General features: G+C 35.0%; 25 protein-coding genes, 2 non-coding genes and 3 pseudogenes across 68 annotated transcripts; 13 read left to right on the top strand and 17 right to left on the bottom strand.

Moving 5' to 3' along the window:
- Window positions 1–4,800: 4,800 nt before the first annotated feature.
- Window positions 4,801–6,609, bottom strand: LOC110667638 (WRKY DNA-binding transcription factor 70). Of its 2 annotated transcripts, XM_021828547.2 has the most exons (3): window positions 6,189–6,603; window positions 5,582–5,686; window positions 4,801–5,470 (listed from the first exon to the last, which is right to left on the bottom strand). In XM_021828547.2, the coding sequence occupies exons 1-3, from the start codon at window positions 6,527–6,529 to the stop codon at window positions 4,942–4,944; spliced, it is 975 nt and encodes a 324-aa protein (XP_021684239.2). In that variant the 5' UTR covers window positions 6,530–6,603; the 3' UTR covers window positions 4,801–4,941. The 2 variants fall into 2 exon arrangements, with proteins under 2 accessions (XP_021684239.2, XP_058002451.1); XM_058146468.1 differs by lacking the exon at window positions 5,582–5,686 and having other exon boundaries at window positions 6,189–6,609.
- Window positions 6,610–7,979: 1,370 nt separating this feature from the next.
- On the bottom strand, window positions 7,980–9,148 carry LOC131180028 (ABC transporter I family member 20-like; annotated as a pseudogene).
- A 3,034-nt stretch (window positions 9,149–12,182) lies between these two features.
- On the bottom strand, window positions 12,183–13,568 carry LOC131180029 (ABC transporter I family member 20-like; annotated as a pseudogene).
- A 9,615-nt stretch (window positions 13,569–23,183) lies between these two features.
- LOC110667738 (phospholipid-transporting ATPase 1) lies at window positions 23,184–32,813 on the bottom strand. 5 transcript variants are annotated; one of them, XR_009148721.1, is made up of 10 exons: window positions 32,233–32,812; window positions 29,724–31,730; window positions 28,143–28,482; window positions 27,218–27,974; window positions 26,932–27,055; window positions 26,468–26,687; window positions 25,373–25,831; window positions 24,975–25,280; window positions 23,460–23,616; window positions 23,184–23,383 (listed from the first exon to the last, which is right to left on the bottom strand). XR_009148721.1 is itself a non-coding variant. In XM_058146470.1 (7 exons), the coding sequence occupies exons 1-7, from the start codon at window positions 31,546–31,548 to the stop codon at window positions 25,150–25,152; spliced, it is 3,729 nt and encodes a 1,242-aa protein (XP_058002453.1). In that variant the 5' UTR covers window positions 31,549–32,813; the 3' UTR covers window positions 24,974–25,149. The 5 variants fall into 5 exon arrangements, 2 of the variants coding, with proteins under 2 accessions (XP_058002453.1, XP_058002452.1); XR_009148720.1 differs by having other exon boundaries at window positions 29,724–32,020; XR_009148719.1 differs by having other exon boundaries at window positions 29,724–32,812.
- Window positions 32,814–36,876: 4,063 nt separating this feature from the next.
- On the top strand, window positions 36,877–39,927 carry LOC110667737 (transcription elongation factor TFIIS). Of its 2 annotated transcripts, XM_058146471.1 has the most exons (4): window positions 36,878–37,093; window positions 37,212–37,410; window positions 38,563–39,435; window positions 39,563–39,927. In XM_058146471.1, exons 2-3 carry the CDS (start codon window positions 37,246–37,248, stop codon window positions 39,424–39,426), a joined length of 1,029 nt encoding a protein of 342 aa, XP_058002454.1. In that variant the 5' UTR covers window positions 36,878–37,093; window positions 37,212–37,245; the 3' UTR covers window positions 39,427–39,435; window positions 39,563–39,927. The 2 variants fall into 2 exon arrangements, with proteins under 2 accessions (XP_058002455.1, XP_058002454.1); XM_058146472.1 differs by having other exon boundaries at window positions 36,877–37,093; window positions 37,232–37,410; window positions 38,563–39,927.
- Window positions 39,928–40,456: 529 nt separating this feature from the next.
- Window positions 40,457–41,799, bottom strand: LOC110667660 (uncharacterized). The gene is made up of 3 exons (XM_058147813.1): window positions 41,173–41,799; window positions 41,022–41,090; window positions 40,457–40,922 (listed from the first exon to the last, which is right to left on the bottom strand). The coding sequence occupies exons 1-3, from the start codon at window positions 41,608–41,610 to the stop codon at window positions 40,806–40,808; spliced, it is 624 nt and encodes a 207-aa protein (XP_058003796.1). The 5' UTR covers window positions 41,611–41,799; the 3' UTR covers window positions 40,457–40,805.
- Window positions 41,800–54,750: 12,951 nt separating this feature from the next.
- On the top strand, window positions 54,751–57,934 carry LOC110667736 (serine/threonine-protein kinase AtPK2/AtPK19). 2 transcript variants are annotated; one of them, XM_058146475.1, is made up of 7 exons: window positions 54,751–54,883; window positions 55,320–56,276; window positions 56,488–56,570; window positions 56,651–56,771; window positions 56,886–57,059; window positions 57,180–57,287; window positions 57,408–57,934. In XM_058146475.1, exons 2-7 carry the CDS (start codon window positions 55,626–55,628, stop codon window positions 57,708–57,710), a joined length of 1,440 nt encoding a protein of 479 aa, XP_058002458.1. In that variant the 5' UTR covers window positions 54,751–54,883; window positions 55,320–55,625; the 3' UTR covers window positions 57,711–57,934. The 2 variants fall into 2 exon arrangements, with proteins under 2 accessions (XP_058002458.1, XP_058002457.1); XM_058146474.1 differs by having other exon boundaries at window positions 54,763–54,883; window positions 55,299–56,276.
- Window positions 57,935–58,966: 1,032 nt separating this feature from the next.
- LOC110667735 (mannan endo-1,4-beta-mannosidase 6) lies at window positions 58,967–62,175 on the bottom strand. The gene is made up of 6 exons (XM_021828687.2): window positions 61,181–62,175; window positions 60,790–61,069; window positions 60,465–60,659; window positions 60,194–60,316; window positions 59,842–60,053; window positions 58,967–59,616 (listed from the first exon to the last, which is right to left on the bottom strand). The coding sequence occupies exons 1-6, from the start codon at window positions 61,357–61,359 to the stop codon at window positions 59,184–59,186; spliced, it is 1,422 nt and encodes a 473-aa protein (XP_021684379.2). The 5' UTR covers window positions 61,360–62,175; the 3' UTR covers window positions 58,967–59,183.
- Window positions 62,176–63,617: 1,442 nt separating this feature from the next.
- Window positions 63,618–67,073, top strand: LOC110667734 (receptor-like protein kinase FERONIA). The gene has a single exon (XM_058146473.1). It carries the CDS (start codon window positions 64,196–64,198, stop codon window positions 66,872–66,874), a length of 2,679 nt encoding a protein of 892 aa, XP_058002456.1. The 5' UTR covers window positions 63,618–64,195; the 3' UTR covers window positions 66,875–67,073.
- A 1,728-nt stretch (window positions 67,074–68,801) lies between these two features.
- LOC110667732 (thioredoxin H-type) lies at window positions 68,802–75,588 on the bottom strand. Of its 7 annotated transcripts, none has more exons than XM_021828670.2 (6): window positions 75,432–75,588; window positions 75,253–75,333; window positions 74,094–74,157; window positions 70,579–70,701; window positions 70,080–70,202; window positions 68,802–69,139 (listed from the first exon to the last, which is right to left on the bottom strand). In XM_021828670.2, the coding sequence occupies exons 3-6, from the start codon at window positions 74,118–74,120 to the stop codon at window positions 68,987–68,989; spliced, it is 426 nt and encodes a 141-aa protein (XP_021684362.1). In that variant the 5' UTR covers window positions 74,121–74,157; window positions 75,253–75,333; window positions 75,432–75,588; the 3' UTR covers window positions 68,802–68,986. The 7 variants fall into 7 exon arrangements, with proteins under 7 accessions (XP_021684362.1, XP_021684364.1, XP_021684370.1 ...); XM_021828672.2 differs by having other exon boundaries at window positions 74,094–74,175; XM_021828678.2 differs by having other exon boundaries at window positions 70,579–70,692; window positions 75,432–75,587.
- A 3,955-nt stretch (window positions 75,589–79,543) lies between these two features.
- On the bottom strand, window positions 79,544–83,598 carry LOC110667731 (ubiquitin-conjugating enzyme E2 28). The gene is made up of 5 exons (XM_021828668.2): window positions 83,194–83,598; window positions 82,946–83,042; window positions 80,778–80,905; window positions 80,532–80,636; window positions 79,544–79,982 (listed from the first exon to the last, which is right to left on the bottom strand). The coding sequence occupies exons 2-5, from the start codon at window positions 83,013–83,015 to the stop codon at window positions 79,839–79,841; spliced, it is 447 nt and encodes a 148-aa protein (XP_021684360.2). The 5' UTR covers window positions 83,016–83,042; window positions 83,194–83,598; the 3' UTR covers window positions 79,544–79,838.
- Window positions 83,599–84,580: 982 nt separating this feature from the next.
- On the top strand, window positions 84,581–90,792 carry LOC110667729 (uncharacterized). Of its 6 annotated transcripts, XM_058146478.1 has the most exons (16): window positions 84,614–84,857; window positions 85,039–85,339; window positions 86,442–86,486; window positions 86,595–86,657; window positions 86,803–86,865; window positions 87,060–87,122; window positions 87,280–87,342; window positions 87,473–87,535; window positions 87,766–87,828; window positions 88,056–88,118; window positions 88,693–88,755; window positions 89,284–89,343; window positions 89,536–89,676; window positions 89,867–89,959; window positions 90,208–90,627; window positions 90,733–90,792. In XM_058146478.1, exons 2-15 carry the CDS (start codon window positions 85,124–85,126, stop codon window positions 90,616–90,618), a joined length of 1,470 nt encoding a protein of 489 aa, XP_058002461.1. In that variant the 5' UTR covers window positions 84,614–84,857; window positions 85,039–85,123; the 3' UTR covers window positions 90,619–90,627; window positions 90,733–90,792. The 6 variants fall into 6 exon arrangements, with proteins under 6 accessions (XP_021684358.2, XP_058002462.1, XP_058002463.1 ...); XM_021828666.2 differs by lacking the exon at window positions 90,733–90,792 and having other exon boundaries at window positions 84,581–84,734; window positions 90,208–90,725; XM_021828665.2 differs by lacking the exon at window positions 90,733–90,792 and having other exon boundaries at window positions 84,615–84,857; window positions 90,208–90,725.
- Window positions 90,793–90,880: 88 nt separating this feature from the next.
- On the bottom strand, window positions 90,881–95,377 carry LOC110667728 (probable inactive receptor kinase At5g58300). Its single transcript, XM_058146476.1, has 4 exons — window positions 95,237–95,377; window positions 95,012–95,082; window positions 91,964–93,333; window positions 90,881–91,787 (listed from the first exon to the last, which is right to left on the bottom strand). Exons 3-4 carry the CDS (start codon window positions 93,264–93,266, stop codon window positions 91,147–91,149), a joined length of 1,944 nt encoding a protein of 647 aa, XP_058002459.1. The 5' UTR covers window positions 93,267–93,333; window positions 95,012–95,082; window positions 95,237–95,377; the 3' UTR covers window positions 90,881–91,146.
- A 2,418-nt stretch (window positions 95,378–97,795) lies between these two features.
- Window positions 97,796–102,317, bottom strand: LOC110667727 (uncharacterized). Of its 2 annotated transcripts, none has more exons than XM_021828663.2 (5): window positions 101,881–102,317; window positions 101,127–101,272; window positions 100,130–100,253; window positions 99,018–99,938; window positions 97,796–98,364 (listed from the first exon to the last, which is right to left on the bottom strand). In XM_021828663.2, the coding sequence occupies exons 1-5, from the start codon at window positions 102,022–102,024 to the stop codon at window positions 97,993–97,995; spliced, it is 1,707 nt and encodes a 568-aa protein (XP_021684355.2). In that variant the 5' UTR covers window positions 102,025–102,317; the 3' UTR covers window positions 97,796–97,992. The 2 variants fall into 2 exon arrangements, with proteins under 2 accessions (XP_021684355.2, XP_021684354.2); XM_021828662.2 differs by having other exon boundaries at window positions 101,127–101,232; window positions 101,881–102,314.
- Window positions 102,318–109,871: 7,554 nt separating this feature from the next.
- On the top strand, window positions 109,872–115,312 carry LOC110667755 (acid phosphatase 1). Of its 2 annotated transcripts, XM_021828720.2 has the most exons (4): window positions 109,872–110,032; window positions 113,390–113,793; window positions 114,026–114,235; window positions 114,994–115,312. In XM_021828720.2, exons 2-4 carry the CDS (start codon window positions 113,408–113,410, stop codon window positions 115,169–115,171), a joined length of 774 nt encoding a protein of 257 aa, XP_021684412.1. In that variant the 5' UTR covers window positions 109,872–110,032; window positions 113,390–113,407; the 3' UTR covers window positions 115,172–115,312. The 2 variants fall into 2 exon arrangements, with proteins under 2 accessions (XP_021684412.1, XP_058002465.1); XM_058146482.1 differs by lacking the exon at window positions 109,872–110,032 and having other exon boundaries at window positions 113,285–113,793.
- Window positions 115,313–115,401: 89 nt separating this feature from the next.
- Window positions 115,402–118,472, bottom strand: LOC110667754 (BTB/POZ domain-containing protein At3g08570). 2 transcript variants are annotated; one of them, XM_021828719.2, is made up of 4 exons: window positions 118,194–118,472; window positions 117,418–117,484; window positions 116,153–117,304; window positions 115,402–116,031 (listed from the first exon to the last, which is right to left on the bottom strand). In XM_021828719.2, exons 1-4 carry the CDS (start codon window positions 118,265–118,267, stop codon window positions 115,507–115,509), a joined length of 1,818 nt encoding a protein of 605 aa, XP_021684411.2. In that variant the 5' UTR covers window positions 118,268–118,472; the 3' UTR covers window positions 115,402–115,506. The 2 variants fall into 2 exon arrangements, with proteins under 2 accessions (XP_021684411.2, XP_058002464.1); XM_058146481.1 differs by lacking the exon at window positions 118,194–118,472 and adding an exon at window positions 117,987–118,170.
- A 512-nt stretch (window positions 118,473–118,984) lies between these two features.
- LOC110667648 (probable LRR receptor-like serine/threonine-protein kinase At5g37450) lies at window positions 118,985–126,478 on the top strand (annotated as a pseudogene).
- Window positions 126,479–127,741: 1,263 nt separating this feature from the next.
- On the top strand, window positions 127,742–133,007 carry LOC110667725 (histone acetyltransferase TAP1). 3 transcript variants are annotated; one of them, XR_009148723.1, is made up of 8 exons: window positions 127,742–127,900; window positions 128,149–128,225; window positions 128,481–128,541; window positions 129,302–129,485; window positions 130,143–130,242; window positions 130,376–132,089; window positions 132,173–132,266; window positions 132,573–132,624. XR_009148723.1 is itself a non-coding variant. In XM_021828661.2 (8 exons), the coding sequence occupies exons 1-8, from the start codon at window positions 127,791–127,793 to the stop codon at window positions 132,650–132,652; spliced, it is 807 nt and encodes a 268-aa protein (XP_021684353.2). In that variant the 5' UTR covers window positions 127,742–127,790; the 3' UTR covers window positions 132,653–133,007. The 3 variants fall into 3 exon arrangements, 1 of the variants encoding a protein (XP_021684353.2); XR_009148722.1 differs by having other exon boundaries at window positions 130,376–132,055; window positions 132,573–132,621; XM_021828661.2 differs by having other exon boundaries at window positions 130,376–130,476; window positions 132,573–133,007.
- A 1,673-nt stretch (window positions 133,008–134,680) lies between these two features.
- On the top strand, window positions 134,681–147,534 carry LOC110667719 (probable LRR receptor-like serine/threonine-protein kinase At1g06840). 3 transcript variants are annotated; one of them, XM_021828655.2, is made up of 21 exons: window positions 134,681–135,086; window positions 135,213–135,323; window positions 135,545–135,695; window positions 135,924–135,995; window positions 136,113–136,184; window positions 136,591–136,734; window positions 136,825–136,896; window positions 136,993–137,064; window positions 137,305–137,379; window positions 137,557–137,625; window positions 137,730–137,795; window positions 138,031–138,102; window positions 138,190–138,276; window positions 138,402–138,470; window positions 138,746–139,263; window positions 144,263–144,421; window positions 144,523–144,806; window positions 145,477–145,528; window positions 145,907–146,157; window positions 146,611–146,745; window positions 146,956–147,534. In XM_021828655.2, the coding sequence occupies exons 2-21, from the start codon at window positions 135,221–135,223 to the stop codon at window positions 147,295–147,297; spliced, it is 2,865 nt and encodes a 954-aa protein (XP_021684347.2). In that variant the 5' UTR covers window positions 134,681–135,086; window positions 135,213–135,220; the 3' UTR covers window positions 147,298–147,534. The 3 variants fall into 3 exon arrangements, with proteins under 3 accessions (XP_021684347.2, XP_021684348.2, XP_021684349.2); XM_021828656.2 differs by having other exon boundaries at window positions 134,682–135,323; XM_021828657.2 differs by lacking the exons at window positions 134,681–135,086; window positions 135,213–135,323 and having other exon boundaries at window positions 135,557–135,695; window positions 135,913–135,995.
- Window positions 147,535–150,630: 3,096 nt separating this feature from the next.
- LOC110667720 (putative zinc transporter At3g08650) lies at window positions 150,631–156,187 on the top strand. Of its 5 annotated transcripts, XM_058146486.1 has the most exons (8): window positions 150,679–151,021; window positions 151,209–151,258; window positions 151,585–151,750; window positions 151,873–152,210; window positions 152,479–152,763; window positions 153,381–153,509; window positions 154,321–154,418; window positions 155,181–156,187. In XM_058146486.1, exons 4-8 carry the CDS (start codon window positions 152,004–152,006, stop codon window positions 155,992–155,994), a joined length of 1,533 nt encoding a protein of 510 aa, XP_058002469.1. In that variant the 5' UTR covers window positions 150,679–151,021; window positions 151,209–151,258; window positions 151,585–151,750; window positions 151,873–152,003; the 3' UTR covers window positions 155,995–156,187. The 5 variants fall into 5 exon arrangements, with proteins under 5 accessions (XP_021684350.2, XP_058002468.1, XP_058002466.1 ...); XM_021828658.2 differs by having other exon boundaries at window positions 150,631–151,021; window positions 151,585–152,210; XM_058146483.1 differs by having other exon boundaries at window positions 150,677–151,021; window positions 151,611–152,210.
- Window positions 156,188–156,374: 187 nt separating this feature from the next.
- On the bottom strand, window positions 156,375–158,081 carry LOC110667723 (protein RETICULATA-RELATED 3, chloroplastic). The gene is made up of 2 exons (XM_021828659.2): window positions 157,736–158,081; window positions 156,375–157,613 (listed from the first exon to the last, which is right to left on the bottom strand). The coding sequence occupies exon 2, from the start codon at window positions 157,594–157,596 to the stop codon at window positions 156,532–156,534; it is 1,065 nt and encodes a 354-aa protein (XP_021684351.2). The 5' UTR covers window positions 157,597–157,613; window positions 157,736–158,081; the 3' UTR covers window positions 156,375–156,531.
- Window positions 158,082–158,172: 91 nt separating this feature from the next.
- On the top strand, window positions 158,173–158,266 carry TRNAY-GUA (transfer RNA tyrosine (anticodon GUA)). The gene is made up of 2 exons: window positions 158,173–158,209; window positions 158,231–158,266. It is a non-coding gene; the product is annotated as a tRNA-Tyr (tRNA).
- A 196-nt stretch (window positions 158,267–158,462) lies between these two features.
- On the bottom strand, window positions 158,463–163,890 carry LOC110667717 (KH domain-containing protein At2g38610). 2 transcript variants are annotated; one of them, XM_058146487.1, is made up of 8 exons: window positions 163,735–163,890; window positions 163,393–163,521; window positions 163,158–163,246; window positions 161,630–161,781; window positions 160,327–160,443; window positions 160,086–160,202; window positions 159,749–159,892; window positions 158,463–158,987 (listed from the first exon to the last, which is right to left on the bottom strand). In XM_058146487.1, the coding sequence occupies exons 2-8, from the start codon at window positions 163,470–163,472 to the stop codon at window positions 158,841–158,843; spliced, it is 846 nt and encodes a 281-aa protein (XP_058002470.1). In that variant the 5' UTR covers window positions 163,473–163,521; window positions 163,735–163,890; the 3' UTR covers window positions 158,463–158,840. The 2 variants fall into 2 exon arrangements, with proteins under 2 accessions (XP_058002470.1, XP_058002471.1); XM_058146488.1 differs by having other exon boundaries at window positions 163,721–163,882.
- Window positions 163,891–167,238: 3,348 nt separating this feature from the next.
- LOC110667716 (NADH dehydrogenase [ubiquinone] 1 alpha subcomplex subunit 1) lies at window positions 167,239–169,254 on the top strand. Of its 2 annotated transcripts, none has more exons than XM_021828652.2 (3): window positions 167,239–167,448; window positions 167,555–167,660; window positions 169,052–169,254. In XM_021828652.2, exons 1-2 carry the CDS (start codon window positions 167,341–167,343, stop codon window positions 167,645–167,647), a joined length of 201 nt encoding a protein of 66 aa, XP_021684344.2. In that variant the 5' UTR covers window positions 167,239–167,340; the 3' UTR covers window positions 167,648–167,660; window positions 169,052–169,254. The 2 variants fall into 2 exon arrangements, with proteins under 2 accessions (XP_021684344.2, XP_021684343.2); XM_021828651.2 differs by having other exon boundaries at window positions 167,241–167,448; window positions 169,063–169,254.
- Window positions 169,255–171,489: 2,235 nt separating this feature from the next.
- LOC110667715 (uncharacterized) lies at window positions 171,490–173,891 on the bottom strand. The gene is made up of 2 exons (XM_021828650.2): window positions 173,316–173,891; window positions 171,490–173,076 (listed from the first exon to the last, which is right to left on the bottom strand). Exon 2 carries the CDS (start codon window positions 172,709–172,711, stop codon window positions 171,806–171,808), a length of 906 nt encoding a protein of 301 aa, XP_021684342.2. The 5' UTR covers window positions 172,712–173,076; window positions 173,316–173,891; the 3' UTR covers window positions 171,490–171,805.
- A 3,172-nt stretch (window positions 173,892–177,063) lies between these two features.
- LOC110667647 (uncharacterized) lies at window positions 177,064–184,119 on the top strand. 5 transcript variants are annotated; one of them, XM_058146490.1, is made up of 9 exons: window positions 177,064–177,490; window positions 177,561–178,269; window positions 180,114–180,199; window positions 180,322–180,490; window positions 181,008–181,096; window positions 181,354–181,518; window positions 181,710–181,787; window positions 183,478–183,581; window positions 183,703–184,119. In XM_058146490.1, exons 2-9 carry the CDS (start codon window positions 177,606–177,608, stop codon window positions 183,806–183,808), a joined length of 1,461 nt encoding a protein of 486 aa, XP_058002473.1. In that variant the 5' UTR covers window positions 177,064–177,490; window positions 177,561–177,605; the 3' UTR covers window positions 183,809–184,119. The 5 variants fall into 5 exon arrangements, with proteins under 5 accessions (XP_058002473.1, XP_058002472.1, XP_058002474.1 ...); XM_058146489.1 differs by having other exon boundaries at window positions 177,065–177,490; window positions 177,588–178,269; XM_058146491.1 differs by having other exon boundaries at window positions 177,065–177,490; window positions 177,588–178,269; window positions 180,123–180,199.
- A 682-nt stretch (window positions 184,120–184,801) lies between these two features.
- Window positions 184,802–189,365, bottom strand: LOC110667646 (uncharacterized). Its single transcript, XM_058146493.1, has 6 exons — window positions 188,817–189,365; window positions 187,484–187,651; window positions 187,204–187,329; window positions 186,180–186,332; window positions 185,543–185,707; window positions 184,802–185,310 (listed from the first exon to the last, which is right to left on the bottom strand). The coding sequence occupies exons 1-6, from the start codon at window positions 189,054–189,056 to the stop codon at window positions 184,882–184,884; spliced, it is 1,281 nt and encodes a 426-aa protein (XP_058002476.1). The 5' UTR covers window positions 189,057–189,365; the 3' UTR covers window positions 184,802–184,881.
- Window positions 189,366–189,619: 254 nt separating this feature from the next.
- On the bottom strand, window positions 189,620–194,591 carry LOC110667651 (uncharacterized). Of its 4 annotated transcripts, none has more exons than XM_021828557.2 (11): window positions 194,122–194,591; window positions 193,686–193,971; window positions 192,898–192,964; window positions 192,735–192,794; window positions 192,567–192,660; window positions 192,384–192,429; window positions 192,171–192,269; window positions 191,967–192,035; window positions 191,534–191,858; window positions 190,805–190,938; window positions 189,620–190,697 (listed from the first exon to the last, which is right to left on the bottom strand). In XM_021828557.2, exons 1-11 carry the CDS (start codon window positions 194,127–194,129, stop codon window positions 189,714–189,716), a joined length of 2,172 nt encoding a protein of 723 aa, XP_021684249.2. In that variant the 5' UTR covers window positions 194,130–194,591; the 3' UTR covers window positions 189,620–189,713. The 4 variants fall into 4 exon arrangements, with proteins under 4 accessions (XP_021684249.2, XP_021684250.2, XP_058002478.1 ...); XM_021828558.2 differs by having other exon boundaries at window positions 192,567–192,645; window positions 194,122–194,590; XM_058146495.1 differs by lacking the exon at window positions 194,122–194,591 and adding an exon at window positions 193,308–193,525 and having other exon boundaries at window positions 193,686–193,812.
- Window positions 194,592–205,461: 10,870 nt separating this feature from the next.
- LOC110667711 (uncharacterized) lies at window positions 205,462–211,133 on the top strand. The gene is made up of 3 exons (XR_009148724.1): window positions 205,462–205,675; window positions 205,913–205,990; window positions 208,945–211,133. It is a non-coding gene; the product is annotated as an uncharacterized LOC110667711 (transcript).
- Window positions 211,134–211,476: 343 nt separating this feature from the next.
- Window positions 211,477–216,253, bottom strand: LOC110667712 (protein PIN-LIKES 6). Of its 4 annotated transcripts, none has more exons than XM_021828646.2 (12): window positions 216,103–216,253; window positions 215,904–215,968; window positions 215,516–215,798; window positions 215,341–215,420; window positions 215,118–215,242; window positions 214,769–214,954; window positions 214,426–214,550; window positions 213,703–213,777; window positions 213,190–213,290; window positions 212,272–212,324; window positions 211,969–212,157; window positions 211,477–211,816 (listed from the first exon to the last, which is right to left on the bottom strand). In XM_021828646.2, the coding sequence occupies exons 3-12, from the start codon at window positions 215,714–215,716 to the stop codon at window positions 211,695–211,697; spliced, it is 1,257 nt and encodes a 418-aa protein (XP_021684338.2). In that variant the 5' UTR covers window positions 215,717–215,798; window positions 215,904–215,968; window positions 216,103–216,253; the 3' UTR covers window positions 211,477–211,694. The 4 variants fall into 4 exon arrangements, with proteins under 4 accessions (XP_021684338.2, XP_058002480.1, XP_021684339.2 ...); XM_058146497.1 differs by having other exon boundaries at window positions 216,209–216,227; XM_021828647.2 differs by having other exon boundaries at window positions 216,113–216,196.
- Between the last annotated feature and the right edge of the window lie 14,548 nt (window positions 216,254–230,801).

Here is a 230,801-nt window from a genome sequence, read left to right on the forward strand (position 1 = left end):
ATGATGATGATGACGTGTAAAGACGCACCATGATTGGGTACAGCATGAAATTAAAGAAAGCAGAGGGAAGAAAAAGAGAGAGAAAAGGAAAGAAAGAAAGAGCATGGTAATAAAAGTGGCTCTCTCTATCTCATGTGTGGACTCTGCTGTTAGTTTTTTTTTTTTAATAACTTTGTTTATTTCGTGTAAAATAAATTATATATGAAAAATATTTTTTATTATTTATTTATATATAAATACATAAAATTTAAAATTTATAATTAAATATATTTATGGGTAATTTAATATTAAAAAAATAAATTTTGATATAATATAAAAAAATAAATTAAATTTAATTTTACTTTAAAAATTAAAAAATAAAGATTTATTTAAATTTTATATGTAATTTAAATAATTCATTTTGAATTAACTGAGATAATAATAATTTTTATATTTTAATAAAATTATTAAAGTATGAAAATAAAAAAAATAATTTTTTATTTTTTAAAAAATAATTTAATAAATCATAAAAATATTTATCACAAAAGAAATGAAGCAAATAATTGAATTGTTTACAACTAGGAGACCTAGCTAAGCTAGGCGACATGATAGCTCCTTTCGTTGGACGTTGGGTTCGCATTTACATCTTATCTTTCGTTTATATTGAAAACTCTTATATTTTCCTTTTCAGAGTTCACAGCTGTAAACGTTCTTCTTTTCATTTTGCTTTTCAGATTCTCGACTTCCAAATCTTACCAATATCAACTCTTCTTCCATCTACAATAATTACATAATTAAACTCTTTTTTCCACTTAATCCTCTAAATTAATTTAACTTAAACAGTTAATGAGAAATCTATATCTACAAATAATTGTAAATTTCATTATTTTAAATTTTTTCAAGAATATTAGAAAATAATATAATTAACATTAAACAAATTTATTATACAACTTGAAGTGCGGGGCTGATCTAGTTTTGTGTTTGGCTGAAATAAAAAAAAGGAGAGAGACCTGAGACCCACCGACCATCGGTGTCATCCCCACGAGGCTGGAAAATACTTGGTCATAATATCTGCCTTCCCTTCCTTGCGTTCACACCGAGACCACCCAAATAAAATTTTCCAAAGCAGCTATTGTAAATTAAAGATGATTGACGCTTTGATAGTGAGAGCTTTGATGGTTCATTTTCTAATTGTCCTTTCTCTTTCAAGGGCACATCACATCCATGTAACTACTTTTTTTTTTTTTTTTTTTTGGTCGCTTCCACCGTGTGCCGTCTCCTTCCCTATGGACTCATCCACTCTTTTCATCCTACTTTATTATGACAATAAGGATTATTGAGGGATTTTTCTTTTAATTAATCAGACTCTAATTAAAGTTTAACTTTATATTTAATTCTCTAAAGTATAACAAAATTCACAACTCAATTTCTAATTTATTATAAAATAAAAATTATTTTTAGTAATAATTTGATTCTCAATTTTATATTTCGTTAATGAATTAGTCTTTGTCATTGATTTTTTTTTTAATTTTGAAATAATTTAATCAATAAAATTTTATTTTATTAACAAAATAGGTTTTATATTTAAATAATTTTTTTATTTTATACTTAAATAATTATGTATTTTATAATATATAAAATACATAATTATATGTTATTTCAAACAATTAATCTAAATGAAAAATTAATTTAAAATATAATTTTCGATAATATTTTGAAATTATAAGTGATATATATATATATGATTATGTATTGTCAAAATAAATTATATTGGATTATATATAATTGAATTTTTTATATAAATTTTTTCTTGAAAAGCATTTTAAATTAATTTTTATAATTATTTATTTATTAAAATATATTACCATAAATAAATTTTACAAAATTATAGACCGTAATATAAAAAATCTAAAAATTTAGTAAAATATATTGTTTGTCATGCACTATTTTTTATTATTTTATATTTGAATAATTATGAACATAAAAAATTAATATTTATAAAATAAATAATTATTTAAATATAAAATAAATAATTAGCTAAATATAAATTCAGATATATGAATTATTTTATTAATAAAATAAAATTTAAAGTATTAAATATTTTCAAATTAAAAGCTGTTAACAATCAATTTAAAAAAATTTAAGAATTAAATTGTTATTAAAAAATTATAATTTACTCTTAACTTTACGACATCATAATTCTAAACATGATTTTAATATTATTAAATATAATTTCATTAATTCAAGAATGGGAAAAAATATAAAAATTGGATTTTGATTATTATCCATTGATGGAGAATAAATTAAAGATATAAATTAAAACAAAAGCATAAAGAGAGTGGAATATTATTATATATTGGGAGCAAGAGAAGTAAAGTATAACCCAATGAAAGGTTAATATTGTCGGATGTCACACTCATGTGTAGATTGATCACGAAAGGCCCTTAATTGGCTTGAATTTTCCTCAAAACGATGTCATTTTCTCCAATTTTCTTGTGGCTGCGGACAATTTATATTCTAATCAACTAATTTCAACCACTCTTAATCTTATTTTGGAGCTTCTATATAATTAATTAATTAATTCCCATTTTTCCATGTTCTAGCTTCAACTATGATATCAAATGTTTGACAAAGAATTTTCTTTTGAACTCCTGGAATTATATATATATATATATATAGAGATAATGATTATCATTTTCCAATATTATCATTTTCCAATTATCTTTTTTGTTTTCCTTTTTTCTCTAAATTTGAAAAGAAAATTCAATATATTTTTAATAAAAGTTCACTTTTCAAATTATATCACATTATTTGTGTTTATAATAATCAGATTTTATTTAAATCTGTCAAATTTAATTAATGCGAAGGAAAATACTAAAAAAAAAATTCCATCATATCTCAAAGAAAATACAATCTATTTTCCTTTTAATAAAAGAGATAATTTTCATAGATAAATAATTATTTTTACGTATAGTAAATTTTATTTTTTTTTTAATTTAAGATATTATAATAAAAATTTTCATTAATAATTATAATTTAACTTGACTATAAAATTATTGATATATTTTTTAATTAAAAATAGTGTCAACATCAAATTGACGAATGTAAATTTTAATATTTGTCACAAAATTATAAATATAAGGTTTTCTTTATCTGAAAATTACAAATATAGTACATATGAAGTGATAGGAAAGAGTTGGGTATATGTGAATGGATGGATATCCCATCAACATTTAATAGGAACAGCTCAGAACTCAAATGATAAAATTTGATAGGACTTATCTAATATAAATTAGATATTAAATAATTTATTAAATTAAATATTTATCTTGAAATTTATATAAAATTAATTAAAATATTTATAATAAATATATAAATTTAAATATAAATATTTAGAATTTGTTTGATTTAATTTATAAATATTAATTTAATATTTATATATTAATTTAAATTATAAATTTTTAAAATTTTAAATAAATATAAAATATTTATAAGTGGTTGATAAGTGATAAAAGAATAACTTATAAACGTTTTTATTATTAAAATTATTAAAAAAATAATATAATAAAAAATTTAATTAAATTAATTTATAAATATAAATTTTATAAGTATTAAAATAAAAAATTAAATATTTTTAATTTATTATTATTTTTTTAATTTATAAATTTAAAAATTATTGTAAATAAATATATTAATTTATAATTAGAGCTAAATTAAGATAAACATTCCTTTTAATTTATTAATTGTTGAGACCATCTCATCTCGTATGACTTCAAACTTCCCATAGCCTCAACCAACCTGCTAAAACTTTTCTAGGAAATTAATAAGCTTTCTATTTTCTCAGCGACCACTTCAACTAACTTTCACTTGTCTGAAATTGATACTATTACCTGGAATGGGGTAGACACTAAAACATAGACTTGCATTTTAAATAACTCCACTCACTCATAACAACCATTTATTTATAGAATTAATAAAATTTTAATTGAATAATATTAAATTTATTTATTATGTGTGTTGATATTAAAAAAAATATTAATATTATTTTATTTTTTAAACCTTTTAAATTTATTTTTAATCATATCTCTTACTTTTAAATGACAATTCTTATCACACATAACATTATTAAGAATGTTAAATATATATATTCTTAAAAATATTGAGTATTTAATGGGGTATTTACAGATATTGGCTCATAAAATATACAGCGTGCATGTAAAAATAAATATTCGGATAATTAATTACAAGAAACGATTTGATATTTATTACACATTTTATTTAATTTGCCCTTTTTTTTGAATCAAGAAACTTTAATCTTCAGGTTCTATAAATTTCAATAATTTTAATTTTTAGAATTGCATTATTTTGAAAACTAGTTTAGCTAATAAAAGATGAAAGTAATTTTTTTTTTTTTTACATAAAATATTGAAGGATCCAATTGTGCATTAAACACAAAACCTGAAGGAATTTTGTAATTTTTCCTAAAACATTTAAATTCAGAAAATGTTAAGCTATTCTATTTGTTGGTATATCTTATAAAATGACATGACAGATATCTAATCTTCATGTAACTCATGGAATATAATTTATAACATCATGTACTCATGGTGTTGCATGCTGATCTTATCCAAAATTTCATATTTCTAATATAAATATTAACTATAAAAACAAATAATTAAGGACCAAGTGATTACTGCTAATCCATTAATTAAATTGATTTATTTTATGTATATGCTTAATTAGTGAAATTATTCCTTACTTGATTGTTTCTTTCTTTCCAATTTTCCTTTTCTCCAACGAGTTAAAGCAGAAGTACCACCCTGCAACTTAACTAATATGCATTGAACAAGAACAAGGTTCTCTGTCACACTTAAAAGAGGATTTAATTTACAACAATTAGGCACGCACCTGTATCTAATTAAGAAAGTAATTAACTTAACTAAAACTATTTCTACATGGAAATTATTCTGTATAATCAAAGTATTCCAATTCCAAAACATCATCATCATCAAAGTGATTATCCACTGATGTCACAATCATGTCAAGGTCCAAACTGCGATGGGTAGTAGTGCTAGTGGTGCAAGACGAGTTAACCCCAGAAATCACATCCGCTGGATCCAAAGTTGACAAATGATCTTCAGGAGAGAGAAGATAATCGGAGGAAGATGACTGGTTGTGGGTAAGATGATGATCATGATCATTTGGCAATTCGTTATTGTTCTCCTGTTTTACTGACTGGAAGGATGAGAAAAAAGGGGTATCTTGTTTGTTTGTGAGGTGGTGGTGGCGGCCATTGCCAAAGCTTAGTAGCATAGAAGAATCGGTAGCATCAGGAGCATCCAAGAAAAGGTGAGAAGCCTTGAGCAAGTTCTTGCATGTATGGTGGCCATAGTAGGTTGTTCGGTACATAGGAGGTTCCTCTTCAGTTCTTTGAACTTGCTTCGTTGCTTGGCAACCCTGTTCAAATTTGTGAGTGCACCTAAAGTAGTTCCTGCCAATTGCCAATCAAAACAAATGCCATTAGATAATTACCATCACAAAAATAAAATAATTAAGTGAATATATATATATATAATATCTCAACAATTGAAATGATATATACCGTGGATATTTAGCATTCAGGATCACTTTCTGTCCATATTTTCTCCATGCATGGCCGTCATCCACTAGTTCAGGACTGTTTTTTATCCATGAGTGGGAAGTCCTTCTGCTAGTTGTAAAATTGAATTTTCATTTCAATTGTCAAGAAAATGCTTATGCATATACAAACATAATGGTATACAACTTCAGCTTTGGGTTGGAATTGTCTATTCCATTTGTGATTTTTTTTTTGGGGGGGGTGGGGTATTTACAAGAAGTATTTTTTATGTTAATTCTTACATATTGAGGGTAAAACTAAAATAATTATCAATTTATAATTATTATTTTAACGAGTAAATTTTTAATTAAATGTATGCGTGTATACTATGTGAAAAATTGAAATTATGATCACTCAATTGCAATATAATATAATAATTAATAAGATGAGAAAATAATTTGGATTAAATCTGCTGATTAGAATAGCTCAAACCTATTATTTAAAAAAAAATATTAAAATCATGATTTTTAATCATATTTTCATTGTAAATCTCATGAGCTAGATTATTGAATCTGAAATGGTGGTAGCTATGTAATCTATGAATGATATATAAACAATATTAGTATATTACCTCCTCTTATAGCATCCTCTCCGATCCTTCCTCGTGGAAGTACTTTTGCTACTCTCGCCGGAATCTTCAGATTTCCGGCCATCCCAACAAGGCGAACCTACGTGAGTACTCGCCGGAAATTGTGAGACCTCATCAGTCTCAGCTCTATTCAATATAGAAAGACTACTCGTGAAAGAATTCAAGATCTTCACGACAAGATCTTCAGCAGGCATAGATCCATCTTCTCCAATGGAATCACAAAGGACAACTTTAAGCTGCTTAGCAAATTCGCGACCTTTCATCAGCTCATCGATCGCCTTTTTCCGATCGGAAGGCAAGTGTTCCGGCCAACAGGACTCCATTTTCGGCGAATCTCCGATGCTCTCTACTAAACTAGCAGCGAAAGTGTAGCATAGAAGAAGAGCTTTTATGTAGGAAGAGAAGGGAGTACTCAGCGGTGTAAATGAGATGAAGGTTAAACGAACCTGTCCAGGAAATTTCTCTCCTTAAGGAACTCTAACAAATCCCACGCGCACATGGCGAGAAAGCTGCTGGACCACGCGGGATCGAAACGAAATATTCATTTGTCTCTTCCTTCATTCCTGTGGAAGCTGAGCACGTGACGTCGATAGCGCGTGATATAATTAAGGTTTCCCCCTCGGCTTACGAATAGAAAGTGATGTGAGCGTGGTGACATCAACAAAGAGGGTCATTACTGTGCCAGTTGTCTTAAATAAGCCAAGTAGTGGTGGGACATTTTTTATCATTTAAGTTAGAAAATTGAGTTGCTATATACCGATATTGCCCTTAATTGGATTTGCTTTTGGCTGTTGGGGTGGAGTGTATGGTAAGAATAGAAGAATTTTTGAATGAGAATAAGACAAACACCCAGTAGTTATATTTATGAGAAATTATTAATTAAATAGAAATAATTGATGTGAAATTTAAAAATTAAAATTACTTTTAGGAATATAATATTTGTATATAAACTAAATACTGGGAAGTCAAATGGGCAGGTAATGCAGTGTGAAGGATTTCACACTCTCCGTCCCAAAATTTTTTAATTCCAAGGTTAAAATATTAAAGATTATAGAAAAGAGAAAATCTTAATTTTTGTAGTTTAGATTAAAAAAAATCCTAAAATAAGTTTTAGCAACTCGTATATTAATATTTTTTTCATTTAATAAATTTAATAATAATTAGTGAATTATACAGTAAAAAAATAAATATTTCTCTTTATTATTATAAAAATAAATAATTATAAAATAAATAAATAAAAAGATTCAAATCTAAAAATAAAGAAAAAACAATTAAACTACCTAATTTGCATTGATTCTTATTGTTCGGTCAAACAATTGTTTTTATATTCTTTTTCCCCTTTTCTTTTCTTACATTTTTGTTTTTTTATTAACCTTTGAGTTGCACTAGATCAACCTCATTTTGCCTAAACTTAAACATGTATTCTTTAAGGGTAATTTTATTTATTTTTTACTCTATTATGTCATAAATAATATTTAAATTTTTATATTTTATGAAATAAATTAAAATATTTCTAAATTTTAGTATTTTTAAACTTTTATTATTAATATTTAATAAAAAATGAAAATATTTTAAGACGTCTTAAGATAAATTATTATATGGTTCATAAATTTTATCTTATGTTTTAGACTCTTAATTAATGATTAAATTGATAAAAAAAATGGACAGAAGAATTAAGTACATTTTAATATATATTTTTATAATATAGAAATATAGAAATTTAAGTATTACTAATCACATGAAATAAGAATAAAATAATAATTTATCCATTCTTTAAACAGGAAATTGTTCCTTCATATTGTTTGGAAATTGTCCAATTGAAACTGACATTTTTAATAAAAAAAATTATAAAATAAATCATGTGATTCTACTCATTTTCGTTTCGATAATAAAGTGATATCTTAAAATTTCACTTTGTTAATAAATTACGATTTTCCATCAATCACCGTCAATTATATGCTGACATGGACTAAAAAAGTGATATTCATACTGGCATGGATAAACAAGTGATGTTTAGTAAATTTAATTGATTTATAAATGAATAAAAAGTAAAAAAAAAAAAAGAAAAAGAAAAATAATACACATTCTATTTCAGCTTAAGAAGTTCTCCCCACCTGCAATGGTCGAGTACAGTTTACCAGCAGCCCAAGCATTACTCAAAGCATGAATAACAACACGAGCTGGATCACTAATAACTGGCTTTCCTCCATTTGTTTTTCAAATTTTGGAACACTACTCGCCTTTCTTTCTTTTCTTCGCTTCCTCTCCTCATCTCTTTCTTTCCTCTGCCAACTCTCTACTGTCTTCATAAGTGATAAATAAGAGTTCTTATGAGAGATCTTTAATTATTTATCAAAAACAAAAGTAATAAATTACTAATCTTCTTGACTTTTGTCATTGGCATTGCTAACTGCAACTTCCCATGAGCCGCATACACAATGTGTTGGCCACTCCTCTAACCTATCAAATATATATGTGTTGCGTAAATTATTGTGGCACCTCTTTCTTCACTTCCCTTTCTTAGGAGATTCAGAAGTTCAGCGCCAGCACATCAAGGTCAACCGTTATCTCATTACAAAGAAGAACCTTAAATGGCTTAAGGAGACCCATGCAAATTTGCACACTTCTTTGTTGAACATCAAAAACTTTGTGCATTCTACACGACAGATCACCTTAATCAGTTTGGCTTTTGTTTCTGAGGACCAATTCCTGCTACACCAAATATCATTTTCTATGCATAAACATTTATTTATATGGAAAAACACAGTAAAAGCAACATCTTGCCTCCACTATCTTCCAAGATAATAGAGATCTTTAGACGACGTCAAAGCAGTGTTCAGTGTTGTCGTTTTCCCAGCACCATTAAATTCAAAGAGAAGGCACTGATCACCAGATGTTAAATGTGGTTGGAAAGAAGAAGCAGAAGAGAAGGAGAACACGTGGAAAGAGTGGGACCATAATTATAATAAAAATAATTTTTAATTAAAAATCTTATGCCATATCAGCAGATTTTGACGGAAAAAGACGAAAAGTCATGATTTGTTAATAGAGTGGAGCTTCAAATACTATTTCATCACAAAGTGAATTACAGATTCTGAAGTGAAAAATGAGTGAAACTACATACTACTTTTTTATAATTTCCTCAAAAAATTATTATATAAAATTAGCTTACGCTCTCTATCTCACACCTTATAGATCTATTATATAAAATCTACATTTTATATTATGTGCTAGAAATTAATGTTAAAAGAAAAGGAAATACATAATTCAACTCAACTCAACTCAACTCAACTAAGCTTTAATTCCAAAAATTTGGGGTCAGCTATATGGATTCGCTTTCTCTCCTCTAAACAATTTTGGGTTAAATCCTCATAAATTTGTAATGCTTCTAGGTCATGTTGTACTACTTTCCTCCAAGTCAATTTAGGTCTACCCCTTTTTTTCTTTTTATCCTCTAACCTAATGTGCTCTACTTGTCTAACTGGAGCCTCCGTATATCTACGCTTCACATGATCAAACCACCTCAATCTTTCTTCTCTCAGCTTGTCCTCAATTGGTACCACTCCTACATTTTCTCTAATACTCTCATTACGGACTTTATCTAGTCGAGTATGGCCACTCATTCACCTTAACATTCTCATCTCTGCAACTCTTATCTTAGACGCATATGACTCCTTCAATGCCCAAGCCCAACACTCACTACCATATAACATAGCCGGTCGTATGACTGTACAGTGAAATTTTCCTTTCAATTTATTGGGAATCTTGCGATCACATAAAACTCCCGTAGCACGTCTCCACTTCAACCATCCGACTTTAATCCTATGACTAACATCCTCCTCACATCCCCCATCTACTTTAGGGACTGAGCCTAGATATTTAAAGTGATTACTTTGGGATAGTACCACTCCATCCAAACTAACTCCTTCCCTATCACTAGTTTGGCCTTCACTGAACTTGCAATGCATGTATTTTGTCTTCGTTCTACTTAACTTAAAGCCCTTTAACTCTAGAGTACTTCTCCAAAGCTCTAGCTTTCTATTGACTCCTTCTCGCGTTTCATCTATCAGAACAATATCATCCGCAAACATCATGCACCAAGGAATACTCTCTTGTACATGTTTCGTCAATTCATCTAAAACTAATGTAAAAAGGTAAGGGCTTATAACTGATCCTTGATGTAATCTAATTGAGATCGGAAAATCTCTTGTGTCCCCTCCCACTGTGTGCACAATAGTAGTTACTCCTTCATACATATCTTTCAACACTTGTATGTACCTAATAGATACCCTCTTTTGTTCTAACACACTCTATAGGACATCTCTTGGAACACTATCATAAGCCTTCTCCAAATCAATAAAAATCCTATTTAGATTTTTTTTCACATCTCTATATTTCTCTATTAAGCTTCTAATGAGAAAGATCGCTTCCATAGTTGAACGATCGGGCATGAAGCCAAATTAATTGAGAGAGATAGAAGTATTACGACGTAGTCGATGCTCCACAACTCTCTCCCACAACTTCATAGTATGGCTCATGAGTTTACTTCTCCTATAGTTCGAGCAACTTTGTATGTCTCAATTATTTTTAAAAATAGGTACTAAAATACTCTTCCTCCATTCATCAGACATTTTCTTTGAGTTTAGAATCTTATTAAATAATTTAGTTAACCATGCCACTCCCATATCTCCCAAATACTTTCACACTTCAATTGATATTCCATCGGGTCCACAAGTTTTACCCACTTTCATTCTCTTAAGTGCTTCCTTTACTTCTAAAGATCTAATCCTTCTAGTATAATTCACATTCTTTTCTATCGTTCTATAGTCTATATTCACGCTATTACCATTTTGACTATTATTAAAGAGATCATTAAAATAATTTCTCCATTTTTCTTTAATGTCCTCATCTTTCACCAACATTTTTCCTTCTTTATCGTTAATGCACCTAACTTGATTAAGATCTTGACATTTCCTTTCTCTCCTCCTTGCTAATCTATAAATATCTTTCTCCCCTTCTTTAGTTTCAAGTTTCTCATATAACTTTTCAAAGGCCTGTGCTTTTGCTTGACTAACCGCCTTTTTTGCCTCTTTCTTTGCTATCTTGTATTGTTCATATGCCTCATTATTATCACATTTAGGTAATTTCTTATACCATTCTCTTTTTCTCTTCACTGCCTTTTGTACTTCCTCATTCCACCACCATCTCTCTTTTGAGGGCGGTCCATGTCCTTTAAACTCTCTAAGTACTTTTCTAGCTACTTCTCTAATTTTTGATGCCATCTGTATCCACATATCATTGGCCTCCATATTCAGATTCTATGCTTCGGACTCAAGAAGCTCATTTTTAAACTTCACTTGCTTTACTCCTTTGAACTCCCATCACTTTGTTCGAGCTACACTATTTTTTCTGACCTTACTTGAATTGTTCCTAAACTTGACATCTAAGATTACTAATCGATGTTGACTTGTTAAAGCCTCTCCTGTAATGACCTTACAATCCTTGCATAGAGCTCTATTTGTCTTCCTGGTTAAGAGGAAGTCGATTTGGCTTCTATGTTTAATATACATTTAATGAATATCGAAGCAATTGCATTATCACAAAATTGATGTAATATAATACTTGAGAAGCTTGCAACATATAGTTAAAGATATCACATCATGCTTGTGTCTATAACAACGAAATAATGTGTTAAAGAAATGTTTCTCCAATAGTACCATGGACCGACAAGGTTCTCCCTGAGCCGCTTGCTAAAAGGAGTTCTTTTCATTTAAATGTTATTATTGTTTTATCTTTTTAAAAGGTTTTAGGGCAAGTAGCTATAAAAAAGGAAGAGGAAAAGTAAAGAGATTTAAAATAAAAAAAAAATCTCTGAATTAATAAAAAGTTAAAAAAAAAAGAAAAAGAAAAAGAAAAAGAAAAATAATACACATTCTATTTGAGCTTAAGAAGTTCTCTTCACCTGCAATGGTCGAGTACAGTTTACCAGCAGCCCAACCATTACTCATAGCATGAATAACAACACGAGCTGGATCACTAATAACTGGCTTTCCTCCATTTGTTTTTCAAATTTTGGAACACTACTCGCCTTTCTTTCTTTTCTTCGCTTCCTCTCCTCATCTCTTTCTTTCCTCTGCCAACTCTCTACTGTCTTCATAAGTGATAAATAAGAGTTCTTATGATGCTGATCTATTGATTGGATATAAGAATTATACAAATTCATTTTAGTCTTTCTTTTTTAATGAAAATTATAGGTTGATTATTTTGGAATTAGTTGATTCCTAATGTATAATGATCAACTATTTAATATTACCATTGAAATTTTCATGAAAGATCTTTTCTATTTGAAGCTCTTGCTCTATTAGCAGTGCACCTTCAAAGTTGATCATGTTTGCTAGGTCACTCAGGTGAGCTATATATCCAACTGGGTTGGGTGAGGACTCTTCGAGATGTCTGTGAAGTTGTAATGACCATGCTCATCTATGTATAGGAAAGGAAATTGAATCGAATCCTTTCAAGACTTCTGTTTTGTATCAAAATTAATTCACTTTTATTTAACAAGGAGAGATCTTTAATTATTTATCAAAAACAAAAGTAATAAATTACTAATCTTCTTGACTTTTGTCATTGGCATTGATAACTGCAACTTCCCATGAGCCGCATACATAATATGTGTTGGCCACTCCTCTAACCCATCAAATATATGTGTTGCGTAAGTTATTGTGGCACCTCTTTCTTCACTTACCTTTCTTAGGAGCTTCAAAAGTTCAGCGCCCGCACATCAAGGTCAACCGTTATCTCATTACAAAGAAGAACCTTAAATGGCTTAAGGAGACCCCTGCAAATTTGCACACTTCTTTGTTGACCATCAAAAACTTTGTGCATTCTACAAGACAGATCACCTTAATCAGTTTGGCTTTTGTTTCTGAGGACCAATTCCTGCTACACCAAATATCATTTTCTATGCAGAAACATATATTTGTATGGAAAAACACAGCAAAAGCAACATCTTGCCTCCACTATCTTCCAAGATAATAGAGATCCTTAGACAACGTCAAAGCAGTGTTCAGTATTGTCGTTTTCCCAGCACCATTAGATTCAAAGAGAAGGCACTAATCACCAGATGTTAAATGTGGTTGGAAAGAAGAAGCAGAAGAGGAGGAGGAGGAAGGAGAACACGTGGAAAGAGTGGGACCATAATTATAATAAACATAATTTTTAATTAAAAATCTTATGCCATGTCAGCAGATTTTGACGAAAAAAGACGAAAAGTTATGATTTGTTAACAGGGTGGAACTTCGAATACTATTTTATCACAAAGTGAATTACAGACTCTGAAGTGAAAAATGCGTGAAACTTCATACTACTTTTTTATAATTTCCTCAAAAAATTATTATATAAAATTAGCTTACACTCTCTATCTCACACCTTATAGATCTATTATATAAAATCTACATTTTATATTATGTGCTAGAAATTAATGTTAAAAGAAAAGGAAATACATAATTCAACTCAACTCAACTAAGCCTTTATCCCAAAAATTTAGGGTCGGCTATATGGATTCGTTTTCTCCACTTTAAACGATTTTGAGTTAAATCCTCAGAAATTTGTAATGCTTTTAGGTCATGTTGTAATACTCTCCTCCAAGTCAATTTATGTCTATCCCTTTTTTTCTTTCTATCCTCTAACCTAATGTGCTCTACTTGTCTAACTGGAGTGTCCCTATGTCTACGCTTCACATGACCAAACCACCTAATCTCTCTTCTCTCAACTTATCCTCAATTGGTACCACTCCTACTTTTTCTCTAATACTCTCATTACAGACTTTATCTAGTCTAGTATGGCCACTCATCCACCTTAACATTCTCATATCTGTAACTCTTATCTTAGACGCATACGACTCCTTCAATGCCCAACATTCACTATCATATAACATAGCCAGTCGTATGACTGTACAGTAAAATTTTCTTTTTAATTTATTGGGAATCTTGCGATCACATAAAACTCCCGTGACATGTCTCCACTTTAACCATTCGGCTTTAATCCTATGACTAACATCCTCCTCACATCCCTCATCCACTTTAACTACTGAGCCGAGATATTTAAAGTGATTACTTTGGGACAATACCACTCCATCTAAACTAACTCTTTCCCTATCACCAGTTTGGCCTTCACTGAACTTGCAATGTATGTATTCTGTCTTCGTTCTACTTAACTTAAAGCCCGTTGACTCTAGAGTACTTCTCCAAAGCTCTAACTTTCTATTAACTCCTGCTCGCATCTCATCTATCAGAACAATATCATTCGCAAATATCATGCACCAAGGAATACTCTCTTGTACATGTTTCGTCAATTCATCTAAAACTAATGTAAAGAGGTAAGGGCTTATAGCTGATCCTTGATGTAATCCAATTGAGATCGGAAAATCTCTTGTGTCCCCTCCTACTGTGCGCACAATAGTAGTTGCTCCTTCATACATATCTGTAACACCCTCACTGTAGCAATTCCGCACAGTCTACTATTCCGGTGACCAGTGTCTGTCCGGACAGCTAGAACGTCCGGAAAAATATTTAAATTAAGGTAAAGAACCATAATTAACTCAAATATTAATAAGAAAAATTTAGGAAAAATTTTAGAAATAAAATACAACTAAGTCAAATGAGCCGGTGCCCAAGCGAGGGGTAACCAGAGGGAAGTTGCGGTTCTCGCAACGAGGAGCCCTAGACCCGGGGAAAAAATTATAAAATAATTTTTGGGACTCCAAAGAAGGGTCATTGAGGTTCCTATGGCATTAGAATGCCAAGAAAATATTTATAAAAATTTTTCAATCGGTACAGACAATTTTGACCCGTTAAGCCAAACGGAGGGCATTTTGGTCATTTCGCCTTCAGAGACGATTTTTGGCCGACTTGTCCAGTTAAGTAAATAATTATTATGATCTAAAATGTGAATAAATATTACTAAAAATTGAATTGAAAATGAGTAGAAAAGAAAAGAAAAAAAAATGAATTAAATGGGAATTTATGACGTCACATGATGTCATTAGTGTACCTTCACCCAATTATATGGTGACACATGGCTATAACCCATTTAAAATCAATAAAATGGGCAGAAAATGAGAGAAAAATGCAGCTTTCTTCTTCTTCCCAATTTCCATACGTGAACCTTTCTTCCTCCATTGAAATTCATTTCATTTTCTCTCTTCCAAACCTTGAATTCTCACCACTAAACCTTAAATTCTCTTCATTAAAACTTGTCCACTCATCTTGGGAAGGTGTTTGGCAGCCTAGAAAGTGAAGGAAAGGGAAGTTTAAGCTTGGAAAATTTTGCCCTACAAGAGGTTAGTGCTTACTTATGCTAATATTCCTTTACTTCCATGTTAAGGACTTGAATTTAGTATGAAATTGTAAGTTAAATGGACTAAAACTCATGTGTATGTGTACCATAAATTTTGGCAGCCCTAAGGAAGGAACAATGATGGAGTATTTTTGATGGTTTAATGGACTTAAAATGAATTAGAGATTATGTTTAAGGTGCATATACACATATGTGATGAATGAAATTGTGTATCTAAGGTGTATATGTGAATCATAATGGAAAACTAGGGTTTGGGAGTGAAAATGTGGACTTGGCTTATGAAATTGTTAAAGGACATTTTAATGGTCAATTAGTGACCATTTGAGGAGATTTGACCATAATATGGATTGAAAAATAGCATGGTAAAAGGGAATGACTATGCTGCCTAGGGACAGCAGCAATGGACTGAGATTTCAGTCCAATTACACAGCCATAACTTTGGCTGTGTTAGTCCAATTGATGTTTGGCCAATTGGACATGAAACTAGGCTTATAATGGCACATTTTTGCTGAAGAAACCATGCCCAAAAGTCCAAAGCAAGAGGACCAAAACTTGGCCCCAATCCGGACACCCTGCAACAGCCCCTACAGAATTGACCAAATGAACAGTAACTGTTCATTTGGCCATAACGCGCTATAAATTTGGTCAATTGACCTGAAATTTTTACAGCAACAAGTTAAGACATAGACAAACAACTTTCATGAAGAAACCTACCCCAAATTATGACCAGAACCTAATCAAATCATTGAGAAAAGTGAAGTTTACTGTACTGAGATTTCCAGAATTTTTATTTGAGCAGCAATGTTTGGAGGACTATAACTCTCTCTAGAAAACTCGGATTTAGGCGATTCTTGAACCGATGGAAACCTAAGGCATAGTAGAACATTTCATATGAAGAAAGTTAGACCAAATTAGGAACTTAACTTGATCAAATTACTGACCAAAATTGGATCAAAATCTGCGGAACCCATGATAGCGGATGAACAAGGCACGTGAACAGTAAACTTATTTTGGCCATAACTTGAGCTACAAAACTCCAAATGGAGTGATTCAAAAAAAGAAATTCAACTAGACAAAATAAGGAACATTTTCTATGAAGGAAGTTTTGTCAAATTCTAACAGTAAATCGACCAATGAAATAGTGCAACTTCGGAGCACCAAAACCGAAAATTGGCAATTTTGCCAAAATGACCTAAGCTTTGAGAAAGTGACCAAAACCAACAAGTTTTAAATGAAAAATGTAGTATGTTTGAAGTGCCAAAGTCAATGTATATATTTTCTATGCAAAAGTCAACATTTTAGTTGACTAATGAAGTGAATAGTGATATGAAAACTTGAAATAAGCTTGGAAATGGATTTGGTAATTGATTCCAACAAGTTTTAAATGCAAAATGTGGTACATCGAGAGTGTTAAAACCAATGTACCTATTGTCTATGCAAAAGTCAACATTTTTGTTGACCAATGAGACGAATAGTGACACCAAAACTTGAAATTCAAAATTTGAAATTAGAAATGCATCTAGGGGACGTTAAATTGCAATTGGCAATTAATACTAGTAAATGTAAAACTCAAAATGTGGGATCTTGGTGTAATTAGAATTAATATATCCATTAAGTATAAAAAGATCAACATTTTGGTTGACTAGTATGGTGAATAGTAATCAAAATGATTAGTGAATTAAGATGAAGACCTAGAACCAATTCTAAGCTTAAATGCTTAGAATTGTATGACAAATATGGACTATGCATCCTAGTCAAAATTGTTAAAAAGAAATTTAGGCCATAAATTTGAAATCCATGAAATATTCATGGATTACTTGAAACATGAAAAATAAGTCACCTAATTGATGTGAATAGATAGTAGGGCGTATATGCCCATCACAAATGGAATTCATAAAATATTAGTAACTCAACTTGAAGTATAAAATTTATAATTACATAAGTAGACTCTTGAATGTATAAATGAGAAAGGAAAAATGTTTTGAATACAATGGTACATGTGAACCATTGTTTAGAATTGGGATCAATATGAATAACATAATGAATGGATAAATAAACCATATTAATGTATGAATGAGACATTAGTTCTCATTATTGTAAAGAGGAGAAGTATTTTGAGTACAATGGTATAAAAGGATAATTGATGTGAATTGTGATCATATAAATGATCAAATGAATGTATGAATTATGATTGAAATTTATCATGAAATAATGAGGTCATAAAGCACAATATATTAATATTTTAAAGTATCAAATGCCCTAGTAGGCCTAATGTGATTGGTTTGGATAGATTGGCATGCCAATAGGGTATTGTTTTAGTAGTACTGCGAAAGGCTTTATGCATGTATTCATGGCTTTATGCCCGTATTCATGGCTTTTATGCCCGTATGCATGGCTTTTATGCCCGATTATGTGATATCATGGCTTTTTAGCCATACTGACTGCATACATGGTTGACGTTCTGCGTCTCATGGTATGACGGCCCGAGGCACCGTGGTGTCCAGCGCCAACGACCCGTTATCCAGTCCAGTCGTCTAGTATAGGTTACTTGGGCAGTCAATTAAAGTATTATTCAATTCAGGCAGCTAAGTTAAGTTAAGTATAATGAAAATCCAGTACAATTAAATTAAGTATTGAATGAATAAGCAAAAGAGATTAGTAAAAGAAACATAACAAAAATATAAATTGCAGAACCGTACAGACTTGAAATACAATACAGATAGAATAAATTATATACCTACTAGTATTACTGAAAAGTTATAAACTAAGCACTTCCAAAGAGGAACAAACTAGTATATAAGATCGTTGATACTAGAAATACCATACCAAATTAAATTGATTCTTGAGTATCTGAATTATCATTTATTTCTTTCTTTACTTGTATATATTATTTCTGGTTATATTATTGCACCACTAAGCAGAAATACTTAGCGCGATGGAATTGCTTCCTCGCGCAGGTACTGAAGGTAAAACCAGTAGACTGTCGACTGAGATTTTTGGAGTCCAGATCTGCAGAAGTGTCAGAAGATTTCAATTTTGTGAACTCCTAAGCAATGCTTGTAGATAGTGCTCATTTTATACATGTTATTTATATTGTTCATTCCTAGCACATTTTAATTTATTTGTATATATTGTACAAAATAAACTCATGTAATTAACCTATGAATTATGGAAGCTATTCAAAGTAAGTATTTTAGTATGTGAATTGAATTTGAGTTATAATGAGATTATACTTGTGAATATTGAGATATTGAAAATCTAATGAGATTTCAGAAACTGATATCGCATTGAGATACATTATGTTTGAAAATTTTTGAGACTATTAAGTTTGAGAAATTGAGTATATATTGAAATTGTCTTTGGCAGATTCAGAAGAACTATTAGTCCAAATTACAGCCGACACTTTGTCGGATTATCGTTAAATTTTTTGAAATTTCCAACTTAGTTAGATTTTGATAAAAGTAAAAATAGCCTAAATCTTCAATAAAGTTTTTGAATAAATAAATCAAGGACTGTAATGAAATCAGATAAAATAGAGTGCTCCGGCACACTGAGTGGCATAACTTGCTCGGCTACACTGTAGTCGGGTAAGAGGTGTCACATTTAGAGAAAGGTCCCTTAGGCAAATCCCACATCGGCAAAGCACGGAGATGGTCTTGGGCTCAAAAGTAATGATATATAAGATGGGGGAACTAATCACTAGAGGCGCATTTTGGTGGAATGGCCTGGAGAGTTGGAAGAACTCCAGGGTTAAACGTGCTCGTTTGAGAGAAATCCTAGGATGAGTTACCTCCTGGGAAGTTCTCCATTCCACCTATGGGACAAAACCGTGAGGCTTATAGCCAAAGCGGACAATTCCTCTAGTGGCTGGTTCCCGATCGTTACAATTGGTATCAGAGCCGCTCGCGTGTCCTCTTGGGCGATGGTGGGGCAAACCTCAGCGAGGACGCTGAGTCCCGAAAGGGGGGGGAGAAAGGTCCCTTAGGCAAATCCCACATCGGCAAAGCACGGAGATGGTCTTGGGCTCAAAAGTAATGATATATAAGATGGGGGAACTAATCACTAGAGGCGCCTTTTGGTGGAATGGCTTGGAGAGTTGGAAGAACTCCAGGGTTAAACGTGCTCGTTTGAGAGAAATCCTAGGATGGGTGACCTCCTGGGAAGTTCTCCATCCACCTATGGGACAAAACCGTGAGGCTTATAGCCAAAGCGGACAATTCCTCTAGTGGCTGGTTCCCGATCGTTACAATATCTTTCAACACTTGTATGTACCTAATAGATACCCTCTTTTGTTCTAACACACTCCATAGGATATCTCTTAGAACACTATCATAAACCTTCTCCAAATCAATAAAAACCATGTTTAGATCTTTTTTCACATCTCTATATTTCTCTATTAAGCTTCTAAATTAGAAAGATCGCTTCCATCGTTGAACGACCGGGCATGAAGCCAAATTGATTGAGAGAGATAGAAGTATCACGACGCAGTCGATGCTCCACAACTCTCTCCCACAACTTCATAGTATGGCTCATGAGTTTAATTCCCCTATAGTTCGAGCAACTCTGTATGTCTCTCTTATTTCTAAAAATAGGTACTAAAATACTCCTCCTCCATTCATCAGGCATGTTCTTTGAGTTTAGAATCTTATTAAATAATTTAGTTAACTACACCACTCCCATATCTCCCAAATACTTCCACACTTCAATTGATATTCCATCGGGTCCACAAGCTTTACCCACTTTCATTCTCTTAAGTGCTTCCTTTACTTCTAAATATCTAATCCTTCTAGTATAATTCACATTATTTTCTATCGTTCTATAGTCTATATTCACGCTATTAACATTTTGACTATTATTAAAGAGATCATTAAAATAATTTCTCCATCTTTCTTTAATGTCCTCATCTTTCACCAACACTTTTCTTTCTTTATCCTTAATGCACCTAACTTGATTGAGATATTGACATTTCCTTTCTTTCCTCCTTGCTAATCTATAAATATCTTTCTCTCCTTCTTTAGTTCCAAGTTTCTCATATAACTTTTAAAAGGCCTGTGCTTTTGCTTGACTAACTGCCTTTTTTACCTTTTTCTTTGCTATCTTGTACGGTTCATATGCCTTATTATTATCACATTTAGGTAATTTCTTATACCATTCTCTTTTTCTTTTCACTGCCTTTTGTACTTCCTTATTCCACCACCATCTCTCTTTTGAGGGTGGTCCATGTCCTTTAGACTCTCCAAGTACTTTTCTAGCTACTTCTCTAATTTTTGATGCCATCTGTATCCACATATCATTGGCCTCCATATTCAGCTTCCATGCTTCAGACTCGAGAAGCTCATTTTTGAACTTCACTTGCTTTACTCCTTTGAACTCCCACCACTTTGTTCAAGCTATACTATTTCTTCTGACCTTACTTGAATTGCTTCTAAACTTGACATCCAAGACCACTAATTGATGTTGACTTGTTAAAGCCTCTCCTGTAATGACCTTGCAATCCTTGTATAGAGCTCTATTTGTTTTCTTGGTTAAGAGGAAGTCGATTTGACTTCTATGTTTAATATAAATTTAATGAATATCGAAGCAATTTCATTATCGCAAATTTGATGTAATATAATACTTGAGAAGCTTGCAACATATAGTTAAAGATATCACATCATACTTGTGTCTATAACAACGAAATAATATGTTAAAGAAATGTTTCTCCAATAGTACCATGGACCGACCAGGTTCTCCCCGAGCCGCTTGCTAAAAGGAGTTCTTTTCATTTAAATGTTATTATTATTTTATCTTTTTAAAAGGTTTTAGGGCAAGTAACCATAAAAAGGGAAGGGGAAGGGGAAAAGTAAAGAGATTTAAAATAAATAAAAGAATCTCTAAATTAATAAAAAGATAAAAAGAATTAATATATATGTTTTAATATTTAGAAAGAGGTAAAAAAGGGATAAAGTTAAAGAGTGTATAAATAAAAATATTCACAATTCTCATCTTTCTTTTATTATCCTTTCTTACACTATAATTTGAGGTTTACAAAAAATTAAAATTTAAGGAGTAAGGGAAGGTAATGCTTACTCTCACTTACTACCATCTCTTCCCAAACAATTGTAAAATAGTTACTTACTCCTCTTTATATTTATTTACTCTTCCCTCACCCTCGTTCAGAAGATAAATGATTTTTCCTTTATGCAATGTAATTGATACTCAAACTTCTGTATTTTAGAAAATAAATTAAAATATTCTTCGATTTTATTTCTATCATATACCTTTTCATTCTATCTATGTTTCTAAACTTTTGTAGTTAATAGAGTAAAAATACTTTAAATTATATCAAAATAAATTATTAGCTTTATACTATTTCATTCCTCATTAAATCATCTTTTAGATTATTGACCTTCTATTAAATTATTAAAAGTAAGAGTAACTAAAATATAAACAGAATCAAATATTAGATTTGAGTAAGACCGAGTAGTCCTATGAGAAGCCTCACACGTGTACAAGTAACCTTCCTTGGGTATTTTCCCCCTATGGCCAAAAATGATCACAAGGACTTAGGGCCTGTTTGGATTAACTGTTGAATACAACTGATAGCTGTTAGCTGATAGCTGATAACTAATAGCTGATGATAGGTGTTTTATATTAAGTGTTTGGTAAAATTATATTTAGCTGTTGCTGTTAATATGTGAAATGACTAATAAGGGTATATATCATATAATTTATTTTATTATTTCAATAAATATAAAATTATAAATTTATTACATTATATTATTTATTTTTATTAAATTAAATATATAATTATTAAATTAATATATTATATTATTTAAATAAATATATAATTATTAATCTTTTATATTATATCATTTATTTTATTATTGAAATAATAAAATAATTATTTTTTAAGATAATTAAATAATTTTAAAAATATAGATAAAATAATAAAATAATTATTATTGTTAATAGAAAAATTTATAATTAATTTTAAATTTTTGGATATAAATAAATATTTTATATTTTATTTTATTAATAAAAAATATTTTAACAAAGTTGAAATACATTAATTAAAATATTAAAATTATAAATAAAAAAATAAAAATATTAATAATATTAATTTTTAAGTTAAATAAAAAAGATAATATGGTCAAAATAAAAAATAAAACCAGATCAGCTATCAGCTAATGAGAAACGGCTCTAAAAATAGAGCTGATATAAACTACTGCTGATGGGTATCATATCAGTTGCCCATCAGCTATCAGCTCTATTTTTTTAAACTTATCAAACACCACAATTTACCTGTTTGGGTATCTATCAGCTGCACCCAACAGGTAAACCAAACACCCCCTGATTCCTTGGCGTATATGCAATTCCTCATATAGAAAGGCTCCCCGACAGAATGGATAGCAGAGGGAAAGCAAACGTAAAACTAAAGATTAAGATGCAGGAAATAGCTCTAGAAAAAATGGGATCCCATTTTCGCTCTCCCTCTAGGGCTCCTCCCCCTACTATCAGTGCTCAGGGATGGTCCCTTTAGTTTAAAGGACTTGCCGTGACTTGAGAAAAAGCAAAAGATTCTCTTCTATGAAAGATCATAAACGAAAAAGGGCAGTGAGGAAAACTGAAATCTGAAGGTGAGCTTTCAACGGTGGTTTTGCTTCCATTCCATTTCTTAGTTGGGGAAGGAAGAAGATTTTTTACAAACCTGATATTTGCCAAAAAAAAAAAAGGGAAAAACTATTATTTACTTCATTTTCTCTTCCTCCTCTTCTTTGGACCACGTCACGGCCTTCACATCACGTACAAACACTAACCACCCACTATCTTTCTCGCTTCTGCACAATAAATATCAACCAAATTGGTCAAGTTCCATCTTCAAGAGCAGTATTCCAACTCTTTTTCCTCACTTGCCTGAATCATGCAAATGTCATTCTGTATGCACCACCAATCGGTTTAGAGTTGAACATCCCCCGTCCTCCTTTTATCCTGTACATGGCGAGGCTGCTCTGCTGTCAAATGCTGCATCATTTCTTGCACATTTTGGCACAAATCCCATTTCATAACTTACCTGAGGACATGATCACAGAACATCAAGAAAAAAAAGCAAAACTAAAAGCATGCATTACAAACGGCAAACACATCTCCAATAAAAACGTAGAAGCATCCATTATATCTCTGCTATGATAATCTATCCTTGAGTCTCAATAATATTACAAACAAAAAAACTTCAAAGATGCAATACTACTATTTAAATCTTTTATAGTTTCTAGCGAAGAAATGTTTACAGCAAATATTAATAGTCTTTAACATATATTTTGAAACAAACTGTTGCACACACTTTGAACTATTATGGACAATCCCTCCAGTAACATGTATAAAGCATTCTGATTAAATGATTTTAACATTAGTAACTCTAAGCAAAAAAACAAAATAAACGTTAAATTTCTCCCAACACACCTCAAGTCTTCTTCTGTTTGACTGTATAAATCACGGCCAGTCTATGATGAGATAAGCAAGGAGTTTGAGAACCACAACTTAAAATGTTCACTGCATCTCATTTATCCAAAACATTCAAAAGCAAACTCCCTATTGTTGTCAGATTCTTATGTAGATTACCACAGTTCAGAACATTTAAAGGGGGCCAGCCAATTGTCACTTGCACTTCCCCCCTTGGGTTTGATTTAGAATTTGCTGTTCTGCCAATTTTCTTTCAAGTGAGCCATTTGAATACAATCACACCTCAAATGGCAAAGTTAACGAATTAAATTTGTAGCTCTTGTTTACACCTGCTTTACTTGCAAGGCAGCAAGCATCCAGCTCCATTATTTTTAAAACCACAAAGGTTTATGTTGTTCACACATCGTACTTTCTTAGAAGGGTTAATAACTGAAAGACCTAAGCCATTGCTCAATTTGCAGTTACGGTCTAACTCGCCAATTATAACTGTAGTTATTGTTGCAATCATGGCATAGCAAACCAAACCTATTTAATTTCATGTACGATTAACTTGTAAAAGATGAAATTACCTGCACATAATGATATATTTGATAGCCTATTCATATATCTCTGAACAATGATCATGTTAAAAACTGATTTTAATTCATTTTGCAAAGTATTTTCATAATCTGAACACAATTGCATGTCATCATTTTTGAAAGTTTAGACTATAATTTATCATTTCTCATAAAGATTTGGCCAAAATTGCAAATTGGATAAAAAGTTCAGGTTTTTTTTGTTTCTTTAAAAATGATTAAATTTTAAAAAAATAAAAATAAAAATTCCATTACTTTCCTGTACATTCATTTTTACAGTGATAGTTAACCATGTGCAAAGCATTCAGAAGAAATGCCCATTTCACTGGCTATGATAGAATTCATGAAAAGAACAGTTACCATGAAACATAAAAGGAGCAAACATTTCACTTACTTAAGAGCACCGCAACAGCATGCAGCAGGAGAAACCATATGATGGTTAACTTGAGGGAAGCCATCTCTATGTATGTGTGTGTCTACAAGAAACAAATATACAAGTCAACTGGAACATCCGTCAGGTCTTGACCTCAAATGATCAGGTCTTCTTCTCAAAATCTCAGCTTCCCTGGCTATCTGGATATCAGAAGGCCAAAAAATATGATGTACAACTTTAAAAAGAAAGCGAGGGAGCAATGCAATGACTATTATGAGCAAGATGGTGAGCCAATACGTCGGTGACTTAGCCAGATGATAAATAGTCCTGCCCAATTAATATGGCATAACAACCAGTCATATAAAGACAAAATAATATCAAAACTTAAAAAGTTTCCATAAAAAATTGATGAGACTGACCCATAATTAGGGAAGGCAGGTAAAGAATCCAATACCACCATACAGGCAAATGTAATGATCACTGACCCCCAAACAGCAACATGAGTAATATAAACCCAGCGCTGGACATCCATTGCCAAGTGTATATTAACAAGGATAACAACTGCTATCGTCCATAAACTGCCCATGCTCCAAATATCAATTGTGCTCTCTTTGTAAATGAATATCGGTATACTGAAGAGGACTAGACTCTGCCATAGCGTATCGGCCATTGTGATCCAGAAAAGGCGCATGTTGTAAGCCTCTTGTCTATAGCCGGCACCATAAAGTTTAGGATACTCTAACAGTGTCCGATGGCTTAAATCCTTGTCAAGAATACCGACAACAATGGTGGGCACAGAAGTATATATAACAGAATAAAAAACACTACTCCAATCTGTCAATGCTGAAGTTGTTGAAAAAGCTGTGCGCAATATATACCTATTTGACAGAAAAGAAAGCACATTGATTTAATATTAAAATCTTCATAATGTATTATTCAAAGAGAATAAAATATAAGACCCAATAAACGTTAAGCACCGCAAAGCATCAAGGGTGCATGCTAAATTAGCCTTGGCGTCTAACAGAAAAATTTGGAAAGCAAAAGCAAAGAAATCTACATTCATAAGATTGACTTGCAACCAATTTTGTTAAGAAACAGGCAATTTTCATATTGCAATATTTAAAACTAATTCAAAAGGAAGTTGCAAGCTCTTTTAGCAAGTAAATCTCTAGGAAATATACCACTCTTGGGTAGAATCACACCCCTCAACAGGGATGCAGTGTGTAGGAAAGGGCTACCTATGGTTATGTAGCCCAGCTATTTACCCCAAAATGGAATTAAAAATTTTTGGATGCGCACAAAGAATTGACATATGCCATATAATCCTACTTTGATGTGATGTTCCATCACCCATGGTTACACATGTTACTAGGTTCAATTTAAATAATGTATGATTGTAAAAAGACATAATTTGACATGCAGCCACAGAACATTAAAACAGATTGCCATCAACAAACATCATAAGTTCATAACAGATAGTTATCAAAAGCACAGACACAAAGACTTGGGCATACCAGAACAGCATTAATACGAAAACAGCATTCCGGTAAAAGTTGTACAGAACTAAATAACCAATGCGTTGATAATTCCAGTGTCCATGCACCAAAAGTAATCTTTTCAAAAATCGAAACTGTCCCATAGCAAAATCAGATGCCATCACTGCTTGACGCCCTTCCTGACCACAAATTCCAACACCAACATCCGCCATTTGGATCATTGAAACATCATTGGCCCCTAACAAAATGTCAATAGTCAGAAGCAAGAAAAATGAGACCAGCTATCCTGTCAGCAACAATTTGCTGGAGCATGCATGTTATAAATACATCAATAAGATAAAATCCAAACCAAAATCATCTTTAATTCGTCAAAGAACAGAAACTGATAAGACCTTTCAATGACAAACCAAACCACTATTGCCCCTGCAATTATGATTGCTCAAAAAAAAAAAACAAAAGAATAAAGAAGCAAGATAACTCACCATCGCCTATAGCCAATGTCATATCATCAGTGCGGCTCTTGATTAGATCAACAATTCCTGCCTTCTGCAATGGTGCAACACGACAGCAAAGCACAACCTTACAGGAAGTTGCAAGGTCAAAAAGCTGTAGAAAGAGAGAAAAACAGCAAATAAATGATTGAGAATGTAGGTGTATCTTCAAGCACATAATATCTCATATTTGTGCACTTAAAGAAATTATAAAAAATGTAATGCAAAATCCAATACTCGAGTCTAATATATAAGCTTAGGGAAAAGAGATTCTCACTTCTGATTCTAGTTCTTTCTCCAAAATGTACACCAAACTATTCCCATCAATTATAAGTGCCAGTGGCACTTTTGCTATTCCTTCTTTCTTCCCTTCAGCTATCTCAAGGTAGTCAATTTCAGCATTCTTATTGCATTTCAAATTAAGGCTTCCTCCATTTGATGATTTTACACCATACTTAGCCTTGGCATCAGCCAAGAGTTTTCTGCATTCATTCTCTGAATTGCCATTTATAATTATTTGCTCCATATCTGTTGTCAGGAGTTTGCAAGAAAGGCCAATTGAAATTGCTGTCTCTTGCTTATCTCCAGTCAGAACCCATACCTTGATCCCTGCTTGTCGTAGAGACTCAATGGCTTCTGGTACACCATCTTGTAGCTTGTCTTCAATTCCAGTAGCCCCAAGTAGATTTAAATCACATTCTATAAGGGCTGCTGTTTGACGTAGTTTTGTGGCTCTGTCCGTCAAAGAAGTGCTTGCATCATCAAACTTGCATTGCCACAGCCCAAGTTCAGCCTCTGTAAGATCTCTTGCAGCAATAACAAGTGTACGTAGACCTTGCGATGAATATTCAGTCAAATGGCATTGTGTTGCATGCCTTACATGATTATCCCTCTCATTGTCTTTGGCTAAAATACTGAACATGGAAGTATCAGCGCCTTTCACCAAAACCTTCACATCATTGTTAGGAAATCTGATGACAACGGACATTCTTTTCCGCACACTATCAAATTCATGCATACCCAATACGTCAAAGCTGAACAGCATAAGAACACAATATTACAGTCTGCTTTAGTGAATTGCAGTGTTACCAACTGTCAAGAGAGATTATTTAAATTTTTCAACAAGAGGAAAGCTATCACATGATGAGAAATAAATTATTGTTAAAAGAAAAGGAGTAAAACACAAAGGAAAGACCTTCTACCTTAATTTCTCACCATTAACATCAATTACTATGTGCCCAGATGTGCGTTCAAAGAGAGTATATCCATAAGCAGAGGCTGCAGCAACTAGTGCTTGCTCATCAGGAGATTCACCCTGATATGCAATAGTTTCTACATCCTCATGGCGTTGAGTCTCTGCACAACTAGAAGATCTATCAGAAGCACGAATAGGGATAACAGTATTGCATGCAGCTAGCGTCAAGAAAAACTCATGTGCAGAAATCCTCTCAACTTCAACCAAGTCCTTGTGCAACAATTTCATGAGTTCAGAATCGACAGCAATTGTAGATTTAATCTTCAATCTCCTGTGTGCACCTGCAGCTATGCAAGAGATCAAAAGATGCAAATTGTCAAAAATATACAAGTGTGCATGCCAAAAACAGTCATGGGGTCATACGTTTATGAACCATTCTATAAAAATGGAATATCGTATACATTCAGGACAGCATCACAGATATTAAATGAGGTAAAGAGTTCACTTTACTTTTTAGTTCTCTTAAAAATCATGTAAATTGGCACAAAAGAAGAAAATAGAAGTCTTGAAGGCCCAATGCCAGGTCCATACTCAACACCAGCCAACAGCCTCTAATGGAAGATGTGAATGCCAAAGGTACTGACCCACATAATTTCAAATTCTAAAGTTTCTTGCAACTTGTATTTGCATATTGTGACAAGATGAAGTATCAAGCCATGAAGAAATTCAACCCAATAAATAGAATGTATTTCATTTAAAACAACAGAATTTCTTAATGCTATCTTTACGTGTTGAAATCACCTCCATCATGAAGCTGATCTTGCAGTTGCAGAAGCTCTGCATGAAAATTACTTATTCAAAAGAACATGGCAAGCTGTATTGCTCCTAAAATTTATCTCCTTGAATCCTAGTTGCCACAATCCTAATAACATCCAACTCTGCAAACTTTGCTGAACATGAAAGAGGGAAAAACATTCTCTTTTAAAAAAAGGCATCAGAGTTATGGTGCAAAGCAATTGCATATTTATGAGAGTCAATACCAATTTCCCCCTTCCTTGGGCAAAAGAACTCAAAAGACTAGACTTTCAATACACAATTTTATACATTTTGACAGAAAAATGAGAGAAATTGAAGTTGTGAGGCCAATATTAAGTTGTTAAGATTAATTCTCAAATTTACAAACAAATGATCAAAAGAAATCCTGCAGATCCACACTATATCAGAAGGGGGAAAATGAATGATAAATAGCAATAATCATAAAGAGAATAAATATTATCAAGAAAAACTAAAACAACCACAACCAAGTATGATAGCCTAAAAGACTAGTTAGTAACATTGTTTCATATCTATAAATTGTGAAATTTTGTAAATAATGCAGGAAAAAAAAAAGTACTCAAATAACACCAAAATTTTTTTTTTCTATAAATATATGCAACTAATATGCAGCAATATGTTGATGTTCCAGCAGCTGATTACATAGACAAGACTACAACTTACTCTAGTCGATGTGTGTGATTGAACAAGAGTAGAACAAGTTACCACAAAATGAAGATGATAACCAATTGCAAAGTCAAAACTTGTTTAATACCTGAAAGGTTCTCTTCCTGCAGCTGATCAGCCACAACCAAGGAGCCACCATAATTCTTCCCATACACACTTGCTCTCTGAAATTCCATTTTGTTCTCCGTAAGTGTCCCTGTTTTGTCTGAAAAGATATAACGTACCTGACCCAAATCCTCATTTATATTCAATGATCTGCACTGAAACCTTGAGCCAGAACTGCTGTCATACATGTGCCTGTCTCCAATCATGAAATAAGACTGTCCTAAACGAACCAACTCCATTGTAATATAAAGAGATATTGGAATCATTATTTGAAATACTATTATAGAACTCAAGAAAGAGAAGAAAATCTCCATGGGTATTCCATAATACTTGTATCTCTTCCCATAATCCTTCCCATGATTGAAGTATGTCTTTCTGTAATAAGGCAAGGTATCAAGCTGGTCCTTGTAGTGTGCAAGCCAAAGGCCCATTCCGAGTGCCACAACTAGACACATGATAAAAAGAAAAATAGACAACCATAGCGTTTCCCTGTTCATGTAACTTTCCAATTTGCTTCTCTTGGAAGGAGATGCTGCACTATTCAACATTGCTTTTGTTTCCTGTCCAGCATACACCACAACACCAATTATCCAATCAGTGTTCTTTAGCTGACAACCACGCAAAACAATGTTTGATTGGCTGAGGGAAAATTTATGCCCATTGAATTCCATATTGGCTGTGAACTCGTAAATATTCCTGTTAGGTAGTTCACATCTGATCAAACCTGAAATTGTGCATTCTTCATATACAGCTGAAGATGTTTCCTGCCTGGCATACCTTGTCTTCAAGTTTGATTCACCATCCAAATTCATTGTTTGAATGTAAGCAACACTACTGGGATCACTGGTCCCTAGTAAAACCATGTCACAAGGAATTGTCTCGTCAACACAAATTTTCACCACTTCACCAGCTCGTATCTTCTTCCATCTTTTCGGTCGGAATTGGCCAGATTGTAGCACTAGAGCCTCTCTGTTGTTCTCATTGCGGTCTGATCTGTGCCTTCGCCAATCCTCATAGCCATCTTTAATAGCTGTGACACAAAGAACAAAAAGGAGAGGGAAAAGGGACACAGTTCTCCCAAACACTGCAAGAGGAGGAAGTTGATTGAGAGCAGCAATAGCCAGGAAATACAAATAAGCCACCCGATGGAACTGAATGAAAAGATTTTTTGGCAAGAAGGTAATCAATGTGTACTTGCTCGTTCGAATCTCATTCCCTGTGAACTCATACTTGTCATTGGTTCGCCTAGGATCATTGATGTAGATCAACCTGGCATCTTCCTCGCAAAAGACATTATCTTCAAATTGCAAACTTTTGTGGCGGCTCTTCCTCTGAGACTTGCCCAATTTATCATGAAGTGAAGATGAAGCCCCTGAGCCCACCTTAGCATGAACTACAGATGAAGCCTTAGAAATTTCAAAGGTAGCAGAAGTTGTGCTATTATTGTTGCCATGCAGCAGTTCCATTGGACCCCACGATACCAGGCGTGTATTATCCTGCGTGGGGCATTCCAATGAAAGCGGCTTAATGTGTAGAGACTCAACGGAATGGAATTGCTGCGTTGTTACATCAGAACTGAAACTTTCTCTAACTGGACTATGTAAGCTCGTGTCTCCAACAGAAAGATTTTCGTCACCCTTGTCCAAATGATCTAAGCCAAAGGAATTGCCTTGAGGATCATCAGTAATGGAAGAATTGAAAGAATCATTGTGGCAGAGACAACCCAGGGAGCCAAAACTGCAAGAGTGGTGACGCTGAGAGGGTGCAGAGGGATCTGATGACCGCAGCAATGGCTGGCCAGAAGTCATAAATAATACTCCAACAACCACATTGGAGCAACCATTAGCATGTACTTGCCCCCTGGAGCAAATCTCCTTGAGAATCCACCCCAGGAAAAACGAGACAACCCAAATGAATCAGAGACTCCTTTGTGTGAAATCACATTCTCCTTATAACCTGAGCATCTAGATACCTTCAAATCTATGTAATTCTGAACTTTCCAAAAAGGGGTGCTCAGTGTTTATTACCGATAAATCAAAATGCAAGACTTCTACAACGAGATAATGCTTCTCAATTGCAGAGATGGCTTTATATAAGACGAAGAAACGGACAGAAAACAGCCCTTTAGCTACAGAGGCCCACAGGATTAGGAAAATGGAGAAGAAAGAAAAAAAACTCAAAAAACCTCTATTCAATTCAAATAAAATGTTAATGAATCCCTGATCGATCCAGAAGACAACAAATAGCCAAGTATCTCCTTATCGGCAAGACGTGCCAAAACTAAAAACACACAAGACAAACACCAATTAATAAATCATCCGTACTAAAAACAAATTCAGACTCCTTGTAGAACCCAATTACAAAATTTTAGATTCGGATTTCAAAGACACCAATTACAACCTAATGCAGTTAAGTTAAACTAATCCTCGCAAAATAAAGAATTTTCTTTACAAAAGAGTAAAGACAAAAGAAGATTAAAAAGTGAAACGTACCACAGAGCAAGGAAGCAATCAAAAGACTTATCGTCTTGGGATCAGAGAAACGAAGGCGATTGACATCAGAAATCTATCAATGCACTGAAAACGAAATCATGGTGAAATTGCAGAGACGAACAGTGATTCAGGCGGATCAGATCTCATCCCCCCACCAGTCCACCCTCAGTATCCTTTATATTTAATTCAATAAATTAAATTTAATGATGAGAGCGATCGGCTTTTTGGCTGGTGGCTCATGTGATCTGCAGAAACCTAAGTTCTTGAGAGATAGAGAGAGAGAGTAAGAGCAATTTTTTGCAGTTCAGATTAATTTGGGGAAACAAGGGGGGAACGGGCTGCCCACTTAAGGAAGGAGGGAGGGAGGGAGGGAGGGTCGTGGGCGGAGCAGACGCGAGGAGTGAGCAAGGAAATCGCAGGAAGACACACACAGAGAGAGGGAGAGAGATGGGGGGAGAGACGAGCGGTAAACCACAATTCTTGGCCGTGTCCTGTCGCTACTGACTTCTCTTCTCGCCTTTGCTAGCCATGCCGACTCTTCTTGCTGTTGCTGTGTTTGTGTTTGAGTTGTGTTTGGCTTTTTATTTTATTTATTTATCAATTATTATTAATAATTTTTTTATCGTGTTCTACATTAGTTATTTTTATTAATGATTAATTAATTAATTACAAGTGAAATTTTAAAAATAATTATTAAAATAATTTGATAAATTAAATTATAAGTGTAAATAAATATTTAATTTAATTACTGTTTATATAAATATTTGATTATTAAATTAAAATTTTATATTAAAATTCTTGTTACATTAATTAATGTATATGAAATAAATATATAAATTTATTAGTCATTATCAAAATTTTTTTAAAAAAATTATTACCATATCTGATATTTTTTTAAAATATATTATTTAATTAATAACATTATTAAAATATATGAAAATAATTTATTTTAATTTGATAATATTAAAATATTTTTAAAATCATAAGAGTTGGAATTCAATTTTGAATAAAAATCAATTGAGATTTATTATTAAAACGGAGCCGTACATCTAATCCAATCATTAATTAAAGATTAAAAACTAATGAAACTCAAAGCCACGTAAGCATCAGCAAGACAGTCGCAGCATACCGTACCAATAAAACGGCTAGGTACGGTAGCTATCGTGCTGCGGCACTGGCTGGAATTTTCCTTTTTTCTTTTTTAATTTCAGGTAATTGCAAAAATTAACACAGGGTTAAAGGACCAAAGGGCCCTTCAGATTTGGGAATGTCACTGTCACCTTTTACATTAGATTCTCGAAACTACCCCTGCCTGCTCGTTAAAAGAAACGACAACAGCAGTTCGTCCTATATGTACAAAGTCGATTGCACCTGATACTGATACTGATGATTGATGAGCTCTGCTATCCCTTTTGGTTGGTTGGTCGGCCGGCTGCCTTACCTTTTCGTCTTTCACAGGAAACACGGGCATGTGTTCCGTTCGGATCTCTTCTTCTAAAGCCAAGTTCATGTAAAGCAAAACGACAGCTGTTTCTCTTTTCTATGGACCTGTTTGACGAGCTCGGTGAATTAAAAAAAGTACTTTTAAAGAATAAGCGGAGATTACAAAAAAAAATATATTGTGGTTTTATTTATTTTTTATTTTAAGTTTGTGATTTATTTTGTAATAAAATAATAATTTTTGTTCTCCCTATTAAAATATGTTGATGTGAAAATATATTATTGATGTGAAATAAAAAAGTGATGATATAAAAAAGAAATCTGTATGAAATTGATAGAAAAATAAAAATTATAAAAAAAATATGATGGTTTTTCTTTTTTTTATTTTAGAGTCTGAGGTTTATTTTTTGATAAAGTGATATTTTTTGTTAATATACTATTAGCAAATATAAGATTTTATTTGACACTATCAATTTTTACTAATGTGACATAATATTTTTTTAATTATTTTTAATAATAAAAAAAAATAATTCACACAATGCTAAGATATTTCATGCAATAAATAGATTTTATTCACTTCAAGCATAACGATTTTAAGTAAAGTGTGCTGACGTAGAGTTTTGCATGAATTGCTATCAATAAATTTTTAAACCTGAAGTTTGCACCATCACTTTTATAATCACTATCAAGGATAACTGATGTAACATAAACTATTGGGTGAGTTATTATATTAATATTACTGAGAATTTGGATAGGAGCAATAATTTTGTTGTTGGATCGGCTAAATTGAAACAATACTCTCGACTAGCTAGTCACCTGTTCTTTCCTTTTACGAGGTGATCGATACCTGCAACAATTTTCATCAACGCTGCCTTGAGAGAGTTCGTGGCTGAACTTCATAACACTTGTAGACGTCGTGTCAAATTCTTCCGAGTTAGGGACTTTAGCATTATAGAATACTAAAACTAGAAAATTGAGCTTTTCAAATAAAATATGCATAAATTTTTCTATAATATTTCGAATGTGAAAGATATCAGATTTCAGTTATTTTCGGTAATTAAATAATTCACTTTGTTTACTAATAATGCAAACTACATTATACTATTTTGTCACAAAATAAATCACAAACCCTGATGTGGAAATAAGTGGAATCACATGGTATTTTTTTTATAATTTTCACTTTTTTTTATTCCACGTCAGCACATTTCTGTTCCACGATAGCATCTTTTAACGGAGAAAATACGAAAAGTTGTCATTTACTAATGGTGCGAATCTTATGGTACCATTTTATCACAAAATAAACTACAAATCAGTGAAAATGAATAGAACCACAATATATTTTTTTGTAATTTTCCTTTAAAGAAAACATATTTTAACATTATTGTAAAATATAATGATATTATTATTAATATTCTTATAATTATATTAAATTAGTTATTTACCCATATGTTGCATGTTAATAATTTCAATTTTTTATTTTTTTAATTAAACTAAATTAAGTGAGTTTCAATCATTTATATATTATTTATTTCTATATATATTGACAGAAAATTTAGTTATTAATTATATATATATATATTTATTTATTTAATAATATTTGATATAAATTGAATAATCGACCAAATTAAAAATAAAAGTAAGAGAATTATACAAATAAATATTTTTAGAAAAATATTATTGTAATTTTTTGCTCAAAGATAATTAGTAAAAAAATCTTTTAACGTACTTGATTGTATGAAATAATATCAGAAGTATTAAGTTAAAACTATAATTAAAATTTAAGTATCTCTAAAATAAAAAAAATAATTTATTTATCTAATAAATTATTTTTAATTGTTATACGGAAATAAAGTTAAAAATGACGCATGAATTTAATATTTTAAAAAGGACTCTTAATATATCAAATTTTCAATTTAAATTACGGTAATAAGCTTGATAAAAATAAATTTATAATTAAAAATAAACTAAAACTTAGTTAAGATAAAAATTATTAAGTTAAGCATTATCTAATATCAATAATTAAACTTATAATTAAAAAAATAAGTTAAAAAAATTAAATAAAATTATTATTTTTAATTATGTCAAGTTTAAACTAATGATAAATATAAGTGTCAAATTTTGATTAATAGTTTTTGGATTTTTAACTATACATATTAAATTAGATTAGATACATTAATTAGATTCTATTAGATGGCTCATCTTTTAATATTATTAGTTATTAATTATGCATTTATATTTTTTTACATTAATGTTAATTACAAATACATATTTTTTTTTTAGAAAAAATCAAATTTATAAGTTCACATGTGGTATGTGTATATTTAAGTGTTAAAAATTATGAAACACTCATATTTCACTTTTAATGAAAAATTTCCATCAAAAATTATTTTTTTATAATATTTATTTGATATTATATTAATATGTGTTTTATATGTATTAAAAAAAGTTTGAAATATGTATAGCTTGAATTCATTGAAAATCTAATAAGGCTTTTTAAAATTCAGCTTGGTTCATTTACCTGATCAACAAATTCAAAGAGTCATGAACCGACTTATTTATATATTAATTTTATCTATAATTGTAATATATGATATAATCAAATTATAAATAATATAATCATAAAAAAATATTAAAATATAATGATTATATAAAAAATAATTTATGATTATTATAATTTACAATGGAACATTATAATTATTAAATTAATAATTATAATTTATTGGCTTATCAATAAATTAGTTTTTAATAATAATTATTAAATGCTATATTTTTTTAATAATTTAATTAATTAACTTGAATTTGAATTATTAATTGTGTTAAATAAATTATATATAAATAAAAATTAAATCTGATAAAATATAAATGAATTAAGTTTAAGAATTGAGTTAAATTCAAATGGGAATTTAATAAAAATTTAATGAATTAAGTTTAAAATTTTTAGATTTATTTCATATGGCTGGACCCATTTATATAAGTTGTGGGCTTTCTTATGTTTGTTACTTCTGCATCATTTTCATGGCACTCTCAAGGAGCCACAAGCCCGTAATCTTCCCAGGTAGCTGCAGCCCAAATCCAAAAATCTTATCTTGTCGCTGCGGCGACGTTTTCTGATGCATTATAATCCAGGCAAAAATAAACCATTGGATCAGGCATGACGGATCCTGCCTTGATTTCATTATCTCACATCCTACACGTATGACGGATCCGTTGTTATTCTGGAAATAATTATAGAAAGTGAGCAGGGCAACACAAAACATCTGCCTACGAGCTATGACGGAGGCTCGAGTCGAAGCCTAAAAGCTCCAGTGGAGAGAAACATAGCGACTGCGTCTTTATACTTCCTGGGTTGAGTCAACATATCGAAATCTCACACCAAATCCTCCTGTTACTTGCAATTTCTTCATCCTACTCAAAGATCTATGTCAGATCTCTTTTTTATTATTATTTTTTATCGTTTGTGTTTCTAATGTTATCCTTGGATTGCCTGCTTACCTACTTTTTCAATAACATGATTTCTTGTTTTTCCCGCCCTTGTAAAGGCGGATTTTGGGGGCATTAGGGATCTGAGAATCGATGGAGAGAGAGCTGGTGGAGTTGTTTGAGGCCACGAAGAAAGCCGCTGATGCCGCTGCCAGTGACGGAGTTTCCCCCATTGGACCGGAGGTGGTGAGGTGCGTCGATGCGCTCAAACAGCTCAAGAAGTTTCCGATTACTTATGATATTTTGGTATCTACTCAGGTAATGATTCCTTTAAATTTTACAATTTCTGCTTTTTTTGGCCTTGTCGATATTAGTCTCCTAAGCTAATTGTTTTGTTATCGATCAAGTGTGCGTTGGATTAAATTTCGTAGCCTTTATTTAAAGCTGCTAATTTTGGTTTTTTTTTTTTTTTTTTTTTGGGGTGGCGCGCGTGGGGGCGGGGTTGGGGTGGGGGTTGTGTGCAGCTGACAGATAATTTATAGAATTAGGATTTATTTATTTATTTATTTTTAGCTGTAAAATAGTAGTATATGCAATTCTTTCATTCTGAGCAAAGAATAATTTCTGCTCTTTTTACCACTTTATGTCCAAAATATATTAGTTTCATCCAGAGCATTTTTGGTCAAGATATGCAACTGCCTTTTTCGGGTTTCATGCAATAATACATTCTAAGCTGAAGAAAACTCAAATCCAATTTTATCATATTATTTGTGCACCTTTGTTAATCCTAACAAGCAAATAAATACTCGAAGCACATATGTGGATAATGTTTAGGTTTGTGCCTACATCATCTCTTTGTAGTCATTTGGCTCATGAACTACCAAGTATCAATAACTTCCATAGTTTCTTGGGCATTCCTTGTTTCCCCTCCCTTCCATGGTGCATTCTGCCTATTGTGGCTTCCAAAAACTGAATTGCCTTTTGGTTTTGTGGTTACACCATTGTTTTTATGGATGCAGATGATAACATGTGTTTTATTATCGAATTGCCACATCACATATGTGATGCTTTACATTCACACTTGTTTTAACGTTTACTCATTTGGTTGTCTAATTTGTCTTGTTCAATGATACTGGGGCATCTAGAGTGTTCTTGCATTTAGATAATCCTTGTAAATCTACTTGATGAAATAGAGGCAATCGACCTAGATGCCACTTTACTTCTCCTCCTGACCTTATGTAGTTTAAATTATGGTTATCAAAGCTCATCTGGTTATTGGTTTTAGCCCAACTCACTTTAGTTTGCTGCCTCTTTATGATGCTAATTGCTTCATTGTCTATTTTTATCAGCCTCACTAATTGCTGATATAGTTTAGTTTGCTGCCTCGTTTGGAACCTTAAAATTATAATATGATTGTACATTTTGATGCATTTCGTGGATCCTCCTTGAGGTTTTGTATTAATTTTTTAGGTTGGGAAACGACTTCGACCTCTCACAAAGCATCCTAGGGAGAAGGTCCAAACTTTGGTGTCTGACTTGCTCGAGATTTGGAAAAAGATAGTCATTGATGAGACCAGCAAAAAGAAAAATGGCGCTGTTGATAATAAAAGTTCAGGGAAAGCTGAGATTTCAAAGGTAGAGACTGTTAAAGTTGAGAAGGTTCAAAAAGCAGGCACAGTAAAGGTTGACAAGATTGATCGGGAAGAAATTATCAAAGTTGAAAAGGTTTCCAACGAGGATAAACATGCTTCTAATGTGAAGAGACCATCAGAAGCCCCTATTGCTCCATCAAAGCTGACTACATTGGTGAAATGTAATGATGCTTTGCGTGACAAAGTTCGTGAACTTCTTGTGGAGGCCTTATCCAAAGTTACCAGTGAGGTTGATGAGGATGCCAGGGATGAAGTAAGTGCGTGTGACCCAATCCGAATTGCTGTATCTGTTGAATCAGCTATGTTTGAAAAGATGGGTCGGTCAAATGGAGCTCAAAAGGTCAAGTACAGATCCATTATGTTCAATATGAAGGACCCAAATAACCCGGATTTGAGGAAAAAGGTTCTCCTTGGAGAGGTCAAACCAGAGAGGCTTATCTCAATGACCTCTGAAGAAATGGCAAGCGCACAGAGACAACATGAAAATAACCAAATTAAAGAGAAAGCATTATTTGATTGTGAGCGTGGTGGTCCACCAAAAGCTACAACTGATCAGTTTAAGTGTGGTCGTTGTGGTCAGCGCAAGACCACTTACTATCAGATGCAGACTAGGAGTGCAGATGAACCCATGACCACATATGTAACATGTGTAAACTGCAACAACCATTGGAAATTCTGCTAGGGTACATAGGTAGGATTGCCATTCGGTGAAACAATTTGGAGCTGGTTAGCTGATAAGCTCCTCTTTACTCATCTTCATTTGAGTTTTTGATCAGATGTCTACATAAAAAATCTTCTTTCATATCCATTTACTGTAGGAATATTTGTTTTAAGATCTATCAAGGCTTCAGGTGATTTCTTCTAATGTAGGATTATTCCAGCTCTTAACAAGGGAACCTTCTGCTGAGCGCCTCATACTGTGTTACTTTTTATCTTTGTTAGCGTCTTTTACACTTATTCCCTTTCATTTTATCATGATGATTTGTACAAGTTACGATGAATGCATTTTGTGAATACTTTGGGCGCAAGCGTTCCAGCTTAACGGCCAATGTTGTTCCAAGCAGAGTTGGGACAGGGGAGGCTACAGGCAACTTCGGTTTATTGAAATGCTAATGTGATTAGAGGAGATGACAATTTATACGTTGTATTTTATATAGATGGTTTGCATTTTTGTTTCTTGAAACCTTACCATTATGTCTCAAATTGATGGATTTCAATGATTTTTGTGATTCACTAACACTAACAGCTGATAATTTATTATGTGATGTATTCATATCACAATTGGGTTGCATCGTTTTATTAGTTCGTTATTGCCTGTGTAATGTATGTCTACTGTTTAAATGGGAGCACTGATCTAATTCTCCATTACGGATCGGCCTGCCAGTGTGGTGCCACATGTATGCCGGAGTTCCGATTTTAAGTTTGTGCGAAGTTTTGTTCTCCAAGAAACATTAAAAGCTAACAACTTTATTTGCAAGGAATTGATGTTGGTTTGTTGGTACAATCAAATATTATTTTACATCCTTTAGAATTGAAAAGGAAAAGCCTTACCGCCGAAGCAAAGCTCAAAAGGTTGAATGGGATATTTTTTTCCTTAAAATGTCGAGGGAGAAATATCCTTTTTAGCTAAAATTAAAAAAAAAAAAAAGTTCAAGAAAAAAAATTCATGTGGATTTAGAGCCTGCTAGGCATTCTTGGAGTTACTATTAATAAAAAAATATTTAATTTTTTTAAATCCCAACCTAACCCAAACAAAACCTTAATGGTTAATAGCCTAATCCATGGTCCATTCCATTAAATTACATTTTTCTTTTCTAATAGAGGGACTATTTCAATATGTAATTGATAATTCTACATTGAAATACAGTAGCAGCAGCTGAATCTCAAGGAGATAGGAGCGGCTAATCATTTCAAGATTGAGAGGTAGTGTAATATCTTCTTTCTTTTTCCAAATTCTACAATGGAATACTGTAGAAGTAACATAAAGAGAAAAAGCAAGACAAAATCAAATCACAAAGATAATCTCCAAAAGTCAACTGCCAACTGCGGAAAAGAGAAACATCATTTCACGGCGGCAAGCTGCGATGAAACCGAATTTGAACTCGAACTCGAACTCAAAAGTGGACTCATCACTCCGCTTCCACTCACCGATTCCTCCATATCCTCAGCTTTCGTTCCCTGTATACATTAGAATAACATCTCATTTGCTCGTTGCAGAGAACAATCGAGTTTGAATTTGGTAGAGCGAAAAGCACAAAAAAGGGGAAAAAATTGTACCTGGCAATGCACTTGAGCAGTCTTCTTCACATGTTCCTTCTCTCGTAGCGATAACATTGGAGAAATTCTCTGTGGAGAGCAAAATAATTTTATGAATTTTCTTCTCCTCTCTCTTTATGTGTGTGTGTGTTTGAGTGTGAATTGAGCTTACCATAGACCAAGATTGTAGTTCCTTCAATCTGAAGAGTCTATCCACCTCGATCTCGTGCGTCTTTTGAATCTCTCCTCTTTGTTCCAGCTCCTTTATCTGCAAATCCAATACCTTCTCCCTCTCATTCAACATTTTCTCTGTTTTCTCTCTGTCGAGTCTCAATCTCTCCATCTCCTTCTTGGTGGCTATCAGTTCCGCTGCCAGCGACACATCCAACGACTCAATGACTAGCTTCGTTGGCGTGATGGCAGAGATCGGATAGTTTTCTTTGTTCGAATCGCTAGCCACCGAAATCTCAATCCATCCTTCACTTGGCTTTAGAATTTCAATATTATCCGTTACTGGAATGGCCGGGAAGTTCTTGGGTTGAAGAGGTTTCCGGCCACATTTTGAACGTAGTTTCTGGTCCCCAGTGAGGGGAGACTGGAACTTGTACATTTTAGAAGAAGCTTTGGGATTGTAGTTGTGTGTCAGATGAGAAATGAGAGTAAAGACGAAATGGTTAGCAGAGGGAGTGTAAAAGAGGTTTGAATTTGAAAGGAGACTGGCGCAAACGGCCACTATTATATATTATTTGAATGGAATTTGTTTGGAGATCCTTATGTAGTTGTTCTTGGTGTGCATAACTATATTTCTTTGATTTTCTTTCTGAAATATACATCTTAGAGTACACTGCAAGTCTGTATTTAGTGTGATGCAATGTGAAAGATCAAAAATTTTAATGGCATGAAATCTATTTTTGGTGATTATATGTTCTAACAGAAATATTTTCATCTGAAAATAGAAAAACAAAGATGTGCAAGAAAGACAAGAAGGGGGCAGTGTCACGGTCCTGTTTAAGATGAATTTCCCACACTGACCTTAAAAATTAGAATTTTAAGTTGTGTTTGGATTGCAGGAAAATAAGGGAGGAAGAAAATTTGAGAGGAAAATAATCTTATTTTTCTCTCACTTATGTTTAGTTAAAGAATAAAATAAGAAGGAAAGAAAACTTTGAAAAGAAAATAATAGTTAAATTTCACTCTCATTTTCTCTTCAGATTAGGAGAAAAGTGAGAGAAAAATATTTAAAATTATAAAAATATTCATATATTTTTTAGATTCTTTTTTAATATTAAGAATAGTATTGTAATTTTATTCTTAAAAAAAAAAATAACTTTCTTCCTAATATTTTCTTTCTTAATCTAAATATAAAATAAAAAAATTATTTTCTTTGCTAATCATTACATTCTTTTATTTACCTTTCATTATTTTCTTTCTTCCCATCCAAACAAAACCTCTCACTTTTTATCTTATACATCTTTATTTAGAAAAATCAATCAGCTATCTTATACTTTTTGATAAATAAAATTTAATATTAAAAATTGATCATTATTAATTTTTATTTATGGAAAAAATAAAGATTAGATAAAAAATTATATTAAAAAATAATTCGACTGACTTTTTTGATAATCAATGCGAGAAAATCATTTTTGATAATTTAATCATTTAACAACATTGACATATGATTTCAATTATTATTCGACATATAATTTTTATTATGCATTTTTATTTTATTTATTTTATGTTTTTTCTAAACAAAGAGTAAATAACAACACTATAAATGAGAACAAAAAAAATTAACACTTTAAGTATGATTTCATTTGCGGTTAAATTTTATGAGCATTTTTTGTATTTTAATTTTATTTAAATTTTAGGAATTTTTTTGAGATTTTTCGGATTTTAAGAATCGGGTTCGATTTTCTGAAAATATAAACTTTGATGATTTTTAAAAATTAATTTAAAGACCACGTGGTAAAACTAAAAATATATTTGGAGTCTATGTATTTTTCTGAGTTTTATGAAATTTTTTCAGAATTTTTGGACCTCGTTTTCGGTCCCGAGGCAGAGTAAAAATTCAAAATTTTGTATCCTGAATCGAACCGGCCAAATCGAACCGGACCGGATCGGACCGGTCGAATCGGACCGGCCCTTTTCCTTCTTCCTTTTTCTTTCCCCGCGCGTCGTCCCTCCCCTCTTCTCTCTCTCGTTTCTCTCTCCTCCCCTCCCCTGCCGCCGGCCAGCCGCCTCCCCTGCGTCCTCCCCTCGCCGGCGCCTCCTCCCAGAACGGCCGGAAAACGCGCGCGATCTCCCTTCCTCGCGCGCGCGGCATTTCGGCTTCCCCGGCCAAATCCGGCCGATCCGGCCACCAATTGGACCGGGTCTTGTGTCTAAAATCATCTACTCGGAGAGAGCTTTCCATAGACACCAAGAACGCCGAAATCCATCGAGCGGTTTGTCCGATTTTTGCTCGGGAAAATTTTAGCCAATTTCGACTTTTGGGCTAGATTTCTCGAAAACCGTGAATCTCACGAGAAAACCGAGGCCACCAGCACTCTCCATTCGTCGAGAGCTTCGCAACGACATAAATTTCGAATTTTTCCGACACCGTTTTTCGGTGGGTCCCACGGAACTTCGCAGTGTTTTTTCGAGCATTTAATGAGCTTAGAAAATTCTGAAAAATTTATGTACTAACCCCCGTGTTATGGGCTTCGTGTAGGTATCCTCGATTCGCGGAAATTCGGACGATTGGCCAAGTTCGCAAATTTCGGGCGCATGGACCCGTTCTGGAAAAGTCTCCGAATTGGACCGAGGTTTTGGCTAGCCCCCCATTTTCAGACGTCCCGAGCGCGTTCCCGAAGTCGGAATCGGCAAAGGTAAACCCGAACCTTGTTTTTTCGTAATTTTCTAGTGCTTAAATAGGATTAAAAATCCATAAAATATGCGTGGTAGCTTAGAAAATTACGATTCTTTTTGCAATAGCTTAGTAATATTGCTAAGGACCGCGGGGCAAAGTTTTATAATTTTTAGAGCTTGTTTGGGCAGTTTTTGCAAAAATGATCAATAATAAGGACTAAATTGAAATTTTGCGTATTGTGATGGATGATTGATTTGATGGGCCCAGGAGGGGCTGTGTGATATGATTGAACTGTTGATATATGGATTGTGAATATAGAAGTGCGTTTTTAGCCCTTTTGCAGGTTGGGTAGGTCCTAGGTATAGGGGAGACTCTGTCGGATTTTCGGCACGACTTAGGACGTAATTGGTCTTTTCTTTGTTTGTATTGAGTCAGATTGTATTAAATAAATGTAATATGATTGTCAGGTGAGCGGATGACCTTCTTCCTCCGCCCACCGCCACGTGATTGTCGTCAAGTCTGTGAGTAAAATATTAATTTTAATTGTAATTTCGATATTATTATATGTTCAGCATGCCCATGCATCACTTATATGCATATATTTATGTAGTTAAACTCTAGGCACGAATTATGTTGCATTCATAACTGTTAATGTGCCATGAATGTTGTTGTGGTAATTTGGAGCAGTGTGCGTGCGTTGGCGTGCGTGTGATGTGGTGTGGACTATGGATAGGGCCAGGCGATCCACGGCTTGAGTAATTCACGGACCCGATCCTTCGAGGGTAGTCACGGCTTGAGTAATTATTTGGGACCCTCGTTTTGGTTATTAAGTGGAAGTCCGAGCTTGAGTAATTCGGCACCGAGTTGGATTTAAGAGAGTGTATAGGATCGGCTCCCATATGTTATGATTGATACTACAGGTGTGTGAGTGCTCCAAATTACCTTTTGATGTTTTTATGTGAAAATGTTGTTGATTTTGAATTTCTCTCTACAGGGTGCTTTAGTTATAGATAGTTATAGAGATTATGGTTAAAATTGATATTTTACTCTCTGAGTCGTACGCTCACTCATGTTCAAAAATTTTCTGAGCCGAGGAGGATATTTTGTTCAGGTTAACTCGCTTTTCTACTGCAGTTGTTTATTAATATTTGTGTAATTTTATTTACTCCTAGAATTTCCTCATGTGTTAGCAGTAATTATTTGAATTTGGTCTGTAATATTATTATCATGTTGGACCTGTAAACTTAATATTTTAAGTCTGTTTGATGGATTGGATGAGGGAGCTGAGCTCCCATTTATTATTATGGTGATGAGTATGTGGAGGGTGGTGAGCTCCCAATGGATTGTTTATTGTTTTTACATTACGGGTGAGTCAAAAAATCCCAGTAGCTAAGTCCCTTTTATGGGCGGACTCTGTCAGTTTGTTTTCTTCAAATTGGGCCCAAATGGGCCTCGGATTGGGTAAATGAACAGTTAGGCTTACTACGGGCCTCGGGGGCTTTAGGCTGGCCCAGGTCCTAGTGTCGGTCCGGCCCATAGGTTGGGTCGTGACAAATGTGGTATCAGAGCTTAGGCTCCAGATTCTTAGGGAATGTTGTCTAAAGTGTTGGGAAAAGTCTAATAGGAGTCACATGCGGAAAAATAGGGTCCATATTCGTCTTGCATTGTCGTCTTTGCTTCTAGTTTCTGCTTCATATATTGTGTGTAAATATGAGTCTATAGAGCTGTGCAATGTGGAGTTTTGAATTTTGTGGGCTAATGCTGCTGAATTTCAGGAAAATGCGTAGAAGCAGGAGAGCTACCACTGCACCAGAACCAGATGTGCCTGATGAGGTGTCGGCACAGGATGAGGCGCCTGCCCCGAGGAGGCAGGGTAGGAGGCCTAGAGCTGCTCAAGTAGAAGAGCAGCTACCCACAGTTCAGGAACAGTCTTTCATGGCACAGGGTCCCATGGACCCCATGGCAGCTACTCTAGCTGGTCTGCAGAGAACCATCGACATGATGGCGCAGTATATGGTCCACCCTCCACAGCAGCAGCAGTCCACCGCACCAAGATGGGAACCTTACAAACAGATCATAAATTTTAAAAAGTTGGTGCCTGGTACTTATGATGTGTCAGACAATGCATATCGGTTTCTGGATTCCTGCAGACAGGCATGAATAGAATTACAGTTGACTGATAGAAGATTGATAGAGTGTGTGCAGCATGTCATGGGGCCTATGCCTAGACAATCGATGAATGACTACGTGTTACCCCGGATGGAGGGATTGACATTGGCTCAGTTTGTGGAACTTTTTATCAATCGGTTTGTGCCAGAAAGCTTCAGAGATCAGAAACAGTGGGCCTTTGAGGCCCTAAGACAGAATGGCAGTGCAGAGATGAATATGCTCTGCATTTCGAATTGAGCAGATATGCCCCTACAAAGAAGGGCTACGAAACAATGAAGGTGAAGAGGTTCCTAAAGGGGCTTGACAGAGGTATGCGAACCTAGCCATGATGTCGGATCGATCTTTTGATGTGGTGGTTGATCGAGCTGCAGATTGAGATTAGCTATCTTGTGGATGACAAGGGAGAGCAAAGAAAACAGAGCGAGGGTTCCTCGGTGTCCCTTCCATGGGTACTCCGACGGTGGTGGCGTGGTAATTACAGAGGAAAGGGTAGGAGCAAGAGAAGTGGTTTGAGACCACGCACCACGAGGATTCGACAGTGCGGATCCAAAGCGGTGGTCACGCCGATTAGCTGGTTAAGTGCAGTTCAGATCCTCCTTGGCACCTTGTGCACAGTGTGAAGAGGACATTCAGACCTTGTTTGATGGGATCGAGTATGCTTGTGTGTGGCCAACCGGTCACTTTGCTAGATAATGCCCCATGTTCAGCGAGCCACGGATGGGGTCACAGGTTCATTGCAAATGTTCCTCGCATTGTATCCGGTACTTCCAACATGGCAGTGATCGATTCGGTAACAGGCCGAGGACAAGGGGGACGTGGATTTGGAGGCGGTCAGAGGTAGAAGTCGATGTGGTTACGCCACTCGGGTAGGGGTCAAGCTCGGGTTTTCACCCGACCCACCAGATGCTCAAGCTTCCAATGCGGTTGTGGCGGTATTCTTCCGTGCATTCTTATGAGGCTCGTGTTTTGATAGATCCGGTGCTACGCACTCATTTGTATCCTGTGTTTGCCATGAGGTTGGGTAGAAACCCCACAACTTTAGAGTGCCCTTTGTCAAGAGCTACCCCACTTAGTGACAACATAGATGTAGATATGGTTTTTCCGGTAGCCCAGTAGTAGTGGATGGAAAGATCCTCCCACAGACTTGGTTCCTCTACCGAATGGATTTCGATGTAATCCTGGGGATGGATTGGTTGGCAACTCATTATGCCACCTTAGACTGCAGGAACAAAAAGGTGTATTTCCACATACCTGGTGTGGAAGAGTTTAGTTTTGATGGTGACAGGAGCGTGGCTCCATATAATTTGGTGTCAGCAATTAGTGCTAGAAAAATGTTGAGGCGTGGATGCCAAGGGTATTTGGCATTGGTGAGAGATACATCTGTAGAAGGTGTCAGCATGGAAAATGTTCCTGTTGTCAGAGAATTTATGGATGTCTTCCCAGAGGAGCTTCCAGGGTTGCCACCAGGAAGGGAAATAGAGTTTTGCATCGATGTTGTGCCGGGTACAAACCCCATATCGATGCCACCTTACAGGATGGCACCAGCAGAATTGAAAGAGCTGAAGGAGCAACTACAGGAGCTGTTGGACAAGGGTTTTATACGTCCGAGCACTTCACCCTGGGGTGCTCCTGTTTTATTTGTGAGAAAGAAGGATGGGTCATTGAGGTTGTGTATCGACTACAGACAGCTGAACAAGGTGACAGTGAAGAACAAGTATCCACTTCCTCGATCGATGATCTGTTTGATCAGCTCCAAGGAGCTAGATTCTTTTCCAAGGTAGACTTGCGATCAGGCTACCATCAGTTGAGAATCAGGAATGAGGACGTGTCCAAAACGGCTTTCAGGACAAGATATGGTCATTATGAGTTCTTGGTGATGTCTTTTGGACTCACTAATGCACCAAAGACCTTCATGGACTTGATGAACAGGGTGTTCAAGCCATTTTTGGACTGTTTTGTCATCGTATTCATAGATGACATTCTGGTATACTCTCGGACCGAGGAAGAACACGTGTGGCACTTGAGGATGGTGTTGCAAACGTTGAGGGAGCACCAGCTATATGCCAAATTTTCAAAATGTGAATTTTGGCTAGAAAGCATCTCATTCTTGGGACACGTGGTTTCTAGTGACGGCATTCAAGTGGATCCCAAGAAAATTGAAGTCAGAATCGATTGGCTTAGGCCTACAACATACCACCGAGGTGCGAAGTTTTCTGGTTTAGCCGGTTACTATAGGCGTTTGTGCAAGATTTCTCCAGATGGCGCTCCCTAACTAAGTTGACCAGAAGAATGTTCCATTCATTTGGACAGATGATCGTGAGGTGAGTTTCCAGCAGCTTAAGGAGTGTCTAACCACCGCCTCGTGTTGACACTACCTGTGAGTGGTGAAGGATACACCGTGTATTGTGACGCCTCCAGAGTTGGCCTAGGGTGTGTTTTGATGCAGAATGGAAAGGTAGTGACTTATGCTTCAAGGCAGCTGAAGAGGCATGAGCAGAACTACCCCACCCATGATTTAGAAATGGCGGCTGTAATCTTTGCACTAAAAATCTGGAGACACTACCTGTATGGTGAAGTGTGCGAGATATACACCGACCATAAGAGTTTGAAGTATATCTTCCAACAGAGGGACTTGAACTTGAGAAAGAGGAGATGGATGGAGCTTCTGAAAGACTATGATTGCACCATCCAGTACCACCCTGGAAAGGCCAATGTTGTGGCAGATGCCTTGAGCAGAAAATCTTCTGGCAGTTTGGCGCACATTTCAGTAGAGAAGAGACCATTAATTCAGGAGGTACATGAGTTGATAGATCAAGGTTTAATCCTAGATCTTTCAGATGAGGGGGTATTGTTGGCTCACTTTTCAGTGAGACCAGACTTGAGGGACAGAGTTAGAGTTTCCCAGCACAGAGACCAACAATTGATGAAGATCATAGAAAGAGTACAGCAAGGTGAAGGTGGTGAGTTTGGATTTGCCAATGATGGCGCCCTAGTACAAGGTTCTAGGATATGTGTGCCCGATGTAGACAACCTCAGGAATGAAATCATGCGAGAGGCTCACTACACACTGTACAGTGTCCACCCAGGTTCCACCAAGATGTACCATGATGTGAAAGATAGCTATTGGTGGAATGGCATGAAGAGAGACATTGCAGACTTTGTGTCCAAGTGCTTGACTTGTCAGAAGGTGAAGTTTGAACACCAGAGACCGTCAGGGAAGCTGCAAGAGCTCCCTATCCCAGAATGGAAGTGGGAAATGATCACTATGGATTTTGTGGATCGTTGCCTCGCACTCACGCGAGGATATGATTCGATATGGGTAATTGTAGACCGCTTGACCAAATCACTCACTTCTTACCCGTGAAGACTACATATTATGTGGCACAGTATGCCCGGCTATACATTCGAGAAATAATAAGATTGCATGGAGTTCCGCCTTCCATAATATCAGACAGAGGGCCCCGCCACTTCTCGGTTTTGGAGAAAGTTGCAGGAGGCTCTTGGCACACGCTTGAACTTCAAGATGCCTTTCCACCCTCGCATGCATCGGACAAATTGAAAGGACAATCCAAACATCGGAAGACATGCTTCGCATGACTGTCTTGGCTTTTTGAGGTCAATGGGATAAGCAGCTAGCTTTGGTGGAGTTTGCCTACAATAACAGATATCACTCCAGAATAGGGTAGGCACCCTATGAGGCATAATATGGAAGAAAGTGTAGGTCTCCTCCTGTTGGACAGAAATGGGGAAGCAAAGGTGCATGATGTAGACACAGTGCAAGACACTTCAGAGATGGTTCCCTTTAATCGTGGAACGATCAAAACAATTTTCAAAGAGGCGTAAGAGTTATGCACACCCAGACGGAGGGATGTGGAGTTTGCAAAGGCGACTATGTATTCCTAAAGTTATCTCCAAAGAAGTGAGTCATGAGATTCGGAAAGAAGGGCAAGTTGGCACCTCGGTATATCGGACCTTTTGAGGTTACGGATAGAGTTGGAGCAGTTGCCTACCGGTTGGAGCTACCACCCAACCTTTCTCACGTTCATCCCGTGTTTCACATCTCCATGCTCAGGAAATACATTCCCGATCCTTCTCATGTACTGCAGCCGGATGTGATAGAGCTAAAGGAGAATTTGACATTTGAGGAGCAACCTGTAGCCATAGTGGACTACCAAGTGAGACAGCTGAGATCAAAGCAGATCCCTATGGTTAAGGTTTTGTGGAGGAGTCAGTCAGTGGAAGAGTGCACCTGGGAGTCAGAGCGGGACATGCGTAGCAAGTACCCTTACTTGTTTAATGTATAATCATGTGCTTTATTCTGCCTTGTGTAAAAATTCGAGGACGAATTTTCTGTAAGGGGGAAAGAATGTAACACCCCAAAATTTTAAATTTTATGAGCATTTTTGGTATTTTAATTTTATTTAAATTTTAGGAATTTTTTTGAGATTTTTCGGATTTTAAGAATCGGGTTCGATTTTCCGAAAATATAAACTTTGATGATTTTTAAAAATTAATTTAAAGACTACGTGGCAAAACTAAAAATATATTTGGAGTCTATGTATTTTTCTGAGTTTTATGGAAATTTTTCGGAATTTTTGGACCTCGTTTTCGGTCCCGAGGCAGAGTAAAAATTCAAAATTTTGTATCCTGAATCGAACCGGCCGAATCGAACCGGACCGGATCGGCCCTTTTCCTTCTTCCTTTTTCTTTCCCCGCGCGTCGTCCCTCCCCTCTTCTCTCTCTCGTTTCTCTTTCCTCCTCCCGCCGCCACGGCCACCGCCTCCTCGCGTCCTCACGGCGCCGCCTCCACTGCTCCACTGGCACCGCCAGAACGGCCGGAAAACGCACGCGATCTCCCTTCCTCGCAAGGCGCTTTCGCTTCCAAACCGCCGATCCGGCCACCAATTGGACCTGGTCTTGTGTCTAAAATCATCTACTCGGCGAGAGCTTTCCATAGACACCAAGAACGCCGAAATCCATCGAGCGGTTTATCCGATTTTTGCTCGGGAAGATTTTAGCCCATTTCGACTTTTGGGCTAGATTTCTCGAAAACCGTGAATCCCACGAGAAAACCGAGGCCACCAGCACTCTCCATTCGTCGAGAGCTTCGCAATGACATAAATTTCGAATTTTTCCGACACCGTTTTTCGGTGGGTCCCACGGAACTTCGCAGTGTTTTTCCGAGCATTTAATGAGCTTAGAAAATTCTGAAAAATTTATGTACTAACCCCCGTGTTATGGGCTTCGTGTAGGTATCCTCGATTCGCGGAAATTCGGCGATTGGCTGATGCGCAAATTTCGCCGCATGCACTTCACGGAAAAGTCTCCGAATTGGACCGAGGTTTTGGCTAGCCCCCCATTTTCAGACGTCCCGAGCGCGTTCCCGAAGTCGGAATCGGCAAAGGTAAACCCGAACCTTATTTTTTCGTAATTTTCTAGTGCTTAAATAGGATTAAAAATCCATAAAATATGCGTGGTAGCTTAGAAAATTATGATTCTTTTTGCAATAGCTTAGTAATATTACTAAGGACCGCGGGGCAAAGTTTTATAATTTTTAGAGCTTGTTTGAGCAGTTTTTGCAAAAATGATCAATAATAAGGACTAAATTGAAATTTTGCGTATTGTGATGGATGATTGATTTGATGGGCCCAGGAGGGGCTGTGTGATATGATTGAACTGTTGATATATGGATTGTGAATATAGAAGTGCGTTTTTAGCCCTTTTGCAGGTTAGGTAGGTCCTAGGTATAGGGAGACTCACGGATTTTCTACACGACTTAGGACGAATTGGTCTTTTCTTTGTTTGTATTGAGTCGATTGTATTAAATAAATGTAATATGATTGTTAGGTGAGCCGATGACCTTCTTCCTCCGCCACCGCCACGATGATTGTCGCCAAGTCCGTGAGTAAAATATTAATTTTAATTGTAATTTCGATATTATTATATGTTCAAGATGCCCATGCATCACTTATATGCATATATTTATGTAGTTAAACTCTAGGCACGAATTATGTTGCATTCATAATCATAATGTGCCATGAATGTTGTTGTGGTAATTTGGAGCGGTGTCGTGCGTTTGCGTGCGTGTGATTTGGTGTTGACTATGGATAGGTCGGTGCAGTCAAGGCTTTTTTAATTCGCTGGGACCCGATCCTTAGAGGGGTAGTAACGTCTTGAGTAATTGGCTGGGACCCTCGTTTTGGTTATTAAGTGGAAGTCCGATCTTGAGTAATTCACCGGCACCAAAGTTGGATTTAAGAGAGTCAGATAGGGATCAGCTCCCATATGTTATGATTGATACTACAGGGTGTGTGAGTGCTCCAAATTACCTTTTTGATGTTATGATGTGAAAATGTTGTTGATGTTGCATTTCACTCTACAGGGTGCATTAGTTCTAGATAGTTATAGAGATTATGGTTAAAATTGATATTTTACTCTCTGAGTCGAACGCTCACTCCTGTTCAAAAATTTTTACAGGCCGCAGGAGGATATTTTGTTCTGGGTTAACCTGCTTTTCTACTTCGCAGGTTGTTTATTAATATTTGTGTAATTTTATTTACTCCTAGAATTTCCGCATGTGTTAGCAGTAATTATTTGAATTTGGTCTGTAATATTATTATCATGTTGGACCTGTAAACTTAATATTTTAAGTCTGTTTGATGGATTGGATGAGGGAGCTGAGCTCCCATTTATTATTATGTTGATGAGTATGTGGAGGGTGAGCTGAGCTCCCCAATGGATTGTTTATTGTGTTTACAGGTCGGGTGAGTCAAAAACTCCCCGTTGGTAAGTCCATTTTATGGCCAGACTCTGTCCGTTTGTTTTCTTGAAATTGGGCCCAAATGGGCCTCAGCATTGGGTAAGTGAACAGTTAGGCTTACTACGGGCCTCGGGGGCTTTAGGCTGGCCCAGGTCCTAGTGCCGGTCCGGCCCATAGGTTGGGTCGTGACAATTTTTGAAAAAAAAAAAAAATTTTCAAATATTTTAAAATTCATTTGTAGTTTTAAATATTATAATTAAAAAAAAGTTAAATTTAATTTTAAATTAATTTTTAATGTACCTTAATTAATATATTTAAAGATATATTTATTTCAAAAAAATCACATATTTTATAATAACATAATAAAAAATAAGATTTATTTTATAAAAAATAAGTCAATTATATTTTAAATAAAATAATATTATGTTAAATAAAAAGTTAATTAATAAAGATAAAATATCTATTTTGACCCTTAAACTATTAATCAAAAGTTAAATAAATTCTTAAACTTCTTTTGGGTTCAAATAAATTCTTTAACTTTAAAATTAAATCAAATAAACTTTATATAACTTAATCCAATTAAGTCAAACTCAATCACATGACTGCACGATTCACCATTAAAGACAACAAAAAAGTAATATGACATTTTTTAAATTAAAAAATAAAATTAATGAAAGAAAAATTAATTTTGTTTTTGCTTCTGTGTTCTTCTTCTTCTTGATAGTCGACTCGAGCATGTGGAGTGCATCAAAGTTGTTTAGATTGCTAGTTCGCTTGTTATGTCGTTGGCAATGAGTTGGGCAAAAGAGCAAAAGTAGATGGCCAGTTGGGTTCTTAAGGGAAAAGGGGAGTCAAGCAGTTTGAGTTGTCTATATTAACGATCTCATCTATCCACAACCAAGGCCACCCATTCTTCAGCAACAATGGCCATAGCCTCTACTTCCACCTCTATATCTATCATGCCCAATGCCACGATATAAAAATTAATGGTAAAAGTCATGAATTTCTTATTAGAAATTTGGACTATGATGAATCAACAGTTAATTGGGATTTTTATGCTTTCCATTGATATTGGTTATTTTACATTGTGATACTCACAATCTATTTGATGAAAGGTCTAAAAGAAATAGAGAAAATATATTATATTATTTTTTTTATTATAGAGTTTTAATCAATAACCGTTTGGGATTACTTTATATTTTTTCCCTATTTTTTTTTATTGAAATGCATGTTAATTCATTAGCAGAAAACAAGTAATTATTTTGTAGAAACAAACTCAATTTGCATTTCTTTTAATAATTAAAGCAATTGACAATTCGTTATTCCTGTTTGTGTTTATTTTCATGACAGTTTAACTTTTATATAATATTTTATTTCAAATAATATATTTTTTTTAATTTTTTTTATGTATTTTTAATTATTTAAATATAAAAATTAATATTTTATTTAAAAAATAATTAATTTTACCATTTTTTTTTGATAACGTTAAGTGATATTATTAATTTTAACTTATTGACATATTTTTAAAATTAAAAGACTTATCTAAACAAAAAAAAATTAAAGATTTATTTAACTTATTGTCATTAATAAAAAAAAAACCAAAACAAATATTAATATTATTTTTTTATTAAGAGGACATATACCAAGAAGGGGAAAAACACCAAAAAAAAAGGAGCAGGTTTGGTCCACGGATCTTCACTTTATTGCATCAACCTCTAAAACCACGCCACGTTTCAGAGGTAAAATTTCGGAGCATCACCGATTTTAACCCTGAATAACATTGAATTTTGGAATTTAAAATTATTTTTTTAAATAAAAATATTATTTTAAATATTATTAAAAAAATAATTTAAAAAAATTATTTTATTATTTTTATAATTAAAATTAATTATATTTATTTTTTAATAATTTTTAATTAAAATATTTAAAAAATATTTTTTTTAACGATAATTTTAATAATAATGCAAAACAGACCCGTAAAAGAACCGGTCACGTTCACGCTTTCAATATAAGTGGCGACGCGGCACCACCGCTTCAGGATCTCTTTTTGGCTGCACGTCTCATAACTCGTCCCCATCGCACTCTCTACTCTGCATCCTCTCTCAGGTACCTTCCTTTCTACTCTTTAATTTTACGTGTTATCTTTGAGTAATTGGGTTCTATTGCTAGATTTGGTTCTCTAGATCTCTGTTTCCCGCCTTATTTTATTCATATTTGCTCTACTTTGCGACCATTCGTTAGGTTAATTCAGGTTAGGTTTTTGGAGTTATTATTTTTATTTTGAGATATTCTTTAGAGAGTGATTTTAAATTTTATAGAACATATACATGTTTTTTGCTTATCTAATTATTATGAAATTTGTTTAAATCAGTTCACTTTTTTCCCTTTTTCCCTTCCGGATTTCATCTGGGTTTGTCTGTTTCACTTTATCCAGTCTCCTGTCAGGGCAGGACGTAATTTTGATTTGTTTATATTGTTATCTGATTAATTTATAAAATATATTTATGATTTTCTCATCCAGGGGTTTCAAATTGAATTTCAGATTTGATCTTAATGAATTCAAGAACCACTGGACCATCCTCTGTTTCCTGCAAATTGGGAAACAACAACAGCTGCTTCTTCTGGATTCTGTTTTGCTTGTTGCCAAAGTTTCTGGGGACTCCTATTGCACACGATAACTTTCTTTTGGTTAAGGCTATTGATAGGAGTCTCTCTGCAGTTCTTATCTTGGAGACTTGTACAGAGATCACAATTTAGCCCGTGATAAATTTGGCCAACTGCAGTTGGCTTCTGTGGAGAGTGATTGTTTAAGCTGTCTGCAGTTGGCACCTTAATAGTATTTGGTAACATGGTTTCCTCTCAATCGTCTGGGTTGACCAAGACCTCCATATACAAACCATTGCAAAGCCAGTTGCTTTTTCCTGAGAACCCTCCAGACATTCTAGTCTCAGACCACGTTGAGCTAGACTTTGCAGATGTATTTGGTCCTTTGCCAGTCCATGCATCAACCCAAGTGAATGGTGATTTGGCAAATCCTTTGGCTGGGACAGATGTTTCTGAGCTTATTTATGATGATCCAGTTGTTATTTACAACCGTTCACATTCATTGGTTGGTCCCTCTTCTTGTGTTAGCCAGTCACTGAAGCTCAATAAACTCACTTTACATGAGACGGAGGATTCTATGGAACTAGTGGAACTTGAGGAATCATCTATAGATGATGATGCTGATGAGCAAGCTGTTGAGGATGCTAGTGGAGATTCTTTGGAGGTCCGTGGTGTAGGGATTGATGATTTTGAGGTTCTGAAAGTTGTTGGGCAAGGTGCTTTTGGGAAAGTTTATCAGGTTAGGAAGAAGGGTACATCGGAAATATATGCGATGAAAGTCATGCGGAAAGACAGGATAGTGGAGAAGAATCATGTTGAGTACATGAAAGCAGAGAGGGATATTCTGACAAAAATAGATCATCCCTTCATTGTCCAACTTAAATACTCTTTCCAGGTAATCTTTCATCTAAACTTCACTTGAATTTTGGATTTCTCTAGTTTTTACATGCTTTTAGCTTTTTAAGAGGATGAAATATATTTCATTGAGGAATTTTCTTTTTCTTATATTTTTTGGTCAGTAGATGCTAATATAGGTTACCATTTTTTTTTCCACTTTACCTTTTAGGTAGTTGGAATATTGACATTGGGTTGTTCCTGGCTTGCAGACCAAATATAGATTATACCTTGTTTTGGATTTCATCAATGGGGGTCACCTCTTTTTTCAGCTCTATCATCATGGCCTTTTCAGGTATCTTAGTTTTTTGTGTTTGGATATTTTTGTTAAAAGCTAAGGCTTAAAGTTTGTGAGCCGTTGCAATTGTGTTGTAGAGAGGATCTGGCTCGTATATATGCTGCTGAGGTTGTTTCTGCTGTTAGCCACCTTCATGCAAATGGTATAATGCATAGGGATCTAAAACCTGAAAATATCCTGTTGGATGCTGATGGCCATGTAATCTCTCTCTTTCTCTCTCGCACACACACAAATTGACAGATGCACCAAAATGCACTGTACATAGGAAATTAGAAATAAGAATTCTGATATTATACGTAATGTTTTGTCTAGGTAATGTTGACTGATTTTGGCCTGGCAAAGCAATTTGGCGAAAATACAAGATCAAACTCAATGTGTGGAACAGTTGAATATATGGCACCTGAAATTGTTCTTGGGAGGGGCCACGATAAGGCCGCAGATTGGTGGAGTGTAGGAATTCTATTATATGAGATGCTAACCGGAAAGGTTGGTTTTTCTGTCTAAATTCTTCGTGTTGTCCCTTGTTATTGTTTTCCCTTGAGCTGGTCATTTAAAGGTTGTGATTTATAATTATAGCATTTCATGGCTTGATTGTTGCTCCTGCAGCCTCCTTTTATTGGTGGGAACAGGGAGAAAATTCAACAGAAGATAGTTAGGGACAAGATCAAACTACCAGCTTATTTGTCAAGTGAAGCACATTCTTTGTTGAAAGGGGTAAATGTTCATGGCTCTAATTGATGTAGGGTTTTTGGGGGTAGCGGGGTGGGAGAGTTTCTGACGGAACAATGATTACTGAATGAGAAACTCAGAGATTTTTTTTTGTTTTGCATGTAGCTGCTACAAAAAGATGCCAGCAAGCGCCTAGGAAGTGGACCTACAGGGAGTGAAGAAATTAAGCGTCACAAGTGGTTGAAGCCAATCAACTGGAAGAAATTGGAGGCGAGGGAGATCCAGCCCAGTTTCCGTCCAGAAGTAGCTGGGAAGCACTGCATTGCAAATTTTGAGAAGCGATGGACTGACATGCCACTGTCAGATTCTCCAGCTGCCAGCCCCAAGAGTAATGTAAACCCTTTTGTGAACTTCACTTATGTGAGGCCCGCAGCCTCGTTCCTTCAAAAGAACAGCCCTGTGTGGTAGCTTGTCATATTTGTCAATTTGCATGGTGCGAGTTTGAAATGGTTTTATTCAGAAAACATTTGGTTATCGTCTTATGGGATGTAGTATACTGTGCCTGCCAATGGACAAAAGGTCATTTGATCTGTTGAATTGTATTTGAAATTCTTACTTAATTACCGTGGATTGTGTGTTACTTCTTCACACATTCAAACAAAAGTCTTGCTGATTGGCGTTTGAGAGTTTAATATTTTTCAAGAAATTGATATCTTCATTGTCCACATATTGTGGATAAATTGGGAAATGTCGCTCGGAAAAGATTGACGCTTAAACTGAATTTCTTTAGAAGCAAGCCAGAGCTCACAGCACAAGAGCTCCTAAATGAAGTAGTGGCGTGGCCTTTCTACTATCTCAAACAGCAGCTGCAATTCAACAGCATCCTAAAATTCTTTAGCTGTCTGCTTTAAGGCCTGCTTCTACTTTCTACCATAACTCACGTTCTTTCATTAACTGCTAAGGTGCAATGCATATTTTGTAAACATCCCAGATGAATAAGGTAGCACTCTGCATCTGGAATCTGGATCATTTCCCTATATTTATCAGAGTTTCTGGAATGGGGATTATTGATATCTTGCTGCGCTGTCATGAATTTTAGTTAACTGCAGGGCCTGGTGTTCTAGTAGATGCCATTGAAAGCAGGCCTTCTGGCTCCTCTGCAGCTGGGCTTGAAGAGTGCGAGTTTTGTGATTGAAAATAAATTGGGAGAAGCCTCTTTCGGTGTTGTTTATTTTGGGATTTTGTATGTTCTGGTGTTGTTTTGACTGGGATAATTGTTCCATGCTTTAGTAACAAGATCAACTGATTAAAATCCATATTCTGATATTTTTATCCAGAGCTTTATACTTTCGAGACACAGATGATGTACTTGATAGAATATGGCAATAATTCTAAGACAAAGAAACAGGCTGCGTAAGATAACATTAAAGTTGGCATATCCGTTGCCCTGCAAGTGTAACATCTGAAAGCGAAAAACACCCAGAGCATATCGGTGCCTTGAGTTTTCATGTTGTTGATACGTACCATCTACTTGTCATTTAATGTTTAATATGCTCTCGATTGCAGTGGACACCAATGAAATGAAAATAAATAAATAAATAAAATAAAACACAGCTCATTAGATATGCAGACCATTGAAATGATGTATAGTGCATGATATACATAGTTGAGAGTTCTCGTTTTCTTTGTAGCTTTCCCTGTTTATTAAAAATAAATAAATAAAAAAATAAAATAAAACACAGTTCATTCGATATGCAGACCATTGAAATGATGTATAGTTCACGATATACATAGTTGACAGTTCTCTTTTTCTTTGTAGCTTTCCCTGTTTATTATATACAATAGGAAATCAATATTTCATATTTTCGGAGATAAAAACAAGTTCATATTATTGTGATTACTTGGATCCTTTTCCTTTCCTTCTGTCATTGGCCAAGTACTTTACAACTCATCATGGAAAAGGAATGTCTCCAAGGCATTCTTCTTCTTGCAGCCCCATTTGCATTTCCAAGAACACATGGAATTGAAGATTGCAATTCGTGTGGAATGCAGGGAAATGAGGTTTGATGTTGAAGGAGATTTTGATAGAACAATTGCATACCCATCATCCATGTAATCTGTCCCGTCAGGGAACAGCTGCCACAGAAGGCTTCCAGCCCCACTTCCACCTTTCTTTGTGGAGTTCAGAAGGGTCTTGTACACTGTACTGAACATGGTGTCACGGAATGAGGAATTGTAACCAGGGTCTTTTGATGATACACCAAACTCTGCAAATATGACAGGCATATCTAGATATTTCTCAGCATCCTCAATGTGGGCTTCTATCCATGATTTAGTGAATTCAATATGAGCATCAGAAATCGTTTGCGAAATCCTACATCCATGAATTTTGGTTAGTTACTTACCCTTATCTTATAAAAGGGAAAAGATGATGCAGCTGAAGATAAATAAGCAAAGATGTATATGATGAGAAGAGGCATTGCTTCTATCAGTTTGGATTTGGTCATGAGAAGGCAGTTTTCTGATGTATGCATACTCTGTGAAGAATGGACTTGCTGATGTTGATGATTACTAAAAAATAAGATTTCATGTCACTTACCAAGAGTCTGCATAAATGTGAACAGATGCAAAATCAACACCAAGACCCTGATGGTTCCTTATAAAGTCAGTTCCAACTTGTGTTGCGTAAGTGTTAGGGTTGAATTTAGCCCTCTCTGGAGCTGAGGGACCATAAAATCCTTCCAATCCAATCTCCACTAAATGTTTTGCATCCATGCTTTTGATGTAGACTGCCATTTCTTGTATCCATGACTATAAAACAAAGATATTAATTCACTTTCTTTCAAGATGTGATGACATTGGCAAAAGCGCAGGATACATTCTACACTACTAGCTGAGGAAATTATATATGTTCAATGCTGCACCAAGTGCTGGAGATTGAAGAAACAAACCTGCAATTTATCACCAGAAGGATCTGTGGTGCATCGAGGTTCGTTCATCAATTCCCATGCAAATATTGTTGGATCATCCTTGTAAGTTATGTTTGTGAGCGTATTAACTCTGTTGAGCACCGTCTAAATCATAGAAAATGTAAGCAGAGATAAGTACACAAGGTTTGGAGATCAAAACTTGAGAAGTACTTCCATCTGGGAATTTCCATTTAAACCAAATGGAATGGTATTGATCAATGGAAGCTGGTAGGAAAAAGGATAAGAAACTTGCCTTAACATGAGCCTTGTAGTAGCTTCTGAGAGTAGGATGAGAGAAGAAATCATCATCAGATGTCAAATTAAGTCCAGAAGCTTTTCCCCATTTAACATATTGTGCTTTGCCACCATATGCATCCCAGTTGTTAGCTAACGATAAAATGAGCCGGATCTTGTACTTTCTTGCTTCGCTCACCACAAAATCCAAGGCCTGGAGCTCAAAAGACCAGAAAGAGTGAAATGAGCTGAGAAATTGCAGTGTTATGGCAAAACTATATTATCATTTCAACTGCAATTGAATTCTGAAAACAATATCAAACCTGAGAAACGGTTAGAATTACCTTAAAAACATCTTCATCATAAACACCTGGAGATTTCTGAAGAGCACGCCATTGGCCGTCATTAAATGCCCAAGTTCTGCAGACTGTAAGACCCACTGAAGATGCTTGCTGGAAAACCTCAGTGACTTTTCCTCTGGTAGATTGGTCCGCAGCAAATACCATCAGCCAGTATGTGTTGAAGCCATTAACATAGAAAGGTTGGTCATTGACCACAAACTGGATCCCTTTCTTCCCCACCATTTCCCATGCATCTTCTTCCATATCATTCACCTGATAAATCCTGAAAATTATATCCAAGAATAACCAAAATAATCATATAAGTCATCATAGTTAGAAATCTACAAATTTGAGGAACATGATACTAAATACTATACATCCTTATGCTAATTACCCTTGACTGGCACTAGAATATGGTAAATGGCTGTCCACTTCCTCCACTGTCAGTTCAACTTGCTCATTCCCAGCTGGAACATTAAAGCCATTACTGGACTTGGGACTTACAAGGAACATAAGCAAAAAAGCCAGTGAAAGAATGTTATTAAACCAAAATATTCTCTTGTGGGTATCCATGGTATTGACCAATCAGTAGTATGATACGTTTTGCCTCCTCCTTGGACCACATATTTATATCTAGCATCTCATAATACTTTTTTTTCTTATGCTGGGTAACAGAATTGTGATTTTCAAGAAGAGTGTTGAAGTGAGAAGCAACCTTCTGGCTTCAAAGCAAAGAAAATCTTTTCTTTCTTGTCTCTACCATTCCCTTCTCTTCCAAACACGGTCAGCAGCGATGTAGATAATTTAGGTAGCTGTATACGTAAGCAAAGTTGGAGGTATCACTCCCAAGGTAAGTTATAGAAGGGTCCAACGAGATAATGAGACCCTGAAAGTATTATTAAACTAGCTTTCTGTTCAGATGTCATCACGTCAAAGTGACAATTTCATTGCATATATCAACAAATACACCAACAACTATCGCTATATATAGAAAGAAATCGATCCACTTCGTTTGTCCTTGGCTAGCTAATGGCTTGTAGGAATAGGATTGAGATAATGGAGGAGCAAGAAGGAGAAGAAGAAGAAGCAGCGGCTTGTACGAATGGAGCAATGAATCGATATGGTAAGAGTCAGTATGACTCTCAATACAGACAGGTGAGCTAAACTAACTAAAGAGTCTCACTGACTTGCTTTGATGACCCTTGTCATAACCCTTCTTTGTTTTTTAAATTTATTATTCCATTCTGAGTTTGCACTAGCTAGAGCTACTGTGAAATCAATGAGCTGATGAGGATTTGATCATTTGAGTATTGGTCTAGCTTTCTTCTCCAATAATGATCCTCTAGTATGGTTTCTCTTTTTGCTTTAGCCTTCTTCACAGTTCACACATTAAATCGCTAAAGAGATTTAGCTTGATTTTCACTCTCTAACAAAGCAAAATTCTCAAGCTCAAGGCCAATAGTCCACAACATGCTCAACACTTTTTCGGTGGTTATAAGTTTTAAATCATTTTATCATGATTTATCATGTTTGAATAATTTCTAGCATTTTTTATTAAAATGGGATGATTGACATTTTTATAAAAATTAAACTTTTTTTTTTCAAAAAATGATAGTTCTATATTAAAAAATAAAATCTCAACAATTGATTTTAAATTTAATAAATAAAATTATACTAACATGATAGGTTATATACACCAAAATTTAAGAGAATCTCAATTTGATGAATAGACATTCAGATATTAAATTATTAATTTAATGGCAAGACCTTCAAAATTATTAATTTGTAGTTAATCCATGCAATAAACAAGTGGAAGTATAGAAAATTAATCACATTTTCATTAGAAACAGCCAACCATTAATTAATAAAATCTATTGGAACTAATTTTAGCAAAGGATTTGTTGTTGAATGCCATTTCTAGGCATTTTCCTTGTCAAAGGATGAAGATGACTTGCACTTCATTGCTTACTTTGACCTTAACGTCTTTCATTTATAATTGACATGGTCTAATTGTTATATATATATATATATATATTAAAAATAAGTAAACAATTTAATCGAATTTTTTAGATGGTATTAACAAAATTAGTACTAACTCTAATTTTTTACTAAATTAATTGATCAATTGATCATCAAACATTTATTTTGGATTAAGAAATTAAAAAATTTCAACATATTTTTTATTTTTATTTATTATTATAAAAATTAATCTTACTATTTCTAATTCAGATATTTCGTGCTTATAAAAACAACATGAGACGTATCACTCAAATTATTAAATCAGTCTAAATATAATTTTTCTCTTGAGAAAGATACCTAATATTTATAGTGCTTTGTTAGTCAAGCCTACATATACATAATTTAGGTAGACCTAATCGATAAATAAATTTCATTTTTGCTTAATATTAATAATAATTTAATTTTATTAATGAATCTTAATTTAATAATACTGAAAAATTATTTTAAGATTATCTTAAAAAATAATTTAATTTTTTTTAACGGTGCTATATCACTTTATAGATTGAAAAGAAAATTACAATTCAATCACTAAAAATTAATTTTTAATATTATAACTAAATATGTAAAATATTTTAAAAAGGAAGTTTGGAAAATGCCAAACAACTCAGTCAAGCTGGGCATTAAGGGCCTATAAAAGACAAACGCGTCGCACCGTCTTTTACACGCGTTTGGAATGTGCAAATCACTTTGCTGCCTACCTGTCATCCAATCACAAGGCAACTCAGTATGCCTTCAAGGTCATTCTCGTCATTTCAACATCAAAATTTATATTATTAATTTTTTAAATAATTATGTTTTAGTATGTAATAGATAATTAGCGACTAAATGACTACTTAATTGTATCTCTGTCTTAAATTAACCGAGTTAACTTCCATCTGACGATTTCAGCCACTTTCTGCTTGTTGGGATGTCTCACTTCTGAGCTCTGACCCTGTCCTTCTCCCTCTGCGACCTCTCTGGTTTGATCCACTGGGTTTGATTTCTGCCACGCCTTCTAGGTAAGAACTCACCGTCAGTTTATCTTTTTCAATCTCTTGAGCTGAAAATGGCTTGAATTCTCTTTCTTTTTCTGCTAATGGTTGCTTACCCGGCAATCTAGTGCTGGTTTTTAGCTTCTCGTAATCTGCTTCTTTATCCAATTGTTTTTGTGGATCTGGGTTTCTTGTTCTTTTGTGGGCTTTTTACTTTTTGATATCTGAAAGGTTGCGGTTGAGGCGTTGAACTTGATTTCACTGGGTTCAACAGTCAGATCTTGCTTTTTCGACTTTGCTTTCTCAAAATCTATCTTTTTGGGGTTCTGATTTGGATTTGGCTAAAGGGTTTCTCTATTTTCCGCTTCATATAAATCGTTAATTCTGCTTCCATTGTCAAATTGGAGTCCATACTGAGAATGGGTAGGTGTTTTCCTGCTTTTCCTCTCCTTTTACTTTGTTTGGCTTCTGTAATTCTTGTTGTCATTGCCCAAAATTATTTGCCAACCGATAAAATCCTCCTAGATTGTGGGGCAACTTCGGATGTCACCGATACCGATGGTCAGAAATGGACTGCCGATAAAGGTTCTAAGTTCTTGGCGTCGTCTGTGAATTCATCCATAGCCCCTGCTGCCACCCAAGACCCTGCAGTCCCTCAAGTCCCTTTCATGACTGCTCGTGTTTTTCGCTCTAGTTTTACCTATAGTTTCCCTTTGGCCGCTGGTCGCAAATTCGTCCGTCTGTATTTCTATCCTGCTTCATACGGTGGACTTAATGCATCTGATGCTCTCTTTTCCGTCACAGCTGCGTCTTATACCCTTCTTAAGAACTTCAGTGTTGCTCAAACAACGGAAGCTTTGAATTATGCCTTTATTGTTAAGGAGTACTCGATTAATGTAGATGGTGGAACGTTGAATATAACTTTCAGCCCGTCTTCAAATTCTTTAAAGGCTTATGCATTTGTGAATGGGATTGAGATAGTGTCCATGCCTGATATTTATGGTAGTACTGATGGAACTCTAATGATAGTGGGTAATACCTCTCCATTTACTATTGATAATAGTACTGCACTTGAGAATGTTTATCGGTTAAATGTGGGTGGGAACGATATCTCGCCATCAGGAGATACCGGTATGCTTAGGTCTTGGTCTGATGACCAGCCATATCTTTATGGAGCAGCGTTTGGTGTTCCAGAGTCTGCTGATCCAAACATGACGATTGAAAGCCCTGTGCCTCCGTATATTGCACCACTTGATGTCTATTCTACCGCTAGATCAATGGGGCCAAGCGCTAACATCAACGTGAATTACAATTTGACTTGGATTTTTAGCGTCGACTCTGGTTTCAGTTATTTGGTTAGGCTCCATTTTTGTGAAGTTGCTTCAAATATAACCAAAATTAATCAGAGAGTATTCAGCATCTTCCTCAATAATCAAACTGCCGAGGATCAGGCTGATGTGGTTGCCTGGGCAAATCAACACAATGGAGTTCCAGTGCACAAGGATTATGTGGTGCTTGTTTCTGGTGGGAGCCCTCAGCAGAATCTGTGGCTTGCACTTCATCCAAATACAGATTCAGTTTTGAAGTCCATGTTTTATGATGCAATCTTAAATGGAGTGGAGATATTCAAAATTAGCAGTCCCGATGGTAATCTTGCTGGGCCCAATCCAATCCCTGCTCCTAAACAGGAAGTAATTGACCCTTCATTGGTGAGGCCATCATCAGGCTCTGGCCATTCAAAGAACCAGAAAGCAATTATAGCTGGGGGTGTAGGCGGTGGAGTTATTCTAGCCCTTGTCATTGGTTGCTGTGTTATTGCTGCTTCTCGTCGTCATAGACTGGGGAAGGAGGCAAGTGCAAGTGATGGGCCATCTGGGTGGCTTCCTCTTTCTCTGTATGGAAATTCTCACTCTGCTGGTTCTGCCAAAACAAACACGACGGGAAGTTATGCTTCCTCTTTACCTTCAAACCTTTGCCGCCACTTCTCATTTGCTGACATCAAGGCTGCAACCAACAATTTTGATGAGGCTTTGCTCCTTGGAGTGGGAGGTTTTGGCAAAGTCTACAAGGGGGAAATTGATGGTGGGACGACAAAAGTTGCAATCAAGCGTGGCAATCCACTTTCTGAGCAGGGTGTGCATGAGTTCCAGACTGAAATTGAAATGCTCTCAAAACTTCGACACCGTCACCTTGTTTCATTGATTGGGTATTGTGAGGAGAACTGTGAGATGATCCTTGTTTATGATTACATGGCGCATGGGACTCTGCGTGAGCATCTATACAAAACCCAAAAGCCTCCCTTGCCATGGAAGCAAAGGCTTGAGATATGCATTGGTGCAGCTCGTGGTTTACACTATCTCCACACTGGTGCCAAACACACTATTATCCACAGAGATGTCAAGACAACAAATATTCTTTTGGATGAGAAATGGGTTGCAAAGGTTTCTGATTTTGGCTTGTCAAAAACAGGTCCTACACTGGATAACACCCATGTTAGCACTGTGGTGAAGGGTAGTTTCGGATATCTGGATCCAGAGTATTTTAGGCGGCAGCAACTAACTGAAAAATCAGATGTTTACTCTTTTGGAGTTGTGCTGTTTGAGATCTTGTGTGCTCGACCAGCCTTGAACCCAACGCTGCCAAAGGAGCAAGTCAGCTTGGCAGAGTGGGCTGCTCATTGCTACAAGAAAGGCATTCTGGATCAGATTGTTGACCCCTATCTGAAGGGGAAGATTGCGCCTGAATGCTTCAAAAAGTTTGCTGAGACTGCAATGAAATGTGTGGCTGATCAGGGCATTGACAGGCCATCCATGGGAGATGTGCTATGGAACCTAGAGTTTGCTTTGCAGCTACAAGAGAGTGCAGAGGAGAGTGGCAAAGGTATCAGCGGAATAGATGATGAGGAAACGCCATTTAATACTGCTTTTAAAGGGAAGAAAGATCTTAATGCTTCCCCTGGCTTTGATGGTAACATCACAGATTCAAGGAGCAGCGGAATGAGCATGAGCATAGGTGGCCGGAGCCTTGCAAGTGAAGACTCAGATGGGTTGACGCCAAGCGCTGTGTTCTCGCAGATCATGAACCCGAAAGGTCGATGAGATCAAAAGGGACTGCATTTGCTACTCTACCAAAATCTGCAATTTTCCATCCCCTGTCAATCATCAAAGGAATTTTCCATCCACTGTCAAGGTTTTTTTTTTTTTTAATGTTATGGTATGTTCTAATCATGTTAGTTATAATCTGTATCTAAAATTACTTGAAAGAGAGTAAAAAATAAGGTGTTTGCACTTCGATTCAGCATAGCATTATATTGTTTGGTATATTTTCATGCTTAGATCTTGCCAAGTCTTCCCTTCTTTTCCAATTAGGTGGATCAACTGGCAGAACGTGGGCAAGTGTTAGTGGTTTTCTACTTTGTGTAGGCTGCCAGCCTTATCTTTTGGTTTGAATATTAAGAGAGAGGGTGTGTGAGTTTTTGTTTTATACATTTGAATTTTAATGTTAACCAAAACATATATTAATCATTAATATAATTGTTGTTGATTAGGTGTGATGGCACTCAATTGTTTCTTTTTCTTTATTTTCTTTTTCAAACTAAAATGATACCATTATCATTTCTTTTAAAGGTATTAAAAAAATTAAATTTAATATATTTAATTATAAAAATTTTAAAATAATTAAATAAAATTTTCAATTGTATTTAAAATAATATTTTTTTCAAATCTGAATTTGAAATATTCATGAAAAAAAAATCTTTTATATTTAGTTTGAAATATTTAAAAATAAAAATGAATTTTGGAGTTTTTTTTTTTTAAGGAAAATAGGAAAATGAAGACTGGCATCTGTGATGTGCCAAAAGTCACTGGAATATATATGTTCCGACAGGGCGGACTGGTCCACACGAATTCTGAATTTGGAAGAGGTCCCTTTCCTTCTATTTTAAAATGGAATAAATAGCTGTTTGCAAGTAGGGTTGGTTCACATGCTCGTATGGACTAACAACTATTACATCAATGAACACTTTCTAACGGACAGCACGGCAAGAATCAATGAGATTTCGAGTCTGCATCCACATCACACCATAAGCCGCGAGCTATTGCTTTTATCCATTCTATCAATTGGAATTTGCTTTTGTGGGTATGAAAATCACACAAATTATTAATAAACTTTAGTTTAATAATATTAAAATCATAAAATTTTAATTTTGAATCTCATCCAGAGTTAAACAAATAATAATAACAATATAGAAATGTTATAAAATTTTTAAGTAACAAAAAATAATGCACTATCAATTTGGTTTTAATCTTTTAAAATACAATGTTCTAAGGCTTAAACCATACTCGTCAAGATGTTAAGAAATTTAAGAGAAACAATTTTACCACTGTAGTTTGTAGGTTTAATACTAAAAATAAATAAGAATTGAAGTATAAATAAATTAGTAAATGCTGAAACTTATAACTAATGTCAACCATTTTAAAAATGACTGAACTAATAGTGGTTAGGAAATGGTGGTGTCAACATTAATTTCAGTGATTATAATGGTGGTTTTGATGAAGCAATGAATGATAGTCATGGGATGTCGGTATTAGCAATATTAGATTAGGGTGATAGTCATAATAATAGTAGTGGTAGTAATTTCAGTAATGATAATAGTTGAAAATTGATGATATTGACAGTACAGTTATAGATATAGTGAGATTATATCTCTACAGTGATGTTTAACCTTGATCATTTCTTTCAAGCATGGATAATAATTGAGGTTTAACCTTGTTCATTTCCCAGTTCCCACGGCGTTGGATGGACCTCCACCTTACAGCCGCAGCTAGATGGCTGCCAGTTTGGTCTGATCCGTTCTAGTTCAGATGTTTTTTCTTTTGATTTTGATTTGATCTCAGTTCGGTTCAATTTAGATCAAATTCAACAGTCGAAAGAGAGTTTTAATCTGGAATCAGACCAACCAACTATGGTCTGATTCAAATATGATACGGTTAATAGGAAAAGAAGATTCAAATTTGGGGAGCAATGTTACTAGAAGAATACACTGGGATTGCTTATTCACAGTGGAGGTTCCAAAATTTTCATTTGGTCATATTTACATGCCAGGCATAATCTACAGACAAATGGCTCACAATCAATAACCAAAGTACTAAGCACACAATGGATAAAAATGCTAATTGCTGCACTCTCAAATACGGAAGCCAACACAACAATCATTTGTCACTCTCAGCCACCGAGTCTAAAATGGCAGTTATCTTCTTCTGCAGCTCTGGCTTGCTCGCCCCCACAAGCTTGTCCAGTTGCTGCCCATCTCTGAGAAAGAAAAAGGTAGGAGTAGCTTTGATATCCCATGAACTGCTGAAGTCCTGTGATACACAGTAACGCTTGAAGTTAAGCCAAATACTAACCAAAGGAGACATGGAAAAGTTAAATTACCAATGCAATGCCATCGCTAAGTTCAGCACAATCGGTGCTCAGTGAATAGGCTGCAAATCTTATAATTATTCCGTGTTTATCCAACATCTAAGTCATAATTCTGCAGGTGGTTTGTACAACACAACAAAGAAGATTAAATAACAAAAAAGAAGGGTGACATAGTGCACAAAGCATTCCACACTTGTGGGATTTGTGGAGTGTTGATGTACGCAACTTACCTCTGTGTTACGTACTACAGAAGAAGGAAGAGGAATGTTGATAAATAGTTACTTAGTTGGGGTAAAATGGAGGGAATTGTTGTAACAGCTTTTGGTGGGAATTACTTGTATCAATTGAGTCAGTTGCAGCTGACTGATTCTGTTTTGAGTTTGTTAGAGGGTAGTTACTACTTTGCCTACAAAAGTAATAGACACTACTGTAATCAATTCATTCAAGAATGATATTCATCAATGAAATTTCTCTCATCTTTATATTCTTTTCTCTCCTCATCTAACTCTATTTCTCTTCTCACCTCGTATCTCTCTGTTCTTTCGAAACTCTGTCCAATATCTGATCCATTTCTATTTTAGGGATTGATTCAGGCCTGTTATCTTACACCCTGCTTTACAGACAGATAGCCATGGCTCGAACCCATGACCTCTATATCACAGAGGGAGTAACTTCACCGTTACAACAAAATCACTCTGTAATCAAAGATGACATAGCGCAAATATAGCTCCGGTTCAGAGAGTTCTACCAATTTAGAATTTCGATGAATGATGAGAGTGACATATCTAGCCAGAAGCCACTAACATAGAAAGCTAAAAGCAAGTATCAGCAATGCAAGTCAAAATTTCTTTCCCAAGTAAATAAAATAATTTTATGACTTACAGGTAGTTCATCAACATCAACCAACAGGAACAATAGAGAAGGATATTTCTCAGACAGCTCTCGGTAGAATGGTGCAATCATCCTACAAGGACCACACCATGTTGCACTGAAATTCACTAAAACCTGAAACAACTATCTTCAGTAAATGATTGAAAATACATTATAGAATAGCACTTATCAAATCAACTTTTCATGCAGTCCCTATTTCAAAAATTAAACGAGTGCACACAATAACTGCAAGCAAGTACGCAACTTCATGGGGGACAAATGCTGAGGAAATTTAGAATGAGGATTCTATTTCTCTTATTTCAGTTCTTAAAAGTAAACTCCTTGAAAGATTACCATCTCACATTTTCTAGAAGCAATGGCCTTCACAGTCACTTCATAAAACGTACACAGTGTAGGTGTCAATCAAAACACAGCAATGATGCAGTGAGCCACAGTAAATGTTCTAATATGTCCATTCTTTTCAATAAATGGAAGTCAAAGTGAAACTTACAGTTTTGCCCTCCCTATTAGCTTCTGACAGCTTCTGCTCCCAGACCTCTTGGGCAGTAATGAGATGCACATTACTGCCAACAAATTCAACATGCTGATCAGAATCATCTTCCCCCTGTTGACGCTAAAAATATCATTAATATTAGAATTTTGTCATCACCTTTATTCACAGTAGCACATACACAAAGTCTGCATTCATTCTTTGTGCTGGAAAGGTATAATTTAATCCTTGAAAAACAAATAATACAAAATGGAAGTGCAAAGACAATACAGGGATAAGGGATTAATGGAAATATGGGCTGTGCCATGGAATTGAATATTTCCATCCTCAAGATGAGCCAACAACAACAACAACAACAATAATGATACTAAAGTGGAGAAAAAAATAATGTTACTTTTTCCTAAGCAAAAATATATCCATTTGAATAAAAGCCTAGAAAATAAAGGTCACATTTAATTTTTCACAAACAACTGGAGCTACAGTTCTCTGCCACCAAGTTTTGTACTCACTTGGAAAAACTTACTAGAAATTTCATACTCAACGTAATGTTCATCAGCAACTGCTCTTTTAATATTTTATTTTAAAAATTCCAAATGGTGAGAATGAATTCATCCTTTTAGCTATAATTAGTAACTTCAACGTTCAGCTCTCATTCCCCTTTAGTTTGATCTTCTAAAGATTTGTATTTAATGCCTCTAGTCTTCACAAATTATTTAAGCTACATTTGGATGGAAGAATTCCAAAGTTGGATATTTGACATGATTTTTGTTCAAACTATTTGAAAGATAGTTACCCTATTGTTTAATTACTTAAATTCATGAATGCAAACAAGAACTTATTTTAGGTGGATTTGAAATTACAACTTTTCGAGCAACTACTATTGTGCGCACAGTGGAAGGGGACACAAGAGATTTTCCGATCTCAATTCGATTACACCAAGAATCAGCTATAAGCCCCTACATTTTTACATTAGTTTTAGATGAATTAATGAAACATATACAAGAGAGTATTCCTTGGTGCATGATGTTTGCGGATGATATTGTTCTGATAGATGAGACGCGAGAAGGAGTCAATAGAAAACTAGAGCTTTGGAGAAGTACTCTAGAGTCAAAGAGCTTTAAATTAAGTAGAACGAAGACAGAATATATACATTGCAAGTTCAGTGAAGGCCAAACTAGTAATAGGGAATGAGTTAGTTTGAATAAAGTGGTACTGTCCCAAAGTAATCACTTTAAATATCTCGGCTCAGTCTTTCAAGTAGATGGGGGATGTGAGGAGGATGTTAGTCACAGGATTAAAGCCGGATGGTTGAAGTGGAGACGTGCTACGGGAGTTTTATGTGATCGCAAGATTCCCAATAAGTTGAAAGAAAAATTTTACTGTACAGTCATACGACCGGCTATGATATATGGTAGTGAGTGTTGGGTATTGAAGGAGTCGTATGCGTCTAAGATAAAAATTGCAGAGATGATAATGTTAAGGTGGATGAGTGGTCATACTAGACTAGATAAAGTCCGTAATGAGAGTATTAGAGAAAAGGTAGGAGTTGTGCCAATTGAGGATAAGTTGAGAGAAGGGAGATTGAGGTGGTTTGATCATGTGAAGCGTAGACATACGGAGGCTTTAGTTAGACAAGTAGAGCACATTAGGTTAGGAATAGAAAGAAAAAAATGGGTAGACCTAAATTGACTTGGAGGAGAGTAGTACAACATGACCTAAAAGCATTACACATTTCTGAGGATTTAACCCAAAATCGTTTAGAGTGGAGAAAGCGAATCTATATAGCCAACCCCAAATTTTTGGGATAAAAGCTTAGTTGAGTTGAGTTGAGTTGAAATTACAACTTTTTATAGGCATTGCACATTGGTAAATGGCAATCAAATAGAGTTTTTGTCCACATTCATGAAACTAACCTAGAAGAATATGTCTAATCAATTAAAAAAATCATGTACATCAAATTCAAATTTCCCATATGTCAAATATTTCCATCCAAATGCAAGGTGACAAAACTTTCTATTTTGATTCTCACATTTTCATAGTACAATAATGATAAGATTTGGTCCCTCTATTTTACATTTGAACTACATCTTCAAATGGACTCTCTTAGTTGTACTATTGATGTGAACCTTAAGGACTCCGTTTGCTTTCTCTTAACAATGTGTTAGAGAAATTACTCTTATAGGATTGTGCAGCTTAGGGATGACAACGGGTAGTGTACTCACGAAAATTATCCTACTCGAACCCGATTAATATTCTCAAAACCCGAACCCATCCTAAACCCGATTAAAATTTACTCTAAACTACCTGAACCCGTCCCAAATCCGATTATTATTATAAAAAAAAAACCCAAACCCAATTAATTTTATATATTTTAATTAATAATTTACATAAAAAATTATTTTGATTAATAATTTACATTTTAAAAATTTAATAATTTCATAAAATATTTAAATTCCATTTTATATAAAATAAAAAATATAAAGATTTATAAATATTATTATAAAAAAATATTTTATATTTAATAAGTATTTATATAAACGGATTTAGGTAACGGATACCCAACATATAAAACCCGAACCCGAACCCGAACCCATACTGAACTGATCACGAGTATTTCAAATCCGAACCCGTCCCAAATCCAACTATATACTACCCGAACCCGTCCTATTAGGGTGCGGTCAGATCGGACACTCGCAAAAACTCAACCCATTGCCATCCTGCTCTCCTTGCAAAGAAGACTATTGTTAGCAGCCTCAAACAACATGAACAATAGCCCACCTTCTATATTTCCTAATATTGTCAACATTTTCTGTGAACCCAAAAAAAATCACATTGGTTGATGAGCCTCGACCGTTAAACCTCAATGAATCACTAGACAATGGATTTTCCCCCCATTGACAAAGTAGTAATTTAGACTTAGAATCAGATAAATCAAGGGAGAATTAGAATTTCAGAATGCAAGTCAACAATCAAAGTATTGTTCGAGTTAACAAGTAATCACAGGAATCCTTTTCTACCACATTATCCCAAAATGCCAAATTGTTTTGGAATTAACAAGAGAAACCATTTTCTCCATATTATGCAATTTAAGATTTCAACTTCCATGTGATCATAACAGGAAAAAATCTTTCACAGCAGTTATGCACAAAATTACCATGAACATTTACTCAGTTCTTAACTTCTTGTAGCACTATTAACTATTGAGGAAATCAAATCACATAAATCACATAATGGAAGCTTTCCCTGATTCATCTCTTTTTTTTTCCTACAATGAAAAAGATATAACTAACCTGCATGTGGATTTCTTTCAAAAACAAAACACACTCACACAAGCGCATACTTGCACGCAAGAACTAATAAGTAATAGTGCTAAAGGAGGACAGGAACAGGAGAAAAGTAGCAGAAAGCAATGACAAGTACTCTACTTGCACATAGAGAAAAGTCCTTTAAAAAAAAGATAAATCGTTTTCCTTGTTTTATCATGATTATAAAATGCATCAGCCCAAAACACTTACCTTTTTTGAGCATAAGCATTGTCCCATATCTTATATAGATAGCCAAAATTTTAATCCCCAGCAGCTGCAGTATAAAGGTACACTGAAAGTCAGAAAAATCAAAATGAATCAATCAAAATTTTATAAAAAAAAGAAAAGATTTGAAAAAAAAAAATCCCAAATGGCATATTGGATTTCATAACAGAAGCTATAGGTTTCTCTCAAAGCGAGGTGAATTATTATGGGCTTATAGAAAAATTTTGATAATTAAGAGAAAATCAAACTTCACATTTTCACAGAATTGAAAATGGCAAGAATACTTATCTATGGTTAGATCATTTGTATCCACATGGGCCTTTCTTGTTAAATCTAGTGCAAGAATACTGAGTGATTCTTGAATTCCTATATGTTCTAAAAGGCAATTTTTGTTTCTAGGGATCATTGGTGCAGGCCTGCTGCTAATTACAATGATTAGCTTATATTAAAGCCATGATTTGTGGGATTATCTACGATAATCATCAAGAGCAGGACAAGCTCTATATGTCGCTGCAAAGTTGGTATGTTTTCTGCCTGCTAGTGCTTGGGACATTTAAAGATCCAAAGATTACTTGGCACAAGATAGTTTGTTTTTACTTTCTATTACAACGCATTGTTTTGTTTCTTCATTGGGTTTCTCAATAAACCTCCTACAAGAGAACAGCAAGTCGGCAACAAACAAATAGGGGAATTTGTCTTCTGTTCAATGATTGCTCCATGACAGACATGTGGATACTCAAATCTACTTTTTTAACTTGCAAGTTCTCCAAGCTGATCTTGGGAAAACGTTTGCCACTAAATAATATTCAAAAAGCTGTTGAAGACTGGAATGAAAAGTTCGCATAGACTGCTAAAGCTTGGAAAGGCAAAACTTCCCAATCATTCTCTTAAAGTTAGCATAAAATGCTTATCTATTCACATTTCTGAAAAAGTTAAAAATCAGAATATTCAATAAATAAAGTTTGTTCCTCAAAGCCTGCAGGATATAACAAAACTATCAGTTTTCTTTAACGCCCACATAATATAATCGTAAGTGTTCCTAATGTAGATAAGAAAATTTCAAATCTCTATACTTGAAAAACTGAAGATATAATTAAATCTAAATCGGTGATAAGATGCAGCCGCGAAAAATTTAAAAACACACCTAATTCCCTCCTTTTCTTCTTTTCCTGGATCGATTTGATGAGTATACAAGAGAAGGAATATCTGAATTATGACAAGGACCCTGAATTGAATTACGATGGCACTTGCATTAACATAAATTAACACTGATTCAGAAAAGGAAAGAAACGAAAACAGAAAGGCTGATAAATGAAACATTACCTTCTTCAGATAGAAGAAGAAGAAGAAGAAGCCGTATCCAAATTCGAATTGGAATTAAAGAAAAAACCCTAGATTTATTTTCATAGGGTGGACCAGAAAAACCAAAGAAGAAAAGAGGCACAGCTTTCTCCCTGCGTTTTACATGCTTCATTTGTCATTTTAAATTTTTAATCGCCGGCTGTAATTCATGCAGAGGAGGTTCAATTCATTGTTCCCAACGATGTCGTTTTTCTCTCTAGAAGTTTTGAGGTGGAATTACCTTTTTTACTTTCCTTCAATGACAGCCTGTGTTTTGACTGAACTTTATCCTTTTTTCATATATTTAATTACGTAAATACCCACACTTTTGCCTGAATTTATCCAACCTTAAATTGGGCGTTTCATCATTCGCCAATCACTCCCCTGCCTGCCTTGTCCCACTCACTCCACGTGATAGTCCGATGGCAACTAGACAGCCAAACCTACCATAGAGGGAATGTTCTTTTACTAAAATGCATCAGCGGGGCAAATTGACCATGATCGGGTCGGTGGCTGGTTTTATTTATTTATTTTTTAAAATTTTTGTTATATTTATTGATTTTCAAAAAATAAGGAGCGAAGAAGGCTGTTGCTGCCGTGATCGGACCGAAATCTTCAATTTCAGTTTAAGGAATAGGACCAATTGATCATTCTGATTTTATTTCAGTTTGAATTTTAATTAAATTTAATAATAAAAGATTTTAAATTTATTTAAATAAAATAAAATAATTTCATCTTGAATCAAACCGACTAATTCTATTCCAATTAAAGATTCATTTTAATCAAACCGACAATTGACATGGCTCAACAAGGCCTTGCTTTCGAATTTTTCTCCCTACCATAATTTATATTTACTGCATGTGTTGCGTCCTACAAGAAGCAAGGCAAAGAGTTTATCAATGAATATTTTCAAATTGGACCACAATTGAAGATGGGAAAGCAATCATGCCTGAATCAACTCCCAAGTACTTTTCAAATCAATGAATATTTTCAAATTGGACCACAATTGAAGATGGGAAAGCAATCATGCCTGAATCAACTCCCAAGTACTTTCAAACCTGGGTATCAAATTCGTTTGCCACTTGCATTTGTAACACCCCAAAATTTTAAATTTATTATTTTATGAGTAATATTGGTATTTTAGTTTTATTTAAATTTTAAGAAATTATTTGAGATTTTTCGGATTTTAAAAATTGGGTTCGATTTTTCAAAAATATAAACTTTGATGATTTTTAAAAATTAATTTAAAGACCACGTGGCAAAACTAAAAATATATTTGGAGTCTACAAATTTTTCTGAGTTTTCTAGAATTTTTTCGAAATTTTCAGACCTCGTTTTCAGTCCCAAGGCAGAGTAAAATTTGTATCCCGAATCAAACCGGCCGAATCGAACCGGACCGGATCGGACCGGTCGAATCGGACTGGCCTTTTCTTTTTCTTCCTTTCTCTTCCCCGCGCGCGTCCGACCTCCCTCCCTTTTTCTCTCTTTTTCTCTCTCCTCCCTCCTCCCCTTGCCGCGCCGCCCCCTCCCTTGCCACGCCAGCTCGCCGGCGCCCACCCCTAGCCGTCCCAGCCCACCGGCCGCCGCCTGGAACGCCGGAAAACGGCGCCCGAAGTGGAGCGACGCGCGCGCGCGACCGTTCGACTTCCCGGCCAAAATCCAGCCGATCCGGCCACCAATCGGACCGGGTCTTGTGTCTAAACTCATTTACTCGTCGAGAGCTTTCCATAAACACCAAGAACACCGAAATCCATTAAGCGGTTTGTCCAATTTTTACCCGGAAAGTTTTAGCCCATTTTGACTTTCGGGCTAGATTTCTCGCAAACCGTGAACCTCACGAGAAAACCGAGAGTACCAAAGCGCTCCATTCGTCGAGAGCTTCACGGGGAAATTTCAAAATTTTCCGACACAGTTTTTCGGTGGGTCCCACGGAACTTCGTAGTGTTTTTCCGAGCATTAAATGAGCTTATAAAATTCTGAAAAATTTATGTACTAACCCCCGTGTTGTGGGCTTCGTGTAGGTATCCTCAATTCGTGGAAATTCGACAGTTGCCCTGCCTGTGAATTTCCGCCGCATGCACTGCACGAAAAGTCTCCGAATTGGACCGAGGTTTTGGCTACCCCCCATTGTCAGACATCCCGAGCGCGTTCCCGAAGTCGGAATCGGCAAAGGTAAACCCGAACCTTACTTTTTCATAATTTTCTAGTACTTAAATAGGATTAAAAATCCATAAAATATTCTTTGTAGCTCAGAAAATTATGATTCTTTTTGCAATAGCCTAGTAATATTGCTAAGGACCGCGGGGCAAAGTTTTAGAATTTTTAGAGCTTGTTTGGGTAGTTTTTGCAAAAATGATCAATTATAAGGACTAAATTGAAATTTTACATATTGTGATGGATGACTGATTTGATGGGCCCAGGAGGGGCTGTGTGATGTGATTGAATTGTGGATATATGAGTTGCGAATATAGAAGTGTGTTTTGAGCCATTTTTCAGGTTGGGTAGGTTCTAGGTACAGGGGATACTCTGCCGGATTTTCAGCACGACTTAGGACGTATTTGGTCTTTTCTTGATTTGTATTGAGTCATTTGTATTAAATAATTGTAATGTAATTGTCAGGTGAGCCGGGACAGCCTTCTTCCTCCGCCCAGCCGCCACAGTGATCGTTGTCAAGTTTGTGAGTAAAATATTAATTTTAATTGTAATTTCACTATTATTATATGTTCAAGCATGCCCATGCATCACTTATATGCATATATCTATGTAGATAAACTTTAGGCACGATTTATGTTGCATTCATAACTGTGAAAGTGCCATGTATGTTGTTGTGGTAATTTGGAGCAGTGTGCGTGCGTGTGATGTGGTGTGGACTATGGATAGGACGGGTAGACATGGTTTGAGATCTTCGCTGGGACCCGGTCCTTCGGGGTAGACACGGCTTGAGTTCTTCGCTGGGACCCCGATTTGGTTATTAAGTGGAAGTCCGAGCTGAGTTCTTCGCTGGCATAGTTGGAATTAAGAGAGCTGTATAGGGGATCAGCTCACATATATATATATGATTGATATTGCTGGGTGCGTGAGTGCTCCAAATTATCTTTTTGTTGTTATGATGTGAATTTATTGCTGATGTTGCATTTCACTTTTCAGGGTGCATTAGTTCTATATAGTTATAGAGATTATGGTTAAAATTGATATTTTACTCTCTGAGTCGAACGCTCACTCCTGTTCAATATTTTTCCAGGCCACAGGAGGATATTTTTGAGGTTAACCTGCTTTCTTCCTCGCAGGTTGATTATTAATGTTTGTATAAACTTGTTAAATCTTAGAATTTCCGCATGTGTTATAAATATTTATTTGATATGGGTCTGTAAACTAAATTATTATTTTGGACCTGTAAACTTAATATTCTATGCATGTTTGATAGATTGGATGAGGGAGCTGAGCTCCCATTTATTTTTATGCTGATATGAGTATGTGGAGAGTGAGCTGAGCTCCCCAATTGAGTATTTACTGTGTTTACAGGTCGAGTGAGTCAAAAACTCCCCGTTGAAAGGTCCATTTTATGGCCGGACTCTGTCCGGTTGATTTCTTGAAATTGGGCTCAAATGGGCCTTAGAGTTGGGTTAAGTGAATAGTTAGGTTTACTACGGGCCTTGGAGGTTTTAGGCTGACCCAGGTCCTAGTACCGGTCCGGCCCATAGGTTTGGTCGTGACACCATTAGTGACTTATCACCCAAAAACTTCCCGACCTTTGAACCGTCATTGTAAAATGCAGGAGGATATGGACACTTCAATGCTAAATTGCTATGTGCACTTACCCATAAATTAAAAAAAAAAAAATCATATATGAACATTGTCCATTACATATATTTATATATCAACTCCCAATATAAATTGTTTTAGAGGAACTTTTCGTAGCAATTATTTGCAGATATATAAATAGCATTATCTAAAATGAACTAGATGCCCGAAATCAGAGAGAACAGTGCCTAGGGATGTGCCTTGAACCATGTCAACATAGTTTGGAAGTGGAAAAGAGGGGTGTACCCAACTACAATGGTCCAAACTGCTAAGACACGGCACATATGTGAATGTGAGAAGAAAAAGCCCATGATAAGAGCATAATATTATTGGATCAAATCACCAAGCGAAGAAGAGGTTTAACACCAGAGAAAATAAGAGCTTTAAACAACAGACATTGTCTACATCAAAACATCCAGGAAATAAAGTTATTTTCCAGCCAATCCCCAAACCATAGTTTCCACTGAAGAACTCAAGTTCATTCCCTAACACCAACCCCCTCCCTCTCAGACCAAGTCCAAAAGTTAAAACGGATTCTACACATTTCACAAATAGACACAACCCATTTGTACAGTATCTGATTATCTATCATCCCATGGCATACTTCTGTGTCCCGCTGCGAGCAGTTGCTTCATACTTGGCTCGATCAGTCTTGTACATATGGGCAATCTCTGGTACAAGAGGGTCATCAGGATTTGGATCAGTCAGCAATGAGCAAATGGAGAGCAGTACCTGATAAGGACAAGTATGGTTTCATTAGTGCAGTGGTAATTCCTAATTTCGCTCTGCTGCATGGAAGTTAAAATTATCCAGAAGAAAATTGCAGACGTCTAAAGAAGTTAGAATCCCATTTTAATATCTGCATAAAGGCTCTCTCTCTGTCTCTCTATCTTCTTGGAGTGGGACATGCATATCCAGCTAAGGTTCATTCAGCATCTTACATACAATGGCATTAAAAATTTTGAAAACTAAATAAATTGCAGCAGATTAAGACACAGATGAGAAAGATTATCACTTATGCAATTATATTTTCATGTCCTGAGGTCTTTGCAACACCAAGGCAAAAGAATTCACAAGAAACCGGAAGGTCTTTGCAAGCCTAATAAACAAAAGCAATCACAGCAAATTTGGCAACTGTCACCATATTCCTAAGCTATTGCCACAATATTAGCATGACAATAATATGATTGCAATTCTCCTTTTCCATTGTTGATTTTACTATTGGCACTTGCCTATAAAGCTGCACAATTACCAGTCTAAAGTCATGGATGTGAGTCAAACCTTAGAAATGGTAAGAGCAGGGCTCCATTGTTCTTTGAGTATATCAAGACAAATGCTCCCATTACTGTTTATGTTTGGGTGAAACACCTTTGTCCTAAATGCAACCTGAAAACAGAACAACATTATCCCTCAGAAGAAATATATAAAACACAAAACAAAAGCCTCATACATTTGCACACACTTCCCTCCACCAACCAACCCCTTTCACAGGCACATGGCTAGAAACATCTGAGTCACAAAAGTTACCTTTGGAGGCTTGAATGGATAATCAGGAGGAAAATGGATAGTAACTAGAAATACGCCTCCCGCATATGGGCTATCAGATGGCCCCATGATTGTTGCTTGCCAGTGGAACATGTCTTCAGCTACAGGACCTGTTACAAATAAATCATGGACCCAGAGGTTAGTTAACTAAAAAATATGATGAAATAAACTTACACGCCAGTGATTACACACATTTTGAAATGGAAGGAAACAGGACGGATTTTGGGTGGAAAATCCTCATCCCTACCCAAATTATATAAGGGAAAAGACAATTCAAGGTCCCAACCAGCACCCCATGGAAATATATTAGCCATTCACATAATTAGAATGATTTTCAACTCCTCATCCAAACATGAGATAAGAATAAGATAGGATGAAGCAGGAGAATTGAGAAGGCATTTGTAGGACAAATTCCTTTCTGGTCAAAAGAAAACAAAAAAAAATTGACCAAAAATCACATACAATGTTTAGAACATGTGTTATGGATGCATTGTGGGACCCCTCGGCAAAACTAGTTGAATTTTTGGGATTTACTTTATATTATTATTAGATATTAGTTCTTATTTTAATTAAGAGTTATCTCTTTTTCAGGATATATAGGGATTGCTATTATTATTAGAACTTCTAATTCTAGTAGAATTACAATAAATCTTATATAAACCTCTCTTATAAAAGGAGTCACTTGAATTAATAAAATTAAGCAGAATTATTTTCAATTAAATTGAGATTTGGACTCCTCCTCTAATGAGTCTAAGGTTAGAGTTTCCTTTTAACAAGCTCACGTTTTCAGCAACAATAAGTTGAGAGAATAATCGAGGTAAACCAAAAGCTTTAACTTTTGAATATGATTTCACTATTAATAGACCCGTGACTATATCTAGGCAAGAGATCATAACAACATGTTCCTATTTGATCAGAAAATTTTCAAATTAATAGTACTTCCAAAATTTTCAAGAACTCTATCATGATTGCAAACCCAAAAAAGCCATTTGCCAAATATAGTGGATGAAGGAACAATGGCAACTCGAATAGAGGAGCACATTTAGTAGCGTGGAAAGACAACCAACTCAACTTAACTCAACTCAACTCAACTCAACTCAACTAAGCCTTTATCCCAAAAATTTGGGATCTGCTATATGGATTCGCTTTCTCCACTCTGAACGTTTTTGGGTTAAATCCTCAGAAATATGCAATGCTTCTAGGTCATGTTGTACTACTCTCCTCCAAATCAATTTAGATCTACCCCTTTTTTTCTTTCTATCCTAATGTGCTCTACTTGTCTAACTGGAGCCTCCGTATGTCTACGCTTCACATGACCAAACCACCTCAATCTCACCTCTTTCAACTTATCTTCAATTGGCACCACTCCTACCTTTTCTCTAATACTCTCATTACGGAGTTTTATCTAGTCTGGTATGGCCACTCATCCACCTTAACATTCTCATCTCTGCAACTCTTATCTTAAATGCATATGACTCTTTCAGTGCCCAACACTCACTAGCATATAACATAGCCGATCGTATGGCTGTAAGGTAAAATTTTCCTTTCAATTTATTGGGGATCTTACGATCACATAAAACTCCCGTGGCACGTCTCCATTTCAACCATCCGGCTTTAATCCTATGACTAACATCCTCACATCCCCCATCTACTTCATCCCTCATCTACTTGAAGAGCTGAGCTAGATATTTAAAGTGATTAGTTAAGAAATAGTGACTAGCACAAAATAGTGAAAAATCACAATACATCATCAAATAATTTGCCAGGAGGAAATAATAATAATAATAATAATAATAATAATAATAATAATAATAATAATAATAATAATAATAAAGGAAACCGAAAGCATCGAGAGAAAGCAATAAAAACTCTAGCTTTTTTTTTTTTTTTGGCCTATTGTCTCAAAGCTGTAATCTCCCATACAAATCCACAATCCCCAATAACAACCACATGAATCACCAACAGGAAAAGTTGTCAATCAATGATGGAGTTCACCAAAAGTATGCAATACAAATTTAACCAGACTAAGAATGGGCAAAATCATAGCAACACCCTAAGCGATGAAGTATAATTCCAAATAAACACTGGCAACTGAAGTCTAGATGCTATCAATAACGACTCTAGTAAGAAATGAATCATCTGCGACAAACCTGCACTGCAAGAAGTAGGTGGATCTTTCTGCAAATCCTTAAGTTCCTTCAAAATACGCTTGGAAGCCATGACGCTTCAACCAGGGACCTGAAAATACTGTAGACAAATTGCAGAAGAAGAAACAGAGCAATTAAAATCCTTCAAAAATTAAAAGAAACCAGCGACTAAACAAAACCAAGCAGTTAGATTCCTACAAACAGAGATTAAGAGAGAGCAAAAAAAAAAGAGAGTAGAGAAAAGCGAGCACCTGAAGATGAAAATTATGGTCTGGAAGGAGAAATCGCTATCGGACGGCAAAAGCAGTGAAAAGAGTAAACGGATTTCAAGCAGATCCACAGCCACACCCCTCCGCTTTCAGTTACAGAAAACACCGATTCCCCAGTCCCCGATTTTGCACCTTTATTTCCCTTTTTACGCAGAAAATGAATCGCAGAGGCCAGAGGAACTGCTTTTTCCGATTGGAATTTGTTATATAGTAGTTGTCCAATTTCCAATTTTTTGTTTCTTATTTTATTTGGTTGGGCTTATCCGTTCCACTGCTGTAATACTATTTCCGATTATGAAGACGTTATTTTGCATATGAATTTTAAATTGAGTAATTAATTAATTAATAATAAAAAAAATTATCATAATTTATTTAAATATAAATTATTAGATCATAAAAAGCAAAGATATTTTAATTTTATTACTTGTTTGATTGAAATATTAGACTGGATAATAACATTTCATTTAAGTTTTAAGATAATGAGATGATATATAATTCTATCACAAGCATGCTTTGAGGGGCTTCTACATCGCTAATGGCGATATAAACTCACTATACTTTTGATAAATTAGAGAAAAATAGTCTTAAATCCCATGAATAACATGCCCAACTTACATATGGTATTTGGACACAGATTTTTTAAATTATTCCTTATTTCATTCTCCCACCGACATGCCACTTCCTCGAGAGTCAAGAGTTGGGGTATTGTGGAAAACTTATTTTGACTTTTACTCTATTTTCTTTTTTTTTTTAACTTAGTTTTCATTTGAATTTTTTTTATCTAAAATATTGTAAAAAAAAAATTATATTTGCATTTCTAATTTTAAAAATAAACATTCAACCATTGAGCTACAGCTAATCTAATGATTGATTTATTATATTTAATTTTATATATTTTAATAACTAATATATATAAATATTTTTTATTAATAATTTATATTTTTAAATTTCATAATTTTATTAATATTTTAATTTAATTTTATTTAAAATTAAAATATAAATATTATTATAAAAAATATATTTTATATTTAATTAAATATTTATATAACCTTATCCAAGTTTCTCACATGGGAGTTAAATCGAATGGACGCACTAACCTTATTTGCAATGCGGAGTGCAGACAGGCGGACGCTTCTCGATCTAGTTGGTGTTGATGCCATTTCGACGGCGATTGGTCCGTCACCAAGTGGATCCCACTCGGTATTTATTTCAAAAAGTCAACACAATTGATGGCTGTGGCGTTGTCCATCCGGTGTTTCAACCAATAAAATTGTGCCACCTTATTATCCTAAAAGAAATAAATCTGCCACTCACTCGCGCACCAAGAAAAATAACGGTGACGATGAGAAGATTTAGAACCATCGAACACGATACATTTGTAAGACTGGTTAAAGCATCAAATTAAACTAAAATAAAAATAAAAATAAAATAAAAAGGACAAAAATAAATATAGAAAAATCCCCACAACCATAGATTTCTTATTTCTCCTCCTGAGAAACGTTTCGATTTGAAGAATCAATAGCGTACGTTCCCGAATCGTTGCATTCGCGCATTCTTTGTCACTTTGCTGTTTCTATTTGAATTCCATGGAGTTAATTCGCGTGATTTTTCGTTGATTGGGGCAACAAGTAGTTCTGTATCTCTAGGTTTGGCCCTTTTTTTTTTATTTTTTTTGTTGAATCTTGTTGTAAATCTCCTTACATGAATTTTAGAATTTGATGCCTAAGGATTTAATGTTGATTCAGATCGGAAAAATGTATTGGAAGATCAAGTGAATGCTAATTGATTGAGGATATTTTTTAAAAACTTTTATAAATTTATTTGCAGGTGAGGACGAGGCTCATTTGTTTGGATCTGATTTTTATTCAATTGAGAGATTTTGAATATTAGGGATTTTGAGCTGCAAGGAAGGATGGAGGATGATAAGAAGAAGAAGAGAAACAAGAAAAAGAAAAACAAGCAGATCAAAATTACGGAAGATGATATCGCTGTTGACGTGAATCAGAATGGTGCGAGTAATGGAAAGAATGATCGTGACCAAGTAACTGACCTCGCTGAGGTGCAAAATGGTGCTGTGCGAAATGGTGATACGGCGGCCAATAGACATGAGCACAATGGAACAGAAATGGTAAGTTTGGATTTAACTTTTTTTTTCCCCCTTGATGTGAAGTGAATGGTTAGGTTTGTTTTATGTGTGTTTGGTATTTGGTAACTGGTTTCAAATGATTGACCTTATATGCTGCAGCATGACAACCAAAAAAAAAAAAAGCTTTTCTGTCTTATTACTTATAAGCTGGTGGTTTAAAGGTTAGCATTTAGCATCAACTTCATGATGCTGTAGGATTCATGAAACTTGATCATGATATCCATTTTGTCATAGACATTTTATATAGTTCCATTGTGGGACAGATACATGAATATGCATCACGGATTCGCATATACAGATGTAATAATTTGCTTTGGGTTTATTTTGTTGATAAAATGTAGTATAAGCCTTCTAGTTATTTTGATAAGAAAGTGTAGTGTTAGGTTTCCTCTCACTATGTTGGATTTTGTGGATGGTAAGTAGTTGAAGGGCTTTTGAAGGGGGAAAGTCATTTCTCTCAGATCTAGTAGATTTAGTTTTTGGTCTAGTGGCACTAGTATTTTGATATGCAATTATCCACCTTAGGCTTCTTCAATTCTTTATCTCGTCAATGGTATCCATCTTTGGGTTGCCATCCTCTTCATGATGGGGCTATTTAATCTATTAAAGCTATTTACATGATGAAGTTAAAATTTCTGGCAAGGCTTTTGAACCTCCAATTTATCATTCTGAGGCATGTGATATATGTTTTAGATGAACATAGTGGGAGAAAAATGAGAGTACCCACTACCTATAATGTGTGAAATAAATCTCATATAAATCAAACAAACTCTGAGTAATTATTGTAACTTGCAAAATATGGAGCAATTGCAACATGTGACATATTTCCCAAGAAATTCTGGAGGCATGAGGTTTCTTTTATCATTTTACATTCTCTATCATTTGAAAAACTTTGGTTCGTAATTGACTATTTATGATTGTGAGTTCTCTCCATGATTCTGGACTGATATTAAATAAAGATGACTTGGATGACCCATTTTTCAACTTTAAGCATTTTTAAAATTCTTTGCTTTTTGCTAAGGTTTTAGATTTCCTTACGAGGATTGATAAATTTTCACCATCTTTTCAAAATTCTGTTTCACAGCCCATCTTAGCTGAAGCTGAGAAGCAACAGTGGGTGCAAAGAGAGGTGACTATTTTGGTTTTTTTTACTCTGTCCTTTTCTCTTCCCCAGTTTTTTGTTTTGAAATGTGTTATTGGATTTTTTGAGTGTGAAACAGTGCCATTGTTTTTACAGGCCATATTGAAAGAGTCAATAAAACAATTACAGAATGAAAATGATACATATACGCAGAAAGAGGTATTGTGAATTTATTCTAATTGTGGGAATGGAAATGAATATTTATCATGAATTCTCAGAAACATAATGCTACTTGCCATTGTTTTGTTAAACTAATTTCTTCCTTTGTCTGGAGCACTAATTAACTTGTTGCATTCTTTTACAGGCTTTCTTAGAAGGGAGAATCAAACAGTTAAAGAAGGAAAATGATTCACAAATACAGAAACTGGTAATGCCAATATAATGAAGTGGTGGGGGAAAAAAGAATAAAATATTTCATATATTTATTTGGCTGGAAAACTCTTCTTCTTCTTTTTAATCAAGTCATAGGGTAATCTTTGTTTGCACTGTGCTTCTTCTTTTTCTTCTTCTTCTTTCTAATTACATCACAGGCTGATTTTTATTTTCACTGTGTTTTTTCAGGTTACATTAGAAGAGACGATCAAGCAATTGAGAAATGTACATGATTTAGCTTTACAGAAGGAGGTAATGTAAATTATTCTAATTGCAAGATAGTCTGGAGTACCTTTTTGGACCAGAAAATATTTTTCCTCTTTTTTTCTTTCAATCGTGTTCCAGAATTTCCAGCCTTTGTGTGATATTACTGAGAAAACAAAAAGGTAACCTTGGAGTGTTTTTCCAGACTACCTTGGAAGGAACAATCCAACAGTTGAAAAATGAAAATGATTCACACATGAAGAAAGAGGTGAGACAAATTACCTTATCTGTAGACAATCAATGTTTGTGTAAACTTTATGTGCTGCTTGTAACTTCTTATGTTGCAATCGTATATTCTTCTATTTTTCCCCAGGCTGGCCTAATGAGGTAATTTGCAGGCCGGTCTAGAGAATGAAATCATACAACTGCAGATTGAAAAAGAGTCGAGTCTTCAAAAAGAGGTAATTTTGATTGGAAAATAGTTTTATATAAAACTGTGGTTTCCCTTTTTTTAACACTTTAGGTATGTTGTCTTTGACATCATCTGCCTTGCAACTAATACGTGAAAACAGCATGTTTGTGCGTGCCAAAGTAAATTTTGTGAAAACTTTGTGCTGCTTGCACCTTTTTACATTGCAATTATATATTCTTCTATTTTTTCCCCAGGCTGGCCTAATGAGATAATCTGCAGGCTGGTCTAGAGAAGATAATTGTACAACTGCAGAGTGAAAAAGAGTCTATTCTTCAAGAAGAGGTAATTTTGTTTGGAATTTAATTTTATACAAACTGTATTTTCGTCTTTTCAACACTCTAGGCGTCTTTGACATCATCTGTCTTGCAACTAACACCTGAAAGCAGCATGCTTGTGTGTACAATTTTATGACAATTCAGCTTTTTAGCATTTGAAACTGGGTGCTCTTTATGGTTGGTTGCCTGCAGCTTCTTGGATTAATTGGTAACTTGAAACCATATTAAATGTAGGCCCACTTGAAGGAGCAACTTCAGCACTTATTGGAGGAGAAGACTGCTTTGGTTTTAAAAGGGGTAATATTTTGTACTTCGTGATCTTTAGTTGATCATAAAATAGGAAGTGCTTCAGTTGATTGGCATTGTACAAGGTAAATTGCAGTATTGAGAACTGAACTTTGGATGAATTTTAGGTTGATTACTGAGGATCAATTTCTTCTAATTTATCATCTAACTTACAAGAAATGCAAACATCCTACTGAATTATTTTATTGGGAGTTCAACAGAATCCACTGGCATTTGTTCCTGACATTTAAATAAAGACTAGAAGCAATACTTAAATCATTAATAATCTCTAGATAGGCAAAAGGAAAAAAAGAAGTAGCAATCGATGTTGGAAACTGCGTAGATAATTCACCATGATGCTTGCAATTCTGGCAACAGAGACCAAATTGTAGACGAAATAGAAATTTGGCGAAGAAATTGTAACAAGTTGATCTTTAGTGACTTGAAATTAAGGCCAAGTTTATTGACAAATGATGTAATTTAATTGCACTATGCACTCTACTTCTGCTGTTTGCTTATGTCTGCATTAGTAAGGTACAATGTCATCTAGATTTGCAATGTTAAATAACTTCTGCGAGATCCACAGGCAAGCTTGGAGGAAAAAATTAAACAACTAGAGAGTGATAAATATTCGTGGACCCTAACAGAGGTAATTACATTTTGGCTAAGTGTACCAGTGTCACTTCCCCTTCCCTTCTCCTTTTCCAAGATTATGTTTGGTTAATTGTTGAGCTTATTTGTAGATGTTGTATCATGTGCATTCAAACATAGGCTATTTCACATTGATCTAGTACACATAAGTCTGCAAATGTGGATCATTTTCTTTCAAATTCTTTGATGCATGATGGAATTTAGATTCGTCCAAGATTAGTGTAGTTTTGAGGTAAATACTAGATAGCTAGATTTTGTCTTTAAAAGAAGTATATTATTTTATTTTGAAATGTGGAACAGTGGAAGGGTGTTGCCCAATATATGCAATGTTAATTGTGTGTTAGATATAAAAGGGAATCTTAGATAGAGACGCCTTTTCCCTTCATTTGGAACTCTGCCACAGGTTATTTTGTGGCATCATCTTCGTTATTTCCAGTTAAAATTTTCATTCATCCTCTTCATTTATGTGAAGCTGATGCAAAAGTAAAAGTTGAATTCCTAATTTTGGGAACATATTATTTTCCAGAATACAACCAAAGAAACAATTGCTAGAATGAATGTTGATATCACAAGACTACAGATGCAGGTACAGCTTTATTTACCTTTGTTTTTTACATGACCATTTCTGTTCAAACTTCTTATTGAATTAATGTTGTTGTCAGTGTTGCCAATAGTTTTACTACCTTAAGAGTGCTGCAAATTATCAATGGACAGGAAATGACCATTCAGTATAACTTTATTTTTGTTCTAATATGGAAATTAAAACAAAGCCTGGCAGGTGGTGGAGTTGGAAGAATCCAGAAATATACTTTTGAAAGAAAACCAACAACTGATGGACAACATATCTGGTCAGCGGTTACATCTTCAGAATGTGAAGGCGAACGTCACCTCTGCTAACACATCACATGAACTGAAAAAGGTTTGTTTCCCATGCCAATGTAAAATTTTTGGCCATAGGCTAATCTGTTTTGATTATGAAAGGATTTTTGGTGCCATACTATTTGTATTTTAAATTTAATGCTATTGTTGTTGGAGTTGACATTTTGAATTGAAGAACATATATATATATATATATATATGTGTATTCTGATGCATTGTGTCTGATGTAGCATGATGAACGTGAGGACTTGAACTCCCAAATTGGAGCAGCCTGTGCACTGGTTGACAAATTGATTACAGAAAATGCAGAGCTTGTTGAGAAAGTAATAAACTGCCCCATTTTGCCTGTCCTATGGTTATGTTTTCAAGTTGTATTTATTAATGTCACTGCTTTTATTATCCTTTCAAATTTTGTTGCAAAAAGTAGTTTGAAACTATTGTTTAGTTGCTTTAGAGGTTTTATGACTACAGCATATCGGTTTTATGATTGAGGGAAAAAAAAAAACGTTTCTAATCAAACATGTTCAAGATAATACTTTAATATTTGTTGTACAACTGCATTGTTTCTCAGGTGAATGAGTTGTACATTAAGCTTGACCAACAAAGTAGAGCATCTGGACATTCTTCTACCATTGGCAGCGATCTCATGGTTGAATCTAGGGCAGCTGATTCCATACTTGAATCTAGTGAAAAGATGTCTGCTTTGGGCCATAAGATGGAGTTACTGGAAGTTGAACCTGCTGCTGGAGATGCATATGCTGCAGAAGTTGACTCGGGAGAAATCGTGCAAATACCTTTGAATGATAATGAGCTTCGGGATTTGGAACTGAAGGAGGCTGTTGAGAATGATAAGATGGAGGAAGCTGTGCCGCTTACAGATGCTCCAATGATTGGGGCTCCTTTCCGGTTAATATCATTTGTCGCTAAATATGTTAGTGGTGCTGATTTGGTTGACAAAAGCACTTCAAATTCTGTGCCTTAGCTTAGCAAGGTTAAAGTTTTTTTGTTTTTTTTAATTATCATTTCATATACAAATTGCTTGTCATGTGGAGATTAAAGATGCATCTAATATTGCTCTTTGTTTTTTTATTCACAGTATTTAAGCTACTTAAAGAAAAGATAAACCAGGAGAGTTTATATTGCTAATTTTATGTCATGGACAATGACAGCGTTGTTTATACTATGGAAAAAAAAAAAAAAAATTCTTGCTAATCAAACCATTCAGCAGATGCGTATGGAATGAATGATCTTAAAAACATATTTAACTGATGATAACATTTTGTTGAACTTAGTTTCAATAATTGCTGGGAAGAAAAAAAATAAATTCTAGTCAGAAGACACTTGCAAGCTAAAATAACATCGTTGGACTGGACAAACATTTAGCCCTGAGATACTTACATGTGGAGTTTCTGTGTGGACAGTTGCTAGCTAATGGCCTCACCAGAAGCAGTTTATGTGTCCTTGAACTGGCATCAAACAGAACTCCAAGCAGAAATTATATATATCGAAATCATGGATAAATTGATGATGGAATATGTGTATCTGATCCCTTCTTCTCTTCTGATGGTTGGCTCACAGAATCAGTTGGCCTTATTTCTTCAATCATCCTAATCACTTCATCCATGGTTGGTCTCATGTCTGGCACTCTTGCTACGCAGGCCATAGCTATTTGTAGCATCTGCACCATCTCTTCCTCAATATTATGGTATCTCATAAGCTCCACATCAAACACCTCAGCCGTCCATTCCTCTCGAACAACAGACTGAACCCACCTTGGAAGATCAACTAAATCATCTTGCCCTGCTGATTTGACTGGAGCTTTGCCCGTTAGCATCTCAAGGAGGAGAACCCCAAAACTGTAGACATCGGATTTTTGAGTAGATTTTCGAGTTTCAATCACCTCAGGAGCTCGGTAGCCTGCACATCTACATGGGACCGAAGGGTAACTCATTATAGGAGTTAAGCCAAAATCTGAAATGCAGCCATGTAATTGGAGATCCTGAGTGAGGAGTACATTGGAGGACCTAATGTTGCCATGAATGAATTTGCCCCCACCAGCAGAATGGATGTGGGCAATGCCTCTTGCAGTTCCAAGGGAAATCTTTACTCTGGAATCCCAGTCTAGAGGAGTTCGTCCAAAATTATTGCTTCCTGTAGTCATTTTACAATTGTATTCTTTCACATTTGAAATTACATAAACTACACTATATATCTCATTCTACATACCACTTACAGAGGATATTTCTGTTTAGTTACTATCTAAGCTAGTAAGAAAAGAACAATTCATGGAATAGAAAGAAAAAGAATAAGATGATTGGATAACATACCATGCAATAAGGAGAAAAGGCTTCCAGCTGTTACATAGTCATAAACCAGAAGTTTCTCATCCTTGGAGTAGTAATAAGCACGAAGAGGAATGACATTTGGGTGCTGACCAACTCTTCCCACAGCTTCCATTTGCTGCTCAAACTCCCTTTTCCCTGCCACCACTTCTTTTAACCTCTTCACAACTACTGTTGTTCCCTCCTCCAAGATGGCCTTATAGGTTGTCCCATAACTTCCTTTCCCTAATACTTCAGCTGAAGCTCTTAATAAATCCTCGAGATCAAAATTGTAAGAACTGCCTTCAAAAAATACTAACTTGTTCTTCTCGGCATCTTGCACTCCACTCCCAAAATCTTCCTTAGGTTTCTCACTCCTCACAATTTTTCCTTTTTGAGCAACGTTATCTTCATCTTTTTTCTTCAAACACCATATCACTATCATCAGAAATAAAAACAGTGGCACCATAGATCCTCCAATTGCAATGGCAACAATAGACCCGGTATTTAGTTTCTTCTTGGAACCATTCGTTGGTTTTTTTGAGTTGGTTGGAGGGGACAGTAAGAAGGTGGGGGAAGGAGACGGGGAAGGAGAAGGAGAAGGAGAAGGGGAGGGTACAAATGCCAAACACTGGTTTAGTGGTGGTCCACATAGCATATTATTCCCCTCGAAGGACGAGGTAGGAAACTTTTGCAGGACAGAGGGAACTGAACCATTCAAGTGGTTGTAGCTCAAGTTTAACTGTTTGAGGCCTGAGATATTGATTTCAGGTATTGGTCCCGTAAGGGAGTTGTTTTGGAGGTACAAACTAGTAAGGGTTTTTAAGTTTTGTATAGTGAGAGGAATATTGCCTGTGAATGAATTGAAGGAAAGGTCAAGTGAGTTAAGCTGGGGAGAGAGAGACGAAGGAATAGTACCCGAAAAGTTGTTATGTTGGAGGTATACAGATTGAAGGGAAGGAAGGGATAGCAAATCTGATGGAAGTTCTCCACTAAAGAAGTTGGAGCGAAGACTTAGGGTCGTAAGGCGATCCAACTTTCCAAGCGTGTTGGCTGGAATGGGACCATAGAGTCCTACACCAGGGAGACGGACAGCAAGTACATGAGAGCCATTTGCATTGCAGGTGATGCCAATCCAAGAAGTGCATACTGGGGTAGTAGATTTCCAATTCAGTTTCCTGCTATGAGGAACCGCAGCAGCAAAGTTAAGAAGGGCTTGTTTGTCGGAATATAGGTCAGCATTAGTTTGGGAAAGGAAAAACAGGGGTAATAGAAATGTTAATGCCAGAAGAAATGAGAGTATCTTCATAGAGTATGTTGGTGAAACGTCTTGCTGGTGATTGCAGTGTAAAATCTCAGCAATACCTCTTCTTTCCCTGGCACATGAAAAACAGGTTCTGAATCATTAGCCCTCCCACATGTGGCCCATAGTAACTAAAAGCGTTCACCAAATACACATATAACATTTAAATAGATAAATAAAATATTGTTTAAGAAAGCATGATTATGATCCCTCAAGGGGCAGTCCAACAATTAGAACTTTGGATTTCATCTTAGAGGACTGTTGGGATTGGGGTGAGGATTTGGGTTGGAAGACAGGAAGAGGGCTTCAATTCCTAGTGTAGCTCAATACACTCTAGGCATCTTGCGTTTTTGGAATGGAAGAAAGCTTCCCTTCCGAGTGTAGCTCAATGCCTTTTAAATAAAGAAAAATATCCACATTATGTTTAGTGAGAAACTAAAGATATCAACAAAATGCTAAATGATTTTCAAGTTAAAAAGATCATTGTTTTTCTGTACTAATTCTAATAATAACTCAGTTTAAAGCCAATTGTGTATGGCTTATGTTCCAGATACAAGAACATCAAAAAGAGCTTGACATAGCATGTTTAGATGACACAAAACAATCATCAAAACTATTAATGAACTATCTACTGGTTCCAAGGGAAGGTATGGCTAATCCTGAGATTATGAAGGCTTTGGTCCTGCGTGAAACAGTGCTTCTAGTCTGTGCAGAAAAACTAAACCGGGTATGCTTTGGAGATGCTAATGCTAGGCATGCAGGATATAGAGAACTCCAGAAAGAAACCACAACGCTTTGTCGGAACTTTCTATCCTGTGAGTCTCTTTTGCTAGATTCTCCTTTCAATTTCCAGAAAACCCTTGTAGGTATAGAGTTTTGCTCCAGCTGGAACATCCTTATCGGTTAGTTCCACAAAGTGTCCGCAAGATGTAAAGGGCTAAAAAAAAGAAAAACCCCACCGCCCCCAATTGAAAACCACAAACTAGAGTCAATACCCTACTAATGAAAAAAATTGCCTCGAAAAAAAAAATAAAAAAGAAATACACCTGCACCCCTACCCCATGGAAGACAAAGAAAACAAAACAATCCCCGCAAACCCAGCAGAATGGTTATTGGCAAGAAAAATATAACGGGAAAAAGAAAAGAATAATGGAATGCTCAGGTCATCCCACGATCACAGTATTAAATGAACAACTGTTGCATAGTTAACCATTTTTAATTTAATAATATTACATCAAATCAATATTGCAAGTGACATTTTACATTAGTGAAGTAGAAACTGTAGAATTTTCCTATGGACTTCTCTTGCTTTCCAAATTTTTTATATCATGTCTTCTCAAGTAAAGTTGACCCAACCAAGGCTACATTTTTGCTTCAGTCAGACCATGTCACACAATATATATAACTTAAAATAATAGCATTAATTTTATTCTATGTTCAAATTCATATAATAAATTACGAAATCATGGTCAACTCCAATGAAATTGAAAAATATAAACACAAACTATTTTCCTGTATTAATATTAGTCTTAATTGAGCAGGGCTTTTAACAAAAATGCAAAATGATACAGCCTTTAATTTTCCTCCATTTTCTCGGTAACCAAACAAAATTAACAGGAAGCATTGAAGCCAAAAACTAAAAAATAGAAATCAAAATAATTCTTGAAATGACTCCCATTTGTCTCCCAATCGAGAATCGACTCATAATAATATAAAAACACAGGAAGAGAGAGAGAGAGAGAGAGTTGAACCTTGAAATTGCTCACGAATGCGAGAGCAGAACGGTAACACCCATCAGAGGCAAAATGATCTGAAGTGGAAGCTGAGAGACAGAGAGAAGAAGGCCGTAAATTTAAGGGCAGAGAGAGGATGGCATTTCTTCAAGAACACGCAGACTAAAGAACCCAAAAGAAAGAACTTAAAAGACTAAAGTAGTTGTTGTAGTTGAAGCTGTTGAAGATTCGAAGACTCTGTACGTTTTTCTAATTCTAACGTTCGATTGAACTGAGAATTTTCCTTCAAGCTTCTCCGTCAAGCAAACGCAGCGTTGCACGCAGATCTCGATGGGCTCTTCTATATACTATTATTCGCATTATTATTATTATAATTTTTTCTTCTTGTTCTCTGCTGAGCTGAGACTCTTTATATTGTCTTCAATTAGCTTAGCTGATGAGAGTAAGAAGAGAGAGAGAGAGAGAGAGAGAGGGGATAAACAGAAAATTAAAATGGATAAATAAATAATTAGAGACAGATTAGTTGAGAAAATATGGGATTATGTGGTTGTTTTTCTCGGATTATTTATCTGTCTGTTGTGTGTCCGACATGTCATCACATATGTTTCTGTAAACCCCATATTCCTTAGAAGGCCTTTTTAATAATTTTATTTTTATTGATGTGATTATTCTTAACCATAAAATTTTTTCTATGAAACCTAAATCTGGTAAATAAATAATAAGCTTTCGCCCATTAAATTTACAATCTACAATGCATGTATTAGTTTTCTTTAATTATGTCAAAAATGGAAAGATTATGAGAAACTAAATGGGATGATAATGATGGCTCCACTTCTAGTAAACAACATGAGGATGTTCTTTCAATCCAGAGGTGGGTCAGCTCAGGTTTTGGTTTGTAGCTTAAACTTTATCCTTCATATTTCATACTTTCTAACCAACCATAAATGTTTAGCCAGAAAGAGCATATGATATAAATAAATTACATTTTATAAATCAAGAAAATTAAATTCATCATATGAATTATGAAATTGTTCCTTAAAATTTTTTTGATAAATGTTACTTTAATGGGTTGGGTTGGTTTGATTTGAAGCAGCATTGGATGCCATGAAAAGGAAGAAGAAACAGTAGAATATACAAGTGGACAAAGTGGAATGTGGCGCCCACCTGAAAAATGATGCCTTAACACTCCAATGCTAGGGTAGTGTCCCCACTTGAAATTATATGAATTCACTGAAGCTGAAATAGTTTTCATTTTTCAACCCAATATAACAAGATATATATTGATGAAAAATATGGAGTCTCTCATGCATGGAAACTTTATGGGGGAGAGAATCTTAATAATTGAAGCACTTTTAGCTTTTAGGTACATCTTTGAAGTTGTTATGAAGGTTTTAGTATGAGTCTACCCAATAATTAATGTTTAATTTTTATAATTTCTAGAAATTTGAATTCTTTGGACAATAAGTATTTTTATTGATATAATAATTCAATTTAAATGATTTATACTTTTATTATGGTATAAAGAGAGAGTGATTATATTTGCATTTCATTTGTTTATACACAGTCACTTTTATTGTTTTATAAATTAAATTGATAAAATTATTCTTGTATTAAACATTTAAATTATTATAATTATTCCATTCAGCATATTAAAATATTTAAATTCTTCCATTATTTAATGCATAGTTCAGAATATTGTCAATCAAAGTAATCTAATTAGTTCTTTTTTTCATCTTTGAGATATAAAAAGTGAAAAAATTTTGAATTCGAATATTTTTATTTATTTATTTTAAATAATTTATTTTTATGATGAAGAAAAAAAAAATATCTCTTGTAATATAATCCATTAATTATTACCTCCATTGACTTAAAAAATAGTTGAGAGTCTTGGTTTTAACTTTTTGGTTAAATGAGTGGGAGATGCTGATGCTATGCAGAGTGGTTGAACAGCCTTAAAAGTCCACTTTAATTTCGATAATCCTGGTTTTAATATGCAAGTCAAAACCATCTCAACTAACCTTAATTGACTAAAAATATTTTAAAATAAAAAAGATTCTTTTGATATTTTAATAGCTTGCTTTTAAGGCAAATTTCATTCAGTGTTTGTTAACTTTAATCTTTATAACTCGATTCTCTTTAAAATTCAATTTCTAATAAATTCTCTTTAAAATTTTCTGATTATTAATTTAGTAAATAATAAAACCTTTGTTATATTATATAGTTGGTTTGCAAGTAAATTCTAAATATATTTTAAATTACCATATTTTTTTTTCAATTCACTGCTCTCACTCAACTTAACCCACCATATCAATTCACCGCTCACCTACTCCACCATTTACCGTAGCTATTTCCTCAATTTCTTTTCCTTTTCTAGGGTAAGGTTTCGTCCCCGTTCTTGGTTAAATCACTCGTACAATAATTAAAAGTTTTACTAGAGAAATACAGCCTGATATAAAAAATAAAATCCTAAGAAAGCAAACTCAACAGGGAATGCAGAGACCCATTTTTACAGCCGCCCAATGGATCTCCAGAAGTTAGTGCCAATTTGAGTTGGGCACAGGCGACCGAAAACAACATGAAGATTGAAAATGAATTGATTTTCTGGGCCGGCCTTCTAGATATTGGACTAGTGGTAGTTAAGAATAAAGAGGGACTGTGTTAGTCCATTTTTAAACTCATTCAGTACATTTTATGTAACATAAAGGGCTCCAGCAACCTGGACAATTGGTAAGTGGCAACCGCTGACGCGTCAATTATCGCAATTAACATCCTATAACCTTCCAAATATTCACATTTGGAGCATACAGAAAAAGCCAACAGTGAAACCATTTATCTCGTCCAAGTACACAATGACCGCCCCTTCACTTTCAGTCCATGGTGATAAAAGTTGACAATATTTCTTCTTTTTTTTTTTTTCCAAGTAAGCAAATAATTCAAGAGAATAAAATATAATTTTATAAAAATAAATATCTTAAAGAAAAAGAAACACTCCTCAGATGTTATAATAGGCCGAACGGTTCAGGGAGAGACTCAAATCCATTATCGAAGATTGCTCCTTGATCAGATTTATCATCAATACTGTGCAGCCAGTTGGTGTTCTTCAAATCCTCAAGTAATATTGTATCATATCGGGAGCTTTCGTAGTTGTCAACTTCACTCAACTTTGCGTAATATCTTCCATCAATGGCTTCAATTCCATTTTCTGCCGGCCTGCTCATATTGTTTCCATTCTCCAAAATATCTCCATTGTTAATGGATTCTGGAGCACTCATAGAACGTACAGATTGGGTTCTGGAAGCAGATCGAATGCTCTGGGGGAAAAGAGTGGTACCTGAAAGTGCACGAGTGCTGCCTGTGCCATTTTTTATGTCCTGCATCATTTAGTTGATATCTCATTAGAAGAATCTCATGAGACAACCTATACTTTGAAAGTGGGAAAAAAATGAACATAAAAAAGATGACGGGGTTTGGGAGAAAAAAAAAAGGAAAAATGTTGCATGTAATTGCAACCTGACATAATAAAGAAATTATTCCTTTGCATTAGGATCCATTATCATCTATTAAATATAACCTTTTTCATTGCACTAGAAAACAGCAAGAAATCAATGCAACATCTCAACTTCTCCTTCCACCTGTGCACCTAATACACAATGCTATCACATGTTCAAGCTATCACTCATGAAAATTAAATTAATTCAACCCAAGTCACATCCTAAAAGTTTCCAGCTAAAATACTTGAATGAACTGCCAGGGAACAAAAAAAGATTTAAAAATCATATTGCTAAAATAAATGAAAGAAAATATACAAGCATTTCAGTCTTTTTAGGCATGATTATAACAATGCTGATGATTTTAGAACCATATGATGCACAGCAACTGACAATTCTAGCCTACTCATTAACACTCAAAAACTATGAAGAAAAATGTACTTTAAGGCTTAAAACTGTTTAACACTCCAAATTTAGATTTGTATGATACAAACTAAAGTTAATGAATTATAACATGGAAATGAGAATGTCCATACCATATGCCTGATCGCCATATCCAAAGACTTCTTAGATATTGTCCTCCCAAAGCCAGTACTCTCTGCAGCAGTTGTTGATGACTTGACAGATTTCCGCATTGCTAAATCTGACACATGTAACACTTTTCGAGGTTCAGACATATCAGTAACATGCCCATTTGAATGCACACGACCCTTTCCAGGGGCCTCTGTTAGTCTTCCCCTTGAGACAATTGGAGATGAATGTCTTCTTGGCACATTCATTGAGCCAGTAGTTTCTGGGTTCCCCTTCATAGTGACTGCTACACCTGGCCGGGACCTACCAGCAGAAAGTGGTCTGTCTGGCAAAGTTGTTCTGAGGTTTGGAGGTGTGTCAAGGGGAAAATCAGGAGGAACAACTGGCTGTTGTGGAGGCCGGATTCGGGGGCCTGGGGAACTTGGTCGTGATGATGTTGCAGATGTGCGCCCATTTGAAAGAACACGCCCAACTGAAGTTGAAGGACCTGAGGCAGGTGACACAGAAGGTAATGGATTCCGACGTGTGGGAGTAGATGAACGAGAATTTGATCGTGTAGCGGTTGAATTCAAGTTTGCAGGAATTTGTGCCCTAGAACTTGGAGTAGAGGACCTTGAGTTTTGGGATTGCCGAGTCTTGTCAATTAAAGAGCTGGCAGGGGCTGGACGAACTCTTGATGGAGTTGAGGGACGTGATGTCGTTGGGCGAGCAGATGGCGTGGAAGGTCTTGCTGTAGATGGAGAGCGGGCAATTGGGGAGGATGGTCTTGTGTAAGATGAAACTGAAGCTGAGCTTGTATTTAGGATTGAAGACGATCTATTTGACAAATGGGTACTAGATTGTGAAGATGAGATAGAGGAGCGAGTCAATGAACTGCTTCTAGTAGGTCTAGTGGAATGGTAGCTCTCTGATTGTGAGACAGAAAGCTAAAACACAGACAAAATAAAAATTAATCATTCAGTTGGAAGTTCAAAAGTTGAATACATGTCATGCCAAAGTCCTTTCCAAATAGGAACTTCTACAGAAATTTTCTTATTTATCCAGGGGAGTTAATTGAGATCCAGTATAAAATAGTTCAAAATTGCAATAATAAATAAAGAAAAAGGGTCTTGCATACCCTTGAAGCTTTAGTAGTAGAAACTGATCTAGGCAAGGAACTGCTTCTTGGAGCCACTGAAGTTGGTTGTGACTCGCTGCCCTCAGATGATGGAAAGAGAGGAGTTCCAGGAGGAGTGAGAAGCCTAAGGACATGATAAATGGTAAAGGCAATGACATATGAATGTTAATTTCACATTACTGAGAAACCATATCGGCAATGATATATGAATTCTAGTTTCACATTTTCCTTAGTAACTATTTCAACACAACAGTAACAATGTGCTCTAGATATGTGCATCTAATATGAAATGAATATTTAACTTCTACAACTTCAGGCCAAGAGAACTTTAGGAACTGGTACTCAAGGTAAAGAAGCATCACAAGTAATGGGAATTCTTTAGTTAGAGCTATAGTATTGTATAATCATTCAAAACATCAAAATAATCTGGATAGTGTTCAGGTAGACATGTGAATCTATCATTAAAGAAAGGTCGTCCTTCATATCTTCCTACAAATATGCTATTATTTTAAATATGCATCACAAATTGTCTATTACAACCGTATGCAGCAGCAATAGCAGACAATTATCCATTTTATATTCCTGATAATGCAAATACTAGAGATGATTCCTAAGCAACTCCAACAAACATTCTCAACAAAAGTTTCATTTCTCCTTTTTTCTTTTTTCTTTTTTTTTTTGGTAATTTTCCAAATTATTTTCATTCTATTAAGATCTTTAAATAACGTGGCAAAAGGCATTGTTCAAACTTCCAGCGATCCTGGAACAAATTTTAGTATCCTGTGGTCAATTAATGCATGTAACAGATAACCACAATCTAAAACGTGTAAAATATTGGCAAAGGATTTCAATCTATGCTGGCATACTTCGAATATGAATAAGATCAGATGACAAAACGAATTTATATCTAACACGATGGCAATTCATGGGGAGGAAGAGATTAATATAGATCTGAACTTTAACATGTGATTAATTATGTGAGATTCCAAGATTTTACCAGTCATAATCATGCTTCCCTCCATCTGTGGATGACAATAGATCATCGATCCCACTCTTTGCTAGTTTGGCTGGTCCAACAGGAAGTCTCCCTAGTTTCACTGAGACTGCAATGAAGACCCACATCATAACAGTACCAATTTTTTTCTAAAAAAAAAAAAGAAGAATAAATTAAAAATAGAAGAGCTTGTAAGACATACACTCTGCACAGATTCAGAAATCCCAAGCGATTTTTTACCGACAATTGGAGACTAAAATAAAATCGGAAATCAAAATTAAAATATAGCGAAAATCATAAATGCAACCGCCGTCAGGTGAATTCCATTGATAAAAAGACTCCATTGCTGAACGCAAGAGAAAAAGAAAGGCGACGATGCTCACTGGCGGTACCGCGGAGAAGGAAAAACGACGCCGTTGAGCCACTTTTTTTCCATACCAAACGGCGTCGTTAGCCTTCACGAATAGGTTTCTACTAATAAAATGTTGCTCAAGGAACATCATTTTCATTTTCAAAATCTCCCTCTTTTAGAGCGATAAGTGAAAACTGTCCACTTAAAGCCGACAAATCAAACATAAATGAACTGGAAATAAAATAGATATGCCGAAATCTCGGCTATCGCCTAAAAAGTGACAGTATTATCCCTTCTCTGCCGCCAAAAAAAACTCCGTGGAACGGAAGCAGTAAAGAAAATACGACCTAAGAAAAGCAAAGAAAAACAAAAATTGAAAAAGTGATTAATCGAATGGCGGAATACCATCGGAAGATTCGTCAGAAGAGGCAACAGATAGACTACGACGGTTCTTAGAGAAGAGATCCAAGTTCTCGTCGGTGTCTCTGGAAAAAGCGGTAAAACTATGACCTCGACGGTGGTGCTGAGAAAGCGATCCTGCCGGAACATTCCTGGCTCCGACTAGAGATTCTCTGAAACTATTCCTACTCATGATTGGTCAGTTCAGTAAGCGCAGGGTTGAGTAGCCGCCAAACGCATCTCCAAGCATGGAGAGAATAATAAGATCTGGTAGTGCAGAGGGATTGCAGTAGATGCAAAGCGAGGGAGCACAGCAAGAAGTCACCCAGCACTTATTTTATGTTTTACGTCACCACACGCAGACACAGGGATAGAGAGTAGTTAACTTAAGTTTCAGCTTTAAGATTCGTGCTTAGATGTAGATTTGTTAATGGAGGCCTAGCCCATCATTTGAAATGGTAATTATCTGAATTTACAAATTAATTTTCCTTCATTTTATTATTTTTCATTTGAAATATATTTTATTGAATTTTTATGCGTCCTTTTTAATAAATAGTGATACAATCTAATATTATTATTAAACTTATTATTGATAAAAATATTATTTTTAAATATATTGAGACTCAGAGGAACGGTCTACATTAGATATGAAATGCAGTTATTTGTCGACTTTATCTGTATATATAATTAATTTTTCTTCATTTTATCATTTTTCATTTGAAAGATATTTTATTTAATTTACATGTATTTTTTTTTTTTATAAATAGTGATACAATTTAGTGTATTTAATATTTTTATTATTAAGGATCTATTTGTTTTTAAAAAAATATTTTTTATTTTTTTAATTTATAAAATAGTCAAAAAAATAAATCAATGAAAAATATTTTTTTATAAATAAAATTAAGTCATTTTTTAAAAAATAATTTTTCTTTTTAAAAAAATTATTTTTTATTTTTTAAATTTTAATAATTTTATTGAAATGTAAAAATACTTATACATATATTATATAAATATATTACATTAATTTAATATTGTAATTAAATAATAGAAAAATATTTTTACAAAAAATAATTTTTGAAAAAAATAATAAAAAATATTTTTTATATATAAATTATTTTTTATGAAATAAATCAAGCATAAAATTATTTTTGATAAAAATGTTACTTTTACATAAATTGAGATTGGGAGAGTTAACATTAGATTTATTAACGAAGGCATATCCCATCATTTGGTATAATAATTTTAAGTATAATAAAATAATTTTCCTTCATTTTATCAAATTTCATTTGAAAGACATTTTATTTGATTTATATGCTTTTTTTTTTTTTGTAAATAGTGACACAATCTGGTGTATTTAATATTATTACTAAAATTATTATCAATAAAAATATTATTTTTAGATATATACAGTGATAGAGTCAACATTAGATTGACAATCGATATATACTTACAAAAATTATTCTATATAAATTTAAACTTTATTAATATTCACATTACTCAAATTTATCTCAAATTTTATTAAAATTTATCACTAATTGTTGGTCTCAAATATAATTATTATTATTTAAATAATACTTAAATTCATTTAGTTTTATATATTTTAATTAATAGTTTAAATAAAAATATTTTTAATAATAATTTATATTTTAAAAAATTAATAATTTTATAATATATATTATAAAAATATATATGTATTATATTTAATTAATAATTTATATAAACAAATTCAGATAATAAATATTTAATATGTAAATTTTAATCTCGATTTAAATTTATAATTAATATTATTTTTTAAATTTAAATTCTTAACAGATCTAATTATATATTGCTTAAATTTATTTCATTATAATTCAATTAAATTGAGTGCTCCTAAATACTCCATGATCACTAATCCTAGTCATATATGATTATATAACAGCTTTAAGATCCGTGTTGAAGTATAAATTTGTTAATGAAAGTCAAACCTAACATATGAAATGATACTAATATGTATATATAAATTAATTATTAAAATTATTGTTAATAAAAGTGTTATTTATAAACATATTGATAAAAATATTTAAAATTAAGTATATTATATTATTTAATTATATACGTGAAGATGGCAATTAGGTGGGACAGTTGTCTACTCCAGCATGAGAGCATGTGCAGTGATGTTATTTACATTTTTGGCAATTATCAAGGACTTTTGACCCTAATTAATTATGGCATCGAAAATCTATAATTCTACAGAGAAATGACTTGCATTTGTTCTTTTTGCTAACTTTGATGGAGCTCTTTATCTTCATTTTACCAAAGCTATAGTTATATATCTTTATTCCATGCCCATCATGATTAGCATCTCTTTCTATTACCGCGTCGCAAGTGAGAACCAATTCATACCATAGGTCCCACTCTTATCTCCTCACCTTTGAAAATTTATCATATTAATCGGTTGAATGAAAAATCAAATAATAAATAATTAAAAATTTATCAATACATTAAATTTTTATTTTTTCACAATAGAGATAAATAAAAACACTATCTATTACTTGATTCAATTTAGTAATTAAATTAATAATTTATCTGATATTATTGTGAATCCCTAAAACTAGTTTAAGTATCAAATAAACTTGTGAACACAATAAAATAATGAGGTCGATAGTTTATTGATCAATCACTTTGACGCTCAAATTAAAAATATAAATTAAAAGTAGATAATTGAATAATAAAAGCTTCTATAGAAAACTTAACCGAGTAAATGTACCTTATTAGTGGTTTGGATTACTTGAACATCCTTCTATTCGGTCTAGGTTCTGCTCGATTTGAGTTGTTTGAGCATCTTTATGCTTGGTCTGTCTCAATAATTGAGTGTTGATAATTTAATTGTTATATTTGATTCTTAATTCAAATGCTGATTATTTGACTCGATTTTGAATAGGTAGTATCACCATCAATGTAATCTTTTAATCGAATTAAGTTCAATAACTTTGAGTTTGACAATTAATTGCAAGGCACTTAATAAGGATTTTCTAGTTCACCAACAAATACATAAATTATCCTGTGCTATGTTACTTCACTCCAAAGAGAAAAATAATATATATATATATATTTTTTTTTAAATTTGTTCATCTCTTAATTAATCACTGCTTCCTGACTTCAAAGTCAAATAACATAATTTGTGGGATTGTTTCTTCAAATATAATCAAATTAATTATGGACAGTTTAAACATCATCAATAGCATGTTTTTATTGAATAATAAGTTGATCTTATGTCATATATACGCTTGATTTGGCTTGGTTTAGACAAAAATTAAGCATGTTAGTTCAACTAATATATATGCTATTACTATCACTTTAATTAATTTTATAAGTTGCACACAATTATAATAATTAAATTGCTAACATATGGTAGGTGAGACCAAAACTACAAGCCACAAACAAGCCTTAAATATATTTAAAAAATGCTTGTCATCTCAGCAAATTTAGAGCTTGATTTAAAAAAAAAAATTGAATTAGAGATAAAATTTAAAAAAAAAAGAAATTTGTTATAAAATTATAGAAGGGATAAATTTTACTTGTTTAATTTCCTCATTAGCTCAGACTATATGTACGTTGGATTGTTTTCACACGTATGTTATAAATTTTATCTATAATGATAATAACTCGGCAAAGCAGCTTTTGGTCTATTTGCTGCTATAAATAGCTCCTACTTTGATTTGGTTTTGAATCCAAAATAATCAAAACTAGATAGGTTTAATTCGGAATCAAAATTGATCAAAATCGATCTAAAATCAGAGAAGAATTAATCATTTTATTTAGTTTGATTTTATGCTTAAATTGAATTAGAATTAAAATCAGAATTGAATTAGAATTAAAATGATTGATTTCGACGCAAAATCGGGTCGTGGCTACACCTTGTCATATGAGACCAGAGTTCAATTATGGAAGAACACTAATTTCTGCTGTGCTTAATGAAATAGACATGAAGGTAGAAATTGGGTTATTGATTTGATTAATTACCACTCAGCAAATTGACTTTTCCTCTAAAACAAATAGTATTTAGTCCAGTGATGATTGCCAGAAAACTTGAGCTTGGAGAATGACATCATTTGGAAAGACGTGACACCCAATTTCAGGACCCATCCAATCCAATCCAATCCATGATCCTATAGCCTTACACAACCTCACCTGAATCTGTAGCTGGAAAAAGGTTTGCCAACCAATATCAAATTTGCAACTGAAGCCTGCCTGAAGCTGAAATGATAACAACTCCATGGAGGTTAAATTAATTTGCAGGACCAGTTGAGAAAAGGATGTGCGCAGGATGTATGGGCCAACATGCTAAGCCCGCCAGAATACCCATGTGCTTCTCCCCTAAGTTCCTCAGGAAATTGGCATTTAAGAAAGAATCAAGATAAAGAACAGGACAGTATTTGCCGATATTCTTGACTTGATTTTTTCCATTCCAATTTTAACTCTCTGGTAAGCTTTTCAATTAAGGTAATATGTTTATGTTGAATGGAAAGAGAGAACTTTAATTAAGGTTATTCACGTAAATTTTCTCAATATTCAATATCCAATTGATTTATCAAAGCCATTATTAGGTTACCACCATGAAAATGGCGGTGCTACATTTCCTATGGGCATGTGTACTGCTTAGCCTTAAGAGGCATTGCATATCTGCATGCACACTTCTTCACGTGCCTTGACAAATTTGATTTCAGGACGAGGATGGGAAAGAAAAGCTGAAGGAAGGTGGATTGGATAGGAGGGTAGCTACTGCAAATTCACATACTAAAGAGAGAGACGTCACCAGCTTATCATACTATACTGTACAGATACCCATCTCCTGCGAAAAGGGTAACTCAACACTCATCTGTGCCTCACATTCTCACTAGTGCTTACAATTATTGCTTCCCCTCACTTGCCAACCGATTATTGCAAAAAATTATACGGCTCATTCGCAATTTAATTTTAAAAAAATTATTTTAAAAAAATAAAAATTAAATATATTTATGCGTGAATTTCAATTGATTTTTTTAAATGATTTATTAAAGTTTAAAATTAAAATGAAATTGATTTTGGAATAAATTTAATAATTTAATATTTGATGGTAAAAGAAGTCGGAAAGCAAAAATGGAACCCACTTGAGTTAAAAGGAGTATGACGAACCGCCATGAATGATTCCTTTGAAGCAAAGCAATATCTTTTGATGAATTGAAAAACAGAGTAATTTTAGGGTCGGAGGAGTACTCTTGAAAGCCAGTGGCGAAGGGATTACAAGACAAATGACCATCACATCAGCTCCATCCTTATTATATGTTTCTGCCCTCACAATCACATGCCTTCCTTCCCTGCCACACAAATGGACTCTTAATATTATTAAAAAAAAAAAAAAAACTATTTTAAATGGTTGACATTTTGATTTAATTATTTTTAAATTCTTAATAAACACTATTAAGAAAAGTACCATATGAAAAATATTTATTAAATATTTTAAATTTAACATATTTAAAACAGTAAATAAAATATTATTTCTAAGAACAATTAAAATAATATTTTTCTTAAAAAATGATTTCAATCTAATCCTAAATAGATTATCCATAATTAAATTATTAATTTAATTTCTCATTTATTTATTTATTAAAATATGATTTGGTATAAAATTTACTTCGAAATATGTACTGGTTATTGGGCCAAGTAATCGACATATCATAGCACAGTCAAAAAGCTTCTTTGCTAAAGAGGCCTGAGAAAAGTTGGGTCAGACCTTGAATAGATACCCACGTTGAGACTCTTGTTTCTCTCTTCATCAATGTGAGACCCAATCCACCAAACAAGAGTGGCGGACACAATAATGCAAATTAATAATACAAAGTCATTTATTTTTTAAAAAAATTAAGAAAATTTTTTAAAAATACGTGGCAGTGATTCCATGTAGACATATATCAGAGTATTATTAATAAAAAAAAATTATATAACGATTATAATTCAGACTCACTCAATATTTATTATCTTATATGAAATAATTGATGTATAATTAATGTAAGTTACCCAATAGTGGATTACCTACAAAGTCAAATTGACTATATAAACATATCTTATGTGGTAGTTGACCTGTTACTAGATGAGCTTTGGATCATCCATTTATCCACTTACATATAGTTGACTTTTGATTTTTTAGGTTTATTTAGTTAAATTTAAAATTGAGACCTTATAATATTAAACACGATTCTAATATTATTGGTTTAATTAATTAAAGCTTATTGTCTTTAATCTAAATATTTTATTTACTAATTAATCCAATGCCCAATCATAGCTAGAGATGAGTATTCGGTTCAAATCGAATTGAATCGAATTAAATTAAATTATGAAAATCAAATTACATATTTTAGAAATCAAACCGAACCAAACTGAAATAGATGAAAAATCGAATCGAATTGAATCACTCTATTTTAATTCAGTTCGATTGAAATAGATAGGTTTTATTTTTTATTAATTTTTTAATTTAGACTTAATTTTCAAATTATCTAATCTAATTTTAACATTGGTTTGAACCTAATAACCATTAATCAATGAAATTGAACAAATTATATATATAAAATTACATATAATTCATAAATTCTTCATAAAAATAAATCAATTTAAAAATTAATAAAACTATTTAGTTTGATTTAATTAATTTTTTTTTCTTCAATATCAAACCAAACGAAATAATTAAAATTTTTATAATATAAAATCGAATTAAATTAAATTGAATTAACTTAATTCAATTCGATTTATTTAGTTTAAATCAAATAATACCCAACCCTATTATAGCCAATGCCTCATTCCATTGTTTATTAAATATAAAAAATAAAAAAATTATATATTAGGTATAATGTTTATTTATAATTTTATCTCCATTTACGCACAAATTTAATTAAAAAATTTTAAATTTTAAACATGTTAAAAGCTGATGGATGTGAAATTTTCATAAGAACACCGTCAGCATTGATGGTCGATGGAGAAAAGTGAGAGGATAGTGATGGTGCGGGTAGGTGGCCGCAGATTGTAGGATATGTATTGGTGGGTGTGAGGGGGTGATGGCACCTGGAACCTGAATTGTAATGGCACAAGATTTTTTATAAACTTTATTCCTATAGTCAGCAATTGTGGCCATTTTGGACCAATGGCCATTTTGCCAGGTGCATTATTTGGAAACGAAATCATATAGTCAGTCTCGTAACTTCCCACTATCTCACACATTTGAAGACACTAATTATATTGGATTTGTTGATTAATTGAATGAGCTGACTGCTGAGATCTGGTAGAGTTAATGGTCTACTCATTGTAGTGTGGACATGATCAATTACTAAAGTAAATGAAATAAAAGGCAGGGTCCTGCAACCAAACGCGAGTTAGAGAGGTTAAGGTACGATTCACTGACTCCACTTTGGATGGTTGATGGGCTCTGACTCCTTCCCCACTTTAGGATTTTGCTCCAGAACCAGTCTCCTTGCTTCTTAATTTCTCATCCCATAAAGCCTCTGGCAGAGAAGGGCCCTGCCTAATTTCCTTGTAGTCAGTCATGGCTCTTTCTGCGTGCCATCTGACGCCACCCGCACCGCACCCACCTCATAATTTATATACACGTGTATTATATACACTAAAAATAATATTAAATAAGATATATAATAAAATTTTAAAAATTAAATAAAATTAATATAATAAAATATTTAATTAAATTAATTAATAAATATAAAATTTATAAATATTAAAATAAAAAATTATTTTCTTCGACTTATTATTATTTTTTTAAGTTTATAAATTTAAAAATATATAAATAAGTAGGTAAATTTATTTTTAAAATTTATAAATTAATATTTTATTATTATTGAATTTTTTTTACTTAAATTCAGTCATATGTTTATTTTTTAGTTTATGGTGAAGTTGATTTAAGTAAAAATTCTTTATTGTACTTTCCTATAAATACCCATTGGTGTTAGATCAACTTCATTGCCTGTTAAGAGCAGCACCAGACCGCTTCCATTTCACTTTCCCTTCACGCATCTTCACGAAATGTGGAATCACCAAGATTAAACAAATTCAGCTCCCTTGTGTCACGATGGTAATGAATTGGCCCGATCGATTTGCGTGGGGAGCTTTCGGTAGGCAACACTTGCGAGTCCATTAGGTAACTTTCGCTTTCTAAAGACTATTATAATTGTGCTGTATTCTCAAAACATTGTCGACAGCTAAAGCTTTTAGATGTACAAATGCATTGAATTTGAACCAGTAAAAGATTCGTCGGCATACGGCATTGAATCAGTTCTCTTTCAGCTTGTGCACGCCGCGGAAGCTTCCCTTTGGAAAATTTTCGTTAAGAAAAAATATGGAAGAGTTACTTTGTGCTTAGTATTAAAAGATTTTTATATTTATATTGTTTTTAGGATTGGCTTGTTCTTAAATCTTCCTTCGTTCATTGCTTGGAAATATACCCGCTCCTACCTTCTAACTTCACTTCAAATCAATAACAACGTAAATAATTAAATAATCAATCAGTTTTTATTTATTAAAAATATTAAAATAAAATTTTAAAAAATTTTCCTTCAATTCTTTTTAAAGATTTTTTTTATGCATAAAATTTTTTTTATTTAATCTATTATCCATATATTTCTTTATTTTTTTTATTTGAGATATTCTTATTTTAACCAATTCAATATGTTGATGTTGAATTATTATGTATATTGAAATAAATCCATTTTTTAAATTTAAATTTTCAATTAAAAGTTTCAAAATAGAAAAAAAAATATTTGATATTTTATGATTTAATACATTAAAATTAAATATTTTAATAAAAAAAGCCAATAATTAGGTCACTATTTATTATAATAGAAAATAAAAAAACTTGGAGAAATGGAGTCAATTTATTTATTTTTTCCCCATAAGTTTCTACGAGATAATGATTTTTTATTCCTTAATCCTCATATCTTCTGTCCTTTATTGCTCCCACTGGTAATATATTCCATCAATATATAGCTACCGACAAACATATATCAATCCCAATATTTTCCATCAACAAATTTCCACTCAAATTCAACTGTCGGCTTGTGGATTTAATTTTATAAATTGATGTGGATAATTTCAGAATCTTAATTTAATTTTTTTTAATAATATCTTAAAAATTTTCAAGTCTCGATCAATTTTAATTTTTTTTTACTAAATTCATCCTGTTAATATATTGAATACCCTTAATAATATATAGAAATTGCAAGTCTAGATCAGAGAATAAAATAATTAAACATCAATTATTATATACATTAGGAAAATACTGTATGATCAATATTGTAACGATCAACACATGACAATATGTTTTATTTAGGAGACGTCATTATATAATATGTCATTGCATTGCATCATGATTACACATCAATAAACTTTTGAGAGTCTAAAATGCCTATGAAAAATTTTTCTTGATAACCCTTGTGAAACAATACACTCATAAACTTGATACCACATATAATTCAAAACCTTTAGGTAACGAGTCATTCCCTTTTATATTTTTCTCACTTATCCATTCTTTTTCTAATGTGAGAATTCCGCTCTTTCATATTTTCAGCAATCTCCCCTAGCATTTTTTCTTAATTCAAGTATTAAAGTGTTACTAAGAGTCCAATTACTCCACCAAATCCACTTGACCATGCACCTTTAAGAGCCACGTTAGTATTATCACATGTACTAAAAGTCTCTACTCCATCTACTCTTATCCTAGAGAGTGCTTTCCTGCTTCATTGGACTCATCTCTTGACTCTTCCATTTATGTGTTAGAGCACTACGAGACCGTTTCCACACTTGTCCTTGCCAAACCATCTCTGATATGGCTTGTTAGACATTAAAGGAGCTCAAAGCACTTGAAGATGATCCTTCTTGATAAGCCTTATAAAAGAACACACTTATGAGTTTGACACCACGTCTAACTCAAAACCTTAAGGTAATAGGTCTATGAGTCATTTTCACTTATATATCTTTCACTTATCCCACCTTTTTTCGATATGAGAATTTCACACTTGTATATTCCCAACAATTTCCCCCTAAAGTGTGAATATCTTTTACATTGGATTTATTGAGCTTGCTCCCCTGCGAATGGAATCCTTTATTTTTTCTAACTTGAGTATTATGACGTCACCAAGAGTCCTTACTCCACCAAAACCATTCAAGTATGCACCTTTAAGAGCACCCTCAAACGGAAGCTTTTTTTTTTTTTTTTTAATTTGAGTATTACAATGTCACTAAGAGCCCCAATTACTCTACCAAACCCACTTAAGCATGCATCTCCATGAGCTACGCTTGAGCCATCACTTGTACCTAGAGTTTTTACTCCATTGGTCTGTTTTTCTCCAAAAGAGTGTCTTCTTGCTCCATTGGGTCTATCAGGAGTCTTCTCTTTCCATCCGGGTGTCAGAGCACCATAGGAATCACCGACCACCGTTTTCATATTCGTCCTTGCTAAACCATCAACTCTAATATCACTTGTTAAAGATCTAGGGAACTCAAAGTGCCTAGAGATAATTCTTTTTGATGAGTTTTGTGAAAGAATATACTCATGAGCTTGACACCACATCCAATCTAAAATCTTAAGGTAATGGGTCATTCTCACTTATATTTCTTTCACTTATTTTATCTTTTTTCGGTATGAAAATTTTATACTTACATATTCAAACAATAAAATAAAGATATGAAATAATGACAAAATTAGAAAGTGAAACTAAAATTAATTAACTTAAAAACATAATTTTTAGAATTTTTTTTTTTGGGTAATTTAGGCCTTTAATCTATAGCTAGTAATTGCCTTATAATTTTTTTTTCTTATAAGAGAGGAAATTAGATGTTTAAAACTTGTTCAAATTAAGAGATGTAATTATTATCAACATTAATTAAATTATTTTTTTAATTTATGATGGAAAATAAAGTGAAATCTAGATTGTACTGTTTAAGATTTGTCAAGCAATCAATGGAATTTTTTTATTTTATTTTATTTTTTTATCTTAGACTACTATCACTATAAAGGTAATACATCTATCATTGTTATCGTTGAAATATTCAAAATGAATATTTTTCCTTTTTTTTTTAGACTTATACTTTTAAAAGAGGAAGAAAATTAATGCAAATTAAAGTGAAAAACTTATTTGAACCTAATTTATTGATTTAAAATACAAATATATGGATCCAACCATATGAATCTAATCTTACAGATCAATCATAAATTAGAATTTAGATAAGAATTTTTTCTAAATTAAAAAATAATTAAAAATTAATTTTCCTTATAATAACGTGTGTTTTGGTTGCGTCAAGTCAATTTATAGGATAATCCACGTTCTAAAATTCTACAAGAAAGACAAGTGGACTTAAAGACTCTGTACTACTGATCATGATATATAATCGATTGCAGAATTTAATTTTATGTACACGAATGAATAATTCACAACTCTTAAGTTTTCTTCAGTTTTTCTCCTCCCTTCCAGACAATTTGAACTGATATTCTTTCGTGTAGGATCTACAACTGCGTATTATGTTCAAGGCAATGGGGCACCGCTTACAGGAGCTAATGATCCTTTTCTTCTTAGCAATCTTCTCCAAGGCGGCCGAGGGCCTCAAGCCTTGCAGGGCAATCGTTGCACCGGATGCAGCTAATAATAATTATTGCCTCAGCTGGAGGTTGGCAGTGGAGGCCAATAATGTGCGAGGATGGTGGACTGTCCCTGCTCGATGCTTGCACTATGTTGAAGCTTACATGGTGGGTGGGCAATATGATAGGGACATTGACTTAATTACAGAGCAGATTTTGAGCTATGTGAGTGGGATTGTTCTCTCCGGCGATGGTATGGATGCCTGGATTCTTGACGTTGATGACACTTGCCTCTCCAATATCTTTTATTACAAGGGAAAGAGATATGGGTACGTATACCACATATATGTGCATGGTCAAATGCTTTAATTTTTTTTTTTTTTTAAAAAAAGAGGGAGAGGTGGTGAAGACAAATTAACACTTTTTTGAAAATTAAAATTTTATAAAAATTCAATCCAATTAATTTCTTTTTACTGCTAAATTAAAATTCATCAGGTTGAATGAAGTCTTTGATAAGGGCAATGATAAATGGTGATATTGTGTAAATTTGGAGTGTTGTAGGTGTGATCCATACGATCCGGCTGCTTTCAAGGCATGGGTATTGAAGGAAAGGTGCACAGCTATTCCTGCTGTGTTTAGACTGTTCCAGGTCCTGGTTGAGAGTGGTTTTAAGGTATTCATCGTCACTGGCAGAGACCAAACTCTTGGCCAAGCCACTATCCATAATTTGCATAATCAAGGATTCATTGGCTATGAACGATTATTTTTGAGGTAGGTGGTGAAGCAATCCTCTAGTATTAATAATAATTACCATTTAAACTTTGTACTGTTTATGTTTGTCTAATTACGCCCTATTGTCAAAAGGCTATTAAGGAGCTAATAGAAATGCCACGTCAAATGTCCTTCACCCCTAATTAACCCAATTTAGCCCTAATTAAATCTAATTAATTGAAATAAAAAAGAATAGAATAAAAGGAAGATCAGTCCAAAGGGTAAGGTGGAAGAGATGGGGGGGACAGGAAAAGTTGCAGGGGCGAAGAGCTTGATCAGACCAACATATGCTGTCAAAGATCAATCCTCACCTAGAATGCAACTCAAAATGTTGCCAATTGATGTGGAAAGCAAATTACTTTTTTGTGTAAATTGAGAATTTGGGTATATAATTAAACGTAATTAGGGTTTAAATAGGATTAATTGGGGTTAAACACATCTGAAATTTCATTTCCATTAGTTCATTAACGGATTTATCGGGCATAAAGAGTATCAAATTTAATTGATAATTTTTTTAATTTATGATAAAATTGCAAAAATTTTATAAGTTTAGTTTTCTTTTATATATATATATATATATATATATATATATATATATATATATATATATATTTCCCCTAACATATAACATTGGTAACTTTATTTGGGGATCGCTTGACTTCAAGCATGCTGATGACCATGATTATCCATTTAAGCACTGTTATACGTAGACATTGACTAATGTATACATTTTTTTTTTAATTGCCTTAATCTCTCAGAACGGCATCGTACAAAGGGCAAAGTGCAGTTGCATACAAATCAGATATTAGAAAGCAACTAGTAGGAGAAGGGTATAGGATATGGGGGAATGTGGGCGACCAGTGGAGTGACCTACAAGGAGAATTTTCGGGCAACAGGACCTTTAAGCTCCCCAATCCCATGTACTTCGTCCCCTGATGAATTAACTCAGTGGAATACTTGTTATTTTGATCTCTAAAATGATCAAAATATACTTTTTTTTTTTAATTTTCTCTGCTTTTCCGGTCAGAAAACATGTAATACCATAATAATGGAAGTCAACTTAGCATATTACTTATATGGCAAAGTCCTATCTTTCTGTGATTTTGATGGATTGTTGAAGGTGGATTATTGAAGGATTTTCTTTTCGAATTCAATAAGAAAATGAGTGAAATAAGAAATAAAAAAATATTAATTCAATAATATTAGAGTTTACATTAGTAAATTCCATTTTAGGACGATTGAATTTGATGCACCGTATTTTATAGCTCAACCTAAGACACAGAATGCCTCCGACTCCGACCAGGTTTTCCTTCCGAACCCCGAGATTTTCGACTGGATTTTTGCGGCCTCCCACCGGCCGGACTGCTGAAAATTCCAATCCTTCCAATCCCTTTAGAAAGTGAGGTGAAAAATGTTTTTCCATGTCCTGACTTGACTATCATCCCTTGTTTCATATACATCTGTTCCTTCTCCAGTTCGCTTAGCCTCACTCGCATTCTTGATATTTCAAGTTTGAGTTCTCGATTCTCCCTCCGTAGAGAAGCATAATTATCTCTAGGAGACATGGCTGCACTAGGTACACCACTGCTTATCTTCTGAGATAGAAACTCATCTCCAGAATTTCCAGACACGGCATTCTTTAATCGGAGTTGCTCGAAATAGAGCACTCTCACTGTCATTTGTACTGGCAGTCGATCATTCTGTGCAGCATGATTGCATGCTTCTTGAGACAGCTTTTGGCAGTCTATGAACTTGCAGAGCTTCTTACAGTCATGTTCGGATAAAATTGGATGAGCCTACATAAGAAAATGAAGAACAAAAACAGGGGAATAAACATGAGGTTTTGGCTCAGAAATTTAAAGCAGTAATCTGTAAGATGTTATTAGTAGGATCAAGTCATTTACTTGAAAATTATACCTTCAAATATATGTCAATTGCTCTGTAAAGCCCGTCATCGATCACACGAGCATAATCAGGCAGTATCTCAATCATGGCAATAAATTTCTGCAAACTCAAATATGGATCTGGCGCAATTTCTGCTAGATATGCATCAATAAGCTTTCCTACTTTCAACAGTGAACCATGGCCTGGAGATCCAAGGCTTTCAGATTCATACCCACAAACTACATTTTCTTCTTCAATCCGCTGCAGGAAATTGACCAGTATCCGATAGATGGCATCAACATCAAATAATGAATCCCCACTCTGGACAGATGGTATGAGAAGATCATCTAGTGAAACCATTTCCAAACGAAAAGCAATTCTCCTTTCGAGTTCAAGTCTACATGCAATAGCTGCGTCTAACATGATTGCCATCCTTAACATCCCAAACAGAAAACTCAGCGGAATGGAAGCGCTCTTTTCTGTTGGCATAAGACTCACAATAGTTTCCACGATCGTGCTCTGATCATTTTCCGCCATGCTAGGGCTTGGTTTTGTCTTTGCTGGATTCCAAATTTGATATTTCCCAATTCCCTTTATTGATGTCTGGGCATAATGCATTAAAGAGGCAACAATACTGTCGGGTCGAACACCAACCCTTTCCATGGCACAGATAACTCTTTGATAATATTCAATCTTTAGTACTGAGAGATCTTCAATCCACCACTCAATGCAACCACTCTTAAGTTCTGCAGATTCACCATCGCAATCTAGCCGAGACAATCCAGATACTAACTGCTCCTTGCAAGCATTTATGGCAATGGCCTCAATACATCTATTTGGAATTCCCACCACCTCTGCTATGGAAGGTAGCATCTCACAAGTAGATAGTACTTCCACAGACTTCTCAAGACTCTGAACCACAACATCATTCAAATAAACCTCTGTACGCTCAATGAGGTTTTCTTCCGTGTAATCTTCTGTCATTTCCAAGTATTCTGCAGCACAGCGCAGATGGGCAACATTTGCAGGTGTGATCTCAAAGTTCATGCCATAACAGAATTTCATGGCAAGTTCAAATGTATGAGGTCCACCTGGTAAGTTGTGAAGGTCCAATTTTGAAACATTTGAGTCCTTGACATCTGCAACCATTTTCCGAATCTTCCCACTTCGAGACACGAGGGGAAACTGCAGTGAACAAGAATAGTCAGCTAAATCTTATCAAAGATAAACATTTGCTGACATGCTTTGAAGCAGACATTGATTCCATTACTAAAGTCTGAATTGAAAGAAGAACTAACCTTGTGCAGCAGAAATGAATCCCCATCCACAACAATCGTAATGTCCCCTGCCACATCTGAGAAGATTCTGTATGAAAGAAAAACAACAAGTAGGAGCATTTTCAAAGTAAAAGACAAACATATTCACAGAGAGCTCATGAATATCCATCACAGGACCAAATCTTAAAGCATGAAATTACAGAATTGGAATCGTTCACATCCCTAGATGTTAATAAAGTATGAGATCTGGGTATCCTCCTCCTCTTAAATTTTTTTTACTAATCATTTTTTCATTGCGGTGATCACAACAAACTAAAGCACTAACTGGAAAAAACAAGAACATAACAATGAGGCAACCAGGAAAGGCGAATTGTTAATTTACTAGGCCCGGAAAAACTTTGAAATAATCAATGCAGTAAATACAAGTGAGAAATTGAAAAGGAAAATGAAAGAGAAAATTAATCAAGCATATTTTCAATGGACAAAGAGAACATATATTCCTTTAAATATCATCCATTAGACTTAATTTAACAGGGAAAAAAAAGAGCATCAGTCAACAAGATATAATTCAATTCCATTTAGAAGAATACCTCCAACAGCACACGACAAGTTACAGATGTCCTTATAAGATTCTAGTGCAAACCTTATCCTTAAATTCCATAATCAGCAAACCCCTCAAGAAATAAAGAACAGAGCCACATTACAGAAGAGAACACACAAGAAATGTTGCACCAGTCAATATATAAGCACGTGAACACTGTCTATTCATATATATACAGAAAGAGAGAGATGAGTACCGAGTGGTGAAGGAGTTGGAGAACTTAGGAGTAGGAGAGCGCTTAGTAGAAGAGAAAGGATTCTCAGAAAACATTTCTCTCCTTTCTCTTAAGAACAAAAAGAAGACGATATCTGAAACATTTAACTCAGTTCACGGGAGAGATGATGGAAGGAATGTGAATACTATTACTCAATTTACATAAATAGCCTCGCCATGGATGTTCATTTACCATGAGGACTCTCAGACTCAGACAAGTGTTCTCTTCCTTCTAAACAAAGCTAAGCTCTAAAATCACTCTTCACTGACTGTGTCACTCCTTCCTTTGCTTTTGACGTTACTTTAAAAATCTTATCTTTAACGTGCTAATATATCGCGACAAAGAATTTACTGTGCATAACATGATAAGGATAATTTAAAATTTCCAAATTCAGTCCTTCTGGACGTTACGGGGCACAAATAGCTCCTCCTTTGTATTCTTCATTTTGCATTATTAATACTTGAAATAATTACTATTTAATCATTAATATTTGCAATTATTCACTAATTATTTTTAATTTAAAAGTCATATTAATTGATCGTTTGAAAATTAAATACGTTAAACTACAATACCCTTTTATTTAAATTTTTTTAGCATAGTTTGAATTGAAATTGATTCGTGGCTGAAGGCAATGAATCAACAGGATAAAAATTAGAACATAGTTGACTGAATATTTTATTTTATTACCTTCCTATTAAAATAACCTAAAAATAAATGATTATACTTAATTGAGTGGAGGTGGCAGTTCCGTTAATAGTAAGAAATCTAAGACGATGTATGGTAGAGACAAAAGAGAACGCAGTGCTATAGTCAGCGAGTGTGGAGTGAAACGGCAGTTGTGGCACGGAACTCAACTAAAGGAGCAATTATTAGATGACAAGGACGCACATTTTATTTCCTTTTATTTTTATTTTTTATTTTCTTATCTGTCCTCTGCAAATCTCTATATTCCTTCTTGGTTTTTGTTGACCCACCCTTTTCCGAAGGACCTAGCTAGCTAGTAGCTACTTACATCATTAAATTCAATCCTTTTTTTTATCCAAATTCTTTAATTTTCACTTTTTAATAAGTAATTTTATGAGATTAAGTAAATTGTACTTTAAAAAAGTAAAGGAAATAACATTCATTGAATTTTCAGAAAATTAAGATAAAATATTAATTAAATAAACTAAATTTTCATATTTATTAGGAAATAAAGATTTTTCGACTAAAATTAATAAATGTTAATTATAGTGATAAGACGTATTATATTTTTAAGAAGGGAATCCAAATATAATTTTTAAATAAAATATTATTAGAAGGGATAATTATAAATTTTAAATGAATTAATCTCCTGTGAATAAACTGATATCTTGATAAATAAATAAAAAATTATTAGCTAAATTACACTAACCAAACAAAATTTAAGTGATTTAATTTTTTTGGGAAGTTAAGGATAATGACCAATCAAACAAATCAAATTTTAACACTTTTTAGAATTTTAAAATTTTTAAGTTGGAATGTGTTTAAGATAATGGGCCATTAAGTTAGATCAATTTTCTATTGTTTTAGTCCAGATTGTGATCAATTTTCCCCATACTCTCTTTCTCCATTTGTATGTTTGTTTGCATACGGTTCTTACTTCATTCATTGTGAAGTAAACTGTTAAATGCTTTACATCAATAGTATAAAATCACTTTGTCTTGTAACTTCTTGATGATTCTTTTTGGGGAAAAAGATATTTTCTTGTTTCTTTTACTTGTAGTTTCTTGATGCTATTCCCTTCAACTTGATAGGAGTCTTAGGAACTGTAACTTGGAAGGAGAAATTCCTGATCTAAGCCGCATAAGGGGCCTTCTTTACCTGTAAGTCCGAGAATCACTTTCTTTTAAATGATAATAATGTTTTCATAAATGCCTTGTGCATGTGGCCTGTTACTATTCACTGCTGCCAGTATCTTACACTTGAGTTGCCAAATCTAGTCATATTTGACATATCATTTGCCATTCCTCTCCTTTGGGATTGGCAAAATTCTTTATGAGTAGAAAACAATGGTTCTATAATGTGGTTGCCAAATCACATATTATACCATTCATATTGTTGTTTTTATCTTATGTATAGTTAAACATCTTTCAGGGATCTAAGCTTGAACCAGTTTAGTGGAAACATACCAACAAATAAGCTTTCCAGTAACATAACAACTATGTAAGTGATTGTTGAAGTCCAAAAATAGTTTTGTTTAGCTTGACCTCTGTCTATGTGGGTGTGCGTGGTAAAGTTCCTGGTTAGCATGCGTATGAAGCAATATAACAATAATTTTTTTCATTATTGCATTTTGATAAAATATTTATCAGTTACTGTTTTGGTATATGGTTCTCTTGTACCAATAATGCACCAATAACCTAAGGAGAAAACATGTAAATGACCATAAAATAGTGAAAAACTATATTGAGACTAGAGAAAGTATGTAGTATACTACAGTGGCTAATACTAAAATTGAGATTTTTGTTTTTCTGATTTTCCTTTAAATCACCATATAAAAACTGAAGTAACTTAAATTTAAAGTTATCAGAAAGTGAGATTAACTGAAGAAATCATTTAGATATCATAGAAGGAACAAAGAATGCAGATTCAGTGTATGATAACATGATATTATCTTTCAATAGAGGTAATAGAATTTCATGTCTGATAACTAGAAATACTTAAAAAACAAACCTAGCACTCAGCCACTCACAGAACAGATACATGAACTAACTCTAATATACATATTATGGCAAAAGCAGGTTTGACGGAAGAGTCTACGGAAATGCCAGGAACAAACTACAGGACCTGCCTTCAACTTTAATGGGATTGTGATGTATGAAATAATATGTTTATAGATGCATATATGCATGTTATCTTCAGATGGTTAACTGTTGCTTTTATTGTAGTAATCTTTTCTCATTTTGGCATGATCAATGTAATTTATCATGTTTCTTATGGTTGCAGTGATTTATCCAAAAATATGCTTAATGGATCTATCCCCTCAAAATTTTCAGGCCTTCCTTCTCTCCAGGACCTGTAAGACCAAAAACATTTATTTCTTCACTCAGTATTTGCTTATTGTTTTTGTCATGCATTCTTCAATTTTTGTTGTAGTTACTTTAAGCTTTTATAGATGCTTGAGATACTGGCCATTGGGCTAACAGCTCAAAGGGAAAGTGCCTGTTTTATAGAATAGTAGGTTAAGTAGTCAACCCTTGATATTCCCTTCACCATCCCCTAAAAGTCTTGGATACAGAGACTTAATCTTTCTCAGGTTGATTGATTGTATCTATAGAGTCTGTACTCTGTATGATGAAGCATAATGCATAACAGGATGCTAATTAAGATCTTATTATTATGATACCAAAGCTCATATTTTGCTGCAGGTTACTTGATAACAATTCATTAAGTGGTAATATTCCCACTATTATCTGGCAGAATATGGAATTTGGGGCGGCAGATACACTCACCTTGTAAGACTTGATGGAAATAAACTTTTTATGATACCTGCATATCCTTTATTCTGTGAATTTAATTGTTTTTTGGGGTGACGTTGAACATCATGACTTGCCTAGTTCGGTGTATTCTATTTAAACTTGCAGGGATTTCGAGAACAATCTGCTTTCAAATATTTCTGGCTTGCTGAATCCTCCTTCAAATATTAGCATCAAGTGAGCTTTATTCATGTACTTGTTTCCTTCTAGTTCTGTATCATCACTTCATATGGTTCATTAGATTTTTTATTTTATTTTAATTTTGAACGTACGACCTTCTTTGTTATCACTCCAGTCCTTGTCTCTAATCTGAATTTGACAAAGCTACAGTATTGATTGTTCAAGCTTGAAAATATAACACTGTCAGCCTAGTTATTGCCTCAAACCTTAGGCACTGATGTCTCCTCTCACTACCTCCTTCTACACTTTTCTTGAACTTTTATTTTTTCAGTGCCTTAAACCAAGTATAAGTGCATTCATCGTTGCATATAGAATGTTTGAAGTTGCACTGTTAAATGTAACAAATGAATGATGCGTCCATCATCAAACTGTTATAACATAGTTTCCCACCCTCCTTTTATCCTTTTCCAAGTGGATTTTCAAGATTCTTTGTGTACAAGTGTGTTCCATATAAAGGATGTTAGGTACCCCAGGGATCAGCTTTTTACCATAGTAAAAGACCAACAGAATGTTCGAAGTCGATGACTGTGTGTTGGGCAATGTGGTCAAAATTGCAAGCATGCATACCATGCTATTGATTTTTCCCTATCTGGATGGTATGTGTCCACTATGCTGAGCTTGGGACTTTCCTTGAAAACTTTGGTGCATAATGCCTGCTATTGCATATGAATTACTTCCCTTTTATATTGTATGCAAATACTGAATCTTCATAAGACATACCTACACCAGAAAGTATGTGAAAAGAATCTATCCATGAACTATGTACTTCAAATATTTTACTTTCGAGTTTTTCATTTTGTCTTGGTTTTCTTGCTGTTAATATCTCTCTTCATTGTGAAATGTCGTATGAATGATTCTTACAATTATTGTTTGGGTAACAAGTAATTCTAACTTAAAAATGAGCAATTCTATGACATCTAACCTATGGGTTCTTAGGCTTCAAGGCAATCCTGTTTGTACAAGAGCAAGGGAATTGAACATAGCCCAGTTCTGTGGATGAACAAGCGGAGACGTTGAGGGTCCTGAAATTTCAAGCAACTCAAGCGGCTCAATGATTATATGTGATCCTCAATCTTGTCCTACCAGCTATAATTTTGAATGTCCCAGAATCTCCTGTTCGCTGCTTCTGTGCTGCACCTCTTGGTGTTGAATTACGTTTGAGAAGTCCTAGCATATCAGTTTTTCTCCCCTACAAACATCAATTTGAGATATACATGGCCTCCAGTCTTGACTTGGATCTTTACCAAGTACTGGTAGACTCATTTGAATGGCAAGAAGGTCCTCGGCTAACAATGTATGTGAAAATTTTCCCTCAATATAATAATAATGGTTTGGGACAAAGGCTTAGTTGAGTTGAGTTGAGTTGAGTACAATAATAATGGTTCCATCACAAGTGAGCTTCATTGGATTATAGACATGATTGCTACATTTTCAATTCCACCAAATGATACCTACGGCGCTTATGATCTGCTCAATTTTGCACTCCTCTGGCCTTATTCGAGCGGTATGTCACCTAAGCTCCCTCTATTTTATACTATGCCATTTTTTGATAGCTCCAATCATGGAAGATTGTAGTAGTTTGTTTGCTTTAAGACTCTATATTACAATTACAATATTCCTCATACCTTCATTGATAGATTTGGTAGATGAGAAAATTGGGCATTGCTTAGGCATTCTTGTTTTTTAACTTTCAATTTTTCATTTCTGAAAATAAAAGTGATGTACAGGATCCCTCCATTATCTGCCTGCCAGTTACTTCGCCAAGATGATCAAATTGCATTAGTTTACAAGTTCTTAATTTACATCATCAAAAGATGGAATGTAACACCTTCCTCATTGGGAGGAAAAGGACAATAGCTGACTGTGACAGAGAATCTGTTATGTAACCAGATTCTCCATCACAGAAAGATTAAAAATTAGAGAGGAAATAGAGAAATGGAAGAAGGAATAGAAGAAAATAGAAGAGGAGAGAAAGAATAGAATTTAGGGAGAGAAGAATGAGGATTTCATTGATAGTATTCTGGAATAGTTTCTCTTTACTTTGTCATAAGTACGAAGTTTCCAAGAAGCAACTTAGTCCATTTACTTTGTCATAACTTATGCTGCTTTCTCTTTTTACATTTGGAAACAAGCGCGTAATTTGTGTCTATGCAGTTCCAAGAATTCCAGTAAAAATTGAAGGTGTCAAAGAATTAAGTTTTGTTGAACTTGAAATAGCAACAAGCAGTTTCAGCATAAATATTCTAGTCGGTCAGGGAAGTTATGGGAAGGTTTACAAAGGTGTTTTAGCTGATGGCACAATTGTGGCAATCAAACGTGCAAAGCAAGGATCTTTGCAGGGTCAGAACGAGTTCTACACTGAAATAGAACTCTTATCGCGCTTGCATCATCGCAACTTGGTGTCATTGATTGGGTATTGTGATGAAGAAGATGAGCAGGTAGGCTTTATTGGTAGCACTTTATGTCTACTTCAAATCCAAAATTTGATGTGTGATATTTTTTGTGTTCTGCAGATGCTGGTGTACGAGTTCATGCCTAATGGTTCCCTTCGCAACATTCTTGCTGGTAAATATAAGTATTTATGCTCCTTATCCATGGTGATGGATTGGATTCGTTTTGTTTAACAATTCAAAGCAAATATATCGGTTACTTCATAAATAGAAGATTGTGCTGATGGCTCATGTCCTACACTAAATTTCTCACTTTTTTTTAATTAATTTTGTTTTATTACTTTTCATGAGAAAGAGGTGAAAATAACAGGAAAAAACAAAAGCTATAGAACTTCCAATTGTTATCATTATTCTACAATTAAAGTAATATCAACTAAAATATATTATTACTATTTCACTCTCACCTAAATTTCGATTCTGTAAGGCAAGCATATCAACATTAGCATATTGCTCTAAACTTACATTATTGATGTGTGATATGACAGCAAGACTGAAGAGGCCTGTAAATTTTGCTATGAGGTTGTATATTGCATTTGGTTTGGCAAAGGGTATTCTCTACCTTCATACTGAGGCTGATCCACCAATAATCCACCGAGATATTAAGGCAAACAACATATTACTGGACTCGAAGCTTACAGCAAAAGTTTCTGATTTTGGAATCTCAAAACTGGCACCAGTAACAAATGGTGAAGAATTTGCAACTCATATATCTACAGTTGTGAAAGGCACACCAGTAAGTTAAAATATTGTAGTGCAGTGTTATATAGAGCTGAAGTTGTTTTGCTTCTCAAGATGGTGTCTTTCACACACTCAATTTCTACAGTAGAAAATATGTTTTTGATGGTTCTTAATTTATTAAAGAAAGTCTTCCATAGAGAGTAATTGCAACAGTATTTTTCCTAGTTCCCTGTATCATGGAGTGTCTTAAAAGTAATATAACAGTTTTCTTCAAGCATTCCTACAGTACAATCATAAAAAATAAATCCATTTCTGGAAAGCTCACAGAAATCTGCATAGTTCATCATCAGCCCCTTCATCAAAGGCTGCCCCACCTAGTCATCTGGCAGCCATTTTTGCTTGGATTTCTTCCATCCATTCTAACCTTGTTTGCATTTATGGTAGCAAGACTAAATGCTGTTAATTAATACTTGTCTTGCTTTTTGTGGGAGGTTTTCTTAGGTTTCTTATTAGATGGCTAGTACTTCAGAGCAGCGGTCATATTTCTGCTGCCTATAATGTGTTGCTGCTTAATGTTGGCGGGCGCACTGATCTCACTTTATGAATTGCCACCGTGCTGGGATACCTTGATCCAGAGTACTTCATGACTCACAAATTAACAGAGGAGTGATGTTCATAGCTTTGGAATTGTATTTCTAGAACTCTTGACTGGAATGCAGCCTATATCTCATGGCAGGCACATTGTTTGAGACGTACATACTAGTTTCTCATAACCACCACCAGCTAACAGCTTTCGTCATTTTTTACTCTAAGAATGCAATTCAGGAGACACTTTGACAAGATCTATTTTTTTAACCTTTTCGTTACAGTATATATCAATTGTTGCAGCAGGATGCTCAGACTTGCATTAAATATACATAATCAATTTTTTTGGCAAGTCCTATGGAGTTAATTTAATAATATACAATCTTGGAGAGCAAACATTTTATATACCACATGTTCACACTAGGGCATGGAAAACGGCCTTTGAAGCAAGCCTGAGATTTGTAGGGGCATGACTTTTATGCTCAAGTTAGCATTATCAAATCGTAATGACTGCTGCTCTTATTGTGAATGACAGGTTCATGCAGCATGTCAATTGGAATGTTGATCTCCATCATAGATGAAAGCATGGGTGCATACCCTTCTGAATGTGTCAAGAAATTCATGTCATTGGCCCTCAGCTGTTGTCAGGAAGAGAGAGAAAAGGCCATCAGTTTAAGAAGTAGTCCAAGAATTGGAGCATGTTTCTTAAATGTTGCCCAAATCTGACATGATTCTACCAGACTATTAGGCCTCCACTTCTGGAATGTCAAGGGACGACCTGCCCTCTCTCTATGCTAGAACGAAAACTTTTCCATCTTCTGATTTCCTTGGGAGTGATCCAGACGGTTGTGTCATACGCACCATCAAGCCTCGCTGACGCGAGCTTTCCTCCTTTTGGATAACAACTAATAATTTGCAGCTAGATGAAACATTACTGGATATGCTTGAATACCCAAAGAACCATAATTACAAAAAAATTCATTCTCATATGTATGGTGGTGAATGAAGCCATAGGTTAACATGGTGTAAAATCTTATATTGGGAATTGTAAAACATCTAGTTATGGGCAAATTGCAGCATTGATAATCTGAAACTGATTAATTGCATGGATGCACATGTCCACTTCTAGGCCCTTCTTAATGGGTGAGTGAAGCTAACAGTGGTTGTTGTGAATCTCAGGGTTTGGTGGAGCCAGTAAGGAAAGGAATTCAACCAGGGAAATACGGTTATGATCAGGGCATTGGCAGGGCAACCCAGAAGAGTGGAACTCATCTTCCATGCATCTTTTGATGCATTTGTGGAAGTCAAATTTACTATTTGCAGCAAAATGTGCCTGAATTTATAGAGACACAAGAAATTTGCTTAATGAATTTGTTTCTTACTTTTAAATATATTATTATTATTATTATTATTATTATTATTATATATGTGTTTTCTCTCATCAATTCACCAAGATTAAATCCTAAGCTTTATTTTATTATATATATTTTGATTATTAATTGCAGTATTTAGAAATATTATCATGCATGGTACAAGCACCTTGTTGGTTAGTTATATGATAGATAAATCATAGATGGATTTGAAATTATCTTAAACACTGGAATTTATTTTACGATAAACTCCAAATAAAAAATAAAATAAAAAGAAAGGTAAAAGTTGTATTTTTTTCTTAGGAACAAAAATGAAAGAGAACTCACAATGGTTTATTTAGCATTACTTCTTAAGTTACTAATCAGAAAATTGAAGGCTATTAAAGATTGTTTTTATATTAAATTTTATATATTTTAATTATAAAAACTTAAAATAATTAAACAGTTTCTTTAAATTATTTTTCTTAATCATATTTATAGTTCATATTAGAGTTAATGTTGAGAATATTAAAAATTTTAAAAAGGATATTAAAAATTTATTTAAAATAATTTTTTTTAAAATTTTTTTCTAAAAACATTTAAAATGATATCTTTTTAAGTGGTATTTTAGTTTAGAAAGCAAATTTCAATTCCATTGCCAAACATATGAGAAAAAGGGAAGAAAAAAGGGGCCAAAAGTGAAGGGCAGAAGTGAAAAAAGGCAAACAATTAGAAGAATTGAGGGGGGGCAGAAGTGAAAATACGAGAAATTATAAGCAGCAAAATTGAAAAACGATTGGCGTCTCGCGTCTGTCTGCGCTCTCCATGAATGTGAAGTGAATGAAAGGGGCACTAATATTACAATATCCGCACCAACGGCTCTCGCGAGCATTTACAACCAGGAAAAAAATGCTAACGCAGAACCTGAACGTGGTCGCTCGTCCATCTCTGTAAGAATTCGGTACTTAAGCTCTTAAATTTCATCTATCTTTACTCACTGCAGATCTTTTGGAAGTTAAATCATGCGATTAACTTGCGAAATTAGGGTTTTCGGCTTCACTTGTAACAGTTATCTGTAAACTTATGCGTGATTGATTTGGAAAACGCTGAAGTTGGAAAGTATTATTGTCTGGTTTTTAGGAGTAATTTTATTGTGGAGTTGGTTGTGCTCGCTTGGCTTATTGTGACTGTTTTGCAGATTCCCAGTTTCTTCTTTTGATTGCCACGGTGAAGCGTCTAAACAGTTGAACATTTTAAATTTTGGACTTGCTAGAGGTGTGTATGCGTTGCTTTTTCTCCGTTGTAAACCAAGTGATTAATTCTAATAGCAGTTACTAATAAGGTTGCCTAGAAATAGGCACTTTTGCTCCCTGGAAGTACACACTCTTGCTAGATACTAGTTACCATTCTTCCATTCAATTGCTTCTAGAACATAGCTTGAAGTTGAATTCATGAAACCAATCTCCACGTTAGTGAATTAACCGTATTAAGTTAAAGGGGTTACGAAAATTCTACTATTGTTTTTGACAGCAAGAAGAAAACTCAAGGTTACTCAACTCAAGGCAAGCTTTTGGGACTCCATCCGATCTGGGTAATATGAACCCCCTTTTTTTTTTTTTTTTTTGGTTTTCTATGATATATTCATGAGCTGGGATACAGGCACTCGGTTGCTGATATAACTCACACATTTGCAATTGAAGCTTTTGCCACCTTGTTGTCGACTGTTAAACTTAGAGTGTCTTGATAACTTTGTTTCTAGAAGGATGTTGATATGCATAACAAGAGAAGTATTTCATGGAACACATTTCCATTAATGTGGTCAATGTATTTTAACTTTCAATCGGGCAGGTATTTTGCATTTTGCTCTAAGTTTCTTCACCAAATTTGAGAAGTTGTTTGCCCCATTTTAATTGTTTTATGTCTTAGATTAGTTTAGGAATGTTTCATCATCTTCCTGTATGTTGTAACTGGTAAACTTCAATTATTATATAACTTTGCGATCACTAGCTGATTAGATTTTAGAAGATTAAAAATTATCCAATAAATAGAGCATTAAAAATGGGATTTTTTTCCACTTGTTTGATCTTTTGTTTGCTGGGCTAGCTAAGAAACGTTTGTTATATTTTACCTTGCATCTTTTGTTTGATCTTTTCAATTCTTAACTGGTGATATATTGCACTATGCAAGTGTATGATGGGGCCCACTTATTTTGTTTTGTATCTTGATCCATGGTGGACTGGTCCATGGAAGAAAATCCATTTTGAAAAGTTCTTTGATTCTATGGGCAAGTTCATCTGCCTTATTTCTTTAGTTATATGTAGAGGAGTTTTTACACTTGCATTATACCTCAGGTTCTTGAAGGAGAACTCAACAGAAGTCATTGAACCTTCATCCACACTAACAGAAGAGGAAGAACCACTTCCTGAAGAGTTCGTACTTGTAGAAAAAACTGAACCAGATGGAGCAATTGAACAAATAGTATTCTCTTCAGGTGGAGAAGTTGATGTGTATGATCTTCAAGCCCTATGTGATAAGGTAAATATTTCCACATAGCCACATGATCTATTATGATAGTAATGGTAGGATGCATGAGTCATATTTTATCTAAATATATTAAGTGGTTCAAGCCTTTTCCTAAGTTAATGGCTCAAGATGGCAAGAACTTCACTATGGGCAAATTAATAATACGAGTATAAGGCCATGGTGGCTAGTCCTTTAAATCACATTCCTAAATTCACTAGAAGATACTTTCTTTAATTTGGATTCTCTTTCACAGAAGACCCCTAACTAAAAGCTTAAAATTATGATGGTGTTGTATCTTTGTAAAAGAGTAAAAAGAGGGGGGTGTTATCCTGATGCATGAAAGATTCAAATAAGAAAAGAACTAAGAAGCATTGCAATTGGTTTACCATATATGTGATCCATGGAAGAAACTGTCATTTCTGAAACTTCTAAAATGTGATTTTTGTATATCTAACAATTTTACTAATTTTTTAAAAACTCTTTTAATAGATTCATCTTTGCTGATGAATATTTTTCTCTAGGTTCTGTTAGTTATTTTTGTCATCTAATTGAAATTGGAATCCTCTTTACTTCACTCCAGGTTGATTGCTTGTCTATTAAAGCTTGACTAACTGAGGTATGATATGGTGATGGACTTAAATACTTAAAACAATTGAATATGTGTAACAGGTAGGCTGGCCTAGAAGGCCACTGTCAAAATTAGCTGCAGCTTTGAAAAATAGCTACATGGTGGTCACATTGCATTCCTTAAGGAAATCACCTGGATCAGGTATTTAGTAAACATGGCATAAAAACTCCTCCCATTTTATGGTAAATGATCTTGTTAAGCTAGAATTAACTTGTTTCTGCATCTAAAATTATTTTATGAACATCTTAGTGTACTTGGAGAAGTTATTTGACAGAGGGGAATGACCAAAAGAAGCTGATTGGCATGGCTCGTGCTACATCTGATCATGCCTTTAATGCTACCATTTGGGATGTTCTCATTGATCCTAGTTATCAGGTAAAATCAGTGTTCCTGGAAATCACCATTGCCCCTGGCAATCACACAATCCAGGTTTTATATAACAATCTGGAACATCAAAATTAAAGTTATGACATGTTAACGATAGTGGGCAGAGAATCAAACAATCTGTGTCACAGATTTTAGTTAATTTCGTTATTATAATGCTACAAATTTTGGGATTTGGATTTTCTTTATAGCATTTAAGTATTTACATGGAAACTAATTTATTATACTTATGGGATAGTGGAAAATCTATGGTTTATTTTTATTTCTTCTGGAATGGTATTTGTATACATTACATTGTATGTAATGTGGAACAGATTAAGGGGGTGTCTGGTTCAACTTTTGGATGTAAATGATAGCTGATGGACACCTAAACAGGTGAACTGAAATGTTTGGCAATCTTAAAAAAATAGAGTTGATAGCTGATAGCTAACTGATATGATAACCATCGGCTGCAGTTTGTATCAGCTTTAAAAATAGAGTTGTTTCCCATTAGCTGATAGCTTATTTGATTTTATTTTTTATTTAGACTATATTATCCTTTCTCATGTAACTCGAAAATTAATATTATTAATTTGCCTTTATTTTTTTCCATTTACAATCTTAACACCTTATTTAGCATTTTGCAATTTTGTTAAAATATTTTTTATTAATAACATAAAATATAAAATACTTATTTATTACGAAAAAATATATTTTTTTTCTAAAAACTTAAACTTATAAGATTTTCTTTCTCTATCAACAATAAAATTACTGTATTATTTTATAACTACATTTTTAAAATTATTTATTTTTTATAAAGAATTTAATTATTTTCTTATTTCAATAATAAAATAAATAATATGATATAATACATTATTAATTATATTTTTATATTTTAATAATATAATAAATGATATAATATATTAAATTAATAAAATAAATAATATAATATAATAAATTTATAATTTTATATTTATTTTTATAATAGAATAAATTATATGATATATACTCTTATTAGTCATTTTACATATTAACAATAGCAACAGCTAAACATAATTTTATCAAATATTTGGCATAAATCAGCTATCATCAATTATCAGTTATCAGCTATAAATTAACAGCTATTAGTTGCATCCAACAGTTAAACTAAACAGGCCCTAAGTAACCAACCTACTAATGTTTTTATGGAGGGCAAAATTCAAGCAGATAACACATGGAATCAAGTTTTAAAGAAGGGAGATTAGGGTTATTAATCTTATCTGCATGAGTTTTTCTAACCTATTAAGTGTTTTAGGTTTCAGATAATTGTATTTTGTTCTTATTAAGCAATCCAAAGAGCACATTTTGAAGACCATGATGCTTGTTTTCCTGTTTTTGTTCCATGTACTGGAGCGATTTGTGATCAAGATAACTTTGCTTTGAACATGGACAAACTTGAAGATGGTTTACTAGGCGGATTACATTCCCATCGTCATTGTAGCTTTTTTCCCTATATCTTTCCATTTGGACATGGTTTAAGACATGAAAAAGTTATGTGCAATGTATGGAAACAAAGCACTATGGTATTTTGAATCAGTCATTCCACCTTGGGGTGAATACACTGTCATTTGTCACAACTACATATGGTTAATTTTAATTTTATGAGAGTTCCTTTGTTGATTCTGTGTTAACTTCTTTATTGCTTTCTAAAAATGCCTTTTCCATTCAGGGCCAAGGTCTTGGCAAGGCTCTTATTGAAAAGCTTATTAGGGCACTTCTACAAAGGGACATTGGAAATATAACACTTTTTGCAGATAGTCAAGGTATAACATCTCATTAAAATGTGTTCACTCTTTGTAGTGGAATCCAAGTCCATTAAATTTTTTTTGCTCTTTTGCTAATGGCATACACAAAATGGTTCTCAAATTCTCCATGTATGTGTGGGCTAAAAAATGACATTCTTTCTCACCATATTCATTAATCTTACGTTGCCCAATTGTGTTTATTTAGTTCATGGTCCTATTTTGGGATATGCCTTTGTACCCTATTGATTTTTCCTCCAGGATAAGTACCTGTATGGATATTTTGATTGTGGAGTTTCACGTTGTTTTACCACTTTGCCATTGCAGTTGTGGAGTTCTATCGGAATTTAGGTTTTGAACCTGATCCAGAGGGCATTAAAGGTATGTTTTGGTACCCAAAATATTAGCAGTTCTGTGAGTTGGTCAGGTATATTCATCTGTCAATTAAATTAGTTCAGCTTGCAAATTCAAATGGCACATGGGACATTGAAGGAGGAATCTGTGTGTGAGTCTATATTAGTTACAGAACTGTATATTTTTCTTTTTCTTTTTATTTAACTCAGAAGTGTGCAAATTGTAATTTTAAACTTATGCCATCAGTGAAGTTGTATATTGTTGAACTGGCTTTGATGTCAGTGGTGGTTAAGTACCTGCTTAATAGGAGCAGTGGTTTACTCCTTATGCTTTATTAGCATGATCTATCCCATGTAAGGTTCAACAGATTAATTTTTCCAATGTGACATTGACTATTTTGATGCCAAATATTTTTATTTTATCTTTAAACGTGGAAGAATTTTATATTTTTGCAATCTTATATTTAAGTGATTATTATGGCAACATCTATGCATGATGTGGCTGATTTCATCATAAAAATTAACATAAAAAACTAGTAAATGCCAACACAGATTATTTCTGGTTATGTTTGCATGGACTTAAGTTTCCATCTTACTTTCTAAATATATACTTTGCACGGTTTTGTGCATATATATAACGGTGAAGGTAGCTTGACAATGCATGGAATGTGTGCTGCTGATGGATTGTTGTTGGGAAAAAGCTCCTAAATTCTGTTTGATGTCTAGTTGTTAATTATTAATTAACCTGAACATGGAAATGTTGATGCTTTCTTGCTTGGGGAAAGTGATATTTACAAGGTGGTTCTGTAAATTAATTGGTATTGTACCAGTTGTCTTCAAAGCTAATACAATGATAAATATGTCAAGTACATGGAAATTTTCGTAGGGAAAATTAATATTTAGTCCCACATACTTCTTTCCTTTATTTTTTCATTTTTTGAAAAAAATATACTTGCGGTTTGCACAAAAAATTTAATCAGTCTCCCTAAATCTTTAGGTAATTGAGGAAAATTGTTTTTCAATAGAGAAAATTCAAAAATAATATCTAATAAATTGAATAAAAATACTTTAACAATTAAAAAATATATGTATAAATTCAAGTTTAATTTTCATTTAACAATTTTTATTTTTATTTCAGAATATGTTTTTTAAATTATCATGTTTTTTAAAATATAAAATTAATTAATTAATTTAATTAAAATAGAGAGATTAAATAGTAATTTGATAAGTATTATTAATAAAAAATTTAGTAAAGAGATTAAATAATTTAATAAAAATAAAATATATGAATTAAATAATATATTTTTAAAAATATATAAATTAAATAATTAATTTCATTAAAATACATAAATTAAATAATAAATTTTCCTTTCATCTTTGCTACTGAGCAAATAAAAGAAGCTTTCCTCTGAATTACTTTTGAACTTACATTGCAATGGCAACAAGGAAATTCGGTGCCCAAGTTAGGCTCTACCGAAAACTAAGCAAGCATGTTCATGGTTGTATGCACATGCCCGCTACCATTCTAGTGGGTTGGTTCACTAGTAATAATTGGAAGCTCTAGGAAGGGATATATATTTAATACAGGGCATTTAATATAAATTCGACGAATTAAATATTTATGTTGAAATTTTGATAGATTCATTTCTACAAGACACGCTCATTCAGCAATAACCCCGCTTTAATGCAAGTTAATCGCACGGAAGTGCAAAACTGATGAGTAGGCCCTTCCGAGAAACATCTAAAGGGAAACAAATGTCTTGAGCCAACGAAGAAAACGTTGTCAGGGTACCAACCAGTTAACTACAATCATTTTACTCCGAACAAACCATTTTACTCCGTTTTTAAAAGCATTGACAGTTTGGAAGGCAGAAAAGAGAAAATCTTGACCAGAAGTGAGAAAAGAAGGCAACTCTTGTCCAATTAATGGAGAGGTCTGCCATTAATATGTTTGACTACTTGCAGATGTCTAATTCCTTAAGTGGAAAACAAGCAACGGCTTCAGGCATTTGCTTATGAAGCTCCTCCGTTCCCATTCAAAACGTAAAAATACTAGCATCTAAAAGTCCACGCCTTTCATCTATTGTCTTTGTCGCACAGAGACAACATAAAAAAAGCCAGATGACTACCGTCTTGTTTTTTTTTCTTATGGCCACTGGAAATTAAAGAAAATTATAATAATATATAACAATCTATTATCTTTTTGTCTTCCGAAATGGATCTCTGAACCAACCAAACTTGACGAGAATGCCATTTCCGATGTCTTTTTCTGAATTCTTTGGTGTTTGATTTATCTCCCCGGTACAGCGAGCTCACTAAATTCTGTTGCAGACAGCCTCTCATTTCAAAACCTTTATCCTTTCTTGACTAGAGAGTATCCTTATCCGATATCTCTCTCTTGGATTTAGTATTAGTGGTGCTTGTTTCATTCTGACTCCCGAGCTCCAGCGTTTATGGGATTTTGCTATTACTCTGTTTGGTAACCTGGGTATCTCGCCAAATCCCATTCCAATGCCTTTGGAACTGAAGACAATAGAATTTTGTCGCTAATTCCTAAGTTGGAAATTTTAGATTTATTGGTTGATTTCTTTTCATTTTTTCTTTTTTAATGTAGGGCATTGAATGATGTTGCTGGTAAGATTTTGTGGACCTCTTTTATTGGTGTCATATTGTTCCTTGGTTTTTCTTGCAGTTGCACGAACTTCTATTACTGATCCCTCCGAAGGTGCAATTTTTTTCTCCCCAAATCTTTGACTTTGATTACCCACTCTCTTGCGGTTCATCACATGGTCTACTTGTTAATACACTCGATATTCCTTCCAGTACTTAAAATATCTGTAAAATGAATTGAAATTCTTTGAAGATGATGGTATTGCAATTTGGAGAGCTAGGCAATGGTTCACTTGGCAACTGCGCTTATGTTCTCAAATTTGTGATATTTTGCAGTCAATGCATTGCTAGCAGCAAGGAACAGTTTGATTGATCCTTTTAAGCATCTCGAGAACTGGGATAAAGGAGATCCATGTACGTCAAATTGGACTGGAGTCGTGTGTTATGATACAATTGGGACTGATGGATACCGGCGTGTTCAGGAGCTGTATGTTCTTTTCATGCCTTTTTTCCCTTCTTGTTTTATGTTCATTCCCTTTGATGTTTGCTAAATAAGGTTATCTCAGATTCTCAGTATTTTTACTTGACAAAGTGCAATATGGAAGTGTCTGCTGTTTCGCTTCATTTGCCTGCATCCCATTTAGTGCTCTAGTGCCATCCATTTTTGGGTTAATGATCTGATATCCTTACTTACCTTCTGTTAGTTTTGATGCAGTCAGCTGCTAAATATGAATCTTTCAGGAAATTTAGCTCCTCAGCTTGGCCAACTCTCTCAACTGAAAATACTGTGAGTCAACAAATTCAATAACCTAATTTATGGGAAAACTTGCAATGTTTATGCAAACTTCTACAGATAATTCTTTGAATCATTCTGATGCCATTTTGTTCTTTTTTCTTTTGTAAGGGATTTTATGTGGAATGAATTGGATGGCAGCATACCAAAGGAAATAGGAAATATTTCATCTTTGAGACTCCTGTAAGCCTGGTTCATGTTAATTCATTTTGTGAGATGTCCCCTGTAGATGTGGAAGGAAAACTCCTCCTCTTCCTCTTCCCCTTTTCTTTTTTTTCTTAGTCCTTCTATTTCTTACTGTGTGTTTATTAGTAGCAAAGAAACAGTAAGGCAATCTGTAAGTGCCTATGTGATGAGCTGTTTTGTATTTAGGAGATCAATTGATTTCTGCAGTTTTTACAAATTTATTGTACTCAATGAAGAGGGCTTATCGCATAACTCTTATCTGAAAAGAAACCATCAAATTAACTCAATGATGCAAATATTTAAAGAAGTCGGTTTCTGACTAGTAATTAATATCCATAATCCAATTTTCAACAATAATATACTTTCTGTTACTTTTAGCTTATGTTATGTATTTTGTATGCAGGCTTTTGAATGGAAACAAATTATCAGGTGCTTTACCTGATGAACTTGGCTGCTTATCTAATTTAACTAGACTCCAAGTGGATGAGAACAAAATTTCAGGTCAAATACCAAAGTCATATGCAAACTTGAGCAGTGTGAAACACCTGTAAGTGGATGACATTCATCTGAATACTAGAAATTATCAAAAAGTTTAGCTTTTTTACGTATATTATCTGCTTATATGTGAATTTTGCAGCCACTTGAACAACAACTCCATAAGTGGTCAAATTCCATCTGAGCTATCCAAATTGTCCTCTCTTCTTCACTTGTAAGTTCATGTTACATTTTCATTTTAATTCTCTTGATAATTGATCCATACTGAATGTTGTTGACTGGTAATTGAGGATATGTGAATCTGATGCAGGCTGTTGGATAACAATAACTTATCCGGGAATCTTCCTTCAGAGCTCTCGAACTTGCCAGAGTTGCGTATACTGTATGTCCCGCTATCATGATATCTAGATTGTTATTGCTCATTTACATTATAGATTTCTCTTACCATATGATCTTGGTTTTTTATGTATGCACTCTTTATCAGAGTTGCTTGTTACTGACAGTACTCATTCTAGTAAGAACTTGGGAAAGCTTTAAGTAAAAATGCTTCAATAGGATGATGCTTGATATATTTTAATTAAAATAACTTTCGTTGACCATCACCTTCTTTCCCTCCCTGCAGTCAACTTGACAACAATAACTTCAGTGGGTCTGAAATTCCAGCTACTTACAGAAATCTTTCCAAATTAGTAAAATTGTAAGAGTTACTAAACAATCTGCTTCAATTACTATTTCACATTCCATTTGGAGGAGAGATGCTCTGTCTCAATAAATCAAGTCTTTGACAGGAATACTGGTTGTGTCAATCTAGTAATGGATGCCTAACTGCTGATACTGTTTTCTTTCTTTTTGTTAATCCTCTTTGACAAGGTAGAAGTCTTAGAAATTGCAGCTTGCGTGGAGCTATTCCTGACTTTAGCAGCATTCCTGACCTATCCTATTTGTAAGTCATATCTATTGTTGATATTGTAACAAAAGTGTTCTCTTTCTTTGCATGCTATTACATATGATTTGTATATCTAACTTGTTAATGGGTTGATGACAAAGGGATCTGAGCTGGAATGACCTTACTGGAACCATACCATCAAAACTTTCTGTTAATATGACAACTATGTAAGTAAACTGCAAATTTAGACTTGTCAATTGTTCTTTTAAAAAGTTACCAAAACCTTCAATTTGAATTTTGTATATCCATACTGATCATTGATGTTCTTGACTGCCTCAATTTTATGTGTTCCAAAAACTAACATTAGAAGTAGAAATTTCTCTACTCTCACTACCTCTGGATAATTTGATATTTTGTTATGAAGGTAGTTTTGTTTAAGAAATTTGTTCCTGTTGATTGCAGTAATTTGTCAGGCAACCGTCTTAATGGATCTATACCAGGAAGCTTCTCAAACCTTCTTATTCTTCAGAGACTGTGAGATTCTATCTACTTGTTATGGTTTCTTTTTGAATTTTTATGTTATGGAATTGTAATCCATATTTTAAACATTTTTTATTACAGATCACTAGAAAATAATTTGTTTACTGGTTCTATCCCGGCTAACATCTGGCAGAACAGGTCCTTCAACACAAATGATAGGCTTACACTGTAAGAACTGAGAAGAATGCAGTAAAATTAGCATATATAATTTTCAGCAACTTCATTCATATATCAAAACTCAGTAAAGTATCAAAATCTTGCTAATTTCTCTCTTGTGTGCACCAAAAATGCAGTGATCTGAGAAACAATTCACTCTCAAAGATTTTAGGGAAACTAAATCTGCCACATAATGTCACCCTGAGGTATTATTTCTATACAGTAATTCATCACTCCTGCAACCTCATTGTTCCTCCTTTTTATATTTTTTTGTTTTTTTTTGGGGGGGGGGGGGGGGGGTTGGGGTTGGTGGGTGGGTGGTATTTATTATCCTTACATGTTTTTCTATAAAATCAATTCTGCAATTATGTGGATTTAGATTTTATAATTGCTGTCACCAAGGTAGACTATAACTTTACGATGCGAGTTTGGCTTTATTTGCACCAATAAATTTCTCATTACTCTAGCAGCTTTTGTTTAGGTTGGGAGGCAATCCTGTCTGCATTGATGCCTACGTATCAAACATTGACCAGTTCTGTGGATCTGAAGCTGAAGGAGATGGAACTACTGAAAGCTCAACAAATTATACAACTACATGTCCTATTCAAGCATGTCCAGTAGATAATTTCTTTGAATATGTCCCAGAATCCCCTGTACCATGCTTTTGTGCATCCCCACTTAGAATTGGATACCGGCTTAAGAGCCCTAGTTTCTCTTATTTTCTTCCATATATTTATCTATTTGAGAAATACTTAACTAGTGCTCTTGAATTGGAACCCTATCAGTTATACATTGATTCATTTATTTGGGAGGAAGGTCCCCGTGTAAAGATGTATTTGAAGCTTTTTCCTGCATGGAATGATGAACATTCACACATATTTAATTCAACTGAGGTTCAGCGGTTAAGACGCATGTTCACATCATGGAATTTTCGTCGCACTGACTTTTTTGGACCATATGAGCTTCTCAACTTCACTCTAGTGGGACCTTATTCAGAGAGTATGTACTGGAAACTGCTATTTCCTTTTCTGTTCAAAGTGAATTTCAGAATTTTTCACCAACTGATGCCTATAATTTATAAATTTTCTCATTGATAGTTTTATCTCCATTAGATGTGTGCCAGCAGATGTTTATGTTTTCAAGCTAAGAGTGGGTAAGGTGGCAAAATGTTGATCACATATTCTCAGTTCTTTTAAGACTTGATAGCATAATTATAACAATTAGCATGATTATAGGAGATTTGTGTAGCATAATTACAACAATTATTATTCTTGTCTAAATTAGCTCATATTCTCATGTATAAATAGATGTAATATCTCTGTAAATAAGACACAGACAAATACACAATCCTTTCCTTCATTACTTGTATTCTTTCTTCTAACATGGTATCAGAGCCGTAAAGCTTTTATTTCTAGTTTCTGGGGTCTCTCTTCTCTCTCTACAACCTGTTCTGGTTCATTCTTTCATTCCTGTTATTATACCATTTTTTTTTCTCCTCATCTTGTTATCAATGGAGAAATCTGATATTTCAAAACCTATTGCAACAGTTCTGACTGGTTCCAACTATAATCTTTGGGTTCAAGGAATGAAAAGTTTTTTGATAGGTCGCAAGCTTTGGCGTATTGTTACCGGAGATATCACTACGCCGACAAGAGAGAACGATGAAACTGATGCAAAATTTGCTGACCGTCTTGAGGATTGGGATAGTAAAAATCATCAGATCATCACCTGGTTTCGCAATACCTCTGTCACGTCTATCCACATCCAATTTATTAATTATGACTCTGCAAAAAAAATCTGGGATTTTTTGGCTAATCGATATCAGACCATTGGACTTGCCCTCTATTATCAGTTGTGGACTACTCTTCATAATCTGAAACAAGAAGCAGGTCAATCTGTGAATGATTTTCTTGCCCAGGTCCAACCCATTTGGAATCAACTATCTCAGGCCAAAATCAGCGAAGGTCATCTTCATCTCATTCAAGTTCTAATGGCTCTTCAATCAGAATATGAGGCCGTTTGAGCGTCACTGCTACATCGAAATCCACTCCCATCATTGGATACTGCTATTCAAGAGATTATTTTTTAAGAGACTCGTCTCAGTTTGGATAAAACTCCTCAATTTGAAACTGCTCTTGCAATTACTCGATCCTCACATCAGAAATCTGGCAATCAACTCTGTAAGAATTGTAATCAAATTGGTCATGCTTTTGCATATTGTCCTACTATAGAATGCAGATATTGTTATGGTTACGGTCATATTCTTGAACATTGTCCCACACGCCCTCCAAGACCAAAAGGAGGGCATTCTAAATTCAAGAATGTCTTAAAGCCTGGATCTTCCTCTGTCACTGCTGTTGCTGTTGCTGCTACTGAGGGTTCTACTGTCATCACCATGAGTGATCTTGAGGCACTATTCAAATAGGTTATCTCTTCTAATTCTCTTACTGTCATGTCTGCCACTCCGAGTAATTCTTATTGGCTTTTTGACTCTGCATGTTGTAATCATATGACCACTAATCTTAAATTCTTGTCTTCTGCAAAACCTGTATCTTCCTTATCACCAATCCATACTGCAAATGGTACTAAAATGAACATCACACATGCTGGTCATGTGTCTACCTCAAATCTTCATCTCCCTGACACCTATTATATCCCTAATTTGGCACTCAATCTTATTTCTGTTGGCCAGTTGTGTGAAAAAGGACTAAATGTTATTTTTTCTCCCCATGGTGTCCAAGTACAGGATCCACAAACGGGACATATTCTTGGGGAGGGTCGCAGAGTGGGTCGATTATTTGAGCTTGCATCTTTACATCTTTCTCAGAGATTTGTGTCTGCAGCTACAATCCCTAATTCCTCCATTCACCAATGGCATCTTCGTCTTGGTCATGCTTCACAAGAAATTCAACCTTTAATTTCTCGTGGATTATTAGGATCTACTAAGTTTGAGTCATTTAATTGTTTAAATTGTCAGCTTGCAAAACAACCTGTATTATCTTTTTCTCATAATAATACTACTTCAGACGCTCCTTTTGGTTTAATTCATTCTGACATTTGGGGACCTTCTCCTATTTTTTCAATAAATGGTTTTTGTTATTTTGTAATATTTATTGATGATTATTCTCGGTTTACTTAGATATATTTTTTGAAACATCGATCTGAGTTATCACAAATTTACATCACATTTGCAAAAATGATTAAAACTCAGTTCTCTTGTGACATTAAAATTCTCCGAACAGACAATGCCATGGAATATTGGGATTCTTCTTTACTTCAGTTTCTTAGTCAACAAGGCACCGTTGTTCAACGTTCTTGTCCTCACACCTCTCAACAGAATGGGCGAGCCGAACGCAAGCATCGCCATATTCTTGATTCTGTACGTACTCTTCTTCTTTCTGCCTCATGTCCACAAAAATTTTGGGGAGAAGCAGCTCTTCATGTTGTTTATATTATTAATCGTCTTCCTACCTTGGTTCTTCATAATTTATCTTCTTTTGAAAAGTTGTTTGGACAACCTCCTAATTATTCCATTCTTAAACCTTTTGGATATGTTTTTTTTGTTCTTTTACAACCTCATGAACATACCAAATTAGAACCCCGTGCTCGTCTATGTTGTTTTCTTGGTTATGGCATTGAACACAAAGGGTATCGTTGTTGGGATCTTGTTTCTAATAAGTTACGTATCTCTCGTCATGTTACCTTTTGGGACAATACTATGTTCTCTTCTCTTTCCAAATTTCATCACTGTGTCAATACTGACTCTCTATTTTTCACGGACTCCTCCAAAGAGTTGTTTCCAAGTCCTGATCCAGGTGATTGTGATATGCTCAATATTAGCCCAACTACACCTGCCCCTATTGAATCTGCACCAGTTGTTGATCTAGTTTGTGCGCCTGCATCTCCTCCTAGCACTACTCTTCGTCGTTCTACCCGTGTAAGAGAAACTCCTCATTATCTTTCTGATTTTCACTGTTACTCTACTATTGCAACCCTACATGAGCCTCGTTCTTATCGTGAGGCAAGTACTGACCCTCTTTGGCAGCAGGCTATGACGAACTTCAGGCTTTAGAGAAAACTCATACTTGGGATTTAGTTGATCTTCTACCAAACAATACCCCTATTGGTTGCAAATGGATTCACAAAATCAAGACCCGTTCTGATGGAACTATTGAATGCTACAAAGCTCGCTTAGTAGCCAAAGGGTACACTCAAGAGTATGGTATCGACTATGAAAAAACTTTTGCTCCAGTGGCCCGATTAACATCTATTCGCAGTCTCTTAGCTATTGCTGCAGTTCGTAAATGGAAACTTTTCCAGATGGATGTCAAAAATACTTTTCTTCACGGTGATTTAACAGAAAAGGTTTATATGCATCCTCCTCCTGGTTATCATTCTCCTCATAAGGTTTGCAAACTTTGGTGAGCCTTATATGGATTAAAACAAGCTCCCAGGGCCTGGTTTGCCAAATTTAGTTCCACTCTTGCTCAACTTGGTTTTCTCTCTAGTCCACATGATTCTGCATTATTCACTCGCCGAACTGACAGTGGTATTGTTCTTCTGTTGCTTTATGTTGATGATATGATAATAACAGGAGATGATTCATCTGGTATTTCAGAGTTACAACATTATCTCAATCAACATTTTGAAATGAAAGACCTGGGTTCTCTCAGCTATTTTTTGGGTCTTGAAGTTTCTCAAAATTCTGATGGCTATTATCTATCTCAAGCCAAGTATGCATCCGACTTACTTTCTCGAGCAGGCATCACTGATAGCAAAACAGTATCAACCCCATTGGAGCTCAATTGCAAACTTACACCTCTTGATGGCACTCCTCTTGATGATCCTACTTTATATCGACAGCTTGTCGGGAGTCTTGTTTATCTCACAGTTACTCGACCTGATATTTCATATGCTGTTCATCTGGTCAGCCAGTTTATGTCTGCTCCTCGCTCAACTCATTTCTCTGCAGTACTTCGAATCCTTCGTTATATCAAAGGCACTCTTTTTCATGGTTTGCACTTTTCCGCTACCTCCTCCCTAGTATTATCTGGCTACTCTGATGCTGATTGGGCTGGTGATCTGACAGATCGTCGCTCTACAACTGGTTATTGTTTCTTCTTGGGTAATTCTCTTATCTCTTGGCGTAGCAAAAAGCAAACTGTTGTTGCACGTTCTAGCACAGAATCTGAATATCGTGCTCTTGCTGATGCTACATCTGAATTACTTTGGTTACGGTGGTTATTAACTGATTTGGGTGTCACTCATTCTTCTGCCACAATGCTTCATTGCGATAATAGAAGTGCCATACAGATTTCTCATAATGATGTATTTCATGAGCGTACCAAACACATCGAAATTGATTGTCATTTTGTACGTCATCATGTTGCTCATGGCACCATATGTTTGATTCCTGTCTCCTCTGTCAACCAAACCGCTAATATATTCACCAAAACGTATCCTCCCGCTCGCTTTCAGGATCTCTTAAGCAAACTCAAGTTGGCACCTGTGCTACTACCTTGAGTATGAGGAGGGGTGATAGCATAATTACAACAATTAGCATGATTATAGGAGATTTGTTTAGCATAATTGTAGTAATTAGTATGATTGTAGGAGATTTGTGTAGCATAATTACAGCAATTATTATTCTTGTCTAAATTAGCTCATATTCTTATGTATAAATAGATGTATATCTCTGTAAATAAGACACAGACAAATACACAATCATTTCCTTCATTACTTGTATTCTTTCTTCTAACAAGACTGATACATTCACAATTAATAACTGTAAAATTGTGACTTATTTGCATCTCCAACTGCAGTCCCTATTTGAAGTTACACACTGCTCTAATTTAAAATATTCAGCATATCTAAGAAGCACTTCTACCACACTCTTACATCATCAGCAGACTAGGCAGTGCCTTGGCAACAATTCTTCGCTTGGCATTGCAATATGTGATCAAATGACTGTCTATGTGTGTTTCTTTTTTGCTAACAGTGAATTTTGGCACCCAAAGGACAAGAATCAGTAAAGGTGTTTGGGCAGCCATTACATTAGGTGCTATTGCTTGCACTGTTGTAGCATCTACAATAGTCACACTTCTGATTGTAAGAAGAAATGCTAGATACCATCAGAATCTGTCAAGGAAAAGATTGTGTAAGCTCTATACTGCTTCTAAAGAGAACTAGTTTCTATTAATAGTATCATGTCTGACTACCATTGAAGAAAGTATATGAGATTATTTGTTTCATTTGCAGCCTCAAAGATATCAATGAAAGTTGATGGGGTGAAATTCTTCAGTTTTAAAGAAATGGCCCTGGCAACTGACAATTTTAACAGCTTAGCTCAAGTTGGTCGAGGAGGCTATGGAAAGGTTTATAGAGGCATTTTATCTGACAACACAACTGTGGCCATAAAGCGTGCCGAACAAGGTTCCTTGCAAGGACAAAAAGAATTTTTTACTGAAATTGGATTGTTGTCTAGGCTACATCACAGAAATCTAGTTTCATTAATTGGATACTGTGATGAAAAAGGGGAGCAGGTAATTATTGCAATGGCGAACTCTCTGGTGTCATTGTTTGCAATTGTTTGCTTGATGGCTTTTTAGATGCAATGAGAAGGTTATTTGAATATTGTGAGGTTCTTTTCCATGATGGGTATGTGGAGTTGTTGGATTGTTCGAAATTCTCTTCTGAGAACAAGCCTCTTATGGCTGTTCGGCAATGCATTGTAATTTTTAAACCATCAGCCACTCTAAGACTATGACATTTGAACATTTCTTTCTTCTCGAGTAAAATAGCAGTAAAGATCCTGGCCTGATAACTTTATTTTGCAACTGAAGTGATGCTGCAATGACAGTTTAGGCCCTTGGCTCCTTGCCATCTCATTCATCGAGTAATATTTTCATGCTTTGAGTTTTCAGCCAGAGAAGATATCCTCTCTCTGTCAATTATAAAAAAAAAGCATCAATTATTCCAAGTCTCATCAATCAGGATAATTTGAATAGGGATGCTGCATTCTCAAATGGATTATGGAGAACCTAGGAAAATTCACTCTTCTTTGCTGAGTCATGCTTTACTATTAAGTCACATTTATTGATTTGCAATTCTACAGACAGGCAGGGATTGACTTAATTGTAGATAACATTTACAGGCAGGGATTGACTTAATTGTAGATAACATTTGCCTTCTTGCATTTTTTGTTCTTTGCAGATGCTGGTGTACGAATTCTTGCCCAATGGCACCTTGAGGGACTGGCTATCAGGTATTAAATTTTGTAAAAATTATGATTCTTTATCTTCTCCAAGGCTTTATAGTTTTGTCAGAAAATGTTTTATATATATGGATTCTCAGAACATTAATTCAAAATCTAAATATGTAACAGATTCAGATTTGAACATGTTATGAGCTTTATCTGCTATAAGAGACTTCAGTAATGGATAAAAGTTGCATGTCACTGATAGCCATTCTATTTAAAAATATTCTATCTATGTTGTCAAAATGTAAAACTTCTATCCTTTATTTGTGACACCTTTGAGACAATTGTACTTTTCCTAATAATCAGCTATGAATTATATTCAAATTTAGGACAAATTACATGAACACCAGGAGACTAACAATTGATGGTTACTGTATTATGCAGCTAAAGCTAAAGAAAAACTGAACTTTGGTATGAGGTTAAACATAGCTTTGGGTTCAGCTAAGGGCATTCTTTACCTTCATACTGAAGCAAACCCACCAGTGTTTCACCGGGATATCAAGGCCAGCAACATACTTTTGGACTCCAAACTTATCGCTAAAGTTGCTGACTTTGGACTCTCACGTCTTGCTCCTGTCCAGAATGATGAAGGGACTTTGCTTAACCATGTATCCACAGTAGTGAAGGGAACTCCGGTATGTTTGTCTCAGTTATACATTTAGGAACTTGAAGAACTGATTGAGGATGCATAATTGGTCTAGTGAATGTGCAATCTAATATAGCCATCTTTGGGGATTTGGTTAAAATTTTAGAATTCTGAGAAAGGGTGTTTACAAAGCATGAAGCTTCTCTAGTTTCTTTCATTTCTCTCTTTTTTTTAAAAAAAATAATTGAATTCACTTAAACAAAATAAACTGGTAAAATCTGAGCTTTGTCCACTGCCTTTTTCTGGATAAATATTCTGTGTTCTCTCTATGCCCAGTGGATCCATACTAGCTTGATCGCATGATGCATGAAATTTTCAGTAATCCATGGTGTCCCTTTATAATTGTTTTGGATATAATTTTTATACCATTTCTAGATTCCGTATAGGACTAATTACCTTATCTTTCTATACATTGACCCTCATTGTTCAATTGTACATTTAGGGATACATTGATCCAGAATATTTTCTGACCCATAAGTTGACAGACAAGAGTGACGTCTATAGCCTTGGGATTGTATTTCTGGAGCTCTTGACAGGAATGCATCCAATATTTCATGGCAAAAACATTGTCCGAGAGGTAATTATATGCACTTGCACTGACCTCATGAAAGGCCTTCAATTCCATTCTAGTTACATAGCAGCAACATGCATATTGCCAACACCATGGCATGGACTAATAATAATAAAAAAATTCCTCATTTAACATAGAAAAAATGGGAATTAACTAGTGAGGATTTATGGATACTAAGAATCTGGAATTCTGAATGCTATATTTTTTTCATTTCAGGTAGCGATGGTTCATCGGGCAGGTATGATGTTCTCCGTCATAGACAGCAGAATGGGTTCTTATCCGTCTGAATGTGTGGAGAGATTTGGGTCTCTGGCCCTTAGGTGTTGCCATGACACGCCAGAGAATCGGCCATCGATGTTGGAGGTGGTCAGGGAGCTAGAGAACATACTCAAAATGATGCCAGAAACTGATGCCATTTTTTCAGAATCCATGTACCCATATTCTGGCACTTCAGCATCATCATCTTCATTTTATACAAGCATCAATCAATATGCTTCATCCAGTGTTTCAGGAAGTGATCTTATCAGTGATGTCACCCCCACCATCAATCCTAGATGACATTGGAGATCATCAATATACGTGCTTTATCTTTTCCAAATCCTCTCAAAATGAGTGCAGTGTCTAATGTGCAGTTGGGGCAGCTGCAAAGTGCGTGTCATTCCACCATTCTTCCTGTTTATCCATTGCAACAGAGGACATTAGTGTATAATGTACAAAGTCTAATCTAAACTGAAATGAAACCTGACTATTAACAAATTGAAAGGAGACAAATTAATATATTCATGTTTTTCTTAATTAGTTGATAAAGTCTAAACTAATGATACTCAACTCAACTAAGCCTTTATCCCAAAAATTAGGGATCGGCTATATGGATTCGCTTTATCCACTTTAAACGATCTTGGGTTAAATTCTAAGAGATGTGTAATGCTTCTTAGGTTATGTTGTACTACTCTCCTCCAAGTCAATTTAGGTCTACCTCTTTTTTTCTTTCTATCATCTAACCTAATGTGCTCTACTTGTCTGACTGGAGCCTTCGTATGTCTACGTTTTACATGACCAAATCACCTCAATCTCCCTTCTCTTAACTTATTCTCAATTGGCACCACTCCTACCTTTTCTCTAATACTCTCATTACGGACTTTATCTAGTCTAGTATGGCTACTCATCTATCTTAACATTTTCATCTCTGCAACTCTTATCTTAGACGCATACGATTCCTTCAATGCCGAACACTCACTACTATATAACATAGCCGGTTGTATGGTTGTATGGTAAAATTTTCCTTTCAACTTATTAGGAATTTTGCAATCACATAAAACTCTAGTGGCACGTCTCCATTTCAACCATCAGGCTTTAATACCATGATTAACATATTCCTTACATCCCCCATTTACTTGAAGGATTAAGTTGAGATATTTAAAGTGATTATTTTGAGACCGTACCATTCCATCCAAACTAATTCATTCCCTATCACCAGTTTGGCCTTCACTGAACTTGCAATGCATGTATTCTGTCTTCGCTCTACTTAACTTAAAACCCTTTGACTCTAGAGTACTTCTCCAAAGCTCTAGTTTTCTATTGACTCATTCTCGCGTCTCATGTATCAGAACAATATCATCCGCAAACATCATGCACCAAGGAATACTCTCTTGTATATGTTTTGTCAATTCATCTAAAACTAATGTAAAAAGATAAGGACTTATAGCGGATCCTTGGTGTAATCTAATTGAGATCAGAAAATCTCTTATGTCCCCTCCCCTTGTGTGCACAATAGTAGTTGCTCTTACATACATATCTTTCAACACTTATATGTACCTAATAGATACCCTTTTTTGTTCTAACACACTCCATATGACATCTCTTGGAATACTATCATAAGCCTTCTCCAAATCAATAAAAATCATGTGTAGATCTTTTTTCACATCTCTATATTTCTCCATCAAGCTTCTAATGAGAAAGATCGCTTCCATAGTTGAACGACCGGGCATGAACCCAAATTGATTGAGAGAGATAGAAGTATCATGACGTAGTCGATGCTCCACAACTCTCTCCCACAACTTCATAGTATGGCTCATGAGTTTAATTTCCCTATAGTTTGAGAAATTCTGTATATCTTTCTTATTTTTAAAAATAGGTACTAAAATACTCCGTGTAGATCTTTTTTCACATCTCTATATTTCTCCATCAAGCTTCTAATGAGAAAGATCGCTTCCATAGTTGAACGACCGGGCATGAACCCAAATTGATTGAGAGAGATAGAAGTATCATGACGTAGTCGATGCTCCACAACTCTCTCCCACAACTTCATAGTATGGCTCATGAGTTTAATTTCCCTATAGTTTGAGCAATTCTGTATATCTCTCTTATTTTTAAAAATAGGTACTAAAATACTCCTCCTCCATTCATCAGGCATTTTCTTTGAGTTTAGAATCTTATTAAATAATTTAGTTAACCATGCCATTCCCATATCTCCCAAACACTTCCACGCTTTAATTGGTATTCCATCGGGTCCACAGGCTTTACCCACTTTCATTCTCTTAAATGTTTCCTTTACTTCTAAAGATCTAATACTTCTATTATAATTCACATTCTTTTCTATTATTTTATAGTCTATATTCACGCTATTACCATTTTGACTATTATTAAAGAGATCATTAAAATAATTTCTCCATCTTTTTTTAATGTCCTTATCTTTCACTATCATTTTTCCTTCTTTATCCTTAATGCACCTAACTTGATTGAGATCTTGATATTTCCTTTCTCTCCTCCTTGCTAATTTATAAATATCTTTCTCCCCTTCTTTAGTTCCAAGTTTCTCATATAACTTTTCAAAGGCCTATGCTCTTGCTTGACTAACTGCATTTTTTGCCTATTTCTTTGCTATCTTGTACTGTTTATATGCCTCATTATTATTACACTTAGGTAATTTCTTATACCATTCCCTTTTTCTGTTCACTGCCTTTTGTACTTTCTCATTCCATTACCATCTCTCTTTTGAGGGTGGTCCATGTCCTTTAGACTCTCCAAATATAATATTTTTTTTGTGAAAACTAAATCGAATTAATAAAATTAATTTTGTGGAAAATTTCAAATCAAATTACTTGATGTGTTTCCATTTAAATTTTCCATATGAAGCACAGAAGTAATAACCCTAATCATAGAAACACAAAATTAAAAAAAAATAAAATTCACTTGATTTTTCCAATTTTTCTTGAAAAATAAAATTAAATTACATAAAGCAATTTTTATAAATTTTAAACTATCTAATGAAAACTGAGTTTCTAAAATATAATGATTCAATGCAAAAATTAAATTTAATAGCATCCATCACTCTCATGCTCTTTTCTAGAAATTAATTTTTTTTTAGTGTGAAAATGTGATATAAGATTTTTCATTCAAAAGTGTGTAAATCATATTTAAGTTAATAATTGTAATTAATAGTAAAATCCAATATGAAAATAATTCAATTTTTTTAAAATAAGAACATTATTTTTTAATCTTTCTATGGTAATGAATTTTTCATCTTATAATTTTAAGAATACAATATTTAATTTCTATATTTTGTTCTATTTATTATTTAATTTCTTGATTTAGTTTAAATTAAAATTTTTAGTAATCAATACATTTAAAGGAGAGTTAAATAGTTTAAGACCTAATAAAAGATTATATAATTATATTTTAAATTATAATAATTAAATAAAATTGAAATTAGCATTTAAAATGATAAAAATATTAAAAAATAAAGAAATTAATTAATTTATTTTTTAATGTAAGAAGTCAAATAATTAATTATATTAAAATAAAAAAATAAATAATATTTTTTTTCGTAATAATTGCACGCAATAATACCAAACCCAGTATACATCTGATCAACTATCGATTATCATTTTAATTAAAATTTAAATTATAATGGATCTTGTAAAAAAAATTATAATTTTCTATTGACCCAGCTAAATTCCTTTACGGATTATCCGAATTGTTTGTCCGAAATCCGAATTTCTCGGGTGAAAAGATTATTCGGGTTTTTTGTTCCGTGTCAAGCGGTTTCATAGTATTTTTACAAGATGCAGTTTCTGTTTTGATGGTTTTGAGGGACAAGGAAACGATGTGCTATCCTGAAAATTTATTTAATTTTTAACTAATAAATCCCTCAAAATCACAAGTCAGGGTTTATTCCCTTTTGCTTGGAATCTACTTGTCTTCTCCTTTAATTTTTGTTTTATTTGATTTAAATTTGTATTTAAACGACATCCATTTCTCTGCGGCTACTTTTGTTTCTTTGGTAAGTTTTTTTCCCCTATAATCTGATTGAGATCAAGGTCTGATGGTTCAGAATTTTGGGGTTTATTATTGTTATTATTATTATTATTATTATTATTATTATATTTTTTTTATTTGATTGCTGCGAAATCCTAGGAAAAAAAATAGAAAATCTGGAGTTTTGCGATTTATGTTTATGAATTTTGCAGAAATCAAACCTCTCGTTATTGCTTTGCTGGGAAGATCGTATCACATTTAGGTATATGTCACTTAAAATTCATTTACAATCTGAATTTAAGTGAGGAACCCATGACAGTGGTTGGTCTGTTGTATATTTGACTGCTAGTGTAATTTGCTTCCGAGAAAATTTTGGGTTTTGTTAGATTCAATTTGTTCTTAAAATAGTCATCTCAGTTCAGAGTTAGCTAATTGATTGGTAATGACTTTAGGCTTGTGGTGTTGTAGATGAGTGCAGGATTCCCGGATGGGAACTGTCTGAATTCATTTCATGTTATCATTGGATTAGTAATATGACTATCCAAAACATTATTGAACTAATTTTATTTATTCAACTTTGAACTGCAGCAAATATTCATCCTGGCATATTTCAGGCAACAGATTTGCGTCTCCTGATATTTTACTCTCCGAGATTTATCTGCAGTGGAGCTTTTGCAGTAAAGCTGCCTAATTGACATGAGAAATCCTATATAAAGAAGCAAATGTTTTGGTGGTGCACGCAAAGAACAATGCGGTTCATATTTAAAAAAGCTTTGTTATTTTTTCTGTTCTCCTTATTGTTTTCTGGTTGCATTCTGGCACAATCTGCAATTGAAACTTCAGAAAGGTTAAGATCCGCACCACATAAAAATGTAGGGAACAATGTCATAGATGGCACTGGTACAGAGAGTGCCATTGATTTTGAGAGCACAAGTAGCGAACTGGGTGATAGGAAGGGCAATTATGACAGAGTTTCAATATCTACAGTTGCTTTATTTACCTTGGCCATGGCTGCTGCCACTGGTTTAGGTGCAGTCCCATTCTTTTTTGTAGAGCTGGATCCTCAGTGGGCTGGATTATGCAATGGAATGGCTGCTGGTGTGATGTTGGCTGCTAGCTTTGACCTCATACAAGAAGGGCAGAGCCATGGTGCTGGTAATTGGGTTGTGATGGGGATTTTATCTGGTGGTATTTTCATTTTGCTATGCAAGAAGGTAACCACTTGGAGTGTCACATTCAATTATTAAATCTACTACGTTCTCAGCTGAAATTCATCTTGTGCTTCTTGGCTTTTAGTTTGTATTGCCCTATGGATCAGAAACATTTGCCTTTTTTTTTTTTATTACTAGACAGACATGTTTAATTATTTTTCCCCATATTCATAGAATTAACACAAATTCATCTGTAATGTAATGAATTGACAATGATATTTACCTTGTTAATTTGGACCTCATTGTGCTGTACTTCGTTTCTGGGTTCCAGTTTCTTGAACAATACGGTGAAGTAAGTATGTTGGACATAAAAGGTGCAGATGCAACCAAAGTTGTTCTTGTTATCGGAATTATGACTCTTCATTCATTTGGAGAGGGTTCAGGTGTTGGAGTCTCCTTCGCTGGCTCGAAAGGTTTCTCTCAAGGCCTTTTGGTAACTTTAGCCATTGCTGTGCATAACATACCAGAGGGATTAGCTGTGAGTATGGTTCTTGCATCAAGAGGTGTTTCTCCACAAAATGCAATGTTATGGAGTGTAATTACATCTTTGCCTCAGGTAATAAATTATGCTTCATGATGGGCTGAGGCTAGTTCGTTTTACAAGAGATAATAGATGCTGATATCACTGTGTAAGATATGTGAATCCCTAAAATTAAAAGGGGGAAGGAAAAGTAAATCAATACACAATGCACTTGTAATGGTAGGTATGCTGTCAATATGATGAGCTTTGGAGAAGCATCTTCTCCTCTGGTTGTGTGCAATGCTTCTTGGTTGTTCCTTGGAGATTGTATATTAAGCAAATCAAGTTGCATTCTTTTTTGGGATTTAATCTCACTAGCGTAGTCCATATCCCATTTCTTTTTTCCAGACCCAGAGAAACACCCATGCTTTTATGTCTTCAACTAGTTTTATAATGGCTAATTGTTAACCCTTAAACCATTTTTCCTTATCAGAAGTATCAGACTGTTTGAGTTGTATCTTGATGTGGATGTGTGATTATTGACTCTAAAAACAAGCATGTGGGTGATCTGTTGCATTTTTCAAAAGGAAATTTTGATGAGAAACAAGATAAAATAATCAGTGGCAAATGGATTAAAATTTCTTTTTAACTATGGTTTATGTAAAGTGGGATTTTGTTGGCTTATCAGTTATTGACATTATTTCTTTTTGCAGCCCATTGTAGCAGTTCCTTCATTCATATGTGCTGATGCATTTAACAAGTTCCTGCCTTTCTGTACTGGCTTTGCTGCTGGATGTATGATCTGGATGGTTGTTGCTGAAGTGCTTCCTGATGCTTTCAAGGTAATTTTTATATACTTGGTTGAATCCACTGTGCATTGAAGGACTCAGTTTTGCACCAAGTGTTCAGAATGCTTTGAGTTATTTTTATGTTAACTTGCTCCCTAATCATCTACTTGATTATGACATCTAAATTTTCATTTAACAGTTTGGCATCGTTCATTGTGATACTGTCACCATGATACAGATATATTCATGTGGATGACATATGTTAAACATGTGTGCATTTTGCATGCTAGAAAGATGAATGGACTATTAAGAATGAATTTGATTCAGACAAGAGAGAAGAAAAAATCAGGAAACTGAGGTTTTTTTTTTTTTGGTTTGGGGTGTTGTTGGTGGAGAATTTTCTCTTTAATTTTTGTATTGGTCCTATTGCATTTCAATGGATGGGCAAATTTGTTAATGTTTCCATTCAATACATCTCTTGAAGTATGTGTCTATTATTTCTTTCGCGAAAGTAAAATCAAATATAGCGAGTCCCATGCATGTTCACATCTGTTAGTACATGTTGAATTCCATTTCTTTGCCTGCTGGTTATTTGTTCAATAATGAGATCTGGGAGCTGATGCAAGTCTTACTGCATTTTTGGTTTTTACATATCCCTAAAAACTAAGGAGGAACTTCTGGATAATTTTATGACCTAGTGTAATAGGATTGCTCATTATTTTTCATTCTGGTTGGCACAAAAGGAACCTTGAAATCCTAAAACTCAGATGTGTTTAAATGTGAACGAAAATTGTGCTTCACCATTTTTATGTGTTTAGTTTTGGTTTCTCATAGTGGATGTTTTCCTCTGCCCCTTGGATTACAGGAAGCCTCTCCTTCACAGGTGGCATCAGCAGCTACAATTTCTGTCGCATTTATGGAAGCTTTAAGCACCATGTTCCAGAATTTCACCCATGACTACAAGTGAGTCACTATGGAGCTTTAGCTTTCTAAGAGTGCCTATTTGGAAGTAGCAATATTGCACTATGCTTGATGTTTCACAATCTCATACATTTGCTTGATATGCTCTTATTTACACTACTGCAGGACCATAGTCTCATTATGTATAGTGTAACTATTTCAATTGTTGTTCTCTGATTCTTGATTTACCGCTTTTTATATGTCGTTATAATTAGGAAGAGATGACATTCAGCCTCTGCAGCTTAATGGTAATTAGGAACAATATCTTTCCTTTGAGTTTTTTTCAATAGAAAATGATGTAAATCATTGCTTTTGGGTTTATATAAACATCTAACCCACAGGTTTATCATGAATTGTGCTTCTTGGACCGTGTATATTTTGAAATATCTTTTGCTAAGCATGCTTTTAAAATCTTTAGTTTTGCATATGATCTCACTAGCATTCAAGTTTTTCAACAACTCTAACCACAGAGTATTGCTTTGCATTAGTTGCTTTAACACTTAGACCTTGAGGTTTTGTTTGATTGGTGATTTTTTGCTAAAAATTACTTGAAATGGTTCTTCCCACAAATGTCTTATTCGTTATCCTCACTTCACAAACAAAGTACTTTTCTTCTTGTAAGGTTTATGATATGTAGAGCCTGTTCATTACATTTTTTTAAACTCATCTTTTTTCTCCTTCTCTTTTAGCTGTTTAATTTATCTATTGCTGGTCTTACATTTACTTTATTATTGGCAACTAAATTTCATTTTCTGTACTTTGCAGTGCGGAGGATGCTTCAGGATTCTTTGTTTCACTGCTTTTTGGCCTTGGGCCATTGCTTGGTGGCATCATTCTTGTTGCATTTGCTCTTGCATTCCATCTTCAGCATGCCCTTCTTATGGGTGTAGCATCTGGCATCGCCTTTGTACTTGGTGCATGGCGACCATTACAGCTACTTGTGTCTTCAAAGATGGGGGTCATCCCTATACTGTTTTTGCTTGCTGCAGGAGCATTATTTGTCCATGTCTGTAGCTCCAGCATTTTGACTCTTGCAGGTCGCAAAAGGGCATCAGCAAATAATTTACCCACGATAACTGGCTTTCCCATGAGTGTTCACACCCTTCAATCATTCCTTTCATGTGGAGCAGTTGCCTTCCATGCATTGGCAGAAGGACTTGCACTAGGAGTGGCTGCACCAAAAGCTTATGGACTGGGTAGGCACATGGTCCTTCCCGTCTCTTTACATGGACTTCCCCGTGGTGCTGCTGTGGCTAGCTGCATCTTTGGTGCTACTGACAGCTGGCACAATGCTCTGGCAGCAGCAGCTTTAATAGGCTTTATGGGTCCAATGTCTGCCATTGGAGCAATACTTGCAGGAATTGACTACAGCGGTCTGGATCATATAATGGTTTTAGCGTGTGGGGGATTACTTCCAAGCTTTGGAAGGATAATCCAAAGAGCACTGAGTTTGGATACACCAAAAGGCAGTTCTGGGCTTGCAATCGGAGTTGGTTTTGCTACTCTCTGCTTAACGTGCACCAAGTTGGTTTGCTTGCACACACCATACTGCAATTCTGCTCCAGAGGCTGTCAGATGAGACCTACCGATTTGTTAGTTGACTTAACTGAGATAGATGACTTGTTCAGGGAACTTATTATTAGATTATCTCAGAGAAAAAAGAAGAAGATTAAACTAGATTTATGATTACATTGTATACTATTTTTCTTTTACCTTATTTTTGGCTTTGTCAATTCTCTAAAAGATATAAAAGGGAAAAAGTTGTGTAGTTACTAGCTGCTGGTTTCTTCTAGATGTCAATGTGATTGAAGGACGCGATTCCTCATTCGGAATAGCATCCAAAATAGAGCAAAGTGTTGAAGGGTGGAAAAATTCAAACTACTAGCGTTTCGACCAACCAGCCAATGACCCAGCATCAATGCGTCGTTCTAGTTCATTTTGTATGATTTAGTCGAGATAGAAGAGTGGGGGCGTTGTCCCAATTCAATCATTCAAGTGATAAAAGCACCAAAATTATCACACCTAGAAACTAAATGACAATCCTAGACAGGACATCACAATGGAACCTTGGATTTTTATTACATATATAAACACATGGATAACAAAAATGATCACTTCACTTGAAAGTCGACTGATTGCTCTGCAATTCGTCTCCCCCATCCAGCAACTTCTCCTTCTCTGCACCCTCCGCCACAACAGGTTTTGCTTCTCCAATGCTCTGCGATCCTGTCAACCTTGCCAGTATAACAAAAGACATCCCACCCAGAACGTTGTTCAAGCATCGAAGAACCACCACCGAGCTCTTGAACGCAAGAGGAGGGAGCCCCTTCTCCAGTAAAAACTCCATACCGTTCAGGGTTTGGTATCTTAAATTACTGCTAATGCCCATGTGAAGCGCCCATGTCACTGCGTTTAAAACTGTTGGAGGTGGCTTGTTTGGCGTCTCAAAAGTTGGATCCATCTTCTTCCTCATCGCAATCAAGCCATTTGAAATTGCAGTTCCTACTAGCCCTGCGGCGAAACCAACAGCTGCAAAAATTGTTCCTTTGTACACAAAAGTACCGAATCGATTCACCAGGGTAAAAGCACCTGGCTCAAACATGTGGCTTGGTGGGCAATTAGCGAAGATGGCAGGGAGACTGGTACTTGCAGCAGAAGCAGTGGGTGCCAAGAGGTACATAAGGGTAAAGTTCAATATCGAACCAACGACCAAAGTCGAGAAAACGAAGTCGAGCTCATTGAGTCCAAAATTAGGACGAGAAGCCATGTCACCAAGAACACAGGCAGATACACCAACCAATTCCTCCATTAGAACCTTGAAAGGGAATTGTGGATCCGCAGCCACCCTTGATCGCCATCCATTCAGGAAATGAGCAAGAATCCCAAATCGCGAGGATGATGAATTCTCGAAATTGGAATCACCACTCCATCCTCCACTTTCGCCGCCGCCGCCGCCGCCAAATCCCCGACCAATTCCACTGTTGCCATTGCCTCCACCTTCTGAAAACTCAAGCTTGGAAGGTTTCGGGTGAGGAAGAAGGCGGAGCGAATGATTTTGAGAATTGGAAAATGGGTAAGAAACATTCGGATAATTAGGATTGGAGGCACGGGAATTCTGGGAAGAAGAACTTGAGTATTGCCTAGCCAAAACAGAGCAACGAAGCTGGGCCGCAGTTGCCATTTTTCGAATCAAAACTCCTAAAAGAAACACCAAAAAAATTTATCATAAACAACAATTCACAGATCTGGGCTGAGAAAAAAGGCCTAAAAATCAAAAGATGGTAGAAAAATCAATGTAAAAGAAGTGCATAAAAGCGAACCTATATAAAGCGATAAGGATTTGCCGCCAAAGGAACAGAAAAGATCACCCAGATAGAAAAGAGAGTATAGTGAAGAGTGAAAATGGAGGAAGTAGGTGACAGATCAAGGTGGTCCTTGATCGGCCGGTCACTGTAACTAGCCAAACAATCAAAATCTAAAAGAGATCTTAATCAGGGGATGGAGGAACCGGGAGAAAAGGATATGTGGGTAGCTGCCATAAGCAATAAACAAAATGGGAATAGAACAGCCGGAGAATCAACGCTATCGCGGAGAGTCACACAGATGCTAGCAGCGGAGACGACAAAAATATATATAAGCGGGGTTGGTGCTCTGCATTAGATTTGCTAAAGCCTAAAACCCTACACAAAAATGCTGTTGAAGTCACGAGCATGTGACATCATATTTTAAGAATTAAAAATGTAGGCCGAATGCACAACCGACCTTAGCTCAGTTGGTAGAGCGGAGGACTGTAGTAGGTGAAGAACCTGTTTGCTATCCTTAGGTCGCTGGTTCGAATCCGGCAGGTCGGAATATTTAGAGGTTTTTTTTTTCAAAAGACGCAGCTTTTGTGTGAAGCAAGCTTTTTTTTTTTCTCAGGTCATGAGAGGCATTATGAAAATAATTGAAATGGAATTAGACCAAACGGTCTCAATTTTAACTCAAAAAGTTTTTTTTTTTTTTAAATCACTATGAAAAATGATGACAACTACCAAACTCAGGACTCAATTGTCTTTAATACCTAGCCCCTTACAACATTGATATATTTCACACTCTTCCAAGTTTCTACAACAAGAATAAATCCAATGAATATATTACAGTTTACATTGAAGGTGGGGAAAATAAGAACTGACCTCAGCAAGCCTAAACTCAAGAACTAGCTAAATAATTCCTTTTTTTTAAATAATGCTTTTTTGTCTTTTATATTGGGAGGAAAAAAATACAAAAATAAAGGAAAACCCCCACCAGAAAGCTCACCAGCAATAACTGTTAGCCTATTCTTTGTAGATGTGCTGAATTGACATGTATTGGAAGCTATACTCAACCATGAAATTCTGTAGCAGGATGAATGCCAATACATGCTGAAGTAGGCATGAATATGATCTCTCAGCGTCCTGTTTTTGCGCGTTTCATTCCACTAGTATTGAAAGGAGAGACACTACCACTTGGTCCAGGACTCTCTTCTCGGTAATTTGAATTAAGCATGGCTAGTTCCCGCAATTGCTGCCTCTTGATAAAATCTTGTGACTCATCCTGCATATGGAAAAAGGCAATTTACCCAAGAGAATAAAAATTGAAACGCTGATTTCCCATCAAATCCCACCATGTATAGTAGTAAATATGGCATGAAGGATGGAATGCATGAGCCATGAACAAAGGCTTGGAAAATGAATCATTACTTCACTCAAACCGAAGCAAGTCGACTTGTGAACTGCTCCTCATTTCACCCAACTAATGTTTTGGCTGAAACTTTAAAGGAGCGCTTGCAAAAAAATTCTAGAAAGAATAAACTCTTCAAACGACTTGTAATTATAATAGTTCTACAGACCATACAATGTTTTTGTCTTGTGGCTCAAAAAGGGAAATGTTTTACAGAACAATTAGCACGTCTGGGACTGAATGCTTTTGTTCTCCATTTATACAGAGCAACAGATGCTGGCACTTAATTGACTGAAACATTAACTGAAAACCCACCTTTATAATAAACACATAACTTCCGTAGAAGTTATTGCGTACAAAGTTGTTCCTACACGGCTAGACTCGTTCTCAGACAATAAAGTAGCAAGCAGATTTTCCACAAGTTTAACCACATGGTGCCAAGAATTTTCATGATGTTTTTGCTCTTCAAACAGTCATAACAAGTAGAAATAAATATAATCAACTGGAACTTTATGCCTTAGGACACGAAGCACACTTAGGAGTTGGGACTCAAGCACATGAAAGACTATTGCCATATTCTAGAATTTTATAATATTCCCAAGAATAACAAAGGAGTGGAGTAATGGAGTAAATACCACAGGTTTGAGCAGTTCTTCTATAATTTCTTGCGCCTGTCTCAGCCTCATATCAACAATATTGGCAGGCAAATCAGCTTCAATTAATATGTGAAGTGGATCATTCAGATGTTCATAGCCAGGTCTTCCCCTTAGCTTCTCTTCCTTCAGGATGGAATTGGATAAAAATATTAGGACCAAAAAAGAAGATGAACCTTAAATGTTCATTGTTGAACAGGGAAAAGGAGGAGGGACTCTATTCATAATTTTTATCTAATTTATCACTCAGTTTCAGCTGAATCCTCACAGAAAATAGTAAATTTTAACAATTAAAGGAATGTGAATCGGTGTCCACTACCTTGTCTGGGTCCTTTATTGACCCTTTCCCTCTAATATAAACACGGCACCCCGTCGTAGCTTCCACCCGTTTCAGCGAATTGCCTCTAGGGCCTAAAAGTCGCCCAACAAAATTGAACTACCAACAATGAAGCAGCCAGATAAAATGTCATTTCTTTTTAGAATATTCTATTTTGTAAATGAATTGTGAGGGTAAATTTAACATGATAAAGCCAGAACACGAAAGAAAAAATAAAGCTTACATTTGGATAAGTATCTACTGGAATTTCCAAGCGCAAAATTCTTTTCACAGTGTATGAACTAGGGCTTGCAAGTGCACCTTGCCAGTCCATTGTCATTCCAGGGGGGCCACTTAATCTCTGCAAGAAGGATTTTAATTTTATTAGTATGCCAGAGAAATGGAAGACAAAAAAATAAGACAGGCCTATAGTCATCATATCACCAGTGAACCTATACGACTACTGAGCAAACCTCTAAACATAACAGAGCAGCCATATTATTAGAACTTTGTTGTGAAAGTGAAACTACTAGGATCCCTGAAGTTCTAGACAACTGTAGAGTAAAATTATCATCATGCATTATGCAAGAACTTTCAATGTTCTTCATTTCAATAACTGTAAGAAAATGAGAAAGGAAGGATTTAAATGAAGTAATCCACAATCAGATCACGTGGGGGAATTAAATAAATATGATAATCAAGAATTTTCAGATAAAATCATACTTCATTAATACGATGATCAAGAATTTTCAGATATTAGAATTTGAATGTGCAAATAAAGCAAGTATAAAGTTGAACTACTCAAAAGTCCTGGCAATGGTGTGCAGAGTTAACATATAGACGCCAAAAATAAGGACAAATAAATGTAACTCCAACAAAACTAGGTAATCATGCATCAGAACTTTTCAGAGTTCAAGGCCAACAATTTTTCCAACATAAGCAATTAAGCAAAAATGCCTTCTCACAAATCAAGTGTAATGTTTCCTTTCTGAAATCGACACAATTTCTACATAATCTAATCTCACAGAAGGTTTTCATAAAGTAATGAAGATTGTTATTTATATTTGAACTGCAGGGAATTGCTTTGAACTCATCACCATAAACATTCCTAATAACTTAAAAGTGACATAATTTGGATCCCCCAGCTGTCGTCTTTGTATCAACATCTTGCCCTTCAAAAGTTTCAAGATTGATTTACAACTGCCTTAAAATTTGTTATATCATTGGCCCTAGTATTTTCCTTCTATTATAGAAAGCTAGGCTCTTAGTGGCTTTCAGGCATGAAACACTGCAAAAGAAGTTACAAATAAGGTGATTCAAACCTTTTATTTGTCACCTCATTTATCCAAATGTCAAATTGCAAGCAAACGTATTCTGGGTTAACAGGCAGATAGTCAAAAACAAAAAAGGACTTCAGCAACAACCTTAATTCCAAACTAGTTGGGGTCGGCTGTATATATCCTTTTTCACCATTCAATACTTCAAAAAAGGACTTCAATAACTCAAAATTAAAATGCTCAATCAAAAACCAGAAGAGCAAAAATTACCTCCTGTGGAAGACCATTCCAGCTGCCTAAACCTGTTCCAGCAACACTTGACATAAGGTTTGATGAAGCCATGGGACTGGGGCTTCTATGCCGCAGTCTGTCAAAATCGCCAAATCCTTGGTTGGACATCATTCCCGAAACCCGAAAAATTTCTACATGCAAAAAATAAAAAATTAAAAAATTAAAAAAAATCAAAGAAACAGACATGGGATCATGATAAGTAAAACAGCACTAGAAAGATGAATGCAGCCCCAACTAAAGGGACAAAATGGCAGCCAGCTGTAAGGCTGGAAACATTGCAGAAGAAGAAATATGGAGTCGGAACAAATGAAACAAACAGAATACTACCACCCTAACCACCCCCCCCCCCCCACCCCCCAATCCACACACACACACACACGAGAGAGAGAGAGAGAGAGAGAGAGAGAGAGAAGGGGGGGGGGGGGGGCGCGTTTAGAACTTAAAAAATGGCTCAAGGCACTGGCTTTGTCCTTCCAGTAACATAAGAAGCTCTAACACCTCCAATACAATACTGAAACCCGAGAAGATTGGCTATTGGAAAATAGAAAAGTACATATGTTTTAAGTATATTTTCCCTTCAAATTAATCACAAACTTATTACAAGTTATGGCTATCTTTTGTTTGAGTCTAAGAACTAAGAAGGCTCAAAGTAGACAACACAGTTATCTAGAAACTTGAATGTCTAGGAAAGAAACTACTTCAGATCTAACATAGTTCTCCTGTTGCCAACTTTTATGGCATTAAGTAACATAGTTCTCCAGTAACATAGCATGCCAAATCATCATCCGAAAATATACAAAATCCAATGTCTTAATATATTCATCATACATGGCATTAATTGTGCTGAGAAACCTCCAATAATTACTTCAATCCAACCCTAGTATATGATTGTTTGCCAACCTCTTTCCAGCAGTCAGGTTTAATTCTCAAAAATATTATTTTAATGGCCAAGTGACTATTTTGAGACTATGGCTTGGTTGATTGGGTTTAATATGACCACTATACCATTTATAAGGCATTCGATATTCTAGAATTTCACTACGCAATGCTTCTTCTACTGTGATACTCCCATAAAATCAACCAGATTATTATAGTTTATGTTAATCTGATGTAAATGTATAATGGGCCATTCCACCAGAATTAGATCTATCCTTTACAGATAGAACCCATGTTAGTGTCCAGATACTATCTTAAACACAATGTTAAGATCCTAATTGCTGCTCAACCAACAACCTAAACTCAACTGGAGAAGTTAATATCAAATGAACTCAAAAGAAGTGGCCCCATGATCAAGCCAAGACTGTGGACGAAATCCCAGTAAGAGAGCAACCAGAGTGAAATAGCAAAAATCAATTAGTAAAACTTACGCCACTGGAAAACAATCAAACACATCTAACTACACACGTAATCACATTCACGAAGAGTTAAAAAAAGCACCAAAAGCAAATAAACCCATGAAAATCTAGAAAAGCTTAGATCCAAAATAATGAAATACTAAGAAGTGGACCTTGATTTAACAGTCGGCTACATATCGGGAGAATCTGCATAAAGGGTCCAAGCTTCTGATGCTCTGCTAACAACTCTGACAAGTACTGACTACAAACAGATCAAAACAACATAATTCAGTACACAAAGCTAGATATAATTAAATTAAAAAAAATCCCAGTAAAAAAAATTCTTTTCGCGTTTCCCTTTTGTCCAAGTAAAAAAATATGATGCGTTTATGGTGGGAGATGCAATACCTGTCAACATCAGGAGTGCTTCTAATCTGAGGAGAAGCAGCTCTTGCAGGTGAGAAGTTGGGATTATACAAACCTGACATGACGCACTTTTCTTGAAGATTTATTTTCCTTTTTTCCCTTTCTTTCTTCCTTGAACAAACAAAAGAATGAAATGAAAAAAAAAAAAAAAGAGAAGAAGAGAAAAGAAAATAAAGGGTTTTAGTTGCGATTGTTGCAGAAGAAAAAGGAGAAACACAGCACCATCAAAAAGGAGGGTTTGTAATAAGAGAAAAATAAATAAATAAATAAACACTAAAAAAAAAAATAAAGACAAAGGAAAAGGGTCTACTCCTCTCGACAGACCCTCTGAATTTTGCAGAAAGTAAAGCTAAATTGATAATTTTTTATTTTTTGGTCACCTCCATAGAGTTTAGAACAAATAAAAAAAATAAAAGAAAATAAAAGGAAAATAACAGTGAGAAACAAGAGCAGATGATGTTTAACGGAGCTAAGGAAGAAAAGGAAAATCTTACTACTTACCCCTTATTGTTTGGTTTCTTGAGGTGGAAAATTAAAAAAATAAAAAATGGTAATACATGTGTGTAATCCACCTAGAAGGTCCATGCTGCAGAGAAGCACACGTGTTCGCCATGCAGAGAATCAGTGGCAGTATCCGAGGGTAGGAAGATGGGGGCGGTCCCACACGAGCTAGAAGCCAATGGTATATGAGATTGATAATGATGTCGCCAACGCAGGCTGTGCTGGAACCTTTGCATACTCTTTGCATACTCTTTGCATTAAACTACGTCGTTTTACTTTCACCATGTTGACCATTAACCACTTGGGGATAGGGCTGAGCACTATACGGTCCAAACCGAAAAACCGAACCGAACCGATTCAATTCGGTTCAATCGGTTCGGTTTTAAAAGTTAATCGGTTCGGTTCGGTTTTAATTTATAAAAATTTCGGTTATTTCGGTTCGGTTCGGTTTTGAAGAGAAAAAACCGAACCGAACCGAATAGTGATTTATATAGTCAAATCGAACTAAATCGAACCGAATCGATTTTTGAATTAATTTATTTTTATGGAAAATTTATGAATTATATTTAATTTTATATATATTAATTATTTAATTTCATTGATTAATGGTTATTAGGTTCAAACCAAAGTTAAAATTAGACCAAATAACTTGAAAATCAAGTTTAAATTAAAAAATCAATCAAAAATCAAACTGATCGGTTTAAACCGAACCGAACCGAATTAAAGCGGTTCGGTTTGATTCGGTTTTTCACTAATTTCGGTTCGGTTCGGTTTCTAAAATTAGCGGTTCGGTTTTGATAATTTAATTCGGTTCGATTCGGTTCGGTTCGGTTTGAACCGATTGCTCACCCCTACTTGGGGACAAGTAACTTTTTTTTAATAAAATTTTTGTAAAGGGGTATTATTTCCGTAAAATAAAATAAATATTCTGAATGAAAAATGTATGACAATGAATTATTATTTGTAACATTTTTTTATACAATTAGCCTGTGATATTAATTAAATTTAAAAATTAAAAAAAAATAAATTTTGAAAAAGTTGAAAATGAATTGAAAGATTTAAAATAAAATTTAAATTTAATTAATAAAAATTTATTTATTAAAATATTATTTAATTAAATATTTTAAAATTATAAAATAATTCATGCAACCAACGAGTTTACAGCTAGTGTATTTTAGTAGGAGGAGTTGTGGGAGAGAGTTTACAGCTAGTGTATTTTAGTTTACTTCTATCTCTCTTAATCAATTTGGCTTCATGCCCGATCATTCAACTATGGAAGCGATCTTTCTCATTAAAAGCTTGCTGAAGAAATATAGAGATGTGAAAAAAGATCTACACATTGTTTTTATTGATTTGGAGAAGACTTATGATAGGGTTCCAAGAGATATCCTATGGAGTGTGAAGTGTTGAAATATATATATGAATGAGCAAGTACTATTTTGCGCACAGTGGGAGGTGACACAAGAGATTTTCCGATCTCAATTGGATTACATCAAGGATCAGCTATAAGCTCTTACCTTTTTACATTAGTTTTAGATGAATTGACGAAACAGAGAGTATTCCTTGGTGCATGATGTTTGAAGATGATATTGTTTTGATAGATGAGACGCGAGAAGGAGTCAATAGAAAGCTAGAGTTTTGAATAAGTACTATAGAGTCAAAGGGCTTTAAGTTAAGTAGAACGAACAAAATATATACATTGCAAGTTTAGTGAAGGACAAACTGGTGATAGGGAATGAGTTAGTTTAAATGGAGTGGTATTGTCCCAAAATAATCACTTTAAATATCTCGGCTCAGTCCTTCAAGTAGATGGGGGATGTGAGGAAGATGTTAGTTATAGGATTAAAGCCAGATGGTTGAAGTAGAGACGTGCTACGGAAGTTTTATGTGATCGCAAGATTCTCAATAAGTTGAAAGAAAAATTTTACCATATAGCCATACGACTGGGTATGTTATATGGTAGTGAGTGTTGGGCATTGAATGAGTCGTATGCGTCTAAAATAAGAGTTGTAGAGATGAGAATGTTAAGGTGGATGAGTGGCCATACTATACTAGATAAAGTCCGTAATGAGAGTATTAGAGAAAATGTAGGAGTGGTACTAATTGAGGATAAGTTGAGAGACAAAGATTGAGGTGGTTTGGTCATGTGAAGCGTAGACATACAGAGGCTCCAGTTAGACAAGTAGAGTACATTAGATTAGAGGATAGAAAGAAAAAAAGGGGTAAACCTAAATTGACTTGGAAGACAGTAGTACAACATGACATAGAAGTATTACAGAATTATGAGGATTTAGCCCAAAATCGTTTAGAATAGAGAAAGCGAATCTATATAGCTGATCCTAAATTTTTGAGATAAAAGCTTAGTTTAATTGAGTTAGCATTATAAGGCGTAGCATACATCATGCCTTAACATTGTAAATTGTTATTATTATTATTATTATTTACAAATTGACCAAATTTGCATTCGTCAATAAGCATGATTGGGCATGGGTGACAAGTCACAAGATAACATGATCAGTCATCAGGTGAGAGAGAATTCTCTGGGAAGGTACTGCTGCCCACATAGATTTTACACTTTCTATAATTTTATAACAGTAAAAAATAAAATTAATAATAAAATTTTAATTATAAATTTAAACAAAAATAAAATAAAAAATATTGAAAATTGTCAAATGAGCAGATCATATAATCACCCAAAAGAAGCATCTCAGCCATTAGGTTTTCAATTATTCAATTAGGTTTGCTATCACATAAATCTTAGCCAAGTAATTAAAGTCAACATAAGACAACAATCTTTGCCAAGAATTAGGCTTCCAATAATTTTATGTCATATTAGCAATGACTTTTCCTTAATAAAAATAAAATAAATTTTAAAAATATCAATTATCCTTAATTTCCTATTAAATCGTTAAGAATATTGGCATGTTAATTTATTCATCAACTTTTCAGGTACGTATCTTCTGTGTTTTCAATCAATTTAAAAAAATTGTCCACCAACTTTGATATTATTATTGAAACTATTGATAAAAAAAAAATATTATTAAATATATTAATTATAAATTATTAAAAATCAAATTGAAATTAAATTTAACATATTTTAATTGTAAAGAGATTTTTTTAATAAAATTGTAAAATTATATATATTTTTTTCTAAAAAGTGTCTTTTAACCCTAATCTCAATATCAAATGGGCTTAAATTTGTAAACTTTGGGCCTTGAGAAAATGGGTCATGAGCCCAGTTCTAACTATGTCCAATACGGGTCGGGGCTAGACAGCTGAGACTCATGAAAGTGGATTATGGGGCTTATGGCCTGTGATACGAGGGATTATCTATCAAATGCTCACTCAAAAATTCAACCTCGTCGAAGCGGAAGAAGCAGGAGGAGGAAGAGAGGAGATCTATTGAACTATTGACAGACAAAAATAAAAATGTCGTGGATATGGTTAGAAGCAGCGCTACCACTCGGAATCATAGCAGGAATGCTCTGTGTGATGGGTAATGCTCAGTATTACATCCACAAAGCCGCTCATGGCCGGGTATCCCTTTTTCTCTTATATTGTTCTGCTTAATCTGTTAGATCTAATCATTCAATTCTCTTTTTTAATCGCTCCATTGTTCACAATTTTATGCGAATTTTAACAGCCGAAGCACATCGGTAACGATATGTGGGATGTGGCCATGGAGAGAAGGGATAAGAAGCTCATGGAAAATCTATCTGTCCCTTCTCCCAATTAGGGTTTTCTCTCTGGTAATTTTTCTTTCCATTATTAGGCATATGGATGACATTCGCTATTTATTGGTATTTTATTTCAGTATTACTGCCTAGGGTTTTTGCTTTGTTGCTTGTTCATAACGTTGTAATTGATAAAATGCTTTTGTCTACATTGTTTGGTTGACTTTCTATGAACCCCATGACGTAAAATGCAGAAACTATATGGTAATAAAATCGATTGTTGATTGTTCATCCCCATATTCATCTCAATTAAGCATGAAGATTGCAAACTAGCAACGAGAACTAAAAGTGTTAAATATGTTTTAATTGTTAATAAGGGCAGTTATCTAAGATATGTAGTTGTTCCACTGTTATTGGGTGATTGATTATGTGGATTGATAGATAGAGCAAAGGTTAAAATTGATTCCTTGGATCAGGCATTAGAAGGGCAATTGTCATATTTTATCTATCATCTACTGTTGATCAATTAATATAGTTTGTATAACAAGTAAAACATTTATGAACTGTTGTCTAGACATTCGTATAACAGGAAGAAAATTCATTACAAGGTACCAAGAGCTCTGGAGATAAAAGTTCATCAGAAAGACAGCATCTCAAGTAGATGGATATAAGTCTGCTGTTGAAGGTCAATCTGCTTAGTACCCATGGACATGGAATTTTGTGGTCAAATTTGAAATACTTGTTTTGTCACTAATGATTTCTATTCAGGATAATGAGGATGAATAACCAAACCGATTGAAGTAGAAAAAATTGATTAAAAAAAGGTTTTTGCATTTGTCGGTTACACATGATAATGGTTCTAATATGATGTGAGCTGGTTAAGATGATGATGGTTCTAATATGATGTGAGCTGTTTAAGATGATGATGGTTCTATGTTAGGAAATCAGATAATATGCTGTTAAACTGACTTTTGTTCATGGACAGAACCAGATGCTGCTCTGTTGGCCTGTTTTGTAACATCTGAGGACAAAGATAATGTTAGGATACTAAACTGTGTCATCTAATAAGTGGATGATTTAACAAGACTGGTAATCAGTCAGTTGGAGGTCAATTGGTTGAGCTGTTAAACTTTTTTTTTTTAAATCAATTTAGCTAGCTTGATGTGGTAGCGTTCTGACATGTTTTGGAACAAACATTGTTACAAAAAATAAACTCTCAATTACTCTTTCTACCTACATCTACTTACAATTCTTGAAGATTCCTTCTTATCCTTTTTTCCTTCATTTCCCTCTTGTTTCTTGCAATTTCCCTGTATGAAACACTAGAGCTAGGCCTAACATTCTTAGGTCCTAAAGTATGTGCTTCTCCTGTCACTTGTGTGTTCATTTCATGGCTACTTTCCCCTTTTCAATTGCGGTGGTGTGTATTACCAAAATTTTGATTGTAAGTTTTTCAATAATATGAGACCTTGTGCAGGAAGCGTTCTTGACAACTCCTGGAGGAGGAATAAAGTGCTCATTTGATAATGCGGTGTGCTACAGACGTCTGATGAGCAACATTACTTTGATCTTCATTATATTCTGTTTTGTATGTGAATTTTCATGAACTTTTGAATTTTGAAGACAAATTGTAGACTTTTACTCTGATGAATTTAACCATATTTGTGAAGTTGGTTCTGTTGAACAATTAATTTGGCATTTTTGCTGGATGGCCCAAATTGGATGTTTTGAAGGCACCTGTGGGTAGACGAATGTTGAAGAGAAAACAGCTAAGGGAGGTGAAAAATCACGCATATCATTTTTTTATTCTGGAGAATGTTGCTCATTTGACTCCTGGCATACCAGAGTAAATGCGGTTTAACTACTCAGAAACCTGACTTCGGCCACGTTGCGTTAATGAAATCACTATTTTAAGGACTTCCGGTCTTCTTTTGTTGCTTTCAGTATCTTTTTGACCGTCTTGATGATTGACTCTAAAAAGATAAATAGGGAGAATCCGAAGGGTTGCCAATCAATATGATTTTTATAAGTTTTGTGGTGATGCTGACAAGATATTGAATATTTCACTTGACAACAAAGTCAATAACCCTTTCTTCTTTGCCTTCCACTGTTCCTGTAAGCTCTCTTGGGATGTAATTTATCATTTACGACAATAAAGTAACAGAACAAGGGGGCAAAATGGGAAAATCAGTTGTGTTAAATTTTGTTGGTATGAATTCTCCAAACATGATGATAGTATGTTAGGGCTTTTAGAAATGGACTAGAGTAAAATGGCACGTTAAAACCTTTGCAGCCAATTCGAACTGCTAGATATTTTTCACTCTATAGTCTTGGAAAGTTCAAAGTTGTAATATTAATGGTGAAGAAATTAAGTAAGAAGACAGCTGTGGTAGCTAAATTTCAATGGCTCCATCAACTAACCTTTATGGGTGGAGCTCGTGCTGGGCACTGATTCCCTGACACCGTCACAAGTCACGCCTTCTCTCCATCTTCGATCCATGAGTGAATCATCTCGTCCGTGTGGCGTTTGGTGGGCACTATTATTTTATCATTAATCGCCTGCTTGTTTGCTAGCTACTCATATAATAATATACAACAGAATCACATATATTCAGTGCTGGATCATTATATTTACCAGGAACAAATCTTAAACAAATTTCATTCTGGTCGCACTTGCTTTTGGCATCTTACTTGGGTCACACAACACAGAATAAAACAATAGTAAGAAGAGCTTTTCTTTCCTTTAAATTTAAGTTGGTGGACAAGACAAGCACAGCACTTCAGCAAAATAAAACAAAGATAATGATAGAACTAGGACGGCCCGTGGCTTAACAGCAGCAGTTTAGCCTTTGGAGAGGAAAGGAATGGATTCCTTTGCCATTTGCTGTGTAAAAGGATAGACAAAATTAAAAACCTGAAAACTGGAAAGTCATAGAGCAGAAAGGAACTGACTTTACTCAACCCTCAGCCCCCTAAGGTTTGGACGTAATTAATTTTCTTCTTTTGGTTTGACTGAGGGTCTCGGCTCTCACGTTGGGCACAGTCCTATAATACTAACAGTCAAAATTTCTCTTGTAAATAATAACATTACATGAAATTGAAGATATGCTGTATAGTTTAACTAAAAGGTGATTGTAATCTAGCCCGTCCTTTTCATGGATGGGTATCCTATGGACCTATCCAATAGAAGCAGCAAGCATGAGGGATTCTAGCCTTCAACCACATTTTCTGATTTCCCGCAATGCCCCTGCCAGCTTGGTCTCTACCCATTTTTGTGTTTGGCAACAATTCCAGCTGTAATGATCTGTGCTTTTAGTGTATGACTAGTGCACCCAATTTGATTGCCTTTCTCATTCCATTTTTATCTCTACATGCTATCAGCTGTATACAGACGATAATTACATTACAGACTCAGTAAATAATGCCAAAATCTAAGAGAGAACCTACTATTATTTATATGCTTTTAATGAAAATTCAGTTCTTGAAAAGTTCTTGAAAAGTTCTTCCTAAATGCATCTCCCAACATGAGGGAAAACTTTCTATTGGATCAATAAAACAATGCCTATTTGTCAAAGAAAAAAAAATGAAGCAACATAATTTTATGGATGATCTGAATTCTGAAGCTTCACACACTAATACTGATAATCAAAATACAAGAGAAATCATCTTTCAGCATAGTCATAATGAAAGATAATCAGGGTAAGATCACCAAAGAACAGCTTGAAATGAAGTTTCTCAAGACTATAGCTCAAAAAAAAAAAAAATAAAAAATAAAAAAGTAATGATTGAATCTGTAGCCTGCTTGAACTAGCTTAAACTTTAGCTGATTCCTACTCCCAAAACTGAGATACCAAAATATTTAGATTTTGCATTTCAAAGAATTGGACAGAAAACATAAACAATCTAGGAGTTAATGCACCACAAAAAGTTTTATTCCTTGTCAATGCGAAAACTAAATTCATCACATATAGAATCACTTTTGGCTAAATGCACACCACAATGAATCATAAACCTATGGACGGGGTCTGTGAGTGATAAAAGATTTACACAAAAATCCTATATTACCCACACTACAACCAAAAGCCTACTAAAGACCAAACAGCGCACGAGCAGGACACCACCAAAAATAGGTGCAATTAGAAGAATTTCTGAATACAAGAATTGAACTTGAATAAGAATTGCTGTGGAAAGGCAGAGGAAGCTTGTACAAATTGCAGGAATTAGGGCACATATTCATTCTCAAGGGTCGGTTGAGTTCGAGTCACCATTGCTGCAGGTGCTTTTGTTTCCCCAACTGATGTCATTTGCAGGGCTTCTCCCACGTCTGCAGCCCTCTCCATCTGTTGCATTTTCTTCCTTTCCTTCAATTTATGCACCCACAACACTAGAAATAACAAAAGCACCAACAACAATAGTCCACCTAGCACAGAACCAACAATTATCCACACTTTAGACTTATTCTTCTTTCCATGTTCCCTTGATGGTGGAGGAAAGGCAGTAGAATTGACAACTATCGCAAAATGCCCCTGTTGAATCGTTGAACATTCATTGCCAGATGCCACATTGCTAAAATTTGGGTTACCTTGTAAATCAAACCACACACACATGGCAACAAACCCATCTGGAACTGATTTCACATCTGAGAATTTGATGGTTAAGGGATCGCCAGATGCCCTGATGTCCAATACTGGTAAATTCGTAGCAGATAAGTTTGAGGCATTATAAGCAAGAAGACCCAGAACTGGAGCAAGGTGAGTGTAACCAGCCAGTGAATAATACCTCTCGGACCAATTTCCCAAATTCTGGTACACCAAAACAAGCCTCTCCACATACGGCCGCTCAATAACTCCGACGGGGATCTCAAATTCTTTGTACATGGGAACACCTTTCCTCCTTAAGCTCCCACTCCTAAGCCTCAATGCTGCAACCTTAATCCCAATCAAATCGGGGGGAACATCCCCATCATAAGGCAAGCCTGTCTTGGGACGAACCAATGCCTTGTAAGCGTAGTTTTGGAGGAGAGCATCGAGTTCATGCTCAGAATTAGGCAGTTGAGCCCTATGACCCGGCAACCAGAGGAACCATATGAGAAGAAGCATCATCACGAGACTTCGAAGAAGCCCCATGGATGCTTTGAAAACGATTCAGCACAATGCCACCAGATTAACCTTATGAAACCCCACAGTAAAACACCCAGGAAGTCAAAACCAGAAATCTTCTATTTAATAGCACTTCAGATCCAAGTAAATAAAAACGGAAATTCAGATAGATAATGCAGTAAATTCTCCCAAAGAAGCTTCAAAAACACTTGGTCTCAGACTGCCAATCCATAGTTTGTGGGTGACACGTCTGTTTCTCTTTCTCTATTAAATGAAAACAACGGGTACTGTATAAAGAAAATAGATTCGCCGAGGAAAGAGTATAAAAGCAGCTTTGAAGGTTCCAACCGTTGCAATCCTTTAATTTCTTTTGGGTTCTCTTTTGGAATTTCCTGTCAAAGAAGCTCTCACAGACCGAAATGAAACTCAACAATTTGGGAATCTTCCCAGCATTTCTCCACAACACCAAAATTTAAAAAAATAATTGTCGAATTAAGAGCAAATAAGAAACAGTTGAATCTCGAACTTGGAACTGTCAATCGAGCGATTAATACTCTTCCCAATTCAGACCATCGAGTCCAAAAAGCAACGTAGATCCATTACGGAATATCAGTAGAGAAAGGCTGAGTACCTGAACCCAGATGAGATTTCCAGTTGAAAACCCACCAAGAATCTCCGCCGAAGCTCCAAGACACCACCAATGGCGAAGATTTTTACTTAGGAAAGGTTCTTGAAACCGTGCACAACTAGACCATAAGCCGCAATGATTCACAACGACTGGCTGAATCGCCCAAGAAACCCAAGAATCTTGAGATAAATCATGATCACTGTGGCAAGATCGGGAAATGAAGGGGCAATGTCTTCCATAACAAAGAAAAAAAGACTCAATAATCCAAGAGAAGGGCCTGCATTTTGATTGAATCAGGGCAAGAAATCCTTAGCAGAGCCGTACTTGTGCAGATGATAATTAATCGGTTTTGGGATCCCCAGCTGTTGCAGCGCAAAAAGATACGCAAGAACTAAACCAGCGACAGAGTAGCAGCTCAAATCCAAGAATCCCACTGGGAAGAGGATATAAGCTTAGAGAAGAGACGATACCCAGTGGAGATAAACCGGTGAGAGTGAGAAAACAACCAATAAAACCCAAAAAAGAAGAAAAAAAAACGCAGCAACAACCAAAATGAAGAAATGAAAAAAAAAAAAAGAAAAAAGAAAAAAGAAAAAAGAAAAAGAAACAATTTATTTTGTGTTGGATTTACAGGGTTTTGTTTGACTGATTTACCCAGCGTTCTACGTTGAAGTACCGACGTGTCCCTGGAACGAGGTTAGTACGGATGGGAAAAGGATTTTTGGTAACATTTCACGCCTTATGACCTGCTGCGTTGGCTGCTCTGCTCTACTCTCATTTGATATTTCTCAGCCGTTACATTGCGCTTGTTGAAATATATTCATTTATTTTTAATTTTATGCCAAAAATTATTAATATTATATAAAAATGTATAATATAAAATTAAAAAAAAATTATAAAAGGAAATACTGTAAATATAAAAAAATATGAAAAGAGGGATTAACAATTATTAAAAATATATATATAAAAGGGAATAGTGTAAATGACAAGGACAAGTCTCGAATAGGACAGAAGAGACGTGATTAACCATATTATGCCAAAAGCAGAAGCTAATTTAATAAAATCCACAATTCCTTAAGTGATTAAATTAGCAGTCTAATTACCTCACTTGGCATCCCTTATTAGAACGACAAAGTATTAATGGCTGATGCTTGTATTGTAACTAATCCCACGTAAATTGCAATTTGTTGATGTTGATAATGATATATGTCCTTTTATGACTCCACCATTTTCTAATTAGACTTTTTTTTCTTTCCCATTTGAAGTTGGTTTTTGAGAATATATAATTAAAAGTCTAAGAATTTTGATAAATATGCATCAATTTAGTCGCGTTAGAGTCCTTTCTAAGATATAAAGTTTCAAATTATAAAAATAATTATTTTCTAATTTGATCTGATTTATTATGAAAGCTATTTAAACTGTTTCAAATTCAATTAATTTTTTTCATCTAAAGAATGGGAATAAGTTATTTTTGTCTCAATAATTTATTATTTATTAAAAATAATTTATTTTTATATATTTAAATATTATAATTTTGATTAAAAAAATGTATATATTGTTAAAATTATATTTAAATTTTATATTTTTAACCTATAATTTATGTTTAATAAATAAAGTTATATTATATAATTGATAATTTAAAATAAAAAGAAAAATATTTGTGGAGAAACCTGCCCATCCCCGTTATTATTCATATTTAAATTTAAGTTAAGTCAAAATTAATTGTAAAAAAAATAAAAAAATTAATATTTATAAGAATTATTTTAAATAATAATTAATAAAATGCAATTAAAAATTAAATATTTGCTATAAAATTTTTGCAAATCAATATACCATTATTTTAATTATACGTATTTATTAATTATTTTAACACAGATCTCACGAAAAAAAAATTAATTTAAACTATTAAATTTATTTTTATATAAAAATAGTTTAATAAATACATTCTAACTACTTTTACTTACCATTCAAGATTTATTTTTTATATTTGATATTTAAAAAATTCTTAATTATGTAGGCTAAAAATAATAATTACATCACTAGGCTCATACAAAACAATAAATTAATTAAGATCATATAATTAATTAAAATATTATGCAAGTTTATGTGATATTAGGGTCCAAATAAAACAAGAAATATTATATAAATATAAATAAACAATTAAAAATTCCCATTCCAGCAAATATTCAGGTGGCTCTGATTGAAAAATGGAAATCAACTGACTATTTTTGGTAATTTAATTTGAATCTTTAATTATTTTTAAATGTTGATTTAAATTTAATAATTCAATTATTAAAGTTAAAATAAAAAAAATTAAAATTTAAATCCTGCCGTATTAACTAATACCATAATGTAGATATTTTTGAGCCCACTCTGAGGTCTCCTTGTTCTCAACTCTCACTGTCGACACCAGTAATCTCCTCTCCTCCGCCACAACTCTCATTCACAAATCGCAACTCGACTCTCCTCAACTCAGATGATTAGTCCTTTTTCACCATGTTTCTCCACTCTCGACTCTCTGCCACGATCCTCATTTGTCCACTCGACGCTTGTTTCTCAGTCGGCACTCGACAGTCATTGTTCAAGCTTACTCTCCACTCTATAGCCACTCAGCCGCTCATGTCTAGTCAACTACATCTCTCCGAGCGTCCATCGCAAGCCAACCGTGCAACTCTCGAGACTTAATTTTCAGGTCGCAAAATGGAAGAAGATCTCAAGCTTCTAGCTATCCTTTTCATGTTCTGAAAATTATCTAACTGGATTTTGGCTGTTTCAGTTCGATCGACGGAATGAACATCAAAATACAGCCGGCGCACGCGCACTCTTCCTCCAAATTAAGTCCATCCTTAGCTAGAATGCGCCGCACGCACATGTGACGCACTAGGCTCTATTCCATTCCATTCCATGGCCTATTTTGGGAATTTCACCTTTCACTGTTAATAAAGCAAAAGAAAATAATTGGTGATTCCATTTCATTTCATAGAACGTGTTAAACAGCAGATAAATGCATTGACCAATCGCGCCCGCACTTAGTTGTATATAAATTTGGCGTTTAGCGGTTTTTGCTAAAGTGCGCCGCTTGGTGCGTGCGTATTTTATGTACCGACAGGGCCTATTGTTACAACTTACAAGGCCACAGACTCGAGGAATAAGTCGGTAGATGTGTGCCTATTGGCCCATCCGTGGATTGAATAGTTGGCTTTCTTTATTTGAAGGCTTTGAGCGGTTTGCCTACAAGTATGTTTCCTCTGATTCGATCAAATGAATCCCAGTAGATTTTATTCAATTTATATTGTATGATGGAATCGCCTTGATTTTAAAAATCTCAAATGTACAACACTACATAAATAATTATATATATATATATATATATAATTTGTGAACTTAATTACTTAATAAATAAAACACATAAATTTATTTTATTAAACTATAATTAGAATTGAAACTCATAATATATATTTTTAACACCAATAAATTAAATTACTATCAATGTGTCACTAGTCCAATTGTCATCTTCGTCGCAAGTAGATAATGTCTCGATTTTACATAAAAATAAGTTTAATAAATTTTAAATTAGATATTTATTAAAATTTAAATATTTATTATTTTAATAATATACATATTTTAATTAATTTATATAAATTTTTATATAAATATTTAAAATGTTAAACTAATAATTATACAAAATTATGTTATTTCTGACTTTTTTTTGTTACAATATATATTGTTAAAAAAAATTTCCGATTTATTTCTCACCTTATTTACTCGCAATTAATTTCTCTCTCTAGCTTTCTCTCTCGCTCTCTATGCAATCATAGAGCGAGAAAGAAAGAAAGAAAGCAAGAGACAAGAGAAAGGTAAGGAAAAGAAAAGAAAAGAAAAAAAAAAAAAAAGGGGCAAAAGCCTCTCCGGTCGTCCATCAGTTTCTTCCAATTCGCCTTCTTCGCCAGTTCTCAGAGTCTTTGGTCCAATCGATCTCAGATTTTGAAAGCTCAGATTCAGCCATATCAAATGGCAATGGTCAAATTCTCACACACTTTCATCTTTGACTTTTGGTGTTATCTTTATTAGGTTTAGGGTTTCTGCGAATGAGATAATTATCTTTATTGCTGTTCTTCATCGTACTCGTCTTCTTCTTTCACATTTCAAAGGTCTTCAACGGAGTTTCGCCTTCGAAGGTATTTTTGATTGATTGATTGATTGCTTGATCATATCGAATGGTTATTCTGGAATCAATTTATTGTTTAGTATATTGTTTTTTGGGTTGATTGATAGGGTGATGATGAATTATATATGATGGTTATGGTTAGGGTTAGGGCATCTGCGCAGATGGAAGCGTCCGGTAGTAATTCCGATGTGTATAGAGGTTCTTCGGGAGGGAGTAATACAAGTAGTAGTAATTCCAGGAGGTATGGAATGCTATCGGCTTCGAGTATCATCCAGGCACCGATAACTGCCTTGTTAGAGTATTCAGGTCTTTTACGAACGGCCAGGTCAACTCACCAAGAAACGGACCCTTTGATTAACGGCTTTGGTGGGATCCATACTCATAGACTTGATGATTCTACAGCCGTCGCAGCAGCTGCAGCTGCAGCCAACAATGGGGAGGTTGCCATTAGGATAATAGGTGCAGGAGAACATGAGCATGATACGGAGGGCTCTGGATTGGTAGTTGGGCAGTTGGGTGCTCAGAGTGAGGTGTCTGTGCAGCAGCCAATGGTTGGGATGGAATCTGATGTTCAGGGAGATTCTAGAAATGATCGTGGGTCAGGAGAAGGTGCTCCTCAGCAGCCTTCCGGGGCAAGTGGGGATGGGGAAGCTGCTGATGGTAGTGGAGCTAATGGAAGGGATTCATCTTACCAGAGGTATGATATTCAGCAAGCTGCCAGATGGATTGAGCAAGTTCTCCCCTTCTCTTTGCTTCTGTTGGTTGTCTTCATCCGCCAGCATTTGCAAGGTACTATCAGTTTTGCTTTTGCTTGTTATTTCCATATAGGATTGACTGAATTAGAACCTCTTCAAATGACTTATCTGTTGTCTGTTGTTCCATATTCTACTCATGATTAATGTTTTATCTATATAAACATTTTCAATTGGTGCCAAGTCCTTCGTAGTAATTCCATAAGGAACAATAAATATGGCTTACTTTGTACTTGTCTGCTTGTAATCTATTTGTGGATACATTCACGAAACACAACAGATATGACAGCCGCACATACACGAAACAACGGATACGACACCCACACATATGCCAAACACAACAGATACCAACACCTGTACATACGCAAAACACAACAAATACCAACACCTGCACATACACACGCTCTCATGTATTGCCTTATACACATGCACTGATGTCAGTCCTGTGTTTGGGTTGAATTCAGTTATCTTGGGAAAGCTTGTGCAAGTTTCCTTATTTGATGCCCCTTTGCTTTTGGTGCTTAGTGTGTAGAACTGTTACTTTGCCATTTTACTTTTGATGATTACATTGGCATAGTTATTAAAAGCTCTAGGAGCACTAAGGCTACAAGGGGTCCTGGAGCCTAGGCGCGCGGCACAGACGAGCACCTGAGCGAGGTGAAGCGCAAAAGTAAAATAAAATTTTAAAAATCCATAAAGGTCAAATAAATGTGATGCTTTTCCTTTTTTCTTTATCTTGAAATAGGTATAGGTGTAACTTTTTCTTAAAAAAAGATAATAATAGAGTGGTAGTGTTAAAAATGGAAATATGGGAGGTTTGCAATCTTGGGTATGCTGATTTGATGAGATTTTGATGACTAGTTATCACCAGCGTTACGAAATCCAAAAACTTTATAGTGCATCAATATAGGATTTTTATAGATTAATAAATATCAAGTTTAAGTGGTAGTCTTTTTTGTTAATGACAATGCTCACTAAAGTTGGAAATAAAAAAAGTATGTCTTTCTAGAGCCTTGTGCCTGGAACAAAGGCTCGCACCTAGGCGCATAAGGCGCTAGGGTTCGAGCCTGGTGAGCCTTGAGCCTAAGGCATGCCTTTAATAACTATGTACATTGGTATTTGATTTATTCTAAAAACAAGTACTAATCAAATGAATAATCTTAGAAATTGAGTATCAGGGGAGAGGAAAGCATGAAAGGGACGGAGGGCAAAAGAAAAGAACAGCCCTCAATCTAGGGATTATGAGAAGCAACAAAGTTTTACTTATTGAGAGAGAGAGAGAGAGAGAGAGTTCAAAGAATTTATGCTCAAATATAAGAATTTATGTGAGTTATTTCAACCTAAGCAACAATCAGTCTATTACCTGTTAATTGCAGAGTCCAAAATTAAACCTAGACACGTATTTTTACAATGAGTTTCTGGGTAAAGTATTCAGTAGAAAATATTGTAATGTTCCCATGCATAAGACAGTGTACGATACAATAATGATTAATCTTTCTGCTTTTCTTTTCACCTTTTATCGTTAGAGGGATGTTTTGGGTGGTGTTGTTAGATAGAGATTTTGTTTACTGTTCACTAATGAGTGATGACATCACTATTAATCATTGTTTGGCTCTTTCCCATATCTCCGTTTTATTTATGTCAAAAGATCTAGCAGGAACCGAGGATTCTGTCTTCAAATTTTGTGCTTTTTATATTAATTGCTGTGTTTAGGGCGTTGAAAGCTCTTCAAATCTGATTTGGAATGCCTGTGCTATAGTTTCTTATTCTAATTTTATCACCATTGTAGCATGCCTTGTTTGAAAACCCCTTCCTTTTCTCTTCTCTTCTCTTATATAACCCATTCTGTTCATTAAGTAGTGACATTTCCCTTTCTATAAGGAATTACAGGTTTCTTTGTTACAATTTGGATTGCTGTTGTCATGTTCAAGTCAAATGATATCCTACGTAAACAGACAGCGTTGAAGGTATGTCGATTGTAGTTGAACTGATTCTGAGAATTAATGATAGAACTTGTGCTATTTCAGAAATCAGATGCTCTTTTTTACTACAATATAATTTTTTAGTATTGTAATTGTTTTGGCTGCAGGGTGAGAGGAAAATCTCTGTCTTGATTGGGATCTCTCTAGCATTCACACTTCATGTGGTTGGTGTCTACTGGTGGTATCAGAATGATGATCTGTTATACCCATTAATTATGCTCCCTCCCAAATCTATACCACCTTTTTGGCATGCTATTTTCATCATAATGGTGAATGGTATGTGACTTTTTGCAAATTATTAATGTTTCTCTAATTAAAGATGCACTTTCTATTATGATGTTGCAGGGGATTTTTTTTTACTTCGATGGTATTTTATCTCATACAGTCATACTACATATATTTGTTTAGTTTTGCACAGGAAACACTCAGCCAGGACTCCATATGGACATGCACATTCATCATCATTTTTTTTTCTTTTGGTTTCCTTCAGAATGAGAAAAAAAAATGCCCTTAAATTAAATATGAGTTCCCTTTATTATTATTATTATTATTATTATTATTATTATTATTATTATTATTGCATTTTGATTATATTTACTTTGGATATTGAGATGTACTTAATGTCTATGTAACAAAGCTAAATGGCGAAAAAAGATCCTTATAGCTGACCCCAACTAGTGTGGGATTAAGGATTTGTTGTTGTTGTGGTTGATTATATTTACTTGAACCTTTAGCCAATATCTATTGTTTTTTCTGTGGCTTTATATGGTTTCTTAACATTGGTTTGTTCCAGATACTTTGGTCCGGCAGGCAGCAATGGTGTTTAAATGCATTCTATTAATGTATTACAAAAACAGTAGAGGCCGGAATTATCGTAAGCAGGTGAGGTAACATGTAGCCTGCATCTAGAGTTATATTTGGGATCTGTTTCGTTCTGTAAGGGATTAGCTTATTTTGAGGAAGGTAGTTGTTGTTGTTGTTGTCTACTCTTCCTTCTCTCCCCCACTTCTTCCCTGTTGGACCAAAGAAGAAAAGAGGGCAATCTTAATTAACTTCCTTTTCCCTAATTCAATTTCAAATATTGGAGGCATGCATTTGAAACCATATACTTGTTTGACTGTAGTTGTCTTATTTTTCAGGGTCAAATGCTAACTTTGGTTGAATATCTGATGCTGCTATACCGTGCCTTGTTGCCTACACCAGTCTGGTACCGGTTCTTTTTGAATAAAGAATACGGGAGCCTCTTTTCATCACTAATGACAGGGTTGTACCTGACTTTCAAGCTCACGTCTGTTGTGGAGAAGGTATAAAATATTTGTATTTTGTTTTCTATTCCTTCTCTTTTTGTTTCTCTTTTGGGAGCCAATATAAATCACTTGTACTGAAGGTCTTACTTCAGTGGCTTAGCTCATGGCTGTTCTTAGACTCTCTTCCCCAGCTTATATACTTCTTTGTCTATTGCCCTTCTTATTTGGTAATTGTTGGTAAATTTCAGGTGCAAGCTTTCTTTTCTGCTCTGAAGGCTCTATCACGTAAGGAGGTACATTATGGGGCTTATGCAACATCAGAGCAGGTAACATTGACCTCCTTTTTTCCTTGGACTTGTGTGATGCTGACTTAAAATATTGTGCGTGCATAATATGCACAAAATACAAATATGTATGTATATAATTAGCTGGTTATTTTGTGTGCTTTAATGGTTGTTTCATTAGAGCAAAAGAAGTCTAAGTCTCTGTTTATTTTAGGAAAACTCTTTTTTCCTGGCATTTGGAGCACTTATGAAAATTAGTCAATGGAAAATGTTTTCCTAGTAAAAGGGAAAACTAAGTTGTTTTCAGGGAAAATGACTTCTTGAACAAGAAGTTATTTTTTGGACTTCTACAAACTCATAAAAGGAAGGAGTCCGAGAAAAAGACAGACACACTTGTTCGTTACTGAGCGTTGTTGATCATCTAAATATAAAGTTCGTGTGTGTCAAAACATTTCCTTAGTCTTATACATTGAACGATAATTATTTTGTCCAATTTACTCCAAATTTAAGAGAATAATTTCTACTTTGCAACCAAACTGCAGAAAGTATGTCATTTTCTCCATAGATAAGTAGTTTTCCCTGTAACAAATGAAGCTTAAGAAAACAAATGCCTAATTATACATTTATCGAAAGTGGAAAAAAAGCATTTGCATTCCCAAACTGTTTGTTTTGCAGATACTTTCAGCAAAAAGTTTTAGGTTGGTTTTTTTTCTTTTTTCTTTTTTTTTTGTATTGGTATTTAGAAAATACACGTGTAATAAATTATATTGGTGTTTAAATGCAATGAAAAGGTTTGATATAAATGTAAAAGTGTAGTAAATTAATGCAGCTCTAAACTTCTGTGGGTATTTTTGTTGGTGGAATAATTGTTAACTAAAAACTGGAGTTTGCTTAAATGATTGATTAGAAATTGGTTCTTCATTGTACCAATGATAAACTGCAAAAATGTTATTTGATATGCAACTTTTTGTATTACTAGGGGGTATACACTGATCAACCTGCTTGATGTATTAGAATACTTGCCATGAATAAAGAAATTTGTATACGTTTAAGACAATAAAGTAGAATTGAAATTTCAAATCCATTTCACTCCTTGGCATATTAGTCTGTGCTGGTTTTATTGCATTCAACTTGCTTAGCTTTCAATTAAATGCCACCTGCGTATAGCACAGATAGTTATGGGAGTGGGTTAAGATCATACGATTATGTTCTATTGCTATTATACCAAAAAAAATCTGAATTATCTGAATAAGCTAAATCAAAAGAATTGAATTGGTCAGAGGTTATTTTAAACTGTACGCTGAACTTGTTCAAAACTAGGTCATGCAAATATGAACTACAGTTTTCTTGCTTAAATCGTCATACCTTTATACTCACTATTCACTACCTAAGGGACAATTCAATGATTCAGTTGTGGATTAATTCAAAATGAGATTGGAATGCAAGTATACCCTGGCTTTCTGTTTGGAAAGAGTGCCACCCATTATTTTCTCAGAATATTTTCAGTTGTTTTTATTTGTGAACTTTAATTTATCTCATTTACTGGGACTGTGCATTGAGATGTAATACAGAAAATGGCTTGATAATCGGAGTAATTGTTTGACCTCTGAAATATTGAAACTCTGTTGACACATATTGCTAGCTCTTTCTTGCAGCACACACAAAATAAACAAATAAATTTATAAAGTGGGAAAGTTGTACGTGCGTTTGAGGTTTTCAGCAATGTATGCAGGTCAATGCAGCAGGAGATCTGTGCGCTATATGCCAAGAAAAGATGCATGCTCCCATTCTACTTCGGTGTAAACACATCTTTTGTGAAGATTGTGTATCAGAATGGTTAGTTACGTGCTCTGTGATAAGTTGTAATTGATAATGGCTTATGATTGCTCTTCTGTTTGTTGTTTGGACATGATTGCGTCACTGCTATCAATTTAGCTGACTGACATTCTAATTCCAGGTTTGAGAGGGAAAGGACGTGTCCCTTGTGCAGGGCCTTGGTCAAACCTGCAGATCTTAGATCGTTTGGTGATGGTTCAACTACTTTGTTCTTCCAGATATTCTAAAATTTTCTACTGTAAAATCTTTGTAGTTTTTCTTCTTCAGAGCTCCAAACACTTACCCAAAGCTTGCCTTTTCCTGATCAGCAAGAGATCTACACAAGTATATTTGACTATTTGGCTGTGCCTTGTTCAGTAGTTACCCAAGGAAGTTGAACCGAAGCAAGTAGATGGAACTTGAATTGGTTCTGTTCCTTTGTTGTATCGAGAAAGGTTGGATGTATCTAATGGCCCTTAGACGGTTCCTCTAAGGACTAACACTATATGTCTATGTTCATTTGCCATAAATGAAAGGCTTTCTTCCTCATTGAATTGTATATATTTTCTACTCAAGGCATGAGCCTAATTTTTGCACTTGGTGTCCTATTATTTGGAGTTTAAATCGGCTTTGTAATTGAATGCAATCTCCTCTTGCTGTTTTGCGAATTACAATTATCTACATGTGTAGGAAGTGAAGGTCAAATCTCCTTCATTCTTCATTGGCAACTCACACTTTTAACCCTTCCTGTCGTGATTTTGGTTGGATGCATTCTGCCATTTTGTAGTTGATTCAGTGAGCATACGCAAACGAACAATGATCCTAAAGCAATTCATCTGGCCGGGTATGCTGTCCAAACGGATCTTGAACGTGTAATTTCATTATAGCATGAAAGGTGGTTTCAAATTTTCGATAAATGGTTTATATCTCGATAATCTGCAAAAATCCATAGCTATGGACATTGAAGTGGCATCATTTTACGAAGGGTTATTACAAAATCTGTATCCTCGCTTAAAAATGTAGACTTGGATATCTCATATCTGTTAACAGCATAACATAATGCATTTGTGAAGTGAGGGACAGAAGGCAATACAGAAGATATTTCACAAAGGATTTTAATTGTTATCTGAACCAGGAAAATCTAACTCTATCGGGTAACAAATAATGCTGCATAAACAATTACATACAAAAAAATAATAACAAATGCTTACCCAAAAATCAGGGGGAAAAAAACACAAGGAAAAAAAAGTTTAGAATCAATATTTCACAAAATTTCTTGTTAGTGAACAATGAAAAGCTTGATTTACGGGGATGATTTTGTTTATGTTTTAGCATTGTCCTCAGGTACAGGAGTAACTGAACTTGGTGTGGCATCATTTCCTGAAGTCTCCTGCGTTTTTGTGTCTTCTTCCTCAAGTACAGGCGTAACTGAACTTGGTGTGGCATCATTTCCTGAAGCCTCCTGCGTTTCTTGTGGTAGGTTGGGCACGGGAAATATTTCCTCCGTTGCTGGTGGCCTCCCAGATGCAGTTATCTCAGAAGGTGAGGGTGGTGAAATAGAAAGCATATTTGTAATTGGGTAAACCTCAGTTACTTCTTCACTGCCTTCATCCAAATAAACAACATCTTGCATGGTGAGTTGGTGGTATTCAACAATTTCCCTTAGAAACCGGTTCTCACGAGCAAATATTGAATTCTCATGTGCCAAACGAGCCTTTTCAGCCAAAAGTGTCTCCAGTTGAAGGCGAATCTGAGATCACAAACATGTGCATCAAGTCGAAGTTAACCACAACAACAATCATCTAACACCAGTTAAAGCACTCCTACAGATAAAGAATTCAAAAACTTGAGAACCAAAGGGTTAGCACAATCAGCTTAATGCTATCATCTAAACTACAAAAGTAGGGTAAACAGCATTGCGTCAATCTTACTTCAAGGTTGTTGCTATTAAAGGATTACAATAAAATACAATTATACAGTACCAAATCATCATCTGCTGGGTTGCATCCTTTTTCACGACTATCCCTCAGGATTTTATTCTCTTCCTCTAGTTGTGAACATCTTTGTTTTGCAAAAGCCAGGTCTGCTTTAATCGTTTTGAGCTCCCGAAGAAGAAGTTTTGCTTTTGCAGCAGTTGCCATTGCAACCTGTAAAACAAAATGAAGGCCAATCATGCATTTCACCAGCTAGGAGACAGAAACAAGTTTCATCACTCTCTTCCCCCTACCACATTTTTCCCCTTTGGTCTGATGTTATACTTGCAATGAATACATGCTCTAATATCCTCATCCTGTGTTTAACAATTATATTGAAGATTCTAAACATTCTGCAAATTTAGTCGGTTTGTACTTCCACAATAAATTCTGAGTCACTGAAATAGCCTATAAATGAAACAAACTCATCTTCTTTCTTTAACCCCTTCATGCACAGAAATTTCATAGCACACATCTCTAAACCCCATTTATTTGTTTCAGCAAATATAGTGATCTTCACACTTGGAGTGCTCTTGAGTAAAGCGAATGCAGAAATTCAATCTTATTTGCTTTTCAGATTAACAGACATAATAAAACTATTGCCACACGAACCAGTGATCCATTATTACAAAGTTTGGCACCTTACGTCGCGAGATGCCTTCAATTGAGTTTCACGGTTCAGTTGATTCTTTGGCTCTTGATTTTGTGCCTCGGGACTGCTTCCTTTTCGCATAATTTGCAGTTTGCAGGTTTCTTGGATGATATCTGCAGTCTTATTTTCCACAATGGTGCGACCTTCCTGGAAAACCAAGCGGTTATGTTGAATCAAGAAAATATAGTTTCTATACCTAAAACCTAGTGAGTGAACCACACTTAAATATGCAAGCAAACATATTTGTGATGGTTTCAGTTACCTACTCATTTCTTGCTCTAATCTAACTCATCTATCTACTATCTCCAAAAGGAAACCAATAAAAAGAATTTGCTGGTCCAACCTCAAACCAAAGTTCAAAAACATAAGAGAGAGCTTAGGTTGAACTACTTTGATGGCTTTTCGCATAATCAGGGAGGAGAGATGACTTTTTTTTGGTGCACAAACAGAAAGCACTGTAGTTCTAATCTTATAAACTTCTACTGAAATCCCAAACCACCGCCCCACCCCCCTCTCTTTCTCCGCTTGAGTCAGCCCTAGATACTTTACATAATTAGGAGGCCATGGCATTTCAATGTGGAAGGGAATTAATCACATGTAGGATTTCGAAGGGATGAAATAGCAGTTTGACTACAAGTGTAATTCTATTGAAATAAAGCATCAATTTAGACCTCTTTCCTACTACCGATGTCCATAGATAGATTAGGTGATAGACTTACACCTAATCGATCAAAGTTTACTTCTGGCTAAAAAATTGCAGCTAAAAGCCATATAGGCAGTTATCACAGGAACATATTTTAAAGTGTAACAGGAAAGAAAGCGGGCTACACGTTAGGCAGAGCAAGCCTACACTAAGTGAACATTCAGTTTCTTGGTAATCATTATCTTGTTCAGTCGATAGATCTCAAAATAATGAGTTTATCAAGCGAATTGATCTTGCCTAGAGTTGAACAAGCAAGCCAAGAGCAAAGAAACTCTGTAAATGTGCAATTGATAGCAAATCATCAAGAATTCTTACCTCAAAAGACTTTTCAAAGGTGTCACCTATGTGATTAAGGGAAGATGTGATTTTATCCAGGCCCTTCCGTAATCTAGGATTGTCCATTTTCCCAACTCCCTCAGGTGTTAGGTTTGATTTCCGAGACTGCAATTGGGAAAAGAAAGGCAGGATGAACAAAATCCAAGCATTAGAACGGTTAGCTCTCAGTTCTACAAAGTGTCCATTTTTTTTTTCAAATTTTTATTTCCAAAATTTCTTTTCTAAATTATAGGCAGAAATGTAAGACAGAAGGAATTACCTGGCCACCTACAGAGGTATCTGACATCTGGAACCTAGATCGTTCTGGTGTTTCTAATTGTGATGACATATTATCCTCCTCAAGAATTGATTTGGTTTTCCTAGCAAGAACACCCCAAAACCCTTTAGAATCACTTCTGGCTGATGAGTCCTCATATGCATCAAAGACCTACATGTTCAAGCATTACATCATATTTAAAGGACAAGGAGAATAAATTCCCACCATATATATATATATATATATATATAAATGCACAAACAAAGTTTCAGAAAAGATAACCAATTAATTAGTCATTTTCTTTCTTTTAAAGAAAAAAAAAAAAAAAGAAAATAAGAGAGAGAAAAGATGACACAAACATCTCATTAATACCACCAAAAATCAATGCCACTTGATCAAAGTTAATAATATTGACGATAGACGCATTCATCAAAAAAACTATTCATCTAAAGAAATGAAACCCAATAAATTTTTTACTTTCGCCCAGTGAAAATTCATTAAAACATATCACATACTGAATTAACTTAAAAGATATATATGTTCTGGAGTTGACGGGTGGGTTATAAATCCTAATCAATTTATCTATAGCATCATGTGTGTGCATAAAGCACAAAAAAAAAAAAATCACAATTCTTATTAAAATAACTACAAATTAATCTTAGTACATAAAATGAAGGTTCCAAACCAAACCAAAATAGTCTAGGAAGCTATGAATTTCGAAATATGAATTCAGCGAAAATAAGAGCCAAAGGAAATAAAGCAAATCATTTTCTATGAATCAGGAATCAATCTGTCAATTTGTGAAGGCAACTTAATAAACAAAAGCAGAAGAATGGCAGTTTATTCTCTTTGTGAACCTTAAAATCAATGCCACTTGATCAAAGTTAATAATATTGACGATAGACGCATTCATAAAAAAAACTATTCATCTAAAGAAATGAAACCCAATAAATTTTTTACTTTCGCCCAGTGAAAATTCAATACAACATATCACATACTGAATTAACTTAAAAGATATATATGTTCTGGAGTTGACGGGTGGGTTATAAATCCTAATCAATTTATCTATAGCATCATGTGTGTGCATAACGCACAAAAAAAAATCACATTTCTTATTAAAATAACTACAAATTAATCTTAGTACATAAAATGAAGGTTCCAAACCAAACCAAAATAGTCTAGGAAGCCATGAATTTCGAAATATGAATTCAAGGAAAATAATAGCCAAAGGAAATAAAGCAAATCATTTTCTATGAATCAGGAATCAATCTGTCAATTTGTGAAGGCAACTTAATAAACAAAAGCAGAAGAATGGCAGTTTATTCTTTTTGTGAACCTTAGATCTCTGAAGGAAGGAATCTCCTGCGTAGGCAGAGGAAAGAGACGATTCGCGATGAGCTGCAGACGCCCTGATGGCCTGAGCCGCCAAGGAGGAAGACGAATTAAATGTTTGAGAAGATTTTAACATATTACTCCTTTTAACGTCGTTGTTATTGATATCATCTTCTGGCTTGCGATATATCTCTTCTTTGAAGGTGGAAGCCCTCGTGATTCCCTGCCTTCTCCTGTACGCCATTTCTTCTTCTTCTTCTTCTTCTTCTTCTTCTTCTTTTCTTTGTGTTTTTTTGATTCGACGAATAACCACCACCGCCTTGCCCGTCACGGTCACCACAAACGCCACCGTGATGACAGACTAGAGGAAGAGGGAAAGGAGGAGAATGTATCACCACCACAACTACCGCCAGTAGCGCCAAATCGTCTGTTTTGGAATTGTCTAACGAACTTGCCCTTTTTTTATTGTCTAGGAAACCACCTCGTATGCGAGCGAGCAAGTATTTTTTTACAGAAAGAAAGGCTAAGGTGACGGCTTTTGCATGCTTTTGAAGTAATCTCCACCGTTCGATTTCCAAATTTTCTTATTCTTCACTTTTATTATAATCCAACGGTTTCCATCTCTCCCATTCCAATTGTTGACTTCTCTTTTCCTTTTTTTTTAATTAATATTTTAAGTGTATTGCACAATTACTTTAATTTTTTAATTTATTTCATTTTTTAACCACCAAATAATAATTACATAATTATTTAAAATAATTATTTTTTTTCAAAAAAAGAGAAGCATTTCCCGCAACCAATGCCTCCTTCAAAACCACAAGAAGCTTTTCATGATGCAATAGAATGGCAATATATTTACATGTTTTTTGAGGATGAGTATGTATCATGTCATATTCGTTTCTTACAGCTGAAGAGCCAAGCTGTTAAGCTGAGTATCTAATGACGAATGTGGGGGGTTATCGTGGTAAGTCTCGCTCATTCTATTCAGGAAAGCTCCTTGGCCACCTGAGCTCTCTTGCAGATATCTCTTCTGTCCCAAGGGATTCATCTGATCAAGTCGTGTCCTCAAGAATGGTAGATCAAAAGTGAACTGAGAAACTGGTGTTGAGTTCTGGTTTGATTTCAATGTCCAGTGTGTCTCAGTTGAACTACCAAGTTCATGAATTGCACCTTGAGCTACTACAGGTTGACCATTACCTATCATATATTGTGGAGTAGTATTATTCATGAAGCTTAGAGTTTGACCAAAACCTGATGTACGTGAGCCCATGTTTAAGGGCCAGGAAGATGATGAAAACCTGTAACTATCACTTAACCTGCATTCCAGGACATTTGACTGAGGATCCTTGAAAGCTGAACCCAACAATGGCGATTTATTATGCATCTTGCTTTTCTCCAGTTTCAGTTTTGTTGACTTCAAGTCTTTGTTGTTTAACCCAGTATCAGAAAAATTCAGATCTCTTGCATCAATGATGGATGAATGCAAACCCATTTGAATCCTACCATTCTGATTTTGTTGAAAATTGTCATCCTTAGAAATACCTACAACGTTTGTATCATTGCTGCTCAAAGCTTCTAGTCTAATGGCCCCAAAGGCAATCCAACCATTACCCTGTGAGGCCACTTCCATTGACGCGCCACTGGTTCCTATTTTGTCACAAGAATAAGCACTCTCCCCTTTATCAGCATCACACTTGTCAAAGCTGGTCGTCACATAATTCTTGCAGTTTGGAGCCTGAGGCCAATTTGAAGCTGAATATGGATAATTGTTAGCTTCAGTTGACCATCCACTTAACTTGCGTTGGGCAATCATTTGGGCTGTTGGCCCTAAATCTTTAACAAACAACATTAAGCTTTTCTGATAACCAATATCCTGCTGGTTCACCTACAGAAACAAGAAAAAAAATATCAGTTCTCATCAGTAATGAGAATTTCACACCAGTAGCCATAGATGGAAATGAGATCGATCTGATCTCATATGAAATCACTTACATGCATTAGCATTTTGGAATTACTGTAAATTGTTGAAATAATTGAATCATTCTCATTATGGATGGACAACCAAGGTTTATATGTAGAACGCCTATCTGCTTCTGAAGAACTAGATCGTCTACCAACTCCAAACCCTGTTGATGGGGAACTAATGAAAATAAGCAACCAAATTCTATAGCTCATGACAAGAGTATAAACTTAAATGCCGTTTTGCTTCACTTATGCACGTGTTTGTATACACACACATACACATTGAGAGAGATTAATTCCTAATATATTTGAAAAGGTTCAAAATCATAGTCTACAATGGACCATAAATTCATCATGCTGATGTGTGAAACCTTACCATGGTTTCGCAAATAATAAACCAAGAATGCAAAATCAAGCACTTTTTATGAAGAAGTAGATCCAAGTAAGAGCTTATGTCAAAAGGAATAAACCATTTACCTCGTACTTGTGAATCCCTTCGATTAAATGAGTGCAAGTAATGCATGGCCCTCATGTTTAATCTTCTATAGCCTTGTGTTAGTGAATCTCTTTGATTTAATGAATGCATGGTCCTCATGTTTAGTCTTCTATAAGTAGTTATGAAAATCATTGCATCATGTACATTAGAAAACTAGATAGCCAAACCACACAAGGTTTAGAACATGCAATCTTATCAGATTTCTACTCCCCTTATCCATTGTATTTCAGTTTTAGAGAATCAGACCAGAATTCACAACTTACCAAAAGGCACTTCAACACCTCTTGTGTCTGATTGAGCAGTAATACCACCGGCAGAGCACAAAGGGATTACTTGCACTGCTGTTCTTAAATTCAATGTACTGTTTGCTGAACTGAACATATGTTTTCCTGACACACTGAGTGCGACACTATTGGATCTTGAATTTGCAGCAAGTTGAGAAGCTGAGCTATAAGTTGAACTCTTAGCCTCACTTTTGGGTCTTCTACTTGCTCGTCGTCTCGTCCCCGAAAATTCCAATTCAAAATTCTCAGGATCAGTTTTAAGAACATGAAAAACCTTCTTAGCTAGTTCATCAATGGCACGAGCCTGTAGCAACGATGATTTGACATTCCAATGAAAGGAAATACTAAACTATTTTTGCAGAGAATTATAAGAACACTTCTTCAAATTTTAACAAAGATTTGATGATCATACCTGTCTGAAAAAAATTGTACCTGAGGAGTTAAAATGCATTGCATTTCTGGGTATTAGAAACACATCATGCTGCATGGAAAAAAAAAAAGAAAGAAAGATGCTTCAGGTTTATTAAATGTCAAGGTCATGTAGTCACACATCAACGCCAAAAGAAAAGGTTACCTAGGAAACAAAGGTAGAGTAATACTTGAGAAAGAAGCAAACCTCAAATTGTTCAAGACTATTATACATTCCTTCATGAAGTTTAGCTCTCATAGTCCCAAAATCCATAGGCTCTTTGATGATTTCATAGTAATCCTCTACCTTATTTAGAGAAGGGGAAAAAAATGAGAAAAAGGAAACCTCCAACATAATGAGTGAGAAAGGAAAACAACATTAATGATATATGAAAATGAAACAGTTAAATTAGATACTAACCTCATTTGGGTCAACTGGTTCTGCAAATATTTCATAAGTATCTCTCCTAAAATATAAAAATAATAAAATAACACAAGCAAAGAAGATCGTAAAAAATCACTGAGATAAATGTTTCTCAATTAGTATATGCTTACAGCACTTCCACATTATTTAAAATAAAAACAGTTTTGAAAGAATAGCCACCTCTGTAATATGTCAAGAATAAGCTCAAGTATGCGTTTTTTTGGCATCCGCAACACAAACGGCGCAGAAAGTGATTGACCTGATATAAGTGAAGCTAAAGTCACAAATGTAAAAAACTGCAGATCCAAGATTCATAGTTTCAACTTTCAACACAGAAACTGAAGTAACCTGGCTTGGTAACTTGACCTCCATTTTTTATGCTACCTTTACATTGCAAAATGAGTTGATCTGGTCCAATAAGACACGAAGAATCATGCCAATTTAAGTGAAATTTTAAAGAAGGCGATTTAGGCGATTTATAGTTACATCTTGGAGGGAGCAAAAGGCAGACCATTATTTCTTAGAAGATCTTCATGACTTGTTTGTCCCCCATTCTGTTCATCACTGGACTTGTGATCCTGAAACCAAACTCACAGAAAATAATAAAGACCAAAAGCAAATTGAACAACATCATGAAGAAGTAGTAATTACCACTAGGAACAAGTTTACACACAGTGAAATTGTGTTCCTTGAGTCAATGTTAGTACGTTCTTATCATTGAAAACAATGCCTTAATCAAAATATTTTGGAAAAAAAAAAATAAAACACTGAATTCCTTAAAATTATGGAGAAGCAGAAGGCTTATTGAACCTGATTATGTAGATTAATACAACTAAACACCTTGCAAGTCTCGAGGAACTAGCAGCAATAAAATTTGAAAAAATTAAGGAAAAATAAAGATGCTGAGAAGAGGCATAATACCTTGAAATCAAAACCACACACCAAAAGAAGCCATAAATATAATAACATGAGCAAATAAAACAAAAGTATGTTCTTGAGTCAAACTGCGGGGTGGTGTCCAGTTGCCTGGTCTACTGATGTCTCCCAGGAATATTAAAATGCCGCTCAAGAATCACCTTTTTCTACTTTAAAAGCCCTCTTTAAACCCCTCAACAACCAAGATCCCAGATGAAAGTACGCTGGGCATGACCAACTCAATCATTGCCATGAACAGGAAAAGAGCACAAAATTTTCACATGGGTAAATTTATTTCAGAGAAACGACTGAAATTAGTGAAACTAATTATGATAAAACTTAAAAAAAAAAAAAGGATTACATGACAATTAATTAAAGCAAAACCTGTTGGGCACTTGGAGGAGAAGCAGCCACATCTTGAAGAGGTCTGAGCTTCCTCTTCTTCGTGGCCTTGGTCCAGGAGGATGGCCCCTCACCATTACCCCAACAACGGCGTTTCTTTTGCTCACGCTCTACGTGTAAACTAGTGCTAGTACTAGTAACAGTAATGGTACTACACCTAGTTCGAGCAACAGGAGACCTCGATGGCTGAGCCTTCCTCGCATCTAAAGCAGATATTCGAGGGCTCCTCCTGTGTCCTTCTCTCAAGATCCTCCGCATTTGTACTTTTCTAACAACAAACAACAAAACCCACATTGTCCACTATTAACATAATTCCAAACCTCGTTTCACACCCTCATATAGTGTTTGGCTTTCCCATCCAAAATTAAAAATAATAATAATAATAATAGCACCCAACAAAAGGAAAACGAAAACTCACCTGGACATTCACATGAATTTTCCAAACAACATTTCCCAAGTTTATTTTTCACTGAATGAGTGCATAAAAATAAGCAAGTGATTGTTGAGAAAAGGGAAATGTGAGTGTAGATGATGGGGGTTACATTGAAGAGATATAGCTATCAATTGATTTTGCTTTCCATTTTAGAGGGATAAGGAAATTCCATGAAAGGAAAATGCATAAACCCCAATTGATTGCTGCTATTTGGTTCCTATTTTGGACTGCTCAGGGCTTCAAATATTGTAAGAACTAACAGAAATTTTTAAAAGAAAAAGGGAAAAATCTTTATAAATGTTAATGTAATGACAATAAGAGGAGTATAATAATTAGACAAAAATGGCATAATCAAGCAGAGTAATGACAGGATGAGCCTGTGGAAAATGGAGGGTTTTAGGAAGGCAACAATTCCACTATTACAGTTCCAGACAATGTGGGGTGAAGACAGATCACAACCAGACAAGAAACGAATCCGCTAAAGGGACCCTCTCTCTCTCTATCTTTATTAATAATAATTAATCTATATGTCCTTTTGCTAATTCCCCTGAAATTTTTTCTCTTTTTTATTCATTGGCAATGGCCCAACGCTTAGGGCCTAACACAGCACCTTGGTTTGTTTCCCTGTTGGCCCGTCTTAATATTTTAGACTTCTTTGGGTCTCCCCAATGAAAAGTATTTGTTTTTTTTCTTAGTTTTTAGTATAATTTTGATTTTATACAAAAATAAATTTGATAAGTTTTTAATTAAATATTTATATTAAAATTTATATAAATTAAATAAAAAAATTGTATAATTTAAATAATAAATGTATAATATTAATTTAATAATATTTTTATACAAAATTAAAGTTATAATAATTATTTTTTATAATATTAAAAAAAATACCAATAATGTAACACCTCAAATTTTTAAATTTATTAGTTTGTGAGTAATATTAATATTTTAAATTATTTAAATTTTAGGAAATTATTTAAAATTTTTTAGATTTTAGAAATCGGGTTCAATTTTTCGAAAATATAAAACTTTGATAATTTTTTAAAATTAATTTAAAGATCACGTGGCAAAACTAAAAATATATTTAGACTTTACGAATTTTTCTGAGTTTTCTAGAAGTTTTTCAGAATTTTTGGGCCTCGTTTTCGGTCCCAAGGCAAAGTAAAAATTCAAAATTTTGTATCTTAAATTGGATCGGCCGAATCTAATCGAATGGGATCGGACCGTTCGAATCGGACCGGCCCTTTACTTTTTCTTCTTCTTTCTCCATCGCACGCCCGACTTTTCTCCTTCCTCTCTCATTTTCTCTCTCCTCCCTCCTCCCCAGGCTGCGCCGCCGCCATATAGCTTTCCCCACCTCACCGGCGCACCGCCCCAGTGCCTCCCCACGGCCAACCAACGCTCTAGGCTGCCGGAAAACCCGCGCAAAGACCCACCTATGTGGGGGCGCCATTTCGACTTCCTGGCCGAAATCCGGCTGATCCGGCTACCGATTGGGCCAGGTCTTGTGTCAAACACCATCTACACCTCGAGAGCTTTCTATAGACACCAAGAACACCAAAATCCATCGAGCAGTTTGTCCAATTTTTATCAGGAAAGTTTTAACTCATTTTAATTTTTTGGGCTAGATTTCTCACAAACCGTGAACCCCACGAGAAAACAGATAGTACCAGAGCGCTTCACTTGTCGAGAGCTTCGCGGCAATATAAATTTCAAAATTTTTCTACACCGTTTTTTGGTGGGTCTCACGAAACTTCGTAGTATTTTTCCAAACATTAAATGAGCTTAGAAAATTCTGTAAAAATTATATACTTACCCCCATGTTGTAGGCTTCGTGTAGGTACCTTTAATTCTCGAAAATTCGACGGTTGCCCGGATCTGTGAATTTCCGGTCAGACAGATTGGCTACCAAAAAAGTCTTAGAACTGATTGAGATTTTGACTACCCCACCGTTGTCAGACGTCCCGAGATCGGAATTGACATAGATAAACCCGAACCTTGCTTTTTCGTAATTTTCTAGTGCTTGAATTGGATTAAAAATTCATAAAATATTCGTGGTAGCTCAGAAAATTATAATTGCTTTTGCACTAGCTTAGTAATGATGCTAAGGACCGCAGGGAAAAGTTTTAGAATTTTTAGAACTCATTTGGATAGTTTTTGCAAAAGAGTTAAATTATGAGGACTAAACTGTAATTTTACATGTTGTAATTGATGACTGTTTGGATGGGCCTAGGAGGGGCTGTGTGATGTGATTGAGCTATGAGTGTATGGCTTGTGAATATAGAAGTGCATTTTAAGCCCTTTTGCAGGTTGGATAGGTCATTAGTATAGGGCAGACTCTGCTGAATTTTCGACACGACTTAGGATATCTTTGGTCTTTTTCTTAGTTTGTATTGAGTCAAATATATTAAATAATTGTAATAAAATTATCAGGTGAACCGAGACAGCCTTCCTCCTCTGCCCAGCCGCCACAGTGACTTTGATTGAGTCTGTGAGTAAAATATTAATTTTAATTATAATTTCAATATTATTATATGTTCAAGCATGCCCATGCATCACTTATATGTATATATCTATGTAGTTAAACTCTAGGCACGTTTTATGTTGCATTCACAACTGTTAAGTGCCATGGATGTTGTTGTGGTAATTTGGAGCAGTGTGAGTTAGTTGGCGTGCGTGTGGTGTGGTGTTGGCTATGGACAGGACGGGTAGACACGGCTTGAGATCTTCGCTGGGACCCTATCCTTCGGCGTAGACATGGCTTGAGTTCTTCGCTGGGACCCCGATTTGGTTTATTAAGTGAAAGTCCAGCTTGAGTTCTTCGCTGGCACATGTTGGATTAAGAGGGCTATATAGGGGATCAGCTCCCATATATGTATTGTTTGATCTTATTGGGTATGTGAGTGCTTCAAATTACCTTTTTGCTATTATGATATGAAAATATTGATGATGTTGCATTTCACTCTATAGGGTGCATTAGCTTTAGATAGCTATAGAGATTATGGTTAAATTGATATTTTACTCTCTGAGTCGAACGCTCACTCCTGTTCATTATTTTTCTAGGCTACAGGAGGATTATTGTTGTGGTTAACCTGCTTTTCTTCTTCGCAGGTCGTTTATTTATGTTTGTGTAATTTTATTAATTCCTAGAATTTTCGCATGTGTTAGAAATATTTATTTAATTTGGGTATGTAATATAATTTATCATATTGGACTTGTAAACTTATTATATGCATGTATGTTAGACTGGATGAGGGAGCTGAGCTCCCATTTGACTTTATGTTATTATGAGTATGTGGAGGGTGAGCTGAGCTCCCCAATTGATTATATATTGTGTTTACAGGTCGAGTGAGTCAAAAACTCCCTATTGAAAGGTCCATTTTATGGCCGGACTCTGTCTGGTTGAATTCTTAAAATTGGGCCCAAATGGGCCTTAGAGTTGGGTTGATGAATAGTTAGGCTTACTACGGGCCTCGGGGGCTTTAGGCAGGCTCAGGTCCTAGTGCCGGTCCGGCCCATAGGTTGGGTCATGACAAATGTGGTATCAGAGCTTAGGCTTCAGATTCATAGGGAAAAATTGTCTAAAGTGTTGGAAAGAGTCCAATAGGAGTCACATGTGAAAAATAGGGTCCACATTCGTCTTACATTGTCATCTTTGCTTCTAGTTTCTGCTTCATATATTGTGTGTAAATATGAGTCTATAGAGCCGTGTAATATGCTGTTTTGAATTTTGTGGGCTAATGCTGCTGAATTTCAGGAAAATGCGTAGGAGCAGGAGAGCTACCACTGCACCAGAACCAGATGTGCTTGACGAGGTGTCGACAAAGGATGAAGCGCCTGCCCCGAGGAGGCGGGGTAGGAGGCCTAGAGCTGCTCAAGTAGAAGAGCAGCTGCCACCAGTTCAGGAATAATCTTTTGTGGCCCCGGGTCCCATGGACCCAATGGCAACTACTCTAGCTGGTTTGCAGAGAACTATCGATATGATAGCACAGTATATGGTCCACTCTCCCCAACAACAGCAGTCCACCGCACCAAGAGGGAAACCTTATAAATAAATAATTAATTTCAAGAAATTAGTGCTTGGTACTTATGATGTGTCAGACGATGCCTATCGGTTTTTGGATTCATATAAACAGGCAGGGATGGAGTTGCAGTTGACTAACAAGAGACTCATAGAGTGTGTGCAGCATGTCATGGGGCCTACGCCTAGACAATTGATGAATGACTATATATTACCTCGGATGGAAGGCTTGTCATGGACCCAGTTTGTGGAGCTGTTTGTCAACAGGTTTGTGCCATAAAGTTTTAGAGACCAAAAGCAGTGGGCCTTTGAGGCCTTAAGGCATAATAGTAGGTCTGTAGATGAATATGCTACAGAATTTCTGGAATTGAGCAGATATGCCCCTACAGCAGTGGCTACAGAAAGTATGAAGGTGAAAAGGTTCCTGAAGGGGCTTAACAGGAGGTATGCAAACCTGGCCATGATGTCTAATCAGTTTTTTGATGTGGTAGTTGATCGAGCCCGGCAGATTGAGATTAGCTACACCGGAGATGACAGTGGGAGAGCAAAGAAAAATAGAGCAGAGGGTTCTTCAGGTGTTCCCCACATGGGTGCTCCAGATAGCGGAGGCTAAATGGGTTCAGGAGTATGCTTCAGGTGTGCCCAACCAGGTCACTTTGCTAAGGAATGCCCCGTGTTCAGTGAACCACAGATGGGGTCACAGAGTTCTGTTGCAAATGTTCCTCGTCAGTTGTATCCTGGTGCTTCCAGTATGGCAGGCAGTCAATTCAGTGGCCAACAGGGCCGAGAACAAGGGGGACGTGGATTTGGAGGCAGATCAGGAGGTAGGAGTCAGTATCAGGGTTCTACAACCCAGGGTAGGGGTTAAGCTCGAGTTTTCACCCTGACCCACCAGGATGCTCAGGCTTCCAATGCAGTTATAGCAGGTATTCTTCTAGTCTGTTCCTATGAGGCTTGTGTTTTAATAGATCCGGGTGCTATGCACTTATTTGTCTCCTCAAAGTTTGCCATGAGGTTAGGTAGGAACCCTACAACTTTAGAATGCCCTTCGTCTGTAGCTACCCCGCTTAGTGACAACATAGATGTAGACATGGTTTTTCCAGGTAGCCCAGCAATAGTGGATGGAAAGATCCTCCCAGCAGACTTGGTTCCTCTACCAGTAATGGATTTCGATGTAATTTTGGGAATGGATTAGTTAGCAACCCATTTTGCCACTTTAGACTGCAGGAACAAAAAGGTGTATTTCCACATACCTGGTGTGGAAGAATTTAGCTTTGATGGTGACAGGAGTGTGACTTCATATAATTTGGTGTCAGCAATTAGTGCTAGAAAAATGTTGAGGCGTGGATGTCAAGGGTTTTTGGCATTGATGAGAGATACATCTGTAGAAGGTATCAACATGGAAAATGTTCCTGTTGTCAGAGAATTCATGGATGTCTTCCCTGAGGAGCTTTCAAGGTTGCCACTAGGAAGGGAAACAGAGTTCTTCATTGATGTTGTACCTGGTACAAACCCCATATCAATGCCGCCTTACAGGATGGCACCAGCAAAATTGAAAGAGCTAAAGGAGCAACTATAGGAGCTTTTGGATAAGGGTTTCATGCGTCCAAGTACTTCACCCTGGGGTGCTCCTGTTCTATCTGTGAGAAAGAAAGATGGGTCCTTGTGGTTGTGTATTAACTATAGACAGCTGAATAAGGTGACTGTGAAGAGCAAGTATCCACTTCCTCGGATCGATGATCTATTTGATCAGCTCCAACGGGCTAGATTCTTTTCCAAAATAGACCTACGATTAGGCTACCATCAGTTGAGAATCAGGAATGAGGATGTGTCCAAAATAGCATTCAGGACAAGATATGGTCATTATGAGTTCTTAGTGATGTCTTTTGGACTCACTAATGCACCAGCAGCCTTCATGGACTTAATGAACAGAGTGTTCAGGCCATTCCTAGACTGTTTTGTCATTGTATTCATAAATAACATTTTGGTATACTCTCGGACAGAGGAAGAACACGTGTGACACTTAAGGATGGTGTTGCAGACTTTGAGGGAGCACCAGCTATATGCCAAATTTTCAAAATGTGAATTTTGGCTATAAAGCATCTCATTCTTGGGACACGTGGTTTCTAGTGAAGGCATTCAAGTGGATCCCAAAAAAATTGAGGCTGTAACTGATTGGCTTAGGCCTACAACAGTCACTAAGGTGCGAAGTTTTCTGGGCCTAGCTGGCTACTATAGGCGTTTTGTGCAGGATTTTTCCAGGATAGCAGCTCCCCTAACTAAGTTAACTCGGAAGAATGTTCCATTCATTTGGACAGATGACTGTGAGGAGAGTTTCCAGAAGCTTAAGGAGTGTCTAACCACCGCCCCTGTGTTGATGCTACCGATGAGTGGTGAAGGATATACCGTGTACTGTGATGCCTCCAGAGTTGGCTTAGGGTGTGTTTTGATGCATAATGGAAAAGTAGTAGCTTATGCTTCAAGACAGCTGAAGAGGCATGAGAAGAACTACCCCATCCATGATTTGGAAATGGCGGCTGTAGTCTTTGCACTAAAAATCTGGAGACACTACCTGTATGGTGAAGTGTGCGAGATATACACCGACCATAAGAGTTTGAAGTACATCTTCCAACATAGGGATTTAAACTTGAGACAGAGGAGATGGATGGAGCTTCTAAAGGACTATGATTGTACCATCCAGGACTACCCTGGGAAGGCTAATGTAATAGCAGATGCTTTGAGCAGAAAATCTTCTGGCAGCTTGGCACACATATCAGCGAAGAAGAGACCGTTAATTCAGGAAGTACATGAGTTGATGAATCAAGGTCTAATATTAGATCTTTCAGATGAAGGGGTATTGTTGGCCCATTTTTTAGTGAGACCAGACCTGCGAGACAGAGTTAGAGTTTCCCAGCATAGAGACCAGCAATTGATAAAGATCATAGAAAGAGTACAGCAGGGTGAAGTTGGTAATTTTGGATTTGCCAATGATGGCGCCCTTATGCAAGGTTCTAGGATATGTGTACCCGATGTGGACAATCTCAGAAATGAAATCATACGAGAGGCACACTATACACTGTACAATGTCCACCCAGGCTCCACCAAGATGTACCATGATGTGAAAGATAGCTATTGGTGGAATGGCATGAAGAGAGACATAGCAGACTTCGTGTCTAAGTGCTTGACTTGTCAGAAGGTGAAGTTTGAACACCAGAGGCCGTCAGGGAAGTTGCAAGAGCTCTCTATCCTAGAATGGAAGTGGGAGATGATTACTATGGATTTTGTGACTAGGTTGCCTCGTACCACGCGAGGATATGATTCAATATGGGTAATTATAGACCGCCTAATTAAATCAGCTCATTTCTTGCCTGTGAAGACTACATATTCTGTGGCACAGTACGCCCAGCTCTATATTCGAGAAATAATCAGATTGCATAGAGTTTCAGCTTCTATAATATCTGACAGAGGGCCCCAGTTCACTTCTCAATTTTGGAGAAAGTTACAGGAGGCACTTGGCACGCAATTGAACTTTAGTATCGCTTTTCACCCTCAAGACAGACGGACAGTCCGAAAGGACAATCCAAACACTGGAAGACATGCCCCGCATGTGTGTTTTGGATTTTGGAGGTCAATGGGATGACCAGCTACCTTTGGTGGAGTTTGCCTACAACAACAGTTATCATTCCAGCATAGGGATGGCACCCTATGAGGCACTATATGGAAGAAAGTGTAGATCTCCTCTGTGTTGGATGGAGATAGGAGAAGCAAAGGTACATGATGTAGACCTAGTGCAGTAGTACACTTCAGAGATAGTTCCTTTAATCAGGGAACAATTGAAAACAACTTTCAGCAGGCAGAAGAGTTATGCAGATCCCAGACGGAGGGATATAGAGTTTGCAGTAGGCGACTAAGTATTCCTGATGATTTCTCCGATGAAGGGAGTCATGAGATTTGAAAAGAAGGGCAAATTGACACCTCGGTATATTGGACCTTTTGAGGTTACTGATAGAGTTGGAGCAGTTGCCTACCGGTTGGAGCTATCACCCAACATTTCTCATGTTCATTCTATAATTCACATCTCCATGCTCAGGAAATACATTCCTGATCCTTCTCATATGCTACAGCCGGATGTAATAGAGCTGAAAGAAAACCTGACGTTTGAGGAGCAACCTGTAGCCATAGTGGACTACCAAGTGAGGTAGCTAAGATCAAAATAAATCCCTATGGTTAAGGTTTTATGGAGGAGTCAATCAGTGGAAGAGTGCACCTGGGAGTCAGAGTAGGACATGCATAGCAAGTACCCTTATCTATTCAATGTATAATTCTGTACTTTATTCTGCCTTGTGTAAAATTCGAGAATAAATTTTCTGTAAGGGGAGAAGAATGTAACACCCTAAATTTTTAAATTTATTAGTTTGTGAGTAATATTAATATTTTAAATTATTTAAATTTTAGAAAATTATTTAAAATTTTTCAGATTTTAGAAATCGAGTTCGATTTTTCAAAAATATAAAACTTTGATGATTTTTAAAAATTAATTTAAAGACCACATGGCAAAATTAAAAATATATTTGGACTCTAAGAATTTTTCTGAGTTTTTTACAATTTTTTTAGAATTTTTGGGCCTCGTTTTCGGTCCCAAGGCAGAGTAAAAATTTAAAATTTTGTATCTTAAATCAGACTGGCCTAATCGAACCGGACCGAATCGGACCGATTGAATCGGATTGGCCCTTTTCTTTTTCTTCTTCTTTCTCCCTCGCGTGCCCGACGTCCCTCCTTTCCCTCCCGTTTTCTCTCTCCTCCCTCCTCCCCAGGCCGCGCCACCGCAACCCAGCTTTCCCCACCTTGCCAGCGCACCGCCCCAGTGCCTCCCCAACGTCGGCCAATGCTCCAGGCAGCCGAAAAATGCACGCGAAGATCCACCTGCGCGCACGAGCCATTTCGGCTTCCCAGCCGAAATCTGGTCGATCCGGCCACTGATTGGGCCGAGTCTTGTGTCAAACACCATCTACACCTCGAGAGTTTTCTATAGACACTAAGAACACTAAAATCCATCAAGCGGTTTGTCCAATTTTTGCCTGAAAAGTTTTAGCCTATTTTAATTTTTGGGCTAGATTTCTCGCAAACTGTGAACCCCATGAGAAAATCGAGAGTACCAGAGCGCTCCACTCGTCGAGAGCTTCGCGGCAATATAAATTTCAAAATTTTTTGACACCATTTTTCGGTGGGTCCCACGAAACTTCGTAGTATTTTTCCAAGCATTAAATGAGCTTAGAAAATTTCATAAAAATTATATACTAACCCCCGTGTTGTGAGCTTCGTGTAGGTATCTTCAATTCGCGGAAATTTGACGGTTGCCCGGGTCTGTGAATTTCCGGCCAGACAGACCGGCTATCGAAAAAGTCTTGGAATTGGATCGAGATTTTGGCTACCCCACCATTGTCAAATGTCTCGAGCACGTTCTCGATGTCTGAATCGGCATAGGTAAACCCGAACCTTACTTTTTCGTAATTTTCTAGTGCTTGAATTAGATTAAAAATTCATAAAATATTCGTGGTAGCTCAGAAAATTATAATTCCTTTTGCACTAGCTTAGTAATGATGCTAAGGACCGCGGGGCAAAGTTTTAGAATTTTTAGAACTCATTTGAGTAGTTTTGGCAAGAGGGTTAAATTATGAGGAATAAACTGTAATTTTACATGTTGTGATTGATGACTGTTTGGATGGGCCCAGGAGGGGCTGTGTGATGTGATTGAGTTGTGGGTGTATAGCTTGTGAATATAGAAGTGCATTTTAAGCCCTTTTGCAGGTTGGGTAGGTTCGGGAGACTCTGCCAGATTTTCGACATGACTTAGGACATCTTTGATCTTTTTCTTAGTTTGTATTGAGTCAAATATATTAAATAATTATAATAAAATTGTCAGGTGAGGCAGAACAGCCTTCCTCCTCTGCCCAGCCGCCACAGTGACTTCGGTTGAGTCTGTGAGTAAAATATTAATTTTAATTATAATTTCAATATTATTATATGTTCAAGCATGCCCATGCATCACTTATATGTATATATCTATGTAGTTAAACTCTAGGCATATTTTATGTTGCATTCACAACTGTTAAGTGCCATGGATGTTGTTGTGATAATTTAGAGCAGTGTGTGTGAGTTAGCGTGCGTGTGGTGTGGTGTTGGGACGGGTAGACACGGCTTGAGATCTTCGCTGGGACCCGGTCTTTCGGGATAGAGAAGGCTTGAGTTCTTCGTTGGAACCCCGATTTGGTTTATTAAGTGAAAGTTCGGCTTAAGTTATTCGCTGGCACAAGTTGGATTAAGAGGGCTGTATAGGGGATCAGCTCCCATATATGTATTGTTTGACCTTATAGGGTGTGTGAGTGCTCCAGATTACCTTTTTGCTGTTATAATGTGAAAATATTAATAATGTTGCATTTCACTCTACAGGATGCATTAGCTTTAGATAGCTATAGATATTATGGTTAAAATTGATATTTTACTCTCTAAGTCGAACGCTAACTCCTGTTCATTATTTTTTCAGGCTACAGGAGGATTATTGTTGGGGTTAACCTGCTTTTCTTCTTCGCAGGTCGTTTATTTATGTTTGTGTAATTTTGTTAATTCCTAGAATTTCCGTATGTGTTAGAAATATTTATTTGATTTGGGTCTGTAATATAATTTATCATGTTGGACCTGTAAACTTATTATATGCATGTATGTTGGATTGGATGAGGGAGCTGAGCTCCCATTTGACTTTATTTTATTATGAGTATGTGGAGGGTGAGTTGAACTCCCCAATTGATTATATATTGTGTTTACAGGTCGGGTGAATCAAAAACTCCCCATTGAAAAGTCTAATTTATAGCCGGACTCTGTCTGGTTGAATTCTTGAAATTGGGCCCAAATGGGCCTTTAGAGTTGGGTTGATGAATATTTAAGCTTGCTACGGGCCTCGGAAGCTTTAGGCTGGTCCAGGTCCTAGTGCCGGTCCGGCTCATAAGTTAGGTCGTGACAAATAAAATTGACACAAATAATAAAAGTATTTGTATAAAAGGAAAAATTATCACTTAAAGCGCTTTACTCCTATAATACATCTCTCTACTATGAGCAAACTTAACTCAATAAATTAAAAAATATTTGTGATTGGATTTTAATACACAAATGCATTCAATACCTAAATAATTAGGATATGCGTAAAAAATATATAAATTTATATATATTCAATCTAATACTTAGTGGGATCGAATTTACAGTACAAACATCCCTTTAGTTAAAATCCTCGAATACCAGCCCCTATCGTGACTGGCCAGTTGGGAGCGTGCGCTACATCATTGTCCCAATGGACAAAACATAAAAGAAACGCTAGTAAAGGGCAAAATGGGCCCAAAAGAGAGACACTCCGTCGCTGCCTTCGTCTACTACGCTGGGCCGAGCTTCTCTCTCTCTTGCTTTCCGATGAAAACAGACTAAATTGTATATATGTACTTGTCCACGACTTTGAACTACTTGACAACCATGGTAACTGTTAAGGACGCTCACTGACTGGGCCCTCTCAACACCCTGCCCTTCTTCTTCTTCTCCTATCATCAACCATTTTCTCACCAACCCACCTTCTTTTCTTATTGTGGTTGTTGGGATTTCAACTCTCTCTTTCTTTTCTTTTTTGTTTTCTCCCTTTGATTTCTTCATTAGTTTTTGTTGGGTTTTCAAGTTTTATGGATTTAATTTTGGGTTTTATTTCTACGGCTCTAATAGCCTGAAGCTTGTGATTGGACCTGGCGCGTAGGAATCTGGAAGATCCAAGCATTTTCCTGTCCGGAATTGATTTTTCTGGTAATTTGTTTGATTCCTTCAATTTTCTTTTTGTATTTTTGCAATTGAGCTCAGCCTGAATTAAGTGCAGAGAGAATTATTTATTGGGTATTGTGTTATGGAGTTTGCTCGAGTTCTCATGATGGGGACTGTGCCTAGTCTTGTCGTATAATTGGACGACACTGTGTGGCCTTTCCAGTTTCTTGTCATTTGAGCCTTTTTACAAGGGATTAAAGGATTTAGAATTGTGGGATTGGGAATGCAAGTGAGAGCAACTGGCATTACTTCATTGTTGTGTTGCCAAAAACACGAGTGCGTTCTATGATTACTCTAAAATGCCGTCTGTCACTTTGATTTTTTGGACATTCAGGGCACGGTTTGCAGGTTTCATTTAAGCATTGAAGATGATTGCATTCTTCTAACATGCATTTTACCTTACTTTGTTGTAGTTTATTCTTGAATGTCTGTGAATTTACTATTTAGATTTTTAGCAATTAGATGCCTGTTGGCTTGACATTTTTCTTGTTAAAGATCTGTTTGAGGATAAATTTGAGTGAAGATTAGCATATACTGGTTTTGAAGGTTACTTGATTAAAAGCAGTAGCCTGCAATCTAAATATATTGGCATGACTCTGTGAGCAATAATCCAAATAGCCGGTGGGTTATTTTCTTGTTGGTGTTCATAGATGTTTATATGATGGAATGCTTTTACAACATATAGGGCTGAGCCTTCGGTTAAAATCGAACAAAACCGAATCGAACTAATAAAACTGAATAAACCAAATTTTCATATGTGAAAAATCAAACTGAATTGAAATATTTGAAAAACTGTACTGAATTATTTTGGTTCGATTCGGTTTGGTTCAGTTGGTTTTGGGCTTCAATGGGCTTTTTAATTTAGACCTGATTTTTACTTTTTATTTGGACCTAATTGTTCCCTCTCTTGTAACAAATAATTATTCTTTCAATAAATATGAATTATCATAGATATTGATCAAGTATATATAAACTATTTATATATAGCAAGCATTTTGCAAAAATTCATTTTATATTCTTGACAATTAATTAAAAATGTTAACATATTGTAAATTTTGATTTGTATAAATAGAATTTAAAAACGAGAAAAAAAATAGATAGATTCACTTGTTTGGTATTTGTCACTTTCAAAATTCTTAGTATTTGTCGCTTCATGATTAATCCTCTAATAAATTCTTAGTATTGAGCTCCATGAAGCTGCAGTCTTAATTGACAACAATTCGAAAATCTTTTGAGCATAGTTCAAACAATCACATTCACAGTACATGTCAATAAGAGAATTAGGAACTGATACTTGACAATCTGACCCATTTCTTATCACATGAGCATGCATTTCTTTACCCAATTCAATAGATTTCAACTGCATGATGGAGGAAACAGCAGGAAGTGCAGTCAACATATCAGCTCTGACCATAGATTTTGCCATATATTACAGCAAATCTATGGATGTCTCAGGATAACCATTTTGAGAATATGCAGATATCATAATGTTCCACGCGACGCAACACAGTCCTTCTCAGGCATTTTCTCAAATATTAAACTTGCATCAGCTAAACCCCTCAACTTTGAGTAAATTGTTAATAAATCTTTACATAAACCACACACAACAACCACACAATGAATAGCCCTTCCTGCCCTTAATGAGCCCATTTCAACGGTTGACCTCAGCAACTTAACAGCAGTAGAGGGACTCAATTTTCTCCATGCTTATTCTTTCATAAAATCCTTAAATCCTTAAATCAATTTCAACTAAAATGAAATCCCTAAATCAATTTCAACTAAAATCTCTAAATCAATTTCAACTGAAATGAAATCCCTAAATCAATTTCAAATAAAAATTCCTAAATCTATAAGTAGATTTTTAATTAACTTACTGAAGAATGAAGAGATTATTGATGTCCAAAGCAAGACTAGAGGAGGTCTTCACATACAGATTGCAAGCAAGAAGGAAGATGGCCGACAAGGACTTGAGTCGACGAAGGGTATTACTGATGATTAATGAAAGTGTGAAGTGAGAGTTAGTGAGAGAGAGGCACTGCGAATGTGAACTGATGGATTTGAGCGAGGTGCAAGAGAGCCAGAGGAGAGTTGAAACTTGAGATAGAAGGGAGCGGGAGCGCTGCTATGAAGTTTCAATGCTGATTGCTGCCTATTAGATTGATATATATATATATATATATATATATATATATATATATATATATATATGAACCCTGTTTTTACAAAATGCATAGTATTGGTAAAATACGGTTTGGTTCGGTTTAACCAATTTTTCATCGTTCAAAACCGAACTGAACAGAAATAATCGAATTTTTTATAAAATAAAATTGAACCGAACCGAACCATCATTAAAACCGAACCGATTTACCGAATAAGGATGATTTGGTTTGGTTTATTCGGTTCAGACCGAATATTGCTTAGCCCTAACAATATATGAGTTTTATGAAGGAATGCTTTGAATAACCATCTTATGCAACTCCACTTGTCTTGGTGGTTTTTTTCTTGCCGTCACCTTGATGTTTTATATACAGAGATGTTTTATATACAGAGATAGGCGGTCAGGACATGGTCATTTTTGGGTGTTACTTTCACAAGGTTATTACATCATCATATTCAGACATGAGGCCAGCATTGGGCAATTCGCTTATAATCCAAAACCAACAAGTTACCACTAATAATTGAACATGCTTTTGGTTTCTTAATGTATCCCTTTTGCCATCTTGTTTTTCTTGGCATTGATCTTCAAGCCCGTTGCTTTTTGGTGGAAAATTACTTACACGTGTCTGACATCATATTACTCAGCCATTGCTATTGGGCTAGTAGCCTAGTGACCGGGTGCCCACTACCTGTTAGGATTCACATCTGCATTTCTGCCATCCATCTTAAGTTGCATTCTTCTCACTTTTTCCCTAATTGTTTGATCTTTTCTCTACTTTCAGATGGATGCAGATTCAGAAAGAACTTCACAAGATGTGCCCCTCTTTGCTGCACGTGGCCATGCAGATGGTGGTTTAGTGATTGATCATTCTATCCACCAAGTAGCATGTGTGCTGTGCAGAAGAATTTTTGCACCTGACAATGATGATCTTGAGACTGTCAGTATATGCGGGGACTGTAAATTTTTGCTTCTCGAAGATGTAGGGGACTCCACTCAGGATTCTTTTAGGAGGAGGCCACACAGAAGAAGAAGAACTAGTTACAGCAGTTCTGAGTCAATTGAAAATCTTTTTTCACAACAGTTATCACATATGATTAATTTGGCTAGGCAAAACCAGTCCATTGTATCTGGTCTTGACAATCCATCTGTAGATGGAGATGCTTCTGTTAGGCTGTTGCGGCACATAAGCTCCCATACAACCCCAACCAGTTCTATAAGATGGCGGCGGGTTCTCTCAGATACTGGAAGTGAGCGTCTTGATAATTGGGATTCTCTTTATAGCGAGAATGAAACAACTCCCAGTGTCAATTGGTCCAGGGTTTATCTTGGTGAGAGTGATGCCATTTCTTTTAGCGCATATGGAGGGGACTCTGATGTAGATGTTGATGGACATAGTTTTGTGGATATTATTGAACCAGATGAGGGAAGCAATTTTGACAGTGATACTGACATTGATCCAATGCATGCTGGTCTCAACCAATGGAACTCAGATGACGAGGAAGAGGAAGAAGAAGAAGATGGTGAATGGGAAGAAGCTGATGTTGAGGACAACACAACTGAATCTGTGGGGTGGCAGGACCAAGGCTGCGAAATTATTTAATTTCAAGTCCAAATGAAGGCAGTGGCTCTAGTAATTGGCGTCAACAGTTATTTTCTCCTGAATTTGAGGGCCTGTTTCACTGGAGAATCAGGCAAGATAGACAAGCATATAACAGGGAGATCTTTGCTAACTTAGGAGAATCAGAATTACCACAATATGTAAGAAATTCTGGGGATTATCTTGATGCAAGAGGCTTTGAAGAATTTCTTGAACATCTTGCAGAGACTGACAGCTCAAGAAGAGAAGCACCCCCTGCAGCTGTGCCCTTTGTGAATAGCCTCCCTTGTGTGATCATTAATGAGGAACATGAGAAGAATGATGGTTTAGCTTGTGCAATTTGCAAGGATGTTTTATCCATTGGCACTGAAGTTAACCAGCTTCCTTGCCTTCACCTATATCACCCTTCCTGTATTTTTCCATGGCTGAGTACTCGAAATTCATGCCCTCTCTGTAGGTTTGAGCTACCGACTGATGACAAAGAATATGAGAAGGGTAAGCAAAACAATAATAATAGATCGGGGATTCCTGAAATTCAGCAGCAGGATGCAAGCGAGGAAAGTTCCTCTTATGTTTCAGATGGAGCTGGTGAATTTGACCAAGGTGGAATGGAGCAAAGGGAGCTTCTAGACATGAACCCGATTGTAAGTAGCTCTGGAAGAGAGCGCAGAAGTAGATGGTTTTTTCTTGCTGCTGGTCCAATTGTCAGTCTTGCGGGTATTGTCCTTGTATTGTGGCTAGGAAATCCTCAAAGAAGAGTGCCAACTCGTCATTGGAACTCTCCTGAGACTGGGCTTCATCAAATTCAAGTTCTTGGCTCTTCCATGCCCAACCAAAGGGGTAATAGAAGTCGGAGATGGTGCTCTTTTTTCTAAGTTATTCCATGCTTGACTGATGGGCCTAACCCAGAATGTTCATACATGCTTATCACCAAGTAGATAAGCAAACAAACAATTATAGTAATTTTATAATTTTTTTAGAAATTCTAATGCTTGGTTAGTGTCTATTTGGGGAGTTCAATCAGTAAGGTTTCTGAATGCAGACCCTTTTGTTGCTTTCTTTTCAATGACTGGTATTAATTACCAGTGGAGCCAATGTGAGGGAGTTGCTGCCTTGGTGGTTCCATGGAAAATGGTCTTTTCCTCCTTTCTTGGCTGGAGAGATGTTTGGTAGCGTTTGCTGGAAATTTTAAATGATCTGCTTTTCATTTTATCAAATTTTGGTGGTGTTATTGTAAGTATTTAGGAGAGGTTGAGGTTTATTTGGAACTTGTAAAGAAACTATGCATGATTAGGCGTTGCATTTGTGTGTCATTAACTAGCAACATCAATGAAGCTTTAATGGAAGATCATACGTCTGTTTTCGATTTGTTATCTTTTCTCTGTCCTTCTAGAGCCTTCCGAACTGAGCAATCATCCAAATTTTTCTACCACCAGCAGAGGACTAACTGCCTTCTATTTCTCATTATCTCTTCATGGTTTGTCTATATTCTTACAAAGCCATTCCTTGTTCTTTGGATTGTTTCTACCTTTGTTATTTGCTTTTATTAAGCTTCAACTCATGGTGGATATTGGATGATATGTGCACCCATACAACATCTCGGTACTCGGCAGATTCTCACTTTTATACATTAATTACCAACATTCCACGACTCTTACTGTTGAAGACTTAGTAGTGAATTCGCCAATCCAAAATCTTCCCACCATCAGAGGAATGGAAAACAACAAAAATGATTCGCTTATCTTACGTATGAGAATGACAATCGAAGTTGATAAAGATTTTGTCTGAAAAAAACTGCTATTGACAACCTCTCATTCCCACGAGATTTTTGAATTTTTTTGGCCACCCCACTTAGCTATTAACACTAACAATGAAATAAATCGCAACAAAGAGGGTAGGTACATTTCAGTAACAGATTGCTGCAGTTCTGCAACTCAGAAGAGAATGTTAATATAAAGAACTATCCATCCAGCCATTGAGAAAACGGCAAAAATGTGAACCCAGAACAGGATAGCAGCAGCCTCTCTTCCACAACCTCTCAGATTGGCCACAGCACCTAATTACGGTGAACGAATTATTAAGTAAATTGATGCTATTCCCTGTATGTAAAACTACTGAATACTGAGATCTTATATGGAGCCTAGCAATGATAATATTAGTTCTAAATTCTTATCACTGATTTTAGCAGTTAAGGAAAGAAGATCTCACCTGCCAGGACAGACGTAGGCATTGAATGTTGAAGAAGTAGGACAAACCGGAACATCTTATCACCAGCAGGAAGGAAGCCAAGCTTATCAGCCAACGTAACAATGCCAAGTCCAACAGGAGGCACCAAAACTAACCGACCAAAAATAATAGCAGCAGTTGTCCGTAAACCAAGTTTAGAACTCCCTGGTCCTACAAATTGAACCAAGAATTGTCACACTGATTCATAAAAATGACATCTTTTGGCAGACATCATAAGAAGGTTGTAGAATAATGGACAAATGATCATAAGAAGGTTTAACTTACCATCAACAAGGTTGCCTCCCAAAGCCAACAAAATACATGGAATCATGGCCTCCCTGATTACCGCAAACAACAATAAGTAAAGATCAAGAACTAAACGATTGAGTTAAAACTGTATAGCACAGACATTTTTCAAGATCAAAACCCAAGAGATTGACTTGCATGGAAATAGTTTCATCACGCACATCAAAGGAATCTGGCTAGCATAAATCATCACATATTTCAGCAATATAACTAGGATCCCAAAGTGCATTATGGAAATTAAACTTCACGTATTAGTCACACATTTTGATCTTTGGGAAATATCAAGGCATGCTACTCCATGATGATATTGTATGGCCTATTGTAGTATATGTATATAGAGTTTGCTTGTGTTGCATCAGTGCCATCCAGCTGTATATTAGTCATATAAACCTTTTGAATGCCAACAAGATTTGAGATCTGAGTTTCATCCCCACAGTTGGCACCACAAAAATTGAGCATCAATGCCATATTTCCATACTTGTAAATGACTAGTAATGCATGATGAATCTGATGTGCCTGCTCCTAGTATGTAGAGCAGGGTTTTAAAGCTTAAAGCCTTAGACTTTGTCCATTCTTTAAAATAGAACACGACCTTGCACCCATAAAACAAACCTGACAGCAGCTTTCAAAATCTCATAATGCATCATTTGGTATAATGTGCTTCTAATTCATCAAGCAAATATTAATCCATGCAGGAACTTAAAATTCACAAAATCGAGCAGTGATTTATTTAATTATTCCTTTCTTCAAAATGTGTTAACAAAAGCCTGGAAGTTGCAAACATCCCTAAGTTCCAATATTCATACTCAAAAGATCACAAAGTAAACAACTAAAATATTAGCAAGGACAATTAAGAAAAAAAAAAGTCTCTTCACTACAAGGAGTGACTGAGCATACCCAAGAATATTGCAGCTGTCAGTAAAAAAGTAAAGTGGAGCATCAGTTGTAAAGATCAATCGCTTCAAAAATGGTACTGCACCAAGGAACATGGCTAGGATCTGCAATCAAAATTTTCTTTGGTAAATGAATGAATCAACTTGAAAAACACCATGAATCTAGCTACTATAAGTTCTGCAAAAACTCTGGGAGTTAGCTAAAACATCTCTGGGTCTTCTAGGTTATCAGAGTGCAGACATGTTGAGGAAGCTAGATATGAAACCTAATTGTGTTAAGATTGCGTGCCTTTTCAGGCAACATAAGCCAGTAACCACCTTCTCAGCTTCAACTGAAAATTCAGTGAATCACCTCAACTTTTTCATAAGCATCTTCACCATCCTAGAAGAAACAAGAAATATTTCCAACTCTTGTTGCCCTAGATCTGGTATTAAGATTACATACCAATGTTTAAGAGTTCAACATCAAGAGTAAAAGCTCAAAAAAAGCAATTCCCCAAGAAAGACAGAAACTTACAGAAGCAATAATAGGGGGTTGAAGGATTTGCTTGAGCTTCAAATTCTCATATAGAAAAACTAGAAATTGTTTTATCTGCAAAAAGCAATGGATGCAAATGAGAATGCAGCCTGTGGATGAGGAAATATTGACATCATAAAGCACCAAAATCCTGTTAATAAATCCAACAAAAAATTGGATTAGGAAAAGTTACACTTCTATTGTGATTAATTTTAAAATTGGTACTGGGTACAGGTTATCAAAACCCTCAAAAACCAAGAATACTTGAGCAATGTTCAGACAGCCAAACTATAATTTTTCAACTTAATGACATCATTTCATTATACAAGAAGGTACCAACACTAAATACCATTGATAATGCATATAGACACTTATATCCATCTGAAAAGTTTGATTTCCATTTGAGGATGAAATAATGTCTCTCAATGGTAAATAAATACAAGAGTTCCTATTTATTATTTTCTTTAAGGATAATACTATATGATTTTACACCAGCATAGGAATTATGACACCATGACCGCATATATATTCAAAAAAGCTAGCATATTTCCAGGTGAAATCTTAATAAGATATTTGTTTTCCTTTCTGACAAAATGAAAAATTCTCATGGGCATCAATAAAGCAGTAATTGAATAAAACATATGGAGTCAAATTACATAGAAATGAACACACATACATATATAAAATTCTATACACAGATATGAGCGCATAAATGATTCTCACCTTTCCTTTCTTTGAAGCATTTGAATCTATAGGTACATCCTCCTCCTGGGTAAGCAGAGGCACTTGCTCAGGATCTTTTGGAGGGCTCTTAAGTGGAAGAATTCCATCCTCAATGTCAAACGTACCTTCAGGAGGAGATGCCAACATATGAAATACATAAGTATATAGGATGATTGCACCAACCTGGAATGCATAAACCAAACTTATCCACTCAATATTTTGTAATTCATTATATGTGGTGAAACTAATTCCTAAAAAATATTTAGGACACGTAAACAAATACAGTAAACAGTAAATGTTTATTTATAAGACAAAGCCATAACCAGAGCATCATATGACTCACAACTCACAAGTCCAACTACAATGTACAAGCAATAACAACCCAGTAAGAGATACTCAAGACCCACCCACTGGCCAAATGAGATATAGGCAGTCCCATCTGTGCTACATTTTTCTGAGTTACCAAAAGGATTAGATTTATCTCTGCATAGAGCTGCAATCAGGACAAGTGGCACATTCCCGATGTTCCCTGCAATCAAAATCAAAGCCACAATCAGTTTAAGGGTTTTGAAATAAGTAAGCATGAGCACTCGGCAGAGTTTTATTGCATAATTTGTAACTCATTGTATGAAACAATTAGCATACAGGTAAGTGCATATATTTGAATATCAAAAATTCCAGAAGCAGCTCACCAATTCCAATTTGTATGATTGTAAACTTGAAAAATGGGTATGGAGGGCGAACAATATATGCAACGATAAAACCTATTAGCGAGCCTGATATAGCGGCCAGAACAACATTCATGGGAATAAACCACCTGTAAGAGTGTAAAATGGTCTTAAAAAAATCCAAAAGCTGTTACCATTTGAATGAAATAGAAGAAGTAGAAGGAAACAAAATATAACTAATGGTTACCACTCCAACATCTTCTTCAATGTAACAGCTTGCCCCAGTTGAGAGAATATCAAACAAGGAAGCAAAAGCGAAAAAACCAACTGCAAAAAATGGTCGAAACAACCCATTATTATCAAAATAAAGAAAGAACGTCATTTCAAGGGTCTGAAAAAGAGAAGGGAGCTGGTTTATTTACCCCATTAAGGAGCTTTCTTCCATTGGCAGGCAAAATGTTAACGTATTTGGAGGCCATGAGAAATCCCAAAAAGCACATCGTAAAAACTTTTGCTATGGGTAAAACAGCAATTTTGATGGTGCCGATCACCGACTCTCCCGCCGCCTGATTTTCCAAGGAGGAAGCTACTGCAGATAAAAACCTTTCCTTGGCGTGAGACATCTCTTAACTTTTAAAAACTCCCAATTTTCCACGCTTCAGCCAAGTCTGCCTCAGAAAGCAGAAAATCCTCGGCCTATCCCACCTGCAAAATACACAAATAAATATATAAATAAAAAAAATAAAATTCCAGTTGATTTGAGAACACAAAATTAAAAATAAATAAATAAATAAATAAATAAAAACTCACCAAAATCTAGAATTTCAATTAAGTAAATGCAACAGCATCTGCTTAAATGCTTTCCTGAGACAAAACTGAAAAAAAGAAAATGTTTTGTTGAGACAGAGCCAACGCCTCTCCTTACCGAATTACAACTATAACAAAGACTAGAATTCGAAAGAACGCAAACAACAAAAATATGAACACAATCACTGCAGAAAAATCCAACCAAAATTCACCGAATTCACTTGAACTTGAAAAGAATTCTACAGTAGCAGATAAAATCAGCTACATAAAAAAATAATCTAAGAATTGCAGCTAGGATTGGCATTTACTGGAAGGCGAAGGCTTTTGTTGTTATATATGAATGGAGATTGCAGAACAGGAGCGCGTGGGAGGTGGCAGAACAGGAGCGCGTGGGTGGCGGCAATTGGCAAGAAAGCAAGTAACACCTACTTTGGTGGTTTAGTGATGGTGATGACGGTTGTACTTGCAGACCTATGTGGACCTTCCTCTATTCTCTTTCTTAGAATTTTCCTTTGCCTCTTTTCGTGCATTTGAGTTAGGAGGGATATGAATACTGTCTCAATTCATATTTTGTACATATTTGAGATTAGCGAATTTATTCCATTTTAATGTTGAAATCAAGAGAAAAGAAACTTACTTTAGGATTTATTCCATTTTAATTTTAAATTTATTCAATTATATTTTTATAAGTTTAAAGGATAAATTATTTTATTTTTTAAAAAAATATTTAAATTTATAATTGAACTAATTGATTTTAATTTAATTTCACAATACAAATTTTAATTAATTTAATTTTTATAAATTAAGAGAATGTTTAATTTTTTAGTTAATTTTTCAAATTTAATTATAAGTTATAAATTAAAAAATTATTTAAAATAAGTTAAAAAATATAAGTTAACTTATTTATTTATTTAAAATTATTCTTTCATAAAATAATATTAAATAAATAATATTATAAAAATAAGGTCCTCTGGTCTCAATAAATTTTTCATTGAGCATCATATATTTATCGCCATTATTAAAAGGAAAATGCTTTTACCGTAGTTAAAAAATTAGTAAGTGTACAAAATAATACATGTGATTTAATATATTATTAAAAATAAATATTAAATAATTATTAAAAATAATTCATGTTAAAAAAAACATTAAATAATTTGCCACCCAACTCATATCAATCAGGAAGTGATAGTGTTATCTTTTTCAATTACCAGTTTACTTCACGTCCAAGTCGCTTTCCAAGAGATTGGAGAGGACATGTTTGATGAAATGTTTGAAAGCAGCCAAAATTTACTAATCTAAGCCATATCTTTCACTCTTTGTAAACACGTCCAAGGGAAACAAAACCTTTGCTTTCCATATATAATTGCGTGCCAGGAGCTCAAGCCAGGATGGCAGAGCCGGCACGACACTAGAGTCCTGTGGAATCTGAACGGCAAGTTTATTTTGATGCTAATTTGCCAAGTCATGGCTCGGGAACTCGCCAGTAGTGTATGGACCCACCGCAGGAGTCCAGTGGAATCTGGAAATTGCTTTTTCCACAGCAAGCTTATTCAAGTTTCAATTCTAATTCTAATTCTAATTCTAATTAAATTCAATAATTAATTTAGAAAAAGGAAAAAAAAAAAATCTAATTTTCACATAAATTCAAAGCAAAATGATTAATGTTGACTCAATTTCAATCGAATTTAAAATTAATTTTTATCAATTTTAGATTAAACTTATCTGAATTTCAGCTAAATAATTTATAGAAAGTTGGAACCAAAAGATGTTTTTGACAAAAAAAAAAATATATATATATATATATATATATATATATATATATATATAAATTATTATAATTGCTAAAATTATTTAATAGTTATAATTTTATGAAATTTATTTATAAATATGAAAGGAGAAACAAAAAGAAACCAGCCCCTGCTTCTGATGAAGACGTGGGAAGCTTCCTCTTTCCCTATCGATGACTGTGTGCCTCTCTTCACGGATTCATCAGTACTCTGCTCTGTTTGTATTCATCTTTGCTTTTGCTTCTGTACTAATCTGTCGCAAATCGACGTCGCATTATCTTTCTCTCCTTTGCATTTTCGCAACTGGACGCAAAATTGATAGCTCTAAGCTGGAAATGGTTGAATGATGAGTGCCACAAAAACTGGTGGATGCCATTATATTTGAGAAAATGTTCAAAAACTAGATGCTGTTTATCAACATGATTCTTAATTAGTTACTCTTTAATCATTAATTGCAATCATATATAGAAACAAATTCAAATCAAAGTAAACTACAGACAATTGTTGCTCCCTGCTGTGCCAATATCTCAACTTTCTAATTTATAATAACATGGCTTGCTATTAATTATTGAAAATGTTTACATAATGTTTGGTTCAATTTGAAATTCATTTCAAATGACTTATAGTTTTTTTTTAAGAGAAAATTTAAAATTTCATCAATAAGAACAATAAAATAAGTACAGCATAGTATTCTAGTAAGGGAAAAAATTAATCTTGTTTCCACAAGAATTTGAAATCCATGAGATAGCGAAAAGATCATGTACGGCCACTTAAAAGATAAAATATTTATTTGTATTGATAAATTATGTTTATTTTTAATGGGTATAATTAGATTTTTAATAAAAAATTAATGACACAATAAGAAAATAAAAAATAAAGTAATTTTCAGCTCTCACCTACTTACTTTGGGGTGTAATAAAAATTGATATTTGAGGGGTAAGGGAGGGTAAGTCTTATGCTTACTTACCTATACCCTTCACTAACTCACGTATTTTCAAACATGGATATAATTATTTACCCCTCCTTACCCTTATTTATCATTCCCTCACCCTCATCAAAACAAAGTGTAAATGACACAAATTTAAGGAAAGAAATTTAGATCTATTTCAAATAGATATAAATATGAGAGATTATTTGTAACAACCCAGAAAAAAAAAGTAAAATTGATTTGAGTTTGGCCTGTGAAAGTGGATTTCCACTGAAAAAAAAGGTTCAAAAAAAAAACGGGAGGAGGACACCCCCCCCCCCCCCCAATTTTTCTCTTCTCTCCTCTCCTCCCCTCTCTTCTTCTTCTTTCTTTCTCCGATGACCGGCCGGCGACCTCCCAAGCGGCTCCCCACCCGGCCGGCGACCATCCGGGACGGCAAGAGCCACCAGAAACGGCGGCAAGAGAGGGAGGAGAGAGAGAAAACGCGCGCACAGTGGGCAGCGGCTTTCCGGCGCGATTCCGGCTTCATCCGATGTCCGATTGAGGCGATTCAGGTGGCGTTGGAAAGCTTGTTCTGAGAGCTTTCTTTTGATACCAATTTTGCAGCAAATAGAGGTCAGATGAGTGAGATATGGAGGAGAGAAGTTTCGGGTTTTTCAAGCTTCTTCGTCAGATCTAGGACGATCCGACCGTTGGATCGACGATCCGAGACCACATATGGACTGAGGAAGAGGAGAGGAACATGATGGTATGATCAGATCCCGCAAATGTCGCCGGCAACCGTGCGCGGTGGTTCCGGCGGTGGCTCCGGTGGGCTATGAAGATAATTCAACTTCCAGAGGCTTCCTCATAAATTTTTGAGACACAGATGAACTTCGGTTAAGACTATTTTTATTATTTCTCTGTCTGTGGAGTATAAATACAGTGTTTCTTAAACAGGAAAAATTGGAGAAAAATTCTAAGAAAAATATATGATGAAAGTAAAATTATTTTGAGATATTCTATGGTGTTAGTTGAATTTTTGAGTGATTGTAGAATATTTTTGAGAAATATAGATGGATTTTAGTTAGATTTTTAGCATATGGGCATATAAGATTATTTGAAATTAAGATATTTAAATTTTATATAATTGGTTGAAGCTTGAGGATGGAGGTTTAAATATGTGAATATTGAATTGGGTTGATTTAATAATATGTTAGCTGTTGGAAACTTATGGAATCGAGTAAAATTCTTGAATAAAATATTCATGGATGATTAGAAAATTACAATTCATTTTGCAATAGCCTTATAATATTATTAAGGACCACGGGACAAAATTTTAGAATTTTTAGAGCTTGTTTGAGTAGACTTTTACACAATGTCAATTATAGGGACTAAAACGTAAATTTTAAGGTTTTGAGTATTGCTTAGTTTGGAGGGCCCAGGAGGGGCCATATAATGATAATGAGATATGAGTTGACTTTAGAAGTGTTAATTTGAGCCTTTTTGCAGGTTGGGTAGGTTCGAGGTATAAGGAAAACTTTGCCGGATTTTCGGCATGAATTAGGTTGTCTATTGCCTCTTTAGAGTTTTATCTTAATTTAGTACTAATAAATTTATAATTTAATTATTAGGTGATCGAGGTCAGCTATTTTTTACATCCAGCAGTCACAATAGTCATCGGTGTACTGTGAGTAAAATATTAATTTTAATTGTAATTTCACTATTATTATATGTTCAAGCATGCCCATGCATCACTTATATGTATGTATCTATGTAGTTAAACTCTAGGTACGTTTTATGTTGCATTCATAACTGTTAAAGTGCCTTGGATGTTGTTGTGGTAATTTGGAGCAGTGTGCGTGCGTTGGCGTGCGTATGATGTGGTGTGGACTATAGATAGAACGGATAGACACGGCTTGAGATCTTCGCTGGGACCCGGTCCTTCGGGGTAGACACAGCTTGAGTTCTTTGCTGGAACCCCGATTTGGTTATTAAGTGGAAGTCCGAGCTGAGTTCTTCGCTGGCACAGGTTGGATTTAAGAGAGCTGTATAGGGGATCAGCTCCCATATATTATGATTACTATTATTGGGTGTGTGAGTGCTCCAAATTACCTTTTTGCTGTTATAATGTGAAATTATTATTGATGTTGCATTTTACTCTACAGGGTGCATTAGCTTTAGATAGTTATACAGATTATGGTTAAAATTGATATTTTACTCTTTGAGTCGAATGTTCACTCTTGTTCAATATTTTTTTCCAGGCCACAGGAGGAGTTATTTTACAGAGCAACCTGTTTTCTTCCTCACAGGTTTAACGTCGATTATTTAATTGTTTTACTATCTTTTCTAAATTTAAAATCTAGAACTCCGCATGTATTAGTAATAGTGTAGGCCTTGTTAGAAATTGTGTTAATTTAAATTTTTGAGATTAATAAATGAAGATTTGTATGGTATTTAAACAGTTTGTAAATGAGGTAACAGGGTTGAGCTAGGTTCCCCTAATTTTAGTTTTCTGAAAATTTCTGGGCTAAGTTGACCTGAAATGAAATTATAACAGTTTGATTTAGATTATTTTATATGCATATTAGACCTAAATTATGGGCCTGGTTATGGATTTGAGGAATAGTTAGGTTTACTACGAGTTTCGGAGGCTTTAGACTGACCCAGGTCCTAGTGCCGGTTCGGCCCATAGGTTGGGTCGTGACATTATTAGAAAAAAAAATAATAAAATAATAAAATCAATCTAGAGTAGCTACGGAGAAAAGAAAATATATTTGAAAGAGAAAAAAAAGAAAGAAAAAAAAAAGAGAAGGGAGCAGATATTTGTCCTCCCAACTGAAATGAATTTCATTATTTGATTTGATACAACTTAAAATACAGAATTCAATTGAATTTTATATAATTTATATTTTGAAATTCATTCATCCTTATTTATTAAACTATTATTGCAAGTAAAATTAAAAAATCATAATTTTTTATACTATTAAAAAAATCTTATAGGTAATAAATTTATAACAATTAATAAATATGTAAACTAACAATATAATAAGAAATATAAAATAAATTTACATGTTTCATAACAATATAAGGAAAGGATGATATAATGACACTTAGTTATTTTCCCTGAATATTCAAATCATTTTTAATTTTTTTAATTAATTAATATTATTTATTGGATGTAGTAAATTTTATTGATCACATTAGTGATCAAAGTGAATAATTTAAGCATGTGAGTATACAAAAAATTATAATTAAAAGAAAATTCTTAATAAGGGTATTTTAGTCTAAAAAAAATATTTTATAAGTTGTGTGAAATTCATTTCAAATTTCATTAAATTTGATAAGAATTAGTTAATTATAATTACTTCTTACAATTGAATTCCTAAAATTGAAGCCAATTTTTTTTTTTTTAGGCAAAACAAATAAAATATGGAATTCAATTAAATTTCACAAAATCTGTCAATAGAATTGAACCAAATAAGGGATTAACCATTTTAACATTTTGGTTGGGGAAAATAGTTTTAATGGATTCAATTTAAATCAAAACTGATTTATTCCAATTTCAATTCAATTTAAGATAGTTCTAATTAAATTAGGGTTTAATCAATTTCGTTCTTATTCTATTTTTGATTTTGATCAATTCAATTCCAGTTTAAACCTTTGACCAAACCAATATCTACCTAGATTAGTGTTGGATAGAAAATCATAAAATACTCTAATGCATATAAAAGTAGTATTCCCTCTTTCACTAAAAAAGTTGACCCTCCTTATAATATGGAGAATGAGTCCATATATTTATAAGAGATAATACATGTATATCGAGTGCATCTAATAATCTCTCGTGTTTGATGATATTGGCAGGAGTGGTTAATGTTATTTTGTTTCTAAAGCTAGGGAACCAAAATATAATAAAAAAAAATATTTTCAATATCAATTTTTTTTTAGTTTAATTTTAATAAAATTTGAATGCCACAAAATTTTAAATTTTTTTTAAAAAAGAAAAAAATAATTTTAATTATTTGAAATGAAATTAATCAATTTCAATATGGTTTTAATCGATGTGAAGTAATGTGGCGCAATTTGTATTGTCAATTAATGTCCATAATATCATTCATTTGACAATGTCTTTTGGTTCACATTATAGTCAATTGCTTAAGTGGGTTTTCTAATGATTGTAACATTACTTTGGACAAAAGTAATTATTAAGTTTATTTTATTTTTAATATTATAAATTTTTATTCACATTATAAAATTTCATCATAAATCATTATCATAATAGATACAATTTTAAAACAATAAAAGCAAAGTTTAAGATTTTTTTTTTCTCTAAAGATTAGAAAGAGCAAAGAGCTATTAAAAAATAAAATAAAATTAAAGGACTTCTTAACAACTACCTTTTAGGACACTTGTTTTGAAAAAAAAAGTTAAATAATTACTTGTTATTTTAATAATGTACTTTCGTTTTTATTTTTTATATTTTATATTTTTATAATTATATTATAAAATAATAATAAAAATTTTGTTTAATTATAACTGTATTTTAAGTGTTAATAAATAAATAAATTGATTAATATTTTTTTTTTTATTTTTTACATATATAGAGGTAGAGTAAAAAATTTTTCATTTGAGGCTAATTAAGAGTTGTTCATTCAATTAATTAAACTAAACAGAATCAATTTTTTTTATTATTGTCACGACCCAACCTATGGGCCGGACCGGCACTAGGACCTGGGCCAGCCTAAAGCCCCCGAGGCCCGTAGTAAGCCTTAACTATTCATTAACCCAACTCTAAGGCCCATTTGGGCCCAATATCAAGAAAACAAACGGACAGAGTCCGGCCATAAAATGGACTTTCCAACGGGGAGTTTTCGACTCACCCGACCTGTAAACACAATAAACAATCCATTGGGGAGCTCAGCTCACCCTCCACATACTCATCAACATAATAATAAATGGGAGCTCAGCTCCCTCATCCAATCCATCAAACAGACTTAAAATATTAAGTTTACAGGTCCAACATGAATATAATATTACAGACCAATTTCAAATAATTACTGCTAACACATGCGGAAATTCTAGGAGTAATTAAAATTACACAATATTGATAAACAACCTGCGAGGTAGAAAAGCGAGTTAACCTGAACAAAATATCCTCCCGTGGCTGTAAAATTTTTGAACAGAGGAGCGTTCGACTCAGAGAGTAAAATATCAATCTTAACTATAATCTCTATAACTATCTGAACTAATGCACCCTGTGGAGTGAAATACAACATAAACAACATTTTCACATCATAACATCAAAAAGGTAATTTGGAGCACTCACACACCCTGTAGTATCAATCATAACATATGGGAGCTGATCCCCTATACAGCTCTCTTAAATCCAACCTGGTGCCAGCGAATTACTCAAGCTCGGACTTCCACTTAATAACCAAATCGAGGGTCCCAGCGAATTACTCAAGCCGTGACTGCCCCGTCCTATCCATAGTCCACACCACATCACACGCACGCCAACGCACGCACACTGCTCCAAATTACCACAACAACATTCATGGCACATTAACAGTTATGAATGCAACATAATTCGTGCCTAGAGTTTAACTACATAAAATATATGCATATAAGTGATGCATGGGCATGCTGAACATATAATAATATCGAAATTACAATTAAAATTAATATTTTACTCACAGACTTGACGATAAATTACTGTGGCGGCTGGGCGGAGGAAGAAGGCTGTCCCGGCTCACCTGACAATCATATTACATTTATTTAATACAATCTGACTCAATACAAATAAAGAAAAAGACCAATTACGTCCTAAGTCGTGCCGAAAATCCGGCAGAGTCTCCCCTATACCTAGGACCTACCCAACCTGCAAAAGGGCTAAAAACGCACTTCTATACTCACAATCCATACATCAACAGTTCAATCATATCACACAGCCCCTCCTGGGCCCATCAAATCAATCATCCATCACAATATGTAAAATTTCAATTTAGTCCTTATAATTGATCATTTTTGCAAAAACTGCTCAAATAAGCTCTAAAAATTATAAAACTCTGCCCCGCGGTCCTTAGAAATATTACTAAGCTATTGCAAAAAGAATCGTAATTTTCTAAGCTACCACGAATATTTTATGGATTTTCAATCCTATTTAAGCACTAGAAAATTATGAAAAAGAAAGGTTCGGGTTTACCTTTGCCGATTCCGACTTCGGGAACGCGCTCGGGATGCCTGACAATGGTGGGGTAGCCAAAACCTCGATCCAATTCGGAGACTTTTCCGTGGTAGTGCATGTTCGCCGAAATTCACAGATCCGGACAACTGTCGAATTTCCGCGAATTGAGGATACCTACACGAAGCCCAATAATAATATATAAAAAATCAGGGGTGTTACATTCTTCCCTCCTTACAGAAAATTCGTCCTCGAATTTTTACACAAGGCAGAATAAAACACATGATTATGCATTGAACAAGTAAGGGTACTTGCTACGCATGTCCTGCTCTGACTCCCAGGTGCACTCTTCCACTGACTGACTCCTCCACAAAACCTTAACCATAGGGATCTGTTTGGATCTCAGCTGTCTCACTTGGTAGTCCACTATGGCTACAGGCTGCTCCTCAAATGTCAAGTTCTCTTTTAGCTCTATCACATCCGGCTGCAGTACATGAGAAGGATCAGGAATGTATTTCCTGAGCATGGAGATGTGAAACACGGGATGAACGTGAGAAAGGTTGGGTGGTAGCTCCAACCGGTAGGCAACTGCTCCAGCTCTATCAGTAACCTCAAAAGGTCCGATATACCGAGGTGCCAACTTGCCCTTCTTTCCAAATCTCATGACTCCCTTCATTGGAGAAACCTTCAGGAATACATAGTCGCCCACTGCAAACTCCACATCCCTCCGTCTGGGGTCTGCATAACTCTTCTGCCTACTGAAAGCTGTCCTCAGTCGTTCCCTGATTAAAGGAACTACCTCTGAAGTGTACTGCACTAGGTCTACATCATGCACTTTCGCTTCCCCCATTTCTGTCCAACACAGAGGAGACCTACACTTTCTTCCATATAATGCCTCATAGGGTGCCAACCCTATGCTGGAGTGATAACTGTTGTTGTAGGCAAACTCCACCAGAGCTAGCTGCTCATCCCACTGACCTCCAAAATCCAAGACACTCATGCGAAGCATGTCTTCCAGTGTTTGGATCGTCCTTTCGGACTGTCCGTCTGTCTGAGGGTGGAAGGTCAGATGAAGTTCAATCAGTGTGCCAAGTGCCTCTCGCAACTTTCTCCAAAACCGAAGTGAATCAGCCTTCTGTCAGATATTATGGAAGCCGGAACTCCATGCAATCTGACTATTTCTCGAATGTAGAGCCGGGCATACTGTGCCACAGAGTATGTAGTCTTTACAGGTAAGAAGTGAGCTGATTTGGTCAAGCGGTCTACAATTACCCATATCGAGTCATATCCTCGCGTGGTACGAGGCAACCCAGTCACAAAATCCATAGTAATCATTTCCCACTTCCATTCTGGGATAGGAAGCTCTGCAAGCTTCCCTGACGGTCTCTGGTGTTCAAACTTCACCTTCTGACAAGTCAAGCACTTGGACACAAAGTCTGCTATGTCTCTCTTCATGCCATTCCACCAGTAGCTATCTTTCACATCATGGTACATCTTGGTGGAACACAGGTGAATCTTGTCAGATGTATAGTGTGCCTCTTGCATGATTTCATTCCTGAGGTTGTCCACATTGGGCACACATATCCTAGAACCTTGCACTAGGGCGCTATCATTGGCAAATCCAAACTCACCACCTTCACCTTGCTGTACTCTTTCTATGATCTTCATCAATTGTTGGTCTCTATGCTGGGAAACTCTAACTCTGTCCCTCAAGTCTGGCCTCACTGAAAAGTGAGCCAACAATACCCCCTCATCTGAAAGATCTAGGATTAGACCTTGATCCATCAACTCATGTACTTCCTGAATCAATGGTCTTTTCTCTGCTGAAATGTGCGCCAAACTGCCAGAAGATTTTCTGCTCAAGGCATCTGCCACAACATTGGCCTTCCCAGGGTGGTACTGGATGGTGCAATCATAGTCTTTCAGAAGCTCCATCCATCTCCTCTGTCTCAAGTTTAAATCCCTCTGTTGGAAGATGTACTTCAAACTCTTATGGTCGGTGTATATCTCGCACACTTCACCATACAGGTAGTGTCTCCAGATTTTTAGTGCAAAGACTACAGCCGCCATTTCCAAATCATGGGTGGGATAGTTCTGCTCATGCCTCTTCAGCTGCCTTGAAGCATAAGCCACTACTTTTCCATTCCGCATCAAAACACACCTAGGCCAACTCTAGAGGCATCACAAAGACACCTGTATCCTTCACCGCTCATAGGTAGTGTTAACACAGGGGCAGTGGTTAGACACTCCTTATCCTCATCATTATAACTGACTCTATCGAGCTCTCTTCCTGTCCTTTGCATCTTATCCACTTCCCTTTTCCTATTTTTGGTATTGTTGGTATCATTTCAACCTGCTGTACTTATTCCTTAATTTTAGTCCTATCTCATCCTTACACCTTTTCCTTCAAAGATGTCTATCCCATCATCAACTTTAACTTTCTTTTTATTTCTTAGTCTTATCTTGAATACTAGTTTCATTACTTCAAGAATTCTAACCCTATGATTTACTCCTACCAAAGACATTCTTCACCTTATGTAACACTTATAATTACCCATAGAAAATTTTTTTTTTCTTGTATCCCCTTTTTTCCAACTTAACTATCAGAACATTATCATTCCCTATCAGCCTTAGTAGGAAATTGCTTATCCTGGATGAATATGAACCCCATAAACTATAAGTTCCATCTGAACTAACACGGCTGTAGGAAATATGTCATGCCTTAATTCCAAACAAGATACTTCACGTGTTCATTCTCCTTAATATAATCATATATACTGCCCATAGCTTTCTAAACTTCAACCTCAAATTACCCATCAGCAACAATTTCATCTATTGAATCTCAACCATAAATAGTACTTCCTCCAGCTCATAGTTTAAAACAGTTGCAAGCCTTAGTAGCTAACTCAATTTAACTCCTGTCATTACTCTGTTCATCCTTTCATACTTAATACTAGGTATGCACTTACTGTCATTCTCATATCAGGAAATTATATATGAATTTGTGCCTACTAAACTCTCAATAACTAGGTCTCCTTGACTCAGTTTTTGTTCCTTATATAACCTTCTAGAACCAAAAGCACAAGCTAAACTTGAAAAGAAAGAAAATATGCTCTTATATTCAATTACACCCGATTGTCATATTATAACGTTTCACCTAAGTTTCTTGGTCTTTATCTCCAAATTTCATCATCTCCTAGCACAATTATGCTCTACCTATAAGTTATCATCTGCATAAACCCTTTCTGTAAAATTTTCCTTCTTGACATAATATTTTATAATTTATTAACTTTACTTATACTCGACCTATGATTCATATCTATCATCGTTTTTATTGTGCCCTTAACTTTTGTTGATTCCTGAAAGATTTCTCTCACTAATAAATTCTTCCAACACTAATTCCACCCTTATCTAGGGTCATTAATTTGATCCCTTAGACTGACTTTTATTCAACTTACTGCTTACTAACTTCTCTTTCTCTACCTATTTAGGTAGTCCGCAATACCATCGCACACCTTCTAACATTTACTCATTATTATTGTATTCCATACCTCCATCACTTTTCTCACTAATGTGATCCCATTTTGGGTTTTCCATCCTTGTCATTCTCCTTGCCAAGAATAACACTTAGCCTATCCTATATCTTAACTTTGTTCCTTTTATTATGCGCTCTTTAGGTTGTCCTTTCATTTATTTCCTTTGTCTTACCCAAAATAGAACTTGACTATTCTATCCCTGGTTCCATTCTTCTTCCTAACATAATAGCTGTACTTGCTAACTATATCTTTCAGAGTCTCTATCGCGTTATCATATGTCTGTGCTACTCAGATTTGGTCCTTTGACCACTCTAGCTAGTACTTCCACTAGCATTTAGATTATATTGCATCTGCAATCAATTGCCCAAACTTTCATTCTGCACTTTCTTTATCCATTGGCCTTCTGTGATTTATCTTCGCTAATTTATTACTCTTAACACTATTATAATTAGATTATACTATTGTTTTGAATAATTTGAAATTAGAAAGGAACTCGAGAAATTCTGATCATACTTTTATTGTATGATCTCTATTCTTATCCTTTAACTTACATAATACCCTTACTACCTCGAGAACTGATTCTGCAGTAATTTTATTTATTATTATTTTTATTATTATTATTATTATTATTTTCCATGTTTACTCAATTCCAAAACTTAAGATTTCGGGCACCCAAACCCGTCATCCAATTCAAAGGATTTACATCCATCGTGATCTGATTATATATGATTCCTATAATGGAACTTGTATCCTCTCTAGGATACCCGAGCCAACTACTCTCTACCACACTCTACAGTCCCATCTGGGACACTATTCCATAAGTCATCATTATCAGTAATAACCTTCGATCCATTCTGAAAAGATAGGACTATATCCTAACTTGCTGCAACAAAGGTACTACATCTACCACCTTGCCAGAACCATGTCAAGTTAATGACTCTTTTATCATATCATAGCTCTATAAATCATCAATTCATAGTTTCGACCTTCTCTAGGTAGTAGAGTTGTACTTTATTCCATAATGATACACACAAGGTATACTATTCTCACTCTATAAGTGTCACCTTTACTTTGCAACTAGTCCAAACCTGCAGTCCGATGGCAACTCTTGATGAAACTCTAGCTCATCTTTGGGGTAATCGAGTCATGACTCTAGTTATCACCCAACCGTGACCTTTCAATATTCTAACTCTAAACTCTTAGCCGGAGTTCCCAACTCCTCTGCAAATATAGAACTCTGCTCGCATAAGCTGTACCAAAGCGAAGCCATCTCAAACACCCTCATTATGGAGCACCACGGGGATGCACGCGACTCTACACAATAATCTCATGTCGATGCATGTCTGCGACTTACAGAGCAGACATCGAGAACATTGTATAGTTACTACGATACGTCCTGACAGACTAGGTCTCCTAATTTCTTATCTCTCCTGAATCTTCTATTATCACAAACTTATTCTGACTGGGTTAGTGGTATCCTCATCCTTATCTAGGGCAACTGTACTTTTAAGACTCACTTTTATGTACTCGTGTCTTACACGAAATGGGCACACCATTTAAACCCATACTGACAAAAATATAACATTTCTTGTAGTACGTATCCTCATGATAGATCTCACATGTCTACTAACTCTATTTCACATTTCTATGTACTCCACGAAAATCAAGACACTAACTGAGGTAATCTTATATTTCCCGAGGTATAACGTAGAATCTAGAAACAAAGAATTACAGGAAAAGACGAAACAGAATCCTATACTCCGCATGTGACTCCTAGTAGACTCTTCCCAACACTTAGATAATTTTTCCCTATGAATCTGGAGCCTAAGCTCTGATACCACATTTGTCACGACCCAACCTATGGGCCGGACCGGCACTAGGACCTGGGCCAGCCTAAAGCCCCTGAGGCCCGTAGTAAGCCTTAACTATTCATTAACCCAACTCTAAGGCCCATTTGGGCCCAATATCAAGAAAACAAACGGACAGAGTCCGGCCATAAAATGGACTTTCCAACGGGGAGTTTTCGACTCACCCGACCTGTAAACACAATAAACAATCCATTGGGGAGCTCAGCTCACCCTCCACATACTCATCAACATAATAATAAATGGGAGCTCAGCTCCCTCATCCAATCCATCAAAACAGACTTAAAATATTAAGTTTACAGGTCCAACATGAATATAATATTACAGACCAATTTCAAATAATTACTGCTAACACATGCGGAAATTCTAGGAGTAATTAAAATTACACAATATTGATAAACAACCTGCGAGGTAAAAAGGCAGGTTAACCCATAACAAAATATCCTCCTGTGGCCTGTAAAAATTTTTGAACAGGAGTGAGCGTTCGACTCAGAGAGTAAAATATCAATCTTAACTATAATCTCTATAACTATCTGAACTAATGCACCCTGTGGAGTGAAATGCAACATAAACAATATTTTCACATCATAACATCAAAAAGGTAATTTGGAGCACTCACACACCC

The sequence above is a fragment of the Hevea brasiliensis genome, chromosome 5 (assembly GCF_030052815.1).
Source record: "Hevea brasiliensis isolate MT/VB/25A 57/8 chromosome 5, ASM3005281v1, whole genome shotgun sequence".
Classification (NCBI taxonomy): Eukaryota; Viridiplantae; Streptophyta; class Magnoliopsida; order Malpighiales; family Euphorbiaceae; genus Hevea; species Hevea brasiliensis.

Bases quoted from the DNA above. Each gene is read 5' to 3' on its own strand.
- LOC110667638 (XM_021828547.2), bottom strand. From the start codon at position 6,529: ATGGAGTCCTGTTGGCCGGAACACTTGCCTTCCGATCGGAAAAAGGCG. The intron at 5,687-6,188 runs GTAATATACTAA...TACAACTAGCAG, and splicing joins AGAGGATGCTATAAGAGGAG to AAGGACTTCCCACTCATGGA. The intron at 5,471-5,581 runs GTATATATCATT...GGCAATTGGCAG, and splicing joins CTGAATGCTAAATATCCACG to GAACTACTTTAGGTGCACTC.
- LOC110667738 (XM_058146469.1), bottom strand. From the start codon at position 31,548: ATGACTTCTGGCCAGCCATTGCTGCGGTCATCAGATCCCTCTGCACCC. The intron at 28,483-29,723 runs GTATTAAACAAG...TCTCTTGCATAG, and splicing joins GCAGGAAGAGAACCTTTCAG to CTGCAGGTGCACACAGGAGA. The intron at 27,975-28,142 runs GTAGAAGGTCTT...TATGCTGTTCAG, and splicing joins GTTAATGGTGAGAAATTAAG to CTTTGACGTATTGGGTATGC.
- LOC110667737 (XM_058146472.1), top strand. From the start codon at position 37,246: ATGGAGAGAGAGCTGGTGGAGTTGTTTGAGGCCACGAAGAAAGCCGCT. The intron at 37,411-38,562 runs GTAATGATTCCT...TTAATTTTTTAG, and splicing joins ATATTTTGGTATCTACTCAG to GTTGGGAAACGACTTCGACC.
- LOC110667660 (XM_058147813.1), bottom strand. From the start codon at position 41,610: ATGTACAAGTTCCAGTCTCCCCTCACTGGGGACCAGAAACTACGTTCA. The intron at 41,091-41,172 runs GTAAGCTCAATT...TGCTCTCCACAG, and splicing joins AACTACAATCTTGGTCTATG to AGAATTTCTCCAATGTTATC. The intron at 40,923-41,021 runs GTACAATTTTTT...TAATGTATACAG, and splicing joins CTGCTCAAGTGCATTGCCAG to GGAACGAAAGCTGAGGATAT.
- LOC110667736 (XM_058146475.1), top strand. From the start codon at position 55,626: ATGGTTTCCTCTCAATCGTCTGGGTTGACCAAGACCTCCATATACAAA. The intron at 56,277-56,487 runs GTAATCTTTCAT...CCTGGCTTGCAG, and splicing joins AACTTAAATACTCTTTCCAG to ACCAAATATAGATTATACCT. The intron at 56,571-56,650 runs GTATCTTAGTTT...ATTGTGTTGTAG, and splicing joins TATCATCATGGCCTTTTCAG to AGAGGATCTGGCTCGTATAT.
- LOC110667735 (XM_021828687.2), bottom strand. From the start codon at position 61,359: ATGGATACCCACAAGAGAATATTTTGGTTTAATAACATTCTTTCACTG. The intron at 61,070-61,180 runs GTAATTAGCATA...TATAATTTTCAG, and splicing joins TATTCTAGTGCCAGTCAAGG to GATTTATCAGGTGAATGATA. The intron at 60,317-60,464 runs GCAAGTTTCTTA...TCTATGATTTAG, and splicing joins ACTACAAGGCTCATGTTAAG to ACGGTGCTCAACAGAGTTAA.
- LOC110667734 (XM_058146473.1), top strand. From the start codon at position 64,196: ATGGGTAGGTGTTTTCCTGCTTTTCCTCTCCTTTTACTTTGTTTGGCT.
- LOC110667732 (XM_021828670.2), bottom strand. From the start codon at position 74,120: ATGGGACAATGCTTATGCTCAAAAAAG. The intron at 70,702-74,093 runs GTAAGTGTTTTG...TGATATTTTTAG, and splicing joins AATGCTTATGCTCAAAAAAG to CGTCAACAGGGGGAAGATGA. The intron at 70,203-70,578 runs GTAAGTTTCACT...TAGTTGTTTCAG, and splicing joins CTAATAGGGAGGGCAAAACT to GTTTTAGTGAATTTCAGTGC.
- LOC110667731 (XM_021828668.2), bottom strand. From the start codon at position 83,015: ATGGCTTCCAAGCGTATTTTGAAGGAACTTAAGGATTTGCAGAAAGAT. The intron at 80,637-80,777 runs GTAACTTTTGTG...TTCTGTTTTCAG, and splicing joins ATCCATTCAAGCCTCCAAAG to GTTGCATTTAGGACAAAGGT. The intron at 79,983-80,531 runs GTTTGACTCACA...TGTCCTTATCAG, and splicing joins CTGCTCTTACCATTTCTAAG to GTACTGCTCTCCATTTGCTC.
- LOC110667729 (XM_021828666.2), top strand. From the start codon at position 85,124: ATGGAGGATGATAAGAAGAAGAAGAGAAACAAGAAAAAGAAAAACAAG. The intron at 87,343-87,472 runs GTGAGACAAATT...GGTAATTTGCAG, and splicing joins ATTCACACATGAAGAAAGAG to GCCGGTCTAGAGAATGAAAT. The intron at 89,344-89,535 runs GTACAGCTTTAT...AAAGCCTGGCAG, and splicing joins TCACAAGACTACAGATGCAG to GTGGTGGAGTTGGAAGAATC.
- LOC110667728 (XM_058146476.1), bottom strand. From the start codon at position 93,266: ATGAAGATACTCTCATTTCTTCTGGCATTAACATTTCTATTACCCCTG. The intron at 91,788-91,963 runs GTATGTTATCCA...AAATGACTACAG, and splicing joins CCTTTTCTCCTTATTGCATG to GAAGCAATAATTTTGGACGA.
- LOC110667727 (XM_021828662.2), bottom strand. From the start codon at position 102,067: ATGAGTAGGAATAGTTTCAGAGAATCTCTAGTCGGAGCCAGGAATGTT. The intron at 100,254-101,126 runs GTAAAATCTTGG...TCATGTCCTTAG, and splicing joins GGGAAGCATGATTATGACTG to GCTTCTCACTCCTCCTGGAA. The intron at 99,939-100,129 runs GTATGCAAGACC...TCTGTGTTTTAG, and splicing joins CTACTACTAAAGCTTCAAGG to CTTTCTGTCTCACAATCAGA.
- LOC110667755 (XM_021828720.2), top strand. From the start codon at position 113,408: ATGTTCAAGGCAATGGGGCACCGCTTACAGGAGCTAATGATCCTTTTC. The intron at 113,794-114,025 runs GTACGTATACCA...GGAGTGTTGTAG, and splicing joins TACAAGGGAAAGAGATATGG to GTGTGATCCATACGATCCGG. The intron at 114,236-114,993 runs GTAGGTGGTGAA...TTAATCTCTCAG, and splicing joins TATGAACGATTATTTTTGAG to AACGGCATCGTACAAAGGGC.
- LOC110667754 (XM_021828719.2), bottom strand. From the start codon at position 118,267: ATGTTTTCTGAGAATCCTTTCTCTTCTACTAAGCGCTCTCCTACTCCT. The intron at 117,305-117,417 runs GTTAGTTCTTCT...TGTTCACTGCAG, and splicing joins ATTCATTTCTGCTGCACAAG to TTTCCCCTCGTGTCTCGAAG. The intron at 116,032-116,152 runs GTATAATTTTCA...TTTCTTATGTAG, and splicing joins CAATTGACATATATTTGAAG to GCTCATCCAATTTTATCCGA.
- LOC110667725 (XM_021828661.2), top strand. From the start codon at position 127,791: ATGAAAGGGGCACTAATATTACAATATCCGCACCAACGGCTCTCGCGA. The intron at 128,542-129,301 runs GTAATATGAACC...ATTATACCTCAG, and splicing joins TGGGACTCCATCCGATCTGG to GTTCTTGAAGGAGAACTCAA. The intron at 129,486-130,142 runs GTAAATATTTCC...TATGTGTAACAG, and splicing joins TTCAAGCCCTATGTGATAAG to GTAGGCTGGCCTAGAAGGCC.
- LOC110667719 (XM_021828655.2), top strand. From the start codon at position 135,221: ATGATGTTGCTGGTAAGATTTTGTGGACCTCTTTTATTGGTGTCATAT. The intron at 137,626-137,729 runs GTAAGTCATATC...TTGATGACAAAG, and splicing joins ATTCCTGACCTATCCTATTT to GGATCTGAGCTGGAATGACC. The intron at 145,529-145,906 runs GTATTAAATTTT...TGTATTATGCAG, and splicing joins CTTGAGGGACTGGCTATCAG to CTAAAGCTAAAGAAAAACTG.
- LOC110667720 (XM_021828658.2), top strand. From the start codon at position 151,719: ATGTTTTGGTGGTGCACGCAAAGAACAATGCGGTTCATATTTAAAAAA. The intron at 152,764-153,380 runs GTAATAAATTAT...TTCTTTTTGCAG, and splicing joins TAATTACATCTTTGCCTCAG to CCCATTGTAGCAGTTCCTTC. The intron at 154,419-155,180 runs GTGAGTCACTAT...TGTACTTTGCAG, and splicing joins AATTTCACCCATGACTACAA to TGCGGAGGATGCTTCAGGAT.
- LOC110667723 (XM_021828659.2), bottom strand. From the start codon at position 157,596: ATGGCAACTGCGGCCCAGCTTCGTTGCTCTGTTTTGGCTAGGCAATAC.
- LOC110667717 (XM_058146487.1), bottom strand. From the start codon at position 163,472: ATGTCAGGTTTGTATAATCCCAACTTCTCACCTGCAAGAGCTGCTTCT. The intron at 163,247-163,392 runs GTATTGCATCTC...ATCTGTTTGTAG, and splicing joins AGCACTCCTGATGTTGACAG to TCAGTACTTGTCAGAGTTGT. The intron at 158,988-159,748 runs GTATTTACTCCA...TTCCATATGCAG, and splicing joins AAGAACTGCTCAAACCTGTG to GATGAGTCACAAGATTTTAT.
- LOC110667716 (XM_021828652.2), top strand. From the start codon at position 167,341: ATGTCGTGGATATGGTTAGAAGCAGCGCTACCACTCGGAATCATAGCA. The intron at 167,449-167,554 runs GTATCCCTTTTT...GAATTTTAACAG, and splicing joins ACAAAGCCGCTCATGGCCGG to CCGAAGCACATCGGTAACGA.
- LOC110667715 (XM_021828650.2), bottom strand. From the start codon at position 172,711: ATGGGGCTTCTTCGAAGTCTCGTGATGATGCTTCTTCTCATATGGTTC.
- LOC110667647 (XM_058146490.1), top strand. From the start codon at position 177,606: ATGATGGTTATGGTTAGGGTTAGGGCATCTGCGCAGATGGAAGCGTCC. The intron at 180,491-181,007 runs GTATGTGACTTT...GGTTTGTTCCAG, and splicing joins TTTCATCATAATGGTGAATG to ATACTTTGGTCCGGCAGGCA. The intron at 183,582-183,702 runs GTTAGTTACGTG...TTCTAATTCCAG, and splicing joins GAAGATTGTGTATCAGAATG to GTTTGAGAGGGAAAGGACGT.
- LOC110667646 (XM_058146493.1), bottom strand. From the start codon at position 189,056: ATGGCGTACAGGAGAAGGCAGGGAATCACGAGGGCTTCCACCTTCAAA. The intron at 187,652-188,816 runs GTTCACAAAAAG...TTGAACATGTAG, and splicing joins CCTTCCTTCAGAGATCTAAG to GTCTTTGATGCATATGAGGA. The intron at 186,333-187,203 runs GTAAGAATTCTT...TTGGTTTTCCAG, and splicing joins CCTTTGAAAAGTCTTTTGAG to GAAGGTCGCACCATTGTGGA.
- LOC110667651 (XM_021828557.2), bottom strand. The intron at 192,965-193,685 runs GTTTTGCTTTAA...GTTTGGTTTCAG, and splicing joins CTCCTCCAAGTGCCCAACAG to GATCACAAGTCCAGTGATGA. The intron at 192,795-192,897 runs GTCTGCCTTTTG...TTATTGGACCAG, and splicing joins AGATCTTCTAAGAAATAATG to ATCAACTCATTTTGCAATGT.
- LOC110667712 (XM_021828646.2), bottom strand. From the start codon at position 215,716: ATGTCTCACGCCAAGGAAAGGTTTTTATCTGCAGTAGCTTCCTCCTTG. The intron at 212,158-212,271 runs GTAAGTTAAACC...TTCAATTTGTAG, and splicing joins GGGAGGCAACCTTGTTGATG to GACCAGGGAGTTCTAAACTT. The intron at 211,817-211,968 runs GTGAGATCTTCT...CACCGTAATTAG, and splicing joins GCCTACGTCTGTCCTGGCAG to GTGCTGTGGCCAATCTGAGA.